This window comes from Diorhabda sublineata, chromosome 6, assembly GCF_026230105.1.
Source record: "Diorhabda sublineata isolate icDioSubl1.1 chromosome 6, icDioSubl1.1, whole genome shotgun sequence".
NCBI classification, from domain to species: Eukaryota; Metazoa; Arthropoda; class Insecta; order Coleoptera; family Chrysomelidae; genus Diorhabda; species Diorhabda sublineata.
This window is the reverse complement of record NC_079479.1, coordinates 28,215,630-28,503,987: the sequence shown is the minus strand read 5'-3', so window position 1 is coordinate 28,503,987 and position 288,358 is coordinate 28,215,630. Positions and strand designations below refer to the sequence as shown.

General features: G+C 31.9%; 11 protein-coding genes and 7 non-coding genes across 26 annotated transcripts in view; 9 read left to right on the top strand and 9 right to left on the bottom strand.

The window, feature by feature from the left end:
• LOC130445286 (facilitated trehalose transporter Tret1-like) overlaps positions 1-2,452 on the top strand; it is a 3,468-nt gene extending 1,016 nt beyond the window's left edge. The window contains exon 2 of the mRNA XM_056780849.1: positions 47-2,452. Coding sequence (XP_056636827.1) covers positions 47-1,383 — 1,337 coding nt within the window. The 3' untranslated portion in view covers positions 1,384-2,452. The remainder of the gene's footprint in view (positions 1-46) is intronic.
• An 8,157-nt stretch (positions 2,453-10,609) lies between these two features.
• LOC130445873 (facilitated trehalose transporter Tret1-2 homolog) lies at positions 10,610-11,605 on the bottom strand. Its single transcript, XM_056781761.1, has one exon. The coding sequence runs from the start codon at positions 11,603-11,605 to the stop codon at positions 10,610-10,612; it is 996 nt and encodes a 331-aa protein (XP_056637739.1).
• Positions 11,606-20,206: 8,601 nt separating this feature from the next.
• Positions 20,207-29,557, bottom strand: LOC130445729 (facilitated trehalose transporter Tret1-like). 3 transcript variants are annotated; one of them, XM_056781564.1, is made up of 4 exons: positions 29,396-29,533; positions 27,490-27,624; positions 24,932-25,076; positions 20,207-23,138 (listed from the first exon to the last, which is right to left on the bottom strand). In XM_056781564.1, the coding sequence occupies exons 2-4, from the start codon at positions 27,562-27,564 to the stop codon at positions 21,799-21,801; spliced, it is 1,560 nt and encodes a 519-aa protein (XP_056637542.1). In that variant the 5' UTR covers positions 27,565-27,624; positions 29,396-29,533; the 3' UTR covers positions 20,207-21,798. The 3 variants fall into 3 exon arrangements, with proteins under 3 accessions (XP_056637542.1, XP_056637543.1, XP_056637544.1); XM_056781565.1 differs by lacking the exon at positions 27,490-27,624 and having other exon boundaries at positions 29,396-29,557; XM_056781566.1 differs by lacking the exons at positions 27,490-27,624; positions 29,396-29,533 and adding an exon at positions 26,357-26,389.
• A 4,539-nt stretch (positions 29,558-34,096) lies between these two features.
• LOC130445536 (glucose transporter GlcP-like) lies at positions 34,097-42,029 on the bottom strand. Of its 4 annotated transcripts, none has more exons than XM_056781215.1 (4): positions 41,901-42,029; positions 40,121-40,418; positions 38,631-38,745; positions 34,097-36,933 (listed from the first exon to the last, which is right to left on the bottom strand). In XM_056781215.1, the coding sequence occupies exons 3-4, from the start codon at positions 38,731-38,733 to the stop codon at positions 35,594-35,596; spliced, it is 1,443 nt and encodes a 480-aa protein (XP_056637193.1). In that variant the 5' UTR covers positions 38,734-38,745; positions 40,121-40,418; positions 41,901-42,029; the 3' UTR covers positions 34,097-35,593. The 4 variants fall into 4 exon arrangements, with proteins under 4 accessions (XP_056637193.1, XP_056637194.1, XP_056637195.1 ...); XM_056781216.1 differs by having other exon boundaries at positions 41,905-42,009; XM_056781217.1 differs by lacking the exon at positions 40,121-40,418.
• A 15,102-nt stretch (positions 42,030-57,131) lies between these two features.
• On the top strand, positions 57,132-59,898 carry LOC130445872 (uncharacterized). Its single transcript, XM_056781760.1, has 3 exons — positions 57,132-57,267; positions 57,398-59,116; positions 59,666-59,898. The coding sequence occupies exons 1-3, from the start codon at positions 57,132-57,134 to the stop codon at positions 59,896-59,898; spliced, it is 2,088 nt and encodes a 695-aa protein (XP_056637738.1).
• A 7,041-nt stretch (positions 59,899-66,939) lies between these two features.
• LOC130445871 (uncharacterized) lies at positions 66,940-71,270 on the top strand. Its single transcript, XM_056781758.1, has 3 exons — positions 66,940-66,958; positions 67,263-67,336; positions 69,276-71,270. The coding sequence occupies exons 1-3, from the start codon at positions 66,940-66,942 to the stop codon at positions 71,268-71,270; spliced, it is 2,088 nt and encodes a 695-aa protein (XP_056637736.1).
• A 2,927-nt stretch (positions 71,271-74,197) lies between these two features.
• LOC130445120 (facilitated trehalose transporter Tret1-2 homolog) lies at positions 74,198-81,832 on the bottom strand. 2 transcript variants are annotated; one of them, XM_056780634.1, is made up of 2 exons: positions 81,501-81,832; positions 74,198-75,568 (listed from the first exon to the last, which is right to left on the bottom strand). In XM_056780634.1, the coding sequence occupies exons 1-2, from the start codon at positions 81,598-81,600 to the stop codon at positions 74,244-74,246; spliced, it is 1,425 nt and encodes a 474-aa protein (XP_056636612.1). In that variant the 5' UTR covers positions 81,601-81,832; the 3' UTR covers positions 74,198-74,243. The 2 variants fall into 2 exon arrangements, with proteins under 2 accessions (XP_056636612.1, XP_056636613.1); XM_056780635.1 differs by lacking the exon at positions 81,501-81,832 and adding an exon at positions 76,859-77,411.
• A 3,064-nt stretch (positions 81,833-84,896) lies between these two features.
• LOC130445121 (probable metabolite transport protein CsbC) lies at positions 84,897-88,225 on the bottom strand. The gene is made up of 2 exons (XM_056780636.1): positions 88,050-88,225; positions 84,897-86,370 (listed from the first exon to the last, which is right to left on the bottom strand). The coding sequence occupies exons 1-2, from the start codon at positions 88,138-88,140 to the stop codon at positions 85,049-85,051; spliced, it is 1,413 nt and encodes a 470-aa protein (XP_056636614.1). The 5' UTR covers positions 88,141-88,225; the 3' UTR covers positions 84,897-85,048.
• Positions 88,226-93,789: 5,564 nt separating this feature from the next.
• On the bottom strand, positions 93,790-183,418 carry LOC130445617 (tyrosine-protein phosphatase non-receptor type 13-like). Of its 3 annotated transcripts, XM_056781345.1 has the most exons (14): positions 183,265-183,418; positions 161,069-161,361; positions 151,096-151,256; positions 125,966-126,153; positions 118,170-118,322; positions 114,256-114,413; positions 109,580-109,877; positions 107,662-107,937; positions 105,882-106,037; positions 102,180-102,353; positions 100,433-100,642; positions 96,894-97,129; positions 96,210-96,814; positions 93,790-94,781 (listed from the first exon to the last, which is right to left on the bottom strand). In XM_056781345.1, exons 3-14 carry the CDS (start codon positions 151,253-151,255, stop codon positions 93,895-93,897), a joined length of 3,501 nt encoding a protein of 1,166 aa, XP_056637323.1. In that variant the 5' UTR covers position 151,256; positions 161,069-161,361; positions 183,265-183,418; the 3' UTR covers positions 93,790-93,894. The 3 variants fall into 3 exon arrangements, with proteins under 3 accessions (XP_056637323.1, XP_056637324.1, XP_056637325.1); XM_056781346.1 differs by lacking the exons at positions 161,069-161,361; positions 183,265-183,418 and adding an exon at positions 154,169-154,551; XM_056781347.1 differs by lacking the exons at positions 105,882-106,037; positions 161,069-161,361; positions 183,265-183,418 and adding an exon at positions 154,169-154,551.
• Trnaq-uug (transfer RNA glutamine (anticodon UUG)) lies at positions 129,825-129,896 on the top strand. The gene has a single exon. It is a non-coding gene; the product is annotated as a tRNA-Gln (tRNA).
• Trnaq-uug (transfer RNA glutamine (anticodon UUG)) lies at positions 130,382-130,453 on the top strand. The gene has a single exon. It is a non-coding gene; the product is annotated as a tRNA-Gln (tRNA).
• Positions 130,911-130,982, top strand: Trnaq-uug (transfer RNA glutamine (anticodon UUG)). Its single transcript has one exon. It is a non-coding gene; the product is annotated as a tRNA-Gln (tRNA).
• On the bottom strand, positions 131,695-131,766 carry Trnaq-uug (transfer RNA glutamine (anticodon UUG)). The gene has a single exon. It is a non-coding gene; the product is annotated as a tRNA-Gln (tRNA).
• Positions 132,263-132,334, top strand: Trnaq-cug (transfer RNA glutamine (anticodon CUG)). The gene has a single exon. It is a non-coding gene; the product is annotated as a tRNA-Gln (tRNA).
• On the top strand, positions 133,167-133,239 carry Trnav-aac (transfer RNA valine (anticodon AAC)). Its single transcript has one exon. It is a non-coding gene; the product is annotated as a tRNA-Val (tRNA).
• Trnal-aag (transfer RNA leucine (anticodon AAG)) lies at positions 146,290-146,371 on the top strand. Its single transcript has one exon. It is a non-coding gene; the product is annotated as a tRNA-Leu (tRNA).
• Positions 183,419-189,667: 6,249 nt separating the features above from the next.
• LOC130444892 (activating signal cointegrator 1) lies at positions 189,668-196,154 on the bottom strand. Its single transcript, XM_056780245.1, has 9 exons — positions 195,984-196,154; positions 195,582-195,841; positions 195,017-195,135; positions 194,060-194,115; positions 193,295-193,553; positions 192,333-192,544; positions 191,642-191,763; positions 190,060-190,254; positions 189,668-189,780 (listed from the first exon to the last, which is right to left on the bottom strand). The coding sequence occupies exons 1-9, from the start codon at positions 196,058-196,060 to the stop codon at positions 189,713-189,715; spliced, it is 1,368 nt and encodes a 455-aa protein (XP_056636223.1). The 5' UTR covers positions 196,061-196,154; the 3' UTR covers positions 189,668-189,712.
• Positions 196,155-197,181: 1,027 nt separating this feature from the next.
• LOC130446024 (putative phosphatidate phosphatase) lies at positions 197,182-269,023 on the bottom strand. Its single transcript, XM_056782002.1, has 6 exons — positions 268,714-269,023; positions 261,842-261,993; positions 212,952-213,256; positions 210,400-210,457; positions 207,142-207,318; positions 197,182-207,029 (listed from the first exon to the last, which is right to left on the bottom strand). Exons 1-6 carry the CDS (start codon positions 268,775-268,777, stop codon positions 206,922-206,924), a joined length of 864 nt encoding a protein of 287 aa, XP_056637980.1. The 5' UTR covers positions 268,778-269,023; the 3' UTR covers positions 197,182-206,921.
• Between the last annotated feature and the right edge of the window lie 19,335 nt (positions 269,024-288,358).

The window sequence follows — 288,358 nt, the reverse complement described above, 5'->3', positions numbered from 1 at the left end:
CAACACCTCAAACTTAATATTGTATTTGTGTTTCTCTATGTTTTAGCCGACTTGCTGATGATATCAACTGGTATGCAAATATCTTGGTATTCCCCTACTTTCACAAAACTTCTTTCGAATGATACTATTGTCAATCCATTCGGAGAGCCGATTTCAATGGTGCAAGTCTCCATTCTTAGTATACTACCATCGTTGGCAGCAGTTATCATGTACATACCTTGGGCGAAAGTATTAAATACTATTGGAGCTAAGACGACCATGAGAATTATGGCAACCATACACATCTGCAATTTGTTAACGATAGCTCTTGCAAGAAATATCATCGTTTACTATATATTTCTGCCATCAATTGGAATAAGTGCTTATGGAGGTGTACTGGCTTTAACGGTGTATAATACTGAAATTGCACAAGATTCTTATAGAGGAACAATAAATTGTATAATGTCATTGCATATGCCAATAGGAATTCTAATAGGTTACATTTTAGGATCAGTTTATAGCCTAAAAAATTCATCGTTAATAAGTACAACACCATCTATCATATTTCTTGTACTTTCATTTCTAATACCAGAATCTCCATATCATTTAATATTTAAACAAAAAAATACCGAAGCTTATAAAGCTTTAGAAACTTTGAGAGGTAGAAAGAACGTCAGTGAAATAGAACTTGAATACAATAAAATAAAATTAACAATCGATAATGATATGTTATTACGAAAGTTGACAAAAATTTCAGACTTTGTTAGATGCAAATCCATAAGAAAAGCTTTTTTGATAAGTACTCAACTTTTTATTGTAGAGCAATTATCGGGAATATCATTAATATTGGCTTACGTGACGTTAATTTTTACCAAAGCTGGTACTGGTTTATCAGGAGATGTTGTCGGAATTCTTGTCGGACTAACGAAATTAGTATCATTTTTTCCGGCTATATATTATATAGATAAATTGGGAAGAAAAACATTGATACTCAGTTCCATCTTTGGCTGTTCAGCTCTGATGTTACTTCTTGGTATTTTTTTTTATTTAGACCATATCGGTTCGAACTTAATTGATAATATTAGATGGATATCAATACTTTTTACTCTGAGTTACATATTATCGTATGGTATTGGATTGGGAAATGTACCTTTGGCATTCGCAGGAGAGATATTTCCTAAGGATGCAAGATCTGCTGGTGTAGCAACAACATTAATAATAGACACGTTAGTACTGAGTATCATAATATTCAGTTTTCCCTTGGTTTCTACCACTTTAGGATTACATTGGTGTTTCTGGATATGCGCGGCAGCTTCATCAATTGGATTTATCAGTATTTATTTTACCATGCCAGAAACAAAGGGAAAATCTTTTTTAGAAATACAAAATCTTTTAGAAAGCTAATCAAATAAATTGTGTGAATATATTTTATCCGGATATAATGGTAATGTATTCAGTATCATATCATACCAACGGTTTCAGAAAATCGAACTCCAATAAGTAACAGCTCAGTATCAAAATGGATTGTGTCAAGCAGTAATTGAATACTTGCGTTAGAAAGAGTTGACCCTAATGCAAAATCTCATAATATATCATTGTCGAAATGACTATGAACAAATTGCTTGCAGATGCAAACTCTAAAAGACGTTTGTTGTCGTCTTATAACCAAGTGAAAAAAAAGACAAAGAAATTGTTACAAGATAATTAACACGGTACGAATCAGGTATCCCTTATTAGTGGTAGTTAGTTAATAGTATCAATTTAGTTTTGGAATTACGTGACGTGATAAAAAAACGCCGGAGATTTTCCACAAATGTGTTCTGTTGCATCAGGATAACGCACCCACAGAGTTGGAGTTTCTGGTTTCTGAAACCGTTGATGATATTCATACTGAACACATTATTTACACTAACACTCACAATTACAATGTGTGAAGCACGTTTCGATAACAAAGTCTTCGTCTTGAAAGATGTGTAAATGTGTGTGGTAGTATGAGTAGTATATTCATTATAACCGAGCTCCAGCTTCACTATTGCAACATCCGCAACACCTCAGGCAGGTATGCAATAAGTTGATAACCTGTCATATTATCCAGATTTTTCCAGCCTGTTGTCAAAATATGTATGATAAACGATTTTCTTCGTATAATAAAGTCATTGGTGTATTAAATTTCTATTTTTTTATTTTAAGATGATCAGAGGTGAAGCGAAGGGACTTTCTTATTTACATTGATGTTCCTGCTCAAATTTTTTCACTAATTATTAGCAAAAATTATAACAAGCTCGATTTATTCATAGAAAATTGCAAATTTGAGGTCACATTAGAAACAACTTCACCACATGAGGTAATGATGATCATTTAATATAAAAAGATTCAGGTGATATATGTAATGAATAAATATTTCGATATATTTAATGTCTGGATTTACTGAAATTGCTCTACTTAGTATAATTAAATAGTATTTTTGTAGAAATGTATATTTTATATAGATATGACCCTTTCCTATCCTTATTATTTTTTATTATTTATCCTCGAAATTATTATCAAAAATAATTATACATTTCAGGCTTTTAGTAACTGTTTAGTTATTTTGGTACATTTTCAGACAATAATTGTTGTTGTTTTGGTAATTTGATAAGAAAAATTCAATAGAAAGTAGTTGCCATCATAGTCAAATAATTATTCCTTCACTAATCTGCATCTCTGGTCTCAATTTGCTTCAGGGACTTCAGTTTGATCATTTTATATCTTTCTATTGTTAGACATCTCTTGATCAAATGCTAAGCAATACTTTTGATCATCGCAGTATTTGTATTTCTTTCTATGAAGATAGAAATAACCATATTTATCAATTTTTCGCGGGTTCAAAATACATAATCTCCTTCCTTTGGCGTTAGCATTGTATTTAAAAAAAATTCTAATAAAAAATCTTTTGACAGTTCATTTTAATAGATTATTGTTGTTATGGATACAATTTTGTTTTCCATGGCAGTTTTCACTACAAATATTAGTTTTCGATTTGTGAACTAAGCATAAAAAAATCAAAAGATTGTATAAAGATTTAAATGTGGATTCTTAATAACTTATCCCGATAACTTTTTGTTATAATTGTCATATAAAAGGTACTTTACTGCTAAAAAATAGGTTTCTTCAAGTTTCTTTGGCAAGAGTTGTTTCACCCATCCGGGGTCAAAGTATAGGTAGTGCGGTCCATTAGTTCTTAGCTTAACATAGAAAGAAAGGTCATGAATAAAAAAAACTCATTTTCTAATATATTCTCAATTCATTTTCAAAATATTCCGAACGTCTGACTTAAGTTTCTTTAGAGAACATATTCCTAGCGGTGCAAGCCAATTATGATTTGTTATCAAAAGAATCCATGAAATAAAATTTCTGAAGGGAATCTTTTAAACATTAATTTAAACCTTTAGAAGGTTTAATGTTTTTGGTTTGGACGATAGTGGAGAGAAGTTATGCAGTAATGTGATAGTTTATTTGTAATTGTTTTTAATTTGGAAGTATAATTTTAAAATTTTAGATTAATATTTATAATTTCCAGGACCTTTACAGATAACATGAAACACGATAACATATCGTTTACGTTAAACTTTGCATTTTATAAATAACCACCTTTTTAGAATTCATGATAATAGCAAGGTTGATAAAATGAGTATATTAATTATTTTTCTTATTTTGATAGACGCGCTTCCCAAAAAATGGTTGATTTATTGTAATATTCCAGTCAAGGTAATTATATATACCAACTCTCAGTATAATGTTATTCAATTTAAAAAAATCGTGTTTCGCCTATCCATATTCTGACCTATACATCTACAAACATTTTTTGTCTGGGGAGTATAACGACCAAAGCCACATCTCCGCGAAGCCAATAGTTAAAGCAGTCAGGAATTATTAATTTTCTTCAGGATTTGTTAAACATACCTTTATCAACAAATTCTTATCCCTGAGTACATCATCTGAAAATTGTTGAATTTCTTCAGGAGTTAAGATTCTTTGCTTCCTTGGCTTGCATTCTTCAGTCCACAAACTGGAAGCGATTTCATCTTTTTTTTTTTGATGTACAAGGTAGAAAATTATCACAAATATTGAATGCGTTTGGAACAATATTATATATCTCCAAACTCTTTTAATCTTTATATACCATTATAATCAATAATCAACAAATCTGAACTCTTTTAGTATGAAAACAACGATAATTTTCGTGTGAGGAATGGAAAATAAAACAAACATGTGAAAGAATTGATACAATACCTCAAAAAATAATAAAAAAGTTATGTGACTTTAGTTTCGGTAAAGAATATATCATTGTGAAGTTGCTTACTACGCTCGATTTCTATTTTGTTAATTACTCCATGCCAGAAGTAAAAATTTTTCAAAATGCCTTGTTTTTTTTCTCGTTTACGAACCAACATAACAAGCAAAAAGTTGTGCAAACTAATAACATAATATTTAATCGTTATCAAAAGTATTATAATATGTTTTCATTTTGATATAAGTAACCATTGAAAATAGCTGTCTAATTCTGATTGATGTATCCATTGAACCGTGAATAGATTCGAAAGAACTTCAATAAATTCAGAGAAAATAACTTGTAGCTTCAGGTAAAAAAAATTATAACAAAAGTGGTCCCGAGAAGCATGTAGATATTATTTTCAGAATTTCAGGTCCACTACTAGAGAGCGCATTTGAAAATATACTTAAACTTAAAAAGCCACATTATTTTAAATTTACTCAATTACATGACTCTTTATATACAATAATCGAATTTTTCAAAAAATTAAGCGCATTCAATTCACAAGCTTTATTCTATATCTTGAAATAAAAGGGAAGACAGACCAGAGCTTGTTATGAAAAAATATCTGAAGTCCAGTTCTACTGTTCAGAAATAGAAACTATATGAATTCTTAGCAAAGTGAATAGAAATTTAAATAGAAGCATTAAAGTTGATGTAAGTCTTTTAAAAATAAATATCTTTTCTCTCTCCCATAATTTTTCTTCAAACGTCTATAAAGTTGTTACGTCTAATCAGAAATTAAATTGTAATAATGCAGTAATTTGAACTAAATCTTATTATCGCCTCTAGATGGCGTTATCTAATTGTAAATCTAATATTACTAGCAATGAGAACAAATCACAAAATAAATTATCCAACAAATCTAATAATGATCAATTTGGATAAATAACTACATAATTAGAAAGCCCAAGTTGTTCAAAATATCATCCATAATTTTCTATACTTTCTATTGCTGACTGGTTGATAGGACAGCAGTTTCAATTTCTACCATTAAAAAATTTTGTATTGCCTGTTTTCTTTCAATCATATCATTGTCGTAGTTCCATTGGTGTGAACGAGATCTTTAATCGGCTCCACAAATAAAACATTGAGAAAGTTAAGTCTGGGTGGCCAAATGGATGAACTTTCTCGTCCTATTCACTTATCAGAGTATGTTTGATCTAAAAAAACCGAATTTATATGGAATAATTTGTCGGGCAACCATCACGAATCACTAAGGGTATGTTTTCTAAAAGAAATGCCAATGCGTTTCTTAAAACGTCTGAATATTTACCTCAATTAACTGTCCCATTGTAGTACTACATATTATAGCGATTTAGTCTATAGTAATTTTCAAATAAAAAAAAAGTGTTGAGTTTAATCAAGATCACCTTGTTGATAAAAAAATTGAATAATGTTTAAGTTCACAAGAAATTTTTAACTATTAATCTAACCTCAAAAAAATTATATCGAGTACTAGTACTCGGTACGAACCTTGTAACTAGCGTCGTCTAAAGGCAGATATTAAACCAATTTTTTTTTAAATTTCATTACAAAACTGCCAGTAGTTTTGGCAAAACCGTAAAAAATGTAAATGAATTTTTTTTCTTCCGCACCCTTCATCTTGAATACAGATGGTGTTACGAAAATTTTCAACCTAACAAAACCCAATTATTTTTTAGTTCTTTACCACTTTAGACTTTATGTTAGAGACGTGGTAACTTTCTTTGGAACACCTTGTATAGTGTGTGCACATTTAAATTGAAAGTTCATTTTACAAAAACTTAACATGTTTGTGTGTGTGATTCTGTTACTTATGTCATTAATTTCAATTTTATCATTGCAATTTAGTTTTAAAAAATGTTAGAGATTTATTGCAATTTATATTGCAACGTCTCGACCCTAACGCATAATTTCGGTAAATCGTGGCATGTGGCAACACAACATTATGAATTCCTGTGATGTGAATAATTTCAGTGCTACTGGGACATACTAGGACGTGGTTTAATTGTTTCAATCACAGCACGCGTGGTTTAAATTCCTGGTATACACAAAATAACATGCTCAACGGGATTTGAGGAATTTAATGAAATCTGCTACTAAAAGGTTTTAATAAATTCACATTAAAATCGGGACTTTAAATGATAGAGGTACAAAAAAAGTTCTAGTTTACTGAAATTACGAGAGTAAAAAAATACAACGCAGTATAATACAATAACACTCATAAATAAGAAATGAAAAACTGAAACAATAATACTTTTAAGAAATCACATACTCGTGTAGACGTACGTCAATGCCACCAATGTCTTATAGAACATTATAAGAATACTGCAATTTTACTAATACGGTTTTTTTAACAAAAAATTAGATGAAAAATCTTTTTCCGCCACACCTTAATAAGAATTAACTCAAAAATTTAAATCTTTGGGGAAGTTATTTTCAAAAACAATAGATAATGATAACGGTAACGTTGAAATATTTATTTGTATGCCAAGAACTGAAAGTGCTACTTTGTTGGATGAGTCTGAACAAAGTAGTATTTCAGCCGCGGCGTTTTTGATTTTTTTGTAGAGTACCCTTTGTTTTATTCCTCCAGGAAATTGATGAGTTAAAATAGAACTTTTCCAGATTTTAGTTTTTTCTGAAAAATAAGCGATTACTACCTTTTCCGTTGGATTTTCCGCCTTTTTCTGGTGCTTTTTCTTGCACGAGATTTATCCAGCACCGAATTGAAAACAGCCACTTTGCTTTCTTCGGTGAGATGAGGTGGCATCATCGCTAATATTTTCTTTTTCATCATGATTCATTGTTATGTATTAATTAAGATGGATAAAACAAATCATTTCAGAAAATTTGAGGTTATGCAAAATCATCGAAGTGAAACTGTCAACATTAAAGTGACTAGAGTCACATTTAAGGAAGTTAAAGTTGTCTTTAACTTCCTCCTGAGCGTCTCGAAAGTGTTTTGCAGTACGGAACTGTCACTTTCACTACATGGAACACTCAAAATGCAACTTTCGGTATGTAAATGAATACAGAACGAACAACTTTAAACTCTAAAAAAATATATTGTGAACACTATAATCTACAAATGGTTGACATGAAAATAGTGGAAAAAGAGTGGGAGAATCAGATGAGAATTGAGCTCCTTTCAAACCATATAAGTGAGCAGGATCAAATATAGTGATACTCATGTGGATGTTCTTCCATTCTGAAAGTGATGGGAAGGATATTGGATTTATACATGTATAAAAAGGAATACAACTATAAAAATTCATGGGAAAACTCAAAGGCAAATCACTAAAGGCGACATTGCATGAAGTAGTGAAATCATTAGAAAGGACGGTGTAAAAAGAGCGTCGATAATGAATATATTCATAGAAGTAGAAGTGATTGCTACACTAATAAACTGGATTTAAACGATACTCAAAAGCAGAAAAGTCAGTTCAGAAACAAAAGTACAAAATCATAGGGAAAAAACTACTAGACGAACAACACAAAGAGAAGTGTAATGACCAATAGTGGATAATGGGATTTTAAAAAAATATCTAGAAGGAATAAGAATCAGAGCAATAGCGAGTGCTGACAATGTAGGGTATAGATTAGTGACGACATGAAAAAGGCATTAGAAGAGATCACCTTGTGGATAGAAAATGAAGGACTGGAAATTAGTACTAAAAAGATCACTCACAAGGAAAAACGAGATACCTGAGTTTCCGGCTTCAAAATTTGCCCATCAAAGGAATCCGAATACTTGAGAATCTTCAAGTGCAGAGAATAACATGACTGAAGTACTGCACAAGCAGCATTAGAAGCCATCCTGAGCTGAGAGTTGAGAATATAATTGTTCATGAACGGTGTGGACTAAAAAATATTTCTAGGTTTACTGAGAGACAACGTTTGGAGGTATTGAAATTATGGACATACAACTATACTGCAGAATATGAGTGCAATAGGAGAAAAAGTTATGAACAATCTATTAGCTCCAAACACGGACTATATAACATGAATATAAAGATGAACATTCCTATAAGAAAGGAATGAGATGGGAAATCCTTCACTGAAGAAGGTAATTACCAATTTTCACCGATAGCTGCGTTAACAAGAGGTGCAATAGCAGCTGGTGTGTATCCAAACGAACTGAATATTGAAGCCTCACAAATTGAAATCTGGTTGTAATATCATTCAAAAGAAAACTCACGCTGCCGTCTGTCAAGATATAGTAGTGAATTGATCAGAAACACAACAATTTACATAGACAACTTTGGAAACAATACCCCAAAAAAATATAATCAAAAGTGTTTTGGATTGGTAAATCTAAAGCAAGCCTCTGCCGAGTACCAGAACACAATGAAGTAGGAAATAACTATGTAAACTTTGTCTCTAGTGCCGGAGTACAGGGAACTAGAATAAAAAATTAGTAAAGCTGGCTTCCGGCATACATAAATATTTTCCTTCATAGGCTAAGAAGCTAGCGTGGCACTTTTTTAAGCTAATAGCGCCCTATTATTATAATTTGTAATCTTCAGAAGTGTCAACTAAATCCGTTGTTTTTCAAATATTGAATCCATAATATGGATACCTGTTATTGCTGATTAAATATCTTTGAACTGTTATTTCGCACTAGTATATGAATTGACTCACTAAATAATTAACCCCCGCTTCTTCTATAGGTAGTATCTCCTTAGTCAAATACGGTAATTTCGAATCTGTAAACAACTATCGCAAAACGTTACAGTTAAACAAGAACTGTGCTTTTTTGGCATTGAACTTCCTAAGAAATATTTAAAATAATGATGCCCAGTTATGCGGCATATCTTCTGTATATTGCCTGATTAATTGATGTGAAAAAATCATTGAATACTTCCCTGATTATTTTAAGAAGTTGGAGGCTTCTAAGTTATGGTTGATTCACTCCATTGAAGCTACACTGCTCCAAAAGAAGATATTAGAAACAGGATACACGAAACGTAAATCTGGATTCATTACATAACATTTATTATCAAAAATATTACATATAGATTATAGTTACATAGTGATAAAATTAAACATTCGATAGTGAAATGATGCTGTATTTGTGAGAAATGAGCTAATAATTTCTTTTCATATTTCTTCACTTTAGTTATTTCATAAACAAGCAGTGATAACCAACACTAATTTACACAGTAAACATATAGCGAGGTAATTGAAATCAAATAGTTAAACCAAGCGATCATTTTCTTGTATTTAATGGAAACACTTTTCACTGTACATGCATGAGCAACAAATTTTTATGTAATATGAGATGTCACAAAAGTTCAGATTGGTATAATAAGTGATTGTGATATGAATTATTTACGTTGACTATTCTACTTCTTTTCAATACATTTTGTATTTCTAGTATTTGTTTTATCAAAAATCTAATTTGCTAATGTTAATCCTTATATTTTCGTTTTTAATTCAAAGAGCCAATAATACGTGTCAATGATTATATCCTTCAATTTAGGCTGATTCTATCATGCCACTTCGCAATCTCCGAAATCAAGAAAAGATGGGACATTAGCCATCCAATTTACATAATTCGGGTTTAAGCCGTAACATATTCAAATTATTCAATAGTATCACAGATGAATTGAAGTTTTTATTTTTGTTCTCCAATTATTTAAATACATTCTCCAACATATTCGATAACAGATCCAAGCAAGAATTCTTTGAATAATTCAACGTTTTTTTATCTTTTTCTTTTATCTTACGCATAACTTATAACCGAAAAAATAGAATTTGCTTCAATTTATAGGACACAACCATAACTAGCACTTACTGTTAGTACCACAGTTTTAGTCCAAAGGCAATCCTTAAGTCAAAAAACGCTGAATGTCCAATTTTCTAGTAGAAATGGTATATTTTCATGAAAATAGGAATCCTCATTCAAATTTCAAACACCCAGTATTTCAGAAACTAGCTAAAAGGCTTCACCGGCTGCATCATCATCTACAGTTCAATATACTGAAGCACTTATCAACTAGTGAGAATATGTGAAAACAAAATTTGCTATAGATTTGATAATTCTATCGGTTTCCACTAAACTTATACTAATTTGGGATTTCTTAACTATTCGTAATATTTATACTGAGCAAACTATTTACTACTAACACTACAACAGCATTACTTTGTCAATAACTTATGTGTTCCTTATAAACTCTTTCATTGAAAGTTATATTATTTATATTCTTCATTGACCCTGCTATAAGATGAGAGCAGGTTCAACTATTTTTATTTAATTTTAATAGTATTTAATCGTTTTAAGTTTCATCAGATTTTCCTAAAATAATTTGTGTCCACTCGTACAGAAGTATATTACTTTGATAACATTTTTTGTATTTCCGCAAAAGATTTACCTTTAGTTTCGGGCACAGTAAAAAACATATTTATAAAACCAATTGTAGTTACAAAACTACAGACCCAAAAACACCAATGAGATCCCCACAATTCAGCTAAATTGGGGTAAGAAAAAGATATAGCGCAAGCTAAAATTTGATCTATACCTAAAACAAGAGCTACCCCGGTAGCTCTAAAATCATCAGGAAAAACTTCGCCAGCAAATGTCATTGGTACTGTTCCCAATCCTATTGAATAAGCCATTACGTAAAATATGACAAATGTTACTAGTAGCCATCCAAGATTATCAAATGCATGTGATTTGATATGTGAGAGATAAGAATAAACTCCCATGAAAAATATGGGAAAGATACATAGAAAAGAAGAAGTAAGTATTAGTTTTCTTCTTCCTATTCTATCTATTAGATAAAGTGATATCAAATATGTAGCTACTTTTACTAAACCTATTATTATACTTACTGTATTGCCTGTCAAAGTTGACTGGGAATTGTCTATAATAGTTACAACGTAAGCTAAAATGATAGATATACCAGAAAATTGTTCGATAACAAACATTTGTGATGCTAAAAAGAATGCCTTTCTCGTGTTACTGTTCTTAAAAATTTCGAAAAAACATTTCTGGTTTGGGGAGGTAGTGGCTTTTACAATTTCGTCTTCCATATCAGTAACCGATTTATCTAAAGTACGTCCCAATTTTTTCAGCGCAGCAACCGCTTCAATCCGTTTATGATTTGTTATCAAATAAACAGGTGACTCTGGTATGAAAGGCGACAATATCAGATGGATAACAGCGGGTGCTGCGCAAAGTAAAGTGAAAACTCTAACATTGAACAATGCTCCACAAACAAAACCATAAAGAAGTCCTAATGGTATTTGTAATCCCAATAAACAGCCTAATGTTCCTCTGTAGCTATCTTCTGATATTTCATTGATGTAAAGAGATGCGGAAAGCATTGAACCTGCAACACTGGATCCAGTACCTGCTAATGTAACACAATAAATATAATAATGATTCGCAAACGCTGTAGTCGTTAAACTAAATAAAAGAATAACAGCAAGAAGTCTTAAGGTAGTTCGTCTTCCAATTCTATCAACAACTTTTGCCCACAGTGGATATGTTAAAGTGGTAGAAGAAAACAGAAGAACTGGTATCAAAGAAACTTGAAGAGTCGATATTGCCTCTCCCAAAGGATTGATGTCTGTATTGTTCGACATTAGTTTCGGTATAACTGGAGACATCCACGCGATTGAAATTCCCAAAGACATTGCCATCAATGATGCTAAAACAAACAAAATTTTATAGTTTACTTAATCGAATGAGTTAAAATAAAATATAGAAAAAAAAATTAAAGTTAAAGATTGATTTATACAGTCAATTTTGAATCCAGACAGCAAAATTGAAGTTAGGGAGCCAGACAGGTCACCTAAAGCTTCTAGAATCGTTGAATTTAGCAAGAAGTGAAAAAACAATGGCCAAATGCGTAGCACGTAGGCATCTCAAACGAAATGGTTATCTATGACTGCTGATCAAGGGTCATTGAAATGAATCTCTGTGGTATATAGATGGTTCGAATCAAGCGTAAGGAGTGAATTGGGTATTTTTGGACCCTCCATACCATTGGTAAAATCACTCACATAAGACATTTTTGCTAACAGTAACGATATGTGGTTCACAGTGTTTGGTAGAAACCTGGTTATAGAGCTCATGAGCAAGTCCAAGTTAACGAGGGATTGTGAATAGTCTCTGAGAGTACTTAGCTAACAGAAAAAAGTAATTATAATATAATTTAGGTCACTAGGGCATATAAGGCAATTATATATTGGACTAGAGCTCTACTGTAGCCACATGAGATGTCATATTTATACCGAATTGAATGTATAGATGAAAAATCAGGCGGAGTCTTACTGGTGAAACACTCCTAGCCTAACAATTCCAAATATTTGTTACCATGTCAGCAAAAAAATCTGAGGAACTTGATGAGATGCCCGGAAACATTAAACTCGATCTCCTGATTGGTCACTACTATGTTAAATATCATGTTAGGAAGTTACGGGGGAAATAATATATTACATTCATCGATTAAAAACATCAATCCACTCAATTGACAAAAAAATGCTATAAGAAAACCTTACCTGCTAAGCCACAAAAGTATGTGAACCATGGTGTCGGTATAATTTTTTTGTCAGGTACAAAATATATTTGCAATTTTTGGTCAGCCATGAGATTTCTGAAAACAAAAAATAAAAATGAATATTAGGTACTTCTAAAACTTTATTTGCACTTCATAGGAGAATTGAAATGTGAAATGTTACACATAATAAGTAATTTAGCAGCTTTTATTATTTAGTAACTTGGAAGATTAAAATTAAGAATTAAGAATGAACTTTAAATAGCTAAAGACACTCCTTTATACATGAGGGCATAGATAAAGGGAAGTGGTTGATATCTGCTTTTGGCGAATCGTTTCAAGTACTTAAGATGGATTTTTAAACTCTTAAGTTCGAGCCCGCGCTGACACTCGCCATGGCATTACGTTCAACTCAACGTTGGCTAGGCGTTGGAAAGCGATCACGGGAGTTTGTGTTTATAAATCACACTTCGTAATCTATTTCACTTATATTTAAGGCGAACGGTAGCACCAGCGCGGATTCAAGCTTAAAAGATTATAAACTGACGTTTAACTATGTTAATTAACTACGCCAGAGTCTAAAGAGTAGTTCAAATTGGATATTGTTCTGTACATATGCTATTCACATCCAATTGAATTCAAATCTGATAATAATAACATCAGATTTTTAAAAACTACTACTCATCCAAATAAAAAAATCTGTTTGTGATTGTAATTAGTTTGGTCCATGTTTTTTTGCCTTACATCATATGTTTTGTTATCCATTCATGAATATTTTATCGCTTTATCAATATGATGGTTTTTGCTGTTACTCAAAATTACTGTAAATTGTTTCATTCATACCGTACCCTTTGTCGATACCAGCGCTACTCTGGAAGGTTTTTCGACTGTTATTTATCATATACGAACTTTTTTCAACTTTTCTCCCATATGAGATACTCCTTCTTAGCTCTACCCTCCATACTATTATTAAATGTTCCAAAAGCCTCAAAAGTTGTTCTCAATTCTAAATATCTACAATTTCTCCTAGATGTTTATTTCTGGTAATATCAAAAGAAAATCGTCATCTTGTAATACTTTGATATAAACCGCAAGCGTGATGTCAGCTTCCCATAAATTTGGAAATACGTGCATTTTTTTTTTTTAATTTACAATACATTCCTGGCTTTGTTAGAATTCGTCCTAAACGAAATATTAAACGAGATTGTGTATAGAATCATTCCTTGCGGCGCTCAAATCAGTTAGAATATAATTATCATTACCGTTGTGGAAGAAAATCGAAATTTCTCATTGAGTTTATGCATAAAATGAAAGTACATGTCTCCGAGAACTCAGGCTGTAATACAGCCGCTTCTATTCGCTATATACTAAATGATACGATCTTCAATGTTTGGCTGTTTTTTTTTCATCTGTTGATATCTCTATTAAACTAGTAAATGAAAAAGTTGAAGACGATATCACTGAAGTATGAAATAATATTGATAACATTATTAGTGAAGCATCAGATATAAAAGCGATTAGCCACCAAAAAAACGGAGACATCTAATGTAATAGTAGATTATTTGATCACTGGATTTAGGCTTTAGAGATGTGTGCTAGGGAATATTGTGAAAAATTTCCAGAGAATAAACTCACTTCTGCATGTTCCTATTATCTCCCAATTGGTAATGATTGACACATACTACCACCTTATAAAATGTTTAATAAAAAGCTATCCAGTCAGATAGCTCAGAATGCCAAATCGAATTAAAACTGTTCTAAGAAATTCAAAGACTATTTTTATATCTGAAGTAGAGAATTTTATTGATATAAACAAAAAAAATGTAGGCTAAACTTAATTTATGAAAATAGATTGTAATATCGTCGTAGCATCATAGCTAAGGTTCTGTACTGAACCCCATAACTTACCGTAGTTTAGTGGACTATCTATAAACAAAGTCAAGTTATTGGGATTGTTGAGTCTGTTTAAGTTATTCAGGATATTTTTGAAAAGGAGCATTGCGAAAAAGGTGGAATGGTAAAATATAGTGAAGACAAAGATTAGTGCTTGCTGATGCAATTTAGTACGGAATCGATAGAGTCAATAGAAATTTGACATCAACGACAAACTTTCTACGGTAATTTTTTTGGAAACATTGCAGTACTCCAAAATTCTTCTACTACAAAAGACTACTGAGTATTTATTAAATTTGCTATTTGCTACCATTTTCCATTTCATTGAAATTGAAAATTTTCCAAAACAATGAATGTTATCAAAGCTCTAAGGTTAATGACCAACATGCGCAGTATAAATTAAAATTGTATAAATGAATTTTATTTCTCGAGCAAAACATAATAAGCTTACGCGAAACCACAATAATTATCGATAAACTATAATCACCAAATAATCAGCGATTGCTAGAAATTATCTTGAGAGTTTCCGTTACAAAAAAAATTATACTATAAATATATTATATGCGAGCTTGCTGCATATTGAGGCTATTTATCAGCAGCACACGACGACTAAATTGATTTTTAGACTGAAGGTTATCTATTAGTTGTTAAATAAAATTTGTCATTACATAAAAAATAAACACAATTTGCTCGTTTGAAACAGATTTTATTATTCAATTTACTCTCCCTAAATTTGCTCCAATACTAGCACCGATTTCCTTATCCTAGCTCAGTTTTGAACCGAAGTGTGGGATTTGCATATTTCCTTAATCTCTTGCTTTGATTTAGAATCATGGTGGGAAATTCTGGTCCATATATAACTATAAAATATTTTTTTTCCTAGAAGTACTTAAATAATATTCGTATACTAGTTTTTTGGCCAGTGCTAGCCAATGCAGCACATATTTCTGTTCTACTTCGACCAAAATATTGCTGAGAGATCTAATGAGATCACTAGGGCTATTACGAAATCTCTCTTGCTTGATAGATTATCTTGCAAAATCATAAAAATTTGTGTGACTTCTTCAGTCTTGGCAATCGCTTCTTCATTTGAGCTGAAGAGTATTTTTTTGAGAAGAGCAAATAACCAGTTGTCCATTGGATGCCAAATCTGGACTATACGGTAAATGAGGAAGTGTAATTCGTTCAATTTAACCACCGTTGCCATCGACTTGTGAATCGGAGCATTGTCTTGGTGTAACAGTGGTTTATTCCTCGACATATGAAGCCGTTTGTTCTTGATTTTTACATTCAAACGATCCAAAAACTCTATGGAGTATTCGCTTTTGATTATCTCTCCCTTTTGGAGATAGTCGGTGAACAATATTCCATGCGTATCCCAAAAAACTGAAGCCATAACCTTCTATAACCTTCCCAAAAGTAACTACACTTAAATACCTCTCAATTTCTTCTGACTAATCGAAATATCATGAATTTCAAAGTTTGCTCATTGATTTTATTTGGTATAGTTGATACATTGTATTAATATCTAACAACAAAGTCGAAAATAATACCCGAAAGCGATTTCTGTCGAAATTTTAAAACAATTGATTCTGCCCTACGATAAAATACTAAGTAGTAAGTTCAAACAGACCTCTAGTTGAATTTATACATACATATTAGATTATATTGTGGGTACTCATTTCAGCTAAAATACTCTAAATTTATGAAATTGTTCTAATTGACTCCTTTTTATGTGGTACTTCATTGTGGATATTCTATTCCTGGTAAGATTCAATCATTCACTAAAAATTGAATGAATGTGCGACAGCACTGTTGTATATGTTCCACAATCTCGCACATTTGACGATAAATTTCACTTGGTTCACCACTTTTTGTGTTTAGGAAACGAAATACAGATTTAATTAGACAAGCGGCGGCATTTTCAATTAATAAAACTTACCATAAGCAAGCACTACAGAGAACACTTCATAACTATCGCGCATGCTCGGAACTGTGATCACAGCACTGCCGTGGATAGAAATAGGAGCAGAACTTACATTGTGGATATACCTTGTATATGCAGAATTTCTAGCTAAGTATACCGATTTAACATTTTATCAATATGATGATTCTTAGTTCGTACGGCGCGGTATATCAAACATCCATTTTTGGCTTCAATTGCCTTCACTCAAATAGCTTTAGGATAACGGAACGCCATTTGTGGTGATGGTACTTTCGCCAGAAAAAATATTAATTTATAAATATTTCTGTTCCATAAAATTATTTCCCCTAAAGACAAGCAGAACTGCAATCGCCTTGCTTTGTTACTTTGATAAATTATAAATTTCTAAGGATAGATCTGTAAATGTATTTTACTTATTTCGCTTCGATTTATGCCTGACATTTCGGAATATGCATCTATTGAATTCAAAGTAACTTAAATACCGCCATCATTTTAAGCTTTTATATATTTCTATATATAATGAATGCTTCTTGTAAGAAATCTCTTGAGCTGAAACCAAGCAGTAGTTTTGTTCAGTGTAGTATTTGGATACCTTTCACTGAACTGAATCACAAATTTTTTTGTTCTAATTTTAACAATGTATTTAAAGAAAGTTTAAGAATAATGAAGAAGTAATTGATATATTATTTTAACTGATTACAATTCCGATGAATACAATTATGTTTCTCTTTGTGACAAATATTAGTACATGATTTGTAAGATAATGATAAAAAATTTATAAACCAATGTTGAACCAAAACAACTTATATCAATAACTTTTTGTCAAATTTGTCACATAAAAGGCACTTTACTGCAGAGAAAAGTATGTAAATTTCCAAATACTCAATTTTCAAAACTAAAATTTTGTCTTTAACCAAGTGGAGCTAGATTCTAAAGTATCTTTCACACGAGAGGTTTCACGGACGCGGGGACACAGTATATGGTGATTGTATTTTGGGTCCAACAATAAAGAGTTTGAGAAAATTTGTAGTAGACATTTAGTATCTACAGTTGAAAATTTAAATGGTTTATCAGCTGTAAATAGTTTCATTTTTATATAGATATGTGTTTTGTGGTAATCAAGAACTGACTCCATATATCGATTATGTATTCAATTGGAATTTTCACCATAGCTAAGCTTGTAATATGTAACAGCAATAGCAAAAAATAGAATCCGTACTGTACCTGTCAAACTCTCACTAAATTAGATGAACCTCCAAAAATATTTTTCGACTGTTTCCTAACTTCTAAAAGTATGTTACTGATATTATAATTTTACGCCCACTGTAAAAATGTCACAGCTGCCGAAAAACTATAAATCGAACCACTCGCAATCAGCTCCCGTTTCTTAATATCTGATAAATTTCTCCAAATATCGATAGCGAATTATATAATATATGGTGACCTAAGATAAACGAAACTGTATATCAATATAGTCAACATAAATTTCTGTTCTATGCGATCTAAAATAAAATAGCTCATTTTTAGAGCTAGAACGACTTATCAAGTGACAGTAGCCGACACTTTTGTCCAATCACAGTTTTACCATTTAGGGTTGTATCCAGAAAAAGTTATGAGCTATGAAGGTGGTTGATCTTACGTGAATCTTTCAGAACAGCATAATAAATGTCAACAATGCTATCTACGAAAGTTATTAAAAAAGTTTCCGATCTATCAAAGAAACAACTAACTAAACTAAACTAAGAAGAAAAGGAGTTGATACTTTCTAGTAACCCAATGATTTCTTGCCAGAGAGGCTCTATATATGGTAAAAGTATGTAGCCTCAAAGCCAAAGTAATGCAACAGATTTGAGTGATATGGAATGATGGAGTTTAGTCGTGAAATTAAATGCTGTAAAGAGTCGTATAAAGAAGAATATGCAGATAGATCATTTACATAACAATGTTAAAAAATTTCATCATCCCCTTTTTTGAAAATCGACGTGTCACTGTTCGATAAGCAGTTGGAAGATACTAGTTTCTCATTCAATGTAGTTCATAATATACCTACTGCCCAACTTAACGTTAAAAAAATGGTCTGCTTGATAGGTACGACGAATGTTAACATATGTAGACAAGTCAAAGAAAACTTTCTTATAAGATTAATAACAATGAGTTTAAATTAATTATAATCTAAAAAGCAATATGCAGAGTACGGAATGGATAACATTGAGGTTCATCACCTCTATCAAGGAAGGTCGTAACCGAATTCAATGTTTTTATTTATTTATTTGAATTCACTTCCACTTCAAATGTCAAGAATCATGTGAAAAATATCCAAAAAGTTCTGCATAAGACATTTTAGGTTGATTCATTCAATATAGAGGAGGAAAATTGAGTTTATTCGCTTCAGCAACTGGTGAATATACGAATGGAACTCGACGGCCTAGTCATTCTAGACAATCAATTTTATTCTTCACAATTTTGGGAAGGTATTTCATTATGCTGGAAACATGTATTGTATTTTTGGCAATAACATTGCAACAGCTATAGCTCAGGCAGGCTTACAATTAGTTGAGCATCCTCTACGTTCTCTACTTATTGAAAATATTTCTTGTAAGACTATTTGTTTCTGCTATCAAAAGAGACCTAAGATCAAGGAGATTTATCAAAGAAAAAATGATATCTTTGATATGGTTACCATATTCTAGAAATCTGTAGTTTTATTCTGATTGATTACTAGGCGCATGACTGAAGAATTAACACAAGGATATTATCACACTTTGAAAATATTGGCAAGGCCCATACCGTTACGCACGATTCTCTTTGGACAAATATGAGAAAACATCCGCCGAAACCTGGCTAAATGGACAAATGGAAGATCTGAGCTACTTAAAACGTTCTAAAAACTAAGTTCTACATACTGGTAAATGCCTTATTGCCTCATTTATTATGTCGAACAGTATTCCTCCCAATCTTCTGCAATATTTCTTTTCCGTGATAAATATTTCTTCACCCTGAACTGAGTCGAAGCACAATATGGAAACTTTTAAAATAAATAGGTTTTTGCTGGAAAAAGTTCCAGGCGAGATAAAACTGATACAAGTCAGAGACTGGCTTTTTCAAATAGTTTATCTACTGGTTTAAATCCACTCATAGAAAAGGGGCGCAGACTGATAATAGTACATACACATCGGCAGTTTAAACAGATTTTTTAAAGGTGGTTTATTGATTCTATTGAATCTACTCGTGCATGTGACATGAACGTTGATGTTTTCAATGAATGATTCGATGAAATTATAGATCGTCTTCCTTAGTACTGTATAATAATATAATAGATAACGCAAGTAATAAATCCAGACTATTCAAAAAATTGCCCACAACCAAGTGGTTAGAAAATGATTTACAGAATTGGCCAATTTCGAAGAATACTAAGTTCTATTCTGGTTCTATGAGAAAATAATTGTGTTTCCTTAATAAATTTATGAAATTACAAAAAATCGTGGAACGGTGATGGTTAGATCTCTACCATATCATTGCGAACTAAGCCCGATTAAAGTAAAAATAAAATACATTATCAGAATCAAAATATAGTCGAAATGAAAACTATTTATACAGCAGAAATCATTTATTTTTTGCTTATAAAATGTATAAAAGAAAATTTTTTTATTTACAAATAAATATTTCTCTATCAACGCTGAGAACACAGTAAAATAAGTACATAATCTTAAAAATATAATCCTTTATGTTTCATTTATTAGTCAAGAATTAGGTTTTTGAATGAAGGACTAGACTAAAAATTTTCAACTACCACGATATATTTGTACAGTTAAGAAATATATAGTAATAAAGCTACAGAAATATACTGAACTATAACAGCAATTCATAGTCAAAAATCAATTTGCTAGTATAAAAAATGGGTACTTTAGGTAAGTTCAACGCATAAAAATTTCAAGTTTTATAGGATCAAATGAAAACGCAATTAGTTTAAAGCTAGTTAGACCTATCAGCGGATCAACAGTGGAATTGATAAAAACATTAGAAAAACGGTTCACTTTTAAGATATTGAAGATGCTGGTCATCCTAGGGTATTAAAAATGAAATTTGATGTTTTATTAGCCGTTAAGAGTAAACCTTATAATACTGCAAGCCAAATTGCTGCGGAACAAGCATATTTCAACAGTCAACGTTTTCTAAAGCAAAAAGTACCTACCTACCGTACACAATTTAATTACGTCAAGAAGTCGATGCCGATTGACGTGTGCAGTTTCGTGATATTTTGTAGGATTTATCTAACCGTAATCCATTTCTTTAAACAAACTATGTTTTCTAATGCTTCACATCTGCAGTGAATGGTCAAAATTGCAGATACTTGAGTAAGGATAATACTCATTAGATGATTGAAGGTCACATGAAATTGATCGGTGTTTAGGTACGATTAAACAATGACACAATTATAGGTTAGTTGTTCTAGTTACTCCGATATATTTTCAAATGCCAACAATTCTAACTTATCGGATGATAATATCCAAATACAACAGGATGATCTATCCCCGAATTAAGTGAGTTTTTAAAACCAGTGTTTTCATTACAGGTAGATTTTGAAACGAGAACTAATGGGGTAGCCCTCAAGATATATAAATATAAGCATTACTCAGTTAAGTATGATACTATCCTGATTCATAATTTAATTAAAAAATCAAAGGTAACGTCATCGTGACTAAAGTAATGTCAAACAAAACCTACAGATTTTTATCTAAATTGAATTGCTAGTAAAAAAAATGAATAATTCATCAACGCTCTGTATAGAAAAAAATCCCAAATTAAAATAAACATTAGTATAACGTGACTATTGGTCGATGGCAAAAATGAAATTCCTTTGTCCTTTAAACGCCAGGAACGTGATGTTTGACAGTAAGCGAATTGTCAACTGTATTTCAGGGAGTTCCTATGTCTTTGAATGCTTTTAGGGTATTAAAAACAGTGCACGCGGTAGATGAACGGCCATCTAGCTTACGAACCGGTAACCAAGAAACAATAACCTTCCTACTATTATTTGATAATTTTTAAGATCGAGTTCTTATCTATAACTAGTAGTTTCATGGAAGGAACAAAACATTTCTAATCATTTAGCGGCCATGATTTTATAATCGACCTTAACAACAATCGTATCTAACTTTTAGTGGCAGTAATAAAAATACTTAATTGCAGCCTTGTAAAATTTTCTGAATTTCGGAGAAAGTTTTGCCCTTAGTTTCTGGTATGGTTAGATATAAACATATGAATCCCAAAAAAGAGGAAATACTGCATATAAAAAAACACCAATGTGTTCCAATACTTTCGGAGAGCAATGGAAAACTAAAAGTTATTAAAGATACGAGCAATTCGTCGAAAATCAAAGTACAAGCTATACCTTGCGCCCTTAAATCGTCTGGAAAAATTTCTCCAACAAAAGCCATAGGTACATTTCCAAGACCTATAGCGTACATAATAACATATAGAATGACACATAGAACGGCTACCCAATGAATATTTTCGACTAAAGAAGAGTTTATAGATTTTAAGTAGAAATAAATACCTAGAAACAACATGGGAAACATGCAACATATTGATGAAATTAAAAGCAGTAATCTTCTTCCATATTTATCGATAAAATTGGTAGCGACTAAAAACGTCACCATCTTAACCAATCCCACTATTATACCGACAGTATCTCCGGATAAACCAGTACCAGCTTCATTGAAAATCACACTTATATAAGCTAGAATTATAGATATACCAGATAATTGTTCAACTAAAAATACCTCAAGACTGAGAAAAAATCCTCTTTTCGTGGCACGATTTCTGAAAATATCAAAAATATTTCTCTTTCTAGCCGTAGCGGTATTTCTTATAACATCTTTTATCTTTTTAACGTCTTCTTCTATATCTTCATCGGTTTTTGTTCTTCTCAAATTTTGCAAAGAAATAATCGCTTCAGGTATTCTATTTTTAGAAACTAAATAAACGGGCGATTCAGGTAGGAAACAAGTGAAAATTAAATGTAGAATGGGAGGTATTGCGCATATCAATGTGAATACTCTCACACTACAAAACGAACCGAATATAAAAGCACCCAAAAGTCCAATAGGAACTTGCATTGCCATTAAGCAACCTAACTTTCCTCTATCATTTTCTTCTGCTATTTCACTGTTATAAATAGAAACACATAATAAAGCTCCACTAGCACTTGCACCAGTTATTGTCAAAGTAATGCAAAGTAGATATATATTCGTAGTAAATGCTGTTATTGTTAAACTAAAAACCAATATTGTAGCAACCAATCTTAAAGCTATCGCCCTTCCTAATGTATCTGCTATCTTCGCCCATACTAAGTAAGAAGCCGCGGTACCAATTAAAGGAAGAGAAACTACTAGGGATGTTTCAATAGTTGTTATTTGCGCACCCAAAGGATTAATATTGGTATCGTTGGAATGTAGCTTAGACAATACAGGAGAGCTCCAACCAATACTCAAACCGAACGAAGTCACCAACAGACCAGCTGAAAATAATATGAAAGTATTAGATTTTGTATCCAGTTTGAAAATTATATTGTTTAAATTATATTTTGAAACAACCAAGGCTCATAGTTATTTATTATACATGAGAAAAAAGTTCGTATAATACACATTTTGATTTTAAAATTGTGAACTCAGTAGTTGTTTAGAAGTTATTCCTCCACTGGAATTAATAGAAGTATTCAAAGTTGTAATGTATCTTCGGGCTCACCAATGATGGTTAACTTTATTGTATTAAATCATCAAAACTACTTTGAAATAAAGTATTTATTAAATAATAAAATAAGTAGTTATACGTGGTTTCAATAATCCGTATATCATACTCGAACGAACGCCAGAATATCAAGACATCTGTCTGTTTACAGACCGCTCTTAAATAAAGAAAAATCCTATTGTATGAAAGGTTATAATTATATATAAGTATGATCGATCGAGTCAAAGTCAAGTGCGAAATTTGATACCTCAATGGCACTCCAGTGTCCAAGTACACTCGGAGTCAATCATCTATGATTTGGGTCCCCATTAAGATAGTGTATCATAAATATTAATGAATACAATGAACCTTGAATTCAAGTAGCTAAATTTATTATTCATCGCAGTCACATTAATATAAAATAGTAAATTGGTTATCCGAGAGGATACGTTAATTGAGGGTAAAAATAAGGGAACCTTATCCTTCAACTAAATGAATAAAAGATTTAATTATTCAATGATTAAAAGTATGTTATGATTCAATAATAATGTAGACTTTTCATATTTCAAACTAATTGCATTTTTAAATCAAAATAGAAAAGGTTACAAGTCCAAGAAAGCTACGATTTTCAAGTGTATACAAATTAGTGATTTTTCAAGTAATGCTTCCGATGGAGTCTATTCAATGGTCAAGGTTGTTGAATTTGGGATTGCAGAAGCTTATCCTATTTGTGAAATCAATCAGGTGATATTAGATGATATTAAAGATTCGGAAGAACGTGAAACTTAAGGAAACAAATAATGATGTAAACAGAAGTTTTGTAGCTATAGAAAAATATGTTGAATTTTACCAAATGTACATATATCCCGTCGTCCAGCAGCAGCAAAAGATAGCCGCCTATTTTATGCATATCTCAATGGAAAATGTATCAATCAGATTGTGTGGATTAAAACCAGTTTTATAAGATTCCCGAGACAGTAGCTAATTATCTTCAAATTGAAAATACTTATTCATATAGTCATATAAAGGTCATCAACGGTCTAAAGGTTATGTTGAAGAATCGGTAGCATACAATAAAGAAATAAAGTGTTTAGCACGTGTGGCAGTGCTGAAATAACAACGGATTTACAACCAAGTACAAGTGACGTCAGGAAGAAATATAATTCCAGTAGTGCCGTACCGAATAGTTTAAAGAACGTGTCATTCAAGCAATGCACATTTTATAATTGTACTTTAGATATAAAGGAAATATTCATTATACTTTATTGTATAGTGAAATATTCTAAAATCAAATACAGAAATTTGTCAATAAAGACAATTTTTTGTCACCACAGAAAAAATTTTATTCGTTTAAATTAATCGACGGAATCCACAGTTCAAACTATAAATAAAGAAAGAAGAGGAGTTTTAGTAGCCTCATGAAGGACTCCACATAATAATATGGTGAAAGTATGTAAAGTTCTTCATGACTTGAATAATTTTGTTATTTTCCTATCTAAATTCAATACTGTGCTGAGTGTTCTAAACGAGTCTTTGATTTATTAAGTGAAATGATTTAATAAATAATCAAATTAAGTTTAATACCTGCCAAACTGTATAAATATGTGAACCAAGATACTTTGTACCATACTTTTTGAGTTACTAAATTAATTTTTGAGAATTCCACTTGTATTTGGACTGGATTGCATTCCATTGCACCACGTATAGGCAAATTATTTTTGTTTCTTATCTGAAACAGAAAGCATATCATTGAATCAACAGTTTTTAGGTGAAAATAAAATTTATAGTTATATATAAAAACTTTCATTTATTTTTTGAAATCTATTCTCTCATCTCATCAAACCTCGTACTTATTGTCTACAATTTACTGCCAGAAAAAGACTTCGAACACTGGAAGATTCGCATTAGAAGGTGCTAAACAGATAAGCAATCTCACAGAAAATAGAAAATAACTAATAAGAACGAATAACCAGTTGAAGTATCTGAGAATTGTTGGTGATTCAACAGCATAGGGTTGGATTGAGAGTGGAAAAAAAATAAGAAAAGAAAACGATATTAGTGAGCTCTGGGCGAGCTCAATTGAAACTTTTTACATACAAGAGTAAAATAAACAGAAGTATACAAGAGAAATAGTAAAACAAACGAGAACTGGAAGAAAAACGAAGATAAGGAAATTACATTGGAGGGTAACTTGGAGTATAGGAAGACATATTATTTAATCTACAGACAAAAAATAAAGAAGAATTGGAAACATAATACGAACAAATGAAGAATGACTATGATAATAAATAATTTCTATAGAGAAGTACGAGCGTTGTCCCAAAAGTACCTGACAAACGTAACACAAAAATTTTTTAAAAGAATATATTTATTTTTCAACGCAATCTCCTTTCAACTCCATACACTTTTCCCAGCGATGTTCAAAAAGTTCTATACCATTTTTATAATAAGAATTGTCAAGCTCCTCAAAATAGTCATTAACTGCCGACATCACCACTTCATTGTTAAAAAATCTTTGACCGACGAGTCATTTTTTCAACTCTGGAAACAGAAAATAATTCAAGGAGGTTAAATCTGGCGAATAGGATGCATGAGATAGCAATTCAAACTTTAATTCATTAATTTTGGCCAAGGAAATAACGGATTTGTGAGCTGATGCATTATATTGATGAAATAACACTTTCTTCTTAGCCAAATACGGCCATTTTTTCTTGATTTCTTAGTTCAAACGTTGCAATAAGTTTACATAATATTCGCCGCTAATAGTTTTTCTTTTTACAAGATAAACAATGAAAATTATCCCACGCGCAACCCAAAAAAACGACGCAAAGATCTTGCCTGCAAATGGAACGATCTTTGCCTTCTTTGGAGCCGGTTTTCCCTTTTCATTCGATGATTTGTCGTTAATTTGTGAAGTGAAAAGCAGTGGAATATTATGCACAATATAACTACGTACAGAAGGAATCTTCAAGGGAATAGGTTTATACATGAAATTTAAAAAACACTTACTTGAGCACTGTTACCTTCGGAACGCTAAATTCATCACAAATTTAACACAATAAAGAGAAACTAATCAAGTAATTCTTTTATATAGTTATCTAAAAGGATATATCAGTGGTTGGTAATTTTACAATACGCTACAAATCAGGTAAACTCAAATATTAATACGGTTTTCCGGCTTTCGACCTCAGAATCCCATATTATTTGTATACAATGAAACATTATATACAGTGTCTTTACTCATTAATCCTAAATATTTCAATGGGCTCTTCGTCTTCGTCGTCGAGAAATTCTTATAATCATGTTTGATAAGTCTTGTAGTTAATGAGATACAAGGTGTCGAATTGCTTTATTATTTTATTAGGAGCAACAACATGTTTTCAACATAAAAGAAACATTGTACTTTTCAGAGCAAATGTTCAAAATCTGCACATCCAGCCAATGGATTGCCAAATTGTCGAAGATTGTCAAAGATACCAGAATTATTACGAATACCATTACGTATGATATGATTTTGAAGATCTTTTGAATTTAATATCGAGGTTGTGTAAATGAACTATTTTAGATATCTCCACACACAAAAACTCAGAGTATTGTGTACAGATAACCTAGGAGGCCATGGGTGTGGAGATCTTCGTCCAATCCAGTAATCTGTAAAAACGTTATTCCAAAGCTCGCATACCATCACTGAAAAATATGGAGGAACACAGTGATGCATGAATTAAAAGGTACATCTTCCAAAAGAACTGAAAGTCCATTCTGGAAAATAAAGATATTTCTGACCTGTCAACCGTACAGGAAGAAAAAATGATCCTATTAAATCATCTTCGAAGATGCCAAGCCAAACATTTATCGAAAAGAACCGTGCTATAACTGTTGTATGTGGATTTACATCAGCCCGTATGTGGTCATTATTTTAAAATTCATAATGCCATGTCTTAAAAAGTTAAATCCATCCGTTTCCGAATTTATTAAAAATCCATTCGCGATATGGTGTACAGAGCGGAAGGTCAGTGGGTAGCAAATGTTGAACACGTTTCAATTTTAGCAAATTTATTTCCTGACCCAAGAACCGCTCAAATTATAGATAGCTATAGCGTAATGAAGTGCCACCACATTATTAGTACAATGTCCTGCAGTACCTTAATGTAAAACGTCCCAATCGATGAATAGCAAGGTGAGGATCGAGGGCAATCTGATGTTCCATTCCATTCCATTAGATTTCTTTCTATACAGATATATGAAGGGCATTTTGTACAGGACGGAACCTCTGATTTCTTAAAAGAAAAATGTTTGATCAAACCAGATATATTGGAATAGGTTAGAAGACAATTATTCATGATTAGGATGTTTTAAGTCGTTCGCAGTCTACATTTTGAACATCTTTCTCATTGATATTCAAAGCACTTCCTAGTACAGGGAATTTTTGTGATCATATGATTACATTTTATTCTATCTTAATTATTGCAGTAAACTTCAAAGTGATAGCATTTTTAAATAGAGACGATATATCACATATTTGCTTTCTATTGTATAGCTTTTCATCAACAATTTTGCGCCCCTGAAAGAAACCCACCCCGTTTTCCTCGTTTCCAGACCTGTATGTAAGATACTATTGACGTCTATTGATGTCGATTCACGTCAATTATAGTTATTTGACCAATGAAATCAATGGGATCACATTTTGGTTAATCCAATTGATTTTTTCCTAAAAATGCCCAAAATTTCTTTAGTTCTGACAAAACGAAAATATTGCTGCTTTAGACGGACGAAACGCTAATAATATCGTTGACTAGATTCAAATATCTTTATTAATGCGACAAAAGGAAATATAACTTCAAAAATAATAAAAATGATACCACAGAATATATGTTTATCTAATAACTAAGGGGATGATGAATGAACAATGAATCAATCGACATAATCTTTGACAACTCCAGATTCAAAATCTACACGCATGGAATTGGTTGGAAACATATTGAACAGATTGGGTGAAAAGACAGTTCTAAAATTCAGTTCCTAATTTCTCCTCTTATATCCTTTCGTTCAATACCCTCAACTGTTTTTTTATTGAAGTCACATTCCTTATCAATCACGAAGAAACTTCGTCAAATATCCTAAATTATTTGCAGCATTAAATTTTGTTTGAGATAATCCCATAAAAAGTAATCAAGAGAGGCTGAGTCAGGGTATATAGCAAGCCAAAACAGATTAGAATATCTGTGGATAAATTTTCTATGGAAACTATGTTCAAGATATTTAAGTTAGGCAGTATCATGTTATTGATACCAAATATATTGATGTTCTAGTTAGATTTGTTCATGGGAGTCCTTAGACCTCTTGAGACAATGTTATGACAAAAGAAATCAACTGAACAAAAATGACTCACTATAAAAAAAATTATATCTCTTGTAAACTCATCAAATAGTTTGGATATGTTCAAATGAACAATAAGATGACAAATAAGGGAGAAAATTTAAAGAATGAAGGTACAATAATGTTTGGAATAGCTGTTGTTTGATGAGGAAATACAACAAAAAATTACGTGTATTGTGACTATTGTGAAAACATGAACGCAGCAGTTTTGGAAAATTCATAGATATATAGTTGAACTGTACATAATTACAATGAATAAAGAGTGGCTACCTAAAATTATTTCTTGTTAGAAAATAACACTATTGATTGTTTTCATGATGATGTGGGAGAAGCTACTAACGAAGCTACATAAATTCATATTTTTGGATTTCTAAAACGATTGAAAGCTCTTTCGAAGTAAATGCAGACAGTAGGACATGCTGGAAAACACAGTAAAACTAAGTAAATTGAGGTGATCTTAATTCAGAACAAAAATTTCAAACTTTTTTCTGCTAGCTTCTGATTTAGATAATATCTTATCGATGTTATTTTTCAAAATTTCTGGATATATCTCTTTGTTACTATTGATATATTGAATTTTAAACTATTAGACTATGAGGAAATAGTGACAAAACAGAATAATAATATTTGATTAACCAAATAATTTTAACATACTATTTGGATACTACTAACCTTGCTCTAGTTTTTGTTCACTAAACTAAATATTTTTCATGAAAGTAGAAGGTGTATACATTACAATAATAAGAATGTTAAGTTTACACTAAAACAAATTATCTAATTTGTAGCAATAATGTTTTGTAAATCAAGAACAAACCTGAATTTGTATTCGTATATTAGAATTTGTCAATATAAGACTGCTAACCCAAATATTATTGTTTAGATCAGCAGTTTTCTATAATAAATTTATAAATTTATTTTTATATAGGTGGTTGCAAATAAATTGATGTCGATTAAGCAAAACAGAGAAGTTTTGTTAGCGCTCACTGTAATTGGTATTTTCTTGCTTCAGAAAATAATTGTTGGATGAGTAATTTCCTCATCGCTCTATCAATACTCCTTTATTAATTCTCCTCTTCTTAATGAATTTCAGTTTTTACATATCCAGTGTGCAAAGACAAATGGAATAATTTTATTATGTACGAGAATTACTACTTAAGCTTTGAAATAGACAAATAAAATCATATATTTATATTATACTATATTTATATTTATAATAATTTATAATTGGAACCAATTGATATAGAAGCGGAAATAAGAAGAAATAATTGGATACCAAACAAGGACTGTACGACGTTTTTATTTGATCTGATGTGTGAGAGCTCGCATTGTTGTGGGTGGAGATTGATTCGTCTTCTGCGATTATTTTCTTATTTTTTTGTACACTTCTAACAGATAAATACTTTTTTATCATTCAGAATTGACCATTCTATATTGCCCTAATGGAATGGTGGCGACTTGCCGAGTTATTCCGAAAAAACAGGAGACCATTTGCTTCGAAGTGCTTCGTACGCGAACAACTTTTGTTGAATTTGGCTCGTCATAAAAGACCCATACAATCGATTGTTGTTTCTTTTGAATAGTCATACTTATACCACTGAAATTTGGAGACTGGAAATAAGAAGTTGTGAAGTTTTCTACTAATACTGATAGTTAAACGCATATCATCTCAAAATAATTGTAACCAATAATTTTAATTAGATCCCGATTGCGAATCAAGCGACACCTATTTATTAAAGCTAGAGCTATGAACAAATGAATCAGTTGATACTAACATTCTAAAATCAGGTTCTGCCTCTGGTTAGTTTTCAAATGTTGTTTGAAAGAATACAAAACATATACAATGTAACAATTTAATTATCAACATGAATGCTAGAGGGCGTTGTTTCATATGTGCCGTCCACCATTTTCTATAACATGAAATCAGTAGCTGACGAGTGGATGGACAGCAGTTCCAATTTCCGCCATTGGAATGTTGTGGTAAAAATTACAGGTATCACTTTCATATCGCGAAAAGCTCATGAATACACCACTTTTGGAAAATTTTCAGGTTTAATGACTCCTTAAAATATAAATTTAGATTCGGATGAAAAAGAAAATTCCACCTTTAGTAAACAAGCAAACGAAATTTATATATACCAATAGAGCTCGAAAATATTATAGACAGATTCGAACTAATACAAAAAAATACAATACGAACTCTTGTACAGAAAGGATTAGTCTAGCTCTCGCAAATTGTGTGAAAGAAACTCTTGACTTCCACTAGCTACCTATCACCCAAATCTCAAACTTTAAGAAAATTATCTTTAAACAAATCCAAAATCAAACTTCTCCTGGTAATAGTATATACTGATCTAACCTACCCCTCGCTACACTCTCCATTGAAGGAAAAAACACCACTTACATAGAAAAAATAGAAACAAAATACGATGCTGTAAATAAAGAACTTGCACATAAATGGCTTCTCTTCTCCGAAACTTTCGTACCAAATAGAACAGAATATATATAAAATGAAAGCATATAGCAAATAATAATGAAAGACCCCTTACTTGCAATTGACAAATACCAAATTCTAAAATATGAATTAGAACGGCTGTGTCAATTTAGCACTGAACAGATATTTCAATTTGTCGACAATATAGGGCTAGTTGAACATTTTGATAGCATTTTCACAACTATTATTATTTGTACTTATTTCACTACTTTTATTGAATATTGATTTTGATTTCAACACCGACTTGGCGGTCACGAACCCAGCCAGCTTCCCTCATTTCCAGATATGTATGTAAGACCATTCTATTGACTTCTATTGATGTCGATTCAATGGAATTTTGGTTAATGTAATATTTGTTTTCCTTATTAGAAAGGAATATCATTCAAAGAAATTGTATAAAAATAATAATCAACAACTATACTAGTATGCAATGGTTAAAAACCTTTTTCTATACTTCATACTAAAACATTTTTTTGAGTCTGTTATTGAAAATATTGAACAAACAAATTTTCTGATTGTGAAAGTGACGTCTATTCATTATCTTTCATACAGAGGTGGAACTCCCACTATGAATGTACGATGTAAACAATTCGTTCTATTAATATAAAATGTAAATCCCATCAACGTATGAATTACGAAGAAAGATAATAATATCATATACCTAAAGGAAATTTTATTTTATTTTGATAACGGAAATCTACCAAATCCGGTGAAAGTCCGCACAGTAAGAGGTCGGCTGGATTTTTTAAAGATATAGAGAAAAGAATAATTTATAATTTTATTTCACTCATATTGGATGCTCAGTATTATTTTTCATAATTACCAAATATTAATTATGTCAACGGTATTAAGAACTTAAGCTCCATCAATAAATTGAAAATATCTAAGCCTAAGTTAATCATTAAGATGGGAAAATTCAAGATGAAAAGTATGATGAGAAGTTCGTCGTATACTACTGACTTAAATTTGCTCATAATTTTTAGTACATCATTCATGTAACGCAACCTCTTTATTTTGATGAACTAAGAAGGTAAATTGAAGCAGCAGAATGGATGAAGAGTGTGCAGAGTTTATAAGATGGGCGTAGAATTTGAATAACATCATATAAAAAACACCCAGTTAACCACAAACTACCATCAGCAATATACATAGTAAATGAACTGGAATATCTAGAACATTATATAGAATGGCACGACGTCCCTTAAGCTGAACTTTGTCGCACTTTTGAGCTCTGCGGAGCCCTTTTTTGTAGTTTTGTGTCTTCTTACACCTTCAATTTCTCCTCTAGTCCTTCCCATTCATACCTATCCGTAGCCATTCCTTCCCAGTTTCTCACCCAAGCTGTTCTGAAATCCACCTCATGCAACCTTCTAGATAAAAGTCACAGTCTTTTATTATCTTCACTGTTATTCATATGTTAAGAAAACCAAGCTGATTTATTACAAATGAAACTTTACAAATAAGTGAACAGATTGGTACCAATTTTCAACTTTGGAAAATCAGATTAAGTAATGTTTATATTCGGTACTGAATTCGAAGGTTACAATATATTTTGAATCAAAATCTTGTCAAAATTCAACTATAAGAAAAAAATATACATTTGAAATGTCTACTATGTCTAATGGCTCGAGTATTTTCATTCGGCAATCATCCAGTATTGCTTTATGGATATTCTTTAACATTTTTGAGGTCGTCACCTCATTTGATCAACCAATGCGATGCTGCTCGGCCTAGTTTAAGCTCTGCTACTCAATATTTTACTTTTAATAACGAAAGAGCAATCTCGCTCAGATTAGAATTTAGTTCAGCTTTTATATTGGTTGGACCAAGGCCTTTCAAATAAAAGTATTGTGTCACATAATTCACTGAAAATGTTCTCTATTGATGGCTGTCATAAATACTAAACAACGTGGCGTCTTCAAACTTAAAACATATGTTGTATAGATTGTATAATATAGATTGTATATATTTTAATACAATGGTATTTTTCAAGCAACTATCGCCATCTCTAGGTCAGGCCAGGTACTTCTGGGACCATCCTCGTTTTTGGATTGAATAAGTCCCGATTTTATGTTGTTCCAATTGATAATATATTAATATTAATTAAAATTTATATGTAAGTTGTGACTTTTTATCTCTTTCAACAATATATATTAAAATTTTGCTGGAATTTTGCGGTTATCATTCAATTATCAAGTTAAAAATTGTAAATTCATGTGTTAACATATAATAAATAATTATCCAATTTGGAAGAATAATTTTGAAACTTATGTTGATACGTTTACCACAAAAAATAAATATATATAAATAAATGTAAGCGGGTGATATTTCGTCACATTACGTTGGAGGCAAAAAAAGAACAAGAAACAAATATTTTTTATAAACTAGTGTGGTTATTTTATTATAAACATGTACTAGCAACGTAAACGCAAGCATGTGGGAGAAAAACCCACATAAAATGTTCAGAATAAGTAACAATTATAAACTGAGTAAAATTATAATAATAAAAAGAAATTGAATTGTACTGGTATTCATTCCAGAATATAAGTAATAAACGAACAAATTTTTGTAAATTGGAAGCTCTGTTCCATCTTAGCATAAACGAACCTATTAATTTGAATAGATTCAATAGGTAGGGCACTATCCTGAGTAACACACAGCTTATCCTTTTATTACAAAATTGTTTTATAAATATCGTATAAGTGCTGGAATATTCTAGGTTTTTGAGGATATTTTGAAGTGCGTATTAGCTTATTACACCTATAGGTGATCGATGTACGTTTTATATTTGGGATAATAGACGATTTGTATAAGATGTGTATTATATCAAATTATAGCTCTATAGTTTCTAAAAATTGGGTATATAATAAATATATCACATATAACATATAACATTTATTTATAAAAACATTTTTTGAATCAATGTAATAAACTTTGAAATAATGAATGAAATTAATAAAAGTACACTCTAAAATAGGGAGATGTATTGAAACTGCCGATAATAATAACACAAGATCAATATTTTTTTGTTCTGATGTCCTGTTCATTATTTGATGATTGATGAGTTCATTTATAGAATTCCTTTTCAGAAGTTAATGGAAAATCAAAAATTGCAATATACCTTTGAATAAAAATTACTAGTGTAAATATGAACGGAGTTTATGTTTACTGATCTCCTCCAAAGCAGCTCATTACTAAGTTTTCTTAGGTTATATTCAATACAATAACTAAAAAAAATGAGGAACAAGAAACGACCCGTTTGATAGATAAATTACTTACAGTAAATCGTTCGCGATAAATCAGCATCCTGAATAGGTTTGTAATGAAGCATAAATTAGTTACAAACTGATTTGGAATCAGACCCGCGATCGAAGCAATAATCTAGGACTTGATTTATCATATCTATTGTGCTTAAACATTCCAATAGTTTTTTCAATTCGAGATATTAGTTAACTAGTGGCAATTGCATAAAGCTTAATTGCTTTTCATTGCAATTTCCAAGAGCTATCTTCAATCTACTTTTTGTAAGATAATCATAAATATGTTTGTAATAATCCAAATTATTCCATAGTTTTAAGATAGTGATTTATATTCGTGCGTGTCTATTCATTGGTCCAGGAATAGGATGAGTAGTCAATAAACATATGCTCTTAAAATCATAAGCTCAAGTTTTATTTTAAGTTTTTTAAAACAAAAGGCTACTGAAATAAATAGTTACTTTGAACTAAGATATAATTGAACACATATTGCATAAAATAAAATTGTATAACAGGTTTTAAATTAGAAATATCTTTGTGAAGAATCTTAACTTTTTTAATAATACGACTTTTTTAATTGTAAATGGATTATTCTGTATGCGTTATAGAATCTTGGTATGGTCAATCAAAAGTATTTTTCATTCTATATCTGGAATGCATTAAAAAAGAAAAATTCATTTTAACAATAATATTCACCTTCTTCATTAAACCACTCTTCAAAGCATTTCGAGAAATCTTTGCTCTAAAACATGATCTTTGGAAACGTTAATCGATCGAGCAATGAAACTTTCTCAACCCCAAGTAGAGGTCACATGACTTAATTACGAAGAAACATTGAAGATACTTTTGCAACACCTTTCATTGGTCATACCGATTCTAATCTCCACACAGAACTAGATGGAGTAAATAGTCCATAAAAAATTGAAAATTAGTAAGAAATAATCACCTAATTCAATTTGCTATGATTAGTAATTTACTCTAGATGACATAAACTACGTCAAAGATTATGTTACAAATACATAAACATTGATCCTCGTTAATCCTTCAAATGTAATATTCGAAAATTTAAGTGAACATGATGTAATTAGGATAATAAATATCCAGAGACTTTAATATTTATTATTATTGCTTTTTTAAAAGCATATTTTGAATTTCTGAAAATGCTTTACCTTTTGTTTCAGGAATGGTAAAATAGATGCTTATGAAACCAGTTAACGTCGCCATAGCATTAATCCAAAAGCACCAGTGCTCTCCAATGATATCAGACAGTATAGGAAAAGTGAAATTCACTAGACATAAATTGATTTGCTGTAAAGCTATGACAAAAGACACTCCAGTGGCTCTAGCATCATTTGGAAATAATTCTCCAGCATATGTTAAAGGAACGCTCCCAAGACCCAATGAATGTACGATAATGAAGATAGTGATAAGGGCTACAGATAATAAGGGAGCACCATCCAATAAAGGGGATTTTATATATTTTATATAAAATGAAAATCCAAGAAGAAGTAGTGAAAATGTACAAGATAAAGAGGAAACCAACAACAGACGTCTCCTACCTGTTCGATCTATGCAATAAAGGGCCACTAAGGTTGCTAAGAACTTAGTTAACCCTACTACTATACCAACGGTATCTCCGGACCATACCAAACCAGCTTTGTTAAAAGTGGGACCAACAAATGCTAATACCGGCGAGATACCAGAGAATTGTTCTATACAAAATAACTGGTAACATAATACAACAGCTTTTCTCGTGGCGCGATTCCTAAATATATCTAAAAAAGTTTTTCGTCTGCAAGAAGACATGACCTCTATGTTATCTTTGATTTTTTTAATCTCGTTATCAATTACCTCGCTGTCTTTGGTTTGTTTTAGTTTCTCTAGGGCTTCAATAGCTTCAGTAATTTTTGAATTACGCACTAAGTGAACAGGAGATTCGCATATGAATGGGGACAATAACAAAATAAAAATCGATGGTATTGTACAAATCAAAGATAAATATTTGATGCTAGTTATTGATCCAAAAAAGTAACAAAGGACAAGACCAATTGGAAGGTTTAGTGCCAATAGACAACCCAAGGTTCCTCTGTTACTATCGTCTGCAATGTCATTATTATATACAGATGCAGAAATAATTCCGCCATTAACGCACATGCCACTAATAATTAATGAAACGAAAAGAATCGATATATTGGCTGCGAATGCAGTACCCAACAAACTACAAGTTAATATAATAGCACCCAACTGCATGGTTCTCTTTCTTCCTAATTTATCCAAAAGTTTCGCCCAAACTCCATTTGTTAATATTGCAATCAAGTAAGGAATGGCAGTAACTAAAGATGTCTGAAGCGTTGTTATTGGAGATCCCAAAGGATTAATGTTAGTGTCATTCGATTTCAACTTTCCTAACGACGGTGAAATCCATGCTATGTTCATTCCTAGTGAAACTATCATTAGATTGGCTGAAACAAAATCACCAGCTATAAAATATAATAAGATATTTTTATTTCTAATGTAATAAAGAATATTGATATCAAAATATTAAAAAAAACGTGTCCTGACTTTTAAGATCCCTAGAATAATGGAAATTAGGTAGATTCCATGTCACCAACGTATGGATTGAAGCTATAGAGAAATATGGGGAATTCCAAGTAATCGTGCTGAACATATCGATGACTTTTGATAGGGCTTAACACATCGACTGGCTTAGTAGCTTCCTCAAAGAGCGATCCATCTTGGCCACTATCGAAGCTCACACCTCAAAAAGCTATGAAGTCATCGCTGGTGTTCCCTAGGGATACATCTTGTCAATAAACTCGGCAAACACCTAAATCCGTAGGGAACGATATATCATTAACATCAATAACGATCTTGAAAACATTCTGAAATAGGGTTGAAGCACTCTATTTGAAAAATAAATCCAGGGTGCTGTTTTTTCACAAAAAAACTGGCACCAATGCTCAATATTTGGTCATGTCTGTTGAGTCTAGGAGTAATGTCCTGATATAGTCACGTGACGAATCAGCTGTGGCAGCTTAATAAAAACTTGGAACCCTCTTCAAGACAAAAAAGCCATACACTCCGCACCATTCACTTCAAGGCCCAGATTCGTCCATCATTGAGTATTGCTCGCAAATTTAGAGCTCGGCTCTCAAGCATACCCTGCGGATGCTGGACTCATTAAAGAAAGAAGCAATTGGACTTATAGGCGATACAGAGTTGATCAGAAACTTGCTCAGCTCAGATCGTAGAAGAAAACTCGCTGATCTGAATCTGTTTCACCGATACCACCATGGCAGATGCTCTTCTGAGCTATTCAGAATCCCACTAGAGCAATATTTTCAAGACCTACTTGTCAGGCAGACGTGGCTCATGAGAATGCCTGCAAACGCCCAGGATGTCAATTTATCGGAAGTCTTTTTTTTTGGAGAAATCAGCTACAAACGCACATTTTTCCTGAACACTACAGCTTACATAAGTTCAAGATCAATATCCACAGCCATCTCTACACGACAGGCACCACTCGAACTACACGAGTGTAATAGGATTCACCTTTTTGTACTGCACTATAGAAATTTGTGAATGGAAGTCTGTCAAAATTGAAGTTAGGATCTTACCATTTCATACGCATCTACCAATCCTTCGATTCAAAAATATTACTCAATAAAGGACATGGAAAACCTAGTGAAAATATATTTATACCGATTACTAATACGTTACAAGGAAAGACAAGCTCACAAATTCCAATTTTTCAATATATATCTGTTTTATCGATGAAGTCCCATTTACGCAACAGAGACATAAATCATATAATGTATACCAATTAATAATAATAATGAATTAATGACTTTATACCTGCTTCGGTTGTTACATCATAAATTTCAAATCAAAATATCGAGTTTTACTAGAAGAACGTTTTTGGTATGAAATTGAATATTTAAAATCTAACTTCAACAAAGTTCAATGCTACTTGAACCTGTAACCAGCGCCCGCTATGAAAGTTCGATATAGAAATAAAATCATTGGATTTATCCAAAACAAATTCATATAAAATTTCCTCATTGGTTCCACTAAAATAAGAAATTATCTTTCTCGACGCCTTAAATATTGATTACGGAAGGCAAGATTTTGAAAACTAAATATTAATATTGAATATTACCTGTAAAACCACAGAAATACATGTAATAAGGAATTTGCCACCATTTCTTAGTTGATATTTCAAATTGTTTCGCAAATTCCACATCTGGTATTGGATTACCCATCTATAATTCGCGCTGCAACAAACGTTTCTAATTAGGATATCAAATTTCTTGAAACTTAGAAAAAGCAACCTTGGAAAACGATAAAAGTGCAATGGAAATGCTATTTGATGTTATCGGGTTACACTTTCAATATCTTACTTTAAATTGAGTGGGTGGTCTTTTGTAGTGAGGTGTACTGAAAAAATTCGAGATTTTTCTGGAATTACTAGAGCTTTCAAAGAATCCGGTAATCTACTTTCATAAATGAATTCTTAAGACTTTGAAAAAATAAAAATTTCACACACCTATAAAAGAGCCGATTCTGAAAATTAGACCCCACAAAAGCTAATCAGGCTCAAAACAATTTTTCAATAATGTTCAATAAGTTCAATGTCATTAACTGCCGATATCACCTCATTGCTGGAAAATCTTTGACCACTGAACTATTTGTTTAAATCTGGGAACAGAAAATAATCCGAGAGGGCTAAATCTGGCGAATAGGGTACATGAGATGGTAATTCAAATTTTAATTAATTAATTTTGACAATTCCAATAACGAATGTGTGAGCTGGTGAAACAACACTTCCTCACAACCTCATCCAACGGCATTCTTTTCACTAGACTGTCTATTTTTGTAAAATAAGTATTTTATCTAAAAACATCACCAGCTTAATTGACGGTAATAAAATAAACAACTGCCACGGTAAATTTTACATGTTCATAAAACACTATTTTATTTACCGTCTTTAAAGTTAACAGCAGATTATGTCTACACTTCAATGATCTACAAGGGAATTTTCAAATACAAAACTTTTATCCAACCATCGATTTTCTAATAATTATCGAATAAAATAGAAATAATAAGAATCAAATCAATGTTCTGTACAAGCTCAAATTTCATGAGTTCCTGGGTCACCATTCCTCCGGTTGTAATTAGGCAAAGAATATAAAATTGCTATATAAATCTCGAAACCTATACAATATATGGATAATTCTATAGATATGTAAGAAATCATAAATTCCATTGAAGTATAACTTGAGACATAAGCTGACGGTCGCGTGTTAACTTCGAAAACGGTACCTGAAATAGTGTTTTACGAATAGGTAAAATTTAACGGTATTTCATCCTGCACCACATACACGATTTACATTGAGTAGAAATGATTCTATCTCACCAATAATTTTTTTTTAAAAATTGTAAATAATGGTTATGATTCAAATTTATGCGAATACGTAAACTATTTCTAAAAACAACTATTCGCCACCAACTCATGTTGAAAGCATGAAAGTGGCCTCTCGGCAAAGACTCATTATTTTCGATTATCCATTGCATAAAGATATTTTCGTGATAAGTTTTGGAAAGGTTTTGCTTTTTGTTTCAGTATTCAAAAATTGAAGATTTACTTACCTTCGTATTGGCTATAACTGTTGAGTTCAAGGTTAGGGTATGTCAATAATTTGTGTTAAAGTTTCATTCTGGTCATCAACAGAAAATATGTTTTGGTCGTCTTTCTGTTTGATAATTGAATTCCCAGTCTGTTCTAATCTTTTATTATTGTTGCAAAGAAATGTATTTGCACTCTTTTGAGTATATCTTCCACAATTTCTGTATTTGAAAAGTTATTATTGACAAGCATTTCCAATTTTTCAAATATTTCAGTAATCACAACAAATCTTCCATTTCATATACTTAAATTCATTACCAACTACGATGAAATTATATCTATTAGTCTTGAAGAAACGACAAAATCCGATTTTTATATTCTAACTTGAAGAAATAGAGATAAAATAGTTTTTCATTTGAATCTTCGTATTATAGGCTCAACTATTAATGAATCAAAAATATTTAGTTGACTTAGTTGGAATTATTGTTGAACTGTTTATCTCTCTGAAGACGATACTTGGTTATCGAAACATGGGTTAGAGAGTGTACTTGTGAGTGTTGGTGTTGTAGTATACAGAATGTTCAGTATCAAATTGAACCAAAAAGTTTATATTCCACAGATTTTTAAAATTTTCTAGAATATTATATAAAGTGATGCATGAGGAACTATACATACTTTTACCAAAGCTACTCAAAGAGGGCATTATGAGGCCACTAATAAGTGCTAATTCCCCTTCTTTATTAATTTACAGGCCTATTTAAAAAATTAACCATAAATTTTAATTTTTTGATATCATTCAAGAAACGATCCCTAGAGAATCCGTAAATCAATAGGGAAATTAACGATTCGGCAACAGAAATATGTAAAGACTGCTGGGCTCAATTTCGAGAACCTATTTCAAATTATTTTCATTTTATTGTTCATTTTATTGCAATTATTGCTTTTTTCATTCTTATTAATACGTCTTAACTACATAATTCTAGTTATTGTTTTAAAATTGTAGCTCGTTATTGTTATTAGTTACTGTTTATTGTTGTTTGGTTTTTATCGTTATTGTAATTTGACACAGTTTATCATAGTTGAAATACTTGAGATTCATAACATTTGTTTGAATTAATACCTCATGTTATACGTCATTATGGTTGTACTATGTTTGATAAGACTTGATGATTTAAAAATTGAATGAAAATACAACAAATTTGTCCCGAATCTCGTTTTGGTTGATTATTTATGTAGTTTGGAATTCACTTATTTCATTTATCATAAAAATATTATACAGGGTACGATATTGAATACGAATCCCCAAATTAATTCTTCGAAAGCCGGTGCTAATTAGGTGTCAAGTTCTCTCTTAGGTACTCTGTAATTTTCACAGTAACCCTACCTAGTTGGCACCTAAATATCACCTAATTTGAGCATTTTCTAAATATAATTTCCCTACTTTGCGCTGCTGGCGAGACGGAGCTAAAGTACGATAGTTGTGTATTGCATGATAAGAAAATTTTCAAAAATCAAATGACCTGTGTAAACACCACAGCCAATTAAAATCTATGGTCAGTTCCATAAATTTATTGATAATAGCTGTAAATTTATAAAGAAGAGGAGTTGACTCACCCATGTGTATTTCAAATTTTTTTATCCTAAAATTTTTCCGTAAATTATGAAGAAATAAAATCAATTTTTGTATATAAATATCATTTAACTACCTTAAATATTATGAAAATATTTAATTTCATTGCACATGTTATCAAAAGTAACAAACAATAAACATGTTAAGACTTATTGTTCACTAATAATTCTCACCTACTTCTATTTGCTTCTCAAAATTTCCAAAATTTTTGACGAAGGATTAAGGATAAACTTGTTATTGTTATTTCTGATTTCTGGTAAATACGCAAAAGGATATAATGCTAAATTACTGTCGGTTTCACTTCCTACTTCGAAAATCGGAAATGAGACAAATAAAATAGAAAATCAAAGGCGAGCACAGGATCGGCACTCAACAAAATTTATGATTAAATTTATTTATTTATTAATAATTAAATACAAATCTTTTCATTCGTAATAGCGTATTTGAATGTATAAGTAAATAGAAAATGAAGTAAAATAAACTCAACTAAAGAAGTATAATTCTGCGTCGGGAAATCTGTGTCAAGTACAAAACAAAGTTAATTTAGAATTTCTGGAACCATACTGAATACAATGTTTACTTCACCACTACACCAACACTGACGCACTGACGTTTCGATAACCGAGTTATCGTCTTCAGAGACTGAACAATATATATATATATATATATATATATTTTAATTATTAACCTTGAAGACTTAGAATCACTTCTTAGTTTGTTAATTAATTATATCTTGTGCTTTGACAAATCTAAAATTTAATTCTCCTCATCTTCTTCCATTATTATTTTCGTTTACTTACGAATAGTATCTCCGAAACTTCATTCTCTTTTATTTTCTTATGTTCAATTTTATACTATTTTATGTTCTTATCTTTCAAGATGGGGAATAATAATGGACTAAACGTACAATCTTTACTCCTTTAATCGTTTCGGACATATTTGATAACTTTAACCTAAACCTGGCATAATCTCTCCCAATTCTCTATATTCTAAGATTTTCTATTGAATCTGCCGAATACTATTTCAAGATCTCTAAAACAAAGTGTATCCTTCCGTCTTATTCTATTACTTTTCAGTTCATGTTAACATCTTTTACACCTGCCTTTGTCCAAAATTCTTGTTGTGAATCTTCTATTATTCCAACTCAAAAATATAATTTCAATCCATTAACGTATTTTATATGATTTATTCTCATAATTATTTATGGTGAAACATCTGTCTATTTTATTTTGTGGTTGATTGAGGTGATGGTTTTTCTTTACCAATAATACATCTTATTTACGATTCTTGGGATTTACTTAACTATGCTCTTCTTCAGTAGTATTGAAAAAATTTACGAATAATAATTTGGGCATATCAAACAACTTTACTGGAATATCATAGAGAAATGCAGAAATATATTGTATTTCTATTAGAAAACATCCTGTTCGTTTGTATTCATCCAATAATGCGAATAATCCATGTATGGAAACATTCGCAAACCCAATTGTTTCGAAATAAAAATCAGGGAAATAAAATTGTTTTTCTTTCCTTTTTTTTTCAATAACCCAAAAATATTTCATTGTTTTCAATCGTCAGATAAATAAAATTCTGAATTACTAATTCTTTCACTCCTTCTTGACCCTTTTATTTATCATCACGACACATTGTTAAGTAAAAGTATGGGGATAAAAAATCTGTACAAACTTTTTATTTTGAATCATTTATTTGCACTTTACTTTATAAAACAAGGGTTCGCTTTCTTGATTATTGTTTTTGGATGTTGTGTTAAATTATGATAAACTGAAACTGGCCTTTCTCAGTGTTTGCTCAAAATTCTTCATTTCAATTCTGTGTAGCTACTTTCCAGCCTTCGCCGTATACGTTTCATTTCAAATTTACCCAAAAACGTTCAATTAGACGCTGTTGAGACACTCCTAGACTTCTCAATAAACGGAATAAGTAACTCTAAAAAAGCTCCCACAACGTACTTTCTATAATAAGCAGTTGCCATATCTGGCCAAAACAGAAAATTTTCTTCGGGAGGCTTTTTCTTCATGAGCTGTATTAATCTAAATACAACACACTCTTTTCGCATATTTTGACGGTTAGAGAATTTATAAAAGGACAAAATGTCTGCTGAAAAAACGACCACCTGAAGATATCACCAGCTATACCAACATTTTGAAATACACTTCCTTGCCTTTCTGACATTAATAAGTCTTATTAGGAGTATTCGAAGTTTCACTAACGTCATAAGTAAAATATGACTCTGTCCAATTTTTGAAAACTGTCTTACAGCTTCTCTTGAGCCGCTTTAACCAGAGCTTCTCTCTTTTTTTAAACGAAATACCAGTTTGAACACGCTGATCTGAATTGTTTGTTTGGCTATTCCCATTCCTACACAGTGATTAACCGTAAACGATTTCCTCAAATATTGATTTTGTTCATAAAACTGGGCAATTATTTTAAGTCGTTCGTTTTCTTTTAGATTTTCAATACTTGAAACTGAACTTTTAACGCAGGCATGTTAATACTTGGGGCATTTTTGAAAACTGTCATATTACGAGAAAAAATGAATAACATGCTCAGTCAACGTCAACTTTACTTGCTAAACTGTCTAAAAATGTTCACATTCAGTAGAAGCTGGGATTCAAAAATCATATATTAGTTTCAAAATGAACAGAGAGCGTACAGTAAGCAAATTCACATGACGTAGTGAAAATATACAGATGTACAAGTGAAGCACTTACAACCGCTACCAAAAAAGAAAATTTTAAAAAATGAAAATATGTCTACAGATGGTTACTACTAATATTAACATCTGCACACAAGGAAACTGGAGAAATATTTTTAACGTTGTATAGAAAAGACAGAGAAAATTATTAATAATCATTTATGGATCCATCCCTTTGATGTAGAGTCGACAATGCAAAGTGAGAAGTGAAACAATGGTGGTTCACCGCCGACGAATTCAATAAGCAATCTTTTAACAAGGACGGTCTTGATAATCGTATTTTGGTTGAGAAAAGATCTTCACAAGTATTTTCTTACATTGAGATAATGCACCTAGTTACAGGATCTCTATTCATTAACCTCAATAGCTCGGACAGGCTTAGAATTAGTTCAACATCCACCATATTCTACAAAGAGAGCTTTCAACAATTACATGGTGAACGATTCCCTTCGGATTAATGTGCAATGAATCAATTTTTTCGATGCGCATTTATAGTGACAGCAATTTTTTATTTTGAATCTACCATCGAGGGTAAAGCAGACCAGATATTTTGGACACTTTTCACTCTACAAGTTTATATGAACGTATTAAGTTTGTTGTCGCAATGCTAATCCTTAAATCATATCGTACACATTCTTGAATTCCATTATCAGAATCTTGACCACCGGAATAAAAAAATGTTTTATGTTCTTAACGTACAACTCATTACTAACAAACAAATACAATCCTTTTTTTATTACAAAATGTGCATCAACCATATAATAGATATTAGTGATTCAATTGTTTTAACAGTACAAGTTTAATTTTGATATTTCATTTACAGGTATTTGCTAAATTGAGTTTACAATCAAGTTCTGTCTGAGGTAGTTTTTGAGGCTGGTTATAATGTATTTGGTCTTAAAATGTCAGATATTGGTGGTAGTAGAATTCTTTCTGCGTTAAAAGATGGACACTTTGCGATTTTTTGTTTTATAGTTAATTTGCAACTGCATTTGTCACATTAGGTTCAAATGTAGCATCGACTTAGTAGCTATAGTTCAGTCGCCTATGGGCTAGATGGAGACGCGCTAGGGGAGCTTCATCTCTTTGATTTTTCGATAGTACTGACCAAGGAATCTTTCACTTCACGAAGCTTTATGTGGAGGTTGACCATTTACTCTCCCATCCATTGGGCACTTCATGCTTTAGGGTAGATTTGATATAGACACTAATTATAAAGTTTACGCACTCCGCACCATCACTAATCACAGCTTCCTCAGTGACCAGGTTTGCATTTTCGTTTCCTTTTATCCCAGTTTGTAATGGGATCCAACAAAATTTTTGTTGTTATCTTGTACATGGGGCAGTTTTTTCTCAATTAGGTGCGTCTGACGATGTAGCATTTTGTGTAGAGGGATATATTGAATATAATTCAGCGATGAAAGTAAATGAGGTTGGGGAAACTTCAAACATATATTTAAAAGTTTCTGTTATAATAGAGATTTTGATGCGTCTGTGTAAATATGTTCAAAGTTTTCATATTTATCGAATATATTATTCAGGTAACTTTTGATTAACGTACGGCTGGTGCAATGTTTGTCGAAAGAGGTAAGCTGGACGACTGAGTCTGAAGGTTTTTATTGTCTATGGTGGAGTTTGAGAATATTCGATAGGAATGCATTTAGGAAGGAAGAAATTTAATTCGCCTAAATAGGGTCTAATTCTAGTATATAAAGATATGACAATTCCTGGTTTATGTGAAAAAATATTTGGGAAATGTTTCAAGGAGACAATTTGAAGAGTACGATTGGAAAGATCGAATTTTACTTTGGCTGTATCGGATGGTTCCCCTGATTTCCAGTGGTGTTGTTTTGACTGCACCTTTTATCAAACGTAAGGTTGAATTGTGGAAGCTGTCGAGTTTATTTAGAAGAGATTTTTAACTGTTGAATACACAATTGATCCATAGCTTAGTTTTTGTTTAATAAGAGTTACAGTGTTAGTAATTTCAGTCGATCTGCGACCCATTCTTTATTCATTAGATTTTTCAATAAGTTTAGTCGTTTGATGCAATCCAGAACAAGATATCTAATATGACGATTCCAGCTTAGTGTGTGGAATACGAAATATACCGAGAAATTATTTTGATTTTTCTATACTGTCCTAATTTTTTATAAAACATATAATTATAATGTTTATTTATTTCTATTGATTGAATTAGTAGGACGATACATTTCAAAGTGACTGAAACTTCAATTTCAGAGGGTGAGCTGCACAAAATACCTGGGTATGTTCCTGATATTATTTGACCTAGGCCTCAAGGAGCTTATGGTGAAATGAAAATAAAAGATAAAGTTGTTTTGTTCAGTTTTCATGTTTATTATCGCTATATGTATTGTGATAATATCCGTTATCGATTCATCGTAATAATATTATTTTAATTCACGGAGCGGTTGTTCTGTGCAATTAGTACCATCGAAAAAGAAGTTAAGTGTTACAGTTAATTCCACATTGGTGTTACACCGTTCTTTCAAGAACTACTATCAAACCCTACATTTATAAATAATATTAAGTTGATAAAAGAAAAATATAATGATGAATTATTTATCACAGACAGGAATAATAAATACAAACAGGATATAATTCACGAGTGTATAATGGAGAATATTATTCACAAGTTGAACCTCAGTACCACCAGCGCTAACGAGTAGCATGAATCTCCGAGTGAATAATAACTCATAATACGCGAGTAGAATACTATACTTTATCTACGACTACTAATAGTTTTGTTGAAGTTTTTTAGTGACAAAGTTCATTAAATTATTAGAAACACTATTATTTAATTCTGACAAATATTCCGTACAATATATTATTGTTCATTGGTCAGTTCAGATTCGATATACCATACTATCTATTTTCCTTGACTTTACCGCTAATAAAATTAATAAGGTAAATTCAGCAGCTTCTCTAATTTCTGGTGGTTTTAAATAAAAGTGATTTTCTATATCAATTTTTAGTTTTTAAATATAATTTTAATTTAACATAAATTATTAAAAAACTTAACACACCATGCTGACAGGTTTGAGTTCCAATTTTCAGTTTGTTCCAAAAACCATGGTACGTTCGGAAACTGATTACGACAAAAATATTCAAGTTGCTGACAGCTCAGTGTTAATGTTCCATGTCTTCAAACTGAAGGTCTCAGGTTTGATGTAGTTTACGAAAATTCACTTTTTCAATTAATTTTATGTGTACAGTGGATAAAATAATTGATTGAATAATACATTGATAGATTAGACAGAAAACCAAGACAAAATATGAAAGAAGGAAAAAAATATAAGTATTTATACAGGGAAAAAAATAATAGAATTTGTCTCCACTCTTTCCTCTTCCCAACCCAAAGTTGTGGAAATATTATCAGTTCAACGACCAATCAAATTGATATTTGCTTTTATTTATCAGTTAGGTATTTGAATATTCACTCGTTTTCTATATCATATGAAATTGATCCCAAATTTAAAAAAAAAGTGTCAACTAGAGCATTAATGCGGAAACGGATCTGTTTTAGTTATGAATTGAATTTATGAAGGATAACTAGCTTATCGAAGTAATAGAAATCAATTTGTAATCATTACACGCAATTAAGTAGGTGGTTAAAGCAAACATGTTTTACCATCGTTTCCTGATCGTAATCAACAATTGAGTTGGAAAAATGAGAGAAGGGAAACATATTTGATAAAATCTTATGTTTTTGATACGATTCTTTACTTTTCATTTTCATTTAATTCGTTAAATGAAATGGGTGGGTGAAGAACATTTTTAACATTGTAGAGAACTGTTCCCCAGCAAACTTCAAATAATTTCATTACATCTAGTCGCCATAATAATACCCAAGTTAAAAGGACCAAACGTCGAGTTAATCAAGCACATTAGCTGGAAGCATCTAACATCACTAGACTTGCTAACTTATACCTCGCACGTGTGAGTGCTGGGCATTTAAGTATGATGTGGTTGGCAATTCCTCTCTCCCCTAGCAGCATTTCGGATCGTCCGTGGAGTGCCTTTAATACAGTTAAAAGACCAGTCAACATGGCAGAAGGTCTGTCTATTTGTGTTATATGTATCTTCTCATACTAAATGTTTCCTACAGAGTCTGCTTTGCGTGCAGACTACTAAGAGATATTATAGCTACATTTTCTCCTACAACATGAATGGGATATGTGCCAGTTGGTAGATTTGCTGATCTCAGTCTGATAAGCAAATCAACAGCTTTTATTCCGGTACAGAACTAGTAAAAAATTATGTTTAAAAATCAACGTAGCATTTACATGTAAATGATGTAACAGTCATTAAAAATCCACCCTATTCGACTGATTGGGCCATGTGTGAATTTTGCTTATTTTTTGACATAAAGAAACATTTACGTAGCCAATATTCCTCGACATAGAAGATAGATGAAGGCTTTCATTAAATTTTTGAGAGTCTTCCAAAAGATAAATTGATTCAATTGCTCTAGATGGTTACTACTTTCAACATTTTCCTACAAAGATTTGCTGTTGTTTTGTATTTCATAAAGCGTTACCCTCGTATCAGTTGGCTTTTTAATAAATTTTTTTTCCTCCAACTACTCGAATTCAAATCTCAAGTATAAATGAATTTCTGTATTCCAACAGTGCTCACAAATGCCGTAAATGATGAAGAACATCGTCATTGTGATATTTAATGTAATTGAGGATTTAATCAAATAATAGAATTTACCACAATAGAAGGTGCTTACGAAGCGGCCTCGTAATATATTCCTAAGGCTTCCTGAATATGTAAGAGGATTTTTAGACTCACTAATAAAATATGATTTTTGTGTGAGGGATGATAACTAGTTCATTCCCTACAAATTGACACTGTAGTAATATAATTATGAAATAAGTCTTATAGTATTACTATACTCTATTGATGGGATACGGGAGGTGGGATAAAAAATTAATAGCGACGTATTTGAAAAATCAGAGGTTAATATTGAATTTACTCACTCACTCACATTTTTCGTTTGTTTGGTTTAGTTTGTCTGTGTTGTTGCTTTATATAGAGATTTGACATCAATCTCGTCTTTCCTAAAATTTTGAATGAGAATTATCCGGACCAGTTTCCACTGAAGATGGAAACAGCACAAGCTCAGAATTGCGATTAATATTATAGTTAATACTCTGACGGCCCTTGTTGGAAGCTCTTTGAGGAAGCTACCTGTAATAAGGTCATCCCAAGAGGCTTTTTCATGTTTGATGAAATCTTTGTCTTCACTGACATTAAATTAGTAAACTAGGGACTGCTTAACACATTAACAGACACCATACTGTGATTTAAGTTTCTCTGGAAGTAACCTAGTTACAACGACTTTTCTCTTGACAAAAACATGCTTCTGGTTATAGTGGTCATATAGGATCAAAAAACGGTATTTTCTATGATCGCATGTTGTTATAGAATCAAAACAACTTGGCGATTACCATTACAATATGTATGCGTATGGGTTTGTAATTAATCAGCTTAGTTGTGATCTTATTACAATTGGCGATGGAATAAATGTTTATCAATGATGGCTAAAAAAGCAGTAATTCAAGAATAGCTTACTTTGAATGAAATACAATATCGAAAGCAGAAACATCAAATATAATTAAATCTAATAAAGCCGTAGATAGAAACGATATAGAGATAAAGCACGTAAAAAGGAAAGAAATATTATGAGAAAGTTGGTAAGGATCATGGACAATAATAAATGAAGAATCTGAATGAGACAATTCAATTAACAGCCATTTTTTATTTATTGATAAAAATGTATAAAATCAATGCGCACCTAAATAAAATCGCGATTCCTCACCGTAGTGGTGGTGTTTTCTGGTCAAAAGTTTAAAGCAGTGGTACTCGATTGAAAAAAGCACTAAACTTGGAGTCGTGATAATAAACCAGCGATATAGTAAACGCAAATATTGGCAGCAATTTGACTCGTAGTAGCAGGACGATTTATTGGTTATAACAGCATTGCAGACTTCGTAACCTTCTAGGGATGTGCTAGGCTTCGTCTTGGGAATCATTAAACGCGTAGGATCAAGATTTCAACTTTTGCTCTTTGTAGTGTATACGATTATTTTCACATTCTTCGTTCGAAAGTACATGCACTACATACACGGACAAAAGTTTAACATTTACTGCATTAATCTTATACTATTTACACTACCATAATAACAACAGACAATGTAATTCTGAGTGCTCATGTAATGGTACCGTAAATGTTATTTGCCAAAGTATATCAATTGTTATAATTTATTACTGGTGTAATTTCGAAATAAGAAATATGCAAAATTCAAATGCATCTAATAATTTAGAGTGAGTAAAATCGAGCCCAAGGATTTGGTTCTTCTTATGATTATGACCATGGTAATGGTACACAATTATGAAATGATCATGTTGACATTGGTCTTCAATAACAGTACAATTCAAATTAAGCTATTATGAAACATGTAAAAAGCTTCAAAATATGCCCCAGTATACAAATAAATCCCTCTTCAATTATAATGTAGGTCTGATACCACTGAAGCTATTAGTACATGAAACTTAATAAGTAGTATTTGTAATTAATTTTTTGATAATACAAAAATAACCTTGGGAAAAAATTGAGGAGCTAGTCACCAGACACTATTTTATAAAATCTTTATTTATCTATCTAATTTTTTACGATCTGGATCACACAATAAGGAAACTATATTTTGGTGTACTTATAATGTTGTGTTTAACATTAATTATGTTGAAAATGCCATTGAAATCTTTCTAGTACGTAGATTTACTTTCCGTTTAGTCCTTATTCCACTTTACTTTTTTATTATTGATTTCCAAACATACTTTTTCATAGACTTTCTTTGACTTCCACCACAGAAAATCGGAAATTGGATGTCTCAGCAAACTATTCGTTTTAAATATCCTTTTATAACTTAATAAGTATCAATGCAATAAATAGATTGTATATATATTAATGACAAGAAATATTCAAATTGAAGAGTTTCAACCGTTTTTATTCTAATTATTTCAGCGATTCCTTACAAGTTAATCTATTCTGACGTCGTGAACATTATACAGCTTCATCAAATCTGTCGGGAACACTAGTTCGGGTTGTTTAATAAACACATATCTAGTAGATAAGAAACGTTCTATGCGAGGACGTGCAAAAACTATTTGACAAGATTTACACTAGAATCTGAGTGCAAAGTTTCAACAACTCGCAATCACATCCATTAAACTTGCAAGTAAGAATTTTAGTTACAAGTTATTAGAAAGTTAAAAATTACAAACATCTGAATCTTGTTGTTTTTACTGTAATAGAATTTTAGCTATCGTTCAATAAATAATAAGGTAAGTTTGAATAAGTACCACCGAATTTTTTTAATTTGTATGAATATTTGTCGAGAAATGAGTTGATTGACATATGGTAGAACTAACAATTCACAATTTAACTACGACACCTGAACATTAATAAAAACACTGTTTAGATTTCATTGAGAATTTACATTCCATCATAGATCTAGATCAATAATTTTCAATGAAGGATTAGGTATGTTCCGTAATATGTGATGTTGCGATGTTTTTTGAAGTATTGTGAACAACTTGTGAGTATGTACTTAACTGGCAGAGGTATTTTGATGCGCTGACGTTTGAGAATTTGATCGTTATTATTTGACTTCTTAAGGCCACTATTCGCTCAAATGGAACTGCAATTTTTCCACCATTATCTTTTATTTTGGATGCCTGAACGCTCTCTCATCCATCAGGACCAGAATCTGCTGCTAAGGGATTTAATTAATTTTCAATGCTTTACCATCTCTCTCGAGTCTTAATCCATTCAATAAACTTTGTTGCAATTTTTGGCCGCTCCTAACGTACATAGTTAGTCATGCTGATACGGTTGAGTTTGAATTCAGCTGCCAATAATTTTACGGTCTTTCGAAAACAATAGTTGTACGATTGTCAAATAGAAACTAAGCGTTTATAATGTCTGAACTTTTAGTCATAATTTTCAAAGCGGAAATATATTTCCCAGCTTATGTTGATAAACTCTAACATCCTACGGTTTTGGTAATAAATTTTTCAGACAATCCCCGTATACTGGCCAAAACCTTGTGGTTCATCGTGTTATCTATATTCATCAATGCGGTTATATGAATGTTATTAATTTATTAATAATATTAATAATAGGTTTTAAGTTTCGAAATCATAATGAATAGTTTCCAGCGCGCTGTATATTTTCAGATATGATCCAGTGGCCTAATTATGAAAGGAAAACATAACAAGCACAATAAACCTACGGGTTCAACTGAAACAGAGTGCAGTACAATTGATTCTGATGACGAACGAAGTTTTTCAAAATGGCTGAGATCAGATGAAGGAATTGAGAATTTGAAGCTGTTTATTTTGGGAAATACTGTAGTATTATTTTTTATACTTGCCTCTCCTATTATTCAAGAAACTTTAGATGGTTTATACTATTTATATATTGAGTACACAGATCGTAAATAATTAATAAAAAACTAGTATATATATACAAAATAATATCAATAAGTTTTCTTGTAATAATGATTGCTGTTATTTTTAGAGGCTTTATATTCATATTTTTTATGTTTTGGTATAGTTTAAGAATATTGAATTTCGTCGACACATACTTCAAAGAAAATTTTAAAGAGTACTTAGCAAATGAATCAAAGAATAATGCATATAGTCAATCATTGAAGAATTTTAGTGATATTATTTACTTGCAAAAGAATGAGACGACGTGTTCAGAAGATTTCAAGTCAGTCATTTGTACTAAAATTCATTATTATAGAAGTATCTTCCTAGAAAACTGATGAAATATAAATTGATTCTCGATGTCACTCACAATCGTCCAAATATGAGTTAATTATAAATTGTTGTCATATTTACAGCATCTACTTAATAGGGATATATCGGAATATATGACCATTTTACTTCACTTTTAATAAATTCAACTTTAAAAATAGAGTCATCGGAACATAATCGCATTCGACACATAGCTGGTATTTTTAACCTGAAATTTTGTCTTTTCCATAAAGTGGTGGTAGTTATGGGGGTTAACCATGGATTATGAGATACGAATAATTTGGTTATGTATTAAAACCAATATTCTTTTGTCTTCTATTTGTATAAGATTAAACACAAAAAATACGGAGCAGTCTTGCGAATTACTCTTTCCAAAAATATTTATGATAATAATTTTCATGAATATCACATTTTTCTTATAACTAGCATTGGTGGCACCAACTATTCCGAATTTCTCACGACAATCCTGATTTGCTTGTTCCGTGTCTCACTTTGTCTGCCTCCGAGACATGGATTTTGCTGGGTTTGTGAGTTAAGTAGTGAAAATGTAACAGTAGAGTTCATTGGAGTTCGTGAATGAAGCCGAAATACAAAGACAAAAGCTTGTCAAATATGTACCAGCTAGGTGGTTGTCAGGCCCAGCCCTTGAGAATATTTTAAAATTTCATCCTGCTATTGTTTCGTATTTTTTCTCATTGTGAGATGATTCTCCAAATGCGTTAAAGCAACTATTGGAATCAGAAGATTTTGACCAAGAACAACCAGAGACATTTCATAATATATGATAATATATGCGTCACTAAAAAAAACAAAACTTCTTCAGAAAACTGAAACTAGCTTTACTGAATTCGTTACAACTATGAAAGTTCTAAGAGAACAAATCATTGCTAGGAAAGAAGAATAATTTTATGGTTCCCATTTGAGGATGGCCAAGGATGAAGCTAATGTAGACGTTTTTCAAAGTGCAGTTTCAGGTTTCCAAATTTTTAATGACATTTGCTACAATTTAGATAAGCAAATAGGATATCTCTTTTGAAAGCCTTTTAGAAGCTGCCACTGCACTGGGCATTGTGGAAAAAATCTCAGTAGATCATATATTCGATAATCATTCTATTGTAAGATAAATTTTTTTCTGAAGGTAGCAAGCGTTCAGCTTTGATAGGTCACCTGTCTACTGAGTGTTCCTCCTTCTATCACCTATGTCGAGAGGGTATTTTCTTACCGGAAGTTCAAATAGATGAAGTTTAAAAATCACTCCTGCGTGGATTTGATGAGACCCGAGCTTCTCATAACTTAAATTTAGAAATGATTTGCACTGATTTTTTGTCTAGAAACATGATTCTCCACTATTATAAAACGTTTTATCAAGCGCTGTATATTCAGGTATATTTCCTTTATTTCTTTTTTGTTTAGGGAGATCTATTTTATATGTACTAATTTTTAAATGTTAAGCAATAATCATTTAAATTGTATCTTTTACTTGGAACAAAAAAATAAAACAAAGTATTTTAGTTTTTTTTCATACCCTAGTTCTGTCTAATAAACAGTTATCCATTTTATAATACATAAATCAATAAATACCCTTTCTGAAGGGTATTTTAATAAATGGTAGATGAAAAATTAAAAGTTACGCATCAAAATTGAAAAGAACATTGACATAATTGAGTAAAAATTGAGAATTAGGGTTACAAATTAATATTGTTCAATTCCAACTAAAAAAATATGTGTTATACCTTCACATCTGTCAATATTTTCAGTCACTTGATTTATTTTCATAATAAGTATTTCAAATCTTTTCTCTCTTCTGGTCTCCTGGAAAATATCTGTTTTACCAGTTGTGTCATTGTTCTTTTAGAACAGCGATATGGGAAAACAAAGTTACCAAATGTAAATCTATACAACTTAGGTCTTCTGTCACATTGCTAGTTGATACAGGTAGAAATATTACTGCTCTTCAGCTACAAGGAAGCTGGTATAGCACGTTGTTAACAAAAGTCTACGTGGATGATTCCGTCACAAATAAAATACTCCAATCGGTAGAACAGAATCCAACAAATCTTAATAACATTCTAAAGACGTACATTCATACACTATTCGTCGAATCACATCTTTGGTCACATGTAAACTTTTAACAGTTTTCGGTTATCTCGTTTTAGTGTATGATCTATAACATCTCTCACATGAACAATAGCAGAATATTGTAGATTATGAAATTGAAGTTAATTTTTGAATCCGTTTGATAATAGAAATTTCTGATGATCTCTATGCTCTTGTCTTAGACAATCAAACATATTCAAAATAACCTTTTGACACCTCGAATAGCGGTCAACAAGTCATCTCCCTCAGTTTATCAAAAATTTAATAATAATGGATGCAAAATACTAAAATTGATTACGAAAATCACAAACCAAACGCAAAGATCCATAAAACAAATCGAAAAAATTATGTATTAAATACATTGCTGAACCGTCAAAACCAAACTAAATATCTCCTTTTTTATCTGAACACATCTAGAAGTACATTTTCTTTGAATTTAATTTGATTTTCTATCGGGATTACAATTCTCTAGTTTTGTTTTACTTTCCTTAAAAATCGCTCCGGTATATCAGTGTTGGGGACGGATCAAAACTATATTGAGTACTTGAACAAAATAGAATTGAACGATAATTCACTCATGACTAAATATAACAGTATTACGAAGATATTTTAAAAAAATTTAGGATGTGATACTTTTCTATACCTAATTAAAAAACATTCAGTATATAACACGGCAACTTTATCAAGAGTATGTAATAATGATAATTATCTGGGAGTTGAAAGCATTTGGTAGAATGAATATTGTGTGTATGTACTAAATTAAAAATTTGTAAATATAACATGTGAACTAGGACATATTGTTTTGTTAGTTAGTGACTCAATATTTCGTAACAATGGTAGTTGAAATACAGAAATGTTGTATCTTTGAGAGTCTGGTCGGCTTATTGTTATGTTAATTCGTTTAAGCAAATAATGGAGATTTGTCTTGTAAAAAATTTTACGAAACGAATTATAGATTACATCATATATAGTTCATTTGGGAAGTACGTATAATAAATTATAATTGCGCATAAGAACAATTTTTAACCAGTTTTGAACCACTAAAATATTCCAAGAAATCTGCATTCGAAAATAATGAGAATAGTCAAATTTAGGTATAAAGATAATTTTTCCGAAGAATTCATATTAGTTCAATTTGACAAATAAATATAACCAATCATGGATATTTTCCATTGTTTACCAAGTACATATCCCTGTAGGTTGCGTAGATGAAAAGGATTATGTTGGTAATTATCAGTTCAACAAAAAATTGTAAGACTCATTTTCTTGGCATTCCATAAATTCACTGATAATTGATAATTTTTTCAGGGTGATGAATTATCCATGAAAGAATAGAAATATATTTGAAATGTGCGCATTTACAGATTGTAACAAAAAATACTTATATAGTTTATATTGAATTTAAATACCTATTATTATTATATCTATAAAAGTGTAAAATGAGATAAGTTTGAACTCCCAGTGATGTAAAGATGTGCAAACTGAGACAACTTTACATCCAAACGAAAGTGTTTGCCAAAAAACCCTCAAAGTTATGTCGAGTTTTAAAACAATTACGGAACGACCCCAGGCAAGTAGGATAGATCGTCCAAAATCTTGTGCTGAAGAAACTTTAGTCAGTCCCGTGGATTCTGGGGAGGACAAAAAACCGACCAGCAAATAAAGTAGAAACACTAAGATCTTTAAAATCATAACCTACAATGTAAGAACATTATCGTCAAGTAGTAAACTTCTAGAAATGGAAGAGGAGATTAAGGACATAAGCTGGGATATAATCGGTTTATGTGAAACAAGAAGAAAAGAAGAACAACTTCTTAAATTGAAGTCCGGACATCTCTTTTATCAAAATGAAAATCCCAACAGCCCTGACGGTGGTATAGGATTCTTAATAAACAAACGACTTGAAAAATCAATAGTCACTCTAAAGACTATATCAGACAGAGTGGCATATACATATTATAACACTTTCCATAAGTAAAAGGTATGAAATTAAAATTATTCAAGTATACGCTCCTACGACAGCCTACACAGATGAGGAAGTTAACATCTTCTATGGTGACATAGAAATAGCACTTAAAGAGAATCGATGCTACTATACTTTTATTATGGGGGACTTTAACGCCAAAATTGGAAAACAAACAGATATGTCGGAGGTGGCAATTGGAAGCTTTGGAATAGATGGTCGAAATGAGAGAGGACAGACATTGATAGATTTCCTGCACAATCAAAAGTTATATGTAATGAACAGCTTCTTTCAAAAGAAATTGCATAGACGATGGACTTGGGTAAACCCAAATGGAAGAACAAAAAATGAAATAAACTTTTTTATCACGACGCGGAAAAGATTTGTCACAGATGTTACAGTTCTAAATAAATTCGGTATAGGGAATGATCATAGAGCTGTAAGAGCAACTGTAAGAGTAAACGCCAGAAATGAACGACAAAAAATGATAAGAAAGAAACAACAAATAAAGTGGGAGACCCCAGAAGATGTTGATGCGTATAATACTTTCTTAACTGAATCCCTGAACACGAACCAGTCACTAGACATAAACATATTAAATGAAGAAATCACTGGAACAATATTAAAAGCACAACAAAAATACTGTAAAAGTGATGGAAATAAAGAAGAAAAAATAAGCAAATATACAAAAGATCTAATTAGACAAAGAAGACTTCTAGTAGAACAACAAAAGGAAGATACAAGCGAAATAAGAACACTAAATAAGAGTACTTCAAAAGAAATACGGAAAGATTTAAGGAAATATAACACAGAAAAAACCAGACAAGTAATCGAAGGAAATAAAAGTATGAAGGTACTTAGAAGGAGTCTAGCTGATGGGAAAAAAGAAATCGTCAAACTCAAGGATAACAACAAAAAAGAAACAAACAATAGGAGAGAATTGGTAAAAATTGTAGAAGAATTCTACAAGGAACTATATAGGAGCAGAAGAGAAGAATTAAATATCACAGAAAATAAAATGAAATTCGTAAACCAAGGTTCAGAACTTGTACCCGAAATAACAATTGAAGAGTCAAAAAATGCCCTAACGGAAATGAAAAACAAGAAAGCGGCAAGAGAAGACCAAATTGTGATAGAAGCTGTCAAAGTTGGGGGTGAGAAACTTTTAAAAGAAATAATCTCCCTCTTCAATCTATGTCTACAAAAGGGGGAAATCCCGGAAAAGTGGAGAAATGCGACGATAATTCTCATCCACAAAAAAGGAGATATAACGAACCTTGAAAACTATAGACCTATAAGCTTGCTCTCTCACCTTTTTAAATGGTTCACTAAGATCGTAACGAAACGCTTGGAACGAAAGTTAGACTTTTATCAGCCCAGAGAACAGGCGGGGTTCAGAATAGGATATGGAACAAACGACCATTTGCAAACGATTAAGATACTGATAGAAAAATCGATAGAATATAATAGGCCCCTCGTAATGATATTTGTCGATTTTAGAAAGGCGTTTGACACAGTTGAACTTCCAGCAATTTTATCAGCCCTGCAACAATGTAGGATAGACTACAGGTACGCAAAGCTCATTAAACACATATATGAAAACGCAACTCTAAATGTAAACCTCCACGAACCAACAAATAAGATACATGTAGGACGCGGGATTAGACAAGAAGATACTATCTCTCCTAAGCTCTTCACATGTGTGTTGGAATACTCTTTCAAAAAATTAAACTGGGAAGGGAAAGGTATAAATATCGACGGTGAGTATCTAAACCACCTGCGTTTCGCAGACGATATCGTCATAATCATCGACAATATACAAGACGCTCGGCAGATGGCCACGGATTTGAAAAGAACCACAATGAATGTTGGCCTAGAAATAAATCTAGACAAAACCAAATTTATGACAAATCTGGTAACAAATGATAACATAATTATCGATGGAGGTGAGATAGCGCAAGTATATAACTATAAATATCTAGGCCATGAAGTGAGGATAGGAAGATATAACCAAACGTGTGAGATAAAGCGTCGAATACAGTTAGGATGGATAGCTTTTGGCAAGTTGAGTAGTACCTTGAAATCAGACTTACCAATAAGCCTAAAGAGAAAAGTATATGAGCAGTGTGTTATGCCTGTGATATCCTATGGGGCAGAGACGCTTACCCTCACGAGACAAACTGCAGGAAAGATGAGAGTGGCGCAACGGACAATGGAAAGGGCAATGTTGGGAATTACGAGAAGGGATAGAATTACAAATGAGAACATAAGAAGAAGAACAAACGTTAAGGACATTATTGAAATTATAGCCCAAAAGAAATGGAAATGGGCAGGCCATGTAGCCCGAATGACGGATAATAGATGGACGAAAAGAATATTGGAGTGGAGGCCAAGAATGGATAAGAGAAGTAGAGGCAGGCCGCCAACAAGATGGAGTGACGATGTAAAGAAAATTGTAGGAAATTGGATACATACAACTCAAGATAGAGATAGATTTAAACTGGAGGAGGCCTATATCCAGCAGTGGATGGAAGATGGCTGATAGATGATAATGAATATTCTTCAAGAGCAATCCAATAATTCATACGCTTCTCTAACTTCTCTATGCCATGATTGTAGAATTGCCTCGAAATAGGCTCTTATTTTAATAATTGCTTTTTCATTTTAACTCGATTTGTAGCCGGCGTGTATTTTTTAAGATTGGTGAATAGCTAGTAGTCACTAGGGGCCAGATCTAGACTATACAGTAAATTAGGAAACATTGCGAAGTGTAATAAAAAAGAAAACCTAACCATCACTGCCATCGACTTGTGATTTGTGAATAGGTGTATTGTCTTGGTAAAACAGTAGTTTTTTTCTTCGACATATGAGACCATTTTTCCTTGATTTTTGCGTTTAAATGATTCAACAACCCTATTTAGTATTCGCTATTGATTGTCTCCTCTTCCTTTCTGGGATAGTTGATAAACAATATTCCATGCGCATCCCAAAATACTGAAGCTATAATTTTCACAGCTGACTGTTGTGTCTTTGGACGGTTCGGAAGTAGTTCACCGGCTGCACCATGTCGCTGGCGTGTTTTTCATTGTACTATTGGCTCGATTCGTCATCTGATTCTACATCAAATCTTTGCCATATACGTGCCTCTTTTTAAAGACTGATTATGTGACGTATTTCTTTATCTGGAAGGTACAGCTTCTTTCCTATGACTATTGTCATTGATTGTATAAGCACGGACTCCTCAAATTCCCTAAGTCTGGATATAATTCTTAGTATCTGTAACAAAAAAAGACAACTTCAAGAGTCCCGAATTTTAAAAATTTCTTAAAAAACAAATTATATTTTTTTTCATTAGAAAAATAAAATAATTACATCCTATAAAACTTTAAACAAATTATCTAATCTCTTTGATTACCCTCAACTTTCCCTAACTAATAGCATAGAAATATAAACCCTACCATCCGGGATTCCTCTGTGCCTTTTATAATATTTGCTACGTCATTAGTATCACCTACAGTCACTATATCTTCTTGTATATCTTCTTCTATTTTTGTCGCTGTATGCAACACTAAACAACTCACCACTTCTTCTAAATTGCCGTTTCCGTTGTCACGTACAGAAGATCCTACCTGACGTTGAAGACAACAATTTACCTTGCATATTTTTGTTCTCCTAATTGGCTCTAGTGCCATATTTTGCTGAACGGAGAATGTTTTTCTCCCTAGCCTATATTTTTTTAACTAAAAGAGGATTTATTCAGTTTTGGTCGAAAATATCGAATCTTAGACTCAATTTTACAGGAATTTAATTAGTTTTACTTGCAATGAGTAGTGAAATGTTATTTAATAGAGTTCAAATCCGCCGCTACCTCAATTTAAAAAAAAATGGATCAATTTGGTTGTGCACTAAAGCTTTTCAATTACATATTAATTTAGATAAATTCAAAGTAGTGAGTAAAGTGATAGATGTACTTTGAATTTATGTGAAATGTTTGAAAAGTAAGTTTGTAGTAAGCTATGAATTATGTTTGGATATAGAAACAGACTGACCAGGCGGGAGAGACGTGATTTAAAAAAAACTCTTATTCGAGACGATCTTAGTTTGGAGTTTTACGGACAAACGTACATTTACAAAAGTTGAAAATAACCTTTTTGGAAATATGTTCAATATTTGCTTCAGTTATATGTGAGAATACCTACTCTAACGTCAATTATCGATACATTTCAGTTACATAATTTCTTTTGTATTGAAATATATTATTTTAGCATATTGGAAAGTTTTTAACTTAACATTTTGTGAGACAGATTTTTTTCCACTTGGATAATTAAAAATTTAAAAGAATGCGCAATATCTTCAAGGTTCATCCCCACAGTACAGATGGAGTTTGATGAACGATCTAATGAAGTGATATGTGAAGTTATAAAGGAAAGTCGACCACTATGGAAGTCAGTGTTTGCGGTGAAAGTGACGGATATTACTACCTGCTGCTATGGCAGCCTCACTACAGGTGAGTTTATTGTAGTATAGTATATGCATTGCTTCAACTTTAATCAAAATCAAAATCTGAATTATCATTAGTTTTGTGTTGTGATATTATTGTGATTCATATGTGCTAATTTGTGATAAATGAACAAGGTACATGGATAAAGAAGGAGAGGTAGGATTGTATACTTTTTACAACATTTAAGGTTATTGAAAAGTTACAAAAAATATTTGAGAAGCGCAATTACTAACTTTACTGAACAATTTTTGTAATATGAAACGTAATTTGAGGAACAAAATCACACAATATTATTGAATAACTTTTCTCTATACTCCTTTGTGTGAGATTTGGTGTTAAATATATAAATAAGTTCACATTACACATCATTTTCACCAAACTCAGTTATGCCATGATAACATACAGATGGAATATGAAATTTTGAATCTTTAAATGAGATTCCTTGGATAAATGCATTTTAGGTATTGATTCTATTAAAACGCTATAAAAACCATCAGCTTGTGTTGAAACATCGTAATTTTCTCTTTACAATTCGGGTTTTTGCTCTTTATTTCATAGTTAGACAAAGTGAAATAAGATAGGACCAAAAATATTCAGGATTAATTTGTATTTCTAAGGTTTCTAGTGGGCAAAAAGGGACATTCTTAAAATTTTTTCTCTTGAAGCCATACGAAAATCAATTAAGGCTAATCTCTAAAATTATACTCAGCCATACAGGATATCTCAAAAGGAGTTAAGCAAGACAAACATACGATTGTTTAAATGGAACGTCTTATCATATTTTTTTATTCTCCAATATAACTAGATTTTGCCGTTTTTAAGGTATTCCATTTGAGACTTGAATAACGTAGCCATTTAAATCAAACCAGTGAAGTTCACAACAGTGATTTGAACTATCAATGAAAATAATATTTGTTGTTCTTTTGTACATTCAAATCAATATCATTTTAGTTACAATACTGTCAAATTTAACTAATTATAATAATTCAACTTCTTTCGTTATTTTTCTAATGATAAAACCTACTTTGTAGTGACACTTTAGAATATGAAACAGTCATCCCGTCAAAAAAGAATTGACATGGCGTCAAGGTTAGATATATACACAAAATCTTTATCTTTAACAAAACCATACGCGAAAGATATGTTTCAAAACGGTGCTGGAAGGATTTTATCATACAGATAATGTTACATAGAGCAAAAGAAAACCATGTCAGTCACCACCGACGGAAATAATTAATTATTGTTACAAGAATCAGAGGGTTGAGAAACCGAGTACAAGCTACACATACAGGTGCCAATAAGCTTTTTTAGGAATTTTAGAAAGTACAAAGACCATACGCATCACATGCGCCCTTGATTGATTCGCAGAGGAAGAAGACTCAAGTTTTTGTTATTATTATTCAAACGAGTCTACTTTTATAGATAATGGTCTAGTGAATAGTCATAACTGTCAATATTATACCATCAAAAATAAGCCCTTTTCCATATTGTAGAGCAATGTGTCTGATTGGATATTGAAGTACCACGAAATAGATCCTTATTTTACATTACTAGAAAAGGAAAGTCCACGCGATTGCCCAATCAGATTTCCAGATTTAATTTTATTCGATTCCTTCTTAGCGGAAAGCACGTGAAAAATACCGAGCACTCCAAATGATAAAATCCAATTATGAAAAAAGCGTTTGCTGCAGTTACACTTGATTCAAAAAAATTTTAAATTATCAATTGGACTTAAGATTACATTTAGTATAGACAGACAATGGTACTCAATGTTGTGATAATTTTGTCGTTAGTTAGTCGCTTAACGTTTCTAAGATTCAACAAATTATGTTACTATTTATATATTTATATGGAAATTATATACATATTTTGATATTCATCATGTTATCTGACAATAATTGGTTCCAATTGCTTGAGTTTTCTTGTTTATCCATCTGATTTTCTGCTATAATCATTATATCAGCTACGAAGGCGCATTTTGATATATCAACGAATTCTAGTAGTGGGAATTCCAGATGAAGTGGTTCCGTTTTTTTCTGCACTTTTAATTAATTTATACATGAAAGCTATCTACGGTGATGGGATCAGACTTCTTTTTGCGCTCCTTGTGTTATGGACGACATGATCTTGTATGCTTTTGCTTCTCCTTACATCGATAAATTAATAATTTAAGTGAATATAATGTCCAGAAGTCTCAAAAGGCGCCTTGATAAAACATTACTAATGAGAAAAATATGATATTTTTAATACAGTGTTGATAAATTCAGAACTATTAAACCTAAGAGTGCTATTCAGTGAATTGAAAATATAATTATAGCATGTTCAATTTGAAGTATTTGATATTTGAATTCATTCAAAGCGATCTTCAATATATATTGGAAAATCCTAGTATGAAGTTATCAAATTAGAAATATCATGTTTGATCCTTAATCACTCTTGTAAACTTCTCTAATTCAAATTAAAGAGATTCATCGGAATTAAACTTAGAGGCAATTCTTCATTTTCGCAAAAAATAAAACATCTCAAGAATTCAAAATCTAGGTATATTAACCCTGTTGCAATATTAACCTAATTTTCTACATAGAATTCAAAAGTTTGATCACATATAGAGCGTTGTATCCAAAAAATTCTATGTTTGTTTCGGTATCTGGGACATCCTGTATTGATGAAGATAATTTTAGATAAATAATGTCACCGTTTGCCTACTACAGAACGTATAAATTCAGGTAACTCACCCTCTATAACTGTGATTTGAGTAATAAAACATTTTTTTTTCATAAATAAATAACTTTTATAGTAAGAAGTCACTTTTCTAAAAAAACGCACTCGTTATCTTACTCTCTCCCTATCCTATCTACAAAACTCTTTTCAATCTATTATCATCGTTTATCATGATACTAACAAATATTTTTTCAGTTGTGTGCATGATTTTGAAATGAAAGAACTTTTGTCTAAGTATTTTCTATCAAATGTTTACATTCAGTTGGTGATAGCGACAAAACACAAATTTATCCCCCAGCTACCCAAAATTTTTCGGCTGTAAATGATGATGCACAGCTTATGTATCCAGCTCCACTTTCATTTGAATAGGCGTATGGCTTTTTCAAAACAAATATTCAATGACAGCTCTATTATCAATTTTTTCCATTTTCAGAAAAATCTTCGTAAAGACTCTTTTATAGGACTGTCAAAAAGAAACTGAGTATTCCAAGTGGTTGATATTTTAGTAAGAATCTATCAACGCATGTACAAATATATTTCCCATTTTATAAGGGCTGGCATCTTCAGGTTGAGGTCTGAAACTTCTGAAACAACCTTTAATACCTGTATTTCAAAAATATATCACTCCGAGAAAAAAAATCGACGCCTTTTATTATATACTAGAAATCTTATAAATGCTGTTAAATAAAGGAGTAGCATTCTTTCTGAGACCCACTCTGTATGTATAATGAACGGTCGCCTATTCTACTAGATGTTTCACTCATTTCCTGAATTACAGTTATTTGTCAAGCTACGTACTTTCATTGTTTTTCATTATCCATAATACATTGTTTTCATATGAAAACAAGGAATATGAAAGTGAATCTTAGTTTGTTAACCTATTTGGAACTAATATTATTGTGTGGCAAGAAATGTTTCGATTAAAAGTGATGGCGGATATGGGAGTAGTTATGTTAAAAATATGAAAATACAGATCTGTAGGTTTTGTATGACGCCGCTAGACGTCAATTTTGGTGTTTTAAATGAAACCCAACATACACTCGTGAGCAAAAGTCGCACGCTTGCGATTAAAGGTCTCGCTTAAATTCGTCAAGATAATAATTTGAGATTAACCTATAAATATTTAGTATTCTTTCCTCTGGCACTAATTACAGCTTCCAATTGCTTTTTCATGGATCAAGATGTTTTGTTCAATGATTTCCCATTTTTGTGTGCTGTTTTGTGGTCCTATTTCGTGGCTGTTGCAGGATTTCTAGCTCAAACTTTCCTCTTAAGTTCATTTCATTAATGCTCGATAGGATTTAAGTCCGGGCTACACGTTGACCAATCCATAATGGAAATTTCGACATCCTGTTAATACTGCCGTACGGAATTTGCTGTATGTGGACCGTCATTGTCCTGCAAAAAGCCGAAGTTTTCCCTCTGAATCTAGTATGGAGAACGGTATGATCTCCTAAAACTTCTTTTATTTATCGACTCGCCGTTGACCCCATTTTTGCTTCTATTTGAATACCCGCGTAAACCTGCTATTGCCACGTTTTCTGTCCTCTGTAGACTCGTCCTTTTCTATCGGTAGCTTAAAGGCATAGTCTTCTTTCGCCTGAGGAGAAAACGAAGCCCCATTGTTCGTCAGTCCAAATAACGTATTTTCTGGCATATCGTAAACGGGCTGTTCTATAGGTTCTCGTTTTTTCTTCCGGATCTGCATCTTCGATTAAAGTTACTAGTCTCTTGGAAAGGAGGGTAAATTCAGGAAATAGCGGATTGACCCATGTGCACTGGCCACTTTTCACTGACTCTGGCCTTGTCATAATAGGGTGACCGCTTGAGCAGCTTTATCACTTGTTGTGTTGATTTTCAGGTAGAATTCTTGTTTGTTGTTAATGGAGATTCACGGTTGTTTGCTAACTGATGATAGTGGGTCAAATAGATAACCTTTCATAAGGGTCAGTTACACCTCAATTAGGACTATTCTAAGCAAGCTTAAAAAGTGTGGTTACCAATCACAACATATTGTTGAACTGTGACTGTGTAATTGTCCTTACTATGATCAGGAAAATCCGCAACTGGATTCAGACAAACATACCCAACGCACATACGTAGATTTCTAGGATTTAGGCGGCCATAAGTCGAAATTCCAATAATCGACTAATGGCAAACAATTTTTTTCCTGGAATAGTAGACTACCTGACGAACAACAGCCAACCCTACCCACATCCCTAGACTGCGCGAGCGCGCTGCATTACTAGTCGAAACTTGATTGTCGCACTTACTGCATGTGAAAGTTCTTGATGCCCTTTTCGTTTATCATTTTCTTCGGTGAATATTTTATGTGTCGGGTCATATTTGCTTGTTTAAGTGATGGATACCAATAATACAGGTAAGCCTTTATTAAATTAATATGAAATTGTATTAAATATATTGTCAATAAATGACTTAATGAGCCGTCAATAATACCCTTTTTTAGAAATGTTTTTTCTTTATTTTTCAATTTCAATCGAATAAAAACTTTACTTCCGCACCTTTCCGAGTTTCATTTCTGATTTCATTATATAGTATAAAGTCTTATAAATAAAACTGCTTAAAATCAGCTGCTAGTTTTAAAAATAAACGAGTTTTTGACAAAAATAGGAAAAAATCGGATTTTATGTTTTTGTGTTAATATTATTTTTTTATTGTTATAGGTTTACCTGGCTGCTCGGGGGTGAAAATGTTGACTCGTAAATACCTCTACGAATTGTTTGTGGTGAAGATAAAAGTAAAATCGTGTGGCAAAATCAAACTCAATCTTCACCTAGATATTGCCGTCCAATAAGATTTAGATTCATAAAAGAATCTACGGACATCACAAAAGAAGAAATCAATTATGTAAAGAATAGTGTAAACTCATTAAACTTGACGAAAGTTGACCTCAATGGAGAGAATTTTTTTTCAACATAGTTTTAAAATGACTATGGTTGACAGAAAGGTCTGCAATGCAGCTACAGACACCAAATCGACCAGCAGATGTTATATATGTGGAGCTACATCAAAAGATTTTAATGATTTAACAAAAAAAGGATGTATGCCCTCATGCTGTTGAATTTGACCTTTCCGTATTACATGCAAGAATCCGGATATTCGAAAGTGTGCTGAAAATATCGCGAGAGACGAACCGAAGAAGAAAAAAATCTAGAAAAGCAGAAGAAATTTGATATTCAGCAAAGATTTAGAGAGGAGACAGGTCTCTTAGTCGATATGCCAAAAAGTAACTTCGGAAACACAAACGATGGAAATACCAGCAGAAGATTCTTCGAGAACCCTGAATTGGCTGCAGAAATCACTGGGATAAGTTATGACTTGATTATTAGATTAAAAGTGTGTTAGAAGCCATATCAAGCGGCCATAAGATTGACTTAGCAAAATATGATAAATACGCCTTGGAAACTGCGAAACTATATGTTGAGTTATATGGCTGGAATCCTATGACTCCAACGATGCATAAGGTCTTAATTCATGGAGCTTCAATAATAGAAAATTCGTTGTTGCTGATAGGGCAACTTTCGGAAGAAGCTGCTGAGGGCCGCAATAAACATTTTAGGTCTTATCGCCTAAACTTTGCTCGCAAGTTTTCGAGGGAAGAATGCAACTTAGATATTTAACATAGGTTACTATTAACATCCGACCCATTTATTAGTTCCATGAGAAAGACCAAAAAAACCGCTTCAAAATTATTTTTGCCTGAGACAATGAAGCTATTAATTCCTGCTGAGCCAAACCGACCAATGGAAATTGATGAAAGCGACGAAAATTTAAATGTAGATGAATAAGTCTCCAATGTATGATTGATTATTTTTAGTGATTATCTATTTAGCTTATGTAACTTTAATATTGTATAACGAATGTGCAGATCCTTTTAATAATATAATATATTTACTTACTTATTAGAACAAAATAAACTTTGTTTTATTTAATAATACATACCTGAAAATATTACTAAAACGTAGACAGCTGTCCCTCCTTGGGGAATGCCGTGAGTATGTCATATGTATTTTCAATATAATATTAAAAAACACTTTGAAAACAACTACGATCTCGAATAAAATATTTTTTGATAAAAAATCACAAGTAGGTTCGCCTAACCACCGTGCACCAACAAATAATTTCGATAAGTTATTCCAAACACAGAATTCTTTTCATGTAATTTATTTTGTAATATAAACATCACATAAAATAATTTTGGCCGCCTAAATCCTGAAAAACGATCTATGTGCAACGCTTCCAAAAATTTGTAGAAATCGTTAGGGGTCCCCATTATTTCCCCTGAAATCTAATAGCTGAGCTGAATTGGCAGCATCTTGATCTGGCAGGAAGGTGTATTGGAAGGCTTGGATGAATGGGGTGGCCACCTAGACCACCTGATCTTAGTCGTTTTGATTTTTTTCTGTGGGGACATTTAAAAAGACGGGTCTATTTTAACCGACTAGACAATTTAGTAAACTCAATAGAACAAATTGGACAAAGGATAACTCTAATAAAATTATTGATAGCGTCATAACTTTTACAAATTTGACGTTTACGTTTAATTTTGGTTGATTTATATCAAAAGACATGGAAAAAAATAAACTGACGTGTTTTCATATTTTTTTTTCATAATCTATTACTTCTGTTTTTGAAATAAATTTTCTAACATCAATTTTATTTCTTATTCTTTGCAGATAAAAACGCTCGTTTTTCTATTTTTACTATGTGATACAATAAGGCTGATTTGCTCTGAAACGGAACCAAAGAAAGAGAAGGAAGAATTTTCAGCGGAAGAAACGAAAAAGTTAGAAATCATTAAGAGAATTAAAAAAATCAATGACGATGGATCCTACACAATTGGCTACGAAGCTGATGATGGCTCTTTTAAAATTGAGAGCAGGGATGTATTGGGTCACATTAAAGGAACCTATGGTTTCGTGGATCAAGATGGGCAAATAAAAAGAGTATCATACAGCACAACCAATTCTAGTGAAATTATTAGCAAGCCTCCCGAAGAAACCCTATCATCGGTTGTTCAAAGAATTCCAAGTAAAAAACAATCCACTACAACATTTGCCTTCACTTCTACACAATCAACACCATTGACATCAACTGTAACGTCCATTAAAAGGAAACCCATTTCGGTAAATGAAGAAACACAAAAACCAAACTACCAAAATGTGATAAACGTTGCCAATGCTGCTCCAGTCTCAAAGAATGTCGCATACACACCCGCCACATCCAAAGTACTAATTCAAGGAAAATCCGTAGCAAACCAAATAACAAAACCAGAAACAGTGACAATTATGCCGACAGAATCCTCTTCTCATAATCAATTTGACTCTGTACATGAAAAACCCCTTGAGGAATTGGAATCTGATGCTAGAGGCAATATATTACGAAGAGAACTTCCTCAACGTTTAATTTCACCATATGACGCCAGAGAACATATTTTCACACTTCAGCAGTCGATGGGAAAAGATGCAGTTGACGTGTATAGTAGTTCCATGACTACGGGTACTCCAAGACCATTATTCACTACTACAGCTAGACCTCTTCGACCTGTGCTATATTCTTCAGCTCCCACCACGCATACATCGAGAACGACATTTCCAGTTAATTACCTTAAAAATAGTCTTCAAGATATTGAAAGCACATCACGCGATTACCAAAAACAGGAAGTAACTACTGATTTTCCCGAGCCAACACCAGTTTCACCTGTACAGACTCCTGCCGCTAGAACCGATATACCTGAACCTCTTGTAGCTATAAGACATCCTAATCAAGGAAACGCAATCCTAGTTCCTTTAAGTCAACTTCAAGAAAGAATTATTCCTGCGGAGCAACTGAGATACTTAAATGAACCTCCCAGACAGTATTTTGTGCAAAATCAAAATAGACCAGTTGCGGTGGAGATAGAGCAGCAACCAGCTATAGTAAGAAGATTACCACACCACCATTTAAGACCGATGCCAGTACAAATTGATGAAAATGGTTATGTGAGAGAATTTCCTAAGCAGGTACCAGTACCGTATCCAGTTCGTATCACGCCTGTTCCTAGATATACCGACGAAGACGATGATATCGACAACATTCAACCCCCAGTGAGTACCAAAGATTTCCAAAGATTATTGCAACAATTAATTATAAGACAAAGTAGATTGGAGAAAATTAATACTTTAACTCGGCAACCACCTGAAATGCTTATACGCCCAGATCAACAAAAATTCAGACAATTTTATCGTCAACCAGCTCCTTCCTATGTTCATCAGGATCCAAATGTTCATTATATACAACAACAACAAGAACAAATGCAGAAGTATGCAGAGGCCGAGCGACAACAACTGGTTCCTCTAAATAATCAACACAGTCCAAATATTTACGAAGATTACGACTCTCAATCGTATAGACCTAATAGAAGGGTAGCTAGATTGTTACCCAATAATCTCAACCGACAACAACAACAAAAAGAAGAATATCTTCCTTCAGACGTCAGGGAAATGTTGCTTTTAAGGATGCTGCAGTTAGCTATTAACCCAGCTTTACCACTAGATGAAGACGAAATAGAAGTTACGAGAAGTTCCCCAGTAAAGAGAACACCAGTTAGAAATGTTGAAATTTTGGGAGAAGAAGATTCTCATGAGAAAAGTCGCGAACAAAAAGAAAAACGAGATACAATGGAGTATTAATCTAAACATATACGTAGGAATATACTACATGTTCATTTCTATGGATTTACTAAATTTCATAATTGAATTTTTCAAAATATAAAATGTAAACCACAGTTTGGATCAACGAATTCTCTCACCATGAACCTAAATATGAACTGAATGAAATATTAGAGAAGAAAAATCAGATTTTTTTGTTTTGAAATAAAAAAACTTCTATCTTCATTGTGTGAAACGACATGTTCTATATAGTCATTATTCCGCATCTAATCATTATTATTTATGTCTCAAAGATACATCTAAAACATCTTCATTGTAAATATATTTATTAAATATTCATTCCTATGCAGTTTGTTTTTCCATACCTCAATTTTGTAATTTTAGACTAAAGAAAGAAGGCTGAAGGTAAGTGAAAAAATGTACAATTTCTATAAACAATAAAAAACATTCCGTTCCTATTTTTAATAAGTATACCACTCACATAACTTGTGTAATAATTCGTTTACAATAATACAGAAAAATTTCACAACAGTCATCATTCATAAATTTCATTTACTTCTAAAACAATGACTTAATTATAAATTTTATTAAGACATAACAAGGCTATTCCTACTTTCATATAATTTTATCACCTATCACCTTCGTTGTTATGGTACTTCAATATTGAAAAAATGGAAACGTGTTTATAGAGTAAACATAGTGCAAGATAAATCGAAGAAAATTCGTAGATTCCAAATCTCAAACTCAAACAATAGGTATGTTTGGACGACGCAAACCAAATTATTAGACATTATAGTTTTATGGCCAAACTGTTAAGTTAAACATAAACATAAAAAAATTTTGATGTTCAGGGTGGCCCAGGAGACATTTTTTTTAATTGGGATTCCACACCCTATTTTTAGCAATTTACTTAGGTCACTTTTTCATAGGTACAACAAGGGTTATAAAACAATGAAATAACCCAGTCAATTTCTTTTATTTAAACATAAAAAATTTTAAATATTGATATAGTCACTATATAAAGTTGTTAGATTAGCTAATTACGTAGTAACTTAAGACAGAAGGTTCCTTAAATAGGAACTGAATAATAAATCAACCGACTTGGTATTATATGGATCTCACAACTTTTGACGATAGAAGACACAAGTTGCAAGACTTGGTTTTGATAGCATCTCATTTCTTTTTGTAGACAGACGTCCTTTCTTTCTTTTTAGTACCATCTACTTCTTAAATACCAACAACGAATTTTCTTAAAGCTCACTTTCTATCTTATGAGCTTTTCTTATTCTTTTACTTTTCCGGTACTACTTCTTGAGCTCCAACTACAATTTTTCTCAAAGCTCATTCGCTGTTTCTACGGGTTTTCTGGATGTATTTTTGTATTCACAAATTAAGGATTTTTGCGCTCTCGAGTGCCACGTATTTTATTTTCCAGATCAGCAGTTAGTTTTTGTACTATACCGATAAAACCATAAACATTTGATCATTTATTTTATCTTTTGTTTTTCCTTCATTTATGCACTAAACACTAATTGTATTCAAAATGTGAAGTTTCCTTGTCTACTAGAAGTGCCTTAGAGTTTTATGATCAGTCAGTCAGGGAGAGATAAAATTAAAAACTTTGTCTAGTTATAATTCTTAAGCTGCTGGTTTATTTTTGATGAAATTTTAAATATACCGTGTTTATACAATGTTTACTTGGTTACTAGAAATACAGCCTTCTAGTTTACTCCACAACGAAGTTATAGGGAGTCAAAAAAGGGTTGATTTTCTTCGAGAAATGAATGGTACAGCCGTGCCACTTTAGTTTGCTCAACTTGGCAAGGGAACTACCATACCTCAAAATATCTATTTACAAAGATACATATTATGAGATACTTTTAAATTTACTCACTCTTACAACTACATGTCTGTCTACATTTTTGCCTTTCTTTGATTTTCTTCTTTCGTTGAGTAAAAATTTATACATAGAGAAACTACGTTCTATTTCAGTCGATGTAAATGGCGCACATTTTAATGCTGAGGGGGTAATACAGACACAATATTTATTTCCGTTGTCCATTTACAAATAATTTTAATAAGGATAAATTAAAAGTAAGATCTCCCTGCCTGTTCGAAAACATTCCTTTTTATCGGAAAATGGTACCAGAATGATCATATCAAATAACAATAACAAACTTGAATAGATGAGGCTTTTACTCGATGAAAATCCATACATATAATAAGTTCAGTCTGTCCAAATATGTTTGAATTTGTTTCTTGTTACTTGTTTAGCCTAGCTGGCTTTATCAAAAGTTAGGAAAATGAATACGTAGTTTTTAACAAAAAGCACTTTATATTCTACGTCTGTATTGAAGTAATAAGATAATATCCAAAAGCTATTGAGCATGTTGTGTGCTAAATAAATACACAAATTCGATTTAAATTAGGCGCGTAATAATTTAAACTTCGCCAATAACCGACCGGTTGTAATAGGCTAGAAGGTCCTTACTTTTAATGTACCCTTACTATTATCAGTAAAAGAAGTGAAGCCTTTGGTTTTATCTAACACTTTCTGTAATTTTTTTAAATTGATTGGGCACTAGATCACCGGACTTTATTAAATAGAATAAAGATACTTCAATTTTTTCTATTATTATTTTGTGATAATTGTTAATAAAAACTTGAATTTCGGCTTAATTTTGAACTAGAAAAATTTTTATTTCTACAAACACGGCTAAATTTTTTTCAGTCTCTGATATTACTTATTTTATCTATCTTTTATCCTATTGACACTGTGAGAAAGACAAGAGAAGTGAAATAATTTAGGATAAAATACTTTCAGATATGTTCACATTTCAACGATGCATATAGCAACATCGGTTAGCATTAATACAACTTTATCGAAGGGGATATAATTGATAATATTATAAAGGCGTTACAATCAATGTAATAAATCGGATGGAAGATTTTTATAAGCCAATTTATTTATTTTTCAAATGATAATAAAACATTTCACATTCCATTTAACATATTTTGAATTTCTAAGAATGTTTTATTCTTAGTTTCGGGCATAGTAAGATATATACGAATAAATCCAACAAAAGATACAATACAAAATAGCCAGAAACACCAGTGCAATCCATAAAAGTCTTTTATTATAGGAAAAATGAAACTCACAATAGCAGAAACCAAGACGGCTATAATTAAAACATATCCCACCCCCACTGCTCTTAAATGATCAGAGAAAATTTCACCAGTGAATGCCAGAGGAACAACTCCTAATCCAATAGAATACACTATAATGTATATTATAATAAACAGAATTGGCAACCAACGAATATTGTCAAATAGTTGGCTACCTATGTGTACTTGATGAAAATAGACGCCCAAAACAAACAGTGAGAACATACACATAAATATTGAAAATAAAATTAATGGTCTTCTTCCTATCCTGTCTACAAAATACAGCGATATCGAGAATGCTAGTATTTTTGTAAACCCAATTATTATAGCGACTTCGTTTCCTTTCAATCCGGTATTTACGCTATCAAAAATAACTCCAACGTATGTTACAACAGCCGTAATGCCAGAAAATTGATCGAATATGATAATTTCACTACTCAGGATAAACGATTTTCTTGAACGGGTTTGTCTAAAAATGCTTAAAAACGTCGATTGTTTTGATGGAGTTGTTGTTAGTAGCATTGATTTTGTATTTTCATATTCTATATTTGCCATATTCCCCCGCAACTTCCTTAATTCTTTCATAACTTCAAAGTTTCTTTGTTTAGATAAAAGGTAACGAGGAGATTCGGCTAATAGTGGAGACAAAACCAGGTATAATATAAATGGTACACCGCATATCAATGTAAAGTATCTAACACTGGTTACCGAACCAAGAATGTATCCAATTAGAATTCCAAAAGGTACTTGTATTGACAGTAAACAACTCATTTTACCTCTCGTAGTGTCACTCGATATTTCACTAGTGTAAACTATAGCACTTATCATCGATCCACTTATACACATTTTATGTAACGACAAAAAAATTACAAGTGTATAGATATCCTCGGCAAATGATAATACAAGTAAGCTGAATATTGAAATTATACTAAGAAACTGCATTGTAGTTTTTCTACCAAATTTGTCCAATATCTTCGACCAAAATAAAAATGACAAACCACCGGCACAAACCGGAATGGATACCAACATGGACAATTGTAGGGTTGTAACAGGTGTTTCTAAAGGATTAATCTGTGTGTCGTTCGACTGTAGCACTGGAATAACAGGTAGAAACCACGTAGCACTCATTCCACATGCAGTAATTAAAAGATGAGCTGAAACATAAAACATTAACTTAATACATTTCATTCTCAAAGATTTTTTGTAATAAAAGAAAAAGGGAGAATTATTCTATTGAAATGATACATCACAATATTAGATGAAAGTGTCTTCAGTTTCAACAGTTGAGTCCAAATAGCCGATTCAATTTAAATAATAGTGCGTAGCATCAAAAGTAATTTCTTCATAACTTAAAGATTGTAGAAGTTGTTCTTTATGAATTTTCTGGAGTTCGTCTAGATCAGGGATGGGGAAACTACGGCCCGCGGGCCATCTCCGGCCCGTAAAGCGTTGAAATCCGGCCCACGACCAGCAAACAAAAGTTAAGTACAATTTTATTTTTAACAGAAATTACATTCTCATGAATTGGCAGTAAAGGCAGTACACGTCGGGCATAAAACCCGTAAGTCCGACAGTCATCGAACGCACTACCCATTTGAGCCAACTATTTTTGAACACCAGCAAATTGGAATTTTATAAGTCCTTATCTCGGACACAATACCCAGGCTTTCAAATGATCTCCTTTTTCATTGTTAAAAAATTCAGCATCACAAATTTTTCGGCTTATGATGAAGTCATGCAGAATTAAATACAGTTCCACATGTCACATGTTCCCATAAAGACCAGACCCACAATTAGTATTTCAGAAATTTTATGGCAATATTTTTATTTTAGTAAATAATGTAATGGCTCAACTTGGCCCGCTATATATTTCGTTAGCAAAAATGGGCACGCGAAGAAAAAAAAGTTTCCCCATCCCTGGTCTAGATGAATCTTCTCTAACTTAATTTTTCTATGTTTTTTCTCTTAAAAACACAAATTTATGTGAATGTGAAAAATTACAAAGTGGGAGCTCTACATCAGATTCACTACTAAAGAATCTATCTTAACTTTTCCTTAATTCTGACTTCAACTTCTTCTTCTTACAATACATCTTCATACTTATAGATAAAAACTGCTAAACTTGAGCAATCAGTCTCTTCTACAATAAATATAATCCCATTGACAACAATATTGTTACAAATAAGAAATGCGTTCTAAATAAATTCAATTACGTTCTGAATAAACATTACTAATTACGTATTAAATGAATATAACAAGACTATTACAATATAATTTGCATCTTCACAAATCCACATACGACAATTTTTTTTGACAAAACCATTAAGTTGAAATTGTATTCAATCGCTTGTAATAATTTTTTTGTTCGCGACAGCGAATTGACTTTGCTAGACATTTGACAGGATTATTAATATATTGAGGTTTATCATTCATATTGTAGTTACCCGTTGATGCAATTTATCCTGTGCTTATCCTTAAACCTTATAAATAAATCAAACAATCAGCTCCTTTTATATTCATACTTCTTCACGTGCCGTGATCGTCATCGGTCGCTGGCTCCCATATTGAAAATCGTTACTTTATTTACTGAAGCGCTTGATAGATGAATGATTTCCTAAATCCTTAACGAAAATATTTCAACCACGATGTTATTTATTGACTTGCTTGCTTCTCCTATCCACTATTTACTTTATAGGGCTGCTCATCACATGGCCACTATTCTAATTTGCATCGCTTTATAGTTTTGTTGATGCGCTCGGTGTATGTAACTCAACACATCTCAAACACTTCCAAACGTTCTAGCAGATAGCTACTTAGCACATCTTTTGAAAACAGTAAAATAATTGAAATTATCCCAATTGAGACAAAAGAATGAAATCTACTTTTTCCTTGAATTGGACCATGTTCTCTTTAATTCTGAATATTAAGCATCCTCCTGAGCTCTTCTTGAAAAGCTAAGCTCATCTTTTTAATGGTCTCTTTTAATCTCTCCAGTGATTGTAGTATGAAGTTAAGACTATTGAGCGTACAAATTCAAAGTATTTAAGAAAAGAATAATTAAAGTTAAACTGCGATATATAAAATTAGGGTACTATAAAAATAGGCACAAAACATCGATAATAGCTAAGGTTTGACGAGTTTACCAATATCCAACTTTTTTCTTTGTAACGTTTTATCAATTATTATAGATAAGAGTAGTTAATTAGTCACAGTAACGAACACTCGGAGCGGATATTTCTTTAAATACTTTGAAAAAGAACAGGATCGTACTTAAAATAAAGTCTATTATGTTTTCTTAGTTTTTACAATAGTTACATTTATCATTGATAGCTTTTTTGTTTCTATATATATATGAACCATCTCTAAAAACTCTCTTTTTCGTGTTTTTGAATATGTTTCGCGAATTTTCTAATCTTTATATTCGAATGTATATTCCATTGCATGGTTTATCAATGCAGTTATAGTTTTTTAATCGTATTAATGACCTTTTAGTCCATTTTCTAAATACTGAGATGTCGGCCCTATGTAGACAGCGTCCCAATCATTACAAGGTACTTGATATATAATGTTACTACTTTTATTATTGGCTGTTTTAGATTTTAGTGCAGTTTAGTTTACTAGTATCATATTTATATCTATGTAATAGAAGTGGAGCTGGGATAATCAAGAGAAAATTTAAAAGAAATCAAAGACACTGCTTTAACCAAAAGCTTATAGGTTATAATGTCAAGAAACTGAGAAGACGAGGTACCAGGGTATGAAAATAGGTAATAATAAGTTAGGACAGAGAATGAAATAACTGGATGAAAACGAGAATAAAACATATCATGAAGTTGAAAAAAAAATATTGAATTACCAGGAGTCAACGAAAAAATAACATGAAATCATAGTTGTAACTAAAAATTAGAGAAAGGATCAAGTAAAGTTCGACAATGGACACGACACATCATTTTATATAACAAAGTGGAATATGAAGACAGGACCCTGCAATAGAATAAGCTGCATCTTATATCACAAAAACATAAAATGTATTAATCAATGAACAGCTATCAATGAAAGAATATTCGGAATGTAATAGAAATGGAGAGAAGAATTAATACATTTTCAATATTATATGCTCCAACTAAGGACGAGATAAACATGAGAATAATAGATAATAAAAATAATAGTGTAATGTATAATCTAATAATGACTATCGGCACGAACATAATCAAGTGAGTTACATAATTCACCAGAAAATTTCAGACACTACTACGATAGATCCATTATAAACGATAGTCAGGTGATGAATATCAGACCTGATCGTGGTGGTTGATAGAAGAGTCAATTCATTCGATCTCTTTGACATAGTAACACCAAACACTCACAACGTTCCCATTAAACACCAGGAGAAACTGGCCAAATACGTGGATTTCGCAAATGAGATTAAACAGATGTGGCACAGCGAAGGTATGGAAATCGTTCCATTTATTATGTCAGCAACCGGCGTCATGCCTAAGACATTGTATCGACAAACTGAACCTAATCCTTTTTATACGTATTATACAGTAGAGGTACTAAATATTTCGCTTATTAGTAATTAACAATATTAATAATGAAAACAAAGCCCCCAGAACAAAGAAAAAACAAAATAGCATCAAATATATAAAAAATATTTTGTGGAGATTCTGAAGTTAGAAGCTGAAGCATTTGGAGTATTATTTCCTTCATATACGAAAGGAGATAGATAATAAAGCCCGATCAATATTTACGGAGACTAATAGATTCAGTACAGTTTACTATTTTACGAGAGAAGATGAAAAATTACAATAGATCACAACCATACAAATCATACAGCGCTTTTCGTAAGGGTATGTAGGTGTGCAAAATTATATCTTTACAGGAAAGATGTTGCTTTTTTATACGTAAAAAAACATTTGACATCCCCAGACTTTAAAGAAGAAAACTGTGAACCATATTTCAATCGAGGCTATGAAAATGATATGCTAAAAAACAGGTGATTATATAAAAATAGAAAAACTAGAATTACTGTACAATTGGCTTAAGGCAATTGGAAACTTAAGTCCTACACTATTCAATGTGATAATGGACGATATAATAATAAAGTAAAAGATAGATATATATAGATATAAAAGGTAATAAAAATATGTAAAAAATTGAATGAGAGAAGAGAAAGCCGATGCTACTATCGATTGAATTGTTAAACGATGCTTTTGACACAGGAATCAAATCTAAACGTTGGAATATATGATCGAACAAAAGTGATTGTATGATATCCGGAACGATTCGACCAAGGATCAATGAGTAGAGAATAAAAAAGATAACAAACACAATCCAAAAGAGCGTTGGTGTGGTCACTGCACATTATTCTGTTAGCACATGACTTCAGAAATGAGAATTTACAATAAACGACTATTGCAAAGAATGTAATGAAGTAGAGTCGCTTGGAAGAAATAGCAGAATTAGAAATAGACAAAATAAAAATCCACGAACTGAGTTGGAAATGGTTAAGAATGAGCTATTAGAAAGAAATAATTGTAGGGTAGTTTGAAAGTTAACTAAGTATTGAAAACCGCAAGAAAACAAATTCGAAATTATTGTATAAGAATACAGCTACTTATTAAGCTTCTAAAAAGAAATAAGCTCAGATGGAATGGCATTTTAATACTATTGAAAAATAATTAACAAGAAAGAATGGTGTGATTAATAGTTGTTTATGCAACAAGTGGAAAAAGTAAGTGTTTATTGCACGCGACATGAATTTGTCTTACTGGGACGAGTTTGACAACATGTAGAGTGCAATAACCACTTTTTGCAAAGTTGCATACGATATTTAATAATAATCGGTTACATTGAGAAAGTTGGGAATTAGTAATTAGATATAATTTAAATCAAACATTATTTATACCATTAATATCAAAAGTAAATGTACAATTTTTGAAATTTCTAGTATTATTATTTATTATTGAATTATTGGAACTTAATTTCTTGTATTTACAGTATATATCGATCAAATTTAATCCTTCTCCAACCTCACCTCTAATGACAAAATTTCTTTACTTGTCAGTTATTGAACGTGGCACTTTTACAATTAATATTAAACCTACTTCTACGTCTATACTCAATTTTTGAAGCTTATCTCTACGACATGCCCCTGCGATGCCAAATATTGCAACGACGTATAACAAATAATTTTAAAATGTCTTACAAAAGCTGAACCATAATTACTGACTCACTTTTTCATCAAATACTGGGAAATCGGAGCTTTAGAAATTGATAAATGTGTCCCCTATTAAATACTTTTGACTTTTTGGACCAAAAGTACTGCTTCATAAATGCCATTAGAACGCGGCTCATACAAAACAGTAACTAGTGCGAAATATATCACTTTACAAACTCAATATACTATTATTGTACTAGTGCAATACCTCAAAATGACAAAAAGCTATTTCATATAAGATAAAAAGTGATTTGCTAGAGAGCGACCAATGTTTAAATGGAATATCATATCATATATATTCACTATTGACATTAATACTTACGTTGATAGGCATTTCGTTCTGTGGTTTATAATATTTCCTTATGAGAGTCATGGTTAATAAAACCATTTTTTGTATGTTTGTTTAACATACATTCTATTTACCCAACAAAATTAAGTTAAAGATATCCACATTATGCAAACTTAAGTAAACATTATGAGAGAATAAAATCAGCATTACTATTAAAATGTGCACATTCTTGGATTCGTATTATTCATTGTTTTATGAAGATATTTTAGGTGGATATTGAAAGAGATTTCTTCTAAAGATTTGGAGAAAGTTCTTAGCCACAGATAACAATCAGTTAATAGAAAAGATACAAGAAATACACTTCCTAAGGTAGTTTAATACAATGTAATAAGGGAGTTAAACTGCTACAAATTTGTGTTTTTAAAAGCCTCGGTTTGGTTCATAATTAATATGGATTTTTCTAAGAATTCAACTAATATAGAAAAAAATCACATTTTACAATATTGTCTAATAATTTTGTTCTGATATTTTTTATTTTATAATATGTTAATGTTTACTAATACTCTGAAAAATTTACCTGAAAATGCGCAAAAATACATATACCAATGAAAACGATCCTTAAAATTCTCACAACTATGCAACGGAATGTTTTCAACTTCAAAAGCTTGTACCTCCATTAATACAACACCTAATATGTCAACTGAAAATTAAAGATCAACAGATACTAAAAAGAAGCAAAACTAATGTTTCATATATAAAGAATATAATAATATAACCAGCTTAATAGACCAATTAGTAGACTGGCCTAGTAGACCGAATAACTAAGTTGTTTTGGGCTGTTATACGAAAAAGCACATTATATTTGAATAACATGATAAGCAGAGTAGAAATACTATAGATTAAAGAACTGATACGCCCTTCCAGTTCAAAACGTTAATAGGTATTTGGTAAACATATTAGCTGAATTCCGAACAAGTTTAGGTACTAGTAGTATTTGAACTTTCGAAATGTCATTAGAGCTCCGTTTTGAATTGTTAGTAACAGTTTCGTGTATGCTAATCATTCAGTTTTTACAAGAAATACAAATGTATGCACAATTAACAAAATAATATTATATTAAAGTCAGACTAATTCGTACAATTTTGGTTTGATCAATACATAAAGAATATTGGTGACTTTGCTGAATTAGAAAAGTCAGTAGGTCTAACGTAAAAAGATTCAATATTTTCTTTGTTCCTTTGCTTTGCGTCACTTATTTTTTAGCTTATAATAGAGCTATATTAGAAGAATTGTAACGCCTATATAGATGGAGCTTATACAGAAATAATTATGGCTGTGATTCCATTTGTCCGCCGCTATTGGTTCGATTGGATTGGAGGTCGTCTAGGGCTATTTTTTGTAGGTACGAGGAATATTGCCACTTAATTTTTCCATTTTTGTTAGCAATGATTTTAGTTACACTAATATTGTATGGTTTTCCTACATGGAATTTTGGAGTGTTAGAAACTTTCTTCGCTTGCTACAGGGTACGATTCTGAAGGTAATAATTATGGTAGAATATTGTGTAGGTATTTGAAGTAGAGTCTTGATCATATAGTAAGTCTACGCTTATTATATCATAATAATTCAGGATGTCATCTTCTTTTATTTAAAAAAATCGATCCTCACTGTGATGTTTTAGAACTTTTGTTACTAACCATTTTAATTCTTCGAAACACTTTATATCAATCCTAAACAACTTTTGTGAAGGATATTTATTGTGTAATTGCTTCCACCAGATCGTTCAGAAGTTGAAGGATAATTTGGAGGGTTGGATTTAATTCGTCCAGTATATTCAAATCGAATAGAAAATTATTCGGATATGCGATGATTTGATTGATTTCTTCGAAAATAGTTTCCAGGTTGTGTGTAAAAAAAATAATGGTTTCATTAAACTTTTCCAAAATTCTTTAATTTAGGCTTATGTTATGATTTACGTTTTTCATAATGTTTTCTTGATTTGTTTGAAGTATTTGTATAGTCGTATTGTAGATTTCGGTGTCTTCCTGGTTAAGTCGTTAAGAATTCCTAGTTGTTTTTATGAAGTTGGATAGATGGATAGTATCTTCTGACTTTAGTTAAAATCAAAATCAAAAAATTTTTTTGGGTTGTTCAAATAAGGATAGCTGATTCCGTTTTCTATGGCCTTCGTCACTGCTTGGTGTATGTTATCGATAGTTTTAATTACTTCTATTATCGTCGTGATTATTAGAACGTATCATTGATTGTCCTGGGTTGAAGGTAAGTAATCCTTGATTTTTTTTTCGGATCTCTTATTTTAATTTTTAGTGTATGCATAGTATTTTTTTATGTACAATTCGAAATCATGGCAATAGTTAATATCTTTTCAAAGTTTTGTAACATGACAATATTTTGAATATACCTTTGCTCATGTATTGTGGTATTGGTAGTCACTTCTATTTTAATTTTAACATCCGAGTTTTTGAAGAAATTTATTTCTCATAGACCTTCCACAATCAATTGTACGGGTCTTTTAAGACGAGCCAAATTCAACAACATCACCGGCCATATCATCACCGTTCCATTAAAGCAACGTAGAAAGGTCAATTCTGAATGGTACACCAGTATTTGTTTGCCAGAAGAGATCGAAAAAATCTGGGTACGAACCATTCTCCAACACTACAAAGCGAGCTCCCACACAAAAGCTCAAACAAAAATAAATTGTGAGTTTCACGGTTTTCTACACTGTAAGCAGTGGTTGATGCGTTTGAATTACATATTTACCTCGGTCGAAATAAAAAAATACTTCGGCAATTAGTTCTAACGTATGGAAACTTTGATCCAATTATAAATATTTGGTTTTATTTGTATATCACAAAATTCAAAAGATACCCTCGTACCAACCATGAACTGAACAGTTCATCACTATCCACAATGTTTTCTATTAGACCAGAATCTAGAATAAATTATATTTAATTTTTGCTGCACTCTGCCTTCAATTCATCTCATCCTGCATGTCGCGAAACAATTTTCTTCTGGCAGAGAATTTAGACGCACATTATATATCGTTTGAATGGATTGTTATCTACGCTAATTTTTTACCCTTTTATATAAATAGCAAATCCTTTTTATATGATTTCCCTTCACAATGATCACACTTTATATTAGAAAACTTGTATTTAAGTTCCTCTTACAATTTGGGAAAATTTTCTTTTTCCAAGTGAGCTACTTACCATTCTTTCTTTTTTTCTGGATTAAATAATCCTTTTCAAGTGTAAAGGACCTTTTACGAAATCGATTTTCTTCCCAGAACTGTGATTGAACACCATATAAGGAGGGCAATGTTAATAATACGTGGGATACTTAATCCATTTTCTCTAAGATTGCTCTCATCAAAATGTAAGGATGATTTATTAAATTTCCATCATCTTGCAGCTTCAGGCTCAATAATATGGGTTTTGCGATATTATCATCTTCAACAAAACTCAGAAATGTATCATTCAAGTATTCTAAAATATTGTGTCTTATAGGAGTGTTTTCTCTTATTCCATTCGGTTGATAGTTTTTAGATAACGTTTACTTATCCAACTCGGTCAGTAGTGCTCTGATACGAAATGTACAGACACTGTACTTCTCGACGTGGTAATATTAGTTTCAGAATTTTTATAGTCCATTTTGTTTTGCTGGGAGTTTCACATCACAGATAATTTAATTTTTGTCTATCTTGGTTAAGTACTTAACTATCTTTATAAGTTAACATAGACTGAGCCCGTAATCTATTGGAATTTTGTTTGATGTTGGTTATAAAATTGGGCTTCATACTAGTTATTGAGCTTTTCATATATTACAATTATCTAAACTTGAAAAATTGATATTTCTCAGGTCACAATTTGGGAGAAAGGTACTGTACGCGCCTATATCCGAATTGACCAATAAACTTGAAAGGAACGTTGAAAAATTGTTTAAACCATTATATTATAAATCTTTATTTATGATATTCGAGCAATCGAAGAACAAATAATATTCGTTGATTTATTAAAAATACTATAAAGACGTTACAAACAATTTATATAAATAAAACAATTTTTCTGTTTCATTTACCAATTTATCTTATAATGAGACATTTCAAATTCTTTTTAACATATTTTGTATTTCTAAGAATGTTTTATTCTTAGTTTCGGGCATAGTAAGATATATACGAATAAATCCAGCCAAAGATGCAATACAAAATAGCCAGAAACACCAGTGCAATCCATAAAAGTCTTTTATTATGGGAAAAATGAAACTCACAATAGCAGAAACCAAGACGGCTATAATTAAAACATATCCCACCCCCACTGCTCTTAAATGATCAGGGAAAATTTCACCTGTGAAGGCCATAGGAACAACTCCTAATCCAACTGAATACACTATTATGTATATTATAATGAACAGAATGGGCAACCAGCGAATATTTCCAAATAAAGAGCTTCCTATTTGCACTTGATGAAAATATACGCCCAAAATAAACAGTGAGAGCATACACATAATTGTTGAAAACAACATTAATGGTCTTCTCCCTATTCTGTCTACAAGACAAAGAGATAATATGTACGATAATATTTTTGTCACTCCAATTATTATAGCAACTTCATTCCCTTTTAAACCAATATTCGCATTATCGAAAATAACTCCTACGTAGGTTAAAATAACCGATATACCAGAAAATTGTTCGAATGTGATAATTTCACTGCCAAGGAAAATCGATTTTCTTGAACAATTATTTCTAATGATACTTAAGAACGTCGGTTTGGTTGGAGTTGTTGCCGGTAGCAGTGTTCTCATATTTTCGTACTCCATATATGCTATATTTCCTCGCAACTTTTTTAATTCTTTCATAACTTCAAAGTTTTTTTGTTTTGATATAAGGTAACAAGGAGATTCGGATAATAGTGGAGACAGAACCAGGTATAATATAAATGGTACACCGCATATCAATGTAAAATATCTAACACTGGTTACCGAACCAAGAATGTACCCAATTAGAATTCCAAAAGGTACTTGTATTGACATTAAGCAACCCATTCTGCCTCTCGTAGCATCACATGATATTTCAGTAGTGTAAACTAGAACACTTATCATTGATCCACTCATACATATTCTATAAAGTGACAAAAAAATGATAAGTGTATAAATGTTTTTGGCAAACGATATTACAAATAAGCTGATTAACGCAACTATACTAAGCAAGTCCATTGTAGTTTTTCTACCAAATTTGTCCATTATCTTCGACCAAAATACAAATGATACAGCTCCAGCAGCAATTGGAATTGATACTAACATAGACAATTGTAGAGTGGTTACAGGTGTTTCTAAAGGATTAATATGTGTGTCGTTCGACTGTAGTACAGGAATAACAGGTAAAAACCATGTTGTACTCATTCCACAAGCTGTTATCAGGAGATGAGCTGAAACATAAAACGTTAAGTCAATAGATTTCACTAACACCAAAGATTTTTAAGTACTTATGTTATCATTACTCTACTTAGGGAAAAGATAGGGTTAAATGGTTTGAAAAATAAATTTTCTGATCCCCTAAATTGTAAGTGAAACTATTAAAAAACATGTTCAAAATTATAGGTAAAAATTCCAACGTTCTTTTGTCATTGGCCATTAAAGGGAGAAGCTCTACATCAGTACCCGAGCGCGGCATAGATATTACCGAGCGATCTCTCACATAATCATTCACTCACTACCTGGTATGTATAGAGTCTCCCTAATTTCAATAAATATCAATCCATGTTTTTTCACTATAGACACCTTAGGTAGAAATTTTTAAACGCATTGTAACTTGGTATATTTTGAACACGAAGTTTTTGATAGGTAGGATATTTTTTGAAATGCTTCTTTCTCAAGAGCTTTCGTAAACTTATTTTTTCATATTATTGCGTTCAATATGAACCTAAAATCGAAATATCATCATTATAGGAAATATTTTCGTTTCACAACAAGTTTTGAAAAATATCAAGAATGCACTTTTCATCTGTGCCCAATAAATAACTCAATTTGAAATTTTTTGATAACATTTCTTTGCATACAGAATAGAAACATAGCATCCGGTCTTGTTTGGTTTCAAATGGAAATATCTGCTTCCAGAATGTACACAAAATAAGGGTTTGGATAATACCTTCGGTGTTTAACGCGTGTAGCGAAAGTTACAGCGCCTCTAAAAAAGAAGATTGGGTAGAATGTTTGGAATGCAAAATGTGGGCCTACGTCAAATTTGGAAACGGTTACTCATACATTTGCACTAATTGCAATTTTGATGAAAACTAATTTCATATTAGTATGTGTAAATATGTATTTTTTAATGATATGTGATATGATATGATATTTAAAATGTGAGATTCCAAAGTTTGCTGAAAGTTTATTCCAGTAATTAAAAGTTTAAATGATTTACAACAAGTTCTTATTTGTAGACGAAGTATCTGTGTTTTTATGTAAGGTTTAAAAAAAATTTCGTCAAATTTATATTATTTTTAAAATTCATAATTGAAAAAACTGTTTCTAGTGATCTCTTTTGTTTATAACGTTTTCAAATAATGAGAAAATATTATTAATCATTGACGATATTGTCTATTAATTTGACACAACATGCCCCGAAGGTGTAACAACTAGACTCAAACCGGGGGTAAGTTGTTACAATTTTTTTAACTTCTCAACCATATTGTAATTGATGAAAGGACATAATAACGATATAAGTAAATCAAATAAATTGGTAGCTTTTATCATTTTTACAATAATCTAAAAATTGTAACAACGTGCCCCCCGCTCCTTTATATTTAAATAAACTTGAAAAGAGCAAGAGAGTTTTTTGAGATCAAATTTTAATGATTAACAAATGATGCAAAAAAGAGTTTCTAAGAAAAATATTGAATTCCTTCTAATTATTTCTGAAAACCTCGTTTCTTATTTTAAAAATTATGGTTTCCTCTTAAAATTCATTAAATAAAGCAAAAAAATACAATTTTACAGCATTTGTCTACAACTAATTCCTAATAATATGCTTTACATTTAATTCATAGATTTGAAGCACATATTATGTCAATGTTTTGGCTAATTTGCACTAACACTCTGAAAACATTACCTGAAAATACGCAAAAATACATATACCAAGGAAAACGATTTTTCATTTTCTCAAAATTATTGAACGAAATGTTTTCTACTTCTATTTCCATTACTAGAGCGATTACTATGTTAACTTTTGAAAATCAAACAACAACCGATAATGAAAACAAACAAAACAAAAGCTCATTATGTTCCATATATCAAGAAATACATAAATATATATTGCTTTTGAAGAAACTGATAAAATAAAATAACTTAATAGACCAATTAGTAGACCGGCCTAGTAAATTAAACAAAAAGTTGGTTCGTGCAGTTATAGAAAAAGAATATATTGGAATCGTGTGAGAAGGGAAGTAAGAAGATATAGGAATAAGCCCAGTAGCAGCCAATTTTCCGGTGGATATTTGATGACCAAGGTCGACATTCTTAAAAATTTGTATGAAGGTAGTATTTATAACCTTCTTCAAAATCTAAGTACCGAAGAGTGCTTTTGCACAGGGGGTGAAAGACACCACTTCTTGAATATGAAAATTTATTTCATCAAAATAATCTCTTAGCTCGATAGTCTGACTAATTCTACGCAACTTTTATTCTACTAAGTTTTTTTTCTAAACTTATTACTATTGTAGTTATTGACGGTTGAACATTTTTTATTGAAAAAACTGATATTTTTCACAGTTTTTCATGATTAAATTAGTTTTCATTTTATCACAAAAATGTAGTTATTAGAAAAAAAAGATTTGATTTTTAAGAACTTTTGTAAATTCAATGACTGAGTTATTGCTCGTTGAAGAATGGTTATTTTTGGGGAACCCGAAATTGAAAACTTTAACCTTAAATAACTTGAAATTGATGAAATTTTTGGAAAAAAATTAAGAGATCTTTTTCAAAGCACATTAATTTGAGCATATTCAAAAGTTTGTTACATAAGAGTTCACTGATTTATAATAAAAATAAGGTTTCTTCTTTTTTCTTTTTTGAAAAAATGTAATAATTATACCCTAGCCATTACCACCCTAATTAGAATTAATCGTAATCCACTTGCGATTAACTTTATGTATTATTTATATGGTCCATGTGCTTTAACTGGTTGTAAATGCTTATTTTATAAAAAATAATTGATTACATTGAACACTGAAAAAAGGATGAATTTCTCTTAAATAAATTGGATAAAATCCTGAGCCAACTTGTAATCAAGCGTATTACAGCAATCGTGAATTGGTGATTAGCCCAACTGAAAGTAAATGAAAATTTAAATCGAGAATTTTCATTTTTCACCAGAATCATTCTACCTATCAAGAGGCACAGGAATACATTCCTTTTTAAAAAAGTACGATCAAATTAAAGTTATAATTTTGAGTTTGATGACTCTATATCTCTTGATTTCTTCTCTGCTTTCTACTCAGTTTAGAAATCTTGAAATACATAGAAATAATTACAAGTATTTTAACAAATTCGTATAGGTACTACAGTAAATTGGTTAACGACATACAAAATATATTTTAATATATAAGTGCGGATTTATTTTACAACCTAACAGTAAACATTTTGTTATTGTTCAAACTGATTGATCAAAAGAATTCGTGAAAAATGTCACCACGATAAAATGAATGGTGAAACATTTCTATAGTTAATTCCTAATTTGGAGGAACCGTTGATAGTGATGGACCATACCTTATCATATAAAAATTGCAGAAAATCAACCTTCTACTTTGTCAAAAAAATTATTATTTGGTTAAAACCCAACAATGACTAAACTAAACAAACTGCTAAAATGAACCGAAAAAAATGTGTCTGAAGTCTTGAGGCTACCATTGCGAATTTAATGTCATTGAACTTATTTTGACCCACTACAAGACATATGAAATGAAATATAAACTGTATATCGGACATATTCAAACAAAGTCTAAGTGGCCGACGAGGTCTTTTCTAGCACGAGAATATTAAAGAATCATTTTATCTACTTTACCTACCACAATTTTTATTTTATTGTAATCTTAAAATCATACAATGTTCAATGTTTTTTTCAGAACAAACTTTTTCGTCCTCGTGCTGATTTAAAAAGAGCTTTGATATTATTGTGAGACCTTCGACGAAAACAAACATTGATAATCCCGTAGCTTTTCAGATTTTACTAAGCTATGTAGGTGTACCTGGTTAATTTCTTCCAATTATTCTGAAAAGTGTCAGTTTCTTTGTTACAATTGGTACGCTGGTAAGACCAATGTAAGTTTCTATTTCTATCAGCAGCCCCGCTGCGATCGCAGTTCCCAGCATTTGCGCCGGTTATGCCGACTCATAGTTCTAGACGTGGCAGGTGTATAATATGATCGATAAATTGAAGTCTCAGTGGTGTCAGTGGATATGTTGATCAAAGGCTTGAGTATGTGAAAAGGGTCATTGGAAAATTGTAATGTTAATTTTTGAGATAATTGTGTTGGAAAAACCGAAAAAATTATTAAAGACTAGTTTACTCGAGAAGGAAATTTGTTGAATACAGATATTGAACCGGCGATAAAGAATAGGGAAGACAGCTCAGATTCCGAATCGGATGGATCCCAAAGATTTTCTGGTGCAATTCCACAGTGTTAGTCAAATATTATGCTATACATGAGTGTGAATTTACTAACGCTCCTAATATAAATCAGTTTATAAAGTGTACTTTTGATTTACTCAAGAGATCACCCATTTGATATATCAAATATTACTAAAGACTAAATTCTTCACCCAGTATTTGGGTATTTTTATCAAAAGAGTTGATGTTAACCATATATATATAAAATACAAACAATTAACAAATGTAAATTTATCTTTTAATTACCAATTCGTAAAAGGCCGACCTTTAAAATATTAGTCATAAATATTATTTCTACCGAGTTGTTGATGACGTATTAGTCACATGATAGAAGCCTAATGTAGATATATAAGAATGAGTAATTTTTGAATTATATAGATATTTTATGCCTGAAATAAAGTTTTATCTTCAATTTTAGTTATTGAACTTTGATTACAAAACATTCGCCGCCCGTAGGAAAATAGGCATGGGGCCGCGCGGTACCGAACGCTGCATTAATGTACGATACAACATTCAGGTATAACGGTGTTGTCTTTTTTGCATCATATGACCTAAAAAATCATGTCCTGGAGGCGTAAAAATCATGTAAACATGTCATATTCTGCCTATTGACGTTATTTTTCAACATCCTATTGACGTCTTTCATGGTGGTATTGCCAGTAAATAAAATAACAAAAATATAAAAAAATTCAATTCATTCTCTTACCACAAAAAATAAGTTTTTAGATTGTATTAACTAAATGTATTTATATAACTTTGGAAACAACAGATGAAGGGCTGGTAAGTTTTTGTCTTCTTAGTAACTAACTAATTTGAATCGAGGAGGTCAATCTCTTCTTTGGTAAACTCAATGCCGATCGATCAATTTCAGCGTTAATACAAATGATCAATAGTAAACATTTGTTATTTAGCTACACTGCATTTCGACAAGGAAAGACAATAATTGTTGTGAAAAATGTCTACAAACCGCGAAATTCAAATTACTTTGAACAAAAAAGAATCAGTCTGTTGTTTGGAATGACATGTGAGTTATTAAAGAGTAGGTGTAGTCCTACAAACCCAACGTAAGGAAAACTTCTACATAAAAGCTTTCCGCCGCCAAACATATAAAACTAGGTAGTTTATTATTTATAACTCAGATTAATAAGAGAGTTGAAATAAAATTCTTGTGCGTTATATATAACACGTCATAATCACGTTATAAGGATCACGTGAAAAATGATATTATTCAGTGACGACGTCAGTTTTTGGTCACTTCACCTAACCGACGAAATATCACCTAATAATGACGTTAAAACCGAGCTACCTGGGAAGCCATCAACGGACCCTGGTTCAAATTTCTTACTTGAATACCAAAAGAATTAAAAATTATTTTCGAACTGTATTCGCTTGAAACATTTTATCCAACAAAAAAATTAGAAGTCATACACGCAGCTTATTTATTATGTCTGTACCTCAGAGGCAAACTGACATTTTGCAAACTGGAGAGTAGTTTTAATATTAAATTTTCCTTTTTATTGTTATTCACTGGTTTCAATAATAATTCGAGGTCATCTACTACACCACAACTAAATAGTAGTGTATTACCTTATGATTTCCCCCACACAATTTGAGGGAGAGCATTTACGACTTTTTACCTCTAACAATTTTATTCTGTCGCAAATAAAATTGTTTAAATATTAGAAGAAGGTCATTTTATTATGAGAAAACTGTTTATTAAGATGTAGATACAAAAATATAAAAAAACCTTAGTGTTAAAAATAATAATGCATTAATATTAATTTTCATAAATCTGGTTACTCAAGGGCAGCCACAGAAAAATCTATGTTTTTTATAATAGTGGTGAAAACAAAAAGCAATCCATATTAACAGTTTTTGTAAATCTTTGAATTCATAACTGGTAGTTCTGTAGGCCACACTTGGTGGGACTTCTTCCTCCGTCGATTAGGTTCTAGGTCCACAATTTTATATTCTTGGTTTTATAAAACAGCTTGTTTGTTCTGCTGTCTGTTGATGTTAGATTTGTTGTTTTTAAGAGGTGCTTTGTTTTGTTCATAAATTGAGTTGAATTAAAGTCTTTGAGGGTCATGTCATACACCTATATCAAATCTTGGAATCGGCACTGGCAAACGAACTGTTGCCAGTCCCATGGCACCATCAGCTTTTTTGGTCCTCTCAATCACGGAATAAATCCACACGTAAGCTAACACTATCATAAAATTTTAATTTTTGATCTGCGTTATTCTCTTCATTGATTCTCTTTTTCTATTCTCTATTCTTTGATCTACCAAACTTCCAGTTTCACTATTTCAGCTCCTAGATTTTCTTGTGCTATTTTAAAAATGCACGATGCTATTTCATAACCACCATGAACACCCACTGTTTCATTTCACAGTGCGCAGTGGCATTTTCACTCCTTTTGAAAACAATATCTTAGCTATTTTGTCACAAATATCAATCAAATTATTAATAAAAGAGTAAATAATGGAGTATAATTATTAATAGTTAAAACTATTTGTAAAAAAGAGAAATTCCATGAAACATTTAAGTAAGAAAAGAAGTAGCAATACCTCCTATAACTGTTGCCTTCTTGACACATGTCAGCTTTTGACAGTGTTGCCTTTTTCTCAGGAGGTTAGCTCTCTCAACACACTTGCATCCCTTTCACAATCAGTGTATAATAGGGGTATACAGTTGTAACTCAAATTACTTGATACATATTTAATGTATCTATCATACCATGATAGATACATTAAATTCACATTGGCTATGACTATCCACTAAAGAATATTTACGTCAATAACCTCAAAATCGAGAATTTTGTCTTTACAATTTATCTGTCAGGTACAGATGTTTTTAAATCAACCTCAGATATCTATTTATTGAAAAAGAAAAAATAGATCTCATAAAATCAGCTGCTTTTTCAGATTAATAATTACGTTCTTAGAAATGTGGAAGAAAGTGACTATCGATTTCATTTTACTCTGTAATTTTATGCATTTCAATAAAAATTCAACCTTCTGTGGATAGAATATTGTTATTATTTACTTTACACTTCGTGTCGAACATCACCAAGTGAAAAATATTCAACAATTACAAATCGTTGCTTCAAGATTCAAATATGGTAATACTTCCAGAGTAACTGATGGTATATAACTGGATGTTTGGAAAAATAAAACAAAAATTTTCTTAATAACTCTTTATTTACTCTACTTTCTTTTCAAATACATAATTCCACTATCTAACGTTGTAAAAAGCAAATTCCTATTTCTCCTCGATAGTTTAAATATTAAATAAAAACTTGTTCTTCATCTGAAGTAGACAAGTAAGTGTTGGTATCATCGAGATCGGATAATTTCTTTACAGGAGTGACCGGATATTTCACCGGACCTCTCCACTTTCTACTAACACCTAAAGTTCGAGGTACTGGTACAAACATTTTACCAAAATCTCCTTGTAATAATTTTCTGTCCAACGAATTAAAATTTGAGGGATCAATGTGTTCTTTAGGTATCAATTCGACAACAATAGCTTTATCATGATCCAAAGAATATAAGTTGGTACATGATTTTGATAAAGATCTTGGAAGATTCAACTTTGGAAATTCAGTTTTATTTGCCATTATTTCTACTACAGGCTCAACCTCATAGCGGATATGTTTATGATACGGTACTTCTACTTGATGTTTGAGAGTACCATATTTATTAATATTATAAATGTCCCTACAGCTCTCTGTTAAATGTTTTTCAATGGGACTATTGGAAGATACTACTTGTAATTCATTTCTTTGCACTGAATTTCTCCCTGCAGAATTTTGCGATCTGGCCAAAGTAAATTGAACCTCAGTACTAGTATTTTTCAATATGTGTAAAGCCTCAATGTATTTTAAACCAAGTAAGGATTTCTGATTCACGGCAATGATTTGATCACCTCTTTGGACATTTGCTTTAAGATGTGCGGGGCCCCCTTCTATAACTGACTGAACGTATACATTTCCATCAGAACCTTCCGTTATTTGAAGGCCGAAGCTATCTCTTTCATCTCTTTTTATCGTTACATTGAGAAGAATTCTTTCTTCTACAAAAGATAAATTATTCAACTTTTCTTGAAGAGATTGACTTATTGTTTCTTGGAAGTTTGGCAAAAGAAGCTGACTGGATGGTTTCAAAGTTGAATCTAGAACAAAAAAAAACAATTGCAGATATTCATTATTTTTGGTATCTGTTTTACGTGTCGGTGGAACTATTTCCATATTATCATTGTTTTTAAAAATTTCAAACTTGCTAATTAATTTTTTTTTTTCTAATTTCCTCTAACTTCACTAATTTCCTCCTCAAAGCATATTAGAATCATTTCGCGATTTATATATTTTTAATTAGTTGAAAATGGGTCTGAGTAAAATTCATTTGCATAACTTGAAATGATAAAAAATTTAAAAGCCTAATATACTTAAATATTTTTTTTCATATTAATGCAAATAAAAATTATGGAATTATCATTATCCTTTACTTTAATTATAAAATTAAACTAGTTAGGGGCAAATATTTTTGTAAAACAATCTCATATAATCACAACTATGTTAAATAAATATATAAATCACTCCATTTATTTTGAAATATAAGACAAGAAAATAATTTTATTTAATATACACTAATGGACAGTTGTAAAGGAAGCTTCCACAAATAAAAAGCTTGAAGCCAGCAATATTTTTGAATACTCTTAATAAAATTATGAATTGTTTCATCCACCTCATCCTCCTTCGTTAAAGGTCGTCTTCATTTAGGTTTCTTTGGTTAAAGAATAAACAGAAATCACAGAAGGTCAAATTGGATGAATAGGGCGAATGTTCAAGGTCTGTAGCACAATGGACCTGCATAATTTTTTCTGAGCGTCATATTTTTAATTATCATTATGTATTTCAATTCTAACTGCCTAAAGCCAGATCAACAGCAAGACCGTTTAGGTCCATAACCTTGTGATTTTTCTCCACTTCTTTCGGTCCCTTGATTTTTCTCTCCAGCTCTGGATGTTTCTCTCTCTAAGGTCTTCTTCCATCGCTTCCCTCCACCGTTTTTTGGGTCTACCTCTTTTCCTCTGGACCTCTGGTATCTTCCATGCAACTCGTTTCAAGAGCCTGTCTTCATTAATTTGTCCTAAGTGACCTAGCCATTGTAATATTTTTGTCTTTATAAACGTGCTGATTGGTGCCTCATTGAAAAGTGTAGAAATTTCATGGTTTGATCTTCTTCCCCATCTTAACTCTAAAAAGTCTTCTTGATATTTTTCTCTCCCAGATATCCAATTTCTGTTTGGTTTTATTTGTCATTGTCCAACTTTCACAGGCGTATGTCGGAGTGAGTCTCAATATTGTCATATAAATTAGAACTTTCGTAGATCTGGATATATCTTTCGATTTGAATTATGTATTTTTACTGTTGCTAAATTTTCTGATTTTAGGTCTCTTCTTATTAAAAATTAGATTCTACACCATGTGATAAATTAATGTTACAACCTATATATATTTTTTAATCAGAAGAAATTCAAAGTCAAAACAATTTGGCAACAAAAAGTATGTAAGTACGCCATTTCAAGAACCAAACTTACCTAGAACATACACTTCATTTGGTGTACACTTTCCCGTAGTAGGTCTAGAAGCCGAAGTAGAGCTGCAATGTAGTGAGACAGATTGCAAAGACATTTCTTCTAGATATTCAGGATTAATGGCATTTACAGCCTCCATTGATCTAGATAAACCAGATTTACAGGTCCCATAAGCTCTTGTGCCCATTTTGACTCCTCTCCTCTTATCATTGGAATTAACAGCAAACCCAGAAAGATGTTTGCTTTCAAGAACCAAACCAAATCCATTCTTCTCATTCTCCCTGTTTTGGAAGCATTCATTGATATTTTCATTGAAATTTCCAATACTTTTCGCTTTTTTTAATTTATTCGATCCTTTTAAGCGTCTTTTCATTCGAGAGGATGATCTAAATTCTATTTTGAATTCTGTATCAACATTCTCCGATTTTTCATTTGTTTGATTAGTATTGATTAATGAATCCAATTTATACAATGAATTAGCTTCGTTTTTCATATCTTTCAACGGTACACCGAACTGCTGGGATAGAGTATAAGACGAGATGTAGTCTGTTCGGAAACGCAGAAAAAATTGATGGTGTAATGACGCTAGACGAAAGGTAAAATAACTTCTGAAATGAGAATAAACTTAATGTCAATAACAGTTTGTCTTTTTTTAATGAAGATAAATTGAAAGTTTTATTGACTTACTTTTTTCTATCCATTTTTAGTTTATATTTCTTCAATTTATGATTGGATTGGTAACTACTATGTGGTAATATGCATAAATATTGTTTACTATAACATAATGTCTGTATATTTCTCCATTCGAATTTTTCATGCAACTTGGGTCCAAACTGACTTGTATTTTCACCCCTTTCGTACATATTCATCCCTTGCGCGCTAATGTACAGCCAAATATCCTTTTGACTGTTGTCTTTCATTATCTAGAAGAAATTACATGTTAATAATGCTCTTAGCAATACTGCAAAGTATTCTATACCTTCCAGATCATAAACCAAGATATTTACTAAGTTTTGAATAAAATTAGAATCATTGTCAACGAAATGTTAAAAGGTAATTTATAGGAACTGATAGCATTATTTATAAGTGAAGATTGTTACTAAAAGCTTGACATGAACTATAGTAAACCTAAAAACGTTTATCTGTAATCTTTTATGCCATATCTATATAATTTATTTCAAAAATATTGACTTGTACTTGAGTAAAAATTTTATTTTTCATAACTGACATATTTTTTTGACAACTCATTAATCACACTTCGTGAACAAAAAGTTAATAATTATTCAGAAAATAATGTAGAAATGAATTATTATAAAAAGAAATTATACATAGGACAGACATCTAAATATTCAGAAAATAGATTGAGTCATCAATACGACAAAAAATAAACAAAATTGCATGAATAATAACAGTGAAAAACATAATTTAAATATCCTTAGGACAGGGTATGAGAAAATTTATTTTATAACTATCTCTTCAAAAAACTCTTCTCGTAACTGCAAATGAATATAAAAATACCAAAAATGATTACAGGAATTTGATTATATATTAAGTCAAAGTCAAACCTCGTATCGACTACCCCCAAAATATCAACTACAAGATACAAATTGTCACCACTACCGATTTTCTCAACAGTTTAGAATATTCCTATCAAATTAATAGAAAAATTATGCACTAAGACAAAATGGACCAGCTTGTCGGTAATGCCAATTAAGTGAGAAGGCTCGATAGGATCAAGTTGTTTGAGATTGTGAGCTAGTTTAAATGACAGTGTTAGTTAAAAGCAATGAATTGTTCGAATATCTCTTAACACGTTAACGGTCTTATTGCTAAAATGAACACTAAGGTATATGAGTAATAAAGAATTTACTAGTTAGTTAAGATAAGCGAGAAAAAATTGCTTATTGATCTTCATGATCACATTTCCGGTAATATAGCGATAATATAGCAATTTCATATAAACTTCGCTTTAGCACCCTGTATCAAGTAGACGCTATTTCAAGTATCTATATAAATATATCTCTTTAAGGCTGAAGAAATTTTAATAAGACTGTTGCTGATAATTATTTGTCTCGACACACTTTTTCAATTTCTTAAATGAATTTTACTAAATTTTGAACTAGCTCCACCACTGTCTCGAATTCTTAATAGAGTTCGTTTTCCATTACATACAACACATAGAAAATTTCAATTTATCCTCTATATATAGTGGAACACGGCTTTATCAACGTCCTAGGAAGTTAATAGGAACAATTTACGAGAACATTGATCAATCAGACGCAGAAGGTTCAGAAGGTTACGACAAACACATAAAGTCCTTAATCCTCAAAATAACATATATTTCGAAATCAGCTTATATTACAATATATTTTTAATAATTAACTCATTATCCCGATAAAATTTAGTAGCTGGAAAAGTTAGAAAATGTTTATTTATAAACAGTAAAATTTGTAATGTAATTTACCAAATTTGTTCATATATAAAATGATACGATTATTTTTTATAGAGTATACACCCTGTAGGAAGAATATATTAAACCCAGTTTCACGAGATAATGGAAACAACAAACACTAACACCTTACCTGGATTTTCTTTGTAAGTAATCTGAAACGGATAAATAACTTCCTACGGAAAATTACCAGACATCTTAAAAATCTACACAACGAAATAACAAGAATTGACAAAAACCGATGTAAAATCACTGAGACGACTGAAATCGCAGAAAAATTCCAAAAATACTTCCGATAAATCTATATAATCATAGTAACCATCATCAATACCGATCTTGAAAATATTCCCCAGTGGGGTGCAAGGCCCAGGCTATTGGTTACACAAAAAAGGCTGGCACTGCAGCTTAGGTACTTATTGGCTGGATATAAAATATTAGGTAAGGATCAATACGTCTTGACATAGTCACATGGCTGAATGAGCTAAGGCAGTTCACAATTTGGAGCCATCTTGAAGATCAAAAAGCTATATTATCCGATCCAATTCAATACAAGGTCCAGATTCGTCCTTCTTCAGTATATTACTAGCACATTTGCAACTCGGCTTCATAGTATACCTTTAGGATGCTTCACTCAATGCAAAAGAGAGCAATTCGACTTATAGGCGATCGAAAGTTGACCAGAAACTTGGCAGAGCATAAGAGAAAGGTCGCTGACATGACTATGTTTTAACGATACCACCACGGCAGATGTTTTTCCGAGCTTTCCAACATAATCCCACCTAGAGTAGTATTTGCAAGACCTACTCTACACGCAGATTTGGCTCATGAACACCGAGTTCGCCTGAAGACGCCCAGAAGATCAATTTATCTATACTTCTTTATTTAGAGAAGTGCAACCTGTGTAATCGGCTACCGGGACACGTCTTTTCCTAGAAGATCAATCAAGACCAATATCCACATGCATTTCCACAGGACTGGCACTACTATAACTACTCGAGAGTAATAGGGTGTACACTCATGTGCTTGCTTTTTTACATAAAGAAACAATTACACTTCATGTACTTCACAATCCCATATAATCTCTCAAAAATAAAACAGATTCAGGAATGAACGGCAAAAAAAATATAGTGTTTTAATCACCCACATCACAAATTACATCTTCAAAATACGATACTACCTCGATATACTTTTTAATACAACACACTTTATCAAAACAACCAAATTATGTGGATATCTACATAATAATTCTCTCCTAATCAAAATTGTTATATTGATATATTCAATTTTCTATGAAATGAATGCAATAAAAATTATCTAACCACAGCGGTCCAACCGCAACCACCCACAATGGTTCCTAGCTAAAAATTTAAATGGAAAATCCTGTGAACACTTGATTTTTTGGTTTATCTACAGGTTCTAATGTTTTTTTTTCTATTAAATTCACGTATTCTATGAAAATATCACTCCTGTTGTAACAAGCTTATCGAGCACCACAATTCTCAGATGTTTTTGTTTTACTGCAAATGGAAACAATAAATTTGTTTTTCCAGTGTACGTAACCATTCGTACTTCATAGAATGAAAACAGTTTCACCTTTCTATGCGTTGTTTTTCTTCTAACTTCTCCACACTATATAATTTATAGAAAGGTATATTGATATCTTGAAAAAGAAAGTTGAATAACATAGATTTCTTCGCAAGAGCTCATTCTTATAAATTTTAAAGCTTTTATTACTGTTAAGTTGAGAAAAATTGTAAATATAAAGATATGTACTTACCCAACGAGCATTATAAAAATGTCCTCCATAATGTGGAAAAGTTTGAGCTAACAATATAAAACTTTCCTCGGCTTTTTCTAGATCCATTCCATATTTGAATTTATGTGCCTGAATTAGTTCAAGTTTGAGTTTTTCGACATTTTCAACAGCGGAAGACATGGATTCGGGAATATAATGTTCTATTAAGAAGTAATCTCTTTGACCGTGTTCCTGTAAAAAAATTTCAGTATGGAGCCTACCAAAAAACAGTATCTGTTCCTATTCGCCGAGCGTTTGATTTATAGTATAGAAAATACTGCAAGCATCTTTTGAAAGAATATATTTAATAAGCTCCAAAATACATTCAATCATAATATACGTGTAGTTTAAGTTAGCTATGAAGTCATCTATTTTGGTTTGGCGAATTCTACTCATAAATAGCTGTGCCCTTGAACTTACGCAGCACCAACTTTTCGGATAAAGACAAGTAATTTTCGTCAGCACAGTTCAAATAAGTATTCAATGCTGATGTCATTTAAAGAGAGTAATTTTCTTAGCATTTAGCACTAAAAAATCGTCAACAGAAGACACGTCATTCGCAGACTCGTCTTTTACATAAATTGAGGTGCGATTTAATCATAATTAATAGGTTCTGTGCAATTCTCCTCTTTGCTGATTGTTAAGAAAGTATAAATGTACACACTTTCCACCATCGAAATACAAAGTTTCACACATATCGTGGAAAACTAAGCAAAATGATGATTTTTGGGCTATCTCGCCTGGACTACTAGCGTTTAAATGGTAATGGTGTGAAAAACGATAAAGTTTAATTTCTATAATTAATTATCGAAACTGTTTTTATATATATATATATATATATATATATATATATATATATATATATACGCATAATTTTTATAATTACAATGTGTTCATACAATAAAAAATATCCATGTAAACACGCCATATATTTCGTTAATGATTCCTTAATTACTGTTTTGTTACTATGATAAATTACAATGTCGTGAAAATAGTTAATTTCAGTTGTTCTCAAGTTTGAGGAAGTTACTGAACTTTATTTACAATTGTAACATTTCCTATTGAAACTTTGAAATTGTCTCGTAAAGAGCAATGGAAGGGTTTGGATATATTTATAGAGGATAGAAATCCTAATTGAAACATTTAGATTAATTACATTACAAGAGATGTATGTAATTTTTTTATAATTTTGGACTTTTAAATTATAAAAACATCAACATGTTTTGTTTGATAATATTTTCTCAATATTAATTATCCTTCTTTTTATATATGTACAAGAGAAATCATAATAAATCCATTTACTGAAAGAAGATCTTATCCAAAAAAAAAAAAGAATAATTCTATTCTCATCCTTCAATTGGAAAAAGTCATTTAAAATTTTCTGAGTTCAAACATCTTCCAATTAACATTAATGCGACTCCCGTCTACTCTTCTACGAAGTCCAACATTGCAACGTATCCAAAATAAAGTCAGGTTCCAACTTCTACTTCCAACTGCGAAAGTGAATATTTTGAAAATGTATTCCGCCGAAATATACATTTATTTTTTCTCTAATCCAATGTTATCCTAAATCCTCACTTAATTTTTAACGTGTTTCCAGATAAACCTTCAAATTTAAAAAATGTTTCATTGTTTTCGACGCTCAAACATCGAATACGGTAATTATATTAGAGAACGTGTGGAATTTCGGAAATCCCCTGTTAATGTGTTGAAACCAATACATATTTACCCTAGGATTATAGTTTCCAAATTCCGCTTGTAACGCCAATCCATTAAGTTCAACTATTTGCTTGAACGAACAAGGTAATTGATGTTCTATAATTGATCTCCTTAGCTGCAAATATAATAGATGTCTGGATTCATTACCTCGAAATCCTCGAAGGGTCGGTAAGAAAAATCTCACCTGAAAAAAACGACAATATGAAAAATAATTGAAAACACCTATAAAGACATAGGATGTGGTCAGGACAAACGTTTCAGGAAATGAGTCAATTTTCAATTTAGTCACAAAGTAGATTTATATCTAAAAAATATACGTTTATAAAACTAATTATCTTGTAAATGGCCACCACGGCATGTGCGTACCCTTTTGACGAAATTTATTGTGTCTAATATCGACTTATACTGCAGAATTATTAGTTTAAACCTGTGACTCCAGATAACCCCATAGCCAGAAGTCTAAAAGCGTTAAATTGCAAGAGTGAAGAAGCCAATTCTGGTTACCAAATCGAAAAATGACTCGACCAGGAGCAACCTAGTGCAAGATCGTCAATGTTTCACGACTCGTGGCACCGCCCTGCTCCAGCTCCATAATTTCATATTTTTGACATAACTGTATCCGCTATTAGGTACTTCTGATCAAAGGGCGTTAGAAGAGCCAAAATGTGAAATTACTATTCTAAAATGGACCATAAATCGTATAGTGATGGCAGAAATAAACGGCAAAACTTTCACTGTTACTTCAATCAGGGGTTGTCCGTAAGGCGGAATACTAACCATCCCTATTTGTGATCATTGTTAGTGAACAAAATTCTCACTAAATCTAGCAGCGCTGGATTAACAGTTTTAGGCTTCGTGGATAATCTAGTAGTAGATACCCGAACATCACTTACAATTTTTTAGGTAAAGTTGCTAGCAATAAACAGATGTGCTAAGGAGTGTTTAGATATAAATTTACCATAAAAAAGTAGTGTCGGGATGCAAACAAACTCTAAGTGCACTCCCTAACAAAAACAAAGTATCCCTAATATGACTACCAGAGTTATTGAACGTATGGTTATAGAATCAGAGTCTCACTGGAGGGCCTAAGACAATCCGAAAGATTCGTAATCATATCAACTATGAAATGCGAAGAACTTCTCGTGATGACCAAAAGCGGCATCACAAAGGAGTTATGCTTAAACTTTAAGGAGAGAGACACATAAACTCCAAGAAAATAGGCCCATTGGGAGGAGTCTACGCATTTTGTGAGCAAAACAAGAAGATGTAGTTTTGCAAAGTATGTTCTGAGTAAAGGTGCAGAGTGGCTGAAGAGTCAAAAGGAAAATCTACAATTTACTATTGATCACAAACACCACGTATATAGCATGGATTTGACTCACACCTTTGCAAATTGTCAATATTAATGTCCCGAGTGCATGTCAAATTGTCGATAATTTAATTTTCTCGAGTGCGCGAATGCGCACGAGAGGAAATTATGAGACAATTTGACATGCACGAGAGGGCATTTTGGCAGACTATTTCCTGAGAAAAATTTAATTTAAAATAAACAATAATTGTTCCTTTTCTTAAAATATAAAATTAAAACCAAATGATGTTTATTAATCCTAGACGAAAATTTGGCACTAGTGCAAATTATCGACAGCTTTTTGGTTGGTTTAAATTTTTCGAAGGAAATAGTCAAGGGAATTTGAACTCCAAAAGTATGTATTCTATTTTGGGAGCGATGATAGTTGATTTGTTTGTTTGATAATATTTTTGTTTCTGTTTATACTATTTTCAAATAATTCCGATTGTTCTTACTATTATTAAGATATACTACTTAACAAAATTAGAACTGTTAACTTTCAAAGGTTTAAAAGTTTATATTTACTTTCAATATTGAATATAAAACTCATAATATTATTATCCCATGGAATATTTTGTTTAGCCAGGATTTTCTAACAAAGCAGTTCATAATGCAAAATAAGTAAATTTGTTCGAGAGTCATATTAAAAAAATTCTCAATAAACGGTTTCGAGGCGCAACAACTACGATAATGAAGATGAAAAATTAATCATGCTCCGCTCTGTTATACAGAGTTTATATCCAGATAAATAGAACTCTTCATATAAGGCCTCCCTTTTCAAGAGAAAACAATAGAGATAGGGTGGATTGTTTGGACCTACTTTGGTTTACTACATAGGATTCTCTTTCAGTGTGTTCTAAATACAAAAATAAAGAGCATTATTATTACTATTATAACGAAAGATGGAATATTCGAAACGGTGGGATGAATTTGATTCATTCCTATGTTACTTCAGCTTAAATCTCAGGGTATTTTTATACGTTTGCCAAAGCTGGCTGATTTTTGAAGATAAAATTCTTATTTGATAATCACACAGGTGAAGAATCTTCAACAACATAAGTTTGGGTTGAATTAATTTCCTTCGGAAATATCTGGATATAAATTGATCAAGAAGGAAAGATTTGTACTATATGTAATTTTTTAATCCGTTAGATATATTTGCTTGGAAAATCAACTAATTCGAACTATTGCAGCGGACCTGGAACTAGATGCGTTATTCTTTGCATCAGTTCTCTCAACAAAAATTTATTTTCAACAATTTCTTCTAAGTTAGTAGCTTTCAAAGTAAGTACTAACGTTTTCAGGCTTAATTTACGTTGTTTAAGCAAAATGAGTAAAAATTTTTGTATCTATTCATAGTTATAAATGAAACCAGAATCAAACACTATACTTCTGACAAGTCAAAGGCGGTTTCACTAAGACGAAAAGTGATGGCGACAGTTTAATTGAATGTTATGAGATTGTGTCCATTCACCATCTTAAAACAATTATAGAAAAAAATAATTATTGAAATGATTGACCACTCGCCGAATTCAGACAAATATTATTATATGGAAAAATTAAAAAGGTTAGAGCATCGCTAGACCAAGTGTAAAGATTATGGTCCCAAAATGTTTCCCAAAATTTAGTTATTTGATACGACAATAGTCAAGGTTAAAAAACTAACAAAATCCCATTTTTATGTATGAAACGATTCTTATTTTTATGCTCGTTATATTGAAGGTATAATATACAGGGTGTGCAATTTAAAAACAATGATATTTTGTAATTTACAAAATTCGAAACTCGTACAGTAAAAAAGACACCCAATATAAATATAAACCCAATTAAAAATTTATTTTGCAAATGATGCCAGTTAGAATATATAAATATAATGATTTTTCAATAAAAAAATAAAAAACGATACCGTGCGGAAATCGAATAAGTTGGTTTTATGAAAGTCACCGTTGTTTTTACCACTAAATCAAAAAATGCAAGAAATATAGGGTGTTCCATTTAAAATTCAAAAGTTGAAGTCGATACTGAAGAATTGGGATAATCTAAAAATTCTTTTAAATGAAAAAAAACTTTTGTAATTAGAGTTTTTTGATAACCCTTACAGGTTTAGAGAAAAGTATATGGTTCACCTTATGTTTGTATTGCTTTATTATTTTATTACTCTCTCATACATAAAAATAGACTATATTTTACAAATATGCATAGAATATTAGGAAGTTTGTTTGAAAGGTTCAAAAAGGACTTGAGGTGCTTGCATACCTCATAATTCAAGTCATAATTGTGTCGCGAAATTGCAGAGATACTCGCATACAAACAACGGAGCAAAGTGAAGAAAAACTGTAAAAACAACAAATAAAATATACTCACCCTAAAAAATAGAGTGATGTTACTATTTTGATAAGAATTCTCTTGGAACACCTTAGATATTCTAGTATCAGATGGTAGGAATACAAAATCTCCTGATATTAGTGCCGATAAACCAAACATAAAATTTTCCTCGATGTGTTCTTTTTGAATAATTAACTGAAACGAACAAGAGAACACATATTGTTAAAATTGCATATTAGATAAACCAAATAACATATAAGCTACTGTTACTTAATGCCCGTAGGGGTGATATGTATATGAGAAATTTAAGTTGTCCTCAGGAGAATACTGAACTACTTTCCCACCGCTTTCAGTTTATAATATAATGATTGTTTTGAATGAGATATCATTTGTAGTACAAGGGGAGGATATATCTAATTGTTTAATTTCATTTTCTTCGTCACGTGAAGATTTCTAATAGATTCCAGATAATATTAATGCCCGATCCAGATTGTCGCGAGGCGCCTTCTAGAGACTCTCGATAAGAGTCTTGGCGAGAGAAAGCGACAGAACTACAAGTTATCCGCATTCAATATGTCACGTCTTTCACCTAGAGCCGTGTCAGATAACAAAAATAATAGCGACAAACTGATTTTATCTCAAAATATAAAAAAGCAAATCATTCACAAAAACAAATTGTATTTTTATAATAATTTTAACGTTGGTAAACAAGTGTAGAGAACAATAAACAAACTGAAAAAATAAACATTCTAGTCAATCAACAAACAGTGTAGTGTTAGTATTCAAAAATTATGAGGGATAATTTTCCTCCTCCAAGAGGGGATGAAGTGATGGTTGTTGAACAAGACACTTCTTAAATAAAAGTACCGTTCCTTAGACACTATTTTAAATCAAAAACGTGTAATTCAAGTCTATTAATAAGCACGTACTACTAGAGATACTAAAATATAACAAACCTTGTATCTATAGCATTCACCTTGTACATCATAACACTAATATTTTATATAAATATTATTCATCATAATAAACAAGCATACCTATTACCGACATACTGACAGGCTGTCGGAGGTTAGTACAAACATATTAGTTGTGATTATATGTATAAACTGAAAATATACCTGCGATTTTGAAGATATGGTTTTATTGAATTCCCACTGATTGGAGGTTCCTGACCTTCAATCAACACACTAGAGACCTTATCCAGCCAGGGGCTCTTCTTGTTATTAATATATCAAAATGTCGATGAAATTATTCTTATTTAGCAAAAAAACTATTTCTTATGGAAAAGTCATATACTACTCATAGATGATACCAGGAATAAATGTTAGAGGTATGAGGATCGATGAATAATTTCTTGAAATAAGTCGCGGACATATCTTCGTGGTGGTAATCAGCCAAGGATTGGAAAATATTTTTAGAGGATAATAGCCATGTATACGACATGATTCCATAATAACCACCGTGGTCATGTTTTATTGTATTTGTCGAATAACTTGTAAACGAAACTAAGATCGGAAAAATAAATTGAAACAATTATAACATGCAACACCGAGAAACGCTAATATTTTACTTGATGCAAATAATGGGTCGGCTTTTTTAACTGAAAGCTTACAAGATCATATGTTCTATGACGAACTTTTGACTTCTTCTCTACTTTTGTTGTGGAAATGATTAACGCTTCTTTAAAACTCGACCTGGTACATCAGTTTTGCGGTCGAAATTCTTTGATACTTTTTAGTACAAATATATTATATACCTATTACAGTTTTCATCAAATTTGATATCAACAAATGAACAAAATGAATTTATTATTTCTTACCTCCAACAGTCTCCCAGCAGTAGTAGAATTAGGATTACAGAGAACATCCAACTTCTGTCCATTTAGCATAATAACAGTAACCGTTCGTCCTATATGTGTTTTGACTTCTGGCATTACTAATTGCTTACTTGATAAAGAAGCTCTGATTACAAACTCCGGCCCTATGCATTCTCTAGGAGTACTGCCGATATGTGTTTCGCTGTTTACCCTGTACAAACGGGAAGCGGCCCTCTGAACAGGATTCCGCCGAACTTTCAGTCTTCTATGATTAATATCCTGTAGAAAATGTATTCCTAATTTTGAAACAGTTGGTGCTGAACATTTTCTATTTATGCATTGTCAAATTAACGGAGGGAGTTTGAAAAAACACACAATGTTTTGGAGTATTTTATAAAATGGAAAAGGTGGAAAATTATGATTACCCTTCCGTTTAAAGAAATAAGGCTCATTTTTCTCATTTAAATATTTTTATTAGGAGTTTGGAAATAAGGATTTTTCTGTGCGCGCATGAAAAATTCTCTGTCGTATTAAATCTTATGTAGAGATGATTCGATAGATGGTTTATTGTTGTTTTTTGGTGAGCTAGAAAAAATCATATGTCAAGAAGTACCTTTACCAATGAGGGATATACATTCGAGCCCTGTGCACTTTTCCGTAAATATGCAGATCAAGGGTTTAAAAATATGAACAGCAGAAGATTATTTGTTGCATACTGTTACAACCAAAATGTTGGTTACCATACCATGAGCTCGGTCCCGAAAATTGTTGCAAAATAGTTGCAAATGAAAAATCCCGGAGAATATACCGGACATGGGCTAAGGCGTTCTTCGGCAACCATGTTGGTGGTTTGTTCACTCTGAAAAGACACGTAGGATGGCGTTCTTCAATGTAGCAGAATAAATCGCCCCTTATTTTGAAAAATAATTATTTATAGACGTACATATTTTTTTGACTACTCATTTATTTTAAATGTATTGATGTGAATATTTGGTATTCATAATTTTCAACCCCAAGAAATCATCACTTACACTCCAAAATCTGTCCTGCTAAAAAATTTTTAAAAAAAGTTTATTTTATTTTTTTACCCTATCTTGGTTAATTTTCAAGCTCAAAACGTAGTTTTATAGGGAATTTCATAACCTATAAGCTTATAGAAGTTTTAAATTTTTTAGCTCTCTATTTTTGATAGGGCGACGTTTAAAAGGGTTGAAAATGGTACCAGTCATACGTTAGGGCAAGCTTTGTAAGGTAATATCTCAGTTATTTTATAAGTTAAACAAAAAAATAAAAAGCTAAATGTTTGTTAAAGTAAACTGATAAGTTATTCATGAAAAATCGATTAAAAACGAGTTATTGTGAAGAAAAATTAAAATTTTCAATCGCGCATAACTCAAAAAATATTGAAATGCTAGGAACAAATTTTTGCTTAAAATTTGGTTTTCTATCGATTTCCGTGGTTATTTTCCAAATGTTCACTCCGTAGTGGAACTCACCCCCAGAGAAAAAGCACACACGGCATAGAGTAGATTTTGCTCTTTGAGATATTCCCTACCTGTCAAAATTTTATTAAAATCGATGAAGGTTCATGGAAATCGGAGGTGAAAACCTTGGTAGCCTAGATTAAGTAAGACAAAGGAGGAGTTCCAGCAACAACTAATTAATAGATTATAGTCAAATCATAATATAATCAGAACAACTGCTAGAACAAACCTTATTTTCTATAAAATGATGTAAAGTATCCATTATGATGTAATTCAATCAGATTTTTGTGTTTATTTTAACAATTTTTTGTAAGAGTAAACTGGTGAATGGCGTCCAAGTTAATAAGAGTTGTATACAAAGTGCGAGATGTCATTTTGAAAAATCTATTGCAGATATAATACGATGATTTGATAGGCATAATATTGATATCACTTACTTTATTACTGGTGGTCCCACTATCTAATTCTCTAGATATAGTTTCGTTATATACACGTTGTCCAATATTTTGATTTTTACGAAAAATATCACTATCAAGTCTATCACTATCTGCTACATACATAGATTTGGGTCTAACTACACTACCGGGTATTTCGAATAATTGTCTGCTACAAGACAAGTCCTCCATACTAGTACTAGCTTCTTTAGTTAATTTAGGAAGACAAGAATCTGTGTTACGGGTTAAACCCACCCATCTTCTGGGTATTGCTCCGAAATTGTCGGAGTTGATGTCCGTCCTGGAACAAGAGAACTTTTAATTTTGAAATAATTCGCGATAATGAATGAGTTTTAATTAAATTGATTAGTTCTCTATATTTACATAACAACACTGCGGAAGTGTTTTATTAATTAAAATATTAGTCAGGTAAATTAAGAAATGCACGGGTACAAAAATTTACGTAAAGCTAAAATATTGGTATAAAAGTTTGGAAGAAATTAATGTTGAGAAATCCACATTCCGAAAAAATGTAATTCGAGGACAAAAGTGGCAATAGTTTTTGAAACAGAATGATTTTAGTAATTATAGAAAAATACTGAAATGTCCCTATCGCTTCCGAATCTGGAAAATATTTCATGGTACATTGACTCAAAATTGAATGTTTCGCACTTTTTTTAAAAAAAGTGAATATTCGCTTGGAATTAAGTCAGACAACAATTTTAGATGATCTAATTATCTCTGAAATATGACTCGATACTTTTTTTTTCTAGGAGGATTTTATATTTAACTTTCAAAAATTTTATGAACACAAATTACAATTTTACAAATGAATAAACTCTATTAATTTCAAGCGATTGAATTAACAAGATTCATTGAACAATCTAAATTCATTTAAAGGGTGTTTACCACAATCCTATTTTATAGTAAAATAAATGCTGACATATGTTTACAAAATATGATCTTTTTGCGTCTTAATTTTTAGAATAATATAGATTTTTCTTCATATAACTGGAGTCATGTTTTTTGACTATGAATTATGAATCTAAAAATTGAAAAAAATTGCAACATAATTGTTTAGAAAAGTCTCTATCGATTCCGAATCTGGAAAAAATTTAATTCATGGTCCTTTGTCTCAAAAATGAATGACGTTTTAAGAAAATTGGTGAATTTTCGTTTCAAATTGAGTCAGACAACAATTGTAGATCTCTAAAATATGATTCGATACTTTTTTCTAGGAGTCATGTTTTTGAGACAGAACTATTCTAAACATTGAAAAAAAATTACAATGTAATTGTTTGAAACACCATTATAGAAGAATACTGAAAAGTCCTCATCGATTCCGAATCTGAAAAAAAGTTGAATCATGGTCGAATGTCTCAAAAATGGATTTTAAATGTAAAATATACATTCATCTCTCCCTGCAGAGGAATCTTTCCTATATCAGGGCCTAACCCAATGAATCCCTACCGCTAATAAGAATAAGGTTCTCATCTCAACCACCTCAACCACAAAGAATCCAACGATCCTCCACCAATCATTCATAGTCGTGCAAGATCGTTAATATTTTCAAATATTAGACACTTTCTAGGCTAAAGTAACAATCCACGTAATTGTAAGGTTCAAGTTTACATTAAATGGAATTTTTTTTGTATTGAGTGCGTCAAATGAGCTTTTTCACTGGCACATGAGAGTGGTAATATTGCTCCGAGACCGCGGGTCGAGCCCAAAATTCTTTCCTGCTACAAAAACACGAAATTCAAATATTTTTTTATATAACTATGAATGTGAATTACTGCGTCAGAAATATATTAAAAATAGAAACTTCCAATACGTCCCTCTATATATGTTATACTTGATGTTATCAATACTTCCAACACGCCGCGTTTTTGACTGTGTTTGCTGTAGTTGCTTTAATTTAGAGTTATTTCCAAGAAGAAAGATGTTGATTATGATCGTAGTAATAATAAGCCATCAGATATATCTGAGGAAGCAATTGCAACCAAATCCAAGTTACTATATGAGAAAACATATGATTATTTTCGTGAATGGTGCGATAAGAAACGGTTTGGAATGTCTACTCAATGTTGAAAAGTACATTGAATGTTAAAGAAAATATTGTTATAAGCTTCGGATACCGAGGAAAGAAATCTACAGTTTTATCAATGGATGATATCAATGAATTTAATCAACTACGCTGATATCGATACAAATTTAGAAGATATAGATATAATCAATTCCTAACTTGGTTGAAAAATGGCTTAGAAAAGATATGTATAGCTCATTGTTTCAGGAGAACCTCTATAACTTTTCTGACCAATGCAAGAGGCAACATAAAACGTCACGGAGATAGTTTGAGTAACAAAATTTAGATTTCTAACAAAATATTGAATTGTTAGTATTCCTCCAAACAAATTAGAATATCTTAGAGAAGTGTGGAATCAAAATATCTGACATTTCTGATCAGTAGCAACATCTTCGAGAATTTATGTTGAAAGTAATTGTTCACACATGACTATCAATTATTATTTCAATGAATGAAATTGTTTTATTATGAATAATCATTTGATAAATTATTGCTCCCGAAGTTTAATTAGTGGTCAAGGTTGTTGTATTTGGGATCGCAAGAGCTTGTCGAATTTGTGAAATCAGCCAGGTAACATAAGCATAAGAAAATAAAGAGTTATGTAAACTGGAGATTTTTAATTACTGAAAAATATGTTAAATTTCAACAAATGTACTTAGCCCTACGTCCAGCAGCAGCAAATGATCGCCGCCTGTTTTATGAATATCACAATGGAAATTGTATCAAGCAGGTTGTAGGGTAAAAACCATTTTTATGAGGTTTTTCTTCAACTTGAAAATATTAACTCATATAAGGTCATTCATTTCGAAGATCGTCTGCATAATTTTTAGTTAAATCTGAGGAAGACTTGATGACACTAAAGAAACGTAGCGGTTGGAAAGGTAACACATAGGATAGAAATAGCGAAAAAAGTGTTTAGTACATGTGACAGTTCTGAATTAACATCGGATTCGCGTTGTGATGTTGTAGTGGCGAGAAAAAATATAATTTCAAACATAAAAAATTCGTCTGTTGTACCGAACAGTTTAAGGAACATGTCATTCATGCAATGCACATTTAATGATTGTATTTTTTATATGTTTGAAATATAACTTTATTGTATAATATATTCTAAAATTGAGAGAGAAATCGAGAGTAAAATCGCGTTTTTGCGCCTATACTGAAGTAACTTAACTGTCATTCGCTTCATGTTCGACAGCAATCAATCAACTTACAACCTTTCAACATGACGAATAATTCAAACTGTTCTAATACCATTCAAATAAATAAATGAAAATAAAAGATTTGCATTCAGATTTTTGAAAAATAATAAAATTAATCAGCTGTGTAACTAAACACGACACTCGTAACCCAATCTGCTAGCCTCAATTCCAAATATTTTCGCAAAAATATTCGAATCTGGGCGAAAAAAAAAATAAATAGTAACGCGGCATTAAACTCCCTTCATATAAAACATGATAATAAAATAGAAAATTTTTACAAAAAGTACGACTTTAGTGCCATGAATAACGATAAAAAAACTGATACAAAAATGTCAACTGATTTTGACAGTTGTACAAAAAATATTATTTTGTCAAATAATAAACTGTCTGTTGGACACTAGTAAATGTATATTTATATTGTAAACATAACTTTCATTTGGTCATAATTTCATTTTTTGTGGAATATAATGGGTGTATTCTCTGATGTTATAGTGCCATGTTTTGTAATGATTGGATTGATCATAATCAGTGTAGTTGTTTTACTATATATAAGAAGAGCGCTTAAAATTCAAGAGCAATCGTCAGATGTAGAAAATAACCGTTAATAAATTCGAGCTTAACCAAAAATCTGACATTTTTTTCATAATTTATAGTAATTTGAATCAAAATTTTCAGTACGAGTTATATTCATTCATATGAAATAGTTATTATCTGGTTCAGAGCCGATACCTAATTGTGTTCTATGTTATATGGTGTGGAAGTTCGAATCCTGCCAGAGGATACGAGTGCAAATTACGTCCATTTGGGATTCACTGAACAATACTGTAGACGCATTTCGATTCCCAAAATCGTATAGTACTGACCTATTGATCAGAATCGTCTTTCAAAAATGTTAAGTCGAAATGTGTACTTTTCCACTATCACAGATGACCATTCATTTATGTGATATTTCAATAAAAACATAGTTGGGTTGAAAACTCAATTTTATTGTTTATATTTATAACACTTAATGATTTTCTACTAATGTTAACCTTGTATTTAGAAACAATTTAAGTCTAATAATAAGTAATGTTTGACAGCCCATTTCAACATATTTTTATTTGTTATGGATACACATTTGTTGTAAGAAACCACGCGATTAGGAAACCTCCTAATACCAATTAAAATGTCTACTTGTTCAGAATTTTCCACCATTGGAAAAAATTATATTAATTTAATTATTGGAAGACCTGAAATACAAATTATCAAATTCAAAAGTATATTTTAAACTGTTTACTTTTGTGTAACTTTTTAATTGTTGAAGAATGTCTTTAGTTATTCTATTTTTCCTTGAAAATTATCAAATTACGAGAGTTAAAAGTTTTAACTTTAACTTTTAATTTTATATTTACCAATTTATTGTCCTAGGCTGTATCTCTGGCATAGCGGGCGGACCCCAAGCGGTATCCATTGCCACTTCTAAGGCAGAAACCGTCTCTTGGTGTAAATCCATTACAATATGAGAAAAAGGTCGATGTTGCTGTTTCTTTTTACAATAACCTGATATAATCTGGAATAAGAACATATTAGGTAGGATATTCCGCGAACGCATAAATTCAAAAATAATTCTATAAACTTAAGTTTAGGGTTCATATGCATAGATCCATGATTCATCTCAGGTCACGATCTTATATATATCTATATATATATATATATCTATACGTTCACCTTAAATATGTCAATGTTTTCCTTGGCCTTTATCTTATCGAGGTTCTACTGTAGTTCAAATAGATGCATGGTAAGTAACTACTGTTACGTAAATTCAGTCACAGTATGTTTCTTACTATAAATCCTGTACCAGTGTATTATTTATGTGCTTTTTATTCTGATAAAATTCCTAATTGTTCGAACGTTTTGTATATTAAATGCTAAAAATTGCTAAAATTTCGGCAGAGGGAATTTGAAGTGATCCCTGGCACAGCTGTTGCGGTATTTTCAACACGCGATCGAAAGGGGGTGTAATTACATTTAAAAGCAATTAGTTATTCTGTCATTTCCTTTGGCCGCTCATTTTGCGCTCAACCTATGCCTATTATCCTAACCTGCAAAATTAAGGAACGTTTTCCTACATAATGGGAATGTTTACGTGGTTTTTGATTAATGAATCAAATTACGCCTGTAAATGAGAATTTAACTTTAGAGTAATGATTCTAGTTGAAATGTTTCATTGATGATTTCTCACGGAGATTTCATCCAATCTTTTTCCATAGTATACTCCGACAAATTTAGTCTCTAGATTGACTAGAATTAAAACTTTTTTAGTATAATAAACAACGACATGTTCTTAGGTTTTTTCGGTACACGTTGAAAACATTTGCGGGGGTAAGCATGAGCATGTAAACTCTGTAGATAACAATCCTTTTTTTTTTCAATTATCAAAATTCAATTTTGTGAATGTTGAAATGATCTAACTTATTCTTAGTCGATTATTCAATATCGAGCATCGTAGTTGCTTGTATTTATTCCCGTGATAGCTTTTCATTCCTCCCGATCAGTTTAGATTCTTAGTTTTTAGGTTTGTTACGAGGAAGATTTGACGGAAAAGCGATTTTACAAAAGTTGACAACACTTTCACTAAGATAATAATATTGAAAAGTTCCCCAATGTTTGTGTTGTATCTGTCAAAATTTTGAAAAAATATGACAGACAGGTTATTTTCAATCCTTACTACTTAACCAATCATCATAAAACTTTGTATACATATTCTTGGGGGTATTAGAAGTAACATAGAATATTTTTTATGGAAAAAAAATTATTTTTACGAAAGATAAAAAAAATCATAATGCGAAATGCAGACACCTCGCGCCGTCAGAATTTTGCATAAGGATTGGTCGGTATTCAATGGTACTGGGTTTCAATATGATCCTTCAATGGAATATCATATTCATCTTTCATTGGCTTAATGAATAAAAAATGTCACTATTGCGATGCTGTCAAATGAAAAGATCAAACTGTTGGAATGCGCTGTTTCAGTCGTAAAGTTTTACTTCCATTACTTGGTGTACCAGAAGAGCCTTTAAAAACTTTATTGTTAAGTGTTACAGATGAGTCAAAGCAATTTTTAAGCAAAATAAGAAAGTATAACTCTTGCTTTCAAATGACATCCTTTGGAGTTGATAAAGAGATGAGACTGCCCGGATTTTCTCCAACTTTTACTGTAGTACAAGGGCAGATATATCATGGTCTACAGAAGTTACGTCTAGCTTCTCAGCCTCATGAGATAATTAATCTGGATGATGTAGTTAAATATTGGGAATGTATTTGTTTATGTAACTACGGGACTAAGAGACTTGCATATCGACACGAAACTACCACAAAGGGACACAAGAGTTTAATTGGCCATTAGAATAGAACATTTGTAACACTACAATTTTTACCATGTTCTTATTGTTTTCGAAATGCATCTTATGGATGTGTGGTTGTTTCAGAAATGCAGTTTAAAAAGATATATTTTACTATTTAGACTAAAATAACACTTTCTATTGTTTTTAAATCAACAAAATTTGTAGGTATTCTGGCTTTGTTATTCACCTCTATTGAAGTTTGAAAGAAAATTAACAGATGTCGTCCACTTCGTGATTTTCGCGAATAAATATATTTGAATTTTTGAGGCTAGGTGTCATTTTTTAGTTAGATGCTATTCATTATGATTCTGATTATTCCCACTGAACATCCATTCCAATTCAAAACATAACAAAGAACAAGGGCAGATATTACAAGTATCGGGAGTGCATTTAGAAAAGCCCCGATTCTCTTAAGGTCAATTACATGTCTTAGATTAATACTCTGCATTCATATCTTTTGAAGTTGTTAAAATTCAATATTATTCATTTTTGTTGCAGGGAAATATGTTTTAACGTTTGTTGTTATATTTTGACAAATTTTCAAGTTTTTGAAACTTCATGGTATGTTGTAATTTTCTAAAATCCCAGCCCAGCAATAAAATATAGTTATCATATTGATTGATTTATCTCTATAGTAATGATCTCTGATACTATAATGGTTTTAATGCGAGCGAAGCCGCGGGTAAAAGCTAATACTCATATAAAGAAAACTTTTTTTTGGTATTGGATAATACGATAAGAAAAGAATAAGAAAGAGTAATAATCATTATTTTTTACGTGGAAAACAATTAAAAAAACGTTATTCAAATATTATCATGGAAGTACTCCACCCAATGGAATGATTTGAGCTGGTTTTTTTGAAAGTGGTATAAGTCCGCTTTTTAAAAAAATAAGTTAAGGGTAATTTCAATAAGCTGTAGACACCTTCTCCCCATAATTACAAACACAATTTCAATAGAGTTATATCTTGACATAAAACAGTTTCGCTGAACAAATATTTCTTTCAAAAGTGGAATGAGTCTCGAATTTTTCTCGTTCATTATTATTATTTTGCATTTTTCTATGTTAATTTCCATTTGCAGTTTTTCTATCTCTTCTATCCAAATTTTTGTTAGTGCTTTCATCTTCCTTTGATTTTATACCATAATTACGATGACGGTATCCTATGTTCGTTTGTAGGTGTCTCGTCCAGTTCTTTACATTTTTTTAGTTTACATTCCATCCATTATTAGTATGAACAATAGTGGGCTTAGTCTCTTCTCTTATTTTATCCTCTTTTCATGATAAAACCTTCTCTTTCAGTCTTTAATATACGGTTCTAAATGAAGGCAGAGCCTTCTGTGCCCTGTGGGCTAGCCTCTTCCACTTAAAATTCTTATGCTGAGTATTTCTACATCTGTTAGGTTCAGGTTGTCATTCAAACAATCGTTGTTTCTACTGACATTTCACATTTATTGGAAATAATTTCATTTAGCGTTAATTTGATTGAAAAATATTATTAATCAAATTAATTATAAAAATTTTGAGAATGTCATGAAAGAAAATGTAATATAAGCAATTGCGACTTTTAGTGAGGATTTCTATCATTATAGTGGGTTAACTTAAGAAATTTTATGGGTCTATTTCAGTAGTTAGCAGCAGTTGAACTTTGAAAATCTTGTGCTTAACTTTAAACATGGTCCTCATCACGGAACATTCGTCTAGATCTACTAAAACGGGGAGTAGCTCATTGAGAATAATATTATCCCAATACTATTCGATTAATTTACTGTTATTAGGACCTAATTTTCTGTAAGTAGAAGGTATAAGAGTTCTGATAATATCCTTTTATTCCTGTACGCCCTTGTTGAACCATTTCTTTATCGATTGAACAAATACATTCTGTCAGTAACTTTACGAATAAATTTGTCTAGTATACTCACATCTAAAAGATGCATCAATGAAGCTCTCGAGGTCGCCTGGGGATGCGTCATATCCGTCAGGATTTGACATAACTCACCACTTAAACGTGAAGTTGCGACATGGCTGGTCAAAGTGGCTCTTTTCAGACTTTCGCCCAGAGCGTAGATCCACATCTGAAAAATGAATGAATAAAACGAGGAAACGTCATGAATAAATTGCTGCTACAATTAATGTGGAGTATAAATTGCTTTGTTAAAGCGGGATGTACAAGTTGGATCATAATTGATATAGTATACTGAGAAATCTTGTAAAAGGGTATAAATAAAATATTGGTTGTTGGGGTTAATGGGGTTCTCGGGGTTAATTATATTATTATGAGGAAATTTTTATTTTCTTTCTTGGGATGTTCTCAATTCTAAAGATATTTTTGTACGTCTTCTTTTGTGGAAATAACTTTGTAGATCAAAGTACGCTACTGTTTACCGAGCTTTATAATTTTTTGTCTTCCAGAAACATTACAGCATGAGACAAAACGTTTAATTCATAAATTCTAAATAATTGTGAATTGTTTTTTAAATTGTTAGTGAGTGAGAGAGAGACGGTTCTTTTTGAACGTGACGGCATCATCATAAACAGTGTTCATGAAGATCATAGGCGGAGAGTTTGAAACTTAACAGTATTATCAAGTCATGCTAAAGAATGCATAAATATAATTATATTCTTAATAACGATTAAATTTGGGTGTAATGATGTTTAACCAGATTTTTTACAATAATATAATGCTATACTGGGTGATTTATTAGTGTGATAAAGTTCTGTGCCTCTTTGGTACTTTGGAATTTGAAAATTATCACAATCTTACAGGGTATTCCAGAATGCTTATTTTAAATGGAATACCCTATATTTCATGGCATTTGGAATCAGCTTGTTACAATAACATAGAGTTGTTATGAGTTTTACGGGGTTTTAAAAAGTTATAATCAATTTTCCATAACAAGTTCAATACTCTGGATAATGTAAGAAGAATTCAAAAATGAAAAGCTGTTGCGGCCAAAGCATTCAAATAGTAGTAAAAATAATGTAAAATTATATATGGTAATTATTTAGAATTGGGGTTCCAGGCAAAAATCTTTCTAAAAAATTTTTCACGCATTTGGGGTTCTTTCTTAGGGACCAAATAGTTTATTTAAGGCGGGGAGGCATATTATTTCCTTTACTTTAGACATTACATGGTACAACTTACATATGATAAATCAATGAAACCTAACCTAACCAAGATGGTAATTATTTAGAATTGGTTAGGTTAGCTTTCATTGATTTATCAAATGTAAGTTCTACCATGTAATATTTATAATAATGGAAATAATATGTCTCCCCCACCTTAAATTTACTATTTGTACCCTCAGAAACAACCCCAAATGCGTGAAAAAATTTTTGGAACGCTTTTTACCTGGAGCACCAATACCTTATCTATTTAGTTAATTGAAACTGATACAGGGTAAATCAAAATACTAATACATTATTTTCTGAGATTTATTCAAATTAATCACCCTGTATTCGATGTGAGTATCGAAAGCTAGCATATTTCGTTTTTTATGAAGCATTCCCAATACCTAAAATTGTTAGTTCTTGAGATATTTTCGTTTCTTTGTGCAAAGTACGAAAAAGTACAAAAAATAGTTATTAATGCAACAAGTCAGTATAGTAATACTTTTTTTCACGAGTAGGACGGTTCGGCAATTCCTACGAGTGAAAAAAATTACTTTTCTTACGAGAATCATACAAAAATTTTTTTACGTCCGTAGACTTAAGAAAATTCGACAAATCCTTTATCAAATTTCATTTTATAATATTAATATTAAAAGTACAACTGTGAGTATTATTAATTTGAAGTGAAGAAGAAGTTACATTACTATTGGTACTTGAATTGGCAACATTTAATAAAGAAGAAATAACATCATCTATAGTTGTATTAGCACTTATTGGATTGTTGGATGTCTACGTAACCCTCCGCAACTGTGATGGATTTCCTCTCACCGTGCTTCTTTAGTTAAATTATATCACCACCGGAATCCACTAATAGAGACGCCGTAGAGCGTCGAAATCTATACCCAGTATAGTTTTTTGGGTTAGGTAAATTCAAATATGTTACGATCAGCGAGAGAATTTTTGAAAAGGTATTGATACCTACAACTTGGGTTTTGCATTTAAATTTCTATACTTCAAAAAGAAATGATCTGTTTTGACATTTGTGGGTCGTTGGTTTTTATATTTTTTATAAATGTTTACCAAGTTTAATCTATTGTCAGATATTTCACCAATAACAGTAAATCGGCATTGAACATGAGTTTTTATATCAGGTACTGTGGATAATTAAAACATTTCTGGTATTAACAAACCGATTGGAGGAAAAGTAATCATATTTTGACGTTTTCAAGTTAATCCATGATTACTATAAATTTTTAGCAGAAGAAGATGAATAATATGAAAATTTGGCATATTCTATCGAACTTAGCGTCAAATAAGAAATATCATCTCTATGGATGTTCTAATAGATACTAAAAAGCACGTTAAACATTAATAATGGAATAATTATAGCGTTATATATAGAGTTATTCGAAATTACGTGCGTGTCCCAAACGCCAACCATAGAAACATATATCCAAAAAGGCAAAATCCAAAACGAATTGGGACACAATAATGCAATCATTTACCACATGGAATTATTAATATTGTTATTATATCTATATTCCAGATCTCATTTGAATGTTTGATTGATATACTTCTAATATTTCATCAATAGTAATAAAAACTGCTTCAGATTAACTACATTTTTTGATAAAATCATCAAACACGTAAAACAAGTTTTTTTCACAAATATTTCACATACTCTAATTGACTTGGGAGTGGTAAATTTGAAATAATTCTTATTCTCGAATCATTGTAGACTCTCTGGTACTTTCAATATCCCTCTTTCCTATTTGTTCGAAATGTTTCTTTATTAAATCCTTCATCTAGATTTATTCACGGAAACCAAATATTCTAATTAAATTCCGAAAGTCCAACACAATAGTTATCATCAAAACAAAATGTTTGCCTATAGAATTTCGAAATTACAATACACGTTAATTATTTTGAAGAATTTGTTTTCGTAAATGCATGCAAAGAAAGAAATCAAGTTACCCGCAAATAAGAGAATGATTCGAAGCTCAAAAACCTGGGTTAAAAATATGGTAAGTTATGCAAATTCCGTTAAAAGCTAAACATTGGCAATCAGAAAATGCAAAAATTTGGAATAAACTTCTTGTAAAGAAGTGTGTAGAGCAGAAAATATTTTATTGACAGTTTTTAAAAGATAAACTTCACCTCAGATTTTGTCATGCATATCATCAAAATAATTTTTAGTCATGTTTAATACCATCAAAGTTATTATTCAATACAAAAAATTATGATTTATTATTGATTCCTGTATTCCGACATTAATTAATCATGTCCAAAGTTTTTAAAATACGTAGTAACTAATATAATTTTAATTGAAAATCATCAAATTTAATTTCGATTTCCATTAAATTCCGCTTTTAAATGAATTTTGTTTAAAATATGAAATGACCAGCAATGTCTGTGAAAATTCAAAAATAATGCTTTTCATGCTACAGATAACATCAGTTTATACAATACAAATTTTATTGATGATCGTCCAATCATTTATTTCGGAATAATTCTTTTGGAGAAAATGGAAAAAGAATGATTTTTCAAATATGCATACTTTTGTTTGTATTTAATATTTTTTTGTGGAAAGCAAGCTCGAGAGAGCTATTATAATCGAGTAGCTCGAGTGGTGCCTGCCGTGTGGAGATACCTGTGGATATTGACTTTAAACTTCTCTAGATTGTAGTGTTCAAGAAAAACGTGCCTCAGTAGTTGATTCCACAGGCTTGCCCTTCTTCAAAGAAAGGAATCCCGATAAATTGACGTTCTGAGCGTCTGCAGACGAACTTGTTATACATGAATCACGTCTTCCTGTCGAGTAGGTCTTGCAAATACTACTCTAGGTTGAACAGCTCCGAAGAGCATCTGCCGTAGTGGAATCGTTAATAATTAGTCAGGTCCACGACCTAACCAAAGAAGTACAAATCTGGGCCTTGTACAGGATTAGAAGTATATAGCTTTTTGGTTTGAAGTGGACTCCAAGTTTTTGCGAAGCTGCCTTAGCTAATTCGGTCACATGACTATGCCAGGACATCTTGCTCCTAACCTCTATGGCCAACAAGCGAATTTGCGGTGATAATGATATTTTATGCCCAGGCAGAACCAAATCCTGAGCCTCGATGCCAGGAGCCTTCTTTGTAAAAACAGCAGCCTTGATCTTTGATGTACTGAGCTCGATCAGATTATTTCCATCCAGAATGTTTTCAATAGTAGTATTGATGGTGGTGATATGTTGCTGCCTAGGGTTTGCAGCTTCGTCGAGTGTATTGTTGATATACGAGAGAAAGAGAGTAGGTGACAAGATGCATCCCTGGGGCACAACAGCGTTGACCTCAAGGCCAGGATCTTCCCGGTTGATCTATGTTTACGAAAGGAGTATTTATGGCCGTTGATGATGTTTAGCAGAATCAATATATCTCACTATCGTTTTTATTCTTTTTTTGGTATGGGTTTTACCCGAACAAATCTCTAATCTAGGGGGAAGAGAGCTATTTCGAATAATAGAGAAAAGAGTTTATATAGCGGACGATAGGTGATATTCCATCGGGGTCAGTAGTGTTATTGGTGCCCATAGAAAATATTCCTAATACTTACCACTTTTCTATATCTTCTTTTTAAAAATCTATTATTATTAATTACTAATATCTATTATAATTCATCTTGGTTATTGTAATAATGTGATGGCTATGGAAGCGGCACAATCATTTGTTATTTTTCACTTTTACCGTATTTTTTATGCATTAAGTGAAAACAGGGCTACTTTATACTTTTGAAACCAAGTCGTAAAAGAAACTCTAAAAAAATAGTGACGATGTTATAACAAGAAGGTTGTTCTTCCCATATATTAGATTATAATTTGATAAAAAGTAAATTAAAATAAAATATAGATCTGTTTTGGACTGGAGGCACTGTATACATATCGAGCTTATCCACCATTTTATACAAATACAGCCATTGTAATTTTTTCTTTATGTCTTAACAAAACTCAATGTTTTTATAACAAACATTTGTGTTTACAAAACATGTTTGCAAGGAAGCAATTTTTACTGTAAGTTCGTATATTTTAATCCAAACAGCCAACCTTGTCATAACATTTACCAAAACAGTTTTACCAATAACACAAGTAGATATTGAATGAAACGCTACTGAATTATTACGCTGATAAAATGGACTCCGTCACCTAGGCAACGAAGGAAGCGGTTCACAGCGCTTCTTAAGTGCCGCCGTTTTTTGTCATAAACTCAGTTTGGTTCCACTTTACACTAAATAACTTCGTCATGTATAATAGATAACTAATACAGTTCGGACCACCAAGGATTTAAGATTATATCTATTGGATATCTAATACAGATTAATAATTAGATTGATTAGAACATACTACGTAACTAATTTATTTGAAAATGAATAATGCATAATTATTATGACCCAAATTTGTGATGGAGATTTTCCAAAATAGAATATTTGCCATTATGTTTTCCAAAATAGATCCTTGATTTTTCTCCTCCTATTTATAAAAATGCCACTTTATTTCAAATTTGGAAACATTTACACTACTAATAAAAAGTTTTCACCCCATAATGCATTAATTTAATTTGAAAATAATATACATTAACAAATCTGGTCGTTTGTTTTTTCGGAATAACTGAATATTTGAGCTATTAGAGCAACGTAGAACGATAAATTTTGAATGGCACACCAGCAATTGATCGCCAGAAGTCGAAAAAATCAGGGAAACCAATCGCAGAAGACGAATCACCCTTCACCAAGACAATGTTCACACATCAGTTCAAACAAAAACGTTTTTGAACAGTCAAAACATCGAATTGATCCTAATGGAGATTGTTTTGAAAATCATAAAGCCACATCCAATTGTAAATATTTCTATCTCAGAACTTAAGTGACAACCCTCATAGTTCTTTTCTTACCCGGAGGAGCAAGAAATAGGGTACAAGTAAGTAAAACATAATAAAGGATTCCGCCGCTCTCAGACTATTTTGCTCATTTGCATCCACTTAAAACGCGCTTATTTTAATGTTGTCATAATTACTACCATCACAAACACAAACAACACGAAATTTAAACGTCAACATTCAATTATTGATCTGTCAAAAGTACCTTGGAATGTTTCATTACGCAAATACTTAAAAAACTTCATTCAAGTATTCAGCTATCTAACCTCAGTTTTTCAAATGAATGTGAAAGGTAAAATTTGTATTGTTTCTAATGTACTTCTGTTCAAACTAATATTATTAACATTTTTGTCAGTTTGTTAGTGAAGCAGCACTTCCACTAATGGCACTTCCAATAATGGCACTACCAAATGTGCGAAACGTTTTTCTTATGACACATACTCTCTTCAATGTAACCCGTTGCCACAGTTGCTGATTTCCATCCCTCTTGTGCTTTCAGTAATATATAGGGAGGTTATATAGGACGATTTAGAATCACTTCTAGTGCAGCTTTTGGGCATGATTTCGTGGCCCCGGTTGCACATATGCAAGGCCAGTCTTTGTAGTTACAGCCCCAATTACTCCCTGCGAAGTTTCTGCATACCATCAGAGCTTTTGTAACTTTAGTGGTTTATTTCCTTTTCCTACTCAATGACTCGCCCGTCTAGCTTGATGGGTTTAAGGTTAATTTTTTTCTTCCTAGTGCTGGTAATTAGGTAGGTCTTATTCGGGTTGACATTTAGTTCCACCCATTGACACCCCCTTCTGGTGCTGTTGAGTCCTGTTTGAACATGTCACTGAGTGTATTCTCAAACCTCCCTCTTACATAGATGACTATGTCGTCAGCATATTCTTGACAGGATATGCCGATATGCCCGCATAAAGAGTTCGTCTACTACTAAGTTTTACATAAGTGAGGATGTAACTCTCCTGTAAGTAGTTATATAAATATTGTCTTGCCCTACTTTCATTTTTACTGTTCAAGTAGATAGATCCATCTGGAGGTTTTCCTATTTACTCCTCTGGCGTCTGATGTTCTTTTGGGAGCCTCGTTTCGAGTATTCTACGTTCTCCAGTTGCCAATTTTACCACTGCAGTCGCCGTTGATTTGCCTCTTCGGTAAATTGACAAAGTCGAAGGGATTTCTACTTTAAAATCTTTGTTCCAATGTAGTTTTCGATAGCTTTTTTAAGTAAAACCGATGTGAGGTTAATTGGGGATGCGTGGACTCCTTCTTTCCTGCTTTTGGTATAAAGGTTACTTTGGCCTTTCTCCAAGACTCACTATTTTTCATATTAACGTAAGTTTTAGTTTTGATCCTTTCGGCACGGACATAATGAACCTAGTTAAAATTCATATCAAGAATTTCTTCTTTGCAATTCTACGCTAACATATATTTTCCAACAAACTAAATATTAAAGTGACATTAGATGATGTAGGAGAAATTTTTTTTAATCAAGTTCTCTGAAATCGCGTGAATGTTCATTACAAACATAATTTCCTCGTCGACAATTATTTTAATTATTCTCTCATTTTTGCGTGACTGTTACTCAACTCATCTTCCACTCTCATTACATGAAAATAAGGAAAACGGATTCGAAACGAGATTGTTCATGAGTTTTAATAATACATCCGAATAATGTTATTCTATCACTTACTTTTTCCGTTTCGGTATCAGTATATCGTTTCCTCGATATATACTCTGGCGCTAGATAACATTTAAGATGTCCTGATGATCTTCCATCTAATGGCAAATGACTAAGGTACAACTTCACTTTACCTTTAGAAGACAACAGAAGCGACTGGGGTGTTACTATAGGAACACAAGAGCTACTAAAGGCACCATCTGAAACAAAATAGATAACTTAGAATAATAGATCAATGCTGACAACGAATATATGAATAGATACATAAGTCAGTCACACAAGAAGATATGAGAAGATTCATAATAAGATGCCACCTTACACTTGAAGTCCAGAACAATCGTGAGGGTTGTAATTTCCATTACACTAGGTAACGTTAAAAGGTCGTGGGGTCTTAGAAGGAAGACAGTATACGTTAATTTTCTAACGGTGCCGACCAATCAGAGCGCGGTAGCTAGCATGACCCCGAGAATCTGTCACCCAAGTGTTAACGACAGTGATTAGCATTGCGCATTGAATAAGCGCTTCATGACTTCTTACTATATGTTAGCACGCCTTATGCCAGTTTAAACCATACCTTAATTGTATGCGGCAGTGTAAAATGAAGATAAAATCCTATCTACTGAAATGCGCAATTATTCTTGAATGGCTAAGAGTTCTTGAGGCCGCGTGAATATAATTTCCTGTCTGTTCCATGAAATAAGGGATTATTTAAAATATGATTAGCAATAATATTGTTTCTAATATATTATGTGTATCTTTTATTTATGTATTTTTTGGAGTGAATCATGGTAGGACTTTGCGTTGTAAGGAACTATCCTCTTCGGAATCAAAGGAACAAAAACGCACTTCGTTAAATCTATATATATAAAAACTAATTTCTGTTCGTTAGTCTCGTTAAAAGTCGAGAACGGCTGGACCGATTTGGCTGATTTTGGTATTGCATTATTTGTGGGAGTCCAGAGAAAGTTTTAAAAGTGAATAAATAGGAAAATGCTCGGATATAAATAAAAACAACAATTTTGTTTTTCATTGATGTTTGGTCACAATAGTTATTTTCCTAACAAGTGCGGAAAGTGATACTTTCCCGCACGCGACTGCAGTTGTCCCGAACGACGCGGAGCGGAGTTCGGGCAAGCGGTCAAGTGCGGGAAAGACACTTTACGCATGTGTTAGGAACATTATTTTTTCTACGACCGTATATACAAAAAAGTATATCAACCCATTTTTCAAAAATTATTTTAATCCAACAAACATAACAATATAAAAAACTGTAACTAAAAACTACTAATTATTATAAATATTAATATTGAAAACACAATTTGTTGCATTCTGTAGACTAGTAAGAATTGCCGATCCAGTGGAGTTATTTGGTTTCAACTGGAGGGTAGATGACGTCGATGAGGATGGATGGCATCGGTTGCAGGTCGCATAAAGATGACGATGACGGTGACGGCAACGGTTTTAAGTCAGTTGGCAGTTGGCAAAATGGCTTCGGGAAGTTCTTCCTCGGTTGATGATGAATTAATATTATTGTATCGGATTCGGTTTAATGTTTTTTAATTTAGAAGAAGATTGCACTTATTCGGTCACTTCCAAGACGTTTTGAACAACTTTGACGTTTTAGTAACAATTACATGGTTATATAAAAAATATCTGTATTATTTTATATTTTCAAAAAATTAAAAATGCTACAAAAAGCTAGAAAAGGTTTAAATTTTGTTTGATGGACTATTTCGTAAATATTTATTTACCTGTAGTAACAATAGTTATAATCTCAGAAGTGAAAAACTATCTAATATGGTCAAAATGTGCATAATTTTACTTTCTCGCACTAGTGACACGGGAAAGTGACACTTTCAAAGCTAAAATGCGTGCGGGAAAGTGGGTTAAAACGCACGGTCGTAGAAAAATTAACTTTCAGAACGCAACCATAATATTTGACATTCGACAACCAAGTATATGTAGATTGATAAATCTTAAGTTATCTCACAAATTAAATTTCTGAACACAACCATCTTATTTGACATTTGACAACCAACTATATGTAAATTGATAATCTTAAGTTTTGTTACAAATTAAATTTCTGAACGCAACCATAAAATTAGACATTTGACAACCAACTAAGGTGTCGATCCATTCACTTTATCGATCGAACAAAGAGTCCATATTTCTATCTTTGTGAGTGACGATTACCGCTACGTGTACGACAACTACGTGATAGTGACATTTCAAGTTAAGTGCTTTTTTGTTGATCTTTTGTGATAGTGACACTTTCCTGCTAACATGAGAGTATTTTTGCAGCAAGACGAAGCTGAAAATGTGCTTGCGAAGCATTGGAAATAATAGTCGCAGTGGATACCTCGACCGGATTCATCACATTACCCACAGATTTTCGTCACATCACAGACTCAAAAGAGGATCTTATTCAGCGTGTTTTCCTAGATATAGCGCAACAGTTCAATAACCATAATTGTCTGGGTAAACGAGCAATATTGGCGGCGAAAAATAAAGATGTCGAGGATCTCAATGCGACAATTCAGAATTTTCTTACGGGACAGTTGGTTTCCTTCAAATCAGTCGACACCGATATGAACCAGGATGACTATCCCCCATCCTTTTTATATTCATTAGAATTGCCTGGATTAGGACCTCACAATTTGCAGTTAAAAGTAGGATCAGTTGTCATTACGCAGCGTAATATTAATCAACCTCGACTGCGCAATGGAACAAGACTGGCTGTGAAAAAGGTGATGAATAACGTCATTGAGGCAAAAATCATAAAAGGAAAATACAAAGAAGAGGATGTCTTGATCCCGCGTGTACCGATTTCCAGTACGTCTGGCCTTTGCGATAACCATAAATAAATCGCCTGTCGTTGGAAGTTAGCGGAATTAATATGGTGTTTCTCAGTTTATCAGAAAGCTCTAAATTGATTGACAGACTGTATCATAACTGTGTGTACCGAATCAAATTCTTGTCACATTTGATAGAAATATCATTTCAATATTGAAAATTTGTTATTCCTTAAATTAATTTATTAAAAATTAATATTATAATCTTTTAAATTACTGTGTTTCGTCTTTTATGAAATCCTGACGTTTAAGAGGCGAACTCCATTGTTGGCAACATCATTAAAAGCTTGTAAAATATGAACCGCTTACGGCGGTAAAAGCCACAAGCTCTTTAGTCAAAGGATTGGAAGGATCATATAAAGAAGGTCACAAAAAAGTTGGGGAACGCAAGAAGGAATTAAGAAATCTGAATATATAAATATAGTGAATGCTTTAGAAGTTGATAGATTATCGTATGCCACTCTCACAAGTTATTGAGATTATAAAGTTTAGGTGAGTAATTTTATGTATTTCGCAGTTTTATTCGTTGACAGCAATATGATAAGGTTTTATTTTGTGAGTGGAGATGATTTTCAACATCAACACGAACAAAATAAAATAACTTTGAACTCGTATATCATACAAAATGTTTTTTAAATTCTTCTTACAAAGAAGATAAAAATTTTTTACCATTATCAAAATTAATTAGGAGGTTTATTTAGGAGTTAGAAGACGTTGATGTGCGATATACAGGGTGGCGCAAAAGAACTTCACCTTTTTTCGAGAGGTGAACGGTGCGTGAGCGAGAGTGCGGGAGCCTAGCGTGGTTGAATAGTTGCACTCGTGGAGTTTTAGCAGCCATGAGTCACTTCGACGAAAAGCGTCGCACGTTTTACGAGAACGGTCGAAGGCGACTATATTGTTCAGAATATGGATTAAAACACATTAATGAAGCTCCGAGTGCAAATTTGAAGAGACCGTTAATTAACATAAATATGAAGACTAGTGTCAACATTGTTTTTTTAAAAACTTCTTATATCGGTTCCATGGTGTAATGGTTAGCACTCTGGACTTTGAATCCAGCGATCCGAGTTCAAATCTCGGTGGGACCTCAATTTTTTTTGAAATAAATGTAATAAAGATGATTTAATAAGTTTCAATATGTATATAATTTTTGCATATATCGTTTGTATCTAATGCTTTTTCTAGCTGTCTCACATATTTCGATATATTTTCTTGCGTTCACATTATTATTTGTTGTAATAAATTGTGTTGCTCAGAAAACAATTGGGATCATATGAACTTTTCCTAGTACTATTATGAACAGTTTTGAGATTCCTGGTTATCCGGCCAACCAATAAAATGTGAAAAATATGTAATTTTTGCAAGTCGGGGGCATTAGCTTAGATTAATGAGATAGCAGAATATTAAGTTCATCAATAAAAATACGAGACTCGCTTTAATCACTCCAATTAAGGAACAAATTGTTTTTTAAAATCAGTGGTAACAATAAATGAAATATTTCTTCTACAAACTAAGGAAAATAGAGAGAGGTTACGGCTACTACTATTATGTATGAGGTAAAACGTCGAACATCGGTTCCATGGTGTAATGGTTAGCACTCTGGACTTTGAATCCAGCGATCCGAGTTCAAATCTCGGTGGGACCTCGAGGTTTTTTTTTTTGGTATAAATGTAATAAAGATGACTTAAGTTTCAATATGTATAAGGTATTATTTTTTATTCACGTTTCACATGGTTCAAATATATGAGGAATTTCGCTTGATTTAGATCTTAATAATTTATTTTATACTTTTTCTAGCTGTTTTGAATATTTCTCATATTATATTTTCCTGCGTTTACATTATTAGTTGCTGTAATAAGTTGTGTTATTATGAAAACAACTGGGATCATATGAACTCTTCCTAATACTATTACGAACAGTTTCTGAGATTCCTGGTTATCTAACCTCCCAGTACAATGTAAAAAATATTTAATTTTTGTAAGTCAGAAGCATTTGCTTATAGCAATTAGTGGCAACAATATTTTCACGGTAATGAAATGGTTCATCAATAAACTAAGGACAGTGAATAGTACTCTTATGTATGAGGTAAAACGTTGAACATCGGTTCCATGGTGTAATGGTTAGCACTCTGGACTTTGAATCCAGCGATCCGAGTTCAAATCTCGGTGGGACCTAAGAATTGTCGTTTTTTTTTTCTACAACAGTAGAAGTACAGAAAAAGATAATGCTATAACAGAACCACAGCTTATAGTAGATAAAATAACAAATAGTAAAGCTTATATTATGTATAGAATCTCTTCAACCAGAAAAAGAAACAAACAGAAAAGTAAGGAACAAAAGGCTCACTATATAAAATAACTATCGGTTGGAATTTTAGAGCCGTATCGAGTCAAATGCACCAGCATACTACAATATGTAAACAGTTTATCAAATTATCGTATCAAATAACGTATCGACAAAATACTGTATGATCTATATCTACATTTGATAATCAAAAAATTTCCTTCATATGTTGCAAGTATAAACCCAACGTTTTATTATAAATACGGCTCAAAAAGCGGTCATGAGCCTAAATCAAATTTTGTATTGCCTTTTAAGTAAGTTTACCATAGAATAATTGATTGTATTTTTCAATTACACCTCCTACATTGAAAATTGATAGAATTATCGTGTATAGTGAATTAAAAAAAAAACGAGAAATATTTAATATTTCGACGTCAACTTTCGTGTCTTCAATGGGAGAACAAATTCCCCATCTAACTGATACAATAACAGATATGAGCTGGTAAAATCTAGAACTTGGTTTAGAAAAAAAATTCGTTATAAAACTACTAAGAAATATATAACTGACAAAAAATACACAGAATAAGTATTATGAAAAAAGTTAGGTCCCACCGAGATTTGAACTCGGATCGCTGGATTCAAAGTCCAGAGTGCTAACCATTACACCATGGAACCGTTGGTATTTGAATATTTGAGTCATTATTTGAATACTTAAGAAGAGGTGAAGAAATTTGTTATATAATTTAAAATTTTTAAATTTTATTAAATTTAAATTTTTAAAGTGCTATGATAATGCTAAAAATAATAGAGCTAAATCTTCCCAATGAAGAATTTGAATAAGTAGTTTTTACCTGCGCGGCGTTGAAACTGAAGGTATATATTTTATATAGTTCCACGTATATGAGCTTTTTGGATTTCACATAATACAGAAAATTTATCACTCTGTATAATACTTTCGATAAAAATTATTATTTGCAGTGTTTGTGTAATATTTGTCATCAATTAATATGTTGACAAATTATCATCTAACTATTAAAACACAAAACGTTATTCAAAAATTCAATTTATTATTAACCTGTTGTAATTTTTATCGTATAAATATCTGAAAACATTTATAATTCAATGGAATTCTAAAAGTATATATATACACGTTTGTTATCTAAAATGTATCGGTTCCATGGTGTAATGGTTAGCACTCTGGACTCTGAATCCAGCGATCCGAGTTCAAATCTCGGTGGGACCTGAGTTTTTTTTACGTTTATCTCCATAATTTTTATTTTTTATTATGATTTAAATGTACGTACGTGTAACTGGAAAAATACAATTTTATGCTAAACAAGTGAGGTAAATAAAAAAGTTTCTTGATGACACTTTTGATCAGTAAGAATATATTCAAAGTTCTGTAGTTCCGAAGTTCTCTAAGGAATAACGTTCTCATAAGATCTTCTTATCTTTAACAGTTTTCTAAACTTATTTACATATTATATCGTTGGAGAAAAAAAATAAACAAATATACATAAAGTTTGGCAGCGGTGGGATTCGAACCCACGACTTCGAAGAGACTGGTGCCTTAAACCAGCTCCTTAGACCGCATTAAACAAATGCAAGACTTTATTAAACTGGGTTCATTGAAATAGATTGTTATTAGTTTTCTTTACTACGTTTAACAATTTTTTTTCTATACATCATTGTAATTCCGATCTATCTTTCAATTATTACTGCACTTGAAGAAGATAAACGTTGTTCTTACAAATGCCATATTTACTATAAGTAGCTGTCAGTTTACCAATTTTTTGAAAATAGTATCTTATTTATTTTCAGTTTATATCACTTCAAAATTCTTCCTCTGACTAAACCTCAATTCATTAAGAAAATATTTTTATGACGCACATGCTTTATAAATTTTCTTTGCTTCCGTACAGAGTTATATTAAATTTGAGGAATTTTTGGGAAATAATTTACAAGCCTTTTTTATATGGGTTTGGAACCCTTGTAGTTAGGTGATCCCATATCTTTGATACGACTGATACAGCGGTAGCAACTATATGTATTTAATAAGTAGGATTGATTAGTATGTTTCCGTGGTGTAGTGGTTATCACATCCGCCTAACACGCGGAAGGTCCCCGGTTCGATCCCGGGCGGAAACAACTTTTTTTATTTCGATTATATATATAGTTTTGTTAAAGAGAAGATTTCAGAAGAATTATTTTTGCAATGGTTATCAATCCCCTTCATAAAATGTAACGTTTTTTTTATAATAAATTCTCATACTGAAAAATGCGGGCTCACTTTTCGGATTGTAATTAGAATCATTATATTTCCCGGAGCATATTAGAGGAAAAACTAATTAAAAAACAGAAGGAAATTAATTTATCCTTTCATAATGAAAAATTAGCAATGTTAAATATATCACTAAAGTTTATTTACTCGAGACACGAACAAATAAAATTAGTTGTGAAGTTCTATTTAATAAGTGTCGCTTGTCAGTAGGAAAAAAATATTTCTACTGTTCCAGTCAGCCCTGAATCGAAGGAGAGGCAGGTCCGGACCTATTACTTCGTGGATTCAAACGTTACGAGTTTTCTGAAATTTTTGAAAAGATAGGATACCAATTGTGAAATACCATGTAACTAATTAATGGAATTAATTTTTGATTAGTTTCGCTTTCCACTGGGAAAAATTTTGAGTGATAGCAGATACAAAAAAAGAAGCTTTTCTCCAAATCAGTTTAGATGACTCTGAAAGGGAATTTGTAAAATTTGTATGGAAAAATTCGCCACAAAAACTAAAAATTTATCGACATGAAGGTGTCAACTTTAATATAACGTGTATAATAAAATAATGCAATAAACAAGCTTTGATGTTAGATGTTGGGTAAACACCAGAATCCGTTACTTTACAAAATTCAAAATTATCTCTAGTTTTGGGTTTGATTTGGGATCGGAAAAGTGATACATTATTGTACATTAGATAGGTTAGAAAATGTTGAAATTTGAAAAGTTACCAAAAGAAAAATTCTTGGTATTGCTCAGAAGTTATTTGATCCAAGTGGAAATTCAAGCACTGTGCCTTTATATCTGTCACGGATGTCTTGGTCTGAAAATACTAAATGGGATAACGAAGTAAGTGAGGGAATATAAAAAGACTTCATCAATTTGGTAAAGAATTTTGAAGATGTTGAATTTTTATTTGCACCAACATCTTCAATTTCAAAAGGGATAAATCAAGACAGAATACCGGATTTATATCATATTGAAGGCACTGATCTAAGACAAATATTAGACAAAGACAGAGAAAAGATTTCTTTCTGATCGGTAATAACAATGTGAAACGTTTAAATTTTTACCAGTAGCAAAATTAAAAGGAATTATTTTTAGAAAAAAAAATGTTCCAAGAACCCAAATTAAAACAGCAGTTGTTATCATTGTTAGATCAATGCAAAAGCTATACCTATTAAGGATGATAATATTCTTGAAGAAATTTCGAAAAAAAAAAACGATAAACATTTGATGCCTAAAGAATAAGAAAATTTTGTTGAGGTTACAAGGTTTGGAAAGAAATGATACAGCACCTAATGCATCATATGTGTTGTATTGTGTAATTACCAAAAAACAATATAATCGTCAAAGTACTAGTATTTAAACACCAGTATTCCAAATTTGTATATATTATTAATTGTCGGATGAACATTTGAAATATAACTATAACAATGATTCAATGTTTCGACTAATAAGCTTGTACAGCAGTAGTGGCCTTAACAATCCATTCGTAAAGAATTTTTTCCGATTTCTTATAGTGACTTATATTAGTTATTATCACTCATGTTTGTTTATCATTCATTTAAATAATCAATATATTATTTCATAGGAATAGACAATTTCACAAACAAATATTTAATGAATAATTACATTGCAAAATTAGAAGTTTATCTGTCTAGAAAATGCGCTGACATCTGCATCGTTCTAGTGATGAGATGGGGACGTTGAACAACATTTTGACATCCCCATTAGTTGTATATAATACGAGGCATATTTTTTAAGTAAGTACCGTTTTGCGATTCCGCCGCCGCCACCCCAAGGTCGGCGTTCCACAAATGCGCGTTGGTTACCTACATCTTTTGTCTACGCATTGACGCCATTACAGTCTGATTCTTCATTGTGTACGTATTGTTTACTGACTGTTTAAGATGCCTCCGACAATCATGAGTCCCGCCGATTGTGAAGTACGGGCTGTTATACGATTTCTTAGTGCTAAAGGTGTAAAACCGATCGATATTCATCGTCAGATCTGTGAAGTTTACGGACAAAACATTATGAGTGATCATCATCCAAAAAAGTGAAGTTTAAGCAAACAATTACTGCCCGGAAAATCATGTGCACAGTTTTTTGGGACAGAAAAGGAGTATTGCTAGTGGAGTTTCGTCCTCGTAATGAGACAATTAATGCAGCGTCTTATTGTGAGACATTGAACAATCTGCGTCGTGAAACCCAGAACAAAAGACATGACAAGTTGAGTAAGGGTATGTATCATTTTGCTCCATGACAATGCCCGTCCACTTGTAGCTAATCGGACCAAAGATCTCATCAAATCTTTTCAATGGGAAACTCTAGATCATCCTCCCTACTGCCCTGATCTGGCGCCCAGCGACTACCATTTGTTCCTGCACTTGAAGAAACACCTGAGCGGTCAGCGTCTTCAAGACGTGATACAGCGGTTAACGAGTCAGACGGCAGAATTTTATGAGGAGGGTATTCAAAAACTGGTGCCACGTTATGAAGTGCCTCAATATTCATGGAAATTATGTAGAATATTAGATTAAGGTACAGGCTTTCATGTAAGAATAAAATTATTGCGATATCTTTGCACTTCTTTTTTTAACATAACCTAACCTAATTCCAAAACGGTACTTACTTAAGAAATATGCCACGTATATAATTTAGAAAATATACTTAAATATAAGTTCGTATTTCGCAACTTTGGAGGCATGTAATTCAGAAACGAGGGGAAATTTTCATCATGTACTCATTTCTGAACTTTTTGCACCAAGTCCCAGAACACCCTATATATTTGGGAACATAATATATTTATCTGGAAAAAATGATTCAGCAGTTTTAAGTTTATGGGTCGTTGGATTTATATTGGATTCACATCCAATGAAAAGGATCTTTCTAGGATATTGTCAGTTATATTTTTATTGAAATTTTGAAAGGATTGTATATATATATATATATATATATATATATATATATATATATATAATGTTAGATGATTGTCAGTAATGATTTGGTTATTTCTATTCGACTATAGAGAATACAAAAATAAAATCGATAACGCCGTGAATAATTTATTCTGTACACGTGTCCACTATAAACAGAAAACGATTTCATTAATTCATACTACCAAATAGAAAATTCAACATCCATTTTAGAATTGAATTTTATAATTTTTAATTATAACGTTCAACTGGATACGGTTTTTATAATTCTAGATTCAGTATATTTAAACGAAATGGGTCATATAAAACAATCCTTCTCGATATTAGGCAGTATTCATTAGATTTTATGTCGAAACATGATACAGCTCATTTGTCAACCCTTTTCCTAGCGCTTTCCCAATCCCTCATTTTACGGAATATAATATCATTAGAAAGACATTCAGATAAAGTATCAAGACAAAATACGAGGGTTGCTATTTAAGATTTGAGATACGGTAACAACAACGACTGCTATTTGAAATGTTTACAGATACTTGAGACATTCACCTTGGTCAGAAAATGAAATTAAATGACGAACATGCTTTTCTATGACTCTCGACGTGAATTTAACCAACAGCAGTGTGCCGATTAATTCGCTTTGACCGCGTCAAAAAGGCCCAAAAAATATTCATTCGAATGCGCTTTTAGTTCAAAGTAAGCAAATGTTCAACATTATCGATTAAATCGCTGATGATCGCTGTTTTTAGTCGTCCAGAGTGCTCATCGCTGATACGACCACATATGGATCAGTTGCTTCTCATTTCACGGTCGCAAATGATGGCGTATTACTCTTAAAAACCAAAATCTTCTCAACGACTCACAGTTTTGACATCTTCAGGTTGAGGTCGGAAACTATTATAACTGTACTACGCCCAAAGAATAAATTACAACAATTATTCATAAAAACGTGCGAATATCTGGCAAACAACGTTATGTTTATTCTTCTGTAGTCGAGAATTAGGGCGAGAAGCAAAGAGAGCGATAAATACCTACTTCCTACTCGACACAGATGGATAGAATGATCACTTCAGCCCTCGGGTGAGAACTGTTGCGTCAGGTTCTAAAATTAATATAATATTTTCCACGTTTACCTACGAATTATGGGACACTGCTAATTGAGAGATCGTTTGAGATGAATATTTTTATACTGGTTTTCAGAATGTAATGGTGTGGTATTTTAATTATATTACAGTGTGTTCATAAAGTAACGTAACTTGACAATTTTGTTCATAGAATACGAAGAATCAGTCTGGGTGAAAGATGTCATTTAAAAAATATAGAATATAATGTAATAATACTATATTAAAGCCGCTTGACATAATGCAAAACAACGTGCAAGAAATTGTAAGCAGTAAAAGTAAATAAATTCCTATCTTCAAATATTTTATATATAGTTTAACAATGAGAATAACAAAGCTAAGTTTTACTAAAGTCAGCTAATCTGTTAAGCCAAACTAGTTTGCAGCTTGTATGCAATAAAAACGGTAAAAACCGATAAAGTCAAGATCTTGCATGAAACAATCAGATGAACTTCATCTGCGCAAGCTTTTGATCAAGAAATATTGCGTCTTGTATTGCATTGCACGTTGTATTGCATCATTTCAAGCGGCTTTTAGGCATACTCTAGATGGTAACATTTTGGCAGCTATGGGTCACAAAGTGGAAATAATTGATGGCAACAGTAAAACGTTTAAATGAGGCAGTACGACCTGCGAAAGCCAGCATTGCAATGGTTAACCAAATGAGGTGGCGACTCCAGAAATGTTGAAGAAAATTCACAAGTAGTGGATGATTGTCGACTGAAAGTACGCGATCTAGCATACATAGTAGACATTTCAAAAAGTGCTGAACATTAAAAGCTGTACGCAAAATAGACGCCGCGTTTTCTCACAATGGAACAAAAACAGCGTCGTGAAGATGTTTTCATCGACTGTTTGGCAATGTTTCACAGAAATTATGTCAAATTTTCATAATCATAGATGTATCACCTCACACCCAAATCAAAAGAACAATCGAAACAATGGACCGAAAAGGGAAAACCCGCTCCAATGAAGGCAAAGACTGTTCCATCAGCAGGCAAGGTCATGTGAGTATAATGTGAACTTATTGAGCATCGCTGGGTCTTCTGGGACTATCCTGGTATTACATATAAAAAAATATATTCATTATATTTTTTGTGTATACTTTATAATGAGATTTTATTTTGTTTGTATTCTTATTTTGTTATTTGTGTGCATATCTCGTCTGGTTTCTCGATATCTGGCAACTACCCGAAACACAGTTGACTAATTAATTTTCGGTACATTTGCAATGTACCTCTAGCTGCTACCGTCTTCAATTATTCTAACCATTTGCTCTCTTGTTAAATTAAAATTTCTGTTTACACGCCCTTCCACAGTCAATATTAATTTAAAGTGTCCAATAAAACACAAACTGTGTACTTTCGATCTGTGCCGAACAAAAACTGATAAGAAGCAAAATCCAATTAACATTTCTTCTAAATTTGTTTCTGAAAATTAAACTTATCGATGTTTCGTTTGCCCCGTTGATTTTGTAAGCAATGCAACCAATTTAATGCGGAGTGTATTTGATTCATCATAATCCAGCCAAAATAGACAAAAATAAGTCATAACTTAGCCAAAATTCGCATAGAACTGAAAATTGACAGAGACGTTAAATACATCATTATAAATGAAATGTAAAAAGTCCCCTTCGATCCTACTTCTGCAAAAAATTTTATTCAAGGTCAAAAGTACAAAATTAAGGTTTTTTTCCATTTTTCTCGAAAACGGTAAGTATTATCGTGAAAGTAGGTCAGACAAAAGTTGTAGATCATACAATTCTCTACAAAAATGGTCCAGTAACTTTTTCTCTTACGACTCACCAATCGTGAGATATCGCAGTTTTAATCATTAGAAAATTCATATTTTACATAATATGCACTAAAATGCAGCCTGTATACGTCACCAGACGTTAAATATAAATGAAAATAAGAAACTATTGGTTTGAGTTACTTACTCGCAATTTTGCATTCACTCGGCTGCGCTGCACTCCGCCTCGCAACTGCAAATATTGCTCGTAAAAAAATACGCACTTTTAATCCTAATAATATACTATTCTTTTCTGACGGGGAAAAGTTTGACATTTTATCCATGTTGGCAGGTAAAAAAATGTCACTTTTTATGAAATTACTTTTTTTCCCGGGAAAAAATGGGGTCTTTTTATCCGAATTTTGTATAAACACATATACAAAGGTAGATATTTAATTTTAGATTATTTCAGGATATAATAAAATTACATTTTCATTACATTACAATTATTAAATGTGCATTGCAAGAATGTTCTCTAAACTATTCGGTACAACAATCGAATTTTTTGTGTTGAAATTGTATTCCCTCCTGCCATGACAACTCAACAATCTGCTACGGTAAAAGAGATGCTGGTGAGATTCCGAGGAAGTGCCGATTCAAGATGTATATGTCTAAATGTCTTCATAAAAAAATATACGGAAAGTAGTTGAGATCGCACGAATAGTTTCCAAATTTTCTGTTTTCTTGTGGATCGGCAGCAACAGGTCCAGTCGGCAAAAGTTTGTAGGAAGGTTGTATAATTATGTCAATGGCAATACTTGGCACATGTGTAACGAACGACGGCTTAACGCTTAAGCTTTATACAAAATCTTCGTAGATCCATTTCATTACCGCATGCTTTACTAACAATTCCTGGCAATCATTAATCAACTTTGGGTAAGAATAATTCTTCAATATTAGGAAAACTTGTTACGATTTCGAAGTTTACGCCAATTTCCTGGCATTTTGTTTCAACGAATTAAATAGCCATTTTCTCCTTTTGCATATTTCATTACAAAGTGTTTTTTTGCTCTTTAAATAACTTTTCACGTCTCGGAATAATTCGCTTTAACTGTTGATTAACGATTTCCCGAGATCATTTTTTATATAGTTACGTGACATGTTTGAAAAGTTGCTGATAATGGATTTTCACCGTCAAGTATAAATTTCATGATACGGACCAATTGAACATTAAAGAAGCTCATTTAGATCATTACTAGAACTCGAAATACAACGTCCAACTTGAACGTTCAGTTGGAAATAACTTTTCTCTTTTCGCTCATAAAACAATGTACCTACATGACAGGTTATTATTGTCACGATGTTTGATAAAGAAGAAGATATTATTGATTGAGTCATGTCATGTTTGAAACATTTAGATTGTTTCAACGGTATGAATCAGTGTATTTCTTAATGTCGATGACCCACGTTACAGTACTACCATGATTAAACTGAAGAAGTTCGCTGCATTTAGTTCAGCAAAAGATTAATACGTTTTGGGTTAGATGCCGAGTAAATATTTTTTTTCGCGACTTTCTGAACTGTCTAATTTTTTATGACAATGGATATTGACTAACAATAAATTGTGAATGATTTTGTGCTGTATAGAACTTATTGAAGATTAATATCGTGATATGTTTTGTAAATATTCATACGAAGAAACGATAGAATCAAAAACGAATCGTGGGATATTACCAAATATTATTATATAAAAAACTGTTGTGAGTAGGGAAAAAACTACACCAGAAAATTCACTGCTCATCAATTTATGCCAAAATTGATTGGATTTATGGTTGTAACCAAAACATATATTAAAGTATTTTCCCTACTCACTTTTTGGTGGTAATGAAGCTTGGACAAAAATAAGGGTTGCCCTTCTAGAAAATTCAAGTTTGAAGATTAAAAGATATCAAAAGTCCAGAAGCTATCTTTTGGAAATGAGGTAAAGATACATTGGCATTATGTATATATATACATTTAATCAAATGTACATTATAGTAAGATAAAGACCGTTCCATCTGCAGGCAAGGTCATGACGTCGGTTTTATGGAATGCCCTTGGAATAATTTTCATTGACTATTTTGAAAAAGGAAAAACTATTAACGGCGAATATTATGCGAGCTTATTACAACATTTGAGCGAAGAAATTAAGCAAAAACAGCCGCATTTGGCTAAGAAGAAAGTGTCGTTAATGAATTTTTAGCCCCCTCGGAAGATTATGAAAAAATAGCTCGGTGGTCAAAGATTTTCCAACAATGAAGAGGTGATGTCGGCAGTTGGGATATTTGGAGGATATTACGACGAGTATATGCATGTTTTGTTAAGAGCACTTCAAATAAAAAAAAATAAGTGCAATTAGCTTGTCTTCCTCATGCTGTTTATCAACATCTTTTCCCAAGTTCAAGTGCGGCTTAATTGTCAGATAAACCTAAAAAAATGAGGTACGAAGTTGATCGACAGTATATTAGAACCAATTCAGACTTTCCTTAACCCTACACCGGATAAACTAATAAACATAATTCTTTGTAAATATGCAACAAAAACATTAAACTGTTATGTAATCTCCTATGTACCGGGTCTCCCAATAAGATAATAATTGGAACTATTATTAATAGAACAAGGAAAGACAATTTTGAGGAGTCAAAACATGTTAAAATCCGTTAAGTCAAACCGAAGTAATTTATGTTTAAGGGAAAATGCTTAAAATTTTCACATTTCTTAGGATATCTCGTAATACGAAAAAGATATCGACATGCGGTTTTCGCTATTCTGTTGCTAATTTGGTCTACTTTTATATGCCTCATTTGAAACTGCATGTTTCCATTCATCATTGTTCAAGGATAGCTAGATTTAAAAAAATAAATAAATAGCGCCCTCTAGCGTATACGTTAATCATTAGGTTGTTTCTATATTAGAACTCTTACATTGGTAGAAAGGAGCTCTCTTCAAAAAGACTAAGTTTGCATAGATAGTTTAAGTAAGACTGGACTTACAGGCGTTTTTTCATGATAAAGTTCCCGCTTCCCCCCACCTCTTATTTGAAGAGATAGACTAAAACTTTTAAATCAAATATACGCTGAATTTCTTGAAGAATACGATAATCGCAGTTTAAATGCATTTTAATGAGGCTAAATTTGTAAATTATTCATTTTATAATTTTTGGTATTTAATTACGCCCTCTGGCGGTGGACCTACAACTATGTAAATAATTTCTAGGTTTTTCTCGAGGTCACTTTTGATATAAATTTTTTTCCCTAAGCTTTACTATAAACGGTTCCCGAGATATGGCCGAGAGCCATTCTTATTGGGACACCCGGTACATACTGTCAAGGCCGGTTATGTTCTTAAGTTGAATCCCCTACATTAGACGAATCGTTTGGTACTAACAAGGAGATAAGTGATGCATCGCTATTGTAATTTATTTACACCCAGGATGAAGAAGAGGATCAAGAAGGAGAAGAGACAAATCAAGGCGACGAAGAAGTATTGGAAGGTTATAAATCAGGCGAATGAATGTCTACTTTGTTTTATTTTTCATCGCTTTTATTATTTTAAAATCGTGTTAATATCTTTTAATATGCAGTACTTTCAAATTGAGCAGAATCACAGCAGAACCGTGTAAAAGGCCCACTGAGAAAACCACGTTAATAAATGCGCTAAGTACACTTTTCAGATTTTATATCTCAGAAACGGTGGCTCTAATGAAAAAAGTATCAATAATTTAATGGTGTATAAATTGTGTGCGAGGTAATTTTGTGATAAAACTTACTATTTCGTTGATAAAATAAAATTTTGAGACACAGTAGAATCAATGGACGGAAAAATTGTATAACCGATCATTATTTTAATTGCTTTGATTATAAATTTTCATATGATTATCATATACACTGTACATCCTCCACTATGATGCGGATAATATAGGCAAAGTAAACATTATAAAGGATTTGTTATAACTGTCAACCGTTGTCAGTATCTGGCAGGCACGTATCCACTGATTGTGCTTACTTTACTGCTTTATTCTTAGACTATAATATCTAGTAGGAATATTGATGATGAAATTAGGAATATACCGTTGAGTTTGCCAAAGAAATTCTACAAAAAGGGACGTTGAAATGGGCTTTTTTGATTGCTTACCAAAATCATATTTCAAATTTGTCGTTAAGAACAAAAAATAGCTGATATGACTGGAATGCTCGTTCTTATGATACGTGAAAATATTAATATAATTAATATATAGATAAAATGAAAAATTCGTCGTCAATTGTAGCCGTGCTTATTGAAATTGAATTCCAGAATGTTACCAAAACCGCAATACGAAATACACTGCGCGTCAGCGAAAACGGACCCCCCAAAAATTTTTCGAAATTATCCAAATTTTTACATGTGGTTTATTTTTGTTATAATAAAAGTATGATATATTTATTCAATAATGTTTTTAGGATGTTATATTATGTTTATACCGTTTACAATTAGAAGGTAAGTATGGGCATAGAACGCAAGACATTTAGAATGTTTGCTTGAAGAAAATTGGTCTATTCCTCAATCCAATCGGAGATCTTCACGTGTTGATGGAGCTGATATGCGACGACTTTTGAGCTGTTCCCAAGTATGTTCAATAGGGTTGAGATCTGACAAAAAGTATGGTGAATTAAATTTGTTACTCTTCTTCTTCTTCTATCTTTTCTATAGGCAATTCTGCCTGTTTCTTTTGTTGTGCTTCTGAGTTATATTATCGCTCCATCTTTTCTGGGATCGACCGACACTTCTCCTCCCGGCTGGCGATTTGTCTCTTGCGATCTTTACTACCCTATCATCTGTCATTCTACTTATATGGATGCTCCATTCTTTTTTCTATTCAATAACCACTCGTTAATCTTCTCCACATTACATGTTGTTCTAATGTAGTCGCTACTTATTCGATCTCTCAGTTTGTTCCCCGTGATTCTCCTCAGTATTCTCATCTCACCTGTTTTCAGCATTCTTTGTGTTTTGAACGTGTCCGGTCGCGTTTCTGTTGTGTATATCATTATTGGTCTTATAACAACTTTGTAAATACTAGTCTTGGTTTCCATTTGAATATGTTTGTTTCTCCTTATTGTAATATTGAGGCATCCTACTGCTCTATTGGCTTTCTATATTTGTTCTTTTACTTCTGATTCCACGTCTCCATAGCTTGATAGTGTGATGCCTAAGTAGTTAGTTTCCATAATCTGTTCAATGATGGTACCGTCAATTTCTATCTTACATCTAATCGGTTCTTTGCTAATGACCAGTGTTTTTGTTTTTTGGGATGAAATTACCATGTTTAGCTTCTTTGCTACTATGTTAAACTTGTGGACCAATCTTTGTAGGTCGTCTTCAATTTCTGCTATAAGGATAGCATCATTTGCATAGCAGAGCATTTTTATTTCTCTATTTCCCATCTTCTAACAATTCCTCTTTTTGACTGCTTTATTATTTCATCCATTATCAGATTAAAAAGTAGGGGGCTTAAGGAATCTCCCTGTCTTATACCCGTGCCTATGTTTATTTCTTCTGTGAGTTGTCCGTCTATTCTAGCCTGTATTTTGTTGTCATTATATATCTCTTCGATTGCATTTTCTTAAGCAGCATCTATTTCAACTAGAGAGAAATTCAAATGTTGTTCATACTTTCCGTTCTATAATTAAAGCTTAATGAGTCAATATCAATGAATTTGTATGTAACATTTCTGTTTTAGGTTGCATGAGTTTCTTCTTGACAGGTTTATAGTTTATAATTATAACCTAAAACTGCCCAAAGCCAATGTCCTTATGTTACACCTTCTAAAGCTACTGGAACCTTAAGGTTGTTCCATGAATTTTAATTTCTCTCGTAGAAGTGCACTCACCGATGATGCGGTCTTCAGTTTCTTCCTTCTTCATGCATAGAAGACGTTTCGGATTGTCCGTGATGCCTATAGCGTCTTATATGGCCGTGTCCGATAAGTCGTATTTTGTGCCTGTTTAAGCAGATCAATCAGCCTTTTAAAACAATCAGAAGACCTATCTAAGTATACCTTAGCTTGTCATACGTCGGATATTTCCATCCATTCTGTAGAGACTTGCGACTAGACTTCTCAGAAATGCGATCCCAGCATGGTGAACCATCAGCCTCGTCGTTGTATTTGTTGCTCGAGGTACCAGGTACCTAACAAGCTAGATTCTGCAGCTATCACCCACCAGTTCGTGTAGGTTTATTATGCGCTCCAGCAAAAGCCTAGAGTAAACCAGTTCTCTCGTTTTATAGTGCCTCTGTTGTCTTAGCAGGAGCGCTAACAGTCTTGTCCAGGAGTCCATGTCTTCTGATGGTTTTTGAACAATCGGTAAACTATTTGTTATTAGTTTTATTTAAGTTTGGGTGATGTTTTTCCTTTTCCAATATTCCTTCTTACTTAACATAGTGGAGAATTTCTATTCGATTCTTATTTAATTATTCCCTCTGATGAGGTTTCATTGAAAAGCAGAACGAGTTCACATGTAATTTCTACAATGTTAATTGAATCTTTATAAAAATACCAAATGAAGATTAGTCATTGATCACAGTTGCAATAAAATCACATTTCATGATTTCATTTAGTCAAGATGGAATTTTTGTTTACAATTTGCAACAGACGGAGAATAGTACATTTTATTATTACATTTACAGTACCATTTTTTATATTTGAAAATAAAATGTTTAATTATTATAACTTGGCTATAAACAATTGAGAAAAAATTAAGAATAAGTACTTAGATTTTTTAGTAACTTGATTTTTTGTTATCATCCTCTATCTTATAACCGTCCTAACTCAGTTAATTTTGATTTTAGCAAATAAATATAAAAATTTAGTTTAAAATAAAATAAAGTTTAAAATCATATGGTCTACAATATCTTTTAGGTTCCTTATCCTTTGCCAAAAATTTGGAAAAAACCACATTATTTTTTCCGCCATCTTTCGGGAGTTATTTTGAAAAAAAACCTGTTTTTAGATCCTTTAGAATAACATATAGAAAATTCCTTTATTTATTTGAAAATTCTTATTTCAAAGCCCGATATTTTAACTTTCCAACTTCACAAATGTACACAATCATTAAGGTAGCGTGGCCGAGCGGTCTAAGGCGCTGGTTTAAGGCACCAGTCTCTTCGGAGGCGTGGGTTCGAATCCCACCGCTGCCAGTTTTTTGTAATAAAAATTCACTGGATGTATTTTGGAATATGTACAAAAGTTGTGTAACAAAGTATTCAAAGCATTCCCGAAATCGCATCTTAGACTCCAACTTACACTTGGCTTAAAAATGGTGTGAAGTGCGCTTACTGGCCAAATACTGCTTCACAGATAGCGCGTTATGTTCAGGTGCGTTGTCATGGTGCAACATCCACAACTCAGGCCGATTTTTCCGACCTCGTTCTCGTTGTGTTGCCAAAATTGACAAATTGTAAGTTTGGTTGACAGTATGACCCTCTGGAACCCATTCAGTCATTACAATACCATTAATGTCGAAAAAAACGATCAATATTGCCTTGAAGCGCTTACACTCAAAAGCACGCGAACGAGATAGAGAATTGTCCCCATAGGCCTCTTGCAACAATTTATAGCACTCATTCGGAGTTTTCTTCAATTTAACGAGAAAAGAACACGTTCGTTTCAAACCGCTAGCGCACAAATACTATAATAGTGACGGAAACGTGTTTTGGAACGTGCATAGACAAGATATCTAGATATCTAACGCACTACTCGTTTTGATTGATAGATCATACATTACGTATTTATTTTTGAAGCTATTTACAGTATTTTTCGTTGTTTAGAAGAGGGGCGTTGTGAGATTTATACCATTTAAACTTTCAAAGCAGCATTTACATATTAATTATGAAACTGATTTTTGGTCATTAATGGTATCTATAAATAAACAAAGTGAGTTATGAATCGGGAAAAATTCTGGGAATTATTTACGATTATAATATCGAGGTGGTTCTGTATTTCTATATGGCCTGAAGGTAACACCCCTTTATTCTTATTCAAGAGTGTACTGTCACTTAATGTTGACGATTTCAAATTGAGTTTATATTCAATTAATGCACATGTTTTTGCTGAAAAAGATGAAGTATTATGTATACCTACAAAAATTAGACAAACTCTTGTTACCAAACAAAATTTATTATTCGTTAAATCAGAAGTTAAAAACTTGAACAACAATGAACGTGATCCGGGTTAGTTTCCGAACATTCAGATCATGATTGGATTAATGGATTACGAAGGTTGCATCATTTTATCACTCTCTCATTCATAAAAATAGACTAAAAAGTATTAATTTTCTTCTTTTTCTCATGCCGTCTTCTCATTGAAAGTTGGCGACCACGTTTTTAAATGCATCTCTGTCCCTCGCAACATGAAACAATTCTCCGACACTGAGATTTGTCTATTCTCTTATGTTACGGAGCCAGGATTTCTTCTTCCTGCCGATGCCTTTTTTCCCTCTATTCTGCCCTGCATTATGTTCTGTAGCGTCCTTCGTCCTTGGTGATTCTGTCAGTCCAGGGTATCTTCAGGATACGTCTATAGAGCCACATCTCAAATGCTTCAAGTTTTTTGATCATTTGAGCTTTTAAGGTCCACGTTTCCCATCCATACATCAGTACTGACCACATAACATTCTATGAATCCTATTTTGACGTGGAGGTTTAGATTTCTGTTTGCAAACATAGAGAAGTACAAATGCCTACAGAACGTCTCTTTATGGCGAACGGGTTCCGTTGGCATGTACAACGATCTAAAAATCTACATATCTCCTAAACTATAAATTTTATAGAGTTAAACAAAGAGTACCATTTTAGTACATTAAAAAATCAATTGAAAAATTTATTTAGATTGTACAGGTTCTCCCTGTAAACAAAATTTATTATTCGTTAAATCAGAAGTTAAAAACTTCGATGAAATGAGCATTCTATTTGGGTAAATAAATACTAACATCGAATGCATAATTATAACTGAAATTTTTTCAGTAACAAATCCAAAGTTTTCCAAATTCTGTGTGTGATGAGGGTATAATAAATACATATGATGGAGTAGTCATAAAAAACAACTGGAATTTCAACATGACATAGTACCAAATGGAGTCTATAACTTCATGGAAGTCGAAATAAAACTAAACAACAAAGAAACCATGCTCATTTCTACTCCGTCAACAATCCTACAAACGTTTATTATAAAATGTTTATACTTCTAAATGTTCTTGATTTTAGGTCTCTTCTGATTTAAAATTAGTTTCTTTTATAGTTTTCCAAAGACAGCTGAAAATTTAAAGTTTCGACTTCTTTTAGTCTTTATCAAAATATAACTGCAAGGACCATCCTGTCCAAAAAACAAAAAGCGCTGCTATGTTCACCTACAACCTATAGCTTACAACTCACTGAATATAAAAATAAAAAATCTGTTCTCTATTATATTCAAAATCGAAGAAATTAAAAAAAATTAAAATCATATAATGAAAATATAAATAGACAAAATTTACATACAATATACATTGTAATATTTATTGTTATAAGTACCCTGGTATCATTTTTCTTTTGTAATTTTATTCTACCTTCTAAAATGACTATTGATATATTTGGTTCCTGTAGGTTTCTAAATTTTTTCGTCCTTAATTATACATTGCTTATTTTGTCATTACAACACCCTCATAAGGTAAAATTTAGTCTCTGAAGACGATAACTTGGTTAACGAAACACTTGTCAGACAGTGTAATTGTGGGTGTTGATGTAGTGATAGTGTATTCAGTATTTTCAAATAATGTATTACAACACCCACATTTCTAGGTATTCAAAAATTTTAGTGAAGACGTCATCACGCACACATAGATGACATCAAAAATTTGAAGGTATCCTTGCAAAAAGCCTGTTTAAAAATATAAATCGACGGGTTCTAGGATTTTTCATTAAAGTCATCGGTTTACGAAATGACGAATTTATTCCTTTTATTTGCATCATACTGTATATATTGTTAGGTTAGGTGAATGAGCATAATTATTATAGTCGATATAAATGATAAAAACTGGCCGGATATAAATTTCATTTGCGTGAGTTATGACCTACATTATCATTCTTTAAATAATACAATATCAATGGACATTCGCAATTCTTTTCATTCCATATTCATCTAGTAGCAAAAGTAATTTGTTTTATATGAGTCTGGAAACTAAACAAAGTGAAAACTGACAATGTTGTCACCGTAAAATTAACTTAAACCTCTGAAAAGTCTTTCGTCAAAACTGCCTCGTACATCGGAAAAATATTTTCACGCCGGAAGTTCCTTTTTTTGTTGGAAATAAGCCATGAAACCTCTGTAAGCGTAGCAATAAATTTTAAATGACATTTTCAGCAGCTTCTACTAATTCCATTGTTAAGCCGCACACCTGGACAACGTCATCACTTCCCATTTTCAATATTTTTTAGCGATAAGTAGGTGTTAAACCCAAAATAGTGCATCTCTCACATTTTCCACAATAATAAACAAACAGTATTCGTGTCAAGGAAACGATTTCATATCCAATAAGATACTAATCAAAAATATATCTATACTATAAGTATAGTTCTTCCAATATCAATTGCAGAAGACAGTTATGCAAGGAACAATCAATATTTCATAAATACGCACGGCACTCATACCAAATTAAGAAATGAAAAATAATGTTTACTCTCCGTATAAAATTTGGTAAACATCTAACAAACCGTCAGTCCACTGTTTACCAATGAAAACATTGAATCGTAAAAATAAATGCATTTATATTGGCCGAAGCCAGGAAATATTCCTGCTAGACAGTCTGCTATAAGCAGTGGCGTGGCTAGGTGAGATTTATTCAATCAATAAATTTCTTCAAATAAATAGAAATATGGGGATTCTTTAGACCATGGGCGAATGGAATTGCACAGTTTAGTGAGAATACAGACAGGTATGAATTTAATAATAAAGATTTAGGTATACAAACACAGCATTTTAAATATATTCGAATGTTTAAAAAAGGAAAATATTCAGCAATCTGATAATTCAATCATAATAAGAATTGCTGAATTGTTGAATGGGGTAAAAAAAGGGCTCAGTTCACGTTTGGTACTCTGTTTATACCAAACGCTACATTTGTATATAGACATTCCAAGTACCTAGTTGTACTTTTACAATTTTATACATGAATAATATTGTTACGAACTCTTCTACTGATATAGATCGCAAAGCCGGTCCTATTCTATTATTTTGATAGAATGTGAAGTTTGGCGGATGCGGGAATTATGGGAATTATGTACACAAGGCGGCAATTTCTTGACATTGTTTTTTATAACTCATTTACAGGGTTTTACAGTCGTTTTATAGAATCCATTTCTAGGAAAGAGCTCGGCTCCCAAGCATACCTTTACTATGCTCGTCTCTACAGAAGAGAGCAATTCGATTTATAGGCGATCCAGAATTGACCAGAAACTTGGAGAGCTTGAAACTTAGAAGAAATGTCGCTGAGCTGATTGTTTTACCGATCCTACTACGGCAGATGCTCTTCCAAGCTGTCCAATATAATCCCACTTAAGTTGGAATTTCTGGAACCATTGGTGATATACATACTGAACACACTGTTTACACTACCACTACACCAACTCTCACAGTTACACTGTCTGACGCGCATTTTGATAACCAAGTTATAGTCTTCAGAGATTGTGAGTAAACAGTTTACCTTCAGTCTCTGAAGATAACTTGAGATATGTTTTTCGGGATTTTTCATAAATTTCTAAATAAACTGTTATCATGAATTTCTTCCGTTTAATTATCACTCATTGTGTGTACAAAGTACATCTGAATACTATTGAAATGTTATGAATTCAGTTGCTCAACTATACGCGATGTCATCAACATTATTTACCTGACAAAAATAGATCTTGAAGAGCTTGTACTGCCTGATAAAGGATGGCCCACGATTCGGTCTCCAGAAGGCCTGAGGGGCGTGCTGTCAGGAAATCCCCCAAACTTGGCTCTCCATAAGAGCCACTTCTATCGCTGCTGTTCTTTCCAAAACGAGACATTCTGAAAGAAAAAAAAAATATTATCTATTATTTCTCGATGCTTGAACAACTATACGAGGTGTGAAGCGAAAATTTTTGATTCTGAAATTATGGAGCTGTGGTCCTGAATGTAGCACTTATAACAGAACAGAAGTAGACGTTACATTTGCTATTTTTTGTTTAAATTCGACATGAAATTTTAAATAAAATTTTTGGGTACAATTTCCTTTGCCAAATTTGAAGTATTTTCGAGATACTTCGATTTCTTAATCCAAATGTCCAAATCATTGATATCTCATACAGGATGTTTTAAACTTAGCCGCCAGCATGCACATTATAAAGCTTACTTTAAATAGAACACCCTATATTTTATTACTTTTTTCACTGTATTTTATTGAGGCAAAATGGATGGTATCGATATTCCATATACCTAAATACGAATACAGATATTTCATCACGTTTCCGATGACAACAATTTATCACATTTTGAAAAATACATTTTGTATCATTTTGTGTAACAACTACAATTAGTTGATTTTCCTAGAAGGGTAAAATTCTGTGAATAGCTTTTAATGAAGACCCATGGTGGTTATTACAAAGATAATTGGAGTTTTAATGTTTTTGCGCTATAAAATACGATGAAATTCTAAAATTAAAATTTAAACTGTGGAAGATATTGCCACATTTTGGAAGCAGCCATACTACGGATGTTATACACAAGTAATAGAGAAGTGGCTTCAGCTTGGTATCATATTTTTGGGTGTGTTGCTCAGACGCGGAATATTTATGCAAGTTTTGAAGTTATAGTTTTCTATTTTGTAACCATTAGTGTTGAAAGTATGAAAATAATATGGCGTTACTTTATCCATTCCAAACAACTGAATAAAAATACAGAACGTTATTGCAAATAGTCATGGAAAATTGAACAAATGGGTACTTATAGTAGGTGCTTAAATAATAGTCCAATGAGAACTCTTTTCAAAAAAGCGTAATAGGCGCCTGTTTTCATCAGAACGCAATATACCCCTTTCTCTAGGAAAATTTGGTTAAGCCCGCAAAAACCGACAAACAGATTTCTCTTTTTCCTACTGTGATTTTAGTCGTTGGCAATTTAGCCTATCACAGAGTGGTCGGTCTCTAGGGTAAATTAAGGTTTCATTAGTACTTCAAACTTCAAATATGTCTTGTAATTATTAAATAGTTATTTGTATAATTTCATCGCGACAAATTTATTCTGATAGGTCGTAAGTGTGATTATTTGAACAAATTTTGCATTCGTCTCTTTACCTTTATGGGCTATGTAATGCATCCGTCGAATTGCGTGAATGTAAGGAAAACTAACATCGAAATTTTGAATTATATGTATTCTTCTGGATATTTTACCGAAAAACTCAGTTAGTAGACAGCCTTTTAAGGAGAAAAAATAATTTGTAAATTTCAAAAAACCATAGACAAATGAAACAACCCTTCAGGTGATCGCATTTCCCCACAGGTCTACTAGGGTAGAAAGGATCATATATGACTACGACCCGATTAACTTTGATCAATTTCTGAACAACAATGAACGTGATCCGGGTTAGTTTCCGAACATTCAGATCATGATTGGATTAATGGATTACGAAGGTTGCATCATTTTATCACTCTCTCATTCATAAAAATAGACTAAAAAGTATTAATTTTCTTCTTTTTCTCATGCCGTCTTCTCATTGAAAGTTGGCGACCACGTTTTTAAATGCATCTCTGTCCCTCGCAACATGAAACAATTCTCCGACACTGAGATTTGTCTATTCTCTTATGTTACGGAGCCAGGATTTCTTCTTCCTGCCGATGCCTTTTTTCCCTCTATTCTACCCTGCATTATGTTCTGTAGCGTCCTTCGTCCTTGGTGATTCTGTCAGTCCAGGGTATCTTCAGGATACGTCTATAGAGCCACATCTCAAATGCTTCAAGTTTTTTGATCATTTGAGCTTTTAAGGTCCACGTTTCCCATCCATACATCAGTACTGACCACATAACATTCTATGAATCCTATTTTGACGTGGAGGTTTAGATTTCTGTTTGCAAACATAGAGAAGTACAAATGCCTACAGAATGTCTCTTTATGGCGAACGGGTTCCGTTGGCATGTACAACGATCTAAAAATCTACATATCTCCTAAACTATAAATTTCATAGAGTTAAACAAAGAGTACCATTTTAGTATATTAAAAAATCAATTGAAAAATTTATTTAGATTGTACAGGTTCTCCCTGTAAAAGTTATGGATTGTAACCATTGGGCATGAGCCGCCCCTGGTCTTCAGATAGTAGAGTAGGATTACTTATTCTGCCAAACATACCAAATGGGAATAGAATTTAAAAAATATAATTAATTATAAGTTCTGACTTCGTAGCTTTAAAAGCCTATAACTCAGAAACGTGGGGCTTATGTAACAACATTATTGTCACACCATCTACTCCCGAATTTTTTGCATCAAGTCTCGGAACACCCTGTATGTAGTTGTACCTATGTACATATTAGCTTTTATGATTCAATTAAAAAATAAGACTAATAACCATGACAGAACAAAACATTGAATTCCATTAGAAATGAGAATACAAAAAAGAGAATTTTAAGAAATTGTTTTTATCTATGAAAATAAGGTAGTAATTATAATAAAAATCTAAATAATTTAAGTAAAATCTACAAGGTAATAATTTCATCTACCTTTATTTATAAATCAATCAAGAATTTTAATAATCAAAAACAAAAAGTTGTAATAGTATTTATAAATTACAATATCCATTTAACTAACTAAATGTGAATGACCGTATTTAAAATAAAAATGTGAAGCCGATCCTGATCCGGTACGAATGTTTTATATTCAATATAAAACCTTTAGAAGTGAGGTTACGTCCAAGCGAACAACAATATAAATATCTATTTATAAATTTACCTGTATGTTGTTTCATCTAAAAATGCATTCTTTTGGATTAGTTGAATATATACGCCAAGGGGTATTACACAGTTTTATATCACTATCGTTTTACTTTTCACTTTTAACATTTGTGCACACTCAACACAAAAACCGTTGGAATTTAAGAGGAACAACCGATATCGTCATTTAAATCGTATTAAATACACAAACAAAACTAGAAAACTACGATACTAAATAAAAAATATAGATAACTGATTTTCCGAAACAAATAATATTGTCTAATTAATCTCTTTGAATTTTTAAAAGGAATAATGAACAAAACATGGTTTTTCAGTCTAGTTCCATCAAGCCTACTACTTGAGGAGCGGTAACCGTCAGTTTACAGGTCCGCTCTTAGCTCTAATAACAATAAAGGAATATACGGATGAAGTCTGTTTCGTATGTTTAATAGAAAGAAATACATTTTAAAATCATATTTATTAAGTGTGAAAAATACTTGTTTATTTTATTTCAACAAATAAATATCTGAATCTTAATTAGATATCCAAATCAATTGTCATATTAACGATATTTCCATTACTGGCATTCCATTATTTCTTGAAATTAGGACTATAGCCGTAATTTGAATTTTTTTTACTTCTATTTATATTGATTTCGTTGAATAAATAAACATTTGTGGTGTGATATGTGGTAAGATACAAATATCTGTTTCAATACGATTAATAAAGGAACAACAGATTTTTGTGACATAAAGAAAAGTACATTGAGAATATTGGGAACAATAAATATATTCTCTCTATATACAATATCAATTCGCTGTTGGGAGCTTTTCTAAATGATGAAATTCGTTTTATATCGATTTTCGTTGACATTCTAAAGAAATTTTTCGCTTATCTGAGTTTGCGAACAGAGTAGGGTCTTTAATAATTTATTAAAGGGTGCGTTGTTATTAATAACTCGTAGTGATTAAGACAATTTCATTCATATGTAGAGTAGTTATGGCTTATCGAGGGTTTAAAGGTAAAAATACCCAAATCCATATAATTTCTGAAAATTAAATATTCAACTCAAATGCAAAGCTGATTTTTCTCTATTAGTGCTAAAAACACCCCAATCGAATATGTTTTTAAAATGAAACTTATAGTTATATATCTTGGGAGATCTTACCTCTTTGACATCATTTTAAATCGGCACTCATTTTGATGGTAGAAGTACCATCGAGTATTTCTATTGCAATGCCATGTGGAGTTTAAGAAACAGCTGCACCTAGTAGTAGCATGTTAAACTAGTTGTAAAATTGATGAGGCGGTCTAGACCCATGGGTAAGTTGGCAGATAAAAACTAACAATTACAGATTGAACACATCTCAAGAGGTAATTTGTTTTCTAGAAATAAATTTGTTGATTCCAAAGATCAGTGCCTAATATGCAAAAGGTTGTTTATGGCTGATATGGAGGAAAATTATTTGGAACATATTGCAAGAAAAAATGATGCGTATGTTGCAAAAGATGGGGACAAAAAGTTATAATACATTTGACTTACAAAAAGTTCTTAGTATTCCAGTTTCAGATGCTAAGCCAATATAGTACAGCCATAAGTTGCGCGTTTATAACTTTACTGAATATGGAGAAGCGATTCCGAATAATGCACATTGCTTTGCTTGGTCGGGAAATAATGGAAAGCGAGGAAGTTGTAAGATAAGTTCTGCTATCCTGGAATGGATTAACACTTTAAGTCCTACTGTACTTGCAGATATCAAAACCGCAACCAATATGTCGCAAGTTGCTTTTACTCGTATTATTGTTGTTCGATTGTGTAACCTGTTTACGAAACAAATTTACGGGCCACACTGTTACAAACATTGTTGCCGAGATATTCGTATATATTGCTGAGCTATAACTTCTTAGGCTTAGGTCGGAAATGTAACTCCATAACAACAAATTTTACAGTTAACAGTCCAGATCGAAAAAATTAACACGGAGTGCGGTAAACTTTAATCAAATTGGCTGTCTGGAGTTTGGAGGATTTCTATTTGCGATTTAACCCGATAATATGCTTCGTTAAAAGTTGTTGTATTCACCGTTCTATTTTTGACGGTAAAAACGTCACTATTTACGTATCTAATGATTAATTCTCACGAATAGCTCACGGTAGACCCATATCAAGGGAGTTGGGGACGTTCTGGGTTCTAGTAGATGTTACTGTTTCTGTAACAGATGCTTGCACTTTATAATTAATTGTATATATAAATGTATACTTTTGTTTTTGATTTTTACTGACATAACCTAACTTTATAAAGATAATGATAATGTTTACTCCATATTCGATTTTTTTATTTTACAGAAAAATCTTCGCAACGATCTGCTTCTACGATTGTTAAACAGAAACTTAAAGTCTAAAATGGCTGAAATGGCTAGGGAGTATCTCTCAATACATGCGAAAATATATTTCCCAACTTATATAATAGGAAACATTTCAGAAAATCCTCGTATATATCAAATTCAGCCAATGTTGGATGTCCCGAATAATCTGATCGTCTTGAAACTAAAAAAAATTCAATTGCTATTTTTATAAAATGAGAAATACCATTTTTGGTTTTTCTTTTTCCATTTGAAACGGGTTATTTTTATATAAATTAACATAGGCTCCAAAATATTTAATTTTTTTATCGATTTTTCTCTGTATATAACGCTGGATTTTCAAAGAATCGTCACCAAATATCATAATACATTCATACGTTTTTGAAAACCTCCATAATCGATATCATATTCTATTGAAATATTCTAGACGCTCATATATGGGACTAATCAAACAGAATAAAACCGCTAAAGCATTTCCAATATTTCAAGTAGAGAATATGAAACATCTATAGAGATTTGCTGTATCCAGAAAACATAAGTCCACGATTAAAGTGGAAACTTTCTTATGGTTATATTTAGAACATCAATTCTGAAATATTCATTTCCGTGTATCTCGTTTAATAATTCCTTTAGAAGTTGCGTTCTTGAAACTTATAAGACGCATACAAGAATTGCATTTTCAAATATTCTTGAAGAGAACGCTTTTTATGCCTGTCTTGATTGTTTGACTTAAAAAATAAATGGAAAAATTCCTTATGGGGTATTGCACAAAAATAGATACATAAAAGTGACAAGAGTGTAATGATCTTTCTTCGAATGGGATTTACCGGCTATAATTCTTAAGTCTCTCCCTTAGTAGCAAGTACAGTTTCTGTTCCGAACTCTCAGTGTGTACTGCATGCATACTGACACTATGTTATCAAATAGAGACATTCGGATTCGTTTTCTGTACGATTCGCTCTCGGTATACTGCAGAGAACATACCATAAAGAAGGTGAACTTTTATGTAAATCTCGGCAACACAAATTTAGTTTTGCCACCTACCATCGAGGGCACTGGCATCGAAAATCCGCCAGATTGTTTCCACTGAATAACAATTAAGTTTATTTTTTCTTATGGTCTGTTCTGTGGTGTACTGGCTCTCGGTATGTAAGATCAGTCGATGCTTAGCATCATTCAAGTGAGTAAGTGCGGAATATTTAACATTTTTTCGCATTTTTTGTATGAAATAATGTAACTAGAGTCGGAGATGTTGCTGGAGATTGAAAGGCACCCTTGTCTCTAAAATTACACACTTCCTACACTACCTGAATGTACACGTGAAGACCTTATTGAGAAACCTTGGGTAGAGGTTATTCTGTACATAGAGTGAAAATATTTCATCATCTTGAGATAATTAGATGGCACAAATACGCCACGGTTAAAATTTTTTTCAATGTAAAGATGTCTCTAATATCTAGCGTCTTCGTTTTTATCTCAATCAAACATCGTTTGTTCGCTGCTAAAGGGCATGTTGCTTTTACGGTCAAAGCAGTATTAAACATTTTATTCAAACTAACACAGATATTATAAAGAGCTTTTTCTGCATATTCGATAAAAACAATATCGATAGATCGATTCGTTTTGTATGAACGTAGGGTACCGTAGGAATCGACGTCTACATATACACTTCGTTTAATTTTATTTGGTGTCTGAGTTTTGAATGCTCGTTGTTCATGCTCGCTAACAATTGTAGCAGATACCATTCGTAGAGTAAACATTACTTCTTAACTGTACAATGTTGTAATCGCCAGATATTATTTACACACAAACATTGGGTATTAGCCAGGGCACAGTGAAAAATGGTATATGATATCAAGCAAGGCAAAAATATTCAAAAAACCAAACAAAATATAAGTAAAACGCCACAGTGGTTGATTAGCGAAAAAAGCAGTGCATGCTTCTAGATGTTTACACCAAAAGGTTAAGGAAGGCATGATGTTTGAAGATGGTAAAGATAGTTTGCTCAAAATACCTATGATAGATTCATGATGGCGCCAAATAAAAACTAAACGCAGGCTACAGATAGAGCAACATAATATTAGGGAGATGGTGTTTTTACATCCATTCCTTTCAAATTGATTAAAAAGCTTGGATAACAGATAGCTTGGATAAGAGCTACGAAAGAAACAGCGATTATCAATAGTTCATGCAGGATGAGCAAATATAATTCTATCAAATTCTATCTTTTAGTCAAATAGCAAGTCGCATGCTATGAGATTAAACTCTTTTCAAATTCAACATCGTTTCACAATGAACAGTCTGAAAAATCGCTTACAATCGAATCTTAAAAAGACAAACTGAAACAGCGTACAATAAGTAGATTTATATAATATTAAGAATATTTATGAGTCGAGTTTAAAATTTTTAGAATAACATGGTTAAAATTCTTTGAGATTACAACCATGCAACGCCATGCCACCGATTACGGAGAATCATGATTGAATATCTGGTCCTAATTTTTTTATGATAATTATAAAAATAAATTAATAAGACATCAGCAGTTAGCAAGTTTCAACGGTAAATCAGCTTTAAGTTGTATATTTGTTAGTTGATTTCAAATATCGCCTAAAAATATATATTCCAATGATTTTCGTGCAAAATATGAGGAAACTACATAAGAAAACTACAAAGGTGACAAACCAGACTGTAATAATTATGAAGGCGTGGTACAGCAAGTACATGGGAGTACCTTATAGAAGAAATTGAAGAAAATAATAGGTAATCAATTAGATGAATCGCAGAGCAGCTCTAAGAAAGGTCGAAGTACACAATAGCTTGTATATACATCGAGACAGATAGTAGAGAAAAATATAAAAAGAAATTGAAAAGTGTATTTCGGTATTATAGACATTCAAAAAGCATTTAACAGTAAAGCAGTTGGGGAAAAACTGAGAAACATCATCAAATGTTTATATAAAACAATGAGGTGCCAGATGAGGAAAAATAAAGATTAATTTTAAGATTTCCCGAAAACAGAGGAATTAAGAGAGGGAGTAATGAGTTCGGCACTATTCATAATGATAATGAATGAATCTAAAGGGAAAAGTAAAAATACAGAAATGTTAAAATGAATGTGTTTTGGCCGATGATTTAGTATTGTTCACTAAAAATGATGAGAAAGCTAATGAAACTTTGAAGTATTGAAATTGAACAACATGAATATCAATATGCAGTAGAAACAAATAATAGTGGAGGAAAAAACAAGAAGAACTCTGGATCAAAGTAGATCAAATACAGTTGGAACAAGTTTCAAATATTAAGACGTAAATAGTCCAGTCCTTATACTTGATAGTGAAATCTGGGTACTTACAAACTATATCAAAAGCAAAATCCAAGCAGCAGAAAAAAAGTATTTACTAAAATTCAGAGATGCCACCAGAAAACGTTCAAATTTCCAGGTGTTGAAAATTCGTACCAATAATTTCTCCACAATATGTGCAAACGATTCTTTTGTATTGGAACCAGCTATAGATATAGCAATAGCTAGATCGAAGTATTATTAATCTCTATACGAATGATATTTCCGATGATGAAAATTCAGTAAATATTAAAAATGAAAACATTGATTTTGATAGTAAAGATTTCTGGAAATCGAATGTACTTAACACGTTGCGTGTATAAACGCAGAGTAAGGATTAAAAACATCGAGGTTCGCCACTTTAGGGGGGAAGGTCATGTTAACCGTATTTGGTTAACATGACATCAATAAATTACTTGCATTTAGAGAGCCAAAAACAGTTAAAAAATTACGTGAAGCGAAGAAAAAGTTCGAGAAAAGTTGTGTAAAGGTGTTCTCTTTCATTAGGATGGCGGATTTACTAACAAGTCCGCCATTCCATCAATATCTGAAGCAGGCTGCGAATTAGTTCAGCATTCGCCATATTCTCCAGATTTGCCCCCAGGGGTTAACGCTTGTTTTTCTTCACATAAGTCATTTGCAGAGGTTGGGCAATTGTTCTTTCGAGACGAATTAGAAATAATAGAAAATGAATGATAAAAATGTTTTAATTTCAATGGATTGTCCAATCAAAAACTAAGCCAATTTTTTGATGTAAATGGATCAGGGACGAACCAAATGCATCAGTCCTTGTAGCTCTCCTCCGATTATTATATAAGAGTCGAAGTATAATACAAATTGATTCCCAATTTTTACCAAAGGACGAGAGAAAAAACGAACTACTGGAAACTTTCGTTACACTGGGTGGCATTAACAAGTTAAAATCCAATTTTATTTGGTAGAAGCCAATAGTCCCACGTAACACTCCTCTTACTCCACTAATCGCTCTGGTAACTTGTAGGAATTACTTAGCGTCGTGTAAAGTCGCCTGAACAAATACAGTAAAATTGTACAGGCAGCTGACATTCATTAGGAGTTTTAAATTCATATAATTGAATTGTATTGTCATCATGTTGTATATCTCTCATAGATTAGAACAAATGTTTCATGAACAAGTAGCGTAATAACGAAGAAAATTATGTGATTAAATCAATAGAAATACACAACAAAATTACTGACCCCAAATAAACTACACATGGTCGATGATAGACCCTTGAATCTCCGACGTTGAAGTACTAATGTAACATTGAAGTGGATGATCATCTGCTTCTGCTCTCCTGTTCGGCAGATAATAAACCAAACATGTAACACCGATTAAAAACAAAAAAAACACAAACACAATGTCGAACATGACTAAAGAGTTCCAAGTCAGAAAACGCATCACAAGTTACAATTAGTTATTTTTTGATGCTCTTCAATCCGATTATCAACCTTGGGTCAAACCAAAAACACTTTTCATTGTATACAGTCATCTGAAACAAAAAAAAGAATATTAGTTGAAGTATTAAAGTTAGATAAAAAATTAGAAGAATTGTTTTCTATTGAACCACGGTTAGTTCGTATTGTTTTATTTTCTTTCAATTGCATTGAGAGCTCTTTTCATTTCAAAACATTATTATGTTTATCCTATGTTAATAATATTATCATTATCACAAGAACGAGTATGGCAGGATACGCATGGGTCAGACGCCCTTCGGAAAAGTTTTTGATGTTTTTATAATGAAATCACCTTCTTAAGAGCCACATTCCCTCGAGTTATCAGACCCCTGCGTGCATTAGTTTTTCAAATAAAAGAATTAATAGAATTTTGAAAAATGTTTTTTCTCTTACAACATTAGATTCGCTTAAGTATTATATAAAATAATTCTAAACATTCTCAGTGATTGATACTATGTCTCAAATTAAAAATTTGGCTGAAATTCCGAAAACAGGAACGTAACAAAATATTTTCAGTTACTGATATTTTCTGCCTATGCTTATATTTCATCAGTCAATTCCTTGGTCCAGCATCGTCTTTTTATGCTTTTAGGAATTTTTTTCTTTAAGTAAAAATTCTTACAACAAAGTAAAGTACTCGTTAAAGTACCTTTTTATATAAAGAAAGATATTGCAAAAAGTATAGGAAGAATATGACGGTACTGAATCAACGAATCTGAATATAGACACAAAATATCATTCGCTGAAAATACGTGGTTAGGCTAGGTTAGGAAAATTTATTTTTCATCCCCTATCCTTGCGAGAGGCCAAAAATTCTTTAAGGTACAATCATCTAGTGTGTTATAAGAATATCTGGTTCCGGGGGTTCCCGTTTTCGCAACTCTAACCAAATTTTTAATTTGCATGTAATATGCCATTCGGCTTGTTATGTTTTTCAACAAACATTTTGAATATTCCTTTGTTCACGTTTTGTAGCACAGTAGTCACTTCGGATTCATTTATTCTAACATTCAAATTTTAGAAGAAATCAATTTGTTATCTCACTCCATTCCATAAATTGATTCCAATTCTTCCTCTACCTATTCACACTCCAAATAAAAGTAAATGTTAGTGAATTTGTGGTGATAACAAATTAATTTCCTCAAAAACACGAATTTTAGAATAAATAAATCCGAAGTGACTACTGTACCACAAAGGCATATTCAAAATGTTTGAAGAAAAATGTAATAAGCGGAATGACAAAATTCTATTAATAATTTTATTTAAAAATCTAATGCACGTAGGGGCCTGATAACTTTTCTCTTAAGTAGGTGATTTCATGGTAAAAACATCACCATAACGTTTTCCGAGTGGCATTTGACCTATGATTATCCTGCTAGCTTTCTTAGAGTTAGTTACTATGAGTCATACCGGCTCCGAGCACGATTGAGTCTTAGTAGAAAAACCGTTATAAAAACATTTGGGTAGTGTCAAATTGAAACATCAGAGAGCAAATCATATTTCCAACTATAAGTGCATTAAAAGTTTTATTATTTTTGTAGTTAATTTGTTATTGTCGTTTTAATAAAAACTTATTTAGAACATTATTGTGTCACAGACGCACGTAATTGTATTTTTCATATTCCAGGTTTATGAGATAAACTTGACAGCTTTTATTAAACTGATTTGATGTAATTACTTTCGCAACCAGTCTCTATTTCTTAAGTTTGCATTGTAATCATAATTTTTATTCTTCTTCAATAATCTAGTCATGTTACAGTACCTTCTTTCATTCCGAGTTTCCATTTATATCCAGTGTATTGATGTGCTCATTCAATAATATATAACTCTGACACTGAAACGTAATATTTTTTTCTGTACTAATTTTCCCCATACTAATGATCTTACAATGTATTTAATTCACGATAATCCAATGCAGTAAGTGTTCCATTATTAACTTTCTTCCAAAAACTTTCATTCACTTCACGTATAATTTCTTCGGATGAAGGAGAAGTGAAATTACTGTTCGGCTTATCGATATACAATGACATTTTGTCATGGAATTTAGACTCATTCACTGATGATTCCACTGTTTTGTTCATGCTCGTTCTCAAATAATTTCAATACCTGCCGAATAATAAAGGCACATAGTTTACTGTTAAACCCATGCAAGACACATTAGCACGTCACTTGCTTCTTTCGTTTTATAGTACGGAGAATTGTACTTAAATTTTTGTACTAACCCTTCTGCGGTTCTTAACATGGTCACTACAAGAGTTATTCGAGATCAAAGGTTCAACGAACGATTTTTTCCGATTATCTTGTTAACAGTTATTAAAAAAAATCGTAACTAACAAATTTGTAGCATATAAACTTAATAACAAATAATGCAGTTTTCCAGAACATTCGATTTTAAAAGTTGTAATCGTTCCTTTTTCATATATTGAATGCATTAGTTTGTTAAGTTCATTCATTTATTATTTATCATGAATGCAACTCAAAATTAGAGACATTTCTATACTCAATTTCTATGATTTAAATGCCAAAATATCTATAATCGATGAATAAACACAAGAAATAAATCAAAAATTACTTCTGACATTAAAAATATTTACAAGTTGTTATCAGAAAAAACACATTTTAAGTGTCAATGCTATTGTAGGTCCGCGCGAGATCGTCTTTTCGAAATAATTACAGCGAACCCCGGAAGGTTCAAAGAATTCTCGATGTAAAAACAGAGTTTCCTCTTTCTTTTTCCATTCAAATTACAGCTTCAATAAGCATCTATTTCAAGTAATCGTGTGCCATTGCATAATTTTAGTGAATTAGTATTTTATTATAGTATCCTACTTCAGTTTAATATATGCGAAGACATACTGGGTGGATTTAAGGAATTTTAAAACTCTATTGAACAACTCATAGTTTCGAATTGACTCTTCAAGGTTTCCATCTTTAATACAATACTACTACACTCCTTGTAGCAAAAATTATCCATTCGTACAATCATGTACGAGGATGTATTGATATCTAGTTAGCCTAGACCAGTTCCATGCATAAACAAAATATTGCGTTACCATAACAACGAACAATAACTTATTAGAAGTGTTAGTGTAAAGTTTGACGTCGAAAAAGTAAACCAGAGTTACGCAATAAATTAAAAGAAAAAAAAATGTCCACCGAAATTGTGAAAATCGAAAAATTGGAGTATCGAGCCATCATTAAGTACCTGTATTTAAAAGGGTTAAGAGGTAAGCAGATTTACGAAGATATGCTTAATAACGTTGGTGATCAATGTCCTTCGTATGCGACCATCAAAAATTGGACTACAAGTTTCAAAAGAGCTAAATTTTCCATTGAAGATGATGACCGATTGGGAAGAGCAGTTTCTGTGTCAGTCCCCGAAAATATCGATGCAGTTCATGACATGATTTTATCACACCGTCGAATTGGGCTAAAACGGATATCTGAAGCACTGGATATTTCATACGAACGCGTTCATCATATAGTTCACGTCAATTTGGACATGAGAAAAATTGCTACAAAGTGGATCCCCAAATGTTTGAATGTTGACCAAAAGCATGCAAGACTTCTAAAACGAATTGTTACTATGGATGAGACTTGGGTACATTTCTACGATCCAGAAACAAAGCAACAATCGATGGAATGGCGACACTCTGGATCTCCAAGACCTTAGAAGTTTCCAAAAATCTGCTGGGAAAGTTTTTCCTTCAGTTTTTTGAGATTGCCATGGAGTAATCATGATTGATTTTTTAGATAAGGGTAGAATAATAACTGGAGATTATTATCCGACATTATTGACCACTCTACGGGAAAAAATTAAAGAGAAAATACGCGGAAAGCTATCCAAAGGTGTTTTGTTTTAGCAGGATAACGCCCCTGCACACAAATCTCATGTGCCATGCAAAAAACTAGTGATTTGGGGTTTGAATTACTGGAACACCCCCCTTATTCACCAGATTTGGCTCCGTCCGACCATCATGTCTTATCTCAACTGAAAAAAAGTTTGAAAAGTCGTAAATTTTCTTCCAACAAGGAGGTAATAAAAGCTGTCTGGTTTGCAGAGCAAGAAGAAACATTTTTTTGAAGGTCTAGAGACGTTGCAGGTTCGTTGTAATAAATGTATCCAATTAAGAGTAATGAAATATTTTGACATTGAAATTTTGTTTGGTTCAATAGTAGGCTAATTTATTCATCAATACTTGTTACTATTATTTTTATTTTGAAAAAGCTCGGACTCGATTTACAAGGTACAATCATAAATGTCTTGTCTGGATAACTGGAAAACTTAATAAATAATCATTTAAAAAACACCAATCCAGGTGCTAGATAAAATTATGGCGGTGTTGTGCATTTTATTAAGTCAACACATGTTTCAATAACGTTTATTTAACTAAAATGTACAGGATTGAAATGTCAGAAACGTATATGTAGAAATAGGAAAAGCACACACATCAGCCCATAGTACATATTGCCAGGGCTGGATTTAGCATTCTGACGCCCCTAGGCTCAATAATCTTTTTCAGCTCCTAGGCTGGTTAAAGTTACTTTTCAAAGAATCTTCATTAAAAAATTATATCATGTCTATATGTTAATTGCTTAAAGACCACTCCAAATATTTTTTGAGGAGTTTACTTGATTCTGGGCTTGAAAAAATGACGTCTTAAAACACTTTTAACAATTTTATGTATTAAATAGTGAATTCACGTTCGTTGGACTGAAACAGAACGATCCAAGCCGCAAGGCATTTCCGCAACAAAGCATGGCTCTTGATGTTACCGCAACGGCTCCAAATTAAACGAAGAAATGTATTTCGACCCACCATACCGATCCTCGGGCCCGAGGAGAGAATGACAGAATTAAAATGGCGCTCCGGAGAGTATTGAATTTTTCTAAAACCTAGTATAAATTCAGATTGATACTCTTTTAAATATTTTGTTTTGTCTGGGCCGCGCTCTTTGGAAGCTTGCGCCCATAGGCCTGAGCCTACCATATTGCAAAGGGCAGTAAGTAAAATAAACAAAAAATTTGGGAAAAAGTGAATCTAAGAAACAGTGTTTATTGGCTAATTGTCACTAGATATCAAAATGAATATACTACTAGACAGCCATCTAATAATGTTGAAATTAAACAGTTAGTAGCATGAATTCTTGTAGCACATAGTACAGAAATTACTGAAAATATTTCTGACAGAAGATTGCAGTCAGAGATTGTGGAAAATCCAATACACAACAAATGTTTTGACAAAAATATCAAAGCAAGCCTATACAAAGTTTTGTGCTGAATCCCATTTCACTTGAACAAAGAATAGTTCAGTAAGACCTGGATGCTAAGAAGGCTACAACTATTTCTAGTGCGGAATGCATGATATCAGAAATTCATACACAAGCTTTCGTAAATGATTAATTAAATCTTAGATCCATGTTACCCAAAACTCGTAAAGTCCTCCTATTCCATCCGAGCAAATAAGTATGCAAGTTTTATGGGGTAAGGTCATCTTCAATTCACCAAAAATTGAATAATCGGGCAGGAATCAAGATTGTTGTTTGGAAAGTTTTCCGACCTGAGCTTGAAGATGTCATCATTCAATCAATATAAGCTGCACATGCGAGGGAGATTCTCACTTAAATTTCAACCATATTGTTCCTTTATATTTTATTTGACAATGGTGTTAATGAGTCGTTGTGAAAATTTTTCTGAAAATGAGAAAAACTGAGAATCTAGCTGTCATTAAATATTTGTTTTTCAAAGACAATACTTCACGCAAATGAAAAAGGAGGCAGACACTGTTTACGCAGACCGTTTCACCATCTTTTATGATTGTAAAAGTTTGGACAGCTGAAATCAAATGTGGCTGTGTCAGCTTGACGGACGATAAGTGTTCAAAACGGCCAAAAATTGCATTAGAGAAATTACAAAAAAGAATTTGATGCAAAATAAAGTGTTGATGCGAAAAAAGTGCTTTTTCATCAGGACAAGGTACTTTTCCCACACTTTGGTGATTGCCTTGACTAAATTCACGAATTTTACTTCGAGTCGGCAACTATTATTTAGAAGGATTAAAAAGGAGATTATTCTAATGGTTTTCTTATTTATTTCTAAAAAGTCAACAAACAAACAAATGAATAAAAACCCCTTTCTGGTTCTAAAAAATCGGAGCTGTGATAAAAACATGTAATAAAAAAACGTTTTATTCGCCAGACTCTCATTATAACGAAAAGGACCTGCTTCACGGGCCACGACCTGGACGAGTTCGTCAAATTATGTTAAATAATATTCGACGAAACTCCCAATGGAGGACGATATTTGGAATTATTACAAGTCATAGAAATAGTTAATCGTGTTTATGATATTGTCTTCCAGTCAGTGGGCAAGATTACAACCATTTGTTTGATTAAAATAGCCAAATTAAATAATTTGATTGCTTATTTTCAATATTCTAACTTTCCAAATTGGAACACCTATATATTATTATTTTATGTACAAAATTGCGTTAGGAAATACTAGTATAGAAGTTTAATCATTCGAAAAAAATAGTATTTGAACCATATAATATTATTCCAAATTACAGTCTCCTTCTCTACATATATCTTGTCCTTTGAATATCACATGCAGACGAAGAGGGTATAAGCTAACAATACCTTAAATAATACTAGTGAATGCATGTAAAATATTACTTCTCACTTGAGCAAGCGCCAAAGGAAATAATTTGAAATATATTATCACAGGTGGTGAAATGTATAGAATTATTTCCATATTATTCAGGTGGAAACCAGAATATTTCCCCTACGATCTGTTATATCAACAAAAATTTTTGTTTATCTTTCAAATGTACTCTCAGATTCAACGGGTTGGAATCAATGACTGGATACATTAATCTGTATATCTGTCAGGATCATTTTTCAAATATCGTGCGCGGAATTTAAAAAGTTTACTCGTAGTTAACGATTATGAGTATACTGAATGTAAAATTTATCTATTCCAGATAATATATCAGTTTCTCTTTTATTTATATTCATATAAATCACCACCTACATCAATGCACTTGTTTAACTGCACTACTTAATGACTTGAAGCCAGACAACTTTTGGAATGACCTCCAAAAATTGTTGAATCGTTTCATCTAGTTCTCCTCCGTTGTAAATTGTCGACCAAGTAAATGTTTCCGTAGGTACTGTAACTTATTCTATTTTCAAGTAAAAGTGAATGTCGGTGCATTATCTCGACTCAAGACTGCAGGTAAACATTTTGTGGTGTACCAGTAACTGTTTTTAACACAACTTTGCTTTTTTGTCATTGTTGGCTACCAGCTAAACACAGTTTTTGAAGGTCTTTTAATATCAAAATTGCATCGCAATCATTCAAGGTTTTGTTCCTTACTTAAATCAATTTTAGAATATTAGTAATAATTGCGCGCACATGCATTAAGCAGATCAACATAACGCCATTTTGAGCTCGCTGTTGGTTGTTTGTTTATCTTGAAGCTTTTTGAAACAACTGATGATGATAAATTCCTCTTATTTTAAAATTCGAGAAACGTTAAACGAAGTGAAATTCATCTAGAAGGTATACAGGGAAGCTTCAATGGGCAATTCAATGGTGAAAACATGGATTACACAGTTTGAAGAATAGTATGATAACTCCTACAGATCTTCAAGAGTCTTGATCACAACGCCGATGACGAATTGAAAAACCTGTTACCTCATGGTCCAATCTAAAGGTGGCAATATTCTATAGTTTGAAAAGACATCACTTTTTCTAAAATCAATTCGTTCTTATCAATAATGTTTCTTTAATGGTATCTTAATGCGAGGTGATGAATAATAATTTTAGTCAATTACTGAGAAGTATAAATGAATAAACTTGACGGTTTTTTAACGGGAGAAAGCGCCACATATCAAAAGACTGCCAAACGAATTGGAAATTGCAGATGTCTGGCTGGAATTGGTGAGTCTGGAGATTTTATTGGGATTTGTGGCAAGTTTGCCGTTCAAAATTGTATTTTCAAGAACATTGCCCATAATCTTGTACCGTTGCATAGCCTAGGCGCATTGAAATTTCGAAACAAAATTATAGGTGAGACATTTTTTATCGCAAGTTTTGTTGAGGCATTCATGGTAAACTCAGCGAATTCAAAAATTGTCAAAATAAAAAGACACATTTAATACAAAACACTCAAATTAAAATGTCAAATAATAAACGTAATACATTCGATATATACAAAACTTAGTTTAATAATGCCAAGTTATTGATGTGTACTGTAACTTAGATTATTTTAAAGTAAAAATTCAACCGTGCAGTGTATGTCGATGTATTATCTCGACTCAAGAACTGCAGGTAAACATTTTGTGGTGTACCAGTTAATTGAAACTGTTTTTCGACACATCTTTGATATTGATGTGTACGTCGAATACAACAGTATTCAACATCAACTGCATTTAGTGGTAATAGTATAAATAAATAATCCAAAAACCGATTCACTGACATGCACACAAAAATGCAGAGCCCTCTGCCGGGCTGAGTTGGGAATCTAAATCATCCAGGCCCCCACTTAAGTCGATACAGCCGTTTAGTTACAGTATAGACAAATAACCTATATACTGACTGTAAATCTAAACCATTCAGGGCGCCACCCAAACGCATTCGAATCGGTCCAGCCGTTTAGGAATTTTGTGACATACATACGTACAGTAGAATTATATAAATAAAGATATCGCTCAGACAAACGAATTTTTGTGTTCCAGTTTTAATGATTGCGGCACTAATTTCTCACATATTTTTCTATAACTTTCAGTCAAAATATCGCTACTTAATGAAATGTTTATGATGGGTCCACACGATACAGACTTCTTAGAAATTCTATAGAATTTTGTCTGTGCAAACTAGACAGTACAGACAAATTCGGTGCGATCCAAAAATATGCATGTAGGTCTGCGTGTAAGTCTGCATATTTATCGTAGGTAAGAAATTTAAATTTTTATAAGACTGAAACATTGGAAAAATGAAAGTCTGAAGTAATGAAAAGTCTGTACAGACATTCTATCCAAATGTTTGAGTAAAATTTTTTACTCTGACTTCATAGTCTGTACAAGTATGTGTACGAACAAAAGTCTGTATCGTGTGGACCCACCATTAGAATATCTCTTGTTAATTAATGATTTTGCATAATCTGTATTTTTGCTATGTTATGTGGTGTTTATAAACATTTTGGACGCCCTCCATGTGGATCGTATAATCATTTATGCTACTGTTTAATTTTCTACTGTTCAAATTGAAAGTGAAGGGGTTTTAAACATTTTGAACATTTGTTTGTAAATTTGTTTTGGGAGTTTCATCTCGTAGTGAATCTATTACTGTTCATTTTAAAAATACTGCTTCGTATCAACTTCAAACAACTGAAAATGTACAACGAACCTTCTCAATATCTTATTATAAGACGCAAAAATAAAAATAATAGCACCTGCAAATTCAGTAAAATTCTTCTTCAAAATAATCTATGTACGACTATGTTTCGTGTTTTTGACATAATGCATCTGTTATCTTTATTTAGAATGTGGCGAAAGCAATAATTTAGAGGTATAAAAACTAGATGTACATTTTTTCTGCCGTTAACGTGAATAAAATTGAGTCATATTTCATAAATTCGTCGTGATGTTAATCTCTGTCATGCTACCGTAAGCTATAGATATTTAAATTGAAATTAAGGAAAAAGCAATGTAATAATTCTCATCAATCAATATTAACATCTTAGAAATTTTATTTAGATCTACACATCTTTATTTACAAATGAGCGCCGGTTATAGTAGGTGTTAAGCCGCGTTTACACCGGAGTTAATAACACAAGTTTTTAACATTTAACAGTCATTAACATATGTTAATAACATTTTCTTTTGGCTGCTAGTTTTGTTATCAACAAAAGTTAAAAACTCCGCCATTATCAACGCTCATGCACAGCCAGCAGTTCTAGGTGAGACAATGGTGCGAGAGGATGTTGAGGGGCCACTGGCGCGCTCTGTGTAGCAGGATGCCGGGCGAGGAGGTTGCGGGGAAGAGAGGAACCTGTTGTTAAGAAAAGTTAACGCGCTAAAAGAGGCCATTAACTTTTGTTATTAACATTTGTTTAAAACATAACACATTTCCTTTGATCTTTACCGACTCTGGATGGATAACATAAATCTTGTTAATAACATGGAATTTTCTGTTGAAAACACGAGTTATTAACTTTTGTTAAGAGAAATTTTTTGGCGATTCTGCTAAGTTAATAACTTTTTGTTAAAAACTCGTGTTATTAACTCCGGTGTAAACGCGGTTTTATAATATCTTCGACGGAGTTTGGTAACTCAAGAGGTGAAGAATAAAAAAAAACAAAAACGGAAAACCAGTTCCGGCAATTCTATACTATAGTTAAGTTAAAAAATTACCTTGTGTGAACGAGTACACAGTACATATCTCCAAATTCAAGCACTTGAAAGAAGGATACAGAATGAAAGAAACTGCTGAAATATTTAACAGATGCGAAATATGAAGAAGATATCTTGGTTATCCATATATCATAAGTACATGTAATTATGTAACAAGCAATTCCAGCTTGGTTAACATCTGAAAAGTTCATCTTATGAACTCTTTCGTTCAACAAAAGGCTCAATTGTGTCTTCCTAATAAGCAGCAGCTAGATTCTGTTCAAAAATCATAGAATAGTTTGACGACATATATTCTCTTCACTACAACCTGATCGTCCTCTTTTACTTCATTCCTATGTTATTAACTTTAGTAAATTGCTGATATTACAATTTTTTATTCATGCACGTAAATCTATTCAATTTTAATTCATTCTATTCGAATGGTTTCGTGTGTAAATATCTAGATTTGATCATTTTCAAATTTTTCTGTTTCTTTTCCATATATATCGTATTATTTCAATAAATATGATATAAGTAAAATGAAAATCTGAAATACCCAAAAACAAAAGAAGGAATATTATATATCAAGTACCTGGTAATAATTGTGAAGCCGTTTACATAGGACATACAACTCAATATTTAGAAAATAGATTCAGTCATTAATATAATAAAAACTGAAACTGAAATAATGAACCATGAAATATAAAAAAACATTAATTCAATTATCAAGATTCAAAAATTCTTGAAATGGAATCAAATACACGGAAAACAGAATTTTTAGAAATAGCTCACATACATAAAAATGAGAAAGATTTGAATTTATAGTATATAAATTTTAAAGCCACTACGAATAATTTAATTGATGGATGCAATCTCGCATAATTTTCCTGGAATTTATTGGTATATCTTCTTTATTATTTTTATATCTTAGTGAGGAGTTTTTCCTTATTCTTCACTTAGTTTCTCTCAATTGTATTGAAACTAATCTAGATAACTAGAGAGTTTTATACTCATATTGAAGCTTGAATATTTAAATCGAACCAGCATATCCAATAATTCTACATGGTTGTCAGCCTTATACTTTATGAACAAATTTTGTATAACTGCTTCAAAATATTTCCAAGCAAGCCTTTCCATATCATTCATAAATATAGTAGTATACTTAAACCGAGAGCTTTCTGTCAAATAAACTGAAAACATTAACCATTTCTATTTAGTATGTCAAAAATTGCTTCCTTAGCCGTTATTTTTGTAAATAATGGTGGATGAATGTATTTTTTTTTGAAACCAAGGGTTCAATCATCACATTTTCCTCCCCAACAACAAAAGCATTTCATAAGCCAGTCCAATGACGTGATTTGGCTCAGAACTTCTTCAAATCGACACAGAACACCAGCTATGTTCAGTATATTTCATTTTCGGTAAAATTATTGAAACCACCTCATAATCTTTTTAAATAAATGTTGATTATATAATTGAAATGACAGTATATTTATTTCCATTATGTAGGACTGTTTTAACACTTCGTTTACACTACTGTCATGGGACTGATATCAATCAGATAAAAAACTACCAGTCTCTTATACGATATGTAGATACTCAAACGTCTGACGCTTGACGCTGGTAGCTCAGCACGTTTTTTAGAAAGGTCTTAATATCTGATGAAATGATTAAACTCATTCTTCGAAAATAACTTGAGATTTGATGATCTCCCGCAGTATTCAAAGTCGTCATCTACTTGGAAGAAATAGGGGCTTCAATTTGATTCTCCTGAAGTTGCCGCACTACTTGAGATACTGGTAGACATTTTCTGAGGGAGGAATAAGCCTTTTTGATGAGCAAATATAAAGTTATTTCCATTTATGATTATTATTTTTATTGATGTCCACTGCATTAGACATATAAAAGTACCACTCTTCATATTAATTTCTCGCTATACCATAAACACTCCAATCTTCAAAAACTTAACGTGTGCCTTTCTCCATATTTTACCTACACTATGAGATACCTACATTTAATCTTGTCATAGAATTTCCATTGGTTGCTTGTATTCCATCAATAGTTATCTACTATTTTCTTTTGAATTCAGTCTCCTATTCGGTCATCTTCGTTATAAATCTACTAAATTGTCTTCCTCTTTGGATACTAATAAGTTCTTGAAAGTGCCAACCATGTTTCAAGCATTTGTTCACCTTTTATAAATAGGCTTGGGTTTTCTGAATAATTAAAATACTTTTTACTCGATTTATACGCTCCACCTCCACCTTGAATTCAAATATTTTATCGTGAGATACAATATTTTCCTTGAGTGCCTATCCTAATTTTCTTTTGAAAAATACCTAATTCATTTTTCCTCGAGGCTATTATAATATTCCGGTTTTAGATATACATAAAAGGAAAGAACAGGAAAGTGAGATAAGGGGCCATGTAATTTCATCCCAATTTGTGTCAGCATCATTTCTCCCGATAATTTCTGGTAGTGACACTTATTACGGTTGTGGGACGTACATAACTCGTTCCTTTTAATAAAGAGTTGGTTGATTCTTCCAGTTTTTTTGTAGGTGTTCATTAAAAATATAAAAACTGGCAAGCAGTTCTTGAATTTACGTGATAAATGCATCGCCTTCACAGAGACTTTTTTTTCAAATTATATTAGTAATATTTGCGAATTTGCGAATTTTCACGAAATTCAATAAAATTTTTTTTAAATTTCTTTAATTTCTTATTTCTTAGACCTTTTGATATATTAATAGATCTAAATGTTTTTCATTTTAGATCTTCTGTTTTAAAATTAGTTTTTTTAATAATTTTTGGAAGATAAAATTTGACGTTTCGACTTCTCTTTAAGTCTTTATCAAAATACGATATTGACACTGACAATTTGCTTATTTATATTAATCAATAGCTCAACTATATCATGAACATCAAAGTAAGAATGAAATCAAAATAGAAAATGTTCTAATAAGAAAAATTCATTTTTTCTTAGTCCTTCCATCTCAAATATGTAGCAGTCTTAATCAATCAAATTATTTGTAGTTTTGTTAGAATTTACAAAATAGAACTTAAATCATTTAGGTCTTTTCTATCATATTTCGTTTTTATGAATGTAAACCATTTCTAAAAATTGTATTTTTCGTGTATTGCATTCCGTTCCAAAAATTTTTGACTTTTTATAATTGAATTTTTGATGTTTTAAATTTTAATTTAGTGAAATGTTTGGATAACGTATTATGTCCTTTATGGCTTGTACTAATATCATATTTACTAAAATAATTTGATAGTTGTTGGGAAAGTCCTTGTACATATGGTAAGAAAAAATGTTTTATGTTTCGTTTCTGTTCTGTTTGTTAATTGATTGTAGTGTCTGTTTATTCTTTTCTTGAATATGTTGTTCATCATTTTTCTAATAGATTTATTAGATAATTTGGGCTAATTCAACACAATGCAGTGGAATTTAATGAAATGAAGAATGCCTACCTTTCAATGATTGCATCAAGTAAATACACGGATTGATACTGGAATGCTGGCTCAAGCAGGAGTATACAAATGAAATGAAAGTAAAGTATGAATCCTTTCCCGGAAAGGTATGCTATGCTTTTATTATACTGACCTAGTTTAGAACACATCTACACTGACAGTGCAGCGGAATTAATGATTCTGTAAAATATGAATACTGAATCAAAGCTTATTCTGGAATCTCAATTAACTTGCTGGAGAATGAGATCTGGATCCATAGCTATAAGGATCAGAATCAATGAAATTACTGACGTCCAGATTAAGCTTGATGTTAGTCACCCACTGACAGGACTTGGACCAACAATGGAAATACCTTTCTAGTTAATTTAGGAATAACTTAAACTGTGGAAAAGAAAGGGAAACAAATAGGAAGGGCTTTTATACAATTTTCATATCTCAACTTCGTTGGGGATTATTCTTTACTTTGCAATTCATCAGTGTACTTCAGTTTATATTTAAAATTTGTTTGATACTTCACGCAAACAATGGCTGCAATTTTTATGCTCTCCTTTTAACTTGAAAGAATAGTTCGCCAAACTTCAGTACTAAGATTTATGTAGTTTTTGTCAAATAAATAGATTTGTTTTTAATTTTGTTTTTCATTATATTGCACTAGTATGTAACTGGGAGTAAATAACATGATTTGCACATCAACTGTTAGAACTATATATTTACACTTTCCTTTCGCGAAGTCTTTGTCTCTATTTTTTTTAAACGACTCTCTTTTTTCTTCTGCTGATTATTTAGAAACATTTCTTACTCAAGGTGCCCTAAATGGTGAGTTAAGGAAACATCACATCTTTCTTTGGGTTACATATTTTAATTTTTTATGAATTCATTTCTTCAAATATTCAGCAGTACTCAATTCTTTTTACTGCTTGTTAACGACGCACATGTATATTGTACATAAATCCATTTTACTAAAAAAATGTAAGCCTCAAGATGAAAAACGACAATAATGCGATTAAAGTTCAGAAATATCTATTATTAAACTCATCTAGTACCAACATTGGACATGATTTGGAACAAATTACGTACGTACCAAGATAATGATTAAATGTTAAGGTGTGTTGTGGTTTTAAAGAGATAAAAATTGACAACAGAATTGTATTATAGAATATTCTATATGATGTCGGTAAAGATAGTTCTGTACAAAATCCACTGAAAACTTTTCCTAAACCTATATTGATTACCACGATGACTTGACTTCTATGACTATTTTTTTAAATATACTTCCCCGAGCGACAAATACATAATAACTATCTCTTCATGACTAAAACAAGTTTTTGGCAATTTTTTTAATTGTAAAGTAATTTTGAAAGCTTTAATAATCTATATAATACTTCAAGATAAACATTCTTCTGTCTATCATAATACACGAATGGGACTCCGTGTTTTTTAAGATCAATTTCACCTAAAAAAATCAATTTTGTTAATTCTCGAAAAGAACAGTTTTTACTGTACTTTTCTCTCGTATTTACTAAGCTTGGTAATTAATCAAATATCAGAAATCAATTTACAGCAGATTTTTACAATTTATATTAAACGGAGAAATTAACGGACTAAAATTAAATACAATCGTTGGTAAAGGGAATAGGATGTGAAGATGGAGACGAAATGAAATGTGAGAAACATCAACACGTGTAAAACTTATTCACTCAACACCTACCAAAATAACACAGAAATGGCAATCGTCAGTAAATTGATGGGATAATCCAATAAAGTGAAGATAAAATTTTCATTTCCAGGCTTTAATTATTTCAGTGGGACTTCGAATTCTCAGTTCCGAGTTGAATTATCTCCAATCTTATTTTCTGCAGATTTATTTCCTAAATGTCTTTTCGTAAGATTACTAATTCAAATGTTTCAAATTTGCAGTTCATGATTTTATAGGTTTACATTGCAGCTACTAAATTGAACACTGATTAGAAATTACGTTGATTACAAACTATATGAACATCTGACATTTAGAATTGCTTAGTATACTGATTCAAAAAAAAAATGAAAAGCTACTGACTTATATAACAATAAATATTGTAACGGGTACACAAAACGCCGTGTCACAAGTCGCTCTTGATTATTTTTAAGCTGTTTAAACATTCGTATTACTCACTAGAGCAACATGCGACTTCTGACTTTTACTTATGTATCTTATTAAAAATCGGACTACATTCGAACTCCTTTGAAATGTCATCATTTTTCTCAAAGTGAAATAAGTTTTAACGATATCAAACAGAACTATTCATTGAACTATCTGCTTTAAAGGTTGGCATCATAGGATTTGTAAGTATGAAGACAGATACATAATCCTCCAGATGAGTTCCACGACATTATAATACCAACAGCGATTACTAACAATTGTTTTCTATCTGACAGGCCATTTTATAACTGTAAAATATGCATGTGGTTTTTGAAATAACACAAGCTTCAACATACAAATTTATATGAAGGATGATACCCTGAGTCGATGTTCTAGCATTTTTATCGCATCTCGAAAGAAAGATTGTCGAACCACTGCACATATGACTTCATTATATGAAGTATAACTCTCACTACGTAGATGACTTATCGGTTGAATCCAAATCTGAAGATATAATGGATGCTGAGCTAATTCAGAGCTTACCTGAGTTATACCGGCTATTACAATGGCGGATCTGCAACTAGATGCTTTACCTAACTTCAAAACTAAATTGGTGTAACAAGCACCTGTAGTTGTGGCACTCTTTTAGACGTTATTTACTAAAATTTTACCTTCAGTTTACCAAAATACAATTAGCATGGCCTTCCTGCAGGAGGTTGCATCTCGAATTTTTATGACATGGCTACTTCGAATCCTTACTCTGTATTTTGGTCTCTACATCATAGTAATGGTTCTATGACTCTTCCATTATTACTAATCTTCCAAGAAAATTTTCTCTATTTTTTCTATTCTGCGTGGTTGAGTGTGGTATCCGTCGTTAAAACAATTATGACAGACCACTAACTTCAACTGTTTGTCTATGAATTACACGTAGTTCTTGAAACACGACATCACGAACTTTTTCTGGACTATTTACCACATTTGAATCCACCTCACTACGTCTTTAATATGTCATATGATGGAAATTACCTCAAAGTATCCATAAAATCTTTGTGATTGGAGTTGGGGTCATTTATGTATTGTAATGTTTTTATTTTTTGATTGTAACATGTAAATAGACGTATAATAAACTACCCGGCGCGCCCACCAAATTCTCCATTCTATCAAAATAATAGGAGAGGACCGGCTCCACGGTCCATATCATGGACAAGTTTATTACAATATTTAATATCTTGAATTCTGTCTTCTACTGTAGGCACGTTTCAACAGGTGACAATGTTAATGATAAATAACAGAATCTTACAGTGAATATACAGCACCCAAAATAAATAGAGGAATCGATCAATTTAGAACTAAATGAGTTATGTTGATCCAAATGTATTGTCTTCAGCTTAAGCTGCTCCTTAAATAATAGATTCTAAAACGAAAACACAACGTGTAATATTCACCTTTTGTAGAAAGTAATAGTTACTGCCTAACAATTGTGTGTGAACTTTCAAGGTAGGCAGAACAGTAAAAGACAAAGAGGCTCAGACAATCGTTAGAGAAATATTCGACACCTATGGGTTAATGAAGCAAGAAAGAACAGATCGAGAAATAGAATGAAAAAACGAAAGTGGGATTAAACTAGCAGAGCTATTAAAAATTGGACATAACTTCTCAGCGTATCATCGCGAATGAATCGGAGGTTGTGAGAGATTACTTAGAATGTTTAACGAATAGATCAGACACTTTATAAATGAAACGAAATATGACTGGTGTTAATATACTATAATGTTTGTTTATTATTACAAAACCACATCTAACACATATCAAAGATACACACCCTTTGAGGTTCTGGACAGAGAATCTAAGTATGGGAATTGAGCCTCATTGCGATTGAAACTATTCATAAAGAACTCAAATATAAACTTCAATACTTCTAGAAAAGAGCTGAGGAATTTTTCATAAAGCACTAATTAATGAGGCAAAGTCAATAGCCATTCCTACAGATTTTAGTTAAGATGGAATTACTGGAACATACAAAATACGGTTTTACGAAAACAAGAGTAAGCCTATTATTCTGATCTCTTGTACTATCACATATCCACCTATCGCCTCTAGAAGTCACGTGTTTCCAGTGTTGCTGTATCAGACGCTAGATTAGCTGTATCATCAGATAATTTCCACAACTCGTATCAGACTTGCAATTGTTAATACTTCTGCAAAATTTTCCAATAAAACTCCAAATATTCGACTACTACTATTCTCCACTAGATTTGCACATCGAGTATGGAAGTACTTCATAAGAATTCACAGCTTCATGCGAAGTAATATGTCAAAATAAGATTGTTAATTTTCTGAAAGATGGAGGTGAAAGAATATCTCTGTGTAACTAATGTTGAAATAATAAAAATTATCTGTCACCTTGTCACGTTCTAAATAAAATAATCCTACTTTTCGTGTGGAATCTAATTTTTCTGTTGCTTTTCAAGGATAACGTTGAAGAAAATACGGAGTCATGAAATTTACTATCAAAGGATCTCGTTGTAGAAAAATAAGAATAACAAAACGTTTCGCTATATCTACTATAGTATATACATCATGAGGCTGTAGCTTGAAATAAATTCAGTAGTTTGAATACTAAATTTTTGTAAAAATGTGTATTGTTGGAAAATTAGTTCAATTTTATGAAAACTCAATCTAATTATAGTATTGGCGGGGATTGTTTTGCAGTTTAAAATAACTATTAATAGCAAACTCATTTCTTCCGTGGAGCGTCCGAATCTGTCAATGGAGTATGAGGATAGATAGATGGGTAGAATGCGGTCTATTGATATTCCTCCTTCAGGCTTTTTTATGACTTAACTTATAATGCAAAGTTTTTAAAACGAAGCTAATATGTTGAGGAGAAAATAAATGGCTGGCAGATCAATGTTTTCAAGTTTGATTATTTAAAAAAAGTAGCTAACGGTACGGGAGCGGGGGGGTGTGATTAGAAACAGTATTAGTGTAGATTTCTCAGTCGCAATGCCGCAGTGGTCTGGTGAATATTGTACGGTCGCCATCGAGGCGTTTTTGAAGAGTAAAAATTCTTTCGTTGTCGCTCATCGACAAGAATATTAAGTAATGTACCAAATGTTAATTCAAATCGGTCCTTGGTGCAGAGGTTCAGCTTCTCGGTCTGGGCCTAGTCGATCTGCGAGGACGACAGATAACATTTAACGAGAAAATATATGACTTTCAATACGGAAAAGGGGAGCTTCATTGGGACTTTCAAGGGCAATTATTCTTAAAATTTTGGAAAAAGCTTTGTTATCTCATTTTTTCAATATCAAAATCGTCCAAAAATTACGTCAAACAAATTAACATTATTTGACGTTAAAATTTTTGTTGAAGTGTTTTCGCACTGTTAATTCAATTTTTTGAGCGATTTTCATTTAAAAGTTCACGTTAACTAACACAATTGCCATTACTGATTTCTAATAACTCTGAACTGAAACACCATAAACCATTGCATTACCCTAAAATAGCTGTTTGGTACGCTTTATCCACGATTGGGGTTATTGGTCTTTTTTTGAAAATGCCCGTGGCCAGGCGACGAAAGTCAATAGTGAGAAATATTAGCATTATTACTAATTCTTTTTACCGAAATTGTGAGCTCATCCATAATTATCATAATGCTCGTGCTTTCACAATACTGCGACTAAACACACGGCCAGGACTTCAATAAATTCGCTTGGAGAAAGTATGTCTCGCAAACTAATTTGGGGACAACCTACCCAAGGTCACTCAACTTGTCTCCCGTGGATTTTTATGAGGCTTCGTTTTGAATAGTGCTGGCAACTCCATAGAAGGTATTAAAACTAATTATAAGGTAATAATATGTATTTGTAGCAAGCTTCGAATTAAATATTATTATTAGAATAAAATAGAAGGTAGTTTCCTGTAAATATATCTTAAAATTATTGCGAAAATCGTTTAGAAATGTACCTCCACAGAAATTAATTAGAAGGTTTATAGTTGACTTTCCATTAATAATTACCTACCTGCGGATTCGTGCCGGTTTTTATAAACTTTATGAACGTATTATTGTCTTGAATCCTCATGAATTGTAAAAACGAGAGTCAATAATGAAATAAAATTCAGTATCGGGAAGCATTATTAGCAATATGATGGATTCACGATCTTGGGACTCGAAAATATTCTTAAAAAAGAGGAGATTTGTGTGCGCGAAAAACTTGTTAATTGAATGGTACCTTCGCCCCTTATATTGAAAAGTGTGGTTTTATTTTGCCGACAAACCTGTAACCCTTATACACGGTTGCTTCTTTAAAAAAATGTGACCTAGGTAAAAGTTGCTGGAAATAAGATGTGGATTCAATCAAGTCATATGGTTCCAATCAAAAAAAAGTGTCTTTTGGGTCACCTTAAACGTTAAACTTAAAATTTAAAGACAGAAATCGATTCCTCGTTAAAAAAATGGATGTTTACGTGTAACTTTTTTGTACGGCCAGCAGTCTGGCCATGAAATTACAATGTACAATAATTTGGTGTTTAGTACCAGTGTACGCTGGTATTATACTCGGAATAGGTGAAACTACTCGTGGAAAAGATAAAAAATTCTCGATTTAAATTTTCATTTGTTAAAAACTAATTTATAATATAAATCTAGTTTTGAAAAATTAAGTATTTTGAAAGTATCAAAAAATTTATTTCTCTCCACAGAAAAATATAAATTTATGTACGAGATTCAGGCTTCAGAGGCACTGGAAAGTAGCATTTATGTAATACAACGAAAATTACTGCTTACAAGTTGTTTTAAATCAGAATTCAAATCCAAAATCATCGGTCATATATAATAATGTTTATTTTGGAAAGTATCCAAATACTTCAATGAACAAAAGTACTGTTTGACGTTTGATCAAGAGATTTCTTACAAAGGAAGCATTCATCATGAGGAAAAAATACAGAAAGCTTACAATAAATCTGATACAGGTTCGTTATTTGCTTCTCAATAGATGCCTATCCCAAATATTACTCTTAAATCGAAGCGTAATTACTTCCGGGTAGCTAATTTTCGAAAAAAAAAACTTATTATAGATTAATAATTTTTTCTGACTTCCATCACCAACGCTCCGTTTTCCTATCCTATCGATATTGGAGCGAAGCCACTTCCCATTGCCCGATGGAGAAAGAAGTTAGTAGTGCAGCATAGTATACGAACCAGGAACTTTGTTTGTTAGAGGAACGTTAAATTAGTATACTTAATTACCAATTCTGCAAAGATTTATTGATGAACTACCTTTAAACATTCGAAAGACTCATTTTTTCATTCTACGCAAAAAATTACTGACTAAAATATCAGTTTGGTGAAAGATGGTTTGGAACAATGAGTTGGCCTGCGAGATCCCGACTTACAATAATGGATATTTTGTATAAGAAAGGGTAAAATAAATAGTTTTTCAAGAATACATTCTAAATGATAGAATAACTCTCACAGTTTAATCAACTATAGTCAGCTCTTGGATAAATCCGAAAACGTCTCGAAAATGCGCAAATGTATAAACTTACTTTTATTTAATTATCACTAATGAAGGATGAATCAGTCGTAGTAAGCCAAGGGTGGATTTTCCATCATAATAAGAATTTAAATTTAGTTTTCTCCATAACTTTTTTCGTATTTGTCACATAAAATACACTTTATAGGAAAAAAAGTTTTTTAGATAATTTCTGGAACATATTTGATTTTTCAAAACTTAATTTATCTTAGTAATAAAATATGGAATTTGGAATTTTTTATACCTTACAAGAGTCGAGGACATACTGTGTAAATAAACTGAAAATCTATCCCCTCATTTCCAAATTGAACAAGATGTACGAGCAAATTTGAAATTTTAGAAAATATTGAAAAGTTTTATTTGTATTTCCTAAACACCATTATAATATGTAGATAAATATCTTACCTACTGTCTTCAAGGCTAGTATTGAAACAAATTGTCTCTCGAATGATCAATTTTTTCGAAAAGTAACGTATTTTCTAGTGGAAGCCCGAGTAACAGCAAACGCGTCCGTTTACATAGTTTGTCGTCGAAAAACTGTTTCTGATTTGAGCGGAGCGCAGTTTCAGAGTCTCTGAGTTGGGTCAGATATTCTCACCCACGCTCAGGATTTAGAGACGTCGCTATACGACATAACAAAAATATCATGAAAGTTATATCCGATTGGAATCAGGGATCTATGTTAAGTCTAAAATAATAGGATTTGGAGTTAGATTAAGGATTCAAATGTTTTCAAAAAAACTTAGTAAAGATCACACTTTTTTAGAGTAAATACGTCAATCAAACTTTTATATTCCGACTTTTTCTAGTTTAATTAGGGCCAAACAATAATACTGATACTAGTCACATACTTATAATTAAAAACGAATATTATAAATTGTTTTATTGTCGCTGATTCCACAATTATATGATGTAAATATCGTAGATAAACGCATTACGAGGTCTGGCTATTAAATAACGAGACTGTGTGTCTAGACGGCGCCCTAGACGGGTAGGGTAAAAAGGAATAGTGCGTTGGGTATCTAGATTTGTCTATGCACGTCCCAAAACACGTCAGTTTTATAGTATTTGTGCAGTAGCGGTTTGAAACGAACCAAATTGTGCGTGCATATCGTCTAATGAGCATCCGGCTGATTTCCGAGGCTGTAAATGCCGATAAAGAAACGGTTAGAAAAATTTTATACAAGGAAACAGTGCAAAAGTCTGTGAGAAGTTGGTGCCAAAAATCTGACTCTTAACCAAAAGCTCTTGCTCAGATTTCCGTGAAGGGTTAGAAAGGTTAGATAAAGATCTGCTTTGAAAGGGACCCGATTCCAGTCGATGGAAGCGGTATAGCAAACAACGACAGAGTTCCTAAAGGCTCTCACCAAAGAAGACTTCCAGCACTGCTTCGATAAATGGAAAAAACGTATAGAAAAATGTGTGGCGAGCGGAGGGGGTTATATTGAAGGGAAGCATTCGAATACAGAATAATTTTTATAATAAAACTTTTTTTCGTAACCAATCTCGTTATTTAATAGCCCGACCTCGTATATAGTATATAACGTATAATTTGATTTAAACTTTATATACCATTGTTGTAATACAGGATATGATTGACAACTGAAATTCGTTAATCAAATCCAGTGCTCCCATAAGCGATACTGGCGCTTCTGTGCAAATAAGGATTCTGGCGCCCCTTACGGCATTTTGGATCATGTTCATTTTATTTTGTGTGAAGGTAGGTAGGAAGGTCCTTGAAATAAAGCAAAAAAATGAGCTTTAGAAGTTATATTTATTTGTAGACCAAAATATTAAAAAAAACAGAATAAAATCATAATAAAATAAATTAAATTCACGTTTACATCCATTTTAAAGCATTTACTAAACTAAAGGTGTACAGACACGGTGTTTATAAATACTAGAAAGTAACCCAAAACCGAAAATCATATTTTTTAGAAACAAATTACAAAAATAATGCTTTACGTCTACATATATGTAAGTACTATTTTCTACGTATACTGAGATATTTTGAAAAATATGCAGATACTTCTGATAACAAATACCTAGGTAAATTCGTTATAAAATCAAAGATAATAGCTAGGTACTATAGAAAAATAAAAAATAGCTATTGTAGTAGCAATACTCATATTTTCCGAGACTTTGCTGTTGCAAATTCATTAATTATTTCGCTAAAAGTTATAGTCTCAAAAATTTCTTGTTCAGTTGCTAGAAATAGATACAGGCAATTTCAGAAGAATCCTTGGTGAAATGTTTACTTTTGGAAGGATGGAGATTGAATTGTTTCAAATATATATTGTAAAATACTTCAGGTGTCAGTATCATAGGATAATGAAAACAATTTTAATTTCATTAAACAAATCATTGGAGTCTATATCTTTATTATCCTGATCTGTCAGTCGTTGTTCAAGAACAGAACGTCTTAAAAGACCTCTGTCGCTTAATCTGAATATGTCGCTAAAAATCCCAAAATATTATCATACTCATTTAATTTAAGTCAAATGGGTTTTTTAGAGAGCTTAAAGTTTGATCTATAATTTTTAATAAAAATCTAATTTTTTCAATCATGAGAGGATTCGTGTTGATGTTTATAGTCAAATAGTTTTGGTTTAAATTTCTCCTGATCGTTGGAAATTCTTCATCAGTTTCGAGAGAGGATGCTACTTCTTTCGTTTCCACAAAAAGGAATTATCTTCAGCTACTTTCTCAAATCCATTTTTACTATAATATTCTATACTGATTCTAACGAGCAACTGATTAAATGGACAGTGTGTATGCCTACCACTCCTGCTGCCTCCGCTTGCCAAGACTGTCGAGAGTCTCTAAGAGGAACTTGGCGAAAGTCTGGATCTGGCATAAAGATGAGCAAGAGCTTCGGACTACCTTCTCATTCTGGGTCTCTTTCTCGACGCTAATCGCCAAGTTAACGAAGGATTCGATATCAACTGGATCATTTTATAACATTCTAATGGTTTGAACGTAATTTATTGAATTAAAATGTTTTAAACTTCGAAATGTGTCAAAACAATTGTATTTTTCATAATGATTTCATCGAAATCATCGTTTTCAGAATGAAAAAAAAATTATGACATCAAGCCGCAACGAATATTGAATTACATGATGTTGATTTGTCTATATACATATCCATGCTGCTTTGTAATTACAGTGCATAATATGTGGAGATGAATTCAATTCAAATTAGGGATTTCGAACGAGAAAGATTGTCGCATTGTTGATGAGTCGAAAGCATAGTCAACATATGCATTTCGAAGCATCATAGATATTTGTATTGACAACAACACCATCATGTTGATGCAATTCAACATTCGTCGCAATTTATTGCCGGGAAAATCCATGAAATGCGTAGAAGATGAATAAATAATTCAGTTCTGAAAAGAATAACAATACTTCACTATTTTGAGAAAGGCAGATCCGTTGCTATTCTAAATTTTTATGACAATTTCATAATTTTTAATATTTTTTTTTGTGAAGATATAATCGTAAAGTGAACTATAGCGTAATATAAAATCGACAAAAAAGTATCAATATGGCACAGGACTAAAACAGTTGTAAAAATGATCTCTTTCGATCTGAAATTTGATTGTAATTTTCTGTTAAACATTTTTTTGAACAGTTATTTTCTTTTCTAAATGTAATTTCTTAGAAATTGAAATAATTTCCAGGTTTCACAGGCGTATGTCAGGGTGGGTTTCAAAATTCATAAAGACAATATAAAATATATATGAAAACAGTTTGAAGAACAGATAGCATTTAGGATGTTGACAACACTTTCGCCATGTTGATTTATTTGCAATGTTTCTGATACTATCTGTTAAAATTTCATATAAATCTGATAAATAATATATAATAACATCAATCAATAAGTCTTGTGACTGACACACAGATGGCGCTGCCATTCACAAATCCAAATGACGTTTATGAAGTACCAACTTTCAAAAGGCTATGTGTAAAATTTCATGACATTTCGATTAGTCAAAAAAAAGTTACAGTCATTTAAATGAAGTTACTTTTGTTATTTTAAAAACAATAGATTCAAAACAATTTCGTTTGTCAATTTATCATTACTTCTTAATGGAAAAAAAATACTGTACAAGCTCTGCAATGGCTTCAAAAGTATTATCCGGACTAATTTAAACGTGGTCACGACGGACACCGATGATAGTGAATGTTCTGGTCGTTCAATTGAGGTGGTTACTCCAGAAAACATCAAAAAAATCCACAAATTGATTATATCTAATCGTAAATTTAAACTGTATGAGATGGTAGGAGGTGTGTTTACAATTATGCATGAACATTTAACCATGAGAAAGATTTTTTCAAAGTGGATGCCGTGTTTTTTACAGTCGATAAAAAACAACAACGTGTTGATGATTCGGAGCAGTGTTTGGCCATGTTAAGACGTAATAAATCAGATTTTTTGAGTCTATATATAACAATGGATCCATCACTTCACTCCAGAATCAAAACGATCATCATCTGAGTGGTCTGCAGCTGGTGAACCACCTCCTAAGCGTCCAGTCAGCTGGAAAGGTTATGACTCCAGTTTTTTGGGATACGCATGGAATATTGTTCATCTTCAAAAGGGAGAGATAATCAAGAGCGAATATTACATAGAGTTGATGATTCGTTTGAATGCAAAAATCTAGAACAAACGGCTTCATATGTCAAAGAAAAATCCGCTGTTCCACCAAGACAAGTCAATGGCAACGATAGTTCAATTGAATTCGAATTGCTTCCTCATCTATCGTATAGTCCAAGTCTCGCTCCCAGTGTCTAATGGCTATTCGCTGTAAAATTCAGCTTAAATGAAGAAGCAATTGTTGACACTGAAACTTATTTTGAGGCAGAAGACAAACCCTTCTACAAGCACGGCATCAAGAAGTTAGAGGAGCATTGGAATGATTGTATTGCTCTTGAAGGAGATTACATTGATGAAAAAAATCGATTTTTGTATAAAAAATGTGTAGTACTTATTGAGTGATGTGCTAGATTAGTTTTAATATTTACCTAAAAAAATTGTTATCGTTGTTGGGTAAATATATAAAAAAAGAAACCAAAGACAACTTATGTAAATATTATTATCCAAATGCTCGGTGCCATGGAATGATTTGTTATCTGTTTTAAAAAGTAGCTATATCAACACGAAGGATGATGCTGAATGCTGATTAGATGAAGAAGTATCTATTTCATATGAAAGTTATCTGTAAGGCAATTGCTTAGTGCTTAACAAAAGTTCGCTCACGTTAAGAGTTCAAATGAATGTTTGGATTTTTGTAAACGTAACCCATCTATCGATATGTCGCAGGAAATGCAACTTGAATATACCGTCATTATACCTTATAACAAAATTACAGTCACGGCATAGCGTTCTAAAAAAAGCAATTGATCCATCGAGAAAATGCGCCTGCCCAATCGTCTTCTATCGTTACCGAAAAATCAGCTGTTACTATTTATTGCCTCATCCACCATTTTCAACAGATCTTGATCCCTTCGATTACTTACTTTTTCCTTATATATAAACATGGTGAAAGGCGATTTCCAACAAATAAACAGGTAATGGAAGAGTTAATCCGTATTTTGCAGAAAGATTTTTGTTTGGACGTTTGAGAAAATTGAACTGAATATAGAATTATGTAAATAATTACTACAACTAGTAGAGACGTTACATCGCACAATCTATCAGATTATTGAAAAATCAGGGTTTATTCTTTTGTTAATTTTTCTAAATATAGTACCCATTGAGATAGTAATATAATTTGACCCATCAATAACTTTTCTTATTTCTCACTTCAGATTGTTTCATCTACATCGCTTAAGTTTCGTGATGTCTCTGCGGTTCAAAATGGTTTAAATTGGATTTGCATTGTTTCCTAATCTAATTGTGTTCGTGGACATCTTAAATGAATGATGATATTCCCAAGTCGCTGTCTGGTTTGTTACTTACAGGAGGGCATCGCTAATATCTCGTTAACTTCTGAACTGACACGATTGTATCAAAGTTATATTCAGTTTATACGTTGAGATTTGTTTCATACGAGGGTTTCCTAACAAAGACACAAAACTTTTTTCCTTGAACAAATTTATCTTTCAACATATATTACCGTCAAAAGTTTTTGTCCACCCCATAAATCAGTCATTAAATTTCAAAATAATACTTTTTAAAAAAATAATAGTATCCGTCATTTGTTTATTTTATACGAGGGCAGGTTTATATTTGGTTCTTGAAACTTGTAAGTATCGGCTGATTTGTTTATTATTATTCAACTATGAATTATTTACAGTGTTTATGATTATAGATTAGACTTAGTTATACGTAAGAATGTCTTTAGATTTATACTTTTTGGATCTAGACATATTTTTGTAAGGTTCTTGTACGAATTGTTTTCATTCTCGCAAATTCAGACTTGTTAGTTTAAAGATGGGTAAAATCTAAGAAATATCGGTTGAAACTTGTGCATTAAGTCTTCATAGACATGGTCAAAAGTAACTGTACCATTGACCCCGAAAGAAAAAGAAGATAGTGGATGATAAAAGTGCACAGGAATCGTACATTGTGAGTCTTGCTATGTTTGTTAACTTAAAGTTTGTTTTCAAATACAGGGTGGCGTAATAGGACGTGCATTTATTAAGTATAGGCTAAAAAAATAAATACATAAGATATTGTTGAAATAAAAGATATAATGATTAAGTAATTCTTAATGTAGCCTAATTTTAAATAGGAAATTATTATGTCAGAACACACACTGTAGAGTTTGTTGTTTGGAATATAGAATAAAAAAAATGTATATTAATATAAACACAATTTTAATATAATAACTTGATACATGTCACTTTAAAAATCATAATTTGCATGTTGTAGAGCTACTTTCGCACATTTGTGAAGATCTTTATCTAAACTATCTGTAAAAAAAATAAAGAATATATTAATATTTACCAAAGAATTCCAGATATTTTGTACATATTCTAACTTAACATTTAACAACAGTTTTTAAAAGAAATATTCTCTGAAGAATATTGTTAAGCATACAGTCAAGAAAAACAACAGTTGAAGTACTTTTTGTAAAATATATCATGTTTTTGAAAGGTACTGATAATTCCAGGTTTCAATATTATCTGATTATATTATAAACAGCACTGGGGTCAATACCCTAGTTCTGACAGATGTGTCGAAATACTTACATATTTTATGTTTACCAACAATTGGATAAAAAATCGGCAAAATCATTGGAGACGAACAAATCAGTACATAAGGACTGTTACTTTCTCCATTAGGAAATTTCTTACTATATGTTACTTGATCCAAACAATCCTCAACAAAAACACATCCGAGAAGACAACTTGTTGGATATTCCTTTGGAAATTTAAGGGAAGGATCTGTAAAAAGACAATGTTTCAATAAATATAAAGATGGATTGAGCTTGTTTGTGAATCATTAACTTAGAAATATTCAATCAAGCTATTTGGGAGATACAAAAAGCATGCAATTAAACTCTGTTTACTACTATAAGCTTAAAAGTATTAGAGTTTGGAGTAAATTTAAATAGAACCAAATTAATGATAGTCAAAGCAAATCAAAATGAGCCATAGAATAAAAAAATAAAATATAGGGATAGTATCTTAGAAAGAGCAATTACATACAAATATTTTGATGTGTGTGTCAATGAAGGTCTTAACCTAAACCCCTTAAAGACCATCTTAGTTCTATTCACTACGAGGAACAAAATCTCTAGGAATGAACGGGGTCGAACAAATCCTTAAGTCAGATATTTAATATTTCGGGGTGATCTTCGATCAGAGACTAGCATGAACACAACACCTTTAAACAGTAAGCCGTAAGGGACAAATTGCTGTATACAACTGCTGCAGAATTGTGGTAGGAACATGGGGCTTGAAACCCAAAATTATGAAACGGATGTACAAATCGACCGACCGACAAGAATAATTGGGGACACAACCCTAGATCAGTTGCAAAGGGCGGCATGCCAGATCTTCATAGAGAATGAAGCAATAAATGCATACAAGGAACATTAAGCCCAGCGACTTTACTGGACTACCAAAAACTATACAATTATAATAACAAGTCGACATCAATGGACAAATGCAGAAATTACGTTCCCCATGAGGCTCATTAGTATTCTACACTGATGGCTCGAAAATGGACAAGTACGGATAGAAATATATTGCGAAGCTTGCTATTCCAATGGGCTCGGATCATTCCATTTTCCAGGCGGAAACATATACCATCCTTGCGTGCGCAGCTCGTTACGTACAACGTAACTATCTTAAAGCAAAGATATCCTCCTATCTTTGAACCCAATGGGAGAAAACAATAAAGTAACTCTTATGGGGTACATGGCCACACTGGAATACACGGCAATGAACAAAAAAGGCGGGAAAATTGCTTTCATAGGTTTCCCAAAGAGCCATCAAGTCATAATCATAAAAAACTGGTCTCAAAAGGCCATTTCGTTGAACAAAGACATCTGAAGAACATCGGAAAAACTTCCGACAGCTTTTGTCACTTCTGTAAGAAACCAAAGGAAACCGCCGAACACCTGTTTTATGAGTGAGGGGCAATCCGTCGACAAAGAGTATGGTGCTAACATTCAATCTTTTAACAGCCAAAAGAGGTAAGTCGCATAGTCACCAGTTAAAGTAAAATCGCTGCTACCTGACTGGTAGAAAGTTTACAAGTTAATTTTTCATTACAGAATAATAAATATGAGAAATAATTTCCTTCGCTGAACACTAATGTTATTACCATGATAATATTCCCTATAAAACGATTCTAGGGCTTCAATTTCGTCATCTTCGGGAACTCTGGCAGCTGCCGCAATCCATAACCTTCCTCGATGAGTAGTTGGCCAAGTACGCCCCTCATGTCTGAAATAATGAATCGGATAAATAATATTAATTAGCATCTACATTTATGAAGGGCTCATTTGCTTTATCGGTATTTCTGTATGATATACAGATCCATAAATTGACAGTTTTCATATTAGCAGAAGCGGGACAACTGGAGTGTAGTGAACAATGGACATCCCCAGTGCAGCCAGCAGCTATAAAAGGGAACACAAAACAAAACATTACTTCAGAGAGCATAAAACATGGCTTGGGTACATTATTAAGGCAGTCTAGGTTTGTAAACTGTGTACTCATGTGTTTTAATATCAAAACTATTTTGTTTTGGTTTGTAAGCTGAATCTGATATGACGAAATTTTTGTTTTAATTTTGAATTAGAGTAGCGGGGGTATTATGTAAATTTTGTAAATTAAATGAATGAGTCACACACATTTCACTGTCTGAGTGCAAAGCGCTCACTAAAATATTTTAAATTACTTAAGAAACACACACCCAGTTTATGACTTAATCTAAAAAGACAACATACAGATTTTCTTAGTTAGAAGTGTTTAAAAAAAGAAATATTACTAGTTCGGTTTTATTTCCTTACTTTTTTACTCCAGCTACTAATAAACTAGCATAAGGCTGATGCATACTGAGACATAAACCATGATCAGTATTTATCATCACGTCTTCATCAAAGATTCTAGTTTTATAGTCTATTATCGGCATTGATGAATCTTCTTCTGCCAAATTTTCTACCTCTTTTAGTTTTTTGTGTCGCATTTGTATCAAAAGATTAACTAAATCTTCGTTGGCATTCTATAAATTATGAATTTGTTATAAACAACAATGGAAAAACAGTCAAATTTATGATAAACAGTTTGTATATTAATATAAATCAAATATACACAATGTTCAAAAGTTTATACAAAAGTTTAAATAGTGAACTTGTCAATGAACAAAATGCAATGATATATCAACAACCAGTGAAGAGATACTTTGCATTAACTTGTTTTAGGACTAATAGATTAATACAAAGTACTAATCACATTGTTGAAAGGAAGAGGATCAAATACAAATACAATATAAAAAAATATGAGATGAACTGTTAATATTTAGGTTAAAATAGGTTTTCCTTATTGTAGTGATAAAAATAGTTGACAATTCTTTTCGATCCTGTATAATATATATGCCTATATAGTACGTGCATAACGCCACCACACAAATAATCAGAGAATCGGCCTTTTGACATCGATTTTTCGACCCTGTATCCAACTCTCCGAGCAATCACAGAAACGGGATTATGGACATCGATAGTTTTTCTCGACCTTGTATAATATGTATAACTATATATAGTTATAAATATATTATAGTACGTGTTCAACCCCCGCGAACAATCAAAAAAACGACATTTCTCATAAATATCCATTTCGCAGCCTGCCAGTTACATCATCTGATTTCTTTATTGATTTGATAAAAACATTGATACAATAGTAAATGAATGCATCAAGTTGTAAAATAGAAATATTCATTTCAAAAAGTGGTTGAAACTACATATCAAAATCTTACCTCAACTCTAATTCTTTCATATGACCTTTCTGAAGACTTTTGAATATCTTTATATAATTGTTCTACTTTCTTAAGATGTTCTATTGAATCCTTTAATAGTCTCTGTCTAATTTTCTCATCTTCTTCACTACTCTCTACAACTTTTCGAGAAGCGAAGTCAAGTGCTATAACCATTTTTCTTTTAGCATCATTGTTGTTCTTTTTTGAATTTATTTTAAAATAATCGTTGTCATCATCAAAAACTTTATTTTCTTTTGGCCTACAATTTAATAAAATAGATAATGTCAAAGACAAAAATGTTTAAAAATAATAACATTTATTTAAAGGTTTTTTGTAATAATTATGTGAACAAATCGATTATAAAAATTTGTAAGAAAAAACCTACGGGGATAAAAATAGTATATTTTGTACCAGTGTGAAAAAGATTTCATATGAATGAAGCTGAAGTAATTGTAAATGATTTTGTCATGTTTGGAAATGACAAAAATTTTATATCTTACTCTAGAAATTTTAGAGTTTGCTATTCCCAATACTCATTTCAATTATGATATTACTCAGAACACACTTAAACTGAAGGAATAATCATGATAAAAATAATGTTTTAAACGTCAGTTACATCCTAGCACAATCGAGAGTTGCAAAAAACATCCACATTTTCAACTTGATTATATTGAATAATTCATTATCCAAATTTAACTTTTTTATGATATTCACCAATTACTGATGCAAGTAGATATGGAACTAAACAGAAAGAATTGAACTTACTTCATAATTGATTTCTGTTTTCTACCCTCAAATACCTCCTCTCCTCTTACATATATCTAAAATAACAAAGAAAATTGTAATCTATAAACAAAAAGTTGCACCTGCCAGTTTGTAATTTGTGATGAACAAAAATTGTACCATAATGTTCTTGCACCAAATGTAGAAAAACTCATCTTTTACATTATAGATGTAATTATAACTAGATGCTTTAAATTTCATTCTTGTCATGTTCATTTTTGTTTAAAATTTGGGATATATTTCTGAATACAGTCCGCCAATTACCATTTTTTGAATGCCAATATTCTCTAGTGACAATAATTTTTTTTATAAACGACCTTTTTGGTTTTTTTATTACCATTATCGCCTTGCGTTATGTTATTAGTTGTGTGAAAACAAAATCTTACTGATCATTTGTACCAGTATCTGTGACAGCACAGATGTGACAAATTAAATATTGATCCCTTTACTCAGCTTTGACAAGATATTAAACATTTTTATCCAGGAATAAGCAGTTAGTTTTGGAGTTAAAACATATTTTTTAATTAATTATATTTTCATAGTATATTTATTTGTATATAACAGTTTTGGCCCAATCAGTACAGACAGTGTTTCAAAGTTCAGTCAAAATTTTATACATATTATAGAAATAAAAAATAAAATGTTTATATTCAATGAAAATTTTGTGCTATAATGTTCCAACATCAAATGTAAACATTAATTCAAAACTCCTCTTTATAAAGTATTTTACATTGTAGATGTTATAAGAAAAAAGTAACTTTAACTAGATGCTTTAAAGGATAATATACATCAAAGCTCGACTATCAACAACATACATTATTATCTTGTTTATTTTTGTTTAAAATTTTAGATATATTTAAGAAATTGGAAAATAAAAAATTTATATTAGGTGTAAAACATCAATTTTTAATGGGAAAAAGATTAATTGTTTCCACATACTTGATTTCCACAAAATAAGCATGGTCCTGGTCCTTCCTGTATACAATGAATTCTACCACATACCATACAATTATTCATGAAGTCGTGCTCTTGTCCTAAGCAATCACAAATTCTTCTTCCTGTAATTACATTTTATTTGTTTTTCCAATGTATCAAAAACCCTTGTTTTATTGTTGTTATCTGATCTTAGTATGATGAATGAATGAATCAAGATCAAGACTATGATTACATATACCTAAATGAAATTATTCAACTGAACAAATAAAATCAGATAAAAGACAGGATGTAATTGTTCTAATAGCATTCAGATCACAAAAAGCAATGAAAAGGCATAAAACTGGGACAATGCAAAAATGATCCAGCTCATAATAAATGGAATAAACTTATTGTAAAGGAGAGACTCTGGGAATGTAATAGAAACAGATCTCAAATGAAAAGGGCAAATGATACTCAAAAGCAGGCAGTATTTAAATAAACACATTTAGCTTCCAGATAGGAAGATTGATCTCTAGTTAAAACATTCACAGGAAAAGTTGAACAAACATACATTAAAGCGTTCTCTCACCTTCTTCTTGCTGTTTTTTCTCTTGAAATTTGTTTATATCTCTAAATTTAGTTTTGCCTTTCTTATTAACAACTGGTTTTTGTTGACTATTTACATTAGTATTACTGGAATTTATAGATAATGATTTGTTGTTAGACTGCTTTCCCAAGATAAGTTTTCGAATGCACTGATACGAATTTAGATGGTCTTTGTTGCTCTTGTCTAGGATATTTTCGAAGAATTCTGCGCAGTCTTCTTCATGTTTGATACTTTTAATGTAACTTGGAATCAATATATAAATATTAAATAGTTATACATATTTATATTATATTTATTTGAATTCACAACTTAATTCATATCTTGTCTAATCAGAAACGTTGCACAATCTGTTATAATGTATTTATTTTTATATCTAAAATTTACCTTACTATATCGGTTGAAACATCGTCCCCTATAATGGTCTTCAAATTTTTTAACAAAATTTGATCAGACATTGTCATATATTTTTATTTTTAATTTATAGATATTTAGTTAGCTCACAAAATATGGTTAGGTTTTGTTACATTTTTGACACTTGACACACTTGACATTAACAATTACTATTAGGGGTGCATTCCACTTAACACCCACAATGAGATAAAGTCTTTTGGTGCATTCCACTTAACGCCCACAACGACATATAAGTCTTTGGGTGCATTTCATTAAGCATTACTCTTTTGGGCGTTCGACATAGCGACCATGGTTGTGGCGAGAACGTCACGGCATACATTTTTTTTGCTAACAGCACTGCCTGAATATATTTTTTTCTAATGGTATGGTCCAAAAATACTCAATTCAACGCCTTGTGCTAGCTTCCAACCATCTGTATACCAGTGCGGTCGATTTTGGATTTTGGTGACCTGTCAAATATCTACGCTTCAAGTTTTCTGTCTGGATTTGGGCGTCGCTAAACGCTCCTTTTCCCAGTACAAAGTATAGAGGGGCAGGGTTTGCAGCACCTCTACCCAAACAGATCAGCTTTTGGAATTTGTTCAGTATTGACTGAGCTTTTCCATCTTCCGGCTACCAAATAAGCGATGCGTATGTGATCACACGGATTTATTTCATGGCATCTCAGGCTTGAGTCCTCATATCTTGCCTAGCTAGATACTTTATTTTATTGGAAAATACCACGTAAATTTCTTCAAACATTTGTGCGCGGATAGCTACCTATCTTCTTGTAAATAGGACTAGTATTATTTTACTGGGGTTGATTGACAGTTTTCATCTCCCCAACCTCTTGCTTGCCCCTTACTACCACCACGAGATCATCCCTTCAGGGCAATAATAGTAGAGGGGTGACCGTTTTTTTTGCGTTTACTATATGCTGTGATAGTATCACACTAGTCAATCTGAATGTCTACCTCCCAATCTTCTATAACCCTCTTCATGGATTGATGTGTGGTGGTGTCAGTCCATTTGAACTTCTACCTCCAATCTTTTATAACCTCCTTCACGGATTGATGTGTGAGGTTGTCAAAAGCACGCTCTATGTCAATGAAGATTGCTAGAGAAATATTTTTACTGTCATTAGCTTTTTTTCTGTCTTTCACAAGGCAATACAAAAAATAAAAACAGTATCTCATTTTCCAACTAAATTTTATTTTGAATTGAATCACATTCACAAAATATAAAACACATATCACAATGTACAAGTTATAAGTTATTGATAAATATATTTATTCATTTAATGTTTTAATGATCACTTAACAAAATAAAATATTGACCATTTTTAACCTCTGATTGTTTGACATTGCATCGCAACAACTGTAGATAGAAACAGAGTTATATGGTAATTGGTCTTGTCTGGAAAGGATGAAACCAAATATATAGATTAATCAAGAGAAGACGATTCGTATTGATAGAAGCTGTGTTTAAGGGTTCTAGGAATACACATGTAAAACCAATGAACTAACAACGAAGTTCTTAATTACTGGAATCTCAATGCATTTACGAACCCAAAGCAATAAATAGTTAAAAAGACAGAATTACTATAATTACCATAATAAATATCAAGTTAAGAGTTGTTGATGCTGATATGAATATATTTTTGAAAACTCTACCGAATAACAAAACTTATTTTTGAGAATATAATATCTTTTATCATAACTAAAAATGAAACTCATGTGGCTGACCGTTAAAACAAATAAGCCTTCCTTGGGCAACAAGTACTGGAAACATGGGTAAATATCTGCATGACCAATTTACTAAAAGTTTATCAATTATAACATAATTTTTCTAGAATGGAAAAATTTACAATCTTGTTTTTAGCTTAAATTTTACTGTAATATCCAGACTTTATGCTGGGAAAAGGTATAAGGTAGAAAACATTGTATACTTCACAAAAATCTATAACTACTTTTAAAGGTCCGTCGATTTCCATATAAATACATCTGAGTTTATTGGAGTTCTAAAAGTTATAAATTTAATTACCAGTATCTATATCAGTGTTTCCCAACGTAGGGCCCACGCCACACAAGGGAGCAGTCGAAAATTGAGTCGAGTTTAACCTTTTCTCACGGGGTGATTAAAATGCAATTTCGGTGTCAAATTCAAATGTTAGGTATAATCTGGTTTGACAAGACCAGAATATCAACAGGGTGTTTGGCATCATCAAGTGAACATCCAAGCGGGAAATACCGGACTTCTCGCTGTAGTATTTCACAGCTTACACTTGGTATTAATTTGAAATAAGTGAACGTACTTGATTTTATTTCTTTATCTTAACCGAAGACATTAAATCAAGGAACAAATATAACTCTTGTCGATGCAAAAGCAAATATATTTAGTTTTATTACTTTTATCGAGTCAGTTTCTTGGCTCCAAAAATATGAAGTTATTCATAATGCTTTACTTATCATTGTCAATTATTTGAAAATTCATATGCTGATTCACAAGAAAGATTGTCTGATTTAAGACAAATTGTTTTAACAACACGGATGATGTAGGTAATGTTAGTAGTGGATTTGTCTGAAGAGAAACTTATAGAATTGTAAAACAGAAGAGGAAACAGAAATCAAATACCATTTCCATCCATCATTTTAGCTGTACATTTAGTGCTGTGAATGATTTACTGGTAAAAAAGAAATATAACAAAACGTGAAGACTTCAGACTGAAGCTAACCAAACTGGAATCTAATATAAAATCTCCATGCAGCAAGCATCAAGCATAAGAATCTTGGTAAATTAATATAGAGAAATTTGTATTGAAATTAATTGCAATTTGAATTCTAGTTTCCCATTATATGTTTTGAAAATTTATTTATTACTTACTGTGCTTCGTTAACAATTATCTAGTGATTTATACCTAAAACCTATTTTAATTTAAGTTTCTTTAATAAACAGTTGTGTGTTGTAAACTTTTATGTGTGTTATATGAGGAGTGATTAGAATTTTAGAAAGGCTAAAGTGGGGCATGGCACAAAAAAGATTGGGAAACACTGATTTATATTCTAAATTCACATGTACATCTAGCTAACCTAATTAAGTTCAGTATTTGTTAAGTTATATTTATTTACTATTGTATTATTTAAAGAAAATTGAAGTTATCAAATAATAGTGAGTCTTGGAAAATAAAGTCAAAAACTGAAAACTTGACATAATATAAGTATTAGTGTAGATATTTGATTGAAGAAATAGTGTTCGATTTAACTAATAGTGACAAAGAGAAATGGGGCCACGAAAAATGAAATGACGATGAATCACTAAATATTCAACAAAAAGAAAGGGATACCAAAACTATGAAAAATGTAACCATTTCTCCATAAAAGTAATAATATAACAATAAAAAATTATATGTAAAATCGAAAAAATTGTTAACCAAATCAATATGAATGAAAAACAGAAATAATTACGAGTAGTATTTGTGGATGTGAAACCAGCTTCATTTACAGATCTAAAACTAAGAAAGTATATAAAAAATTATGAAAGAAGCAATCACTAGTATCTATAAATCGTCAATTTAGAGGTAAACAGGCAAACATCAATTTATTTCCACCTAGAAAATGTCCTAAAAGACAAAAAAAAAGAATAATTTTATCAGGTACGTAATCTAAAAAATGGAAACTGGCGCAGTCAGCATTGTTCTGATGGAAAAATAAAAAAAATACAATGATTTTTAAATGAGAGGAATGAAACGCTCCATAACATGGACATGGAATCAAAATGTTAGGTTATGTTAGAAAACATGGAAGATACAATGGAGTAGAATGAGTATTATGAAAGCCTGGTCCCATTATTTCAAAATACTTGATTTATCATTGTTTTCATTGAGGTTGTTTTGTATAATTACCTACAAGAGAATGAAGGTTACAATTATAATAACAAACGTATATGTACATAACTGAAATATATATTTATTCCAAAGAATTTTGAAAATACTTATCATATTATTTAATACATATTTTGACCCGACAGGTAAGAGAACTGAATTGAATCTAAATTATGTACGAAGAAAATAAAAAATTTAAATTCAATTCGCAACTTTACCATTATTACTAAAACTAAACATTTGTTACCATATCGAAATGAATCTCTATTTAGCTACCACGTTTATAAAATAATTCAAATATATAATTGTATTAATAGACCTGAAACCTGAAATACAAGCATCAAATACCACATTTTTTATTCGTCAGTATTTTGATAAGAAACAACATTTTTTTTGTGAAAGCGATTGTCGGGAAAAAGTAGAAAGAACAAGGTTCTCTTCACTTGTTAGGAGCTCATTTCTTAATGAATATAAAAATTTTATATTCGTCACAAATAGACAATAGACGTCGATGGACGTCAAAACTTTATGATTGTAATGAATAAATGGCCGAATAAATTTATTAACTGACTCTTGTACATCGGGTTTTATTTTACGTGGTACTTTTTATGTAGAATAGTTTGTTTCTTAAAATTAATAATGAAAAAGTTTTTCACACAATTCAAAAAATTTGAATTTGTATGTGTACCTGAAAATAAAATCTAATTGTTAATAAATATAAAAAAAATTTAAAGCTTCATAGAGTGACCAAACAAAACTGAATCAAACCATTTATAATAAGAAATATGAATATTTTAACAGTCCAAAGTAAGAATCAATCCATTGCCTTTAGATAAACATTGGAATTACCACAAAATGTTCCAATAAAATCTAATATACCCAATTTTACAACTCACTCATAGTAGAATAATTACCATATAAGTTAATATCCTGCATTATTATGTTATCGAATATTTCTGGTAATATAGAGTTTAAAGTCTCAAAAAAGTATAAACTCCTCCTTTACAATATACATAATGGGCTGATTGATGTTTACATTCATAGAAACTCGCCCATTTTTTTATTTAATCAGGATACTGTACAAATCTCATGTAATCTCGGAAGGGAATCCAAAAAACAAATTAAAATATCCATGAATAAAACAAATATTAGAGGTTGGGTACAAATCAAGAAAATAACTGAATTACTTATCCGAAAGAAGCATTACTTTTAGTGAATATTGAGGTTTATCCTGTCCATTAAAAAGTGAAAATAAACGAAAATATCATGAATTTAAAGTAGAGAGAAATTATAGAATTATAAAAGTTCGGTTTCAACTTCACTTGGCCACCCTGTACAAATATTAAACTAAAAAATTATTATAAGTATGACATTGCATAAAATAAATTATGTAAATAAATGGATTTCAATTGTGCGATATGCACAGATGGAAAAAGTTAAGTATATTAATAAAGTTGTCTAAACTATATTTATTTTTAAAACAGAATTTTTAATTGAGAACGTAACCATATGGTACGGCACTGTCTAATTTTATTCACAAAACAATATTATATTTATTGAATTTTTTATTGTGAATTCGGAATGTGAGTTTTCCTACTCAAATTTTTATTTAAGAAAAGCAGTTTTCAATGTTCTAATAAATAAACAGTTTGAAAAAAATTTAACGAAGGTACTTGTCTGTCGCAAACGTTAACAGAGATGGTGCAGAATGAATGAGACATTTTAATGTATTCAGTGTGTCGTAAACAGGCTGAAAGAACTAGATTTGAGAGATCAAGAGACATCACCAAAAAGCAAAACCACTTCATTACTATCTTGGATAATAATGGGGTAATGTATGCAAATATTTCCAGGTAATAGTATTTTTAGAGGGAAAATTAAAGTTATAGTTATAAAAACTTACATTTAAACAACTTCAGAGGTTCATAAAAGAGACGCTAGATGAAAATTACTTGTTATTAGATCATTATAAATGCACCGAGAAGCCAGTTGGAATAAATACATTGAGAAATACTAAGTCGAACCTACTGGAGTCAAATGAGTTTATACTGTTTTAGATCTTCTTGTATGTTGGCAGACTAATGAGTAAATATGGAGGTTATAAACAAAGCACGAAGAATGCAAGTATACAATAGTAGCTAATCAATCTATTAATCATAAAATGGATAATAGTGATAAATTTAGCAACTTGCTCAATTAAAATCTTCAACATGGCAAGGTATTAGTTCTATTAAAAATTAAATGTCTCGTTTAAAGCTCGTTAAGTGCAATGACACTAAAAGTTGCGACATTTTAAAACATTTAAGCCTCAAAGTTGCGTGGTCCTGCCCTATCAAAATCATATTGATATTATGACCTTTTAGAATAGTTTCACGTAACATGAAAACGGCAATGCCGCATTGTCGTGACCACGTGGCATCATTTACCCGGTTTAAAAGTGAGATTATTGGTTTACAAGAAACAGTTGAAAAAGAAAATGTTGTTTTCGATATCGTCCACGTTTTGGAAAAATATGAAAATTGTCTTGATTGTGCAATAAAATTAATCATAAATTCAAAAACAGAATCGCAAGAAGCAAAGCAGAAGAGCATCTATTAGCTGTAACATCGAAAAATTAAAGATGAAAAAATATGGCGAAAAAAAGTAGATGGAGAAAACGGAGAAGATGGAAATATCATCATCATATTATAGAGATTGATAATTCATCTATGGGTAACAATGCTGCTCTTGATGGTTAAAAAATCACCATAATCACAGTTCTATCAACTCGCACTACTTCGTAGTCACATCCAGAAAGAGCAGTTGCTCTATCTAATTGGAAAATCTACATCATTAAAGCTGTAGATTGAAATCCAAAACCTGAATTACACAATCTCAATTGGATTATTTAGAGCAGGCAACATAATTAGAATGCTCATGTAACCAAGGAACTCGTCAAAATAGCCTCTACATACACATAAACAGCTACCACAAGTTTCTCCCTTACATATACACATTTTTCGAAGTGGTCGCTTCACCAATTGAACGTCTTCTATCGCTCATCAACTCAAGTTTTTATGAGTTCATTATGAACAGTATGAGGGAGCGCAGAATAAATATTTTGTTATCATATTGTTGTTGCATTCCTAACAGGAAATGCGTCCCTCATCACACCATTCTTTTGAATCCTAGTAAATAATTATCACCATAGCTTGATATATGCGCATGATATAAAAAAAGTTAAAAGTATGGTTGCAGTAAGTATTTGCAGGTATTTAACACTCGTGCAGCTGCCGCAATCACTTCAGTTAATGCCGTTTTAGTTTATACAAAAATTGTGATTTGTAACTCCATGAAAATAAGTACTAAAAATGTCGTATGAAAACGAGCCTTTAATGCTATTTCATTAAAAATTTTAACTCATTCTTGGCATTGTAAAATATAAAAAACATTCATGACAGTTATAAAAAATCAATTTATTTAAACTTCTCTCTAATATCTTCAGCTTTCTCCATGTGTGTTCTTAAAAATTTGCGACTTGACAACAGGAAGGTCACTACTTTTGGTATATTGCTTCTGAAGTTTTGCAAATATGAATTATTATTTGAAGATAAGATAATAGACAAAGAACTCATTCATTTGTCAACTCGAATAATATATGATTGGTCAGTTTAAACTTGAGATCTTAAGTAGGTATTTTATTAATTATATAATGAATACAGTCACCTTATTATTTTGAATAAAAATAATTTCAAACCCAACTCTTAAAACGAGGTATTGATGAAAATGAACTACATAATGCGAATGATTTGACGAAATCTATATAATTATTCCATATCTCACTGTACAGATTATTAATACCAGGAGATTTCTATTTGGAAAATTTTCATTAGGTAAGAGATCATCAGAAAAATTAAAAAAAAAACTGCTAGAGATATGAGAACTAAGAAATTAGACAGAACAACACTATATGCCATAATTCTATATTTTTCAGATTTATAAATAAGTAGGTACAACTCAAAAACCGTCTATGTGTATAGACATTTTGAAAATTGTAGATTTCAACCTGTATATTTTCTATACTAGGTCATTTTTAATGTTATAAGTGATATATACGAGTGCGGCTATTAGGTAAAGACACTAGCGCTGCTACAGAAAAGTGCGCGTGCGCAAAAGATTAATGACTATCAGCTATTTAGCCTGTTGCCTACTCTTTGAAATGAGGTGTATACCGTGTCTGTAAACAAACCAGTGTAGCCGCGATCGTCGATTGTATAGGGGCTTTTTTACCGTAATAATGATCCGCGTGAAAATAAAGCAACAGATTGTTGTGAAATTTCTCATAAAACTTGAAAAAACTGAAACTGAAACTTATAATTTATTGAGACAAGTGTATGGTAATGAATGTCGCGTACACCTACCGAACACACTATTTACACCATCGCTACACTAACAATCACAATTACACTGTCTTACTCGCGTTTCGATAACCAAGATTGAAGGTAAACAGAGTCTCTGAAGGCGATAAATTGGTTATAGAAACGCGCGTCAGACAGTGTAATTGTGAGTGTTGGTGTAAACGGTGTGTTCAGTATGAATACCAACAACGGTTCCAGAATTTCCAGCTTAGTCGCGTCCACCTGTTTTTGAATGGTTTAAACGTTTGGAAAATGGGCTAGAAGATGAAACGGTTGACAAGTCGATAATTTTTGTTCGAGCGATTACTGAATCTATAGGAATTGACAAATTTTACATGAAAACTTTAATATGTAAAAGGTAGGCGTAAAACTGGTAAGTAAAATCTTCACATTTGATAACAAGAAACTCGCAAAAATCTTTGTACTGACACTTTAAATGCGATTGAAAGTGACTCAAACTTATTAGAAAAGGTGATAATATATGCCGAATCAAAATTTTATTAAAAGGAATAAGATTTGAAGAAAGAAAAAGCGCCGCGCGTCCCGAAGAAACCGACAGAAATAAACTTCGTGTATTGTTTTGAACTATACAAGATGGAGCGATTAGGGACAGTAGTGGATGGGTATATATTGTGGCCCTATAAAGTGTCATAATAATTTTCATTTAATTTTAAAACCTACAAAATGTACCATGCCCCTTTAGCCTTTTCAAATGGTGAACTAGCTTCAAGAAAATTTTTCTTTTAAATGAAAACAAGAAAAATATAATGAAAGTAAACATGATAACCCTCTAAGGAGCAACATTACTAGTTCTGTTGCTTCTTATCCATGAGGAGTCAAGGTTAAGAATGATTTACTAAATTCTGATTGAAAGTAGAAAATTTCAGCAGTTTCGAGCTTAATAATTACTTTGAAAAATTAAATTTTTGTACAATAAAACATGCCAATAATAGTATAATTTTGGATTGGACCTTGAGGCATTACAAAAAAATTAAAGGTTAAATGGTTAAGATAGTGTTGAATGAAGCGACTTTGTATACTTTTTTTTAAAGGAAAATTTTTCAATTAAAAGCATTTTGAAATTTTTATATCGTTAAGAAATAACTAAAGGGAGCAGACTAATTACTTAGGTCTAAATGTTAAACAAAATGATTTTTTAAATAAACCGAAAAAATATTCTCGAGACACTTTGGAAGAGTAATATATAGAAAAATAATCCCAAAAAGTTAGATAATTTTTTGGAATTGTTAAATGAATACAGGTGATGGCTGAAATCTAAAGTAAAATTGGAATTTTTTGGTTTGTTGAAAAATGTATATTGGAATCGCTTCTATCAATGAAAACTCCAAAGAAATAAGCGCTGAATTAAGTGAATTTTGATTAATAATTTTTACCACTACTGCTCTTTAAAGTCTTAATCTGAATCTTCTACACTTATTAGAAATAAAGCTGAAGAATTGGAAGAAGAATGAGACTTTAATGAGACATCCACGAAGATGAAGATCTCAATTTCAAACTCCAATAAAATATTATTTTTATTATATATGTATATCAAATTAATAGGATTACATCTGCAATTATTATTATTGTTATGATTACAAAATTTCATCACGTTTTGTTATTATTCATTACAATTTTTATTACTACTGCTTTTGTTGTATTATTTTCATTGTTTTTTTTGTTAGGAATGGAATTATTTATTAACTCCGAATTTATACAGAGAATTCGCATGAATGTTTTATGTCACGTAGTCTCACGAAAAATAATCCCATCGTAGCGTATTTGAGCGAAAGACATAGCACCTTGAGTTATATATACTGCTCTTTGCCAGTACCAATATAACCTCTTTAATCAGATGAAACATTCCAACAAATTGACCTATATTACTCACCTAAAAGTGTCCCAAAAACATTTTGCATTGATTTAGAAAACCATCTTAGTCTGGTTCAGGATCAAACTTAAAAATTTACTAAATACCTGAAAAAACATCCCTTTATTAAAAAATATAAGATAGTAACAACATTTTCCAGTGACTCAACAACCTACCCAACAATGTCCAAAAACTCTTCATCTATGAGGAATGCTTATCTAAAATGGTATAGAAGAAGTAGGAAACTCATTCCAACATTTTATATTTGAATGGTGATAAGCGATGTACACTACTTTTTTCTCAAAATTATGAAACGATTATACTCATCAAACGTTACAAAATAATATCCTTAAAAACTTTTAAAAAATACCTTCAAGCGAAAAATCAAAAGAATGTTACTATTGGAAAAAACACACTTTGAAAAACAACACACTAATGAAAAGGAAATAAAAATTAAACTTATAATAATCAAGATAAACTTCCCAAACCCTACTTACATACATACATAAACTTCATGTACGTACTTGAAAATAATTAAAATCAAAAATATATTTAAAAAAAATAATATTATATATCAATCCCATGGATTATCAACCCAAAATATCCTCAGTGGCTAAGAATAGCCGAAAAATTATATTTGATATTGCTAAGTTTACGATATAAAGTATTGCGTTCGTTTTTTAAGATAATAAATTGCTCACAATAAATTACTGCCATTCATATAAACTTTTTATAACAATAAAAAAGTTTTCACCAACAAAATAATAAATCGTAATAAATCACATTCAAACGTGCGTTCTGTTGTTGCCGTTCAAGTTGGTTAGTTCAGATGGTTCCAGTTTCTTGAAAACACTCGGCTGCGGCTTACTGAACAAATTTGAAAAACATCTTGACTAAAAAAAAATAAATGAGACTATGAATTTAACGATCTCATCCACAGGATTATCAAAATATCAGAGTACAACCCTAAAATAAGTGAATATAATTTCGTAGCAAAATACTCACTGTAATTATTGCAACAAGGGCACCCAACAAAAGACCACATAGTACATCGCTCCAGTGATGTTTGTAGTCAGATACTCTTGTCATTGCAGTGAAAAGAGACGATAGAACAGCGAGAAATTGAAGAGTATGTTTTAAGAGTATTGAGCCATCCCATGTCATACGTTTGTGCAAGTAAATCTAGAAGAATAAAATTAATTAGCTCGACTTACAGTTCTACATTCAATGTTGGCTCACTGAATCATTTACGAGGGCCGTTTTTTTCTCAACTTCCGATCGCTCCGTGCAGACGCTACACGGGCAGAAGAAAGCGAGTATGCGCTGTAGGCAGCTCTTGCACTACACACCCCGCCATCGTTGACATTCGGCGTTGTGCTACAGCCACATAAACATGTCCGCTATAATTGATTATGCCAAAAACTGACCGTACAAATCTTTTGGTGATAGAATTATTGTTTTATATGAACTTGTCTTTAATTTATAGCGTATTGGAGGTTGAAAAAAAAACGGCATTCGTAAATACATATTATAGGAATAGAATGTTTGATTCCAATTTATGTGGAAAGTAGATGGGTTTTCTCAATTAAGAAGATTGATTAATTCAATCAATCCATCGTCTACTTTGCACATTTTTAGAAATTCAAGGTTTTTTCAAGATATATTATGTCCTCATCTCAAAATAAATTTAATATAAAATCAGTAATCTATAATTTAGATCTTTGGTTTTATACAAATAAACTCAACTTAAACGTTTTTCTAATGCTTTAATTCTAGTTAAACTCCTCTAACAATCTTTCATCAATTCAGCAGCTTATCCCATTGCTCAAATCAGTATGTATGTATGTATGGATAATGGGGTATTATATAAACTGCGATCTTTTGCGTCTCCTTTTCTTGCTGTGATACTGGGAATCCCAGTGTTTACAGCTAATCTGTTAATACAACTTCTTTGAGAAAATCCAGAATGTGGGATGGTTGTAGCTTGCAAAGATCTTCGTCTTCTATTTCACACGCTCCCAGGTATAGTGCTCTGGATTTTCACACTTAGAGAAAATGTGGATAGAGGTTTCGTCCTCTGTGCAACAAAAATTGCACGCCGCATTATCTGCTAGGCCTAGCGTCTCCAGGTTTTTATTAAAGCGACAGTGCTCCGATAGGACTCCTTCTAGTATTCTTACCTATGTTGAAATTTTCACCAGATCTTCTCTAGTTATAGTTTCCCTATAGGTTTTCCCAATAATTGGTTTTGCTCCTATTTACCTCTTTTTCCAGTGCTTTTTCTCTTGGTCAAGGTCCCATGAAGGGCTCCTCGTCTCCCGCTTCAGCGGGCTTATCAGCTAATTTTTCTAGGCAATGCCAAACGCATTTGTATTTTATTATATAGGAGCTTGAAGCTCTAATAGTTGCTTGGCTTTCGGACAGGATGATGATCTATTTATTGTTTACGATATTTTCTCTCTAAATTGAACTGGTTACATTTTTCAATTGCATAGATTTCTACTTGAAGAACGCTTGGTATAGTGCTCAGGCTTCCAGAGTGTTGGATTGTGGGCCCGTACACTCTTATTCTAGTTCTGTCTTTGGTTTAAATTCGTCCGTATACCACTTCATTGACTTTTCTAATACTTCCTCTCCTTTGTATCAAAAATCTCTAAATTCTTTCCACCACCTACATTTCTCAGTCCTTATTGACGCGGTTTAACCATCATAAGTCGAATTTAATACATCGATTCAGAATTTTAAATAGAATTGAAAAACAGGACAAGATAGTGGATTGCAAACGGCTAACTTGTTTCGAAAAAGGCAAAGAGTGTTTCTTTGGCCGGAAAAGCGATGGCCACCAATTTATGGGATAGTCATGGGTTGTGACAACGCACCTTCTCATACTTCAGTGATAGCTATGGTTTAAATTCACGAACTGCACTTCGACTGGGTTGACCATCAGATCTGGCTCCCAACGATTTTGTCCTGTTTCCTAACCTTATAGTTTCACTTGCAGGAGAGATGTTCATGCAACGAGGACATTATTGCATAGGTAAACGCCTATTTTGAGGATAAAGATGGCAATTATTATTTGGAAGGTTTAAAAAGTCTGGAGCATTACTGGAAAAAGTATATAGACTTGAAAGGGAGCCTGCGTTGAAAAAAATGATGATGAAAAAAAATATCTTGTTTCCTTTGTTAAGTCGAAAACTTTTCAAACAATCCTCGTACAATCGACTATTATAAAAAAATCAATAAATTGTACAAAAGTAATTGGAAAATAGTTTATTGAATTCTTTACGCGACATTTGAAATCACACGTGTTGTTTACAGAGAAATGCCATTAAAAATCGCTGAAACAAGTGTTCAATAATACGATTTGACAGTAAGAAAAGTGGATAATAGATTGATTTATTAGTTAAAAATCAGCGGCGGTTCCTCAATAACTGCAAATGTACACGGACACCCTCAAATTTGATGCCTCCTTTTGAAAAAAACAAAACTGATTCAAGTCTGTCTTGTTTTATTTTGAAGATTAATTTAAAAAAAGGTTTGATTAATTCATACACAAAAATCCGATCGCTTTGCCCGGTGGTAGGCACAATATCTTCAATGCACATCGTAGATAAATTTGAAAGGTCTATTGCAAGCCCCTCTCACCGTCGTAGTCTAGACTGACTTGTACTGGTCCGGGTGCACATGAAATCAGTGCACTTGTAGCTTGGGAAATAAATAACTTGTATAGAAACGGGAATTTTGATAAAATGATTTCTTTAAGATGAAAATATTGAAATTAATAGTGTTAATCATTGGAAATCGAGTGTATTAACTACGAATATACGCAAAAGTCGTGTTTAGAAATGTACTTTTGAATAAAAAACTCACGGATAAACTGATTGCGGGTGTGATGTGAGTAATAGACTGCATTCCATGTTTATGTTTTAGAAGCAATGAGGCATTTTTTATTTATTTTCAATTCAAAAAACGTGTAATAAGAAACTATCATTCCTGTATATATAGAAAAAATTTTTTTGCTAACATAAATTGACGGTTTGTTAATCTTTAATATCAACGTAGTACAAATATGAAACTAATCTCGAAATTAGGACGAAAAAATTTATAAAATGGCTTCTGTATACGTCGATGTATAACCGCAAGCAATTTTCAAAAGGAGCCGTCATAAATAATGTTTTAATGTACTTGAGAAAATTTAGATGGCAATTAAAAGAGTTTTTTGGCATCTATTAAAAACAAGACGCTTAATAAAAAAATACTTACTGCGAAATATAACATCGTGTACATCGAAAACGATGAATGTCCAGAAGGAAACGAGAGTCTGTAATAAAAACAATATTAGAAGTGTAAAAAACTCGAGTGGTAATAGCCGCTAGACAAACACTCGAGAGAGATCCATTTGAGATAATTTTTTATTTATTTGTTAAATAAAACGATTCCCATGAAACTTTCAACACTGCTAGTGAGAAAAAAATAGAATTGGTAAACCAAAACTACAGACTACTAATTTTTTTGTTGTTGTACAGAGGCGTGCCACGGCCAATAACTTCAAACCAAAAATAATTTTTAATTTTATATTTAAAACATGCTAATCGCTCGTTCAATTCTAAAACGAAAAACTTCTATAAACAAGTGTGATGATTTTTGCCGTTAATGGGATACAAGGTGAGTTCTGGATGTTTTTATATCTAATGTCTTTTTCCATTACTTCCCTCCGGACGATCCGGAGCAGTAATGGGACATCCTTCTCACCATGAATACAAATATTGGTATAACAAAAGATCGAATTCAACAGCTGAGGCCATTGATTACGTTGCAGAGAGAATTATCAATAAGAAAAATGACATTAGTGACTCCATAAAATGCAGTATTAGTTTGAACAGCTTTTTGTTGTTTGAAAATCAAAATATAAATATTACGAGCATTACCAACCATACCTGGAATGGCGTGCTTCCAATAAACAAAATAGATAACAAATAAAAAAGAAGTCTACTGAACGGTGCAAATAGTAATAAAATTTAATCTTCTGGACATGATGCTTGAAAGTGAGATTCCAATTTTAACCTTAAAAAATTCTTAGAATTGTTTTTCAAAGTTTTTTTTTTATTTATATGTGACCTTAAAATAAAATTAATGAAAATGAAATAGGAATTGCTTTAATATTCGAATTGATAAACTTTGAGGCGAACTTATCTGTGTCGTAATTTCTGTGATAAATAAAAATTAGATTGTCATACTTTATTACTATTTGCAAGAAACAATGATTTATCGAATGTCATTGAAACAAAACTTCTGACAATAGTAGCAAAATCGTGATCATTCTGTTTTATTGGTCTTGAAGCATGTGTTGAAGAGATAATATACGTGAGAGTATAAATAATAACATCGGAGTTCAAAACATTGTTAAAAAGTATTATCTATTAATATGGTGAAGATAAGATATAACCACAATGTTGTATTTAAATTATTTATATTGTTGCTAGACTAGAACCTTATACAAGATTACACGTGTGTAATAAGCTCACAAATAAAAATTGAGACAAAAATTTTATGTGCATTAAAGAGTAAAAAAATAGACCTGGAATTTGAGTTCTAGTTGTGCTGGTGAGTAATGGTATCAACATTTTTCTGGTCAATCGATGTCAAGATTGACATCTAATCTATTTATAAATTCATAAAATTAGTTCCCTCTTTTCAGAACTACATTTTTTATCATTGGATAGTAATGCTATATATATGTATGACTTAATGTTAATTGTTTGGTTTGGTTACATCAATTAACAAAAATAATTTGGAAACTATCAGATATTTCTGATGACATATCATATATTGAATCAATGTTGATATTAATATCTTATGAATGGAAAAAATGTAGGAAACCAAATAAAGTCAAATCAACAAAGTGTTACACCACCTTTTCGACTGATTACTTCTTCTTGGCATATTGTCAATTAACATTGGACACTCATGTAATGTAAAACTTTTCTAAATTTCTTGGTGAGTTCGCAATTATCGAACGGTTTTTGTAAGATTTGATGTGAGTTTCTTCTTAATTATATGCTACAAGTTTTCAATCGTCTAGATATCTTGATTAAACGTCTATTTTTAAAGTGGAATATCGTTTTCAGACATCCAATATTTTACTTCTACAGCCGTATGATATGCGGCATCATTTTGTTGAAAAATCAAAAAATTTTTTTCAATTCGAGGTGTTGAGTTATTGTGAAGCTGATATGGATCCTCGGTCATTCTAAAACACTTATTTAGGTCTTATGTCACGACTTCCACTATCACCAATGTTTGTGTGAAAGTTTTAAAACCCATCCACTCTGTGACATGATGAGGCTGAATTGCAGTTCTTGCTTTTTGAGCCTTCGATCCTTTGTATTGTTTAATTTAATAGTGTTTATTTTATACAACCCAGCGATAATCATTTGAATAAACCAAGAATATAACAATACAAATAAAATTTTTAACTAGTAATTGACGGTTTTTCAATAAAAAAAAGCGACGAATGAAGTTCAGCCCCAAGGAACATCTCCCTGAGATGACAAGAAAATAATACTCGTTTTCAATCTTATTAGATTGCATGACATTCTCTCCCCTGATTCAGTATAAACTAGTTTGATACATCACAACTTCTAATTTAGTTCTATTTCAATTGATTTTACACGTTGCGTTTGATTGTTAAGAGGTGTTGTACTTTAATGTTTTGATATTCCACCTAACCGCCTTTCTAATAATGTACCCTATATTCCCTATTTGAAAATAAGATTATTTTCTGTGTTCTACTATAATATGATATTAGTACTTACCTTATTTCTTTCATAGTTCTCTTATTGTTGATGTATAACGGATTGGTACAAACAAAATGTTCGTAATATTTGTATGGTATAATCGAACCATTACAAACATCGGGAAGGCACACTGAATAAAAATGTGGCCTCAATCTGCCGACTGTATATTTTAAGACATCGGTGGTTAGCTGCGAACAAGCTGCGCCAAAGGCAAATATGCCAAAAACACAATAAAGGTTATAGATCCAATTAGGTATGGACATTCCAAGGAATATTATGTTCTTTTGATTGTTTGGTCGATTTAGATACTCAGTCATAAGCATCTGAAAGAAAAAATCGAATTAGAATATTATTCAGATTCTGATAAAGATGATAATTTCTCTATAAAAAAACAATATTTTCTGTTTTAATTATTACCTAGAATATATCGATTGAAAAGAAAATAATGTCGCTATTGAATTTTTGCCCAAGCCTAACATTGTGTATACTGTTTTATGTGAATCAAAATATAAGGAAAAAATATTAACTTTAGTCTCAAAAAAGTTGACATTTTGCGAAGGAAATACAATGATGGAAAAAAATAACAATAAAATTATAAGAAACCTAGAAATATAAATGAGTCGTTTTATAGCAAAAATATTTATATTAGCTTCTTATTTAAATAAATAAAAAATTACAAATGTACCGATATCCATAACACAGCCATGACCGGAACGTCTTACACACTTGTAAATGAAACAGAAAAATGAAAGAAATTTGAAATATTTTGAGAAATGGAAAAAAAAATAATTTTCATTCCAATGATTAATAAAAAAACCCGTTTCCTGTTCTCTAATAGTCTTTATTAGTAGCACCAATCGAAAAGGATACTCGACACAAACGCTTTTCCTCGATGACAGGATAAGAATTCTCTCTAAACCGTTACATTTTTCGGATCTAATATTTCACATAAGTCTATATGGCATAATTAAAGTACTTTTCTCAATCAGTAACAAGGATTCCATAGTGGAATCCTTCACTAAATCTTCTTTCAAAAAACGGTATTGAAACTCGAAAAATATCTATAGTTGTCTTGAATTACTCTTTTTACAAGGATGGTTTTAGAAAAAGATGTAAAACGTAAAAGAGCTTTTACCTGTCCCTTTCAAACTTCGTAGCCACAGGAAGTAGCCAACTCAAGCCCCACAACAAACAACAATCATTTTAGTTTGACCAGTGTCATCGACTCATAAGGTTGCCTATATAGAAGAACAAGGTAAAAACCAATCAATGACTGTCAGAATTGCATTTTTCATTCAAAACTTAACTTATATTTTTGTGTGAAGCCAAACATCTAGAGTGCGCAGATTTTGCTTAGTGTTCTATCTAGGTGACTTTGAGAAAGGTCGGATGGTTGAGTTTCGTGATGCTGGTATATCGATATGTCTACAGATAAGGAATGTTGCAAGAACTGATGAAAAAAGTACTGAATACACTGTTTACACCACCACTACACCAACACTCAGTCTCTGAAGACGATAACTTGATTATCGAAACGCGCGTCAGACAGTGTAACAGTGAGTGTTGGTGTAGTTAGTGTATTCAGTATGAATGTCGCTAAAGGTTCCAGCTTAGTAATGGAAAAAGAGAAAAAAATAGATCTTAAAACTAATACTGGGAAAACGAGATATATGGAATGTAGCATAAAAAAGAAAGAAGAGAAAAGTAAACATGTAAAGAAATTCAAGTACCTGGATGTAATAATAACGAACGATTGAGATAAAACAGAAGAAGTAAGAGAGAAAATACAAGCAATTAAAAGAGCTCTTGGTACAAAAATATTGTAGATCGACGACATCAAAATAGATAAATACAAAACTTGTACGTACTCAATAAAACAATAATACAATGTGTATGGCAAAGAAAAAGCCTAAAATTATGCCGAGAATGGGAGAAAAATTATGCTTACTGTCAGAAGAGCAAATGAAGCAAAAGAAAAATGCTGAAAAGACAAAATGTGATGAAGATTCCAAAAAAGGTACGCTGGGACATAACTGGGCAGCTGGATTGAAAACAGATAAAAATTATGGTGAGGTTGATGCAGGGCGAGAGGAAGAGGAAGACCGAGGACGAGATGGCGTTCAGGTGTTCCACCGAAGTATGACAAAAGTTTACAATAGAACATCAGATCTTTACGCACGATACTGCAGAGTCAGTGGTAGTGGACACTATTGTATACGGTAACAGATCATCATTAGTTCTCATTAGATAGAACAAGACAGCTCAGAGCTACGTTCAGAATTTAATGTAGCCATTTGTCGTCAAATAACTTCACACTATGTAAGACCATATTTTTGGCAGAGAATTTAAAGTAGATAGATATTGACCAGTCAGTATATAAACAGGAGGTTCTAACGATTTGTTTTCTAGCAACCCATTCAAATGGGCTTCCACTTCTCCTAATTCAATATTTTCTTTTACAAATAGATTCAAAACCTTCACCAATGTTTCAGTTTTAGTCAAAAAAATTCTAAATGGTATAGGTTACAACTTTTATCCTCTTCATCGATTTTGGAGAGCAATTCTTCATGAAAAACAGATGAAAGAAATAAGTATCTAAAGCTCTGCGTTAGCAAACAGGTTTCCTCTGTTAATTTTTACTGTTTGTTCTAAGAATATGAAGAGAGTAGTTGTAAATAATGTTAACAATAATGTTGGATTAGAAGCCGTTTAAGTTGTTTATTTTAATGAAATAATTGTATACACTGCAAGGTGTTTCTTACAAGCGTGTTTTTATAATTATAGACTACAAGTCTGCGAGGCACTTTAAAAAAATTCACACCCTTGTTCAATAAATTTTTCTACAGTGGCGCGTAAGAAACTTTTAGTTGTTTAGTAAAAGTATTTGGGTCCAGTGGAACTATTGGTCGTTAAATTTGGATCGAATCACAAGGTTACGATTTTATAATACTAATTCAGTCATTATGTCGCGGCTAGAAAATTACTTTGTGGATTTTCCTATTGACATATGAAAATTTTCATACAATACTTTTTTGTTCCTTTCTTCACGATAATTGCGGTTCTCCATATATTCCACATCGATCGTAGAAACCATTTGGTTGAGAAGTAAAATTTGTTTTTTGCTATTTTCTTTTTTATTCGTGAAAGATATCGAAAAAATTTTCATCGTCAAACTTCGTTCCTTTATTTTGTACAAAAATGATGACTGTCACCACGTTGACTGCACCGCGTCCGACGCTACAAAGATCGTCCTGGCATATAATTCGCCCATACATCGACCGCTAAACTTACACAGGACAAAAAAAAATAGATTTTTAGCAAACCAATTAAATGCAAAACAACGGCAGAACTATACTTTTCGAATAGTTTTAAGCATGATAAGTCTGTTCTTGAGAACATTTTTCTTATGTCACTAGACCATGTTAAAAAGCAAGTGAAGAAGTCTCCACCAAAAAGCAATTCAGTGCACCCTGTGAGAACATGGAGGGAGAGAATTAGTGCTAAAAATCGATAAAAATTTTCTTTCTTTAAAAAAATTTTCTTTCCGTTACAATATTCACGTTTTTTTTCATTCATTTGCATTTATAAAGACTGTAATTTCCGAATCGGTCAAAAAGTGTGAAAAAAAGTACCGTAGCGGTTCATTTTTTCACGCTTTTGCGTTAAAGAAAGTTACGTAACGTGTCATTTTGTAACGCAATTATAAAATTGTTTTTTATCAAAATAGTGGTCTGTGAACGCTTACTTTCTCATGTCAATTCGTTTCTTCGATAAACTGTCTCCTTTTTTTTCTTGATATTCGTTCAAGAATATCCGTTTTGTGTCTAATTAAAAGTATAGTATTATGTTAAAGATGTTGTTGAATCGGCAACAGAAATCCAGGGAAAAGTATTTGAAAGAATGTAATTCTTTTATAATGTGGCGTACTAAAAAAGGCATAAACAACTTAACAGAAAGAGTGTTATTAGATTACTTTGAAACTAAATCCAAAATGTGGAAGTCAGTAACACTTTGGTCGACTTATCCAAAATTGAAAGGCACCCTACTAGTAAATAACGACGTAGACATCACTGAATACTCGCAACTCATTGCATATTTGAAAAATAAATCAGTTGGCTAGAGAGCCAAAAAATCTGAAACATTTGCCGAAATTAATAAGGTTTTGTTGCAAGCTCCAGACGATTATTATCTCATGCATACGACAGCACATTTTAATGTAAGCTTAGATGTTAATTATAACATCTTTCAGGTTCATTTAATATTCGGAATCACAGGAGCCCTGCGGAGGGAGGAATAAATAACTATGGTTTTTTACTTGTCAACAATTAATTTGTAATGATATAATATGTGCAGCAGACACTAAAAAATCGTATCCAATAATGTAAACAAATTTTCACTTGTAGATGATTTACTTGACACAACAACGGAATCCATTTCCTCTGGTGTGGAAATACAAACTATAGATTTTACAGCCGAATTAGTTCCTGAAAATATATTTGAAACATTACCATCAAACATGAAGTGTATTTCATATAAGATTTTAACAGAATTACTCGAATGGATAAACTCGTAAAGTTTCAATTCTTTTATTGATGTACACCAAGTGATAAAAGGTTTTTGCATAAGATGGAATCTCAAAATACAACAAGCCGCGTACTCGATTACATTCTTGCCAACGTCTATAAACTACCATACAAAAAAAACTTTTTTGCAATTAAGTAAGTCCAAATCTTTCAATTTGTAACGGCTGTACTACGATGTAGGAAATAAGAATGCAACAGTCCCGGGTTAAAAAAATTTATTTGCAAAATTAATATGAAAATTATTTGTTTAGGAATTGAAACTAACATTTAATCTACAGAACAGAATGTTTGAAAATTCAAACATTCATTCCAGAAAGGTAATTGTAATTAAAATTCCCACCCATTCATCCGTTCGGTTATAATTCATCGGATTTGCTGAGTAAGTGTAAGTTTATTTATACCAAATCTCGGCGTGTTGCCAATATCAGCAACACCGAATGTCACGATTTATTTGACAAATAAACATATGCTTATAGGCATGAAAGTACATGCTTAATGGATAATAATTTTCTTGTGACGATTTTGAAAATATTTTTAGTCGCCTTAAAGTATACATAATATAACAAATAAAAAAAAAGATTGTGTTTGAAATAGATATACACGGTGGGTACAGAATTATGTACATCATTATTTTTAGAAATGTTCCCAAATGAACCTCACTTTTCTCTACACCCCTTTTTCAGATTCTTAGACAGGATAAATAATTACCATCTCTTCCAACTCAAATCAATGTAGGATAGTTCTCATTAATCAATATTTTATGATGAATCCATAGCTCAGTTGCTGTGCAACTTCTGCGGTTTCCCGATGAAAAACTGAACTGATTTGCACAAGCCACTTCCAAAGCCAGATTCATTTAGAGGATTTCACAGAGATTGGGAAGACTGAGAGTACGACAGAGTAAGACCTGAACAATACGATTCATACCACAAAACTCTCTCAATTTTAACGAGTCGCTAAAGATAAGTATATACCTTTGTTGTGATAGAATACAACGCCTTTCCTACAAAAATGTATGATCGCATGTTTTCGCATGATCGGGTTATTCGTACGAGGAGGCGTCTTCTGTGTGAGAAGCCTAAGCATCTCCTCAATTTACGTCAATATGGGGTTCGAAATTGTTTGTAAAGCTCCACTACGATCTCTTTTGCACATGATTGTCGTACGTGTTGCACTTTCCTACATCTTTAATAGTTTTTTCCGGAAATGAATCGATTTAAAATCATTTCAGCATGCTTTTACAAATGAAATATTTCTCTTTTGCATTTTTTCGACACTCAGTTATGTGGAATCTAAGTATAGAGCTATTTTTTATATCCATATCCAATGTAGATAGTTCAAAATTGTTTTATGGTCGACAATTAGATCTGTAGCAATATCCTAAGACTTCAGATTTCTCGTTTTGACTTAGTATACCCTCTACATAATTTTAGATCAATTTCAAAGTTATCTAGGTAAGTTGTTTTTTTTAATACGTTCTTGTTGGGCTGTTTAATATCAGTCCTTAGGTAAATATTGAAAGATAGATAAAGATTTAATGCATAGAGGTTACGAAATGATACACTATGATTATGAAGAGTTACAGATATTCACTTTAGTGTAATTATTTTTTTTTAAATTCTGAAACTCTAACCTAATCCCAACAATAAGAAAAGTCTTATAAAATATAATTTAATATCTTTCAATTGATGGTGACTTATCGACTATCACGTAAAACACAAATAAAATCCATTTTGTTGTGAAGGAAGTGACGAATTTGTTATAGTTTGTCTATTTATAATTACGAAAGTTGTTTTTATAAGGTTAAATATAAAAATCACATCGCTAAAACGAGAGTATACATTCGATATAGTCGAATACGAAATGATGTGTTTTTCTTAGGTTTGACCAAAGCCTTTGGCAAACCTCGGAATAAATTTTAATTTCGTTCTTCAACTGAAATATTTTTAGCCAAACTTGGAAGATGCTAATTTTTCAATCAAACGTCGAAATTATAATAATTTGTTGCGGGCTTTGTCCAGTCGGTCTCAGAAGTAACTAATATTACGAAACAACTAACTGGACAAAACATTCTAAATGTTTGGCTAAGGGCTGTATAAAGTGATTTTCCAAATTATATAAATGTGAATGCTCTGACGCAATTTGCAGCTCCACAAGTCTCACAAGACTAATTTTTTATTATATTCAAGACAATATTATTACAATTAACATAAAAACTACGAACTTTATCATGTCTAATTCAAGATATTCCAATACTTTATTGAAGTTTGAGAGGCCCAACTCCCATTTTATTCAATTGAGTTTCGACGCTTGCCTGGACAAATTAGTCTCTACTAGGTTTGACGAAATTTTGTTTAGTCAAAGTCCGAAAATCGTAATTTTTGAGCTTTGACTGAGAATTTCAGTGAGATTTAAGATTGTCAAACCTAGGAGCGCTGAATATTCGAGATTTGATATATATGCAAAATAACAAATAAAAATTGTGTTTATTACTCGTATACACAAAACGAAACGATAGTCCATGAGGATCTTTGGTCTTCAAGTAATTAAAATAGTGATTCGTAAGATGTATGCCGAGTGAAATATATTTTATTTAGTTTCTAGTGTTTTGTGAGAAATATGGTTGTTTTTCGATAATAACAGAATGAAGTGAAACAGGTAAGTGAGGATGTTAAATAGGAATTTATGTACAAACACTAATGCCTTATTATGAAAACTTATCTCATAGAGATTTATTTAAAAATTGGTTTCGAGAATAGCTTCTACATAATTTTACACTACAGCCAAGTATCATAGTAGCAATAATAAATGCGAAATAATTGAATTTATATTTTAAAAAAACATACCTCTGCTTGCCACCATTCGTGCGTATTCCGCAAGAAAAAAAGACTTTAAAACATATTAAAGAATTAGTGGAAAACGTGAAAAAAGTTATGATAGAAGACTAGCGAAATATTGGGAAGAATCCGAAGAAAATCGTTTACTAAGAAAAGTGTCCTCAAGTTCTGGGAACTGCCGGTGATGTCTTTGTAATAAAGCAAATTGCTCAACTAATTCGAAGCCTGCCTGAGCTATCGGGGCTGTTACAATAGCGGATCCTTGACTGGTTGCATTCTCTTATGTAATAACTCATTTTTCAAGCTATCGAAATTACATTATCCATAATCCCTGTTCCAATTTTGAGCATTTTGCTGGTAGTGATGAGCCACTCCTTACTTTGAATTCAAGTCTCTGCATCACAGTGATGGAACTATGACAAATTTTCTTTATCTTGACTCTGTTGCATTAAAAGATTACAAATGTCATTTTAAATTTGCATGAGACCATTTCTCAACGTTAATCATGCAGACTATCTTTTTATGTCCAGTTAGATAGAGAATATATTATATACCGCAAGATATGAGATACCACTATCTTCAACTATCTATTTAATAGTCAAAGGTTGCTATTACATCACCGGATCATGGAGTTTTTCAAACTTCTCTTGTGTGGTAGTAATGGTGGGGGCTCCATCTGCTTGTTAGTTTGAACACATCTGCGGTGAACTCTTTCAAACGCAAGTATTTAATCAGCGTACGTTGCTCGACTCGATGTATTTGATACTGAGTTGTGACTCTTTGAATTCGTGCTTTAGCACGGTGCAACAGGTTCAGTTTTTAGCGTGAGTATATGTGCAATAAATTACAATGTGACGTAAATTATTTTAGTTTAGTATTCGAATACCCAAATAAAATTAACCATATCCTTTTGGGCCATGGAGAAAACGGTTTATTAGAGAGGTTTATCAATAAGTGTTTTTATCCAATATTTGTTCAATAATCTATATAAAATGATAACCTTGTAAAATTGTTTTATTTGAATATATTTCTATATGGTTTAAAGCGACATATGGTGAACTTGCAAGCTAGAGTTATTTAGATCGATTTGTTAATCTGCAAATTTATGAAAATATATTATTCTACTTTAGTCAAAACACATGTTTCAGCAAGTATAATAATTAATATTTCACTAGCTAATTCCATCTTTTTTTTTCATATGATTTATCACTGACAAATAAAGCCATTTATTTCTTAAAATATTGACCATTAATACTCTAAACATATAAACATGGCACGAGTTGTACTGTAAATTTTAGGATAAGCAAAATACCTATTTGTCGTTCATAGTGGCGTTAGTAATGGCGTAAGGCCAATATTATGTTGAGGATATAGTGAAAATCTACCTCTACAGAAAAGCAATGTGCTAACCACGATTTTGAATCTTGTGAAACATTAGCCAGGTGGAAAATGAAACTTTCGGAATTTCAAATAACCGACTGATATTTGGCAATTATTTTTTAACAAACACGTAAATAGGAAGGAGAAAACAAATTTTTGCACATTGCAGGCTTACGACTATACAAAAAATACGATGTATATTCACAAAGTAAGTTCCGTTTGGTTATACATATAACAAAATAGTGCACAGGTACAGAAAAAATATTCATTATACAAAGCTTCACAACTATAAAATTAATTTTTTAAATAGCTTCCGAAATTTTGTAGGCACTTGTCATAGCGATGCACAAGCTTTTGTATGCCTTTTTCATAGAAGGTTGCATCTGCGATTCAAACATTTACTTTCAGCTCGACATCATCATTGAAGTGTTGACCATCAAAGAAAGATTTTGGGTGTAGGAAAACATAAAAGTGGGATAGCATTTTGTACGTACATCTCGCAGATTTGCCCAAAAAATTTTCATTTCTTTCTTTATATCGAATCACAATCTTATTTCACTAGCGGCAGCATTTACAATTAAGGCTGACAACTTAAAGAAGCACTACAAAGAAAAAGTTGGCAGTAGCGATCGTGTATTTCTTCGGCTTGAGTCATGCTCGAAACTGTGATCGCAGCGCTGTTGCTGATAGAAACAGACACAGAACTTACATTGTGGATATACACAGATCGTTTTTCTATAACCTATTGATCAGAATAGAAGCAAACCAAGGTAAAGACGATTGCGCAACTCAAATATTGTACACCCTGTCATTGTCTGTAAGCTTGTGTTGTGTTACGGTTGCGTCTGTTTCTACCTTCAACTGTGATTAGTTGTCTACAAGAAGATCATATGGAAAAAACTAAAGGAGTGTGGATGTGCCCGAATAGTACTAAAAGTTAAAAAAATTACCAAATACTCCTTGGCCAAGTGGAAATGAGTATATTACAGATAAAATGAACTTCAAATATTAAAGGAGGAAAACTGAAAGAGGGAATATTTGTTGGGCGACAGATTCGTATGAGTTATGAAAGATCCTTAGTTTATCAAATTCTCTCATTTGTCTGCTTGGATGTCATACGAAAAGGTTGTCGGAAAGTTTTGAAGAAATAAAAAAAGAAAAACATTTGGAAGTGATTATGTTATTGACGAATCATTTCCAGCACTCACATTTGAAAATTTCTTTTCCTGGCACCTTAGAAGGGAAGGAATTAGGTCAATCCTAAATGGTACATCAGCATTTGTTTGTCAAAACTGTTCGAAAAAATCAGGGAAACCAAACGAAGAAGACGAATCATTCTCCAAAACGACAATTCGAGCTTCCATACATCAGTCATCAGTCATCCGACGTACAGTTTTACTCAATGATTTCTTTTTATAACCGCAGATCAAACATAAATTGCGGAATGGAAAAAATGCTTCGACAATTGGTTCAAACACATGCAAAAGTGTTTTGATCTTAATGGAGAATATTATTTTGAAAAAAAAATTATAAATGTTTGTTTTCATTTGTCTCAAAATACCCTCGTAGTATATAACGCAGTGATTAAAAAATTAATAACTTTCAGCTGGGGTATGAAAACCGTTTAAACTATTGTACTTTGGGAAATACAGAAATGGGGAAACTTGGCGGCAGACATCCGGAAAATATGGTGGTTGATAGACATTTCGTGGATAAAAGTGTGACAACATTCATTGCCAGAAATGAATTCTTTTGTTTTCCCATTCTCTTCTTTACAAATTATTCGAACATATCTCCTATTTGAATTAAAATTTTAGACAGAATATCGAAAAAGTCGATTTTGATAGGATTCGAGTTTATTGTCTCGGTGGATATTCTTGTAGTTTTGACGTCAAATGTTAAGATTTCACTAGTTACTCACTCTTATGTTTTGTACTTGTATCTTTTATAACTATTTTATTTTATCTTTGGGAAATCTAGACCGATACGAAAATGTTTATGTTTGTAAGTTCTAAATTCAAAATATTCATCTAAATAATTAATGATCACAGCAAGGGTAAAATGACGACCACATTTACAACATATGTGCATTTCAAAACAATCTCACATTAAACCGTAAGATTAGTGATTTCTTTACAGTTCTTTTAAATATCCCAAAATAACGAGAAAGAAGTAGATTGGACGCTATGGTATTCAAATAAACTTTACACTTTTCATTAAGAAATTTTTAAAATATCGTCTACATAACAAACATTTCATGTGCCAGCGATTAGAACCACTAAATTACTACCAACTTTATAAACCATAAGATAGTACCTATGGTGTCAAAAACTGACGCTAATAGAGATGTAGCAAAACAAACTCAATCACTAATCGATAACAACTGCTGTCTTTTTTTGTCACCGTAATAGTTAAGGAGCTGGTAGCAGTACTTAGTTTAACAATGAATTGTTTTAATTAAAGATGTGTTCTTCATATTTAGGTATTTGCAGTTACGTCGGAATAAATTTTTAAATTTATCTTTTGTCAAATAAATATTAGATCCTCTAGCCTAAAGGGGAATTTGAAACTATCGTGTTTTTTTTCGATAAATAGAAAATATACTTCTTTTTAAACTACAAAGTCAGTTCAAGTCTTATGACCGATGATTTGTCAAAGAATGGTTTCAGTGATTACTATATCTTCACTTTCGAAATTAAAAGAACCATTGCCAACAAATAGTTGATGTAAATCAGAACTTTATAATTGGTCCAATTAAAAAAAATGTTATTTTCTAATGATGCATTAGAATCGTAATTTAATTCAATTTCAAAGTTGCACAAAGATAGATTTGAAGTGTATTTTGTGGAAGAAATGGTAATTTCACGTGTCACATTAGAGCTTCCGTACTATTGTACAATAAATCGCATTGAATTAAGGTGGGCGTGAATACAATGGACAGTTACGTGTAATAATAAACCGTTTAAACAAAATGTCGTAAAACTATAATTTGTATGTGCCGTTAAAAGCAAACACCTGAAGAAACGTCACCAAAAAAATTGACTATAATTCTTCTGCCTTTAAGTTTAACCCAAATTAACCCTTTCAGCAACATATTGAAATGATATTACGTAAGCAAATATGTTTTTTTATTTATTGTCATATTACTTCCCTTACAACTATCATTTTCAAACTTAGTTTCAATCATTTTTTATACTATTATAACAAAAATATATTTTGGTAATTATAATTTGTAAATCTGTGCTTCGTTTACATTCCAGTTTATTTGGGTGTCAATATAATTTCAAATTTTTATATTCATTACTGAAATAAAAATTCGGCATATTTAGTTGTTAGTTTAAAATAAGGGACACAATCAATTACTTTCAAAAAATCGAATTCGACTTATCTAAAAGATTCATTTCATTCTCTAAACCACTACCTATTTCCCAACCTTTTTAGTGCCGTGTCCCACTCTATGTTTTCTAAAATTCTTATGCCCCCGTATGTAACACACATAAAAATTGTTTAATAATTGTTTACTAAAGAAACTTAAAATAGGTTTTAGGAATAGATCTAACTAGTTAATAGTTAACCAAGCACAGTAATAAGAAATACGTATATTTTCAAAATATACAGGGTGATTAAAAAGAGGTGATCCTGTCTCCAGGATAGAGAGAAAACTGAAAAATATTTAGGGTTTGCTCGGTAAAAAATTTCCTTAACGCCATCATAACCTAGTTACACGATTAGATTTATTACGCAAAATTTCAAGTGAACTTAAACATCATTCAATTTTACACTAAAAAGGTACTCTTAATAAAACTCGATTCTGTGTACCGTTTTCGGAATATTTTGATTTGAAAATTATGAAGTAATAACCGATGCTGGTATAAAGTTATTGATTATTAGTAATTAGTAAGCATTATGTGAAATGAAAATTTTTTGTCGCGTAAATGAGACCCCATCGATAATAAAACGGATATATTTAAAAAAATTCGGACTGAGGGCTTTCGTTCCAATCTAATTAGTATAGGATCTTGTTTTTCAAAGTTAAATAAGTATGGGCACTGAACAACAATTTGATGATCATATATTGCAGTTATGGCACTCAAACTGTTGTTTTTGAATTTTACACGGCAATAGCTACACCACTAAATCCATGTTCAGCTAAATATGAAGATGGAAAATGTAGCAAATGATTTGTTCCACATTTTGTTGAATTTTAGACAATTGATTTCTGTTTCCTCGCAAAGAGAGACGATAACTCATTTTATGTTAAATAAAGTTTTAGCTGACTTATCATATTGCAATTCTGTGAGGTCTTCTTGAAACTGCATATTTGATGTATCAAACAAATCCACTAACATTGCCTGATCTTCCATGTTGAGCCTATCAACTATCAACATAACGATAAGTTCGACTTCATCCCCTCAATAGAATTACTCAGCAATAGGTAAAGGTGCTATTTACTGACCAGAATACACTGTCAAGTGAACGATTGACGTAAAAGTTTACTAACGCGCTGGTTAGCGATTAATAGAATATTGTATAGAGAAAGCTACTGCTTGCGAATGTAGATCTTGTATGTTCTAGGAGGGAATTTCACACGATTCAAAACCAGAACTATTAAGTATCTCCACAGGCCGAAATATTGGTGTCATTGCAATTCCGGCTACATTGGCGATACACTTTTGTTCATGCAGGATAATGTGAAGTCAGATACAATTCGAATCATCAAAATTTTTTTCGAAAATGTTGGAATTGCAGTAATGGGTTGGCCAGCACGCAGCCCCGACTTCAATAAAATACAGAGGATATGGGACAAGCTGAAACAAAGCATACGAGTCCGAAATCGGGCACCTACCACGGTTTGGCAGCTTCAAGAGCCAACGGTAAAAGAAGGGTTACGTATTTCATCTTATATCAATATATGTGAAGAATAATATGGAAAAGGTAAATCGAGCTAGAGGAGGTAACAAGCAATATTAACTCTCTGCATTTCCATTGCAATTCTTGAAAAATCTTGATAAAATAAATAAAATTCATAAATGAACCAATGCATTGAATTGTAATAAAAAAATTAGTGGATTAAGTTTTACATGTAATATGTAACTATTCTAAAGTAATAGTAAAATAATCCACCACAATTAAACGATAAAGAGTTATTCCCATATTTCAGTTGTTTTGGTTTTCATTATTATTTCATTTGGGATCTGTTCAGTAAGCGTATTGGATATAATCATATGACGTAAACATGTTCTACTAGTTTTCAAATAGATTGTAATATGCATGGATTGTTTTGATAAATCAAACAAGAAATGTTTGGTAATGATGCAAAACAAACCGTTATAATACCAATACATTATTCAAAAATATGAGTGCGTTTGAAATATTTGATGTGGTATTTATGTTCAAAACTGTTTTGGGGATAAGGTCAAGTATCCACCTTCTGTGCTACTAAAATAATCAAAAGCAAAAACATATTTGCGTTAAGTTGTTCTTGTTAGTGAAACACTAGAATTAGATAAGACATGTATCAGAAGCGCAGCTTGTAAATATTCTCGAGGATCTGTTAAGAAAAATAAATCAACAATTAGTGGAATCCTTGTCAAACAATTTATGTTTAAATTATCTGAAAAAATGCAACCGTTATCGGCGACGTTCAAATATTTTTATTGGTTATTTAGAAAAAGAGGCATACATCCCAAAATAAGGTTGGCACCGTGTAAGGGCAAAATGATGAGAGGATAGAACTTTCAACTATGCCTCAATTGTACAAATGTAAAAGGGAGGAAAACAGTGAGCCTTGACAAATATCCTCACTACTATCTATCTATAGAACGTTCCGTGCCGACCTTCTACTGTTTGAAATAGTGCAGGAGCTCTCCTGTTCGCTCCTATATACAGTTCCTGGTCAAATTATTATACATCCTGTACTTTTTTAATAATTTCTTAAGAGTTTTTATGTCGTTAATTGTATATTCAATTAATAATATTAGTGATTTTCATTTAAAAGATTTGCTGTAGACTACCTATTTGTATTTATTTGGCAACACTGTGTTGACAAAGTAATACATGAACGTGAACAAGTACAAACGTGTTTTGGGACGCGTCAGTTTGATAGTTTTATACTACTTTATTAGTTTATTTTCAAAAAACAAATTGTACTATTCTCATTATGGGTAGAAAAAGCTCTTTGACCAAATAAAAACGCTGAAGCTGACATTTATAAGCCGGCAAATATCACGAAGATTGAAGGTTTTTGAAGCTAGTGTACGACGCATAAACAAAAAAATTGAGCCAGGGCAAGAATCAAGCCAGAAAAGAAAGACGACATGCGATAGAAAACCAGCTCTACGCCCAGCGAGATAAAGGCCCTTGTGAATACGAAAACATTCACAAATCGGCAAATATTACGAAGACTAAACGTTTCAGAAACTAGTGTACGATGCAATAAAAAGAAAATTGAGTCAGGCCAAGAATTAAGTCAGAAAAGAAAGAAGACATGCGATAGAAAACCAGCTCTACGCCCAGCGAGATAAAGGCCTTTGCGAATGCGAAAACTTTTACAAATCGGCGAGTATTACGAAGACTAAACGGTTTTGAAGCTAGTGTACGAAGCAATAAAAAGAAAATTGAGTCAGGCCATGAATTAACGAAACCAGCTGCATACCCAACGAGATGAACGCCGTTGTGAATACTCAAAAACATTTATAAATATAATTTTTTTTCAACACACTGTTAGAAGAAAATTAAAAAAAAATAGATTATAAGGCTCGTCGCTCCACCAGGTAACATAAGCCAACAGCTGCAATGAAAGCGAAACATTTGAATTGATCCAAACAATGGCGAGAAGAAGATCAGTAAGATATTGTAATATAATAAAAAACTGATACATTATTATTATTATCAGTTCAATTAAGTGAAAAAACATGGAAGTTTGTATATTTTTTCTATTTTTGACATTTCTGCTTCAGTGACAACAGCTCAATTTTGCAGAATATAGCTCTGTATGTTCTTCGTCGTCATGAAGAAAATTATCACCCAAACTGTGTTTCTCCAACGGTTAAACATCCCACCAAAGTTAGTTATCAGCAGCAAGGGCACTGGACGTCGTAAAAGGAATAATGAGGCAAGATTAATACAAAGAAGTTTACAAAATCGGTCGATTTCGCAAATCAGAGAATGGTTTCCAAATGAGGAACTATTTACTTTCATGCACGATTGAGCTTATTGCCACACTGCTCGGTCTATTGAAGCTTTGTTGGTAGAAGAATGTTGGATTGGCCGGGTAATAGCCTCCTGTGAAGTGGCTAAAGAAGTGATCACCAACAAAACCCAGCTTCTAGAAAAAAATATTCCTTCACTATCCTCAAATGCAGGAGACAAGCATTGATGGCATGCCGCCTTGAATTAAAGTTTAATACCGGTTAAACGTGGCTCAACTTTTACTTACATTATTTTCACTCTTCTGTAAAACTTAATAAACATTTTCTAAATTCATAACGGAAACATAACAGAGCGTTAATGTTCGACGAATTAAGCGAATAATGAACTCTAGATACTTAAACAATGCTAAGATCGGATCATATTACAGATTTTTTTGATATTATTATTACATTATAATGTATTTCATCCTTCGTTTTAGACGTAGCATGGTAGTCCAGGCAAGAATAATATAGAACGTCAGTACCTTTGTCTTTCCAGTAAAACAGCTGCTGGTGTTTGTTATATACAGTCTCTTTATTTATCCACACCAATATTAGTTATTTCAACAACCACCTTTAATTGACGTAAGAATTAGAGCTCTTGGTATAATGTATCAAATAACAGTTAATGTTGATGATGATGTCTAGAAGTATTTTGTTATTAAATTTAAATTGCATTATCACAATTTCTCCTAGCTACAACTAGAAATGCAATCTGATATCCTTATATATCTATCAATTACCCAAAACAAGTAAAAATATGTCGCTGGTTAAGTTTATAGTATTAATTTAGTATAAGAATACTAGTATAGAAACTCTATCCTCACGTATCATCCTAAAATATCACCACTACTTGATCTTATCTCCCAGCATAAACTCCTACGTGACTCACGTTTACTGTCACATTGAAATTTAAATAACATTCCTCCCACGATATTATATCTCGATGAAAATCATCGCTTCGTGTCGCCAGGCTCGAGCCACGAAAAGTTGTAGAACCTTAACAACAAAAAAGAAAAAGAAAACTGTCGATGCTCTTGAACAATATATTCCAAATAAGTGTCATGTTTTAAGCACACTTCTAAATTAATTGTTTGTACAATTTATAGCATTCAAAATGTGGAATGTGAAAAAGACACATTTACTTTTCTATTTAAATCAAATACGATAGATTTTGATTATTATATAATGAAATTTCCTTTGAAAATTTTAACACTCAATTTACGAAAATTTAAAATGGAATGATTTTAAATCAAATTTAAAAGTATATTAAGCCGGATCCACATCTCACATACGAGGGCCGTTTTTTTTTTCAAACTCCGCCATTGTTGATATTCAGACGTCAGTCGGCGTTGTGCTACAGCTACGTTAACATGGCAGCCATTATTGATTCTTCCGCCAAGGGTGAATTGCGAAGTGTGATTCGTTTTCTACAGTCTGAAGGCTATAGTGCTGCAGAAATCCATCGGAGGATGAGTCGTGTGTATGGGGAAAGCTTCATGAGTGATGGTGTTGTGCGTGAATGGTGTCGAAAGTTTAAAGATTGTCGTAATTATGTACATGATGAAAGGGGCCAAGGACGCAAATCTGTCGTTTCAGATGTCCTGGTTCAACGAGTTAACAGAATGGTTAAAGATCTGTTTTTTACTCTACTTAAACTCATTGGCGGCAACTTTCTTTGAAGAGGGTATTGAAAAGCTTGTCCACAGATATGACAAATGTCTAAATCTCTTTCATGTTCTGTAGTGTACTTCTTTCTGTGTTTTCAGTAATACCTAATAGCTGAATTAGAATTAAAGAAATGCGCCGTTTTTATCATTAAGAATCACGACCAAAAAGGAGTCGTTATTGGATGAAGAATCTTTACGTAAATAGAAATGAATATAGTGGAAACCATTCACTAAATATATTAACCCTGGATGGCAGTACAGGTCGTGTTCACTATTTTTTTACGCATCTCTCCTGCAAACTTTGAAGCCCTTTATTGGAGAAAAAATTGTGAAACAAGACAATTAGATAACGTCATAGAAATATCACTTTCCCATACTTTTCGTCCGTCTTAAAGGAAGTGAAATAAGATGCTTATCGATCGGCATTGTATCTTCGAAACAATTTTCTAAATTGAGTTTAATAGCAAGAGTCATTTTCTAATCAAGGTACTTAAACTTAATTTGAATGAGAATGAGAAAAATGGACCAAATCCTAAAGCAAAGATCATTCATTTACGGAAATCGTAAATAACTATTTAGATTGTTAAATTTCATATTGTTCTGTGGAATGTTTAAGGCTTCTTTGAGACTGTTTAGTACAACATTTCTAATGTAAATTTTAAATAGGATGTAAAAAACTGTTAAGATAATATCTTATTTTTTTCTAATGATAGAAAGATCTATGACAATAAGTCCAAAATCTCGCCACGGCCTCGGTGGCATACCATTACTTAATGGTTGATTTTTTTGTGCAATGTCTTATCCCAACTCGACTGTGTAAAGTTAGGTAGAAGTTTAATTGTAAAGTATTTTTTACAATTAACTTTCTCAATAAAAAGTTACTCTCGTATTTTGAGTTTTTCTGTTCGTGGAAGTTGACTAAAACCAATTTTCTCTTTGGTACTCTTCGATTTTTTTTCCTACTTTATATTTCAGGGTAATGATATGTTCATAGTTTTCAGTTCAAATTTCTCATAAATAATTCAGTTGTATTGGTTTCATATGAAATCTCATTTTTGTACCATAAGAAATAGATTTACTCTTTGAAGACTAACATACCTTTTGTTGATATCAATATAGTTTTTTAAGTGCACGGGCAAGTTCTTTCTAAATAATGTTACAGATGTTAGGAGACTGATCTGTATTCGACAACAACGTCACTCGTCAAAGAATAGATTGAAACTCATTAACATATTCTACATTCTTTTGAAGTCACAGAACAATTCAACCACACTGCATGTCTTTGACTTAAGGATATTAGGATCTATATTAATATAATCGATGTATTTATGGATGATTTTATGTATTAATTGATGGTTTTATGCAATAATGTGTAAACTTTAATAAAATCGTCCAAAAATATGGGAAAATGGTGGACGGAATAAGTGTACAGACGACTGGGTTACTAAAGTCATGAAACACACCAATTTCTTTTCAAAATAGATTTCCCACTATTGTAGAGCTCATTTTTTAAGTTATGAATTAAATCAAGCAAAAATGCGAGATCTGCATGAATATTTTGCTTCACTTTTAAAATATTCCAAAATAATAGTTTTCTACAGCAATTTTCTGAGATCCAATTCAGAAATTGGTCATATGCTTTTTTGTAAGAGTCTCTTGATTTTCTTGGTAATAAGTTTTGCGATACCTTTTTTGCAATTTCGTCGGAAACATTGCCACATAAAATATTTGGATACTTATGTTGCTGGTAAGAAAAACTCAGAGAAAAATAATGTTCAGGTGATGTCGTAGGTAAATTGTAAATCAGTTTTAGTTAGAAAAATATTTATTATTCAAAACGAACTGGTATGACATAGACCGAATGCTGTCCGCTTTGTAAGACTTTCATAAGCACACATAAAGAACTATAGGTTTTTTTCCAGCACTCTGGTCTAAAAATCTTTAGAGCACCACTTAAAATTGGCTATTTACTTTCATCTCCACTATTGGTTGAATAATCCATCTCCACATAAAAAATATTTTACCACCAAATAAATCACGATACACGATCTAAAATATGTGTTGACATGAGCGGATCCATAAGTTCAACAATTGACACCAAACCTTATATTAGTGATGTTCCATTAAAATTTTCACTGAAATTCCGGTTTCGTGAATTTTCTATGTGGTAATGAAGCAAACGATATTTGACTCTGTGTTCAATGATAAAAAAATTTTTAGTCTTCTCAAGTGAAAATAGGTAGCTGTTCACTGGTCTGATATTTATTTTTTCATTTGTTTAAAGAAATACCACTTTATTTTATCTACTATATTTACGAGCGATTCACTGATTTATATTTAGTCTTTAATTATCCTATCTACCAAGATAAAAATTATTACCTACATTAATAGTCTTATTTTTCTACCTGAGTCACCACTCCTTATCAAAATCGAATATGTTTACAATAAAAATACTTTAAAGGGGTTCACTGAATTTATATTATGTCTTTGGCTATTCATAGACTGATTTCTCACTCACTGTATGAATTTTTTGTGTGCATATGTAGCAGCAGCACCATGTTATCAAAACCGGTTTGGAAAATAAATTTGATAAAGTTAAAAAAAATTAATTGTCATGAATTATATGTTTGAAAACAAGAGATATACCCTGTGGAATTTATTTGTAAACTATCGCCAGAACGTGTTAAATTATTTGAATATGATAACAATGATGATTAGTTACTCACACCAGATAAAATTCTAAATAAGTTTTGATATCATTAACAAGACTAAACAATAACTTTTCATAGGTTGACAAACACGTTAATAATTTCGCGGCGTTAGTTTTTTCTTCCTTGCATAATTTTTAAAAATTTTACATAATGGAACTGAGGAAATATGTATACAATGCTATACATTCTATTTAGAATTGTAGCCGCTAAAATTGAGTTCTTTTTGTAGCGTTGTCAACTGCTCTCCATTTCTCTCTGTCCTGTATTTGTCTCCTCTAGTCATTCATCATAAATGTTTCCTATATTCTCATTTTTCAATATAATCTCAATTTCCTGGTTCATCGTCGATTATGATTATTTCCAGCTTTCACTGGTCCATGGATTTTCCTCATTATGCACCTTTCATATATCCTTAGTTTTTCTTCTTCTTGTTAGTCTGGTAGTTTCCACCACGAATGTAAGTACTGGTTTTATCACAGTTTTGTATTTCCTTAATTTGGTTGTTGGGCTTATTTCCTTACTCTGCACTACATTGCAGCAGATTTTTCAAATTGCTTATATGATCCTCCTTTTGTTATTACTCTTTTCTTGAAATTTCTCACTATCAGTTTCACCACTTAACTATTGTGATACTCTCAGTTGTTCTAAGTCTTATATAATCGTCATTTTTTTGCTATAATTCTATTTCTAGTTCCACCAACTTCTTTTTTGTTGCTATATATATGGGGATATCCTTCTTTCATTTCATATAATCATTATAGTAGATCATTTAATTATTTCTCAGATATTCTGTGCCTTAGTTTATCTGCCCATTTTTTATTAGCTCATTCTTTATTTCGTTGTTCTTTATTTTAATGTTATTACATCCATCTTCAGTCGGTTTTTCGACAGTATTCTGGCATTGTGCATTCAACTTCTTCAATCTCACTTTTTCTTCCGTTGATAAATTTTTTAGACTCCTTCTTTAATATTCGTTGCAGTTTGCTTTCAATTTTGTTTCTTTATATTCAGTCATTTCATTCTCATTACTTTCATTGGCTTTTTGTATGTATTTTTTTCTATTTTTTCTAAATTTACCATAATCATCGTGTTTCATCGTTTGTAGCTATTTTAACCTAGCTTCCTTTTTCTCTTTATGAATTCCCATTTCGTTGCTTTTCCGTTTCTTCTCTGTACTAGTCCTCACTCCTTTCTGCACATTCCATTTCTTGTATTTTATCGTCTTGTTCACTATATTTTCAATTCCAATTCTATTAGTATTTTTGACATTAATTATAATTTTAAATGGCTCAATTCTAAAATTTCATCGCTTATTCTCAGTATAAACTATAAGCAGACGATGTTTAAAATCAACAAATCGAGATCATCGTTAATAATTTTTCGTTTCCTTGGCTGGCTGCCTCTATGTCTCGCATGTTGGTCTTACTTTGATTCAAACGATTAATAAATAATTTATGGAATAAACCGATCCTGACATTTACGGCTTCTGCTACTTATATATACATCAATTCATCAATCACCATAGTTGATAAATGAGACTCACAATACAACAAGTTCAATACAAACACCAATAACAGATTTACACTGATTAGGTACTATTAATCTAACTATGTATTTCTAAAAAGAGGTCTGTGACTGCATATTAATTCAACTTATAAGATACTAAACGTAAATATATTACTGTCACTGTGAATTATATTGAAACTAAGGTCTTCAAGGTCATCAAACTAGCAAAAAATGTATAGAGTGTCCCAGTATAAAATTAAAAAAATAATACAATGGAATTATAGAGTTAAAATCAATGTATATAATTGATATAAATATTTTACTACATGTGATACATCCAACCTTTTTTTTTTCATACCAGTCCGATTTGAAATGTATGTACTTAGGTGCTACTTAAGTTTTTAGATATGGCAACCCTGATGTTAATGTGTCAAATCTGACATTGACATCAAGAAATATGACATTTTAATGGTGTTGTCGTACGAATGCTATTTGAGTAGAAATATTCATCTGGGTTCAAAAATGGAATTGGATCGTGAACATTTTCATGCCATGATTTTTATAACTTTTTACGTGGATCAAACAAACAGCAGTGTGTCGATTAACTCGCTTCGACTTTCCATAATGCAGTACCATTTCTTGTTCCGCTGGTTTTCCGAATTCAATCGTGGTCGCACTTCTCTACTGGATAAATTTCGTGAAGGTCATTCAAAATCGTTGTTGTTTCCATAAAACATCGATGATATTGCAAGATTGTCATGTGACACACCGTGAGATTGAGGTATTCTTGGCCATTAGTTCCACTCGCATACATTCAATTTCGCATGAACATTTGGCAGCCAAAATTATTTGTTCGCATTGGATATCGCATAATTAGACAATCGCTTAAAAAAGCTCACGTCGATCGGTGCAAAGAAATGCTGAAAATAGGCGTCTATAAGATCGTGACAGCCGACGAATCATGGATCCAAGCATATGAACCCGCAACGAAATAAACATCGACTGTTTGGTTATTTAAAGACGAGCCAAATCCAAAGTTGTTAGCACACTTCGGAATAAATGGTCGCCTCTTTTTTCGGAATAACTGGACATGTCGCAATCGTTCCTTCAGATCAACGTAGAGCAGTCAATTCTGAATGGTACAACAGCATTTGTTTACCAGAAGTTTTCGATAAATCAGGGAAACCAATTCCAGAAGACGAATCATTCTTAACCACGACAATGCGATCAAAACGTCGAATTGATAGGTTATTAACCGTACAGTCCTTGTTTGAAACCCAATGATTTCTTCTAATTCTCGCAAATCAAAAATAAATTGTGTTCAAATCACATGTTTTGGAGGTACTTCAATCAGAATGGAAAACATGCTTCAACAATTGATTCAAACGCGTGCAAAAGTGTAATGATCTCAATTGATCAATTATAAATATTTGTTCTTATTTGTCTATTTCACAACTTAAGTAGCAGCTCTCGTACTACGTCATTATACATGCATTATAAATGCTAAAGCAAGATAAGACAAAATAAGATATAATAGTACAAGAAAAAATATGAACTTAGAACACCAAATCAAAGCAAAATCGGTGGGACAACTATAATGGTTTGGCCACATCATGGGAATGTGAGAACGGAACGGATGATAAATGATGAACGAAATTACAAAAATTAGGAAAGAAGATGGAGGAGGAGCTGGACAAAAAGCAGGGGGAAAACGAGAAATAAGATGATAGAAAAGAAAAGATAGGAGAGAATGGAAACAGCTGAAGGAAAAGGATACCACATAATGACAATCCACCAGAAAAGGAAGAAAGGCAGCAGAAATGATTATGTATACTTTTTTATTAGTCATATCAGCATCTATTATGAAAATCATTCTGCAAATATTTTCGCCAAAATGTTAATTTTTCATTATATTCTAGATAATGTGTGTTTTGTGAAACATTGTTTACCTTATTTTTCTATATTTTTGCTTAAGGAACAAATAAATATTGACATCTATTATCTAATGCACTGAATCATTTAGTTAGTACAACATCTATTGCTCATTCATTCAAATAACGTATTACCTGCTGACTAAAGGTAGTAACGCACTTGACGTCATCGGACGGAGCACGCACGAATCGGACGGATCGGTATCGATATGGCATTGCTGATCTCCGATACGTACGATGCGAATTTGTGCGCGCAGATCCATTTGAATCAATGTTTTTAATCATACTCGGAAAATGCGATCCGTCCGATGCATGCGTGTCCTCCGTACGATGACGACAAGTGGGTGACTACCTTAAAAGTTCGTTTTATGCTACACAAATCAATATCAGTTATCTTCAATGCTTGATTACAGAATAAAAATTACAGTCATTTGAAGTTTATTTATTTTAAGTACTGGTAAACTAGTTATATTTGCGCTTAACTGGATAGATGGAATTTAAAAGTAGCTCTTAAACTGTCAAATTTCACACGTTATCATATCGGTTTATGAAGTTAAGTAAACAATATGTTACGTCTGAGTAAACGTTATCTAATTTGAGGATATTACAGATTAGTAAAGATAATTAAAATTATTTACAATTTTGCATAATAATTAAACAGATATTACGTTGTAAATAGTCCTACATATACGAGTGTTTTAAATATGGGATAGAGCACAGAAAGAAGTGTGCAATTTTTAAAATTTAAAATAAGACAAAATACAAGAAATTGCATTTTATTTAATATTTGCGTGCGGTTTGAAAATGAAAATAGCAAAACAAGGTAAAGTAAACAGGAAAAAAGTGGTCAGTGAATCACTAGCAATAATTATAACTTTGCTTGTAAAGTGTGATGGACAGAAAAGAGTATTAATCAAAATCATAACCTCAATTTTTATTCAATATTTTGTGCCTAGCTTAACAATGAAAATAAAGCTTTACGAAAGTCGGCTGATCTGTTGAGCCAAAAGTAACTAGATTTCTTCCTAGAATTGCCACTTGCACGCAATAAAATGATATCAAACCGATAATGTTGCAAGTGCGAGATCTTGCATGAAACAATAAGCTGAACTTCGTCTGCGAATACGGAATATTGCGTCTTGCATTGCATTGCACGTTGTCTTCCATCATGTCAAGTGGGCTTAGAGAATATTCATGAAACAGTACTTGGAAGAAGCGTATATTTTTATCAAATCTTCTTTACATTCCACTAAAACCTCCAGTGAAATTCACGACACAGATTCAGCGTTCTTTCTCCCACTCTCTCTGCCTAGATTATAATCTTTACTATAAAAACTCTTTCAAATATATTTCCTCTACTTCCTAATTAACTGCCTAAACTTCCGTTCCGGCGTGTATTTATTTCATGTTGGCTTTCTTGACTTCTGTTGTCACTTCCTAGCCTCGTATTCTTCGCTGCACACAATTCCGTTATCAAGCCTGTCAGACTTAAGAAGACATTAAAAATACTGGCTTCACTCTTCCCACCTCATATCATGGAATCTTCGAGAGTTTGCTACATTGATATTGGTTTTCTCCTGTTTTCCCTGAAAGTTAGTTGAGCTTCTGGTTCATCGTGTTCCAGGATACGAACAAAAGGATCTGTATACAACACTCACAATCACAAACTATGAGACGTAAATTCATTATGTACATTACATTATAAGAAAATGTAGTAAGACTAGAAAAAGCATGTTGTTCATATCATTGTCACAATTTTGTCATTTGGGAGGTTGTAGGTCAACTTTTTTTATTATTATGCTTCTTTTTGCTTTGTGTCGGCTTCTCTAAGCTACCAACCCCTAAGCTATCATTTCCAATGCATTTTATGCATAAACATTCAAGATATTACGATATAAGCATAAATCAGACTAAAGAAACAAAAATTAGGAGAATATCTACGATCCATAGTACTACGAAAATTATGTAATTAAAGGAATAAAAGTTGAAGATATCGCAATCGCAGTAAAACAAGAAGTATGGGAAGAATTTGGCAATAGAATAGACAAAAGAAAGTTGTTCCAGCGAACATGTATCGATGAAAAAACTACAACAAATTTAGAAAAAGGATCATTTCACTACATAAAAAAAAGATCAAACACAAATTCATGTTTGTATTTAATTTTACTGAGATTTTCTTCGCTGGTTATACAATTCTCAATGATGGATTCCTAATCTACGTTTGTTAGCCGGTTATGGTTTTACAAAGAGAGATCATCTGTAATATTTTCGCTATTTGATGAAGGGCATTATACGACCTTATTACTGTTTTTCTACCACTCGCAATTTACAGTAGATTAGATATTATTGTCGAGGCAAAATATTTTTTAGATGAAAGTTGATTTTTCCATGTCGCAATGAAATATTTATTTTTTGAATAATATATCATTGAAACTTTAATGTTAGTTTTAAATGAAAATGTATAAAATGATTTTCGATTTTACAAAACATCCGAAGTAACTGCAAGAAATCATTTTTATTAACAAGAGAAACAAGTTTTGATGAAAGCACCAAGCATTTCATTAACGATTCTTTTTATTACCTGCTTCATTATTTATAGGACACAATGTGTATTCACTAGTCATCAATTTTTTATCCAGATAAAATTTGTAAACAGTAAGTTTAAGTTGTAAATAACTATTAAAGGGGGTAGGATTTTTATGATGGATATTAATTACTAGTCGTTTCCTAATCTCATAAAAGCTAAACACAGATCTAAAAAACAATTTTATATTGAACTATCGTTATAACGTTGCAGATCACAAACGAATCTCAGCAGACGGTATTAATAGTTTTAGTAGAATAGAAAATACACTATAGGAAATCTGAAGTGGAATAGGACTTTGTTGTAATATAAAGAAGATTACGGGAATTTTTAGCCATCTACTTGATACTCCACACTACATTACTAATATTACATTATTATAGTTTATTTTTATTCATGAGAGAGTAATAAAATTAAAAGAATTTAGACCGGTGAAAATCTTTTCCTTTTGTTCTGGTGTTCTGGTTATAAAATCCCGAAAACTTGTACAGGTACATTTATTTTAGCTTTTGATAAAAAAAGTCTTTAACTTAAGCAGCTTAGTGCAATTGAATCTGGAAAATATTCCGCTGGAAGACGTACGGTTGAATCCCAAAATTGTAGAGAGTGACTTATTTTGTAGAGCGATTTCATTGACCAATCAAATTAGAGTTAAAAGTGTGATTTGTAGTTATTTAGTGACACTATTAAATATCAATAAAAAACGGATATTCTAAAGAAACGTCATCAATTCAACACCCCAAGAAAAAACTATGATTAGAAATGTGTTTGAAGGATTGAAAATTTCCGAAGCTAATGTGTATATAACAAGAGATTAAACAATCGAAATTATTATTTCGAATGATGTGAGTAGAGGGAGGAAACAAATTAAATTGGATGGTAGAAACAAACATGTCATTCGTTTTGCAGTAAAACATCAAAACGTATTTTCTAACGTAGTTTTTATAGTACCTTTATTGAAAACGAGAAAATCGTTATATAACGCAGAAAATATCTGAAAGAAGTTCCGAAGAGGGGGTGATAAAAAACATTATACAGATGAAACCTTGACAAAAAAGCAGATGTAAGGCGGCGAATATACTTTTTTTATCCTTAATTAATAGCAATATTATTGTAGAACTTTTAAAAAGATACTTAAAATGCAATCTTGATCATATTTGCTTAATTCTGAAATATAAATGTGTGGATATCACTAAACGCTGCTAATTGGTGTTATTTTTATCTCCTAATTATTGTTAAAAACTAATTTAAAATGATAAAAACCGTTGTAAAGTCCTTTTTTCACGTTTCAATAATAAAATTTTCATAAATATCACATTTGCATATTTTCCTGGTAAATTAAAGTTAGTATACAGGTTCGAAAATAGTATATCAGTATTCATCGACTGAAGTGTTTTATTTGAAAAAATATAAAATGAATATGCTTTCAAAGGTTTCAAGAAAATTCTTTGCTCCGTTAAAAATCCACATATGCGTTACTGCATAAACGTTCTGCATTTAAATTTTAATTCAGAAGAATCAGAAGTGCATTTAGTTAATAAATGAATGCCTTCGAGTCAAATCACAAGTCGGCATTAAAATTTTCCATGCTATTACCTTATCATTATCATAAATGCATAGTTTATATTATGTTCCCGAGAAGCAGGCGTACAAAAGGTAATTATTTTCATCACCATGAATAAGTTTTATTTTTCTACGAACTCTTTTCAAGCATAATAAATATATTGTGATACAATGAATCGTATCCCTTGCTGTGTAACTATACATTTAGACGGATAATAAAATTTTTGAATTTGATAAAATCGTGCTATATTATATTCATACAACTAATTGAAATTAATTTATTGTTGAAAGAAATAGCCCAGCCATTACAAAAATTATAAAAATAACACGTATTGATAGAAGGTACGTGACAAATAGTGGCATAAAGTATCAAATAAAAGTCAAATCGAAAACAGAACAGGAATAGAGGATTTTTCAGTGGTGACTCCTGGTGAAAAGTAGGTATTCTGCAATGTTTCAGAAACAAACTTACCTTACAAGTATTGTCCAATTTCTATTGATGATATGGGTGTTGAAATAATGGATTGTTGGAAAGGTTGCCATACAAGAAAAATATTAATTACTCATCACTACACTATGTTGTTAACAAGGTTTCTATTATATTTTACAAATTCAGTTTTATTGTCCTGAAATATACACTCGCGAGCAAAAAAATCGACTCAAGTCGCACACTCGCGGTCAAAAGATTCTAGCAAAAAATCTATAGCTTCATATTTCTACTGGTTTTAACATCTCAAAAGCCACAAGTCTTAGCTTTATATTGAGTGGTCTATGTTGTTATTAAGTGATTGTTTTGGCAAATAAAAAATATCAATCGAAAAGGAATCTTAAACAATGAAAAAGTAAAGAAAATACAAGCTTAAATTCGTCAAAATAATAATTCATTTGAAATTATCCTAAAATCCTAATAAAGGCTTTCAATCTCCTTTTCAAGGATTGAATAAATTTCTTTACTTAATATTGTTCAATACCGTCCTATTCCTCAGTGAGCGCCTTGAGATCCGATTTCATTACTAGTGCAGGATTCCTAGCGAACTTTTCTCTTAAGTATAACCCATAAATACTCAATACTCATTGTTATGAGGGTGTGAGATTGTTAAGTAAGTTAATAAAGTTATATAAAGCAGATAAAATTAGGATATATCTAACAATAATACGACCAACACTTATATAAGGAAGTCAAACATGGGTTATACAAAGAACAAAAGAGATTAAAATGTTAATATAGGAAACGGGGACATGAAAGAAATAGAAATAAATGAAGGAAAAGTGAGATGGTTGCAAAATAAAAGGATGCCAGAAAATATATTAGCAAAGAGGATCGTTGAATAAGAGAAAGGGTGTACAAGAAGAAGATAGAGGTAAAAAAAATGGTTGGATGTAGTGTTGCGAGATACTAGAAAAGTAGAGCCGAATTGGAGTGAGAGACTGACAATTGTGAGACCAATGATGAAAGAAAGTCATTGGCACCAAAGGTCTGTAGTCCTGTATATGTATGAACCATGTTCAGTATGTTTTTGTGCCGAAATTTCCTCATATTTTCATCTACTGAAACTACTGAATGTGATTTTGATAAGCATAATTACATCAATATGTTTAACCTCCCCCCAATACCACAAAACATGAACATCACTGCCTCTTTTACTTTCAAAAAACAGCCTAGTCCAAAAAACCATAATATACCATCCATACCTTTATCATATGCTGCAGCTATCTACTCCAAGATTAAGCCATATACTCGAGATTAAGTCATAATTATGCCTTCTATCCCCAGAACTGTACTATTTTACTACGTCAAAGCAATAAATAGCACTGTCTTTCTTAAAATGTCATTTTCGTATCCAGAATCTCACATGTATGCAAATGTATTTATTTATCATCGACGACGACGGAATCGAAGTCAACAAAAGCATCCTAGTTAATTTCAATCTAATTCCTATACGTCGTTTTATCTCTACAACCAAAAGAATACTTATTTCCAATGTTTGTCCATCCAATCCCCATTCCGTTATCGAAAAAGCTCTGCATGACTTACATACAACAACATCACATACCCTTTCATTAGACATGGAAATATATCACACAGAATATTCATTTCTACCGACAAAATGAAATGGTTTCTAAGCAAACAGGTCGAGCACACTGCTGATTAATGTCCCAACACTTCCATTTCCCAAGATTCTCGCCCTAAATCAAATGATTTCGTCAATTTCAATCACTCTTCTTCTGCTGACCCACTATTACTACTACTAAAACTTCAGTTATTCCCGAAGTACCCTCGGAGGAGATCCTTTCTCTGTCCTCTCGTATAATTTCATCAAAAACTAGTGAAAAACATTCCTGTTCCAATGAAAGCAGTCTTGACTCATGGCAGACTATATCTCTTATTACTCGTCTTCTGAAGCTAATGCGCCTTCCCCAGAATTTTCAACATCCAATTCCAACAAAGAGAGCCAATAAATTTTTTTGACACAGGATTTGTTCTTAATTTATCTTAATATCCTAAACATGAACGTAGTCATAAAAGTGCTATTTGAGTTGATTAGAGATACCAGTACTTAAAACATTCACCTTGGTCACATGTTTTGTAGGTACCCCTATCGGAATAGAAAAAATGGTTCGACAATTGCTTCAAACGCATGGAAAAGTGTGTTGATCTTAATGGAGATAAAATAATTCAATATCCAATTAAAAATATTTGTTTTTATTTGTCTATTTCAAAACTTAAGTAGCAATCCTCGTACTAGGAAGTTATTTGCTTAAAATATTTAAAGTGTTAATATAAGAAAAATGACATTTTTATACATTCACAATCAAATAATTTTTTATCTATATTAAGTTGTATCTGTCAGATGTATCTTCTTGTAGGTATAAATCCCTCAAAGGCCCGCTAAATTCTTGGAAGATTATCACTATAAAATAGTGGGACAAAAATTTCAAAAGGTATATATGTATTAGTCTCCACCTGCTTGGCTTATTGTCAATAAAAATAACTTTTCTTAAGTCGGATTTTAGGAATACATTCACATGTTACCTTGACATGAAAAGACTCCAATTAAAAAAAAATTATCAGTTGTTATAGTTCATATCATGGGAAATAAGTACAGTGTAAGAATTATTTTAAAAAACATACACCCAGTATATATTTATTTTTATTTTCTGACATCTCTTTTTTCAAAAAACTAACCAACTATAACTCTAAGCTTTTGGGAAATGTTCTTCCCATTATCATTGGGATTTTGGAAACATATCGTTTGCATACATTCGTAACACATTTTATTTAAATTTAGTTAATTGTACTTTAACAACAAGTTTCCTCGCTGTACTATGAAGAGCAATATTCTCGATTACATTAGAAATTTTTCCTTCTCCACGAGCTTTATATTCCACTTGAGTAGCAAATGCTACTTGTGTAGTTTCTAGTACATTCGAAACATATTTAATTTTCCTACGTTTTGTGCGATCAGTGGAATTCTCGAAAGGTTTCAGAGAGGATTCCACTATGATCTTTACTTTAGGAATGGGTCTTACAAACGTTTGAATTCAGCAGAAAATTCATCTATTTGCAGGGTAGTTTGAAATGTACTTAGCATTGTTGCTTCATGGTTCTTAGAATCACAATGTCTATAATAGTCTATGAGGTATTTTCTGCTTGAAAAGAAATCTCTGAAGTTATATTGTTTCATTTTTTATCATAAAAGTTATGGTAATATTAAATCTACATACAAAACTCAAATATTTTTCACCTCCAGGGCCACAATCTGTGATATATGAAATTGTTAATAATAGTTTTGATGGAACAATTCAAAAAAGAATCTAATAACATATAAACAAGACTACCAAAATAGTGGCAGTAGAGAAGGACCATTAGAGGGAAAACCCACAGTTATTGTAGTTAAACATATTTTCATATTTAGAGTTTTGTCCGACGTTTTTCCTATTTTTCGGCTGCGAAGCTCGTCCAATATAAATTTGTAAACTTGTTCGATGACATCGCTGGTTTTCACAATTTTTGGCCGTTCCGAACGTTCGTAGTCAGTCAAGCTGATACGGCCCCGATTAAAGTCGGCTGCACGGCTTTATACTTAATTTTTTTGATTTTTAGAAAAAGCCCCACCACTGCTCATTTACACTATTATCAAATAGAAACTATTGTGTCCGAAATAGCTGAAATGTAAGTGAGAATCTCTCGTCATGTACAAATATATTTCCCATATTTTCAGATAACTCTCGTAAGTACCAAGGGTATCGGGTGGTACAGTTCTTCCAATATCAATTGCAGAAGTCAGTTACGCTAGGAACAATCAATATTTCATAAATACGCACGGCACTCATACCAAATTAAGAAATGAAAGATAATGTTCACTCCCCGTATAAAATTTTAGGCCCTAAATACAATATTACTTACCTTAAACAGATCTCTATCATAAATCTAATTTAACAAATATTCATAGATAAAATACTTAATCTTTACTAAATCGCTAATAACCAGCATACAGTTGATGCGAATTTTGTAATAATAATAATAAATTGTTGGCAAGGGTTTTTATAATCTGCAATTGATATTGGAGGAACTAACTCAAAATTTGAAATACTGCAGTTCTCAAAATAAGCGATACACCACCTATATATCCACACATATTCGAGATCAGGACAAAGAACTACCAAAAATATAACAAACAATATGTTTCGTTTGAACAAGTCACACTTAAAATACTATCCATCCAATATTATATTAGACTTTATGGAATAATTTTGGAAAACAGTACGTATCAATTCAATATGAAACATTATTTGTATCTCTATTAGTAACAAACAGTAAATTTTGGAAGCTATGCTCGATAAACTACTCAATAAAATAGCAAATTGCATCTTTTCCACGTAATACGAAAGTTGTTATATGATAAATCATTAACTGTTAATTGGAATTCGCTTGAAATAAAAATGAGGAATGTCCAGGTCATAAAAACCTTTTGAAATTTTTTTGTTCGAATCGTTAAGTCGTTGAACCATTAAATATATCATGTGTTATCTACCGTATCATTTCTCAGAAGGGGACACTTTTGATTTTGAAAGTATGGTTATTAAGGCATAAATTTATATACCACCTGTCGTAAATCTTGAAACATACAACAGCATCCGGCCTTAATTCAACGTACCTCTTTCGTATCTACATAGTATGGCACACAGCAAATATGCCTTTGATTACGTTTGTTGCACACGTGTGTATTTTATGGTAATTTTAAGACATCATTCTTTGATTATTATTTTCGTAAAGTTTTTTGTATTTACTTTCAGTATTTCGTCTTTGATTTCATTGACGTTGATGTTAAATTTAAATACTTCTTTGTCAAGAATGAAACGAGTAATTATTCTTCATAGAGATGGTTTTGTGCCTAGTTTTTCTCATTTACTAGATTCAGTTACAATCTGTTTCCAAGTAGAACATTCCTTTCCCTATATTTCCCTATAAACGTATGGGCGTGCGTCAGCTCGTGATTTAACACCCGCTATAAAACTTCTGTTACAATGTGTCAACTCGTGATCGTGTTTGTCATGAAGATTAGACAACTCGGGAGACAAATCATTGTCGAATAAAATTTATCTTCTCGGTCAGCTTTTAAAAGGTCTGTATTATGTATAAAATTGAGAATTCAGGTTAGGTAACCTAACCTAAAGAATTTAGAAATTCTTCTTAGGTCTAAGCTGAGAATCATCCCGAGCAAAATAAATCATGAAAAGCTGATGCATTTCCATTATTGAATGCAGATGGATGAAAAGAAATTGCTAACTAATTATCTTATTGTGTATTATTCTATTAACACTTAAGTTTTATATTTTTTAAGCCAAATACCAGTGAATGAGATAACATAATTATTCAATTTGTAGTGGAACCTTCCAATTGTATTATACAAAGATCTTTAAGATGCACTATAATAATTCATGTATATAGATATTAAATTAATTTCTGATTAATACACTGCGATTTAGTGAATTCCGAACTAGCTGACCTGTATCATCCTTCGGCTCCAGTAGGTACTAAAACACAACAGGCAACAAGCAGGCATTTCCCCAAACGTATCTGTACCAACTGGGTAACCGGGTTGAGTATTTCAGAAAAAAAGTTAATGAATACCCCAATATGATAAAACATAAGTGAAAAGTTCACGCTTGTATTTTTTTTATAATAAATAATTATATTCAGTATTTTTAACAAAATTAATGGATTATAATACGTTTTAAAATATTCTGATCGCTTAGAGCTTTTGGATGTTCTGGTGAAGGTCCACTCCAGTGTTTCTCTAACGATAGACCAACAATAATCGGCACAATAGAAGGTTCCCATTTGTCTTGGAAGCGTTTTTCAAATGGCGTAATGTCTTGGTGGAATCGCTTTCCGTGCTCCTCACTTTCGACTCCCAGATTTTGTGGAAAGAAATTAAGATGTCAATGTCAAGATCAAGTATATTTTAAAGGCCATTCTTGATTGTCAAGAAAATTTCTGGTCATTTCTACAACCAGGCTTTTTTTCAACGTCGTTTAATTCTGCTAGAAACTCTGGATCCTTCATGAGTTTTCTTACGTCAGATTCAACAAATATGTCTTCTTTTATCTTAGTATCGCTAAGAAAAGAAATTTATGTTTCAAGTATAGAAACCCAGGACCGTTTTCGTTCATGTCCTTAACGAAGTATCTGGCCAGAGATATAAACTGTTCTTTCAGAGCAGTGCTCTCAAGTGTTTGAGAGATTCATACCAACCCATTAGAGAATCAGGTGAATGTGGTATAGCCAAAAATTAAAGCAACTACCTTCAAATCAGCACAGATGGTCCACTGGAAGTATTTATGGTTTATTTTGTCATATCAGTTCTTACGTTTCTTTTAAATTAGCATTGTAGACGACAGGATTGAGTGGAAGATTGTTACTGTTATTTAGAAGCACGGCTTTTAAACTATTCTTTAAAAAGCCGCCATTCGAAAGAAACATGCTTATGGTCTAATTTATTCATGAAAAATCACTTGAATACTTGTATCTATTAGCTATTACCATTTGATGTGAAGCCAAGATGTACATACACGCATATCTATATTAATCTGATAATCCTAATCTATTAATAATATTCAACCAAGATTATTAAATTAATGCCAGTTATGATTATTGTTGTTAGGAGATCAAAGCATACAAAATAAAAGCAAGTGAGGCAGCTTTTAAGAATTTATTTCAACAGAAATAGAAGCTCTAGTTGATTAAACCAGTATGCATAGAAAATATACTGGGAAATAATAAATAAAAAATGCCAAAAAATATTTGAAAACGTATTTTAATTCAGGACACATTCTACCAGTGACTGTATGTAGACTATTTTCATTCGTTTCTTAACTTCGCTTCGTTGCGCGTGGTTTATTTGTGAATAACAAGAAAATAAACAACTTATGTTTACCATATTCATTTACGATTAGTAAAAAATAATAATACTCATAATAATCTTCTACAGGATTTCCATTGTTACCATTACCAACTACACATTGCTCAAACTTTCGAAAAACATCAATATTTGCTACAATGAATGCACTCGTATTTTGTTTTGCGAATTTTTTTTAACGAACTGCGTTAAGATTTGTTGCCTTATCCGTCATATTTACCTGATCTGGATCCGTTCGGTTAGTTCTTCTTTCCTATATTGTAAGATTATTTTTGGATAGTTTTAAAACATTGAAAACTCATGGGACTACCCATCTAATGAATTGAATTGAACTCTTCCGTCAATATACCCTCTTAATTGGTGGATGATGACAACCTCACCACTTCTACCATTGCATATTTCAGTTTTTTCGAATTTTTAATCAATGTTGTCATCGTTTAGTATGCTCGGGATGATATTTTTCCCTTTTCTGGGTCATATATAACACTATTGTCTTTTTTCCAAACCGACATGCTTAAGCCGACTGGTCGGTCTATCCACCTAAACAGTTTAGGTAATTCTCGCTTGCCCTTTTCTATGGCAGCAACCAGTGTTTTTACCTCCAGCAGGCTTTTACATAAAGGTATGCCGATGAACCAATTGTCCATTGTGATGTTTGGTTCAAATCTCACTGCATTTTAAACAAACCACTCAACCAGAGCTTTTAAGGAAGTTTCAGTATGGCCATTCAAGTTTAGTACATATTATTTAAAATTGAATTTTTCACGAAAACGAATTTAATCTGAAGGCATATAATTCGAAAAAATTGAAACAAATCTGGAACAGATTCATTCAAACATAAAAAATGCCTCTCATTTCTCAGTGGCTACTCTACTTACTCATTTCTAACAGAACCAAAATACGAAATGAATAAAATGCAAAGAAGAGACACTGTATTGATAAAAGGTGAGAATTTTAAGGCAGAAATAACAAATGTACTGTACTAAACAAGACAATACTGGAAAATATAGATATTGACACAAGTGAACATGAAGACCTACACTATAATAACAAATAACGAAGCCAAGATGAGCTCAATTAAAATAGAACATTGAAAGGAATAGCAGAGTAAATGAGGTGGTTTAGAAATGAAAATATAAAACAAAAAAAACAAAAGAGCCAATAATAAGTGGTTAAAGTTAAATACGAATGTACATTGAGAGAAGAAGAGTTAGACCAAGTGGATAGACCAAGAAGGAAGATCCAAAAGGTAAAGCGCTAATTGAAATGGGAGGTATGAGGGAAAAAACGAGAGGAACTGGAATATCTGAGAACGTAGAAGGAGAAAATGGGAAAGACCTTCAACTCGCTTTGATAAGAGATGAAGCTGTTTGATAATAATTACAGAAATTGAAAATATTGGTGTCAATAGAAGTAAACATTTATAACAGATTTTTTTTGCAATGTATTTGATTATAAATTGCGTTTATATCTAATAATTCGCTCTTGAATATGATAGATGGTTCGAAGAATATTCTTCTATTGTCCATTAAGACAAATATATAAAGTATTGGGACAATAATAAAAGATAAACGTACGATTGTAAAAATAAACATTCAAGACTGTCATTCTAATAATTCATATATATCTGTTTACTGACTCTTCTGTCGTATTATAATGATTAAAGAGAAATTTCGCTTTTTTCCGCAATCCAATTACTTATTCCGTAACAATGATATACGTATTTATCTCTACGACAATGTGGTATTAATTACTATATCATATGTAAATAATTTTATAAATAGTAACAAATACGGATTTCCTAACCTTCTCTCATTAGCATAGTAGTCGATTAAACTTTTCATAGTAAGTATATTTTGGTATATTCTGAACAACAGATAAATATTCCGTATTAATTCAGTATAAACATCTTTAAGATAATTTAGAACGATTTCGAGAAAGAACAAGTTAGATTTCTTACAGGAAAATCAATAACTGACCACCTATGGCCAGTTGGCGGTAGTTTATCTTAGGGTTCAGTTTTAAATCCAGTTTTTTTTGGTATTTATTAATGATGTCACAGTCCGAATTAATGGTAAATTCACTTTATTTGCGGATAACACCTGGAGTAGTGCAGATATACAGGATTTACAGTCTACCACGGGCAATGATCCCATTACTATTAAGTTCTGGTCGGACGCGAACGGTCTCTGTTTAAACACTGAGAAAATAACCATTAAAATTCAACAATGACTTAATACGATCCTCATATTCGATCAAGTTTCTTGGTCTACATATTAACGGTGTCCTCAATGGTCGATACATGTAGAGACCTTAGTGGAAAAATTATCCTTTGTTTTGTCATTAAATCTGTGTATAAATAGCTCGATTCTCGTACTGCTTTAACAGCTTACTACTCGTTGTTCGAATCGCATCTTTGGTTTGCCTTTCTGGGGGGCTTGTCGTCTCTTCGAATCTATCTTCAAATTACAAAAAAGAGCTATTCATTACATTTATGGTTCAAGTAGTAGAATTCTATTTAAAAAAATAAAAAATTTTAACTCTTCCCGCTCTTTTCATTTTAGAATCCGTTTGTTTGGTTCGCAAACACTTTCCCAACTCAACTGAGAGAACCATTTCTAGCTAGCCATTCCTGATGTGGTGAAAAATTCCATTATCTTCAGTGCCAAGAGATTATTAAATCAACTATCTTCAGAATTGAATATGGTAAATACATTTAATAAGTTCCAGTTATTGACAAAGGCATTTCTGATTCAAAGACCTTATTATTACGTGGCAGAATTCTACAATCTACTATCTACTGGTATATTTCAATATTTAGTGTGGAGTCAGATATTGTATTATAATTACTATCAAGTCAAATTGTTGTTTTATATTATCTAATATAAAATTGTCTCGCTTTGTTCATAAAATTGTAAAATGACAATAAAGCTTTGCCTATATTGATTTACAGACATTAAGTTAAAATCTTAAGGGTTGTTAAGGAAATTTATGAGACCTCCCGTATAAAAATACAAATCGGAAATTCACTAGCCAGCAGTTTCCATACAAAAATGGAATTAAACAATTTTTAAAACAATCTTATAAAAAATTCTGTTGAAACGGAGAGTTAAGTGCAGCAGTATGAGTATTTCGCTTAATAATATCACTATTTAAGCACTAATCTTTGCAGATGATTAAATAATACTGGCACAAAAGCTCGACGGTCTAGAATATATAATATATACATCAAATAATTCAGTTACAACATATTGAAAACAAAAAATATGTTTACTGAAGGACGCAAGCAAAATATGCCACTGGAAAATGACCAAATTATAAAATGCTACGAAAATATTAATATTTGTATACAAACAAGTGACGAAGATATTAAGGACAGAAATGTCCAGGGTAGGAGAGCAATGTTAATGATAAACATTGTTCTATGGGATAGCCAAACATCGAAAAACTAATAAACATTGTTTCTTACGAAGTATCTCAGCTAAAAAAGAAAAATATACGCACCGTCGATGCGACAAAAAGAAAGAAAAGATTTTTGGTGACGGACCATGGTCGGATCAAGATTCGAAAAAGGACAACTAATTACCGCTGTCGAGAAATTATGGGTGTAAATCACAATAGAAGATAATTTAATAATAAAGCAAATGAAATCGTACGGTAATGTCCAACGAATGATGAACAAGAAATAAATTCATCGGGAGAAGGCATAGATAAGAAAATAAAAAGCTTGAACTGAGAGAGAATTTCTGGATATAGATTTGACGATAAGATATGAACGAATATTTTATTGAAGTTATTTGGTTCATGGGAAATCTACAAGATGGAAAAATTGATAATAAAAGTACGATTTATCTAATATTTGATTATATAGCTTCCATAGAAATTTCAGAATAATGCAACGCAACTGATCTACCAATCGATGTTTTAGAAGAAAAATATTTTATCACAAATCTAAATGATAAAAAATCACCTGATAAATATATCATTATACAGTGCAACCTCTATATAACAAATCGGAAGGGAACAAGTAAATATTCGTTATATCAAGTAATTCGTTGAACTGAGGTTTGTTATGGTGAGTTTAGGTTGGTCTAAAATTCGACATAAAGAGGTAAAATAAAAAATTAGTAGTAACGAGCAGCAGGCTTACATTACTTTCCATCAAACAACAATAATTGTTTTACGACATGAATCTCATACAATGAGATTAAGAGTTTTAAATTGGTGGGAACTTTATATAAAGGTTTTTGACAAAATTCGTTAATTAGAGGTATTTATACTTTTTCTTGATAGTTGAAAATTCGTTATAAAGAGGTTGTTCGCAAAAAATGTTCGTAATGTAAAGGTATTTTTACATAAACTCTTATGGACAATTCAAGGGGATTACGAAGAATTTGTTAAATCGAGGAAGTCGTTATATTGAGGTACGTTATATTAAGGTTGCACTGTAATAATAATAAAATAATATATAGAATATACATCTATTATTAATCTGAATAATTATCAATCATCAACATTAAATAAAAAATGAGTAAAGAGAAACGACTATTGAATTCAAAATTGGAGTAATACAGTTTTAGTCCGAGAAGTTGCACCTTGTTCAATTTCATTTTGTGTCTGAGCTTTGAATACACATCGGTCACGTGTGTCGTAGCAGCTACCTTTTGTTAAATGAAAGACGTAGAGTAAACATTGTTTATTAAAACCGTCGTACATTTGGTATAAGAATTTTTAAAATGGAATGTAAATCATTTGTTGAGATTTTAAATGCATAATGTCGAGAAATAATGTATTTAATTTCGAGATGTTAGAGACACGAGGTGATGAGATATTAATTACTTTGGCAAAAATACAGGAAAAGGTTGCACAAGCAGTAAATATGAGTCAAGGGACAGAGTGAAATATATTTTAATGCGAGACAAAACAATTCAAGTGAAGTTTCATACCAAACACAATCAATATAAAAAATGTGGACGTGGAGGATAGACGTTTTCAGAAGGAGGTTTCAAAATTGGTATATGCAAAACAAAACGTCGCCTACTCTTAGACGTTTACACCAAGGAAATGAGAGGTACTTAAAGTTCGGTGATGGTAAACGCAGTTTACTTCACATCGTATGAGAAGACACCAAGTACAAATTGACCTCGACTGATGGAGTAACATACCATTAGAGAATTGAGCACATTGTTTTCTTAAGATATAAATACAGACCTGCATGGATGAAACGTACACTTATTCCTTTCACACTTTTCAAAAAGCTAATTCGGATAATTGTTACGAAAATTAGTGTTGACGGGGCAGCAGTTAATCATAGCTAATTCAAATTGGGAAAATGCATTCATACCAAATACTTCGCTTATTTTCAAATCAAAGAGCAAATCGGTTGGTTTTTAGAAAAGCATGAACTCTATCAACTACACAAAAGGAATTTAATCAAACTAATACCAATTTACCACCGTACCACAATGTGCAGTTCAAAAAATCTCCAACATCCGCATATCGACAAGACTAAATAGAATGGGAGAAATGTAAACCAAAATGTTAGCTGGGAATTTAGCCCCAGTGATTAAGGTAAGTATATAAGGTGAGTACAATTGATTGAAAACTAGTGAAGGATAAAGTTTTTCATCTGATCTAATAATTCCATTCGTCTTTAAAATTTCAGAATGTCGAATGCCAGAGATCTTCATCTTCAAACGCTTCCAGGTGTAGTGCTGACACGAGAGAATAACTAGACAGGATTTCTGTCTTCAATTGACGTGTAGGAAAGTTGCAATTGCTTTAACCAATGTCCATATAAATGTCCACAGAAGCTTTAATCTTTTATATTCAATAAAATTATTTATTTTGCTTATGTCAGTATCTCTATTACAAACAAAAATTTTTAATATCCAAATGCTTCAGGAAAAATGCTAGACCGATTAAACTCTCAGTTATCAAGCTTTAAAAGTATATTATGTAGCAGAAAAAAATTTTATCTACTTCATTCTCAATATTTTGTATTGAAAGTATTTCTCCTCTCTACGAAGTATAAAAACGATTCTAATCATTTATGGTACGATCTTCAATCTTTTTTTGCCTTTTTCACAGTCAAAGTGAATATGAACAATTGTAGTCGATTGGACAAGTAGGTATATTTGGGTCAGCCCAGGTACCCCAGGTATTGCATGGCTAGGTAAATTGTCAAAAGAATCGTTCAAAAAACTCACAAAAATAATGACAGCACGTTAAAAGCTAAGTTGTTATAGGCATAAAAAAGGCACCTAATTTTCAAAGAGTTAATGCAGGGACAGACTAACCCAGACGTTCTATATAAATTTCTCCAATTTCTTACTTTTTAGATCCCTTTTATGTGGTTTTGTTGATAAATGATCTTGATTTTCTCTATCAATTAAAATTTCGTTTAAAAGCATATGATATTAACGTTTCAACTACTTGCAGTCTTTATCAATTTTTCTATAAATAAATAATGTGGCAGGAACAAAGAAAATAGTCTAAAACAATTGTAACAGAAGGCTATCCTCTCGCGCTACTAGCCTGGTTCCAAATTTGGAACTTTTGCTGCAATGAAAAGCCTTCTGTCCCAGCTTTATCTAATAATGTGATAAAACATAGCTTCCTTTTGAAAAAAATTAAAGACGTCATATCTTTGACAAATTTGATGTTTTACTTTTTTGTCTTATGCCAAAAGACGCACATATTATAAATTGTATGTATTACTTTATCTTAGCTTTTCAGACAAAAAATTTTTGTCGTATTAAAAGCAAATAATATATCATCTTATTTTCAAATTTATGGACCATGAATTAAAGGAAATAAGTTAATAGTTTTAGCAATTTTATCGCATATTTTGAGATTATGTAAACAAATGTTTTTTACGAATGTTGATGATCTACAACTTTTGTTGCAAATCCGTTTTTCCGTTAATTTTGAAAAGCCGTTTTTTACCCCACTAACGAAGGAGGCCTCTGCTTTGATTGTACACCTCCAGAACAAGTTTCAGCAGATTAAAATTTTTATTCTCGCTTCCACTATAATTTTTATATTGTAAGACCTAGTTGGTATCCAGATTTGGTTTATGCTAATTGATTTATTAGTAACATCAACTCTCTCATTATTCAAATCACTTCTTTTTATTATATACCGACATGATAGGTTTAATGATGTTTAGAATTACTATTCACTTTGCCTGCCATTTATTAATAGCATGCGGCAGTATAAAGATCTTGAGTTATCAATTGAATTTATTATTATTAAAAACTAATAAAATTATAGTAGTGTTAAAGAAGAGTGTTTCGAAATGAACTTTGTTTATACAGCTTTCATCATATGAATCAAGGCGTTAGAGAAATTACTCAAATGACATAATAATAATCTTTATTAATTAATTTCTTGAATTTTCTAAATTTATCGAGTTTTTTAAACTACTTAATTTCAAATATACATTAGTAGGTGCGTACATTTAGCAAAGATTTCGGATTTGCTTTCAATGGTTCCTGTTATATATATAAGGATGAATCACATGTACTTCCGGTCATTTTCCATTTATTTCTTGTAACCATATTAACATCAATTACAGCTACCGGGTAAAATTCTTTAACCATTATGTCCCAGAAGCACGTAAATAAATAAAACACGTGTTTTTCTAAATATACCTCATATTTGATCACATTTTTGAACACTACAAACAAACTCGTTCAACTTTGAATAAGGTTTCAAGTGTTAGGCCTTTCTTGACATATTCCATATTGGCGTGAAAGTTCATTCCCAATGAATCCTTTTAAATTAGGAAAGTTTACAACTAAGTCCATTCAAAAAGACTACCTAGCTGGGCAATTTCTGTAGAGCCAGCTCGTGATTTTAATACCGGCCATAAAATTTTAACTTCTCTAACAATCTGCTAACCCGTGATCGTGATTGTCATTAAGATTAGACAACTCATGACGGAAGATTCTGCAGCTCGGGATTTTAATGATGAAATAAAAAAAATAGAACATATATTTACAGTTTATTTCAGAAAAAAATGTTTTACATTATAAACACATAACAAAACATATAAAAACAATAAAAAATATTACATTTCGTATCTATAAGAGAACTATTTCACAAATTCATACTTTATTTGACTAACCTAACCTAACTAATTACAAGTGTGCATTATGTTATAGAATTTTACAAATTACGGTTTACCTAGTACCTACCTAATGTTAACATAGATTTGCATAATAATTGAAACTGAATATTTTTCCTCTTATCGATATATCAAGTAAACAACTTAAAAACAACTTTTTTATACGAGAATTGTTTGATATCAAAATGTACTTTTCTATTTAATACAAACTAATCTAGGTAACTTAATAATTTGTGTAATATCATTCCACTACCTTGAATGATAACGTTGCAAACCACTGATTTATCGTACAAAGGACTTCATTATTCAAAGATGATTATTCACCAAAGTTTCTATGGAAAGAGCTGGAGAAAATGGTGGAATCCATCAAAATTGGAGAAGAATCCAATCGTAGAAAAAATGGGAAAAATTATTAATGCGTAGGACCTCCACGATGAACAAACACATCAGGATATACTCCCAATAATATCTATCTAATAATTTCTATCCAAGGAAACTCGTGCCGCATGCCGAAATGCCAATAGAGCATGTAGAAAATGTGGTAAAAAGATTAATCCATCTAATATGTCTCCGAAGTGTTCTATGGGTGAAGAACATGTGGTTTTACCACCTCCTGTATGCGGACGTGATTCATTTGAACATACGTCTATCTTCCATACCATAATTCTAAGTCTAATGTACATGCATTTTCAATAAAAAATTCTTATACTTGCACGACTACCATACAAGCATGCAACTAAATTTCAAATTATCATTCGTAGTCCAAGTTTAACCGTTCTCTGGACCAAACAAGTCGATCACTTCTGTGCCTAGGAGTGAAAGATGGGACAAAGTGATCCGATGACAAGCATTTAGCATTGTAATTGTCTTCCCATACTCTAAAAACCATAGGCCAACAGCTAACCCTGTGGGCACGACACGGTTACGCGGAGCCAAAAGCCAAAGTTAATTGTCGTGTAAATACGTCGTTCTTCCTGTATATTTAGCTCTTCTTGTAAAGCCTTCTAAATACCATACCCAACAACTCTCTACTAACATATTTTAAAGTATATTGGTGGGTTTGAATGTATTAGAATGTATAAGAAGCTTCTGTTTATCTCGCGTTGCTAGATGATTTTATCCTGCTTTATTATGTAAATAAGTAATTTAGAAAAATTGATTCATTGCCAATTTCTCCGATGAAACGTTACACTCGCATTAATTCAATCAAGATCCGTAGGATGCACTCGAAGTAATTGAAAAATTATCTTCAATAAACCCTTCAATCATGTTTTGTACTCGAGTCTACAAAAAGTATAAAAAACGCTAATGAGAATATCCTCGAGCACACAATTGTAATTTTAGAGAGAAAGGAACTGCTTGAAAGGCAGTCAGCTTTATCTTTATTTTTTGTTGTCTTTTTGCTTCGTGCTCACGACTATTTTTAGATTCAATGAAGTTATAGGGACTCAAAAAACATCAAGTTCAATAGCAGGATATAGAAGAAAAATAATTTCCAACAATCCATCCGTGAGAAACAATAATATGTTTTTTATATACTTTGAAAAAGTTTTCATTGAAAGCAATTTTTTAATATTTCTAGATAAACATTTTAATACAAGAAACATTCTTAATCTTAAGCTTTGGCTTAGCTTATTTGTGACATATCTGACAGGTACATGTCTTCTATACGTTATTAAATTAATAAAATTGGTTTTATGGTTCTTCTTTTTTTAAATCAATGGCTAGTTGCCTAAATGACTCATGTGTTTTCAGAAATATCGAAGAATATCAGATTCAATACATAAATCAAATTCCCGATGTTTGCTGTATAGTTTAGTTTTTTTCCATTTTTTATTTGTATACGATGTCCAAATCCAAAAGATTTCTTTTCGCTATGCTATTTCTGTTTAACGTTAGACTTGCCTATTAGAAAAAATGATCTGTTGATGGATTTGTAAAATAGGTTTTAGTATATTATACGAGTATATCTCAAGATTCAATTTTTTAAATGTCATTTTGATATATCGAGAGAAAAAAAATGAAAATTAGCTATCACCACTTTATAACAAAGACAATAATTTAGTTTATAAATTATTCGAAAGAAACAATGTAAATAAACCGCTTAGGACCGGTTCAGGGCGGATAAACTTTTTTTTTCAATCCCAATTCTGATCCTTGTTTTTGATAAACTGAAATCACGTGTTAAATCACTGGGTTCAATTTGGGGACATGTATCACCCTCATATTCATTAACTGTACTGATTCCTACAAATCATTGTTCCTGAAAGCATTTGAGATACTTTTGAAATGTATGTAGACTACAGCAAACTTTCATTTTGTGAATCCGAACATTTCGTAAACTGTATGGATATCTCCACATTTGATTTTCATTAAAACATTTTGCATCTACTGTGCATAAGTAACAATCACTAAAATGATTCTAAAGGTCTATCCAAATCATATGATTACTAAAATCTATTACAGAACATTATTCTCTTCACCAAAATCGTAAAAACTCAAAGCGGAATTTACAAATTTGATGGGGAATAATAAAATTTATTAATCATATTTGTAATAATTTGAGACCTGCACTTGGACCCCCAACACATCATATGGCGTACCAAATGTTGTGTTATGCCAAAGTACATAGAAAAATCAATATAGTTCTCTCGGATGGACTGTTGAAAATTATTTTTCTTGTTTTCTTGTCCTAGTACTGAGCTTGAAGCTTTTAGTACAACTTTATTGTATCTAAAAATAGTCGTGATCATGAAATAAAAATAAAACAAGAAATAAAGGCAAAGCTGCCCGCCTTTAATGCTGTCGGCTTCTCGTTGAAATTGTAATTGTGTGCTCGAGGATATTCTCATCAGCATTTTTTATAAACTCGAGGACAGAGTATGATTGAAGGGTTTATAGAAGATAATTTTCAATCACTAAAAGTACATTCTAATTGAATTAAATGATGTTCATAATAAAACAAGGGTATAACAAGAAAGGCGACTAATTAATTTTGCCAATTAAATGATTCACATTCACTTTTACTTTCACTTTGAAATACTATAGCAGTGGGAACTGAATCAAACTAGAACAGATATAATCTGAAAGATATTTTCAAAATTTGAAATATACTAATTGTCATAGAAATTTTAATGGTATTTATAACAATTCATCCTTCTTAAAGGATTTTCACAATTCAGTTTTAATGAATGGATCTCAAATTCGGTTGATTAAAATTAAGGTACATAATTCTGGAAAATATTGAATATGATTTCACACTTTCTGAAAGGAATTAGTCCTCCCAAAACCCTAAAAGGATAACCCTATTCCGAAGGGGTTACGATTCTCTTTTAAGCTATCTATCTCTTTATTACTAAAACTTAAAAAGAAACATTGTGATAAGTTGAATTTGTAGAATATAATGATGACACATTATTGTAATTACCGATATTATTTATTTAAATTGTACTAGACTAGCAGCGTAAAGGCTTATGCTGCTTACAACGTGCTTATGAGTTTTTTTTTCTAAATAAATCTATTTCTAAATAGATTCAGGAAAGAGGGTATCAGACAAAAGTTTTCTTGTGGGGACCAGTGAAGCTTTGCTTCAAACAATATATATATCTATAACAATCTATTTGCAATGATTTCACTGCTCAATTAGTCCCAAGAGCAATAAAACCTTTTCTGGCGGAATAAAAGTGGTATTGATAACGTTTTTTTCATCAGAAGTAAAACTGTGTCATTTTGGCCAGTCAGTTGTTCCCACAAAAATAGAAAATATCAGAATTGTATATAACGTGAATATTATCCCAACAACATTGTGAGTATTTCAAAATCTCCACAAGCCATCTATTGATGTTCTTGATATTTGATTTTTTCAAAAATCATAGCTAAGTTATTGTAGTTTTCTACCATATGAACTGAGTGTCCCATTAAGCAGCGAGACTACTTGGAGGCTAGTTTTGAATAAATCAATGAAATAGCGCCATTCTGGAGAATCATATTCTAGTTTTATACTTCAAATGTTTTTAAAGTCTTCCAATTTAGAATACACACCATGCAAGCGTTCAAGAATTTTAAACAAATGATTATTTGTCTTGACAATTGACATTGACAGTAATGACACATTTTTATTACACTAACGCGACGATTGGCAAGTGGCAGAACTGTGTTGTGTTGCTGAAATTTAGATGCAAGTCAACATTCTATTGGTTATGTTCTGTAGTGATAGCAGTACACAGTGTGTTCAGTATGAAATAACCAGCCGTTCCAGAAATTAAAACTTAGTTTCAACAATGTTTTGTTTTTTACGGGACACATTTTAACAATTTATAGGCTGCTTGGAGGCTAGTTTTGGATAAATCAATGAAATAGCGCCATTCTGGAGAATCATATTCAATTTCGTGATGCAACGAACATGATTACAATAAACGAGATTGCCTTATTTACTGAAATATTGAGTAAATTCTCTCTCTGTCCATGTCTGTACTCGAAAAATGAGGTAGCAGATGATTTTTGGTTTTTTTTCTTTAGCCTTGAACTCAATCTGAGAAAAAAATTGAGGTTACTCTTTATCTGACAAAGCTTAGCTAGATTCGTTCAGAGAACGAACGTTTCTGAGTCCTCTGCATCATTTAGGATATCATCTAAATTAGGAGCTTGGTGCGGAACTGATATTTTAGAACTATGACATGTCATAGGAATGCTAAAACGTTTTCTTATCCTTAAATCACAAGCGCAGATCTTCCTCACATCTTCTGCACAAAAAGAGCCCTGTATCGTTTCAATGCTGGATGTCAACTGAGCGTAGAAGACAGGATAAGCTAGATAATGAACTTAGTCTGTTGGAACATGATTAATAGAACAGCAACACGCAGAAACATGTTCAATCTAATTTAACCTGTTTAGGCACGTCAATAAATGCTGCTATCCTTTCACTAAGTTATAATTATATTTATCTGGGAATAAAGGAAAAAGATGGACGTTATTATTCACGTCTTTATTCCCAGAAATTTTAACAAAATAAAACTATAAAATTTAGTATTGTAATAAAAATTTCTACGATGGTATTTTTTTAATTTTTTTTGGTTTCTATATCTATAAAAAACATATGCAGTTTTTTACTTGCAGACCTATGTAATGAATCACTTTGTAGAATGAAAATATCAAAATCCCTTCATATAAGTTGCGTCATTAAGTCGAGACATCCCAGTTCCTCGACAATATGGATCTGACCAGAAGACACACGAGAACTAAATCTTTTCAGTTCGTTTGGGTAAAAGCATGTACGGTGCTAGTGAACAAGATAACTTTGATGTAATTCAATAAGAATTTAATACATGAAAATTGTGTTCTGGTATCATTTTTATAATGATCACAGTTGGTGGATGAATTGAAGAAATTAATCACTTACCGCTATAGAATTCAGTCCTATTCCAGTAACATACAACGACCAACTAGGGACCGTTGATTCCAGAAATGGATGTCGGAGACTCTCATCATCACAGAAGAAACCTCTTTGGTAGGCACTGCCCCACAAATAGAGGAAAAGAATAGGCCAACCGACTAAAACAGAAACAAATCTCACAATTTTTTCGTCTCCATAAAAAACATTGAATTGAAAACAATGAATATATGACTAAAATTACTTCAGACTTCTAATACGCGAAAAGGCATTGACAATAAAAAATCGTGGGACAAAACAATCCAGATTAATCCCTACGATCTGGTTACATTTATGTAAATTACATTTCATAGCTTCTGTACGTTGAAGAAAAACCAATAAATTCATAATACTCAGTATTATCTCCGCAATCGATTTATTTCTAATTATTTTCTCGGAAAGATGAATTTTCATTTTCGGTTATGTAAATTTAATTTTTGTTAAACATTCTCTATAACCAAATTTTAAGAAAACTAAAGATTTATATTGTAATATTTATTGTAAGCCGTTCTTAGATGTCAAATTATCATTCTAACTTAGTAAAAATCAATAAAATTCTATTAAACGGTAGTTGTTTACCGTTTGTTTATATTTTTCTATTTTTTACCAGTAATTGTGCACCTGTTCATTACCTGCTGAGCAGATAACGCAAAAACAAACAACCTAAAAACTTACAAGTAAACATCGTTTGGTAACTATTAATAACATTGTTTGACATATTGAGAAAAAAATGTTTTGTTTAATTAGGTCTACTTGTTTAGAAATTATTACAGAACAATAAGCACCATAAGGAAATAGGAGACATATGAAGGATTTAAATAAAAATTGATAATTCTCAAGCAAATACAACTTTCAATTATTCCTCCTATATCGTTGATAAGAGTGACAGACACTATATACATTTGATCAATTGAATGATATGAGGAATAATAAGTATATATTTATATTCATCGGTTATTGCAAGTATTGCATAAGGATTAGACAATACATTTGTGTTAGCGCCATTTATGAGACGACCTTGGAATTTGGAATATAAAAGAATCGTTGTCACTTTTCAATTGTTACGGTAGACATTATCTGAAATATTTCAACTTCCAACTAGGAAATCTCGTTTCTAAGTAATTCTTTTGGGTGTAGTTCCTAAAAGATTTTGCTAAAGTTTTTGACAAAGGTTATCCTTGATTAGAGAAAATATTTCCTAAAAAGATTTTTACTTCGTTTGTCTCTCAGTCCCCTTGGAAGTCATGAAAACCTCTACAAAAAAATTTATACAGGGTGGGCTAGAAATTTTTGCGAATAATGATAAAAAAACTAAATATAATTCACATATAATTTTTTATTTTATTTGAAACATACATGTGGGAAATTCATTTCTTAAAAAGAACATCATCCAGGTGTGCACAATCGCGCTGGAAACATTCCTCAAATCTAGATTTCAAATAGGTAAAAACTCGCTGGCACATTGCGTGGGGAATAGCTGCTATTTCTTCTTGGATTTTGGTCTTCAACCGATCAAGCGTGGCTGGGTTATTGAAATAGACCCTACTTTTCAGGTATCCCTACATAAAAAAATCCGATGGTGGTAGGTCCGAACTTCGAGGCGGCCATGCAATGTCACCTCGGCGAGATATCAGCTTCCCAGCAAACATCTGGTTTACGACCGCCAAAGAGGCATCTTGTTGAAACCATGTCATACGATTATAGGCTTCAAATTGTTGCAGTTGCGGAAAGAAAATCCCTTAGCATGGCTATGTATATGGAGAATTTACAGTGGCAGGTTGACCGTGGCCGCCCAAACGGTTACTTTCGGCGAATTCAGAGGCTTTTGATGTTTTTCACGTGGGTTCTCTGTAGCCTAATAACGGCAATTCTGTCTATTGACATGCCCATTTAAGTGAAAATGGGCTTCGTCGGAGAGCAGAATATTGTTGTAACTCTGAAAGCGTTCCAACAAAAGCTCGTCTTAAAATGAAATCATTTGGCTGTATTTTCTGCACAAGTTGAATTTTATACGGGTGCAATTTCAGATCTTTCGACAAAATGCAACGCAAAGATGTTCTGGATACCACAAGTTCGGCTGATCGCTTGCAAGTCGATAGACTAGGATTACCTTGAACTGAAGCTCTCTCTTCTATTCTTGTTGATCTTGGGCGTCCCGTAGGCTTCTGATTGAGAGTTCGAACTTTCTGACCCACGATCGAACCACAATTTCCCTAGGACACTGATTTATGTCATATAATAGTACACGCGATTTTTGTAATAATGTTTAATGCAGAATGTACGTTGCGCTCCGGTGAAGTGATCCATCGCGACTAAATTTCCTAGAACCGAGCTACTCATCCCCACCAACCGAGCAGCTCCCTCTCAAAACGTTCAAACGCGAGAGTTTGTAGAATAAATAATTCCTGTACATTTATTCTTTTAGCTCTACGAGCCAAAATATATCGACAGGAGTCTACTTAACTAACCTAACCTAATCTTCAAGTGTGTAAGCTAGCTGCAAACTGTAACTCTTTTTTTCGTACTCCCTTACACACTTGGAGGTATGTATGAAGAGTGGCACTTTCGTGTCGCACGCCGGTTGCAGGTTACCGCTCGTTTACAGACTTTAAGATTAGGTCAGGTTGGTCAATTTGGCCCTGGCGAGATATTATAAATCATAATAACTAAAAGAATCGGTCAACTTAGAAAATTTATACCAGCTTTTTTGTAGAACTTGTTATGAGCCTCATTTTTTGTTTGAAACTTTTTTAAGGTCTATAGTTTTGGAGATATTTAGTAAAATTGTTATAATTTTGAAGCTTTGTCGGTATGGATTATTTTCTCTAATCAAGGACAAGCTTTGGCTTTGGCTTCGACTAAACACGAAAACATTGTGCAGCAGTTCGTTTATTGTGCAATTTAATTGATCGTTTGGATTCAAAGCGACTTTCAATCTTATTGTACAATAAAATATATTGTACGATGTTATTGTAGGGTCTAGGGGCAACCTAGTACATTTTTAATATTTAGAAGAGATTTATGTAAGAAATTATATCGTAGAAAAGAAATTATATATACAAAATTAATATTTAATTAATAATATTTCATGAGTACTTGCAAGGTGGATAAAGTCTATATTTGGTTTATTTATTGGATGTATGAGCTCAAATACTTAAAATTTGTGTGCGAATAATTTCAATAATAAATTTCTACATTTATATATTTTAATTAAAATTCAAGGCAGATTTCGTGTAAAAACTCTAAATCGTTTCATCAATTTACGACCAAAGCGAGTTGCGGGCAAACAAACAATTTCTTTAATCCACAGATAAATTTTTGGAAAAACTTAATAATCTGTAAAGACTACGAAAAATTTTTTTATATCATTATTGTCCATTATAACAACTCAATTATTTCAACACTGGAACGCAACTGCAGACGGCAGAATCCTTTGTTATATTTTTAGCTCATCGTATTTTTTGCTTATTAATATAAGAATAGAACTTTATTAATACAAGTTTTTGTTTACCGATTGTTTCTAAACATTTTTTTAATCATTAACAATTCTGCCTAAAATTATCTATTAATTATTTTTTTATAACTAATCTTACAAATCATAATTTCCCAATTACATTTTATTTAATTTTAATAGATTTTTAATGTTACTTATTTTTTTTAAATGCATTTTACTATAGGAAGATATCCATATGGCTTCATTAAGTGAAGTATTTTTAGAGTGATTTGAAAATCGAGTCATTAACAGCACATAGGCGTTACCTACAAACAGACGACGGACGTAATTATTTGGAAAGTTTTTTCAATTTAATTGTCGGAAAAATGTTTTGAAATCTGGAATACTTTACAACATAATCATTGATTTAAAAATGGGTATATTGAAATTTGTTTTATGCATAGAATGTCTATGCAAACTGTATAACAAGATTAACCCAAATATTGGCATAAATAAACCTAGGCTTCAAAATTACGAATAGTAAATAGAAATTCAAAATTATTAAACGTTGCCTTGATAATATAGAAGAAGAAACATAACTCTTAATATATTTTACAGCCAAAAATATGGTCAGAGACTAGATCGACTTAATAACAAATGTATTAAAATTTGGGAAAGACGACCCAAGAGAGACCACTGAAATGGAACAAACCATTACCATAAGACAATGGTAGAAAGTTGCTCTAAGGTATTCTATAGTAGGATACCACAAATGTATAGAGTGATATTTTTAACGGTGACATTTGCGGGTGCAAGGGGAATGACCTGTTTGATTTTGTTGAATTTAATTCGTTTCTTTTCCTCTAGGCTCAGCTTTCTAAGTATAAATATCGTTTCATCACATATTTTTATTATTTTATATTCACCAGCTTTGGAAACGTTAGTAAAAATACTACATAAAATACGAGGATGGTCCCAAAAGTACTTGGCCTTACCTAGATATGGCGGTAGTCGCTTGAAAAATACCACCATATTAGAAAGTATACAATCTATACTGTATATGTTTCAAGTTTAAAGACGCCACGTTGTTTAGTATTTGTTTGGAAACCATCAGTAGTAAACGTTTTTAGTGAATTTGTAACATAGAACAAATTATGTGATACAATGCTTTTATTTGAAAGGCGTTAGCCCGACCAACATAGAAGCTGAACCAGATTCTACTCACGGTGGGACTTCATTATTAACAGTAAAATATTTCGTAGCAGAGTTTACACGAGGCAGTTCGACCTGCGAAGAAAAGCATTGTAATGGTCAATCAAATGAGATGACGTCTACAGAAATGTTGAAGTAAATTCACAAAACACTACTGGATGATGGTCAACTGAAAGTGCGATCTAGCAGACTTAGTAGGCATTTGCTCACAATGGAAACAAACAGTGAAAATGTTTCTAGCGAGTTCTTGGCAATGTCACAGAAATAAAGACGAATTTTTATGCAGTTTTATAACCATGGATAAAATGTGAATCCATAACTTTACACCCGAAACAAAAGAACAATCAAAACAATGGACTGAAAAGGGGGAACAGGCTTCAAAGAAGGCAAAGACCTTTCCATGTGCAGGCAAGGCCATTGACTCGGTTTTTTGGAATGCGCGTGGGATACTTTTCGTTGACTACCTTTAAAAGAAGGAAAAACCAACGTCGAGTATTATACGAACTTATTGCAAGGTTTGAGCGAAGTAATCCAGCAAAACCAGCCGCATTTGGCTAAAAAGAAAGTTTTGTTTCATTAAGACTATGCACCAGCTCATACATCCGTTATTGCAATGGCCAAAATTAATGAATTAAAATTTGAATTGCTACTTCATGTACCCTTTTCGCCAGATTTCGCCCGCTTGGATTATTTTCAGTTTCCAGACTTGAAAAAATGTCTCGGTGGTTATTTCTCAACAATGGAGAGTTGATGTCGGAAGTTAATGGCTATTTTGAGGAGTAATAAAAAGTTATCGAAATTATTGAACATCGCTGGGAAAAGTGTATAGAGTTGAAAGAAGCTTATGTTGTAAAATAAGTATATTTTTTCCAAAATTTTTTGTTTTCTTTGCCAGGCCAGGTACTTCTGGGACCATCCTCGTAACTACCTCACCAACATTCATATTATGTTCTCTGGCTATAAGTCCTTCAAACACATTTGTGATAATAATTTTTTCTTAAGGTTTCAAATCGTGCCGTTTCCTTTTGATATCCGGTTCGCTATTACTATTCTCATCCTTATTTATTATTTGTCACTAAATTATTGCGATTAACAATTATATCGAAGATCAACGGAGAAATAGAAACAATTTTCATTACAAAGCTAGAAATTTAGTCTAGACGATTCGACCTGAAAATATACAATCGAAACGAAAGTTTTTCACTCTAATTACACGAAAAACGTGAGAATCAATGTTGCAATGATAAATATTAATAAAGTTTATTGTACATAATGATGAAAATTTTCGGATGCGAATTTTTTTTTCGTTTTTTTTTGCCTTTTTTGACAAAGTTTGCCATAAATGTTTCAAATCAAATATAAAAATAAAAAACCAAAAAACAAGAAGATGGTTAGGTTAGGAATTTTCAAGTTATTTTCGAGATAAATCGTTTTTTACCCTTCTCCTTCGTGACCTCACATCGCCCGTAAATTATTTTCTTTTTATTTTTACTATATTCTTCTCCTTTTTCAATGAGTTTTATCCTACTATTTGTTTTTTCACGTTTGATTATTTTGAAATATACCTTGATATAAACAACCGAGAGGAAGCATAAGAAGGAATTTCTAAAAATGTTTTTGTAAAATCTGTTGGCGTAAATGCATTTTTTGGCAAGGATCTTGATGAGAATACAATAAATATGGACACTTATTTATTATTGATACAGGCATTTTAAGATGGAGAATTACAAGAGGAAGCGAAAATCGTCCATAATCGACAAATCAATATGCATGCTTGCGTATTACCATACAACCCACCCATAATCAGCTATCTTATTTATATTTAAAAATGCAACACTTTAATACGTTCAACAATTAAGTGGTTTGTGAATTACATTATTAAAAATTATTTTTTTCAAATTATTATACAAAACAATCAAATTCGCCAATAAAATAATTGCACCTGTAAACATAAAACCATTATAGCAAGTTTATTGAACGGCACTGACCTCCTAGTTACGTTACCTACTATTTTTGTAACATATAAACTTAACCTACAGACACTAATTTTAGATATGATTGACATGAAATCAACATAATAAATATTATTTAATATCGTGATAAATTCGTAATTGCTGGAAATCATTCACAGAACGTTTAATTCTATTTTCGTATTATGAAAATATTGACCCGATTCACATAACCTCAAACAACTTACCACAATTTAATAAAAAAATGTCCAATAATACTTTTTCCAATTTGACGACCACATCATTCGCCATTTTATACGAGAAAAAAGTTAACACAAGTCAGATTAAATCACACAAATCATGATAGTTTTAAAACACAGTAGCTGCACCTGTCAAAAGATCGTGTTATTGGAATTCATTCATGAATTTCGAGATGCGGCTGATTCTCGTTATGCGCCGCGTCCTTTTGTGTTCACCCGACTAACGTCGCTGTCGCACTAAGTGAACAGTGAACTGGATTGTCAGTTCAATGTTAGAATACGCCAGGCATTCGATCTCACCTGGGAGCCTCCCTCCACAGCATTTATACGGCAGGGGCGAAGCATAACAGGGTTCTGTTTATTGTTGTCGTTTAATCGATAGACAGTGATTAATGCTTATTATTTATTACACAATCGATACGATTACTTAATAACGTTCAACGTATATTCACAAATTGTTACTTTCTTAACAATTACTTCTTGTTGATTTTATTCTCAAATTGCAAATAGTTTTTTGTATATAGTAGGAAGTAGGAAAGCAACGCTTTATTTATAACATTATGAACAATTTTCAACGATCTAGAAATCGGTATTGCACTTAATGTACCTATCAAAAAATTAATTTTTCCTACGACTACTTATGAAAATAATAGATTGCACACTAATTTTTACCTAAGAAAGTAGCTATACACCTATATGGACAGTTTCTATAAGTGGAAGCTGCTCCGACTAAGGAAGACAGAATGGCAACGATTTCTTTATCCTCCGAGGCTCTGCACATTCTCAAGCATGCACCTTATAGATAAAGTGTAAGGAACGAGAGAGACAATGAATATTGTCGGCACCGTAACGTAGGAACGTTTTTCCCATACCAACTGTCAATATAGGAATATTACATATATGCTAAAAAATAACAAAACATACACGTATTTAAATGCTTCTTTTCTTATATTATATATGGTCTCGAACGATATAGGGAATACGCGAATACAATATGAATCTGGCTGGGTGCCGAAAGGCACAAGGCTAAATTTAAGGAGACTGAAGAAGTAGATAATATGATTTACAAAATCCATTGCAATTTAGTAATTGTTATAACAACTTTACATTCAACTTTTATGACGTCTCAGAGCAAAAGTATAACAAAATCATTAATAATGATTTAGTTCTTTTTAGGTATTTAATATAGTTATTAAATCAATAAATTTATTGTTCTGTTAGTTCTTTTTCTCTTCTTCAGTGATAAAATATTTCATAATCACTCTTTTCATTTTTTTTCATCTCTACTATTGCAAAATAGATAATATTTTGTAGATTTCATTAAAATTTCAACACTCTTGTTTATATACTTATCAACACATGTGTGATATTGTTTAATTGACTTTCTTATTTAAAAAATACGTTTTTTTTTGGAAAAATTGTTACGTAATCATAGGAAAAATAGGGTACACAACTCGTTGGAAAGTGTATTTCGCATTTGTTTCGTTTCAGCACTCGCTGCTCGCGTAAAACATTAGCTAGTGCGAAATGTATCACTTACCAAACTCGTTAGGTAATATACTATTTAAAGTTTATTTAGAACTTAACCTAGAAAGAGATCAGATGCTTTTGAATTCTTCTGTTATCTGGCTATTGACATTTATTACTACTTTTTTTAATAGATAGATAGATAATTTCTCCAATATTTCGTTAAATAAAAAAATGTGCAATTATTCTTAACCTTAACATACGAGGGTTGTCTGTGAAGTTCCAAACTAACAAAGACATTTTTCTCATAGTCATTTTTATTTTTCAACATAGTCTCCTTTCTAGTCTATAAACTTGGACTAGCAATGCTATAACCTTTCAAACCCTTCCTAATCATGTTTTTTCATCAAAATAGGGATTTACGTAAGCTATAACGTCCTCGTCAGACGAAGATCTCTCTTCTGTAAGTGCAACTTTGTTATGAAACTGTCACTGCGGAACAGATCTGGTTAATACGGTAGGTTGTCCTAATGTCCTAATTTACAAGCACTCATTTATAATTTAACATTAATAAGTGATAATGAATAATACTTTTCTGTTATTTTTTACCGTTTTTGGGGATGGCAGATGTATACAATACCATGACTATCCCAAAAAACGTTTACCATCACTTTCCCGGCCAATGAAACCGTTTTTACCTTTTTTTTTTAGTTTTGTTCACTTTCTTGACCGTTTTTTCGTTTCGGGAATCTAATAGTGGATACTTGTTTCATCTACAATTATAGATCAATGCAAAAAATCCCAAACTGCATCAATTGGGCTTGGGAAATGTTCATTCGAATAAGTTTTAGGTCTAAAGTGAGAAAGCACGCCACCCAACATCTAGATAGATAATGCATGTATAATTCTTCAGTAAGAATATGGAAAATGCGTTCTTCTGGTATGAGGAGAGCCTATATTTCTAACTTTAATCCGACGAACATCCCGTACCGTTTTTTAATGAAATAAAATAATTGTAAATTGCATTTTTCCCCATCCCGAACGCTCGTTGTCAGTCAAGCTGATACGGTCACGTTTAAATTCAACTGCTCAAAATTTTTGGGTAATCCATGGTGCACAGTCTCAGTATACTGTGGCTAAGTCCTCTTTCTTTAGTGTAGGCGTATTGCCTTTCAATATCAAATATTTCGATTTTAAATATTGTCCATTTTCATAAAAATCTCAAAGCCAAAGAGAAACTAAGCCTCCAAATTGTTAATCAATTAAGAAAAATACAATAATTTAACGAATCAATGAACGAATCAACTAATCAAAGCATCAATGATTCATCAACAAATCAATCAATGAGTCAACCAATGAATCAAAGAAACGAAGAATAAATCAATGAACGAATGAACAAGTAAACGAACCAGTCAATGAACGAGTTTCTTTCTCGTCAAGGATTGGGACGGGAGGTTGCTTCGTATTTGTAACCTATTTTGGTAATATCAATCAATCAATGAAAAAATCCAAGAATAAATTGGTTATCGAATTAGCCCATGAATCAATAAAGAATCAAGGAATCGGTGAATCAACGAATCAACGGACTAATCAATTACCGTTCTACTAAATGAACGAATCAATAAATGAACGAATCCGTCAATGATCGAATCACTTTATCATCAATGAATCAATGAGTCAACATATCAATCAATAAACGAAGCGATTAATTGGTGAATGGACGTAACAATATGAGGTGATAAAATAATTATTGTTCACTCACCCCTGATACATAAACTCCACAATGTGGTGGGTAAATTTGATCCTTTCGAAAATTTAAATAAAGATACAAAAGTGAAATTTTGTGGATCCCGCGTATTTGTAAAAACTGTCCACCTTTACATTATTTATTATTAAATCTTTTTTTCAGATTTGGTTTTATCAAATATATAGAAGACCTGTTTCTTATAAATATTATTTTTTCAAATTTTTTTGTTTGTTATATACACCTCAAATCCTTTTCAAACTTACACTTACTTCAAATGGGTTTATTTTTGGTTCCTAATATTTTATTTTGATGAAAAACGCTTACTTTTGCCTCAATTGAAATAAGTACTATAAATATATGTTTAGGATACATTTTACTTAGATATCCACCAAATTCAATTACTTTTTTGTAAAGTACGGGAAAATATCTCACAATAAACTATAAGCATGAAGCTTTCTCATGTCCAATTGTTAAAAATGCTGTTAGTTTTTGATGTTTAAGCCAATATTCTTGGGTCGGTATTTTTTCACAAAAATTTCATGAATCTCGTTTAAACGAAAAAGTTAGCAATCGTGTACATGAATACTCAGTTTAGAATTCAATCAACAAGTAGAGATAAATATCAGTGAGATTAATGAATTTGTGTGGATTTTTCATGATACAGGATAATCAATAAATTATCTAAAAATGAAATAGGCGAGTTTTACTTATTATTGACGGACATATTGAAGGAAAGAAATCTTGATCTTAGTTTTCCTAGAATTAATAGATTCAAAGAAAAAAGTTTATCTTTATCATCTTCTGTTTTAACTCTAAGTACATTATTTATCATTGAATAAATAATTAAAATAAACATATTGAAGGTGTTTTATTTCATATAAAAAATACATTATTTTGTTTTATATCTACTATTGATTAAACCAAGGTCCGATTATGTTAAAGTTTATTTATAAATTAATTGAAAAATACACTCAAGTTTGGAATTTTTATTTAAAAACCGGATTTTGTATCAAGATTCGGTTTCGCTGTGTCTTACTGCCACAAACACGACGATAAATCTTCTGGTACCGAGATTCCAATATTCTGCGATAATGATCAATAAAAAACGGATAAAAAATCTGCTATCTTTTGAAACACCCTGTAGATAATAACCGGCAATCAAGAGGATGTTTAAATTTAATTAAAATGACTGTTTTTCCCAGTAAATCCAATTTGTGTACATCCCCAGTATTCTCCTACTTACAACATCCACGCAGTGTTTATTTTTTCAATAAACTGTAAACCCATTCAGACATTTTAAATTTCAAATCTTATAAGGTTGTTGACCTACACATTAGAATCTTATTCAGTATTGCACAATCATGTAATACAACCTTCTGATAAATACCTGACGATGGGAAAGGGTAATAAGAAACTATATTGTATGAAAACGGATGCGAGATCAGTTATGAAAAAAAATCAAATGGTTCAGTTACCAAAAATGAATTTTAAATTACGTTTATTCCACATCTCCCCAATACCTATTTATTACTGTATTTCAAAGCAAATAATATTTTTGGTTTCTTCAAATGTTTGTCGAAAAATAAAGCCCACGAAATTATTTTTATACCGTTTAATGTTCTGTGGTACTCTTCATAGAATGATTAATATCAAGCAAAATGCATGTAAGAAACAACGTAAGCAGAACGGTCTATCAGTAAAGGTAGACTTTGTAAAACAAATGAAAATATTTATTATATTTCGGTGCTTCCCAAATCACTATAATAATGTTCTTCTTCTTTTCCATGCCTTCTCCTAACGGAGGTTGGCGACCACTACTTTAAATGCTTCTCTATCTTTTGCTATGTGAAACAATTCTGGCACACTCATATTCGTCCAGTCTCTCACATTCCTTAGCCACGACTTCTTCTTTCTCCCGACACCCCGTCTACCATCTACCCTGCCTTGCATAATTGTTTGCAGAAGAGTATACTTGTCTCCTCTCAGTATGTGACCTAAGTACGCTGTTTTCCTTTGTTTTATGGTCCTTATCAGTGATAGGTCTCTGCCTATTCTGGTTAGCATTTCCGCATTTGTTGTTTTTGCAGCCCATGGGATCTTTAGCATTTTACGATAGAACCAGAATTCAAATGCTTCAAGATTTTTTGTTATCTGTTTTTGTTTTTGTTATAATTTTAAATATATCTTTCGACACATTGTACAAAACAATGAAATCGGTGGCTCAAATACCATGAACTAGAAGTCAATTCCATTATTCTCAAATCAATATATTCTCGAGGTTTTCTTTGGCACGGAACTCCATTATTTGGAATTATGGAGCTAGATGTGAAATAGGCCTTGTTAAAAGTAGGACTGGTGTCACGACATATGACAGAAGAACTGTTTCGGAATCACTGTCCTAAAAGTAAAATTAAAAAAAAAACTTTTTGTAAAAACGATTATTATTTGGTAATAAAATGAACTAAAAAGTTGAAAATAAACTAACTCCGATATAAAATATAACACTTAATGAGTTCATTGCAACCTTTAACGATAATAAAGCTTCTTGTCTACGAGAAAATAATTCCATATCGTATATAATTATACTTTTAACACTAAAACTTTAAACCTTCATTATTAAATTTTCCCTTTTTACAATCGTCCCAATTTTATAAATAAAAGCGAGTTAAATTTTAATGGTATAATTAAAAACAGTTAGTACCTCATTTTTCTTCTTGCTATCACAATGTTTTAGTGTTAAAAATGAAATTATTTTGTCGTAGATGAAGAAGCTTAATTATCCTTAAAAGTTACAATGAACTTATAAAATATCATATTTCATATTAGAGTTAGTTTATTTTTAACTTTTTAGTTCATTTTATTAACAAATAACAAAAGCTCGTTTCTAAAAAAGGTTTGATATCTATCAAGTGTTGTTGAATATTTGAATATTGAATTTTGAAATCCGTGAATTTAATATTTTTACAAGAAATAGAACAATTTAAACCCTTGAATCTTAACTAATTATTTCCCAAACGATGAATACATAAGTATTCGAAAGCTCGGAATATATTAAAGTTAGTACACTTTAGTACACTGTTATATATGAATTAAATTTTTAGGCGATATATGAGGCATGTAATAAAAAAACATAATATCTATTTATACATTTCATTTCAGACTTCATATTTTGAAATGTTGGCTTACCGTTTCTCAAAGGAGAAAACAACTACTTTCCTGGCTAATACCACGAAGAATACTGAATTACATCTCCTCCAAAGATTGTGATGTCATCGACAATCCGCCGAAATTACAAGAAGAGGGTCGTAACCACTAACTAGTTTCGACGTTGTTGAGTCTCTTCGGAGTGGCGTAACTACCTCTCGTTTGGAGTCTCCGAACTGAAGACACAGTCAGCCGGCGCTGCTACTTGGTTCATGTAGTTGAATATTCCACAGTAAACGCCTACTACTTCATATTTTGTTTTTGAATTCATAAGCATGCCTCACATATCATACGGCTAGAGATCTATTTGGTTTGCAGTTGGAAGTGAAGATGTCACCAGAAGGCATCTGCTGAGGAATTTTTAACTACATGAATCGAGTAACAGTTCCGGCTGGTTGTGTCTTCAGTTCGGATTAGAGACTCCTAACTAGAGGTGGTAACACCACTCCGAAAAGAGGCAACAACGTCGAAACTAGTCAGCTCCTCTCCTTGTAATTGCGAGCCATTGAGGATGCCAATTTCGGAGAATTGTGCAATTCATGCAACGTTACATAGAAACCATCAAGAGAGGACATTCTAATCTAAGGTTTAGGTTCATGATTCCTTTGTAAGGTTGCGACAATTTTGCAACTTTATTAATAATTTGTAAAAATTGTTTAAATTATGACACCTAAGTATTCACTTTCCGAGAAAACTACATTTTCCGAAAAAAATTCCTAAGTAAAATTTTCGGAAAAATCGGGAAAAGTATGGTTTTTGTAAAAATAAGCAGAAAGTAAAAAATCAATCAAAATATTGATTTTTCGATTTCTATGGAAAAAAATAGGGTGAACTCCACTTCTAAACATTCACCAAGATTTTATTTTGGAACAAATAGTACTAAATACATTATTTTAGAATTTTTCGTGACTTATTAATGGTTCTATATTTTGATTCAGCTTTTGGATCACAACAACACATTCATTTTCAAATGAATTGCCTCACATTATCATATCCGTTTATATTTGTAATATGAAAGTTTCTGAAAATCGTTTTTATTCAATTTCTACTTTTCCATATTGTTTCTAAATGTTGATGGCACATCTTGAGTGCATATATTTAATTAAAATTCATTTTCTGTTGTTTATTGAATAGACACGGTACAAGTTCAACGTTCAAGCTCTTTCTTGCAATAGATGATAAAATTAATCTAGAAATATAATAAATGCCATTCATAGGTAGCCCTTTGATCTAATGAATATTGATTAGACTATTCAGTATACAGTTATTGATCTCAATATTTATAAATTAATGAAAGGCTGTTCAAATAAATTTATTACTTCTTCATAAAATAGGTTAATTATATTTTTACTGTAGATTAGAACTACCAGTATTATATTCAATGGATACGTATTTTCTTTATATCCACTTCTATCAATAAATTTTCTATTAGGGTTACTTTCCTGTTGATGACTCAATATGACATCGTATATTTCCCTAACACTATGAATAACAAATTTAGAAAGCTCATTCGAAGTTTTTATGATTCATAATGATGCGATTTTTATGTATTAAACATTCGCAGCACGTTTTTGTTTATTTAGTTTTTATTATTTGTTTTATAGTAAATAATTATCAATCTTTAACACTAGTGTATTATCATCAATAATTAAAGGTTGCTACTGAAGCAAATTCGAGGTATTATCCCTAGGCCGGTCGTGACCAGCTACAATGGAATTTTAAAATTCGGTGAAGGGGCATAGTTTCAAAAATGGCGGAATTCGTTTGATGTATGTTGGTAAACAATTAAACGGTTTACTTACATTATTTGTTTTGAATAATTTCTATGTATTTTTCTAGATCTAGAGAATTCTTTTAGAATGGGTATATAAATAAGTTCATACAGCGCAGCTAGTACAGTTTAAAATGAATAGAACAAATTAATAAAGTAATCGTAGTGATAGTTATAAGTGAATTATTCAGTGTAGTGTATAGTGTGTAAGTAAATTTAGAACGTAAGAGACAGTGTTTATTAATTCACCCCACGCATAGAAATCGAATAAATGAATCAAAAAAAATTTATATCGGTGTCGAGTGTGGGGCCCAGTTGTCGATTTAAACATCCAGTCTCGGCTATTCATGAGTTCCAGGAGATACTTCCATCTAACGACGGGGTAGTGCTACGAACAAGTTGGAGAAATGGGTTCCTAGGCCGGCCCTTTCCAGCTATAATAGACTTTTAAAATTCGGTAAAGGTGCATATTTTTTATAAGCGCAAATCGTTAGATGTTTGTGATTAAACAATTTTCAATAGCAACCGGTTTATTTACATTGTTTCTATTGAATAATTTTTAGGAAGGTCTATTTATTTATTTGTTTTGTTTCTTAATTTTTCTAGATCTGGTGTGGTGTTGATGAGGGGATAGGATAGGATAAGATATGTTAAGGAAAAATGATCCTGGATCAAATATACATCGTTAAGTTGATAGGGTTAGAAGAAAGCTCTAATTTCAATTCAATTCAATAAGACCTGTCTATATAAAGTTTCAAGATGTTCTGTACAACCAAACTAGACACCAAGACAAACCATGATATAAACCTTTTTCTTTGTTAATCTATTCTTTTATTTGCTTACGTTATCAGCCCTTAGTGCGGAAAAGTTTTAACTTGTTTTATAAATTATTCATTTAGTTTTTTATATGATTTCCTTCGTCTTTTGTTATTATTCCACTATTAAATTCAGACTCTAATAATTTTTGATAGCTCCTCATTCTATTTGTTCCAATTATATTGTATATTTGCCAGATTATCCTTGCCTTGTTGTGTCGGCTTAGCTATTTTTTTGTGATATTTATAACGTAATTAAGATTAAAAATTGGGTTCATGACACTTTTTTCGTAGTAAATTCTTTAGATTAGTTATCATTATTTTGTTTTGGTTATGCATATTGTTTCTTCAAAATTGATTAACAGATATTTCCTGTAATTTTTTGGATGTATCATCTTTATAAAAAACGTTATTTGATATAACGCGACATCTATTCATTATTATTAGAAGCTCACCGGTTTCTAGCATAGAATACTGTAGACTAATCTTTAACGTGGATCGTATAACAGTTATTTCAAAATATATGCAATTTCATATTATTGAATTTTACTATCATCTAAATTATAATTTTAATTCTCATTGTAAGTTTCATACATTACAAATCAGGAACAAATTAAATTAGAAACTGAATTTTTAAATGTTGACGTCGCCATCTATCTTGTAGTAGTTTAAGCTTCAGTGCATATTTAAGACTTCTTCAAATACTAGTCGCTACAGACAACATTTTATTGATGTCATTGATCTAAGTATATATTATTTGGAAAATAATAAAGGTCATTAACACTCATAGAATTCTATTTTAATTATTTATCCTATACATAGATTAAACTGTCCCTATATACATATTGTTAATAAGCATTTAGTTAATACTGTGTCAAGTGAACCAGTATGAAAAGAAATTCACAAATGGCACCAGTGATACAAGTAATTCATTTGATATCACGGTCGTGCAGCCGTGTTCGATATATATTATGAAGGACAAGAAGAAATCTTCATTCCTGTAAAAAGTAATTGTACTATTGCGAAACTCATAGATGGCGCTACTATATCTAACTTTTGAAAATTTGTAACAAAGCGCCGAAAGTAAGACAAAATTAAAAAGAGAAAAAATATTATATTTTCATATGTAAAAATTTGAGATCGTCTCCGAAGTGTTTATTGTGAAAAATTATTGAACTACTACTACTGTTCATTCTACTCTTCAAAGAATAAATGGTTGTATCGAAAATGATGGGCGACAATTTCAAACATTTAGGTCGTCACTAGCGAGGTACCTTAAGTTATATTTCCATTTTATCTTCCATAACGCAGTTTCCCGGTGACAGCATAAGTAAAATTGACATAATAATTGGAACTATTATTAATAAAACAAGGAAATACAATTGTGAGGAGTAAAAAAATGTTAAAATCCGTTCACTCAGACCGGAGTAATTTATGTTTAAAGAAAAATGCTTAAAATTTACACATTTCTCTGGATATCTCGTAATACGAAAAAGATATCGACATGCTATTCTGTTGCTAATTTGGTTTACTTTTATATTCCTTAATTAGAACTGCATGTTTCTCATTGAACATTTTTCAAGGATAGCTAGATTTAAAAAAATAAATAAATAGCGCCCTCTAGCATATACGTTACTCATTAGGTTGTTTCGATGTTACCTCTTACATTGGTAGAAAGGAGCTCTATTCAAAAAGACTAAGTTTGCATAGATAGGTTAAGTAGAACTGGACTTACAGGCGTTTTTTCATAATAAAGTTCCTGCTTCCACCCATCTCTTATAAAAGAGATAGATTAAAACTTGTAAAATCAAATATATGCCGAATTTTTTGAAGAATACGATAATCGTTGTTTGAATGCATTTTAATTAGGCAAAATTTGTAAATTATTCATTTTATAATTTTTGGTATTTAATTACGCTCTCTGACGGTGGACCTACAACTCTGTCAATAATTTCCAGGTTTTTCTCGAGGTCACTTTTGTTATTTTTTTTCCCGAAGCTGTACTATAAACGGTTCCCGAGTTATGGCCGAGAGCCATTCTTATTGGGACACCCGGTACATAGTGGTTAGCTTATACCATATGGTACATAATATACTTACTGCTGAACAGAATATAAAGAAAGTTTTTCCACGGTGGGTACCACTAACGTGCAAGCTAATTCGAAATAGTTATTTGTATGTCAAGGACGGAAAGTGCTACTTTGTTGGATGAGTCTGAAAATTGCGGAACGAGTCCAACAAAGTAGTATTTCAGCCGCAGCGTTCACAACATTTTTTAGATGACGCATAATAAGAAGCAAAACTTTTTCAATTACACTGAGGAAAGAAAGTAAATAATAGAGAATTATAAACATTTTATTTATTGAACAATATAATGTACTTAATGATATATGCAATGTCAATATTAATTTATTAATTATTTGAAAAAAGTAATGTTGATAGTACCTCCAGGACAATTATTAATATTTATTGGATTGGATGCAGATGGAATATTCATATCTCTACTAGATGCTGATGGAATCTCTTTAGATGTGTTTGTGATTTCGATACAATTTGTAGATGTGTTTGTGACTTCGACAGAATTTGTTGATTGAACCGTATTTGTGGTGGAAGAAAGTTACGCAAAATCATCGAAGTGAAACTGTCAACTGTCAAGATTGAAGTGGCTAGAGTCACATTTAAGGAAGTTGTCTACTCCAGAGCGTCCCGAAAGTGTTTTGCAATACGGAACTGTCACTTTCACCACAGGGAACACTCAAAACGCAACTTTCGGTATGTAAATGAATATAGAACGAACAATTTTCAGATGGCGTCGTCTAAAAAGATATTTGCAGTCGTCTTTAAACGCAGTATCGACAAGGTAAAAAAAAATTCTTGCGGGATTAGTAATAAAGAATGAATTCATTACTATGATGTAGCAACCGCCGGTATTCAAACCTTGCTGAACACGTAGATGTATTTACCAATTGTAAGTGGATCAGGGGTTGAGAAAAGGCTTCACTCCTCGTATATTCTAATTATTTAATCATTATCCATTAAAGAAATGGATGATTATGAACCCAATAAACCTCTCGCATATTTATACCCGTTTATTTAATCACTTAGGAGAATTTGCTTATTCGGCTTTCATCACCAATATCACATTTCGCTAGAAAGAGAATGTCTTCAAACAGATAATAGAAGATAGAAGATAGAGCGAATGTGTGCGAAAAGGTTTAATACTGAACTATAGATACGGACAATAGCTAATCCGCCCAGCCCGATTCAAATCGTTTTCTATTGAGTTTGGTATTTGTTCTCAGCTTGGCGCCGCCGTTTTGACGTTTACACCACTTGCCCATATCTATTTAAGGTCTCACACTGATTCCCTTTAACGCTTTTCTCGTACTCAGTTTCCACTGGCGCCGTTCGAGAAAATTATTTGATTTTTTGAAACATATATTTCTTTCCGAAAACGATACAAATTTTCTTTCAAAAATATCGCTACAGCATAAGAGTGTTTCCTAGATGATTCAATTCTAGTTCATACATTTGTTTGCCATTGCTTTCCCATAAGCTTAACAATCGCAAAACTCCAACGCCAATAAGATTTCTTCATCGGTCATTTCATAACTCCAAAATCTCAAATATCCAAACCTAAGACAGAGTTTCAATTGTGGATCTATAATGACTACTTTTAATAAGATATCCAAACCGTCAGTACCACAGTCTATCAAAGAGGACATTTAAACTAGTCAACTACCATTAAATTTGATATAAGAACGGTGCTATGGAAACTAACGTCAATGATTAAAAACTTCCTATTTTACTTTCTTCTCAATTTAATTGACGACAAAATGAGGAGTCGATCTTTATTTGTGACACCTCGAATCAAACGAATTTAAATAACTGCGTCAAAGTGTGTGGAGGGTGGTTTAAATCCACAACTATCTATCATATCAAACACATATTTGATGGTATTCAAATCTAGTAAGCGAGGTGGCCACAACCAAATATTAACGCCTGCTTTTTGGCATCTATAACTCACTACGTTGAATATTTACTAGAAGTGAACGGCCACCATTAACAATAACAATACCCTTCTGCACATATCTTTCAAAAGCACGTTCAATATCTAGTTGCTTTGCAGTGCGGCGTTTCACCCTTCACTGATGCGCTCATAAACAGAATCGCAATTCGTTGCTGAATAGAATATAACGTCACTCTGCTTGCCAGTATTGCCATTCTATTTACTAATTCAAACGTGGACGACAGTGGTTTGCAGTCAAACGAAGTACTAATTGTGATCGGTATCAGAAGAGACCAGAGGCTTCAATGAGCCGATAAAGTATATGCTTAGAAAGAGGTCTATCTTCCTTTCCAAACTATTTGTTAGCAATTTGAGGCGTAGTAGCAAAACGGTTTCGTTGCTTGAAATACCTATTTGGACGCTCGGAGGTACGCCTCGATTTATCAATTGCAATTCCTCCATTTTCTTTTATCCACATCCACGCATAGGATTTTCCAAGTTATCGTCGTTACAAGTTTTGTATAGTGGTAACGATTGACGCTTCAGGGTTCAGTTCTATCATCTGAGATATGGATTATTCTTTACGAAATGCCTCGACCTACTGATTGAGGTATTGCTGGACAATTTTGTTAACGATGTTGCGTGGTTAATCCTTGCGTATGCATCATATGAGGATCCAAATCGTTTGCTGAAGTAATACTAATCCGGATCGAGAGAGAGAGAGAGGTTTCAAGTGAGGTGGAATCCCACACTAACGTCTGGTCATTGTCTCCTGGAAAATTTCTCTCCTCTTCCAAAAAAACACTCTCTACAAATAACAATATCGATTCTATTGCGCTTTTGTTACTAGATTTTTCCAGTGAAAACTCCAAAATACAAAATTTGTTTGTTTTAAAATGGTAAAACATAAGATGTTGATATCATAGTTCATGTTGCTACTAAACAAGGCTAAGAAATTATCCTTTCTTTATCAATTTTGAATTGTTAAACATTACTTCTATCAGGTTTATTGATATTGATATCGAGATGTCATATATTAATAATATATTTTAGATAAATTGATCCGTCGTACGCCCATGGAATTATATCGTCGAACAGATCGTTTCTCTCCCTCAAATTTCCCATATCAAATTGACTAGATCTTCGGCAGAGAGCAGTGAGCAAACGGCTGTAAGGGTCTCCTAACTTTTATGTCATCCAACACACATGACAAAATACTTCTCTTCTCCGTGTCTCCTACTTATATTCAATTAATTTTTCTCGGTAGTGTCCTAATAGTCATTCTCGAAACGGATTACTTGATTTCATTATTTATGTGTACAGAGTGAGCATATCATCTCTGAAGAGTAATAAGTTTTAATAAATAGGTTTGAGTAGAATTACTCTGATCGATAAGCCTAGTCACAATATTTATTTAACCAAATATTCAATTTTGGTCTAGAATTTCAACATTATAATTAGTGTACATGGTATTCGACCATATTCACTGAGATTTAATATCCTCCTTTTGACTTGAACACTATTTCCAAAGGTATGACAACTACCTTCGGTTTTTATTTAATATTTTCTATATATATATATATATATATATATATATATATATATATATATATATATATATATATATATATATATATATATATATATATATATATATATATATATATATATATATATATATATATAGAAATAATTGTAGTGCATATACGCTAATGATTTATTCTGATCTTATTTTGTAAGTGTCCATGATTTTATGGTATATATTTATTGTCAGTTTTGGTATAGATTTTAATTTTTGTGAGACTTGAGCTCCTAAACTACCCGAATTCCCTCAACAATTGTGGTATAGTTCAAAAACCAGTAAATACTTTTTTAATTGATAGATTCTGACTGGTAGTTTGGATATCAAAAATGTTTCTAAATTCCAAAAATTCGTTTTTCACTGATATTTCCGAAAATATGTCATTTAGAGAATTTGCGTTTCAAATTATATCATAATAGTTCATTACCTACAAAAGTTGTACTGATAAGTTTTTTGGCAACATCAATATGTTTTGCACAAACGAGGGTCAAAAACTAAAAAAATCCTCAATTTTGATATCCAGAAAATATGATAGAACCTGATTTTTTATATATTCATTGATTGAGCACATCTTAAGCTTCATAACATGAGCGAGGGGTTAAAAAATTGATACCAAACTTGCGAAAATCAGTCCTCGAGGTTGTATCTAAAGGAAATTATCCTGTTTCAGTAGGTAGAGACATTGTTCCATTCGTCATTGCAAAATTTCGACAATTTTGTTGCAAGGGTTTCTGGGAAAATGGTTGGAAATTTTGTTTGGAATTATATTTATTGTAAAAAGGTATACAAAATAGAAAATACACAAACAATTTCACATTAGTCAATTACTACGCCAAATCACAATCTCTACGATCCACTTTCTTACACGCCCCTTTATTTCTTCCTCTTCCTACATTTCTGCTTCTTTTTCTTCTCTGTCACATTTTATTCAAGACACTAAATCACTTTGAAACTTGGCATTAACGCATTTTTTTCCAAAATTTTTAAATCACTTAAGACTCGCTTTTTGTGAAATCCATACTCCAACTTTGATTATAACTGCTAAGTCGTACACTTGTTGATTTGTTTTCTTAATCTGTTTCACAATTTTCTCTTTCTGGAGGGTGGTATCATGATTTGTGGGACGTCTAGGCTTGGTAAACCTATTGGTTTCTTGCTCCGGCAGACACCAAGTGAATGACTTCAATTTTGTCCACTACCACTTTCGCGTTCTCCATAGATCCATAGTTGTAACTAATGTTATGGTTGGAAATCTGGGTCATGTATATTGAGAACAGATTGTTTGAAACTTTATGAGTGATTTTTGGCTGGATACAAAACAAACAATTGGTTTTAAAATCGAAGACACCATCTGATTGCCTCATTTTCCTCCTTATTTCATGTAGTCAAACCTCGTTGTGTCTTTCCTTCACTAAATATCTAGCGCCTTCAGATATAGATGATGATTATCATTTCTCTCTTTGCTAATCGAAATCAGCGTGCCTAGAATGTCGTTAGTTCTCAGAAACAGGCTCATAACAAATAAAGCGAAACTGTTCGCTGCCATGATCTGAAAACAAAGTATTTGCGAAGCAATCAGGAATAATAAATTGTTCCAATAAATGCTGTCGAATGAAAATGGGACCAAACAAAGAGATACTTATCATTCAGAAAAATTTGTAAGTATTTCTTCAAACGGTTCGTAATCAATTTGACAATAGGCAATATTCTGCGCCAATTATTCCTAAATTTATTTTTTTATTAGTCCACGTACTTAACGAATACATTATAGCTTATTCTCCATTGTATTTAAACTGCAGAAAATAGACTTATTGATCCACGGCCTTCATCATTTTATGGAGATCTATGATAAAAGCAGCTGCTAATAAACTTTCAGTACCTATTTCTAGTTTTCTCATTATGATCATTCATTGTAACTAAGAAAACTAGGTGATTCACGCAGGCCTTTTAGTGAGTGACTCCCTTCCACTCTTTCCTATTTTTTGCTTTCGTTTTCCAGTCCTGAATTCTTCTTCCTCTTAGATCTTCCATCACCTATGTGTATAATCTTTCCCTTGGTCTTCCTTTTTTTCTTGTTCTTCCTTGTTCTATGTCCATCATTTTTTTTCTAGCGTTCTCTGTGTGTGACGCAGCCACTCTATTCTTTTGGATCTTATCATTTTGCTTAGTTCTGCTTCTTCAAATAGATCTCCCTCCTTTTTACCGCCTAGTATCCTTCTAAGTACTTTTCTTTCCCATATATCTAATATCTATTCCTCTGCTTTGTTAAGAATCTACGTTTCATCTACGTATCTTACTGTTGGTCTTATTATTGTTTTGTATAGATGTAGTTTTGCCTTTCTGGAGATTTTTTGGGATCTTATTAAAATCTAAATTATATTTAGATAGATATACTACTACTAATTCAAAAGAGCATATTTTATTTAGATTTAATGAAGAAACTAACACATCATTCGCTACAGAAAATGAGATTTTGCAAATTTAATTTCATAATTTAAGATATTTTTTTCTGTTTTGAGTCAAAACCAATGATTTTTTTTATTTATAAACTACTTATAGGTTTTTTATTTCTCGGTAGCTAACCCGTCCATCCTGTACCTCTACCCTGGTAATCCAACATCCAGCCCTGCATCCCTGGTATTGTTGAAACCTACCTAAATGTGAAATGTGTAGTCGACGAGAATAAGATTTAAACCGGCAGCGGTTGACAAAATTAAATTAATACATGCATGTTGGAACAGCTAGATCCTTCCACTCGCTGGTGTGTTATTCAATTTCGTACTAATTTTCCACGCGAGCAGACTGTAAATAAAATTAATGCAGATTAGAGATGATGGACAACAAAGATTTGTTGAAAAATACCGACGACCGAATAAGTAATTAAGTAAACTAGTTTTACATTATATATGTTACGTCCCAAGCCCGATCTTGTACGGAGTCGAGCTTCGTACAATGAATTTGTACGAAGTCCGATCTGCACAAGCCATTTTGTACGTAGTCGAGCTTCGTACAATGAATTTGTACGAAGTCCGATCTGTACAAGCCGTTTGTACGAAGCCGAGATTGGCGGACTTCGGACAGAGATGATTGTACGAAGTCGACTCTGTACAACGCTGGTTGTACGGAGTCGGAGCATCGATACTCACTCGGTAATGAGCACGTTATTCCGAAGTAGTACACGCAACCTAACCTAACCTAACCTAACCTAACCTAATCTAACCTAACCTAACCTAACCTAACCTAATCTAACCTAACCTAACCTAACCTAACCTAACCTAACAATAGATGGTAGCCAACTAGCCGGAAAACATACTTTCAATCACAATAACTACGCTTGTGTTTACTAACATCTTAATAGCGCGCTCATTACCGAGTGAGTATCGATGCTCCGACTCCGTACAACCAGCGTTGTACAGAGTCGACTTCGTACAATCATCTCTGTCCGAAGTCCGCCAATCTCGACTCCGTACAAAATGGCTTGTACAGATCGGACTTCGTACAAATTCATTGTACGAAGCTCGACTCCGTACAAGATCGGGCTTGGGACGTAACATATACATTTACTAAAACAAATAAAATTATCCTTCAAATTAAAGACAATAAAAAATTTTTATCAATAATATATTTATTCAAAGCCGAAATGTTTGCACTCCGCAGTTGTTGGCGGCTTGGTGCTTTCTTTAGGTACTTCAGCCTGGAAGCTGCAGAGCTACTGAAAAAAATAAAACGGGAAAGTAACAAGAATACGGTTCGGAGCTACTAATGAGAAAATGAGTAGGTGGAACTGATATAAATAAAAAAGAGCTTATGCTGTAGCAAATAAAGAAACTAAAATTATTGTTTCGTAATACAGACAGAATCTGTTTTATTCGATTCGTTCTGTTTCCTAAATAAATAGAAAATACGAATTTCCACGAAAATTGAATAATTTTTTAAGAGAAATTATGAAAGAGGACTGATATAATAACAAAGAAATTTTGTAATCACTACATATAAAATGTTAAAATGATATAAGAACTCAGCGCGTATAAAGAATAATTTCACCTTTAATTCCCTCAAATTCATTTGTTGTTGCTTTTGGTAGGCGTCGTAGATAAAAATGACGTTTATAAGAGAGTTTTTATTAATATTTTCGAATAGAGTGGGATTAACATGTAACGATTTTCATGAGGGTGTATGGACAAACCTCCCAATTCTGAATATAATCAGTTAATATTGAAAATTATTCAACTAGGTGAAACTCTACCTATTCAATGTAGTTTTTGTCAGTCTTCTGTCTGTCAGTTTTTAAATTTTCAGTCTATGGTTTCTAAAAATTCCTCTTTTTGTATATATAGCATACCGATATTTTCTAGCTTAAGATGTTGAAAGCTTACTAGTATTTTATTTGATATAAATTCGGAAGGCGAATTCGAGATAACTATAGAAGACGAACTACTGATATAACGAGGGATGTCTGAAAAGTTTCAGACTTCAACATGAAGATGTCAGCACGTATCATTAAATTTTGAGAAATATATTTGCATAGTCATTAAGAGATAAAATCGATTAGGGGTAGGTCAACAACAAACGCAGTACATACAATAAAACAAATAATGGAGCAAGCACAATAGACATCGGGATGCTCTTCATCGATTTTCAACAGGCCTTTTTTACAGCACTAAAAGAACGAGGTATAGATGCAAAACCACGAAGATAAATCAAGATGACTATGAGCGAAACAAGGATCAGAATTCTAACACCTAACGGAGAATTTGATGAGTTTGTAATTAACAAAGAAGTAAGACAAAGCGATTACTGCACAACTTAACATTAGAATACATAATAAGGAAATTTAATAAAGGGAATTTAAGGTCATGTAGTTGTAGTAGACGAATAATCGCTTACACTGATATACTACTTGTAACCAATAAAAAATCTATTATAGAGACAATGTTAAATAAGATAGTTACAGAGGGAAAACGCTTGGGTTTACAATAAATGAAAACAAAACAAAAATAATGAGATTTGGAAAGTAATGTTAAACGGGAAAGGTGAA

Bases quoted from the DNA above. Each gene is read 5' to 3' on its own strand.
- LOC130445873 (XM_056781761.1), bottom strand. From the start codon at position 11,605: ATGCTTTCCGCATCTCTTTACATCAATGAAATATCAGAAGATAGCTAC.
- LOC130445729 (XM_056781564.1), bottom strand. From the start codon at position 27,564: ATGGAATGGAATGGAACATCAGATTGCCCTCGATCCTCACCTTGCTAT. The intron at 25,077-27,489 runs GTACTGCAGGAC...TTTCTGTTTCAG, and splicing joins TTGGGACGTTTTACATTAAG to ATAAGAAACAAAAATAATTT. The intron at 23,139-24,931 runs GTATTAAACTTA...TATTATTTTCAG, and splicing joins ATATTTATACAGTTTGGCAG to CTGGTCTGTTGGTGACTTCG.
- LOC130445536 (XM_056781215.1), bottom strand. From the start codon at position 38,733: ATGGGTAATCCAATACCAGATGTGGAATTTGCGAAACAATTTGAAATA. The intron at 36,934-38,630 runs GTAATATTCAAT...ATTTTGTTTCAG, and splicing joins GTATTTCTGTGGTTTTACAG to CCAATCTAATGATAGTTTCA.
- LOC130445872 (XM_056781760.1), top strand. From the start codon at position 57,132: ATGGAAGAGGAGATTAAGGACATAAGCTGGGATATAATCGGTTTATGT. The intron at 57,268-57,397 runs GTATAGGATTCT...AAATTATTCAAG, and splicing joins TCCCAACAGCCCTGACGGTG to TATACGCTCCTACGACAGCC. The intron at 59,117-59,665 runs GTGAGTATCTAA...TTGAAATTATAG, and splicing joins GAAAGGTATAAATATCGACG to CCCAAAAGAAATGGAAATGG.
- LOC130445871 (XM_056781758.1), top strand. The intron at 67,337-69,275 runs GTAAAATCGTGT...TATTCTTTGCAG, and splicing joins TGTTTGTGGTGAAGATAAAA to ATAAAAACGCTCGTTTTTCT.
- LOC130445120 (XM_056780634.1), bottom strand. From the start codon at position 81,600: ATGGAGGTACAAGCTTTTGAAGTTGAAAACATTCCGTTGCATAGTTGT. The intron at 75,569-81,500 runs GTAAATTTTTCA...TTTATGTTTCAG, and splicing joins GTATTTTTGCGCATTTTCAG to CTCATCTTTTAATTACTGCA.
- LOC130445121 (XM_056780636.1), bottom strand. From the start codon at position 88,140: ATGGAAATAGAAGTAGAAAACATTTCGTTCAATAATTTTGAGAAAATG. The intron at 86,371-88,049 runs GTAATGTTTTCA...TTTATGTTTCAG, and splicing joins GTATTTTTGCGTATTTTCAG to CTCATCTCCTGATAACAGCT.
- LOC130445617 (XM_056781345.1), bottom strand. From the start codon at position 151,255: ATGTCTCGTTTTGGAAAGAACAGCAGCGATAGAAGTGGCTCTTATGGA. The intron at 107,938-109,579 runs GTAAGTGATATC...CATTTTCTACAG, and splicing joins GTGGGACCACCAGTAATAAA to GATATTAATCATAGAAGACT. The intron at 94,782-96,209 runs GTAAGTTTGGTT...TTTTTGTTCTAG, and splicing joins AAATGAAGTGTATGTTCTAG to ATTCAACTTTGAAACCATCC.
- LOC130444892 (XM_056780245.1), bottom strand. From the start codon at position 196,060: ATGACAATGTCTGATCAAATTTTGTTAAAAAATTTGAAGACCATTATA. The intron at 193,554-194,059 runs GTAAGTTCAATT...ATTAAATTGTAG, and splicing joins AAACAGAAATCAATTATGAA to GCCAAAAGAAAATAAAGTTT. The intron at 189,781-190,059 runs GTAAGTATTTCG...TTTTTTTTACAG, and splicing joins TGTTGGTAAACATAAAATAT to ATAGTTTAGATAAAGATCTT.
- LOC130446024 (XM_056782002.1), bottom strand. From the start codon at position 268,777: ATGGCGAATGATGTGGTCGTCAAATTGGAAAAAGTATTATTGGACATT. The intron at 207,319-210,399 runs GTAAGTATTTTT...TTATTCTTCTAG, and splicing joins ACACGATGTTATATTTCGCA to ATTTACTTGCACAAACGTAT. The intron at 207,030-207,141 runs GTGAGTATTTTG...ATTTTTTTTTAG, and splicing joins CCCTTGTTGCAATAATTACA to TCAAGATGTTTTTCAAATTT.